The 250,355-nt window shown below is 43.8% G+C and overlaps 8 protein-coding genes and 1 long non-coding RNA gene across 16 annotated transcripts; 5 read left to right on the forward strand and 4 right to left on the reverse strand.

Moving 5' to 3' along the window:
* The first annotated feature begins 4,300 nt into the window (after nucleotides 1-4,300).
* On the forward strand, nucleotides 4,301-14,020 carry LOC136373548 (V-set and immunoglobulin domain-containing protein 4-like). The gene is made up of 9 exons (XM_066338469.1): nucleotides 4,301-4,531; nucleotides 5,199-5,555; nucleotides 6,125-6,406; nucleotides 7,321-7,389; nucleotides 8,011-8,088; nucleotides 8,360-8,428; nucleotides 9,155-9,268; nucleotides 10,365-10,386; nucleotides 11,547-14,020. Exons 1-9 carry the CDS (start codon nucleotides 4,477-4,479, stop codon nucleotides 11,728-11,730), a joined length of 1,230 nt encoding a protein of 409 aa, XP_066194566.1. The 5' UTR covers nucleotides 4,301-4,476; the 3' UTR covers nucleotides 11,731-14,020.
* Nucleotides 14,021-16,828: 2,808 nt separating this feature from the next.
* On the forward strand, nucleotides 16,829-24,026 carry VSIG4 (V-set and immunoglobulin domain containing 4). Of its 5 annotated transcripts, XM_066338677.1 has the most exons (9): nucleotides 16,829-17,181; nucleotides 18,500-18,856; nucleotides 19,484-19,765; nucleotides 20,680-20,787; nucleotides 21,430-21,495; nucleotides 22,043-22,168; nucleotides 22,492-22,513; nucleotides 23,187-23,243; nucleotides 23,326-23,361. In XM_066338677.1, exons 1-8 carry the CDS (start codon nucleotides 17,127-17,129, stop codon nucleotides 23,206-23,208), a joined length of 1,038 nt encoding a protein of 345 aa, XP_066194774.1. In that variant the 5' UTR covers nucleotides 16,829-17,126; the 3' UTR covers nucleotides 23,209-23,243; nucleotides 23,326-23,361. The 5 variants fall into 5 exon arrangements, with proteins under 5 accessions (XP_066194774.1, XP_066194771.1, XP_066194773.1 ...); XM_066338674.1 differs by lacking the exon at nucleotides 23,187-23,243 and having other exon boundaries at nucleotides 23,326-24,026; XM_066338676.1 differs by having other exon boundaries at nucleotides 23,187-23,410.
* Nucleotides 24,027-27,042: 3,016 nt separating this feature from the next.
* LOC136373825 (uncharacterized) lies at nucleotides 27,043-31,048 on the reverse strand. Its single transcript, XR_010745745.1, has 2 exons — nucleotides 30,940-31,048; nucleotides 27,043-27,586 (listed from the first exon to the last, which is right to left on the reverse strand). It is a non-coding gene; the product is annotated as an uncharacterized lncRNA (long non-coding RNA).
* Nucleotides 31,049-64,326: 33,278 nt separating this feature from the next.
* Nucleotides 64,327-94,980, forward strand: LOC136374196 (rho GTPase-activating protein 20-like). Of its 3 annotated transcripts, none has more exons than XM_066339459.1 (15): nucleotides 64,327-64,469; nucleotides 78,313-78,395; nucleotides 80,648-80,818; nucleotides 81,347-81,496; nucleotides 82,013-82,054; nucleotides 82,781-82,865; nucleotides 83,747-83,824; nucleotides 84,007-84,073; nucleotides 85,346-85,534; nucleotides 86,265-86,440; nucleotides 86,967-87,128; nucleotides 88,206-88,315; nucleotides 89,272-89,461; nucleotides 90,039-90,156; nucleotides 90,717-94,980. In XM_066339459.1, the coding sequence occupies exons 2-15, from the start codon at nucleotides 78,316-78,318 to the stop codon at nucleotides 92,447-92,449; spliced, it is 3,351 nt and encodes a 1,116-aa protein (XP_066195556.1). In that variant the 5' UTR covers nucleotides 64,327-64,469; nucleotides 78,313-78,315; the 3' UTR covers nucleotides 92,450-94,980. The 3 variants fall into 3 exon arrangements, with proteins under 3 accessions (XP_066195556.1, XP_066195557.1, XP_066195558.1); XM_066339460.1 differs by having other exon boundaries at nucleotides 64,329-64,473; XM_066339461.1 differs by lacking the exon at nucleotides 64,327-64,469 and adding an exon at nucleotides 73,216-73,234.
* A 2,767-nt stretch (nucleotides 94,981-97,747) lies between these two features.
* LOC136374458 (adrenodoxin-like) lies at nucleotides 97,748-102,854 on the reverse strand. The gene is made up of 4 exons (XM_066339826.1): nucleotides 102,633-102,854; nucleotides 99,404-99,528; nucleotides 98,861-98,990; nucleotides 97,748-98,601 (listed from the first exon to the last, which is right to left on the reverse strand). Exons 1-4 carry the CDS (start codon nucleotides 102,806-102,808, stop codon nucleotides 98,481-98,483), a joined length of 552 nt encoding a protein of 183 aa, XP_066195923.1. The 5' UTR covers nucleotides 102,809-102,854; the 3' UTR covers nucleotides 97,748-98,480.
* A 6,051-nt stretch (nucleotides 102,855-108,905) lies between these two features.
* Nucleotides 108,906-150,670, reverse strand: LOC136374128 (moesin-like). The gene is made up of 13 exons (XM_066339316.1): nucleotides 150,543-150,670; nucleotides 127,952-128,035; nucleotides 119,650-119,745; nucleotides 118,849-119,123; nucleotides 118,319-118,402; nucleotides 117,902-118,048; nucleotides 117,324-117,420; nucleotides 116,125-116,288; nucleotides 115,506-115,636; nucleotides 114,710-114,870; nucleotides 114,117-114,209; nucleotides 113,477-113,710; nucleotides 108,906-112,438 (listed from the first exon to the last, which is right to left on the reverse strand). Exons 1-13 carry the CDS (start codon nucleotides 150,552-150,554, stop codon nucleotides 112,274-112,276), a joined length of 1,743 nt encoding a protein of 580 aa, XP_066195413.1. The 5' UTR covers nucleotides 150,555-150,670; the 3' UTR covers nucleotides 108,906-112,273.
* Nucleotides 150,671-173,771: 23,101 nt separating this feature from the next.
* On the forward strand, nucleotides 173,772-188,175 carry LOC136374056 (ribosomal biogenesis protein LAS1L-like). 2 transcript variants are annotated; one of them, XM_066339208.1, is made up of 13 exons: nucleotides 173,772-173,995; nucleotides 174,646-174,771; nucleotides 174,964-175,033; nucleotides 176,172-176,253; nucleotides 177,321-177,512; nucleotides 178,097-178,143; nucleotides 178,520-178,620; nucleotides 179,292-179,377; nucleotides 180,289-180,504; nucleotides 181,680-181,812; nucleotides 182,381-182,763; nucleotides 183,720-183,861; nucleotides 186,347-188,175. In XM_066339208.1, the coding sequence occupies exons 1-13, from the start codon at nucleotides 173,799-173,801 to the stop codon at nucleotides 186,435-186,437; spliced, it is 1,866 nt and encodes a 621-aa protein (XP_066195305.1). In that variant the 5' UTR covers nucleotides 173,772-173,798; the 3' UTR covers nucleotides 186,438-188,175. The 2 variants fall into 2 exon arrangements, with proteins under 2 accessions (XP_066195305.1, XP_066195306.1); XM_066339209.1 differs by lacking the exon at nucleotides 183,720-183,861.
* A 3,918-nt stretch (nucleotides 188,176-192,093) lies between these two features.
* LOC136374057 (probable ribonuclease ZC3H12B) lies at nucleotides 192,094-202,886 on the reverse strand. Its single transcript, XM_066339210.1, has 5 exons — nucleotides 201,839-202,886; nucleotides 195,828-195,967; nucleotides 194,884-195,118; nucleotides 194,691-194,797; nucleotides 192,094-194,136 (listed from the first exon to the last, which is right to left on the reverse strand). The coding sequence occupies exons 1-5, from the start codon at nucleotides 202,438-202,440 to the stop codon at nucleotides 192,716-192,718; spliced, it is 2,505 nt and encodes an 834-aa protein (XP_066195307.1). The 5' UTR covers nucleotides 202,441-202,886; the 3' UTR covers nucleotides 192,094-192,715.
* An 18,657-nt stretch (nucleotides 202,887-221,543) lies between these two features.
* On the forward strand, nucleotides 221,544-229,069 carry LOC136373769 (zinc finger C4H2 domain-containing protein-like). Its single transcript, XM_066338748.1, has 5 exons — nucleotides 221,544-221,739; nucleotides 224,606-224,777; nucleotides 226,013-226,185; nucleotides 227,335-227,497; nucleotides 228,577-229,069. Exons 1-5 carry the CDS (start codon nucleotides 221,552-221,554, stop codon nucleotides 228,688-228,690), a joined length of 810 nt encoding a protein of 269 aa, XP_066194845.1. The 5' UTR covers nucleotides 221,544-221,551; the 3' UTR covers nucleotides 228,691-229,069.
* The last annotated feature ends 21,286 nt before the right edge of the window (nucleotides 229,070-250,355 follow it).

Here is a 250,355-nt window from a genome sequence, read left to right on the forward strand (position 1 = left end):
AAAAGGATCTATACAGAACATGCTGCTCTTCGAGATAAGGACACAGCACATGGAGCTATGGACAGACTTTCTGCTATAACGAGCTGGCTGAATCTGCAGCCCAGTGCAGTGCAGCTGCTGCCCAGCCTGTGCCCGAGGCCAGGGGCCAGGCAGTGAGTCACCAGCCTGGGTGGGAACACTCTCCCACTGCAGCCTGAGGTGTCACCAGTTTGTCCCCCTGACCGCAGGGGCCTCGCTGCAGCAGCAGCTTCCTTCCTTCTCCAGCATCAGTGCACATGGCTGCTGCCTCGCTCCTTGGCTTTATCACTCTGTCTGGCGAGGAAAGATTGCTCTCCCTTATCGTTCACGTGCTGGCAATCCACAGAACACTCCCAGGCGTGGCGAGTGCGGACTGAGAAAGTGCCAAGTGCCCCTTGCATGCTCCTTTCAGATATGCTTTTGCACTGTTCCAACAGAGCCCTCCCCACACTGACTGTGGGAGCCTTGCCAGCAGTTCATATCTCCTGTGTGCTCGCTAACAGAGCTTTTCCAGAATACAAGAAAAAGTGATTTTGCTCTGTCTCTCCTGGGCTGTGTGATGCCACCTTATCCATCCATGCTCAGAATGTTTTGCTGTCTCCTAGAACAAGATTCTTGTTTTGAAAAGCAGCATCACAGTATCACAGATGCCCAAAGCAGAAACAAGGGGGTGTTGCTACAGTCATCTTAGGTACAGGTGCCAGGTGCTGCATTGTATAAAGGACAAGACTCTTCCTGCCACTGTTCCCCCAGCCAACAGAATAAATATAAATATGTGAATAAATATCTACGCATCTTTTTTATTCACACAGTTTGAGTTTCAGCTTCCTGGTTAGTCCAGTGTCGGAGTCCAGGGCATCCCTTTGGGCACCCTGGAAGGTCACAGACCTCAGCAGAAATGTCTGGGACCTGAGCAAGAGGGTTTGAGACCTGTACAGAGACATCTGGGATCTGTACGGGGGGCTGGAGACCCTGGCACAGAGCCCAGGAAGACACTCTCTTTGATTTCAGTCCATGGGAAAGGCTTCCAACATTGAGAGAGGAAATGCAAGTCACAAAGGTGTGAAAGACAGTAGTTTAGCTTATCACAGTGCAAAATTCTGCAGTTTTGGGTTTTTAGAATGGAGGTGAATGGGAACAAGATGGAGAATTTTGGGCTGTGCCCTAGGTCCTTATTCTTCGTCTCCATCTTCTGCTGTGATGGTGGCACAAAGTAGTTCAAGGAGATTGGGTCAGAGTAGAGATGACCTCTTTAGTATATATAGTAGGTATTGGTATGTAATTGTAAATAGGAGATATGTAAAAATCAGTATAAAGGGCAGCAACATCCCAGCAGAGGGGAGTCACCTGCTGCCTGAGCTGCTAAAGAGACCTTGACCAGGCACAGAGAAAATTGTAAGATAAATAAAAAATGTTGGAGTCCAGGGCATTCCTCTGGATGCCCTGGAAGGTCACAGACCTCAGTAGAGAGGACAGAGACCAGATCAAGAGGGTTTGAATCCTGGCCGGGGGGGTGTGGAACCAGTCCAGGGGGGTTGCCTGGCACAGAGCCCTGGAGGACAGTCTTTGATCTCAGTCCGTGGAAAAAGGCTTCTAACACTGAGAGAGAGAAGAATTACAAGTCATAAAGGTGTGAAGACAGTAGTGTAGTGTATCACAGGGTGAAAAATTTTGTAGTTTTGTGTTTGTAGAATATAGGTACAGGGGGAACAAGATGCAGGATTTAGGGCGGGGCCCTGGGTTCTTCTTCTTCTCCCCCGACCTCCATCTCCTGTTGTGACAGTGACACAAACTAGTTTAAGGGGGTTGGGTCAAAGTAGAGATGACCCTGTTAGTACAGGTGACAGGTATTGGCACATAACTGTAAATATGACACACATAATCATCTGTATAAGAGGACAGTGACCTCCCATTGAGGAGGGAGTCGTCCTGTGTCTGTGCGGCAGAACACCTTGGCCGGGCACAGAGAACATTGTAACAATTAATAAACAACGAGAAACCAAGAAAAAACACAAGACCCTGAAGACTCCGTTTCATTCTCGCATCTGGCTCAGGGCCTTCAAAGGCAAACGACTCTCTCGAACCACCACATCGAATCTTGGATCAGCAAAGAGAACCAAACTCGAGAATTAGCATCCCTGAGCCGGCACTGCGTGGGCACGGAAGAAGAAAAAAAAAGAAGAAAAAAAGAAGAAAAAAAAAAAAAAAAGAAAAAGAAAAAAAAAAAAAAAAACCCCACGAGAAATAAATGAAGCAACAAACCTTAAGAAACAAGAACTTGAAAACTCCACCTTATTCTCGTGTCTGGCTCAGGGCTTTCTAGAGGGCAAGAGACTCTAAACCACTTGAATCTTGGGTGCAAAAACCCAAGAGTCCAGATCCTGCTGGTGATACATTCCTGTTGTGTTTTCATCCCAGCCAGCAATCAGGCCCCATGCAGCCACTCACTCACTCTCCCCTAACTGGGATTGTGAAGAGAATTGGAAAGGTAAAAGCTGGAAAACTCTTGGATTGAAATAGACAGATTAATAGTGGAAGCAAAAACTGGCACACAAGGCAAGGAAAAACAAAGGATTCATTCACTGCTTCCCAGGTGCAGACAGCCACCTCCAGGAGAGCAGAGCCCTATCATGTGTCATGGTGACTTGGGAAGACAAACACCATCACTTCCCTATATCCCCCTCGTCCTTCTTCCCCCCAGCTTTACATACTAAGCTTGATGTCATGTGGCACGGTCAGTTGGGGTCACCTGTCCTGGCTGTGTCCCCTCCCCATCTGCCATGTACCCCTGTCCCCCTCACCAGCATGTCTGTACAAAAACCAGAAAAGGTTTTGGCTCTAGGTAAACACAGATCAGCAATAATGAAAACATTTCTATACCGTCAACCTTGTGCTCAGCACAAATGCAAAACATAACCCCATATTAGCCACTGTGAAAACAATTAATTCTACCCCAGCCAAACCATTGTCTTTGACTTAGTTCAAGGCAATGTAGGCTTCCACCCTCCTCCATCAAGCTCTGTTCCCTGCAGAGGAGTTCCAATTATTTGACTTTACCATGGCCTTTTGCTTCTTTGAACCAAGAAGTACAAGAACACTGCAGTCCACAGCTTTTCCTGCTTCTCTTTATCCCAGTGGCTGCAGGCTGGAGTGGCATCTCATGGAAATTTCTGATGAAGGAATATAGGGCCACAAGGGAGGATCCCACTGTGCCACTGCAGACCCAAAACATGTCTCACTGTCACTACAGCAAGGCTGTATCCAGAACAGGGACTGGGATTTGCCTGACTACACTGAATTAGTCTGATTACTTGTATTTGAGGACAGGATGTTGAGTCTGGGTATAACAACAGCAAAGGCTGATTTCAGTTCAGCTGAATCCAATGAAGAAGAGATTCTTTTACTGGAGCAGAAGAAAAATTGAGAGCTGTAGACAACAGCAAAAGGCAGTAAAATCCCTTGAAAGTGATATTTCAGCAGAAAAAAGATACTTCGCTTAGACAGGGATTAGGGCTCAATTACTGAATTATAGAGATTAACTATAACATTTAATGAATAGTAATATATAATTACAGTTAAGAAAATTTCATGGTCTCAAAGATTTCTTTGACAAGTTCCTCTTTTTCTCTCTGGGCATCTCCATGTTCACCTCTTTCTCAAGTAGCCTGAGGGCACTGGAGGGATGTATGGGTCCAATTAGGGCTTGTAATTGAAAGCAATTAATCAAATAAACCAAGCAGCTAAATTGCTCTGTGAGAAGGGAGAATCCTGCTGTAAGATGCAGTGGGATTGGTGACTTGGATGTTTGCAGCTCTTGGGAAATATTTGGTTTTAGGTTTGTATACTTGAATTCCTCCTCTCTTAAATGTGGTAGGATGATACAGAATATTTCAGTTGGAAGAGGCCTTAAAACAATTGTCTGTCTTGCACTGGTAATGTAAAGATCTAAGGGGTTTTATGGACCTTAACTTAAAGCATAGTTGTGGGTGTCACAGAAGCTGGTGAGAAAGTGAATTGTGAGGAACTAGATGGTTCAGCTCCTTATGAGTTCTCTCTCAGACCTGCATGTGTGTAATTGTGTGGTAAAGCTTATTTGTCAGGACGCAACACAAGGGGGGAAAGAGGAAGAAATGGTTGCCTAGGAATCAAAAGAAATAAAGGAAAAAATATAAAAACAGAAGGAGGGGAAATATACTCAGCAGAAAATATGAAATAGCGTAGAAGTATTTTTGAAACTTTCCCCTTTGCACCCTTCCTTTAGGGTTTCTACTCTGCCCACGCCTCTGACAGTGGTCACTGAGACAGTTGTTTTCTGATAAAGAGGAAGGAAAAGCACCAGCTGTTGACCTGGATGCTCAGTGACAGTGAGCCCAGGCAGACAAGTGTTTCTGATTTACCCCAGCTTGTGGAACACGGGTCAGTCTGGCTGGAGAGGGAGCAGCTGTGCCCCCAGGAAGGATGGAAACGGTGCTGCCAGCAGCTGTGCTCCTGAGTTCCCTTCTCCACTGCAGCGGTGAGTCTGCCTGGGGTGGGCATGGGCCCCTGCCCTGTGGTGTCTGCGTGTGCTTGGCAGGAGGAGCTCTGTTTTGGGAAGAGCTTAGATTCAGTCCTCAGAGTGAGAGAAGCCTACTGGGACAAAGGCAATAGTTCTATTTTTACAGGGAAAACAGTTTTACGTTTCTTTACCCAGTAGTTTAAGTTTCCCATGTTCAGCTTAGGCTGAGAGAGTGGTGTGTTTCAGAAAAACAAACAGGCAGTGGAGGAGGAAAGACTTTGCTGTTCCTCAGAAGCCACAAGGGTGATGCCAGGAGCAGATACTGGCTGAGACCAGGGAGCTGCAAGTTGAACTTTCGAACCAACTCCTTCCCACCGCTAAAGTTATCCAGTAATTCTGACCCTGTGCTCCACTCAGTGCTGGTAGTGGCAGGAAAGCAGCAAGAGAGCCATGCACACATGGCAGGAGTTGGTGCCCCTGGCCACTCTCTGCCTCACACCCATCTGCCTCATGCCACACTGATTTTTGGTTAACCCACCCCTGAGCAGCCTAACCCTCACACTCCCCACTGACTGCTTGTGTTTCTCATCTGGTGAGTTCCCTTTGCCTTGGCTTCACCACCTGGGCACTGCCTTCACCCTGGCTGCACTGTGGCTTAATTTTTTTTCCTCCTTTCTTCCTGCAGCTTTTCTGGACCTGAGTGGCCCCAGTGAGATCAAAGGTGTCTGGAGGGGCTCTATCATTCTGCCTTGTTCCTATGTGCCTGTGGAGGCCCTTGTGCAGCAAACCCTCACCTGGACTGTGGTACATGAAAAGGGCTCAGGCACCATCATTCGGAGGGATGGCTCTAGTGACCACGTTCTCCTGTCTGAGTACAGGGGCAGAGTCAGCATCCCAAAGGATGCCCCAGGATATGTGTCCCTCTTCATCTGGGACCTGGAGGTCTCTGACAGAGGAACCTACACCTGCCAGGTCACCTGGAGAGACAGCAACAACAGCCTGATAGCAAAGGAGATCACCACCAAATTGGAGGTTGTTAAAGGTAAATCCAAGAAAAAGGCTGCTCAGGAGGGAAAGGCTTGGCTTAGGAAGCATTTGGGGAATTAGACAGAGCAGGTAGTCAGTGACCACAGGTTTCCATGCAGAAGCATTTTGCTGATCAGTGTCAGCCTCCAGCATGAAGCAGCAAATAAATCAGAGAGAAGTTCTGCCCCAGGACACAGCAGCCTGCGGTGCAGGGAGGACCTGTGGCTCCTCAAGTACCCATCCATCCCTGGCTCTATCTGTAGCCAAGGACTCAGTGTTTCCCCGGGGCATGCAGAAACGGGGAATGTACTATCCCAGGGACAGTGCATAGCTGTTCAACGACTAAATTTCACCAGCATGTGCTTGCCCTCCCTCTGCCCAGTGTAGGGGGCTTATAGAGGCACAGAAACTGCAGGGCACCATGTGTGGCACAGCTGAGCTCATCCTGTTGCAGGAAGGTGATGCAAAACTCGAGCTGCTTCCTCTTAGGGAGGCACTACCAGCAAGGGCAAGAACTGCTGTGGCAGGGGGACTGTCCAGAGCCAGGGTTCCGTGACCTGGGCCCCTCTCTGCTTTGTCTTGCAGTGGCAGCCACCAAGCCCACCATCAGAGCCGGACAGCCGGGGCTGACCGTCCCGGCCGGGGCCAGCACCAGCCTCACCTGCGAGGCCAGCGGGTCCCCTCCCATCAGCTACCGCTGGTTCCGGAGCTCCCCGGCGGGCACAGCCCTGCTCCTCGGCAGAGAGGCCGAGCTGCCCCTGCCCAGCCTGCGGCCCTCGGACAGCGGCACGTATTTCTGCGAGGCGGAGAACAAGGTTGGGGCCGGGGCCGCGCAGCGCAGCGACGCCGTGCAGCTGACGGTGACAGGTGAGTGCCGCAAACGCACGTGGCGGGACAACACCCCTCTGCAGGGCAAAGGAACAGCATCCCAATTCCCTGCCCAGAAAGAGGGAAATGCTAAATGCCGTCAGCACTCTGACACATCCCTTCCCGCTGGCTCCGGCCTCTGTCCTTCTGTATTTCCTGTACTCCGTTTCCTCCTCTTTGAGGAACTGCTCTTTTCTGATGCAAAAGAGCATTTCTTCTTCAAACATTGATGTGCTTATTCCTCTGTGGGTTTTTTGAAGTTCTCCCTTGCAATTGCCCACAGCAATTCAGCAAGTTTAGACAAGGAGTCGGGGCTTTGTTTTGGCAACAAGGAACAAGTGAGCGGTAGTTCAGCGGCAGAACAAACCAAACTGGCCTTTGCTCCCCGCCACCAGCTGTGTGTCTCAGGGACACACACTGCACTTCACACACACCAGGCTCTGACACCTCCAGCCTCTGCAGGACAGTGCGTCACAGCTCGGACTCAATAGCCTCAGAGGCCTTTTTCGATCTAAATGATTCTGTGATGGGTGCCTTACTGGTGGAAAACTTGCAGCTCTCCTTGGCTGGCTACTCGATCAGCAGAGCTGCGAAGCCCCTGATGGCAGAGCCAAGCACAGGTACCACACAGTGGCCTGTGAAAGAGGCAGAGCCTGCTGAGCTCCCGGGCATGAAGCTTTGGCTGAAGCCCTGGACTGCTTTTCCCAGCAGCCACGCATTGGGGGGAACAGCACAGGAACAGGCTCAGTGCTGCAGGTGCTGGCTAACGCTGCTGGCACAGCATCCCCCTCCTGTCAGCTGGGAGGGGGCTCTTTCCTCCTGCTCCTATCCCCCCTGTGCGGAATTCTGTATCACATCAGTAGCACCATGGTGCTCAAAGCCCTGTGTAAGCCTCTCTCCCTGTCACCTTGCAGGTCTGCCCACAACAACAGCAGCCTTGCGGAGCAACGTGGGACCCATGGGGGGATTCAACTCAACCACAGGTCAGGGTGACAGCTGATGGCAAGCATGGCGTGTTGGGGCAGTGTGACACTAGTTCTTGGCAGTGGTTTTATTGCTGGGGAACAGAGTTTTGACCGTATTGACCTTCAGCCCTGTTTTTAACTCGGTTGTTTCTGAAGATAGAACTTCCTTCCCTCAGTCTCCAGTCCACTGAGGGCTAATAGGTTGTCTTTGTAGGAGAGATTGTGCATGCTTTAGGACTGCTGAAAATGCTTTTTCCTCACTTGCAGAGTATATGGGATGTTCTCGGTTTGGTTCTTTTCTAAATGGTTTTTTTTGCATGTTATCTGATCCTGAATGGAAGCTGCTGAGGGGAGGCAGAGCTTGTGTCTCCAGTGGCAGACACAAGCTTCCTCAGACCTAACTGAAAACATGTACTTGACCAGGGATAGCAGTTTTGAGGGAGGGCTTGTAATTTCCTGTTTGTTTTTGTGGGAATTTAAGCCTGGACTAGAACAGGTCTGCTTGCAGAAACTTTCTATGGTTGGCTTATGTTTCATTTGGATTTATGGTACCCCAGCAATCAGATGGGGATTGTGGAAGCAGGTGTCGGTCACTGCAAGCAGAGGGAAGATGTTGGCATGTGTTGATTGTTCTTGCAGGTAGAAATCAATCAGACCTGGTGTCTAGAGGTACCTCAGGAATCTCCTGGAATCCATGGGGCCCCACCACTACTACAGGTGTGTGTGTACAGACATACAAATACATATAGGTATCTGGTGTGTATATACTTTATACAGTACCCATCCAGTGACTATGTGGTCCTACATGTACTCTCTCTATAGTATAGTGTATACATAGTGGTCATTTCTGCAGTTTGCCTATTTTCACTGCATTGTAAAGGGGAAGGGGGCACTCTCTTCTGATCCTACAGCTCTAATCCCAGATATCCTGGTGATAAAATGAGGGCTGGGAATGCACTCTCAGACTTTACTCATGTCTGTTTTGCAGAGGTGTCCATAATAGCAACAACTTCTGAGAGTGGTGTGGGATATCCAGGGAAGAATGAAACAATTCATGGTAAGTAAGAGCAAAAATAAGCTGAGAAGAAGATTAAGGACCCAAATCAGATGCCCTGTAGTCAGGAACTTCAGCCTCGAAACTACAGTTCTGCCTTTTTAGCTGCAAATTGCATTCACAGCTGTTCTCAAAGGACCCAGATAATTCCTGGTGACTCTTTAAAAGGCTCTGGATGTTTTCATAGAAGAATGAGGAAAAAAAAAATAAAACAAAAAAAAAAAAAACGTTCATATGGGGGCACACAGAGTTGTTGCTGTGTTTCTGAGCAGTCAGTCTGTTTTTATCTTGGACTGTCAAAGCTGAAACAACTGAAAAGCCTTAATGTGTGTCTCAGGCTGATCTACATATCCTCCAGCTTTGCACCATTATGACAGGTTTAGACAGCTTCCAGACAGAACTGAGCAGCACCCTTCAATGGAAAGCTTATTTTCATGATATGCAGTGCAATTATCCTGCCCTGCTCACATCCCTAGTCACCTCAACATGTACATGGTCTGTACAGCTGTGGTCTCTGGGTTAGGTGTACATAGTGCTGGGTCACACGACACCCACTCAGGGCCACAGGACCAGGGTCTGTGGGGACACAGTGCTGCAGGGGCACAGCCCCATGTGCTTGGGTAGGGCTGGCTGTTGCTGTCCTTGGGGAAATGCTAAATGCCATGTACCTGCTGCTCCTGTCACTCAGGAGGGCTCTCTGTCTGAAAGTCCTCTGTTGTATTACTTTAGATTTCCAGAGGACTGGCTTGTCCCTGTACCTGGTCATCCTGATTGCTGTGGTGTGTGGTGCTGTGGTCTTCCTTGTCATCGCTCTCATCCTGTGCATTAGAAAGCCCAAAGATGGTGAGTAGAATGTTCTGGAAAACCTGAATGTTTTTTGCATGCACGGCATGGTTTTACCTTTGACAGGTTTTGGGGGCCTGGAGCTGGGCTTGCAGCCACCAGCTGCAGCTCTGGCACCTGCATCATGCAGGCAGTAGATGATGTGTCTGGATTGACACAGATGGAGGGAGATCCATAAAGGAGAGACGTCCTTGCGGTCAGGAGGGTCATCCAGGCACCAGCTGTGGGGTTGGGGTAGCAGGGCCCTGGTGCTCCTGAGCTGCAGCCTCCCATCCCTGCACGGGGCAGCTCTGTCCCTGCCCTGCAGCCCATTCCAAGGGGTGTGGCTTTCCCTGCCACAGAGCCTTGGGATGGTTGTTTTTCACTGCTCCCCACAGGCATCCCAGGGTCCAGACTTGCCTGCTTGGCCAGGCTCATCATTCCAAATCCTTAAAGTCTCTGGCAGAGGGTTCAATCCCGTCCTGCTGCTGGAAAGTGCCTTTGGCACCAGTTGCTGCTCAGTAGCTCCCATAGTTGGCACCCAGAGGGAAGAGGTCATTGTCAATTCTCCCTATTCCACATAAATTTGTTTCCTCTCTGGTCTTTAATCACAGCATCCATTCACTGAATGCCCCTGTCTCTCCTGCACTGCCACCACCCTTGGTCAAATGTTCCTTGGAGCCCCCTCCTCACCAGCTGTGCTGGGCACAGAGAGCACACAGGTGTGCTATGGGGTTTAAGATCCCACAGATTTCATTTTCTCCTTGGTTTCTCTAATGATCTTCCTATGACTCCATGCTACCAATTAATAATAAAATTGGTAGATATTTCTTTTACCATTTTTCTTATTTTTATATTTTCCCTTTTTTAAAAGGAATCCAGAATAGCCACTTTCAAAACTGTTCTCTTTTTTTTAACTTCTAATGAATAGGGAAGCTGTGGACTTCTGAGGTTTCTAGCCTCAACTTTATCTTTGACATTGGGCTGCTTATTTTGACCCAGTTGTGTGGTAGCTAGGTTGTCTTTGTTTTCTTGGACTGAATTGTGGGAAACTGAAATTATTTTCTTAAGAATGTAAATGCAAATTATTGACACGAATTCTGATTTTTCTTTTCAGCTCAAGCCTATAACGTAAAATTGTGAGTACAACCCTTTATCCAGCACATTGATGAGTCCTAGGGGGCTGTATCAGAGCAGAAAGAAAAAGCACTAGCTGTCATAATGAAAACCTCTTTAATCACTCTGGGTGAAGAGGTTCACAGTTAGCTCAACAGCACGTTGTAAGGAGGCCTTGTGGGCTTTCCACAGCAACACAGAATGTGGGAAGAAAGGTCTTTTTTAATGGCAATATCAAAATTGTAGAAGTGAGCAAGAGATGCTTATTGACTCCTAATCCCAGGAAGGGCTACTGAAGATGATCGCCAAGGCTAAATTCTTTGTGTTTTTTCAAGGCTAAATTTCCCAGTGTTTTTGTTTTTTTTCAAATGCAAAGAAAAGGAACTTTCCTTGTAGAAACCACTGATTATACTCTGTTTTTTCCTCAAAACCTCCCTGGCTGCATTTGCTTTTTCTAACCATAGCTGTGGCAGGAAGTTATAGCCATTTCTAAACTCAGGTTTCACATCCTGATCTACTTGTCACCTCTGGAAATTTTACTAAAAAGCCTGATAATCTGGTCAAAACATACAAGGAGAACCACTTCTCTAGGTATAAAGTGCTGCTGATGTGAGTATTACAGTGGGATGTGCCAGCATCCAGGATGTGCCAGGTTTCCCCAGCAGTGTGTAGGGAAGCAGTTTAAGTAACAGTTGAGCCCTGAGCAATGGAACAAATGCTGTGATGATATTTCTCCTTTGAGGATCTATCTTCATTTAAAAAATATTAGATACCATAATCCAGACAGTGGATGTGGGATACTTTTAGTTCTCAATTTACCCTTCCTCCAATATTTTTTTTATAATTATTCATTTTTATGGGTATTTATTTCTCTTCAGCAATTATCTGATTGTGACAGAGCAAAAAATGGTGGTAACCCTTTCATTGCTTGCACACACTTTGCTGCCTCTCCCTGGAAACTTTCTCAGGGTTGGAAGCAATGCTGATACAATGCCCAAGGTTTTTCTGCCACCAGAAAGCAAAGGACAAAATTCTCTCCTTCAGAAATTGTCATAGTCCAGTGGCTCACAGATTAGTCCAGTTTACATGGGTTTGAGTCAGACCACAATACCAGTCAACATCCAGATGGTTGGGAGGTGCTTTGTTCACTCTGGTTGCTACACTTCTTGCTTTTCGATTTCAGCCATAACTCAAGAGTGGCAGCTTCCTCAAGCACAGGTCACTATGAAGAAGCCATCTCTTCCACTGAAAACCAGTACGTGACAGAGCTCAGGGAAAACAGAACCTCTGAAGAAGTAAATAAGAATGTGTCTGACTGTGTTGCAGCCCCCCAGGAATCTGAGTATGAAGTAGGGGACACTTCCTGAGAACCAACAATGGTCTGCAGATACCAGTCCTGAGAAGCACCTTCACCCAGGGAAAAAACCAAACTTCTTTTCACTTTTGCCCCTGACAATTAGGTAGGACAAGCAGTGGTTGCTCTCTCTTCACAATCCCTGCTGTGGAAATGCATACCTCATCAGGAACTTCAGTTACAGACTGCTGTGCAGAACTTCTGTTTTCCTTGATTCTCTCTCACCACTTCTATCCAAGAAAGCCCTTTGAATGCTGCAGCATGCAGGTCCCAGGCTAGGAGCACTGTACTGAACTTATTGCTTTATATAGCCAAAAGGACCAGTGTTTCCAGCCTTTGTGTGGTGGGAGAAGAGCCAGCACTGAGGGCTGCTCAGCATCCCTATCCCTGTGGGTGAGCAGGGCAGGATGCAGCTGGCTTGGGGATCGATGGTTCTTCTCCTGCCCACCTGATGCTGCACAGATTTGAGAGAGATCTTATAGAAACACTGAAAAGCAGATTAAAGCCAAGAGAAATGCAGGAACCTGCCACCCTAGAAGAAGCAGTGCAGAAAGCAGAAGTTTCCCATGCAGTCCTTGTGCTACCCTTGATCCCTTTACACAGCACTGCAGTAAGATTTAGCACAGCTCTGGGTGCTTCTGATACTGTAACCAACCAGGTACATTGTTTCTGAGCTCACATTCTCTGTTTTCTCTTTAAATGCATGATGGATATATGAAAGAAATTAGATACTTTTCCACAAGTTCGGGGTAGGATTGCTTACATATGCCTCACATATTTTGCTGTGTGCATTTCTGCATGACTGGCTCATTTTGGAATGCTAGCAAGCTACTCACAGCTCCTCACTAGATACTCAAGAGGTACTTTCCTCCCAGCTTAAAAGGCCTGAATGGTAAATTATGAATAATTTACTGCCCTGAGTAAATCGATCATGCAGAGTTATGGAAGAACCTTTTTATAACAAGCAGGGCAATCCTGTGTCCCATTAAAAGCCATGCAGGCAGGTGTAAAACAAAGGTAGTGACCCGAGAGATGAGTGAGACATTGGTAACACAAGCATAGGATTTATGGGCCCCCAGCTGTGCTGCTCACACTCAGGACAGCCCTGCATCTGTAGGTCTCTGAGCATCACCAGGATTCAAAGCGAGCATGAGGTGCTAATGGAAAGGTATTCCAGTCGAAAAACAGGATTGTGTAAAGCTCATGGAATGTTGCTACCTTATGTATGAATGTTGGCCTCATCTTGGGTTTAGCAGGGCAAGGAAAGTTACTGAGAAAGACTGTAAAGAATAATTATTGATACAAAACCACATCTGTGCAAGCAGTTTCTTGGAAAAACAAAGAACAAGAGGAAACAAATGAGCAAAATGTGCCCATGGGGGTCAGAGCTGAGAAGAGGAAGGGGCTATTTGTTTATAGCGTCTCTGAAAATGATGCAGAAATTAGTGATAGTTATCTGGTAGCACTTTCAAAGAGCAAGGGAAAGTACTTCTTTGTATACAACACAGAAACAAATGTGGAACATAGTGCTCTTCAACTGGAGCTGAGAGCCAGAAGTCTAATGGGAAATTAGAGGAATTAATGATTTAAAAGTTCAGCAGAATGCACAAGCTACCAGGCACACTGTCCAGGCACTTATCGGTGACTCTATACTTTTTCCTGTGCTATGAGTTTTATTTCCCTTTGTTAAGAATGTACTTAAGATGTCCTAGCCCTTGATTTTGATTTCTGAATTAAAAGGGAATACATGGCAGCTGCTGGTGCTGTGAATGGAGAAAACTGCCAACTGTCTGTGCAGCTTATTGCAGATGTGGAGAAAATAGATGTGAGTGTGTGTTTCTGCGTGGGTGAGCTCAGAGGAAGTGGGAAGGAAATGTGGCAGCTGCTGGCATACAGCCCATTTGTCTGAGCCTGACTGCTGTGGCCACTGAAGGGGGAATATGGCTCTGGCCACCTGAAAGGGCCTGCAGTGCTCTTCATCTCAGGGGTCATGATGGGGCCAGAGCTACAGACATGGGAGAAGGGAGCACTGAGGGAAGGCAGAGATACAGAAACAAAGGGTGTCCCACTGAGGGGCAGAGTGGTCTGAGTTCTCACTGCTGAAGCTCTATGGGTAATGCCTGCCAAGAATCCCACATCTTGCCCCAAAATCACTCAATTCCAGCTGCACTGCAAAGCCACAGGCAATGCAGCCCTAGCAATGTGGTTAAACAGTAGTGTTATCCTGGCTGGACAGGCAGCACCAGGGCTGTTGTAAGGCAAGCTCATGAAACTGAAAATAAATCAATGAATTATGGTTTCCATGTGTTTTGTGTCTGCATTCACTGTGGGACAGCTGAACAAGGTCCAGGTCCTGACTTGCTCTAGGCTGTACCTGGGCAGAAGGGCAGCTGCTGTGCACCCTGTGCAGTGGCAGGACAGAGGATGAGCTGAAGTCACAGCAGATCATCCCAGACCTGCAGTTTTGTTTACCAAACCCAGAGCTCAGCCAGCGTCTGCAGAGCACTGGGACGAGGAGCTGGGTGGTCTGAAAAAAGCCAGCATCAGATAGTGCTGAGACTCCAGAGAGCACCAGCAGCTGCTGCTTGTGGTAAAGGGACATCTGTACTGATTTGATGGCTGGGGGTGTGCAGCCCACCTGCAGCACCAGGGAAGAAATGAAAAGACACCGTACCTATGGGTGACTTTCTTGGAATCAGGAGGTGTTTACAAGGACTTGGCCAAGCTAATAGCAACCCAGAACTAATGTTGTTGACCTGGGAATTACTGGGAAGGGAAGTGAATTTCTTCAGAGAGAACACTTGTACATCATGTTTCTGTCACACAAGCTTTAAGGGGAAATGCTAGTTTACATAATTTTGTGTTTCTTTAAATGGAACAAGGTTATGTTTTGATGATTGACTATATGATTATCTGATGTGACAGAACTGTGGTGTGAACGGTTTCAGGAGATCACACAATCAGCTTCTGTGGGACATCCAAAAAGTACTTAGTAAAGTACACTCTGTTGAGTCAAATCTGTGACTTAGCTATGGCTGGACTAAACAAGAAAGTCTGAAATAAAAATTGCTTCCTTTCTGAGTTCATATGTTTGAAAAAAAACCACTTTGAGACCTTTCTTCTTCAGTTATATACTTCTTGATGATTTGCTTATAGTTGGGTACTGAATTTCATCTCCTTGAACCCTAAGGATCTTATTTATCATCACAAAAATGGTAGCAAACTGCTCTTGCCACTGGCCAGCTTTGTCAGAAAATTAATGTAAGATGCAGGATCAGCAGAGCTGGTCCCTATGAACAAGGTCTGAGAGACCATCTGTGCTCAGGTTTTGGGACATGGGGACTTTACTGTGTCACCTGTAGTTAGCCCAAAATGAGTAGCAGAAATGGCAGCACAAACAGTGCCTGAGCCGTGGTACTTGAAGAAAATACACTTGAAAGAGTGTCCTTCCTGTCCTGTGTGTGGGAGGAAGGTGGGTCCCTGGGGTGACAGGCTGCAGAGTGCCTCACCTGCAGCACTGTGTGGGAGAGAGCAGCAAGTTCAACCCAGAGCAGAGACACTGGAATAAAATACTGCATTTTAATAAACCAGATACTAGCCAACATTTCTGAGACATAAAAGGCTTTTTCTTCCTGTGTTCAGATTCAAAACTGCAAGGAGTCCTTTAAGTAAAGAAGAAATAGGCTGACTCTGTGACTCAGGGAGCTATGTCTGTATCCAGGGAGAGAAAGATGCATATCACATTTGGGGAACTACAGTTATTCGTGTCTGCTTAAGTTAAATAGTCTTTTATTTTTTTAATCCCATATAATTAGATCTTCAGGAAGTCTTGCATGTCTGGTTCAAAAAACAGTCCTATCAGCAGTTTTAGCTTGGGTTTTCAACTTCTTCCAGGGCTTGTTCCCCAAAACCCAACTTCTCTTAAACTGTTTTGTGCAGGAGACTGTTTGTTTGGGACAAGGCTCTACTGCCAGTCATGGATCAGGGTGTGGAAAAGGTTGGGTTTTTATCACCTCTATGAAAGTGGACACATTTCCCTCTTTGAGTGACACAGCTAGCAACTTTAAAAAGCGCTTTTTTGTTTGCTTGCTTGATTTCAGGCAAGACTCAAATATGGCTAAAATCTTCTCAGGGGCAGCACAGGCAGATGGATACAGGCCATATGCACTGGTACCCCACTGGCAGCTGCAACAAAGATGTCAAGACGAAAAGTCAGCAAAAATCAAGTTTTGATGTCTCACATAGACATGCTTAGCAAGAACGAGTGCAGCTGCCCCCACCCTCTTCCTCAGAAGGATGACAGCTGGTGGTCGGTCTCAGCCTGGAGCCCTGGATGAATCTGTTACACTAGGTCTTACAGCACAATATCTAGCTTTTTCCAGACAAGATCCACCACAGTGATCAGCAGGGTGGAACTTGCAATCACAGTCCACAAGGGCCCTATGGGTAGGCATTCCTTAATCTGGGACTGAAATGAGACCCATGCAGTTCTCCTTAGCTTACTGACTCCGGGAAAATGATGATAATCTCCAGCTCTCATTACCCCAGCAGAGAGGGAATAAGCTGTCACTGAGATGCAGCAGCACTTACACAGATGGTTTCAGATGCAAGGGGAACGTTGCAGCCCAAGAAGACAGGTACTTCTTGTGATGGGATAAGGTTGTGGCAAAACCATCCCATTTAACTCTCTCAGCTCCAGTAGAGAACAGCTCTCTGTCTCTCACACACATCTGCCTCCTGCTCAAAGATACTGTTTTCCTGGGGCAGCTGTTAGAACCATATGCTAAGGCATGGCTGTTGAATAAATCCCAAAAAGCTGCTCTACTGACTGTTAAATTTTAACAGAATTCACTAAGTCAGTAGATTTGTTTTTATACAGTTCTTATCTTTCCGTAAGTCCTTCTCATAATAATTAGTAAGCACAGATCAATATCCTGTGTATCACACCTAGATCATTCTTGGAAGTACTTTTAAATATATCCTACAAAGCACACTCAGAATGTCCCCTGGCTGCCACTCAGAAGTCACATATTTGTGGCACAGTGTGTGCTTCCAGAGCATGACTTTTGCCCATGAACTGGACTATTGCGGCAGAAATGGGAGTAGAGAGAGTCGGTGATGCTCAGCATGACCTGGCAATGGGCACTTGCAGCTCAGAAAGCCAGCTGGGTCCTGGGCTGCATCAAGAGAAGTGGGTGGGGACAAGGCAATGGGCCTGGAAAGATCTATACAGCCTTTCTCCCTCCTTAACCCTTCACCCAACTCAGCAGTGAAATGGACTCGTGATGTTTCAGAAAGAGGATCCTAGATGACAAAGGACAGAATAAAAGGAAGTGTTCCTCACTTGCAGTCTGGTCCCAGGAGGGTGGGAGTCTCCTGGGGAAAAGACGGACCCGTACTTCTGGGAGAATGGGAGAAGTTGGGCGGATAGTGGTGTTTGTGATGACTTTCATCAGTTGCAACGGTGAGTAAATGCTTCAACATATAAGGAAAAAAATCAGAGTACTAAGAGCGTAGGGAAAATCTTTTGGATTATAGCATCTTTTTTTTTTTTTTAATTGACAAGTCATTTAGAAAGTCTAGTTTATTGCATTAATCTCAGAACCTGAGAATTCATGGGTCTCCTTTGGTGTCAGATACAGCAAGGTGCTTTCAAGAGTGCAGCAAATGGGGCAGTCCGGGGCAAGTCAGCTTCCCTGCCCCAAGGCAAGAGCAAAATACAGTTTTTTGGGACCTTTGGCAAGGACCCACTGTGGTGTCCAGCTCTCAAAACAGCCTCGGTGAAGCTGGAACAGGCAATATAAATGTAATAATTCATCCTCATTATTAGCATGGCCCTGGGAAGAAGCAGAGCTGTGAGACCAGGTGCTGGTCTCACATTTGATTCCCCTTGGTCTCTCCTACCCAGTGACTCTCTGGTTGCATCAGGAAAGCTTGGACTGGAACCTTGGCTTCAGTTCCTATGCCCCTGACTGAATACACCCTTTCTCAGGGCATATATGACACTAGCAGCAGCACAGGATAGTTTTGGGAAATAGGAGAAAAGTGCTCTTACAAGCTGCACACAAAAGCACAGGATTGCTCCTGACATTTAGAAAATTGCATTGAAATATGTTCCCCATTTCTCCATAAAAAAACCCCAGATTTTCAGATAACTAGGATCTGCCTCTCAATCAACTTCTTGTGGGTTAAAGCTGCTGAATATTACCAGTGTCTTTCTGGGGAGAGAAAAATAAGGGGTGTGGGAAACCAAGTCAAATGCAATTCAGGTGATTTCCTACTTACAAGAGGCACTTCCCAGAGGAGATGCAGGATCCACAGGCAGACAGCTGAAGAAACTAGGAGAATGTATGGAGAAAATCTGCCCAGTCTTCCCTTGTGCCTACCTGAATGCTTGGCAGGGTACTGATCTGCGTCAGGTCTGAAGTTTTCCAAGGCTAAAGCTAAAGGACAGATTTTGGTCCACCATTCCTGTTCCAGGCCCAGTACTGCAGAGAATATCCCTAAATGCTCCTGTCCACAAGGAACCTGTCTGTACCAAGACAGAATTAAGAACTGGCAAGTGCCCAGAGAGAGACACAATAAAAATAGACAGGAGGTCAAGGCAGCTGTTGACTTCCTCATGCTTGATGATGTAGGCTGGCTTAGTGCTATGGTCTACAGCGCATCTGAGACCTGGCCACATGCTGGTGTCTACTACCCAGTGAGTCCCGTCTGTCCAGAGGACGTTCTCCTCTTCTGCTGCATTCTGATTTCTTCCTTTCCACTGCTGTTCCCTGCAGCCCTCCTGGATCTGTCTGGCATCCGCCAGGTCACAGGCACATGGATGGGATCCACCACTATACCTTGTACCTACGTGCCTTCAGAACGTTTCACACAGCAAAGGGTCAGCTGGAGTCTGGAGCGGGACTCCAGCTCCTCTACCATCTTCTGGAGGGATGATTTTGGTGACCACATATTGCTTACTAAATTCCGAGGCCGAGTCAGCGTCCCAAAGAACAGCCCAGGGGATGCCTCACTCCTCATTGAGAACCTTGAAATGCCTGACAGTGGACACTACACCTGTCAAGTCACCTGGAGGTCTACAGATAACAGCTTGATAAAGAAAGAGGTGACTACTACACTCAAAGTTGTCAAAGGTAAATCCAGCAATAAAGCCCTGCTCTTGTGCAGCCAGGTTAAACCAAAAGAAAGTAGGGGGACCAGCTTTGCTTTCACACCACACTGTCTGGCCCATCTAGGCTGGGAGTTGAAGCATCTTCCTCCCTTGCTGTGTTGGTTAACCTTCTCAACACCTGGAGGTGTAGGAATGAGCTGGGGAAGGGAGCCAGTTAGTGTGGAGCCCAAGCTGGATCTGTTGATGGGCCAGTTGAACCCATGAAGCTTGACATAATATCCAGGTCTGGTTCTGTGCAGGCAGCCAATCTCTGTGGTTCTTGTAGCAACTGGGTGTTTGTAAGGCAAGTCTGCCTTCTCCCCTTCCTGAGCATCCTCAATGTGTGCTAGAAAAATATTTTTTCTGCAAGAAAGTCACCCACCCCAGAGAGCAGGACTTTATGAAAGGGGAGCAGGAATGATGACACAGCTGTTGTAACCTGGATTAACATACAGGCGACCTGAAGTCATCCTGTGCAGGGAGGTGATGTGAGAGCTGAGCTGCTTCCTCCAGGAAAGGAGCCAAGAGCAAGAACAAGAACTGCTGCGGCAGGGGGACTGTCCAGAGCCAGGGCTCCGTGACCTGGGCCCCTCTCTGCTTTGTCTTGCAGTGGCAGCCACCAAGCCCACCATCAGAGCCGGACAGCCGGGGCTGACCGTCCCGGCCGGGGCCAGCACCAGCCTCACCTGCGAGGCCAGCGGGTCCCCTCCCATCAGCTACCGCTGGTTCCGGAGCTCCCCGGCGGGCACAGCCCTGCTCCTCGGCAGAGAGGCCGAGCTGCCCCTGCCCAGCCTGCGGCCCTCGGACAGCGGCACGTATTTCTGCGAGGCGGAGAACAAGGTTGGGGCCGGGGCCGCGCAGCGCAGCGACGCCGTGCAGCTGACGGTGACAGGTGAGTGCCGCAAACGCACGTGGCGGGACAACACCCCTCTGCAGGGCAAAGGAACAGCATCCCAATTCCCTGCCCAGAAAGAGGGAAATGCTAAATGCCGTCAGCACTCTGACACATCCCTTCCCGCTGGCTCCGGCCTCTGTCCTTCTGTATTTCCTGTACTCCGTTTCCTCCTCTTTGAGGAACTGCTCTTTTCTGATGCAAAAGAGCATTTCTTCTTCAAACATTGATGTGCTTATTCCTCTGTGGGTTTTTTGAAGTTCTCTCTCGCAATTGCCCACAGCAATTCAGCAAGTTTAGACAAGGAGTCGGGGCTTTGTTTTGGCAACAAGGAACAAGTGAGCGGTAGTTCAGCGGCAGAACAAACCAAACTGGCCTTTGCTCCCCGCCACCAGCTGTGTGTCTCAGGGACACACACTGCACTTCACACACACCAGGCTCTGACACCTCCAGCCTCTGCAGGACAGTGCGTCACAGCTCGGACTCAATAGCCTCAGAGGCCTTTTTCGATCTAAATGATTCTGTGATGGGTGCCTTACTGGTGGAAAACTTGCAGCTCTCCTTGGCTGGTTACTCGATCAGCAGAGCTGCGAAGCCCCTGATGGCAGAGCCAAGCACAGGTACCACACAGTGGCCTGTGAAAGAGGCAGAGCCTGCTGAGCTCCTGGGCATGAAGCTTTGGCTGAAGCCCTGGACTGCTTTTCCCAGCAGCCACGCATTGGGGGGAACAGCACAGGAACAGGCTCAGTGCTGCAGGTGCTGGCTAACGCTGCTGGCACAGCATCCCCCTCCTGTCAGCTGGGAGGGGGCTCTTTCCTCCTGCTCCTATCCCCCCTGTGGGGAATTCTGTATCACATCAGTAGCACCATGGTGCTCAAAGCCCTGTGTAAGCCTCTCTCCCTGTCACCTTGCAGGTCTGCCCACAACAACAGCGGCCTTGCGGAGCAATGTGGGACCCATGGGGAGACACCACTCAACCACAGGTCAGGGTGACAGCGGTGACATGGAGCACACAGTGACAGGTGAGTGCTCAGGCCAAGGTTGTTCATCTCTGTGGCAGGAGAAGACAGAGGCAGCAAGTTTGCTCTTCCACAGCCAGATCAGTCGCCTATGCCGAATATGAATTATGTCTTGATTGTTATCCAGAAAGGAAAGTCAGAGGCTGACACCTTCTCTTCTTGAGAATGTGCCTGATGAAGGGAGGAGACAAGAAAATGTTATCTGTGTCCCTCTGGGACCAGAACTGTTGGGGCTACAGAGCTTCAGAGGGAGGTCACCTGGGGCAAGAGACTGCATGGGCCTCCACACCTCAGAGAGTCTATGGTGCAGCTGATGGCAAAGCCTCCCAGGCAAGCCAGGGAGTCACCATAGGAGAGAAGGAGTGAAGGTGTCCTCTGGAAATCGAGGGAAGTGCCAGCCGGACAAAGCCAAAGCATTCCCAGGCGATGCTGTAGCCAGGCATGATGCATCATATCAGCCAGGGCTGCCAGGAAAATGTGCAATAGTCAGGGAAGGGACATGAATGCCAGATGTTGCCCCAGGCCTGCTGGCAAGACACACACAGGATAATAGGTGAGTCTAGGCTAGCAGAGAAACCCCATTTTCCCGATGCCCAGGGCAACTCCCAGTGGGGCTGCAATGCATCCAACATTCTCCACTGACAGATCCAGTCCCAGCGACACGGGTCTCCAGGATGGATACTGCTCCGGTGGGGCCTTTCACAGACACAGGTGAGTCGAGTCTCATGCTCGAAAACACCAGATTTGCACTGGCAAGGGCAGGGTGGCAAACATCATCCCAGACCAGCTGCACATCTGGCTGCTGTGCTTGTGGCAGATAGGGCTGCAGGGAACAAACTCTGGCATGCCAAATACCAGGCATAATCCGGGCAGGAGCTGAGCTCCTGACTCCCACCCACACGCCTGTTGGCGGTAGGGTTTGCAGCCTGAAGTTTGCTGTTTATTTCCACGAAGGGATGCCCAATCCCTGAAGTGTTCAAGGCCGGGTTGGATGGTGCTTGGAGCAACCTGGTTGGTTGAAAGCGTCTCTGCCCACGGCAGGGCGTGGAAAAAGATGGGCTTTAAGATCTCTTCCAAACTAAACCATCCCGGCGTTCTGTGACTGCCGGGAAGTCGCTGAACTCCCACGTGGCCTCGGCCCCTTCTCGGTTGGGATTTAAAGGCCGTCCAAAGCAGCGGGGGGCTGCCGGCTGCCGGCTGTGCGGCGGGGCCGGCCGCTGTGTCCCCCGGCCGCAGTGACAGCGCTGTGTCCCCGCAGGTTCCCCGCAGGTCGCTCCGTCCCCGCTGCTGTACGGGCCGGCGGCCGCGCTGGGCGGCGCCGCGCTGGGCGCGCTGCTGGCGGCGGGGCTGGGCTGGTGGTGCCGCCGCAGGAGGAAGGAGGAAGGTGGGCCCCCACAAACCCAGCCGGGGGCGGGCGGTGGGGACAGCCCCGGGAGGAGGAGTCGGGGCGGACGTGCGGGTGGTGGACGGCCCCGTCCGAGGTGATGGACGGGCGGGCGGGCGGGACAGTCCCATCCCCGACACTCCCATCCCCATCACTCCCATCCCCATCACTCCCATCGCCAGCTGATCCTTTCCAGGGAGAGACCTGTGGGAGCGTTTTCCACTAAACGTGGGAACGCCTGGAAGCTGGGTTTTGTTCTGTGACACATCAAACAAGTTGATGCGTATCTTAGCTTCTTTTTTTTTTTTATTTTTTCTTTTCAGCATCTCTCTATGAAGTTGCTTTGTGAGTGCAATTTTCTACTTGGGACATTAAGACTGAGGGCACTGTACTGGTATCTGCTCCTAAAAAGCCTCCTTGCTCAGTGAAAAGCAAAGATTTATTTGCCTCACAGGGGTAGGATTTGAACACTTCAGCAGTTTAGTTAGCAGCATGAGGATTTAACACATGGTCACAGGAGATCGCCAGACTTTTCTTTAATATGATAGAAAATCAGAAGGACATTTTGTGTGCTTTGCTCTGCCTGTCACGTGCCATGAGAAACCTTTCTCTGTGGGAAATTCTGGCCATTATTTAGCAAAGTAACGCAAAATTAAATTCTCAGCTCTTCCTTTAAGTTTCCTCTATACTTGTCTTTCTCTGTAAGAAACATGTCTTAGTGCTTGGCCGAGTACTACTTTCAGAATTCCTATTAGCATATGATTATACAAACGCACCTTCTGCCCTGTCCTCATCTCAATCTTCAACACCTTAATACTGCTTTCCTACTCAGAGACACGCCATAGCCATCTCTAGTAATTTTTCCGAATTATTACTGGTATTTACTTTCCGAAGGGTAGACTATCTTCTGGTAACTTTAGAGTATAACACGATAATGCCATCAGAGTTTATAGTACCAGCATTAACCAGTGCATCTCTTTGTGTAATTCTTTTAACGTCACTTTCTTGTATCTTTCAGAGCTCCTCCAGGCCCTCACTAGAATAATATGAATTTTGCTATTCCACAGATTATATGGTAGATCTTGTCTCTGACTAAGACGTAAGTGAAGTGCCATGTGCTTTAGTCACCCCTCTCACTCATGTCTCTCTTGTCCCAGCCACAGAACTGCAGATGTCGCCCTGCTGCACACTGAGGTGGAAGTCCCTGTTGAATGCCTCTACGAGGAAACATGCTCTAACACTGAAAAGACCACCATGAAAGACAGGAAAAGTCCTGAGTATGAGAACCTTGTGACTGCAATGGAACCGCAATATGAAACAAGGAATTGAGTCGCCAGCACCAGCTTTTCCACATCAGCAGCCATGCAGGGCTGCAGATACTGAATAGTGAACTTAACAGTAGGAGACTTCCGTTGTCCCTCTGTTTTGCTCTCACTGCTTGCTTTTAACCCAGAGGAAATGCATAACCTTTAGGTCTTTGGCAGGCCAGGCCCTGCCTGTGGGAGCAGAAACCCCCAGCCAATTGTTTGTCTACCTACTTCTATAAAGCAAGTTATTTCTGAGCAACCTGAAGGACTGAGGGCAGGGAAGGGGGATCTGAAGGAGTTAGAATATGAAATTGTTTAGCCTGTAAATCCAGAAGTAGTTGGTTCAATGCTGCCAGTCAGTAACACTAGTAAGGGGTACTCTCCAATGTTGTTCCTGTTAAGACATCCTGTTAAGGCTGCAAGGAACCAGGATTGTGCTGGAAATGGGGATCTTCTGGCCTTTGCAGCTCAGAAAATACTGGTTGTACATCCTGCCTGTACTTGAGTCTTTCTTTTTTTGTTACAGCATAATAAAGGGACCACAAGGGGAGGTTAATGTCCAGGAGTATAATTTTTGCTATCAGACTGGAGCTCAGTGCTCAGAGAGAGTGGGAATGAGTCTCTGAACTGTCACCCACTGGTTTTCTCCTGGGAAACCAGAAATTATGTTGAAGGAAATGCTGGCATTTAATTTTTACATTTTGGGGGCCAGAGACATGAAAAAATAGAGAGAAATTTGAAGCGTTTGGATAATGATTGAGTAAGGGACCTCTTTGAATACAACAGACTGACAACCAATTTATTATGTGGGACATACATCAATCTGTGTGATTACAGATGACCTGTACAGATGTGATTAATGCTGACCTGTTGTGCAACATGACTGCAGTTCCTGCCTTGAGATACAGTGCATTCCCTACAGTAAGCTGCCACTCAGCAGCCTGATTTGCCTCGTCATTGTTAATTGTTTGCTTCTTGCCTTTACTGCAGTGCTGCTGTCAGCTCTGTCCTCCCTATCTGTGCCTCCAGCCAGCATCCCTTTATCCTCCAGGCTTGGCATAGAGGAGGAATGCCTCCTGGCTTTAGCAAACCAAATTTGTGAAGTTACTAGCTTTTTTTAAATCAGTGGGTGCAAGGAAAGTGTGGGGAAACAGCTCACACCACACACACCCTCCTGCTTGGCCCTGACTTCACCTACAAGGCTCATCTCTGCTTCCATGGATCATCCCTTCTTGGGTCAGCAGCCTAACAGCAGGATCACTTTTACCTTTACAGCTCTGAATTGCAATGATGCTTCTTCTGCAGGACATGAGGTGGGCAAGATCAGAGAAAAAAAATTCCTGCCCATACTGTGGGGACTTCACAAATACAGTGACAGCCATGCAGGGAGGGCTGTGCTGGGTGTCAGGCTGCACTCCAAGGAGTCAGACAGGATCCAGTCTGTCCTCGTGGGACCCATGGAGCCAGCCCTGAAGATCCCAGGCTGCAGAAGTTGCTGGCATCAGCAGTTCCAGGGGCGGTGCAGAACAAAGGAGTTGAGGGGAATGGGGAGCTGCAGCCAAGCCCACACAGAGCAGTAGCATATGGTGCAAGGTCAACACTGGCTGAGAAGGGAACTGAAAATTTCTCAGCTTCCCTATCCTTACCTCAGCAAATCTAGGCCCAAAACACATTACTTGTACTCTCCTTCCCCTCCCACCCCCCTGCAAATATTATCCTCATTAATTTTCAATTAGCTTGGTGTTTTGTGCAAGTTTTCCTGCTGTTAAGAGCTCTGAGCTCCAGGTTCAGTCATTGACTATGTAACACCATGGTTTTTCCATCTTATGATTCCTCCCAGCACTGATCTGCTCTGATGAGGTCTGGACACCTTCCTTAGAACACATGAAGCGTGGGGGAAGCTACAGAGGAAGAAGGCAATGGGAATTAAGAAAGGGGGAGCAGATGCCCCAGATGGACCAGCCCCCATGTACTTCATGTTGTCATTGCCTCTAGTTAGGGCAGCAAAGGATTTTGGTCACAAGTAGCAGAACAGTGGAAACATAAGAAGCTTGCCTCCAGTGCTGAGGTGTTTTTGCCTGGGCAACAAGTGTGTGATTATTTCTTTATTTTATTTTAGGCCTATTTTCCATGTTTCTAGTAAAATCTATCAGCAAGAAAACATTTTCCTTCTGAAAGCACAGAGGGTTCTGCTGTGTTGCATCATCATCAAACTAGAAAACTTCTCCTTCCCTTGCCCTGGTCACTCAGCCAGTGCTCATCTGCTGCGCTCTGCTCCAGAATGGAAGGAAAAGTTCAGCTTCTGCCCTGAAAGGATGCTGCCTCCCAAAAACACACTATCTCAAGTGTCATGAGACTCACAGTTCCCCTTGCAGTGCCTGTCCCATGGAGGGGACCTGTTGGCTTTCAGACCTGCTGGGTTTGTACCATACTACATACTCCAGAGCACGGAGGTAGGAGATGAAGGCCCAGAGAAATCTGCCACACTGTAATTTGATGCCTGTTCTTGTAAGAGAGGAAGGGGTTACTTTCTTGTCCTTCACCCCAGCCATCTGGAAGGATCTGGAAGCTAAAGGGGAGAGTTATCTAAAAAGCAGAGGGCAAACTACTGAAAGAAAAAATTGGAAATGCATGAGAAAACAAGAATGAAGGGCATAAACAAATATTGTCCAGCTGTGGTGCAAAGGAGGTTGGGTCTGTTGAAACCTCAGGGTTTGAGCGACAGCAGGACTTGGGGCTGATATGGCTGTGTGCTTCTTGGGGGATACGCTTTTGGAGACACATTGGGGACAAAGCAATGCCTGAAATCATAGACCTTGCTGTCTTTTGAAGCTAACCTCAGTGATAAAGATCAGGGTGATGTCTGTGAGTCATGAGGAGGTGCTTGAGAGACCATGGGAGTGTGAGTCATAAGGAGTAGGGCCATTTCTGGACCACTTGTGGACCGTGTTTGTCCGGAAGTGCACAAGCTATTCAAAAAGCAGAACACAATTTGCTTAGACAATGATACACATTTGTGGGTCCCAGCTTTGTACAAATTCCAACTTCTTCAAAATATTTACTAAGGAATAGTTGAAACAAAAAGCCCAAAAGCTTAGTATTCAAGTTTATTAATACTCTCAAATATTGCAAAATTTGCTGGTGGTAGTGTCCTAAAACTAGTCAGTAGGGTCTTGGGATGTTTTTATTTTTGAGTTCTCCATGTCAAATGCTTTCAGAGAGTTTTATCTGTCAAACTGGGCTGGATGCTGCCCTTGTCATACCCCTACCCTGACATATCTGAAATGTTACAAGTCAATTACTGAAAAGACTTATCAATCATTACTTCTTCAAGCAGGATGATTTAGAGGGAATTACACTAATAAAATGGCAGAATAGACAACCTTGCTGCAAGTGCTGACTAGGAATAACCTCCACAGACAAGGCTCCCAGGAGGGGCAATGGAATCCATGGCTGAATTTAAAACAGATTGAGCAAACAATGCATTTTTCATAGGCCAATGGGCCAGAGGGAAGTTAATGAGCAGCCTCACTAGTTTGTACTCCACATAAAAAAGATTACTACATGTGCAAGGGAAAGATTCTTTATTATGGATAATGCTGTCTTTACCCATGATGTTGTCATTATAGTTCCCAGGATCCTTGTTAACTAAGCTTAATTTACAGCTGGCTAATTAATGCTGTGTAACAGAACAGCATTGTATTTGGATGCAAGGAACAAGGACCCAGGGCACAATTCTCTGTCTTCACAGTGCAGAGAAGTTGCAGCAGCACCACTTCTGCTCTGATTTGCTCTTGGGAGGGATACCCCAACAAACACTTCCAAAACCGGAGTGGAAGGAAAACCTGGCAGCACAGGATCAGTGTTCTGGAACAATGGGATGGGCTGTTGAGTACCTCCGTGGGTTTCTGGAGAAGTGCCGAGCCTGGAGAGAAAGACTCAGAGCAGGAGGAAAGGGCTGGACCCTCGGCATGGCGTTGCTCAGCAGTGCCTCACTTGGGGTATTTGACAAACTGACACTCTGCACACTGAGTGTCGGACTCAGCTTGTCAAATACACGCAGTGCCACACTGCAGCTCCCGGGGTCACAGTGTCCTCGATGGATGCCAACCTGGGCGCACAGAGGGAAAAGAAGCACAGCAGCTATTGTTAACTTCAGAGGCTTTTTCCAGTTAGCAAAATCCTCCCATATTTCTCCCTCCTGCACTTTTTTGCGTGAGAGAGAACCATACCAGCAGACACTGCCTTCTGCTGAGGAAAACATCCTCTATATTAATTCAAAAGTCAGAAAAAGAAGTACAGCCCTGCCCCTGGGCATGCACACAGGGGCTCATCACTAACTCTGTTGGAGGCTCTTCCATTTACAGAATAGTGTAAAGATTATGATGCTGAAAGAAAACCAAGCTCCACACAGGGAAACAATGAACTTCTTCAGAAGTGAAGTGAAACTTTCTCTTCCGTTGACAAACTAACCTCCTTCTGCTTCATTCCTAGCAAACAGAAAAAGCCTTTCCTGCAGTAAGTGGAGCTTTCCACCTCCAAACATTGGCATAATCCACCCTTTAAGGGTGGCCATCATATTCACACACATACACACATGCACAAATACGAAAGATACTATTATTCCCTTGTTCTTTTAACAGGAGTGTGCAGGAAATGCAGAAATGCACGTAAAGAAAACTGAATAACAAAACATACACAGGAGAAAATGTTGCACAGTATTACTCTGTTCTGTGTCCTTCCTAGATGTTGATTGTTTAGAAATTCAGTCTAAAAACAGATTTGGAATTCTTATACTGTACAATTCTCCCATAAGAATCCATACTGGCTGCTAAGTCACACACCCGTTCTGCACAAAACTGTTTATGTCCTTCAGACTCTTTGTGGCTGAGTTTTTAGCATGGTGTTTTAGCTTCCTTACCAGTCCATGGATTTTAATTTCACATGACCAGCATCACCAGTTTGTGAGAAAGTAGTCATGCTGTTTTCAGTATCAAAATAAAAACTGAAATGTTTTTAATTATATTTTTTAAGGTAGACCATTAAAGACACTAAAGTAGAATTAGATGAAGTATATTAACAATATCATACAGTGGACAATTCATCAACCATTTCTACCTCTAACTTCCGTGACTCTATCTTACACAGATGATCACAGATTCCATCTAATATCACATACAGAAACAATCCTGGAAAGGAAAAGTTTTTTTCACGTGAAAGCATAACAAATACATGTTCTCCAACCCAGAATAGAGTGGAGTAAGATTTTAGAGCAGCGTAACAGCTACAGCTTTAAAGGTAAAATCTGTTTCTCAACTGAGTCACTGCTCAGGCTTTGCAATTCTGACATTCCCTGTCCCCACCCTTGCCTTGGGTGCAATGTAGATAGTGACCAGCTCTGTGTCCTGGCTCCTCATTCCAAATGCAGTTCAGTCATGGCAGATAAAACTATGTGGCAATGGATAAAAGCAGCATGTGCATTTCATGAAGGTAAGAAAACAGCATTAATAAGCTGATTTAAGATCAGCCTACTGGAGTACATGTGAACCTGTGATCCCCCAAAGGACTCTAAGCCATACTAAAATGTAGGGAAGCCATTAGAGAAAGACTAATCAGGCTCTTCCACAGGTATCATTGACCAGATTGCCTTTAGCTTCAGTGCTGATATCTAACAGGGGCAGATTTGGCCTTGGAGGGGGAAGAAGAAAACAAGGCAGCACTGCTTCTGCAATTGAAGCTTAAAATAATCCCCTGTTGTGGGTTTCTGAGGGGAAAAACAGCCACTTAAAATGTTGCTGTCAGGGACAGATAAGGGGTGGGGACACAATGGAGATAATTCTATCAGCAGATGGGAATGGAACTTGCAACTCTACCCGTAGAGATCATATCTGATATGGATGGATTTGTCATTGTCAGAGCTTCTGGTTTCAAGCTAAAGTGGGTATTTCCAAGTAAAAGCTAAAAGCTCAGTGGTACAAAACTGAGAAATCTACTGCATATTCTGAAGGCAAAACAGAAAGAATTTTTCTTCCTGCATTCTTTAGTCAGTCCCTTATCAAATTCACAAAAAGTCCCCTCCAGGCTGCACATCATCACTCAGGTATTTTTACAGGGCTGCCAGACTGTTCTGCAACTTGTAATGAAAATAAATGAAAAGTAAGATTATTGGATAGATTCAACTCTAAACCTAATAACAGCGTGCATGGAAGTGTGCCTGTGTGGTTTTCACATGCTGAGTAACAGAGCCCTAGGATGCAGGCTGTAGCCATTTCAAGGCATGCATTTATTATGCAGGATTTGAACTGGAATCAAGGCCATCTCTGTTGGTCACTCGGTGAAACACAAATCACAGCCTAAACTGAAAGCCAGAGACCCCACAGATCTGTGGCAGCAGGATCTGCTGAACCCCTGGCCAGCTGAAACCTTGGGGTTGTGCTTCTCTTAGGAGCTGGAAGCCTTTGTCATAACAGAGACAAACAAGGCTTTGCTCATGGCAGGCTTCCACTGGATGTTGTCCTGCTCCATATACGACCTTCCTATGCCCTCAGCCCTGCAGTGAACACTGCAAGGAGCTTTGCCAAACATTTGCTGGATCACTACAAAGCCCCCAGGAAGGACCTGATAATTCTTCCCTTACCTTCAGGTCACCAGCCTCACATGCTCCCACAGCCCCTGCACTCCCCCGAGCCCTGCAGCCCCCATTCCTGCACACTGGACTCTGTCCCCATGGCTGCTCGTGCCCCAGACACCCAAAGAGGGGAAGAGGGTAAGTGCGGTAAACTTTGACCTACTCTACTGAAACCACGGGGACAATGAGAAATGGAGCTGAAGACCACACTTGCACAGCTGGGACAAGGTCTCTCCCTGGTTACACCCTCCTCCATCCCACACCCTACCCTGTTCATTGTGAGCTGCCTCATCTATGACTAATTTAGATCGAAATCTCCCACTGCCAGCAGCTCACAGGCAGCCTGTGTGTGTCTGTGAGCTGAGGGAGCATGCACACATGTACCCTGCTGCGGAGCAGGGCTACACATCACTGCTAATCATAATTCACCTTCATCAAGGAGCTGTGGTCCAGAGCGCAGTGCTCCCTGGCCGGGACCAGTGGTATTCAATCCCTGAGCCTGCCCTCTCCAAGGAAACCCAGCCAAATGCTACCTCATCCCTGAAAGGAGGCACCAAAAAGCCCTCCGGCTTAGGCAGACACAGCCCCAGCACTGAAGGGAGGCAGCCCAAACTCAAGCAGGATTAACATCCCCCCAAAGCTCGAGGTGTAACATGGGGTGAGAGGACAGCTTTCTTCATTGCCAGGAACATGGACACCCCGCACCTTCCAGTGTCCCAACAATCACGGGCCTTTGGGACCTCCTGAGGGAGAAACAGGAGATGAACCCCAAAGGACACATCCTCCCCTGTCCCCAGCCACCCCTTCCACGGGCAGGACGGGGACCTGGCACCTACCATAGCTGGGCCATCCCGGCCGCGGGGCTGCAGCGGGGGTCGTGCCGGAGCGCGGTGGGGGCACAGCCCGGGCACACAGCTCGGTTTTGAAGGGGCTGCTCCTCCTTCAAGAGGAAGCTGCGAATGGGGAAGATAAGGCTGAGGTTAGATAACAGGAAATGTCTGGATGCGAGTGACAACACATCCAGGTTGTGAAAGCAGCTCTCCCCATCCCGCCGCGGAGCACGGGGCTCACGAGCGGGCTGAGGGCGGGCAGCTCGGCCTTTGCCCGCTGCGGCCACGACGCCGCTGTGGGCCGGGCACACACAGGGCATGGGGCCGGGCACACACAGGGCATGGGGCCGGGCACACACAGATCCTGGAGCCGGGCACACGGGGAATGGGGCCGGGCACACGGGGCATGGGGCCGACACAGAGCCTGGGGCCGGGCACACACAGGGCATGGGGCCGGGCACACACAGGGCATGGGGCCGGGCACACAGAGCCTGGGGCCGGGCACACACACCCTGGGGCCGGGCACACACACCCTGGGGCCGGGCACACACAGATCCTGGGGCCGGGCACACAGAACCTGGGGCCGGGCACACAGAGCCTGGGGCCGGGCACACACAGGGCATGGGGCCGGGCACACGGGGCCTGGGGCCGGGCACGCACACCCTGGGGCCGGGCACACACACCCTGGGGCCGGGCACACACAGGGCATGGGGCCGGGCACACACAGGGCATGGGGCCGGGCACACAGAGCCTGGGGCCGGGCACACACACCCTGGGGCCGGGCACACACAGATCCTGGGGCCGGGCACACAGAACCTGGGGCCGGGCACACAGAGCCTGGGGCCGGGCACACACAGGGCATGGGGCCGGGCACACGGGGCCTGGGGCCGGGCACGCACACCCTGGGGCCGGGCACACACACCCTGGGGCCGGGCACACACAGGGCATGGGGCCGGGCACACACAGGGCATGGGGCCGGGCACACAGAGCCTGGGGCCGGGCACACACACCCTGGGGCCGGGCACACACAGGGCATGGGGCCGGGCACACACAGAGCCTGGGGCCGGGCACACACACCCTGGGGCCGGGCACACACAGGGCATGGGGCCGGGCACACACAGGGCATGGGGCCGGGCACACACACCCTGGGGCCGGGCACACACACCCTGGGGCCGGGCACACACAGATCCTGGGGCCGGGCACACAGAACCTGGGGCCGGGCACACAGAGCCTGGGGCCGGGCACACACAGGGCATGGGGCCGGGCACACGGGGCCTGGGGCCGGGCACGCACACCCTGGGGCCGGGCACACACACCCTGGGGCCGGGCACACACAGGGCATGGGGCCGGGCACACACAGGGCATGGGGCCGGGCACACAGAGCCTGGGGCCGGGTACACACACCCTGGGGCCGGGCACACACAGGGCATGGGGCCGGGCACACACACCCTGGGGCCGGGCACACGGGGCATGGGGCCGACCCAGCCACCGGCAGCACGGGAGAGGGCACCAGGGGAGCTGTGAGCAGCCGCTTCGACTGTCCCAAGCCCGGCCGCCTCAGGCCATCCGACAGCGGTCAGGCTCCGCTGCCCTGGCTGCTGAGGAGCCATACAGAGAGCTGTGAAGGCACAAACAGTCAGAAGGGCTCTGGTTTGGGAATCAGGCTCATGCCCAGGCTGTGCACAAGAGGGGTGAATCTCCTACCCTGAGACGACTCTGAGTAGGTGCAGGTGCAAGGTGCAGGGAAGCAGAGTTCTGTTCTCAGGGGTGGGCTGACGCTTCAGCCATTGCAGGAGGTTTTGTTCCAAAAGCTGCCCCGGAAGTCTCACCTTGCTTTTGAATTCATGGCCATGCCTCGGTTTTTCTGTTCCCTCACATGAGCAGATGTGTTTTGCTTTCCCACTTGCAGCACCCAGTTAAGGAGCTGGCCCTGCTTCTGTGTCCCTGCCAGTCCTTCCACATGCCCTCTGATCTCCACAGAGGTCACTGTCCCTATCTCTGGAGCATCCACAATGCCTGCACAGAAAAGTAAACACCAGTGTTTCGTTTTGAGCTGTAACCAGAGCAAGTCCCACAGTTTCTCCTCTCCTGTCCCCTCCCAGTACCACCCTCAGTATGGGGCAGTCTCAGGTGGCACCCAGCATCAGTGCTGTTTTCATCCAGCCTGGCCAGAACCCCAGCTGGCCAAGCACAGCTGTGGGGACAGGGACCAGCAAGCTGCATTTGCCCAGGCCCAGCAGCACAGCCGGCCATGCAAAATTCATTCAAGCAAACCCAGGAATTTTAGAGATTCCTCATCTTTCTAGGTCAGTATAGTACACTGTATATTTATATTTTGCAAGGCCAGGATTCATTAAAAATATGTTGCTGTGTGTCTGCACTATCCCAAACATGTTTGCCAGCAGCTAGTCCTAACAGTGTGATGGACACTTGAGGGACATCCCTCTCGTAAGGATTGGTTTTCCCATTCCCAGCATTCAGGTGCAGCCCTTCCTTTCCAGTTTTACCTCCCCACTGCTGTCTGGCTCTTCAACCAAACCCCAGAGACACCCTCCAGTGCTGGTGGCAGGAGCCTGCCCTAGTCCAGCAGCTTTCAGTTACATTATCAGCATGCCAGGACTGCAACCACAGACGTTATGTTTCTCCAGCTCTGACCAAACCCCTAATCTGGACAGCACTTACTTATGCCTCCAAGTGACTGAGCCCTCTGGGGCCATCCACAAGGTACTCCTGAGGCTGTGTGCAGACAGAGTAAGACCAGCCATCCTGCTAACAGTCAAACCCATTCCCTGTGCTCAAGGAAGAGTTAGAAAATGAGGAATACAGCTACTGTCCAGTTCCTCTTTCATTTGCCTGTGTTTTAAAATATACAGTAAAAGAGAAATGGACAGGTCTGGGTGGTTTTGTTCTGTGTTTACTTTGGTTTTAATGCGGGAAAGAAGTATGTCTGTTCATGTAGTCTGCATAGTTGTTTTTTTTTCATGTAAAACCAGCATGATCTTCAGCCCATGAAGGGTTTCTAGCCAACATGACAGCAGAAACCTGCAACTCATCAGCTGGGGCAGTGGGAGATCAAGCATCCTCTCCTAGCCAGGACACTCTGCTTTGCCTGCACCTGACCCCAGCCCAGTCCTGTGGGTCCACAGTAATGTCCAAGGTGAAAGGCTCTCAGAGAAGCTGGTTTCCTCTACACTTTGTAGATGTCACCACACTGCCATACTCTGTGCAACAACCTTGAAATCACACTCAGCATTTCCCAATGGAGTGTTTTCAGTGCACACAGCCCTGTAGCTTGCTCTGAGAAGAGGAAGAAAGGAGGTAGAGAAGCATCACAGACTGCCATCAAATAATGTTTCAGGGGTTTCTGCATACTGGTCCCCAAATTATTTTTTTAAAATCTCTTGAAAATAGGTGCATCCATTTGATTAGCATGCAGCAAATTCTCTCACACTGCAGTCTCAAATTCTTGTACTTTTTCCCTGCCATAAAGTAGGACATGAAGGATTAGCAGGTTTATACATGGAAAATGTCCATTTAATACTGATGCTGCTCTGTGCAGATCAATCCACGCAGACATGAAACAAAAAAGAACATGGAACTCTTGGAGTAAGTCCAGAGCAGATCCACAAAGCTGATAAGAGGACTGGAGCACCTCCCCAACAAAGAAAGAGAAAAGAGCTGAGGCTGTTCAGCCTGGAGAAGAGAAGGGTGTGTAGAGACCTTGTAGCAAATTCAGCATTTGAAGGGCCTAAAGATACTGGAAGCTGGAGAGGGACTCTTCATCACGAACTGTAGTGACAGGACAAGGAGTAATGGGTGCAGATAGAAAGGGAGGAAATTTTGGTTGGATATTAGGAAGAAATTATTTACTGTAAAGGTGGTGAGATACTGGAACAAATTGCTCAGGGAAGTTGTGAAAGCCCCAACCCTGTCAGAGTTCAAGGCCAGGTTGGATAAGGCCTTGGCGAGCTGGTCTAGTGGAAGGTGCCCCTGCTCATAGCAGGAGAGTTGGGACTAGATGATCTTTGAGCTTCTTTCCAACCCTTAACTTTCTATGTTTCTGTGATCCAAACTGAATTAGCCAAGGCCAGGTGATTGCAGAATCTGGCCCTTGGTCAGCATGCCTTCACAGCACACCAGGAGGTTTTACACTGGGACTGCTCCTTACACAAGTATCTTCAAAGCCAATATACTCCTTTTGATGAAGGAATTAAAGCTGTGCGTTACCAAGTCAGGCCCACCTCCAGTCATCAATGACTGTCTTCCATTTCAGTTTGCTCAGTCAATCCAGTTCTGCCATCCAGCACCATCCAGAATTAAGTCCATCAGTTTTGAAGCCACCACATGAAGGGATGGAAACACAAATTATTCATACATCTTCAAAAATACCAAGCCACTCTTACTAAGTTTCTCCTCTCAGGTGGAGAATACTGTTACTTACTCCTGCTTTGGTTAACTCTTCAAACTGTTTTCCTTCATCCTTAGTTCTTGGAGAGCTGTCACTAAATCTCAGAGAGCCAGTCGCTACCAGAGTTTCTCCTGAGCTATCTGTGAGAACAGCAGGCACTGCCTTGCCCTGCAGCAAGGTGTTAATGACCCATGCTCTAAAAAAGCCAGCAGTGACCCTTCCACCCGTCAGTGTTATAACACCACCCTTTTCAGTTTGTCCAGATGTGGGTGAGCTTTGACACTTCTCAGCCTTACAAGTGCTGCTTGGGAGAAGCTATGAGGCCCAGTGAGAGCCAACACAAATGCACATGGGGAATAGAGTGGAAAGAAGGGTGTTTATGTGAGCGACCACAGCGACCATGTGAGCAAGGAGAGGGGAAAGGGGGAAACTAGGAGAATCCCTGAGCTGCCACTGCAGCACTTCCCTGTGCCTCTGGAAGCACTCATTGTGCTGGATTCTCCAGGGAGCAAAATGGGGTGAGTGTTTTCACAGTTCCTTCCCTCCAGAAGATGGCTGATTATGACTGTTTAGTTCCAATTACTAAAACAAACTGCAGTGGTGTCAGAAAATATCACAGCTATTCCTTGAAGGCCAAGCTGTGCATGATGAAGTAACTCACATGGGAGGTCTTCAATCCCTGCATCTGGGCAGGGATCTCTTCAGCCAGCAAGGTTAGAGACACTTCATCCTCACCACTAGCCTGCCTCTAGGAACAAGACTTCTCAAGTGCCATGTCTTGTCAGCAAAACTCACTTAGCTGAACCGTGCCACACTGGCCAGCCTGAGCTTTGAGTTGTTTGAACATCTTGTTCCCATTTCCATTATTCACCTTGTTCAGAAAAAGAAAATCAAATCCACACACCTTCAAGTTTTGCTGTCAGTGTCATTCTCCATTCCTACCCTCTTTTCTGGCAGATGCACAGCAACAAGAGTCAGAGGCTGAGCTCCAGCAAACAGAGGATATTTCTGTTTGTGTCTGATTATGTGTTTGGTACATTTATTTTAGACCTCTGGTTAAGCGAGGGGAAAATAAGAAAGAGAGACACAGAGAGAGAGAGAGGAAAAAAAGGCAGACACCAACCAGGAGATTCAAAGCTGTTTTTCAGATGGACAGTGAGAGATAAGAAAACCCCACTAACTGTCACAGCTACTGAATGACCCAAAAGACATCCTGTACCTCATACACTGTTAAGAATAGCATTCAGGGAACAGTAGTAGTGTTGATACTTAATCCTAAAGAAGTAGCAAAATAACACCAGCCAGAGGTCAAGCAAATTCAGGAAGCTTTGATTTACTCTTATTTAATTTTAATGAATACAGTTGGATTTTTATATGAGTGGAGAAAAAACAGGCTTCCTTTTTTTTTCGCAGGTATGACATACCTGTTCAGTTGAGACCACTTCTCTGTTCATAGGTGCTAAATAAACTTGTCTAGAAATTTTACTTCAAAACAAAGTTGTATTGAAGCTATCTATATCCTTAATTCCAGTGCATCATTGAAAAATAAAGCTATATTTTCCCATATTTGCTCCCTCAAAGGACTATCTTTTATCTTGCAGTAATCTTATTATATGGCTAGACAAAGAACCAAGTCTTACTCTAGGTGTGAAAAATTGATAGACTTCATCTCTTAAAGAAATCATGAGCTACAGAGCTGCTTTATTCACTGCTGGTATCAATACAGTTTACTCTGATAAGAGAATCTAACCCTGGAATTCAAAAAAGAAAACTGTGGATATTTTTTTTTAATAAAAAAAGTTTAACAAGCATTAAGTTGTCAAAGACAGCATCGTGTCAATTCTTTTCCACAGACAATGAAGGCAGAGAGCAACTGTGCTTCTGACACTCACCACTGTCTTTTACTGAACATGCAGTAATTGATTTTTTTTTTTTCTTCTCTGCATATTACTTTTAGAAACCACACATCAGTCAAGTTTCTCTGCTGCCACTTTCTGGAGATCCTACCAAATGAATATCCTTTGTACAAAGCACTGGTGATGGCTACAAGGCATAGCAGGCAAAGGCCTGTGGTGAACCTGCACACTCCTGCTCTGTGACTAGTCTCTGTGCCATGACAGGCTCTCTCCCACATGGGAATACAGTAGGAAAAGCAGCTTTGCAGTGGTAGTCTCAGACTGTCCTCCCATTGCTCAAGAGGCCAGTGCTGGCAAAAGCAATTGGCAGCCAGGAAAGAAAACCACATCAGGCCTTCCATGTTTGGAGATACCACTTCTAAAGGCTCCTAAGTCACAGATAACTGGAAAACAGGACTGCAGCTAGAGAGATACTAGTTGCCCAGTTCTTCCATTCTTCATTTAGCATCTAATGCTAGTGAACCACAAGTGATAGGATTCTGGGCCAGCCAGCTGGCCCTTTGTCTGATCCTGGGCAGATTCTGCTCTTCAGTTAAGCCTCAGAAATGACTGCAGGAACAGCATGGGACCAACATACCAGGAACACCTAAACACCAAGTCGATGTGTTTATCAGTCCTGCACTCCACAGGCAACTGCTGCAGTGTCACAGAGATGTCCCTTGAGCATTGACCACTCTCTGACCCTTCACTCTGGGCTTCCGGGAGGAGGCAGATGTGCAGTTAATTGCTCATCCCCCTTTTAGAACACAGAGGGCATTTCAACACCGCTGCCTCTGCTTGCAGAGTCACTGTCAAAGGGAAGTACGTGACCGCGGGGCTCTGGCTCGCAGCTCGCCTGCTGTGTTGCTCAATAGTGACAGTTGGGTTTACATCAGCCACCCTTCTCTGTGGCAGTGAAGTGCTTCCCCAAGACCATCATAACAGAACAAATGGGGGTTTCTGTACAACACACCTCTGCTTCTCAGTACATGATGTATCATGCTGCTAGGACACCTCATAATGATTACATCAAACCTCCCCATTTGGGACACAGAAAATGTTCACAAACATTGTGAAAAAAAATCTGTCACAGGAGGATCACCTGCTTTATCAGACCTCTTCAGAGTGGCACAAGAAAAGCCAAAACAGAATTGTGTGGGTTGGTACAACTGCAAACGAGTTTGCAAAAGTAGGAGCCCTGGTTTTCATGAGCATTGCCTTGGCTGCTGCAAGGCTTCTCACTCTTCCCAAGGGGAAAACTGTACTTTGAGAGAAGACCACAGCCCTCATAACTTGGGCAGCCTTTTCTTTTCTTTTGGAGTCTTAAGAGATTATTCATTAAGTCATATGCCTTCGTCCTATAGCTAAACTGGGACAGACACACCAAACAGACTAGAATCTCTCCAACACCCATTATCAATTTCCATCACATCTTCCCTCTTATGTTGGAGCTTTTGAGACATTCCAGGGTGTTTTCCAGTCCAGTGAAATTCTATCAGCACACCTCTTCCCTCTGCAGTGCCTCATGTGACAGCCTAGAGCAGCAATGCAGGCTGAAAGGCCAGCCTGTAGCAATTGGGGATTTCTCCCCATTCCCAAAGCAGCTGACTTGCTTCACATCCTTTGCTCAGTCAGGTATGAATCAGAGATCCCTTCAGGCAAGAGCATAGAAATACACAGAAGGAAAAAGGTTTTATTGACCCTGGTGGCCTAATCTTATCCCAGGACGTGAATGAGCTTTAAAAATGCTCCGATTGAAAAGTTCAAATATAGACACAAATGTCTCTTTCCAAAGCAGCTTATGGAACATTGCACAAATCCAACAAGGCACATAAGGTCTATTTTAAGCAGCACCCCAGCCTTATCCAGATAGTGAACTTACACTTGGCACCAAGACAGGTAATTGCCCATCAGAGCACATGGCCCGAGTGAGGTGTCAGTGTCAGAGCACCGATTATCCGCTGAAATGCCCGCAGGCAAGGAGTCAGGCCATCCATCTGCCTGCAGGGCTGGTCGGAAGGGCTGGCAGGGACATAGCCGTTCTCGTGGCTTTCTGTCAAAGGCTGAGCAAATGTGTTGAATCTTAAACCTGGAGCAGACAGGGTAAATCCAGGCACGGTCACTTCTCTGGCAAGGTAAATACCCAGCCCGATGGGCAGGCTCTAACAGCAGTGTCCTGTCGGGATAGCTTCAGCCTGGAATTCGACCGGCCACAAAGACACGTGTCCCTTAAAAACTGTTTCACGGTGTATTCTGCAGTATGTGTTATATTAAGGATTTGAAACTCCTTAGTAGATACAAAGTCAAATTTAGCGTGACTGGTGCAAGGAAGAGGGGAGAGACACAGAGGGGGGGACGCTGCGCTCCCGAAGTCACCGGCACACCGGGAAGAGCAGCGCAGTCTCTGGAGGTTGCAGGAGAGAATGAGCTGCCCTGGCCTCGCAGAGCCGGCTCTCGGCACCGCAGCGGGCCGGACTCCGGCAGCACAGAGCGGCTCTTGCTCAGGGCAGGGCCCGGAGCTGCGGAGGAGCCCCGCCGGCCCGGGGCTGGGGCGGAGCGGAGCGGGCCTCGCCGCCTCCCGCGGCCGTCAGGTGTCGCTGCTGCGCCGCTCCCCGCCCGGCCCCGCTCCGGCCCCGCTCCAGCCCCAGCCTCGCTCCGGCCCCGCTTCGGCCCCGGGCCCTCCTCGGCTCCAGCCCCGGGCCCTCCTCGGCTCCGGCCCCGCTCCAGCCCCGCTCCAGCCCCGGGCCCTCCCCGGCTCCAGCCCCGGGCCCTCCTCGGCTCCGGCCCCGCTCCAGCCCCGCTCCAGCCCCGGCCCCGCTCCGGCCCCGCTCCAGCCCCGGGCCCTCCCCGGCTCCGGCCCCGCTCCAGCCCCGGGCCCGGCCCCGATTCAGCCCCAGTCCCGGGCCGGGTCCGGTCCGGTCGGCTCCGCGCTGCGGCCGCCAGGAGCGCCCTGAGGAACCCCCGACCGCAGAGCCCCGCGTGGGGACATTCTTGGCGGCCTCTCCAGGGAGAGGACTGCTGGTCAGAGAGGGACAAGGACGACTTTCAGGCGGGGGAAGAGCTTGTTTTTTTGTGATTTTGTTGTTGTTGGGGGAGTTTTTTGGTGGGTTGGGTTTTTGTTGTTTGTTTGTTTTACACTGTGGATAAAATACTGTGGATAAAGCCGAGCCGGCTGACGGTTCCGGACGGAGGCTCATTCACAGTCAGCACCGGTCAGCCCACTCAGCCACTCAGTATCTGCGGAAAGCTGCAGCACCAGAGAATTCCTGGGAATTGCCTTCCTGACAGCCCTGCTGTGGCCCTTGATAGCACCGTGTCAGCCGCAGCTTTCTGCTGGGACCTGGTTGAAAAAGAAAATTGCAGGGCCTCCCATTGTCAGTAATGTCAAGAACCTGGTTCTTGTCAGCCCCAAACCATAATCGGACTCACACTGCTCTGCCGGCCACCTCCATCCCTGTCCCAGCACTGCTGTCAAGCACAGTGTGTGCTCAGGGCCTGTCCCTAAGCATTTCTGTGTACTCTGTGCACAGAGCTGATGGCAAGCACCTGCCATGGACCTGATTCCTGGGCACAGGGCACCTCATGCATCTGCAGAGGGTCACCATGACCATCTTTCCCCCACTAGTCTAACTTTGCATCCTTCAGCCTGACCCAGGCAAAGTTCCTCCTTGCGATCTGGCAGTTACAGTCCCTCAGGTTTTGCAGGTGTTTCCAGTTGGGATGAGTACTGTAATGAGTTTCATGCTACTAATGCCTTGAGACAGGGGAAACTTGAGGAACAAAAGGGATGGCTGAGTGACAGACCGGTCACACGGCCAGCACTGGGGGTGTGGATGTGGCATCAGTCAGGGTGCAAGTGAGTACTCGCCACTGGAATGTTCTGCAGGAAAAAGGCCTGTGCCAGGCTGAGAGGATGCAAAATGAGAGGAGGAACTGAGCTGACCCACAGGCAGCTCACATCCTGAGGAAGAGGAACCAGCCTCAGGAAGAGCAGGGACAGCGAGTTTGGCTGGGCTGGGAAGACTGATGGTAGTTGCAAACCACAGTGGAGCAGGGGCAAAAAAGGAGAAATTATTGCTCTTCAAGGACAACTGAGTTGAATCATCAGGAGTACCTGCACTTCACAATGGGATTTGGAGTTCCTGTGAGCGTGTGGTGGGGAAAGCCAAGGCTGATGCAGCCAAGGCAGATGACAGTGCCTGTGTGGCCGTGCCAGTGTTCCTCGCTCCTGCAGCAGATCCAGAGCTCCCTGTGAGTCTCTGCAGGGCTCTGGCTCTCACCCCTGGGGTCCCACAAGCTTTCCTGCTCACAGCTACATGGTTGTTCATCCCGTTTGAGCAGCTCCCAAGTCACACTGTTGCTGGTGCAATTTGTCAATGAAAATGTGGTTTGCAACGTCATTTTCTTAGGGAATGAAACATTTTGTTTCTCTACTCTGGGACATATTTTTTCACTTAAATCAATCTTTGGGAGATAAATAAAAGTATATATGCATATTGAGTGTGGCATGTTCCTTCTCACATTTCCTTTCATTTATTTGATGAAGTGAGAGGGCTCTCTAGTTTCTTTCCATGTGTAACACTTTTCACTTGCAAAAACATTGGAAGAATAAAATAAATGCATATTTCAGATATTTTTTTCTTTCAGCCCTTGGTTCTTAGCCTTTTGCATCATGTGCCCAGGGAAAAGATAAAAAGTATTTCTTATTTCATGTGACTTGAGAATTTGGGGTTCTTTTTCTCTCAAGCCTTTTCTCAGTTTACACAGACATACACATACTTCCCCACATGTACAGTGTGATAACAGCTTGAAAGCAACATTGTCTTCCCCAATTTTTTAGCTCACATAAAAAAGATTTGGAGCATTTCACTTCTCACAAAGTCCTGGCTTTAGCCTCTCTTGAGCTTGACACACGCTGACAGCATTTGGCCAATTAGACCATGCCTGTCCCAGACCTTGCCAGCAGTAGCACCAGGCAAGCTGCCTGTCTGGTGAGAAGAGAGGTCCTGGTGGGTCCACTGCAGTGAAAACTCTTTCTCTCAGGAAGAACTTGAAAGATAAACCTCTAAAATCCTCTACATTTCAGCTGTACACCAAATTTAAATGCATTCACAGAGAAGTTTGGCAAGCTCCAGTAAAGGCTAAACTGGCACTAGTGGGACTGCTTCCCATTTTCTTTCATTCCTGTCTTTAAAAGAGGGTTTTTCTCCTGACAGAAAAGCTTCTTCCCCCCTAACCTGCAGCCCACAGCAGGGCACAGCCATACCCTGAGGAGCATGGATCTCAGAGGCAGCCAGACAGCGTGATGCCCTCCATTGGCCATGGTCCAGCTGGTGCCACCCAGCACAAACAGGCAAAAACAGGTGGCAGGTGGTATGGGGAGGTGTCCTCATCCTGCCTGGCAGCTGGAGAAGAGGAGGGGAAGGCAGCAACTCTCAGCCAGCCTCCAGCCTGTCCACAGCAGTGCACTCCTTATGCAGTCAGACACTGCCCTTCCCCATCCAGCAGCTCTCACCAGGATGAAACCCAGGTCCTGTATGGAACAACCAGCTCTGCCCACACCTCTGAACAGAGCAGGTCATTCCCGAGCCTCAGGATCAGACAGCATGAGTGTGGTTGTGTCCACATTACAAAGCCTTCAAATCCACATGTGGAGCCTTTGTGTTCCTAAAGCATAAGCCTTAATTTTTCACATGGTTTTTTCGGTTCAAAGCGCATGAAAGAAAACACATCCTTGTGCTGCAGTTCATCTGAGCAGTGTTTGCATAGCATGAAACTGCACATTTGCCTATGCTGCCTATTGGCAACTGTTCCTGATTTATCATATTGTCCAAACAGTGTTCAGGCATCATTTAGGAGAGTATTATTAGCAAAAGCTAAAATAGTGCCAGGGTGTGAGCTAATAATTAAATAGGATGGACAATCACTGGTCCAGTGCTGAAGCTCTTAAGCTGAGAATGTTTTGTTCACAAGGTAGCCACGGCCTGGGAATCAATGGAAGCTGGAGGGATGTGATTTGGGAAGTATGTAGTTTATACACTGCTCTGCCAACTGGGATATCCCATAGCATCAGGAAACCTTGGTCCTCCCAATACTGTCCTGTTTCTTCTTTTTCATTGACCATCAGCTGCCATACCATAATTCAAGCACTGTAATATTTATATTCTTATACAAATATTCACAAAGTCAGTTCTACTGTGAAGGTTGTTTAGTTCAAAAGAGGAACACAAATGAAGTGTTGCACACTGTGTAGGGATTCAGGCAGGAATGGGATGCAATAGATGTGCTGAGTCTATAGCAAGCAGAGGATTGCCACCTGGAGAGCAGGAGGAGGCTTTTCTCTAAGGAGAGTGACAGTATCACAGGTACCACATTGTGGTACCATTCTTAGAGATTGTGAATACTAAAGCAACTTGGTTCAGGGCTGCATGCAGTGATAATATGGTTTTGAAGGGCTGCCTTGGTTGTTTTCAAATGCCCAGCTGTGGGAACTGATAGTGGTCAGTAAATAGATTTTTAGGCTCCAGGCATTAGCTTGAAGCCTGTGGGAAAAGCCAAGTACATAATTCTCCTACTCTGGGAAATCATAAGGAGGAACCCAAAACAATCCTTGTTGTAAGAGCATCTGGCGACAGCAGGGAGAGAGATCTCTGGAGACCAGGGAGGCTCTTGGAACACGTGGTTTATTGCATAGGTTGTGGGTGAAAGAGCCTTGCCTTCAGCCACCAGTCTCAGCTGAAGGGTTGCCCCAAAGAGAAAGAGCTAGGCCCTTGTTACAATGCATTATATCTCTTTTTGTGTTGAATATTCTAGTTTACAGTAACCAACCAGCCCAAGACACAAATCCTACAGAATTTACATACAGCCTATGAGAATTGCTATATTACCATATCACTCTGAATTCTAAACCCTAAAGGCTACTTCCTAATTTACCTTTTCCCTGATACCTTGGCAGGGCTCCTCCCTTGGGCCCCTAGGTGTCCCTTTGTTTGGTATTACTTAACCCATCTCCAGCTTATCACTGCCTTCCTACCTGCCATGCCTACATCTCAAAGCTTGCTTTCATTTCTGTTTCACTCACAGGCTTTATATTTTCAGAATCTCTTGGCAAGCAATCATATCTGTAAGCTTTTCCCGTCTCATCTTTCCCAACACCTTGTAGATAGTCTCCTCATGACACTTGGTGGTTTTCCAACTTGTTTACTGGTAGAGATGTTTACAAGAAGGTGTGGGCTCTAAATGACCAGTCATATTGATTGTTCTGAAATGCTGTATAAAAGTGTGTCTTTCGATAAATCTTCTCTATAATGCCCTCCAAAGAAACTGCAGTTTTACGTATTGTTGTTTGAGCTGTCCCAAATCGTAACAATACCCAGCAAGCTTCTTTGCTCTTGTTATTTGTATGGAACACAAATACTATAGGAGCAGTATTGGGATCAGGAAAGAATCAATGTGGATTATTTCTAAAATCAGAGTGATCCACATTTACATGGAAAAGTAGTCAAAAACATCTCAAGGTCGTTAAGTTGAAAGAAAAGTATTTAAGAATTAGAGCTTTTAATGTATTTTGAAGGACATTAGAATCTCTTAAACAGCTCATTTTTTTCTCTTGAGCACAGCAGAAATCGCTCATAGTTAGTAATTGATCCAACACACTTCACCCTCTGCAAGTTTTCTGTTCTAACACTCCTCCCCACCATTTTCTTTATTTACTCACTGTTTAAAACTATTTGTGTGTCCAGTCTGAGGACACAGGTAGCTCCTAGCTTGGGGGCACTAACCAGCACCTGACCTTCCTTAGTGAATACACCTGGCTCAGCTATGGTGAGACACTTCCAATGAGATAGCCACTGCCAAGAGACTGCCTTTTCTGTTGCCCTTCCCTAAATTATTATTTGTTCTCAGCAAACTTTACATTATTTTATGATTTCGTAGATGTTTCTACCTGTCATTATTCCAGGGACTTTTGGTGAAAAGTGAGGGCAGGAGAAAATCAAACTGGAAGACTATAAAGAGCTACCTGTACTCCATGGCACCTCTTCCAAGCCTCACATCTGGAGTGGGAATATTCGTATGCATGGAAAGGTACTGTGGCCTGGTAGAAGCTGGTTCCCTGCAGCACATTCCTGAGCTGCAGACTGAGCCCAGACTAACATAACTTAAGTGGCAGGCCTTCCAGCCCCTCACGCTGGGAAATGCTGCCAAGGTTTTACAAATCTTGCTGTTAGGGCATTTTTCTTACTAAGTTTCAATCTTAAGTATCCTTTTGCACAGTTGCATCCCACTAGTTTCAGATACAAGCTAAAATGAAGAAGAATGGCATGAAATGAAGCCAAGAGAAATGCATTAAGTGATGTTTGCAGAGTACATTGATAGAAGGGGACAAAATGTCCTTGGGAGAACAAAGAAATTGATTGTTAATAACACATTCCATGATGCAAACACCAAAGAAGTTTTATAACTGCTGTGAAGTCCCCGTGTGTTCACTTCATAGTGCAGACCTGCAAAGTGATCAGGATAGCTCAGGGTGGGATATTGCAGGGTGTGCATTTGGATCTCATGAATTATCAAGCACCCCGTGCCTGCCCCCACACAGCTGGATCATCTCAAGTGCTGGGCATCCCCACAGGAAACTTTTGGACCTGCTGGTTTTGGGAACACACAGGCAAGTGGGTAGCTTCTAGGAGCAAGGCTCAAACTCAAGAAAAGTGCATTAATCTGACTCTAAGTACCTGACAAACTTTGTTTGATTGTATGAGAGCTAAACAGCACAGAGGGAATTTTAATGAGGCCTGCACTGAAAATGGATTGCTAGCCTAAACCCTGAGCAGGATATCCAAGCCCAGCAACCTCTGAGAGTAGCTGTGATTGGTCCACATACATTGGGCAAACAAAAGAGTTTTAAACTGATTTAAGCCTTCCAGCTTTTTCTAATCATCAAGTCGTGCTGTGGACAGAAGAAACCTCAGTATCTGTCAGGTGAGATAATTAGGAAGATGGACAAAGAAGAGAGATTTGATGAGGTTGAAGGGAAAGAGGGCAAAAAAAAGTTAATACTGAAACTCAATAATGACAAATTGTATGAAGTGAGGATTTCAGTGAGTGGAGCAACACCAAAACAAAGTCTGAACATGCTGGAGCATTGGACCAGTCCTAAGACCTAAACCATCCAAATCACTGCCAGAAGTTTTCTTTTCTCTGGTAGCTTCAGCTACCAGGGGAAAAAGAACTGGGCAGCATTTGCAGTGGAGGACATCCAAAGAACCTCAGAAGCAGGTACAGCACAGATGGCTGTGAGCTTTGTATCTTTTAGGTGATGTATTGGAGTTCTAATGGCAGCAACATGTATAACAAATGAGGTCACCAGACTAATATTATTACAGCAAGTTCCACATGAATTAATCATGTTTGAGCCATGATAACAGAGGGTTGGTTAGTGAATTATCTCTGAGGTTCCCATCTCTCTGGCACTTGCTCTTAAGCCAGTTGCCTTGAGATGGACTGTTTTCTTTCAAAAGAATGCAAGCATTTCTTTGAGAGGCAGACTCATTAATTTGAGTTTTATTCTTAGGTAGGTCAGGATTTGGTAGTGGAAGCAATTCCAAAACTGCAGCATGATATTTTTTGTAAGATTTCATGTTGAGTTTTTTCCTTCCTTTCTGTGCAAGATACTGTAAGGACGCTGGGAAAGTTTCTCCCATCAGACTTCTGGTTTTGAGATAAATGTAATCTCTTTATAAAAACACACACTCACATAGCTTACAGCAGCCTTGTGCTGGATGTGGTGTTCACCATAAATCACACCACCTCACTGCCAAACCAAGTCTAAAACAAAATGAAAGAAACTTCTTAGTGAATGTCCAGCTTTATTTCTGTCCTCAACAGCAGGAAACTCAGGTGAAAGGTTTGTACCAGTCCTTGCACCAAAAAAAAAAAAAAAAAAAAAAAAAAAAAAAAAAAAAAAAAAAAAAAAAAAAAAAAAAATTGAGGGATTTCCAGGTAAAGGTTTTCCTGAATTAATACACACATCAGTTAGCATACATGAATAAACAGAAACTCCTATGACCATGAGAGGGAAAACCCATGCAGGTGTGGAGCTGCTTGGGTGCCTGTGTGTGACATCAGTAGGTCTGGTGACAGCACTGGCTTCCAGTGTGACCATCTCCCTGATGCTGGGTGGCTGCCAGGCTGTTACCAAAGGAATGAGAAAATAAAGAGAATGGGAACTTTGACCAAACTCCTGGCAATCAGAGCAGTTGTTAGTTGACTTGCACATCACAACAAAAGTTGAAGTCAGGTTAATGGCAGTGGATTATCCATGGGTTATTTTTTTTAGTCTGATCATCCCAGAATCACTGCTGTGCTTTACTTTGCAGTACAAAAGATCTCTCTGTGGCTCACATGTAGCAAGCAGGAAACCAGCAGGAAAGAGTGAAGATTCCACAAAAATTCCACCTTTTCCTGTATTACTGACTGTGCTGATGCTTTCTCTGTTCAGTTCTTGTTTGGCTCCTGGGCACTCACCCAGACTCAGCCTCCGGCAGAGACAAAAAGTGCCATTCATGGACTGAAAATTGGAGCTTTGGTTCTGGGTAACCATTTGGCTGACAGATGTTTCTGCTTGCCTGTCTCCATCATCATTTTTTCTCCAACTAACTCCTATCCTAGCAAGTGTGTGCCACTAAGGAAGGAAGGGGGGGAACCCACAAAAATTAAAACATTTTAAAAGCCTTGGGGTATGAATTTCCAACCTCTTGGCCAGTAATGTTGGGAGGGAGCGTCTGCACCTCCAGGTGTGGGTGGGAGCCTGACTTCAATGGATATTTCATGTAAGTCAAAGACACAAGTTACACAACATCTCCCAGCTCTCGTTTCACAGGTCAGGAAGTGCCAGCAGTTCAGAGAAATGCTGTCTGACAAAATGTGCAGAGTTGAGCCCTGGTCCTACAAGGATGAGGCACACCTCTGTTCATGCAGAGCTGTTGCCTGTGTCCAGGTCTTCTAGCTAAGACCAGAATCTTAATGAGGGCTGTGATAAAGCAGGAGGTTGATAAATACTGGGTAAAGCTCAGGAGGAATTCCACTTTCTTTATTCCTTGAGCAGATCAGTTCTCATTTTTGCCCCTTTCAATGGGCCCCTGATGGATTAAACCGGCCCACAGAAAGGAGGCACAAAGCTGAGTATATTTTGTCTTTTGAAACCACCTTCAAACATCCTCACAAAGCCACCTTACCCCCTGACAGCTCCTTCCTGTTGGAAGAGTGCCTGGATGTGGCTCTCACAGTCCTTGCAGACATTGTTGAGAGCAAGGCTAGAAGGCAAGGAGCGGGATCCAGCAGCAGTCTGCAGTTCCCCCCATCCACTTCCCCAACACCATCCTGCTCACACCTGCTCACCATCACCCCCTCCTCCTGTCGTTCTCCCATCAGTGTTTCCTTCCTCCTCAGGCAATACCAGCCCATCCCAGCCTTGTAGGCAGCCTTGGCTGCCAGCGTCAACCAATGGATTAGCTTTAAACAGCAGAACAGAATAAAAATTGCTTCTCCTCAGCAGTTTCCCCTTTCCCCAGTGCTCCCACACTTGCTGCCATCAGATGTGTTTCTTCTGACTCGCATCAGTTCACGGATTGAGAGTTTCAGAGAAACCCTCACGTCACTTTGTCCCTTTGATCAGCCTTGCTCCTGACAGAGCTCCTGGGCTCTGCTGTCCCCTCCTTGCCATGTCTTCCCAAGTATTCTGTGTGAGCACTCTTTGCTCTCCAGCCAGAGTCCTAAAGGCCAAGTGGAAACCAAAGTCCCTGGAGTTTATTTCTCCTTTCTCCTCCGTTTTCCTCCTTTATCAGCAAGCAGCCATTTCCTGGTAAGGATGGGCAGAAAGAATCAGCAGTATTGAGCAAACTAGGACCAAATGCCCCCGGCATTTACTACAGCGAAAGCCCCTTGCACCCAGTTTATTTGTCCACAAAAGAAAACCTGAAAAAAATGTGAGAAGTCAAAAGACAGTAGCTTTGTATGTTTTAATAGTTTAATTTCAAGCTACCCAAGGTTAATTTGAGGGGAAAAAAAGAAATAGAACAAGAAACATACAACAGGTTTCATTTGTTTGTATTTAACTCTTAGGTTTGGTCTCATTTTGTGTCATTTTTGAATTGTTTTGAAATAGCCTTTGTGCAGAAAAATAAGAAAACAGAAAGAAATATATTTTCTTTGTTCATTTGTCATGAGAGCCATAAAAATCCATTTCTGAGATTGTTTTATTCCTAACTTATGTCTATTAACTGTACAGTGTTTCACAATGATCCCATAAAATCCTTGGGAACGTGGACAGCAGAAGAGCTGCTCATTCTGTCCCGATGCTAGTGTGATGAGGGAGGGTGTCACATGACTGTCACATCACCAGCTCTGTGATGTGGCTCATGAGCCTCATTCTCTGACCCATCTCATGCACACAGCTTGTGCCTCACAGTGTCCCAGGACCCACACAACAATGGGCATTTATTTCCCATCATTGAGGCTGATGGGCCTCACTGTTCAAGGAGGGACGATGGCAAACTTTTGTATATGGGCACTGCTGCATTTTATTAGAAATACTTTGAGGATTTCTGACTTCCTGGAGAGCTCTCTAAGCTGCTCCACCCTTGGAAGCATAGGACAATAGTGTTAGAGAGTAAGATTAAAATCTTGGAGCTTTTACATGCGCTTTTACAGAAGGAGAGAGGTCACAGGCAAATTACTAAGCTGTTGGAAGGAGACTGGGACTGTTTCTAAACGTTTGTCATCTTCTCACAAGGGATTTTTACCACCTCGATAAGCAGCTGTCCAAGGCAGGAGGCACTTGAGGGAAACACTTTGATGACACTTTGGCTGACCCGGTCCTGGTGATGCTTCTAAGGGCGAGACAGTTTTCCAAAGCTCCTCCACCCAATTCAGAGCACTGTGACTAACTCTCCTGCATACAGCCCATTTCCTCAGAACAGCAATCACAGGCTGCAGACAGCAGCCTGGTCCTGCCCCAATGATGTCCTAAAAACAGCCAGCACAGTCCAGCATGTCTGCGGGAGCCTTAACATGGGTGTGATACCCTGCCCAGGAATTCCAGTGTCACGAAGTAATTATTTGTAATAACTCAGAGTAACAATTTCCATATGTAGAACTCAAAAACAAGAACTACAGGTTAGGAGATAGATACAGCTTGTTAGATGAGAGCAGGATTTCCATGTCCTTTAAAATAAGATCTGTCCTGTTTTCTGTTTTGGTCTCCATCATCCCAGTAAAATAAAATCAGCTGCAAACAGATGTGTCAGTGAGCAGGGGTGGAATTATTGCTAGAGGTGTGAGGTGGGGAGGGTTTGACATGGACTGAACTCTCAACGCTATGATCATACTTTACTGATTAAAGAGCCTCAGCAGATACACCTTTCACTTCCAGTTTCGATTAAAACCTTGACTGTCTCCTCCAGGTCAGCAAGTTTGGTGTTCAGGCTCTCTCAGTACTGTCCAGAATGTGGAAATTCCTAAACAGAGACAGACACAAGAGACAGACATGAACTGAGGTCTCTCTAACACCTTCCATGCAAAGAAGTCTGTGTGCTTCCCTGCATGGGGAAATGGGATCTTCCTTTGCTCATCCCTCAGAGAGTTCCTTTGTCCAGCTGGACAGAAAAAGCCAGGAAGGTGAAGGCTAATGCCAAGGAGGTTATTTAGCTTGAATGGTGGTGTTTGGGTTTTTTTTTTTCTTTTTTTTTTTTTTTTGGTTTTTTTTTTCCTCCTCCACCACCCATTCCAGCACACACACACATACACAAATGCACACACAGGGTCTGGCACACACGCATCCTGGAGCAAGGAAAGGAATTCCCTGCAAGACAGCAGGACACAGGCCAGGACCTCAGATGATATCAGCAGCTGGTGCATTCTTGCCCTCACCCCACAGGACCTTCAGCCCTCCCCACTGCTCAGAGCTGGGTCACCAGCCCCACGCACAGACCTTGCTCTGTTCCTCAGCACAGCATTACCCTGGCTGTGGCCAGCACAAATTCTCTGGCCCCCAGCCAGCCCACAGGGTTTCTTTCCCCCTTTCTCTGCCAAAGCAAATTGACTTGTGACACCTTCCCTTATGTTTTCATCCTTTAAAGGGTGGAAAACTTAAAGCCTGGCCTCACTGCATTCACTTCCATGCCTCCTTTGTGCTCTCCACGTAGATGTTAAATAAGCTCTTTCAGGGAGGACTGTCCATTGGAGTCACTGTGGGCAGGCAGGGCAGCATGTGCCCGTGCACACGTGTGCTGCACCCACTGCCAAGCACAGCCCAGGGTGCCCTCCCCACAGCCCAGGAGTAACACTGCTAGCCCAGGACTGCATCCTAGCTCCTTTTGCTCCCATTCCTCAGCATTCCAGCTCCCTGGGCCTTGGCCATCCTGCTGTTTTCATTTCAGAAAAGCACATGACCTAGTTCATCCCTTCTCTGACATAAAACACATTGCAGATTTTGACTGAAAGATAAATGAGAAATTTCGCACCCTACAGATCATAGATCTTATTGTCCTCTTAAAAAAGTTATAACATCACAATCTCAGACAAGACTTTGTGCTGACAAATGGATACCTTCTTTTACTTCCTGCACATTAGCAGAAACCAAATCCACATATATACACTACAAGCTCACCTTCTCAATCATACATGGTTTGCAGCATTTTTCCCAAATGAGAATGAGAAAAGGCTTGTCCATGAACGAATGAACTCTGACTCTTCTACTTCTAACTCTTCTATTGACTCTTCTACTCCTCTCCTTCCATGACATTATGAGCAACCGCCTCATGATTGTGCTTGTGTAAAATATAACACCGAGATATTATAACAATACAGTCAATAATAGACTGTTTAATAACAAAGATGATGCCAAAACCAGGTGGGATCATCTGACAATTTGTTTTGCTAACAAAGGCACAAAAGACCAAGTCCAAATCCCAGTGGAATGCACCTATGCACTTAGATGCAGTCCAGTGAATTTGGGTGTCTCCAGTAAATCCATTACCTTGGCCAAGGCGCACGGTACCAGATTCCGTGCACAGGTGATGAGAACAGCGCCCTCTGCCAAGCTGAGTGCAAGGAAAGTGCCTTGCCAGGATCCCCTCTACCTTTTTTTCTGGTGCAACTTGCTCTATTACAACAGTGGCTCCCAATAAGCAGTTCCTTAGCTGCACAGTGCCTTGGTGAGGGCATCTCAGCCCTGTTTATAACAAATCCAGAGCCTAGAGGTAAAAGAGCCACAAGACACAACAGAACGTGTCATCTGGCCTTGGAAATGGGGAAACAAAGAGCTTATAAATATGCAGGGACCTCCCTGTGTTCCTGGGACCACATAGCAAGAAGACAGAAAAGCTCAAACATATACGGTGCAGAAATGTCTGCCCTCCTCCCTTTCCATGTGCTTCAGCCAGGATGTTTGTGCAAGAAGAAAGCCAGTTGAACAATAAAACCCATATGTCAGATGCGGAAGGGAAGTCTGGAATGCAACACACCAAAAGAAAAGATTGACACTGGTTCATCCTCATGAGAAGGTTCCTGTCTCTAATAGGATGTCCATCACAGCATCTTTAATAGGGGGCCAAACTGATAATTGCAGCAGTGTGGTACTTGGCACTTTGAACTTTTCACCCAAGAATTATGAAGCACTTTACAATTAAACCTAAATATATCTTTATATGAAATGGAAGGGGCTGTAAAGAGATAAATTTGCTTATTTTGAGCATGAAAAACACATAATTCCATTACAACACAAACCAGACGGCTTTAACTCACCTGGACATGGTGTTTTTAATGAATTTATGAAATTATCCCCCGTCAGACCACAAAGCATAGTGACTTGCATGTCTTCATGCTTAGAAAGTGTTCTTGTGAGCTTTTGTAATTACATTTTTAGTAGTAGAAATTATATAAAACAATGGAATGCAAGAGTCCTCACTTCAATAAGCATTATTAGCACCTTCAAACATGGAGTGGGAAGGAAAGTATTGTGAACCAAGTCTGGGAAACCATAAAATGAAGTGAGGTCTAGGCACTGGGAGGTTTTATATCTGAGTACTTGCAAGGTTTCACCAAATTTTCTTCAGATTCATTAGTTTTGGTTGGAAAAATGTTGGCTTCTCATCTGTCTGTGTGGCAAAAGTCCTTGCTAGCAGGGTTTCCTTTTACATATAACACAAAGTAATTAAGAGCCTAATTAGTTAAACTTGGAACGGAGTTCTGGCAAGGAGAGTCAGTAGTTCTTACTGGACTGAGGTTGTCAGACATTTCCAGAAAGCAGCACTGAGCACCTCTCAATGCCTACAACTGCTCCTCCTGCTCTAGGCAGCTGACAGAGATATCAATGTTCAAGAAGGGATCCTAGTATGAGGTTTCCCTATTAAAACCATCTCCAGGCAGCAATCAGGTTTGCCACATGGTCCTCACCACTCTCAGACAGCCGTGGTGTATCAAGGCTGGTGGATTCAGTGCCCTTCTCTCCTTCTGCTGACTCCCAGTTCAGGAAGGGCTGTAATAATATCCCTTGCCAAATGTCTCCAGCCAGAAGAGGAGAGGAAGAGGTTAGAGATAAAAATGTGGAATCTTCAGGTTCTGTGACATACCTGCTGTATTTATTTGCTTCTGCTTGTATCTAGCAAGCTTGAGTGAGCAGCTGCTGACTCCTCAACAAGGGCAACCCCTTTTTATATCTGGAAACAACAGACCTGACTGGCATTAGTGGGTTGAACAAAAAATAATTCAGTCCCAAAAAGGTCTGTACAGCATCATGGTTAGAAGGGGACTGACAGGTGAGTGTTGTGGCAGAAAGATCAAACAGTGGGGTTTGGTGGTCTGGGCAAAAGCCCACCAAAAGCCATGCAATAGATGGATGATATTTAAAAAATGAGAACCAGACTCTCCAGGCTGCCCTTGGTGATCATAAAACTTGGAGTTATTTTTGTCCTGCGTGGTCACATTCCCAGCCCGGGCACTGACCACTGCAGGGGTTTGGCTTCTCTCTGTCCTTTTGCCTGTATTTTACTTTCAGATTCTCTTTAAACTGGTATAAGTTGGTTTCACCACCAGCAGCAGTGTTGACACAGGGTTTGCATGGTGCTTGCAGATCTTATCCCAACTTCAACCTGGCACATATATTTCACCCAGCCAGCTCCCAGTGATAACCATGGCTTCATTTGTCCTTTCCATGCCAGGGTCTGATGACTTTGGGATCAGGCTGTGCATCTTTAGTAGCTCTTGGTATACTGCAGCACTGATTCCACTGAGTCCTTGGCCCTGTGCAGCATCACTGATCCTTCACAAGCAAGGTGCACCCCATTTTGCTAGCAAAATGCACCAACACTAAAGGACTCATGATTGCACCACAAGGAGCAGGTGTCTTGTAACGCGTTCCTCTGGGCTCTGTGTGGAACTGGAGCAGTGCAGTGACAGGGTCTGGGAATTCTGGAGATGAGGAGGAGTAAAGGAAAATTTAGATTTGCTGTGAAAGGGCTGACATGCTCTGTATTAAATAGTGGACTCCAGTTGATGTTTGGCCTCTCATGAGTGGACAGCAGTGGAGAGCCAAAAGTGTTCTCAGGTTATGACTGACACAGGAGCTCCTTGTGGTGCAGTCCTGAGGAAAGAGCTCAGAGACACTGCTGGAAATCTCCCCTCGTCCACTGTGGTGCTGTAGGCTGCAGCTTATTGCAATACAGAAATGCTTTGTGCCTCCAAATTTGCATTTCTAAGGGAGAAATTGATTATATGGGCAGGGTCCTACTTATGATCTTATTTCTGATGGATTTTTTTTTTTTTTGGTCATCTACTTGTAGCAATGTATATGTATAACAGGCCATTCTGATACACCAGCCAAACTGTTTGCACATAAGAAGCCACCTGCAGTTTTGTTATTAGAGCTCCCAGAAATTAGTCAAGGTTACTGAGAAAACAACAGGATCAAAAATAAGAAGACAGCCTGAGAAAATGTCTGCCAAAAATGTAGGCTTTAGATAGGGGAAGCACAATGTAATGATGGACATTTGACCAGTTGGATGTCCTGAAGAATGTGTGCCTACCTCATGAAGAAGCAGCTCAGCCAACCCAGAGATGTGTGCCCACGTGGACAGTAGACCTAGAATCTGTATCTGCCATGTAATGTAAACAATAAAGAGCTTCTGTTGGAATCATATTGATTCAGTTATTCAGTGGCCCATTTTTCCCTCTGCACCTTCTTCTACTAAGATTTACCTTTTAGGGTCAGTTCCTTGGCATGCACCTTAGCTGGTGTTATTTCTCTGACTGCACTGAAGCTGTTCTACCTGTACCTTGTGTAATACAAACTGGTGGTCTCAGATAGTCATCAGTGGTCCTCTCCAGCCCCTTTGCAATCACCCTCAACAAGAAGATCAAGCACTTTACCGCTTGTAAAGATGTTACCATGTTGTTCTGATCCCCATCATGGTCACACATTTTTGCAGACCAGGAGGATGTCCCAGGAAAGCGCCTGCTGGAGAACTCCTTGTTGAAGCTGCCTGTGCCAGGTTTGCTCTTGCAGAGCAGAGCACAGAGGTGCTTTGCAAACATTCTCACAGACTTTGAGCAGCACAGGGCATCTCGCCACCACATATTCCAAGCCTGAGTTAGCCTCTTCCTCTGGGACCAAAGGCAGGAAGTAGTAGTCTACAAGCAGAAGCAATTTTGGGTGAAGACAGCTCTCCTGTGTTGTCTGTGTGGCTGTTCTGAGCAGGACTACTTCCACTCTAAATGTGTTATTGCAGGGAATAGACGGGAGCTGGGTGGGGCTGCAGGGGCCGCATGGACAATAAAAGGAAATGCCTCTGCTCTGCATATGGTCTGGAGAGGGAGGGTGCGAGTGCCAGGCAGGAGGGGATGTTGTGCAAGACAGGGTCCAGAGGGGAGGCATCTGCATGAAAACCAGAGTAGAAGAAAGTATTTGAGAGAGAGTGGATGTGTGGGTGGGTGGGTGGTGTCAAGGGAGTGGGAACGAGACAAAAGAGTCTGTGTATGGCTGTATGGCTGTGTGTGAGAGGACTGCAAAGACGAGATGAGAGGCAGAATGTCTGTGGGTGGCATGGAGAAGGATGCAGTGCCTGCTCTGTGCTGCCAAACAACACTCCATCCCAGATGCTCTGACCACCTTTTCAACCCTGTCAACTACACCCTTATTTTACCCGGTTAACCCTCTATATCCAATGTCCTTGTCTGAAGAAAAGAAATTGTGGTATAAGAGTCTGGATAGGGTGTCAAGGTTCAGCAAGAGCTGTCCTTCTCTTCAAGCAAATAAACAGCACCTTTTCAAAGCTCCCTTGAGCACACAGAGAGGCTTCAGGTTTGTTGTAGTGTTGGGTCTGAGGGTCATTAGAGAACAACCTCTCCAGAAATGTTTCTCCTGCTTTTGGAGTCACAGAACCATCTTCTTACTAAAAGTAATCACACAAATCAGTGTTACCACTGTTACCACAGGGAAAACAAAAGCTTCATCCTTCATTGCAGTAGGCTTCCAACTACACTCCTCCCTACAACTTCAATGTTTTGCAGTTCACAATTTCGCTTCTTCTGCTAAAAAAATTTAAAAAAAAAAATTTTTTTAAAAAATTGGCTTTGTTTGGAGACTGCCTTACCCACATGGCTTAGACCAATATGCAGCTGACCCCTAAACACCCTGGGGTACTAGCAAGTGACATTTGAAATCAGACCCCTCTCTAAGCTAGGTTCCTAGCTTAGAGGAAAAAGCAGTTGGCATGGGCCAAAGAGGTAGGTAAATAAAATTAACAGGTTTGAAGACAAAAGAGAGGGGAAAAAAAATCAAGTTCCTTCATAAATATCCTTCAGAAAGTGAAAACATAGAAATAGTGACCTAGTGGGAGGCTCTGCTCAAAATTCCAGAGGATCATGGTAATCTGATATGTACACTGACTTCATGAGTTTGGAGTCTTCTGAAGTATCAGACCACAGCAACACACACTTTGTCTTAGCCCCTGGATGCCATCTCCACACCCTGCTGCTAGGGCTCTGGTTTGTAAGGGGTTTCAGCGTGTTCCTTTCGTGGACTGCAATTGCCCTGGATCAGCTTCAAATAGGAGAAAAAAAATGTTTAAAAAAAGACAAAAGGAGCCTTCAGAGGTCCTGAGCACTGTGCCTAGGTGGTGACCTCATGGCAGTAATTTCCTCAGAGGTGTGTTTGGCTTGGTTTAGATTCACGGAACTGCTTCTTGCCAAGGATATTTTAAGTGGGCCAAAAGCATCTGTAAACACACCCATCCAAAAACATATGCTGCGGCCATCCAGTTACAAACACACATCATGTGTCTCATGTTAACTCATATGTGCTCCTCTCAGGGGATATGGGGTCTGCAGCCAAGGTCACTCTGCAGGTGTTGTTTATCTCACAGCTCAGTTTATCCCACAGCTCAGATGCCCCAGCCCACAGCTCACAGGTGAGTGAACTCAGCCCATCAGTTATAACCTGTGCCATGCAGTACAGATGTCTCCTGCGGAGTTCCTGATGCTGGATCACAGACTGGGGGACTATTCCTAGGTCTTATTTCCCTTATTTCAGATTAAAAGAATTTTTGGGTAAGGCACGTGAACTTTGCTGTGCTCCTCACAACTAATCCATTTGAAACAGGAAGGAAGGTGCTCCAGGGGGTCCAGTTTTCCAGGATAAACACTGTGCTCCTCACAGTCATGGCTCTTTGATGGCTGTTGCTCAGAACTCCTCTCAGCAATGACTGCAAAGGGCTGTGGGTTGCCCCTGCAGAGCCCTCTGGCTGCTGACATTCTTGGTGCTCTACACATGCACTAGATCATTTTCACAAGCTGCTGTGCATTCCTCTCCAAACACACGTGGGATTCACTGATTACCTCCTTTTCTAAAGGCTAAATCATGTAGCCAGGAATAAGGCTGGAAGCTGGCAAGACGAACAACCCTGTCTGCATAGGCAGAGTGCTCCCATGGCAAAAACTCATACTCTCAAAAGCACATATTTTCCCATAAATGGCCAGTCACAAAGAACCAGCAACCACGAGACTGATGTGGGCATAGGGAGGAGCTCTAATGTCCATTAATGATGAGGAGCAGCTCTGTGACATGATTGAACTGCAGGATAAAATTGTGGGTGACCTCGCAGCCAGTGCAATGTGCCCTGTTGGTAATTGGGGCCCTCAGCTAGTACACGGGGCTTGGGACTTTCACCTGCCCCCCAGCACTTGGAGGACACAGACCAGAAAAAGCCCCTTTTTAGCACACTCAGGTTTCCAGCAGCTGCTGAACATCCAGACCAAGCAGCACACACCGCTGACTTCAGCCTCTCTTGGGCACTGACAGCATATGATGGGATCTTCTGAGCTAAACAAACTGCCTTTGAGGAGATAGAGTGTACTCTTAACAACCACAGCCACTCCTTTTAAACTTTTTTAGAAAATATACAGCTTTAATCACCTGATTAAAGCATACTTCAAAAGCTTTGTCACATAGGGCCATAGAAAAGGCTCTTTGAGCCAAAATCTAGAGTATTTTCTCTTGAAATTACCCTGTTTCAGTGCACTTTTACAGCAGATACCAGACACCACCAAGGTCAGGTCACACTGTAACATTTGCTGTCATCCTGAGTTTGCTTCCATTGAGTATTTGACCTCATATTTCCCATGCTTGGTCCCTCTTAAGAAAGGTTTTTTTGTTGGTATAGAATCCCAATAGGTATTTTCAAGTTCAAGGAAAGTGAAAAGAAACAAATCCAACCCCTCACTGTGCAATCCTCCCCTCTGTACCAATACAGAGGCTGTGCTTTTTTCAACAGGCCTCTGTCAAGGCAAGATGAAAGGCAGAATTCAGGACCAGGTCTGAAACCTGGACTTAATCCAACACCACTAAATCTCTGGATGCAATGATGTCACATTGCAGTGAGACAGGAGGGTGGAACCTGGAGGGAAATTACTACCAGTGATTGAAAATTTCCCCTGAGTGTGCTTTGGGGCCTCTGTTAGAGTTTTGTAGTGGATCTTACCAAGGCTTATTCTCCATCACTGTATGGGACAAGTCGTTGCTGCTTCAGTGTTTCTGCTGGGGTAGTTTGTATGAAGAACACTTCAGCATCAGCTTCACAAAGCAGAATTCTCAGGCAGCCTGGCCTTTGTTCAGGAAGAAAAGGAAGTCACAGGTCTGCCAGCATCCAGGGAACTCCTGCCTTTCAACTGACTCAACAAGACTCAGTGTAAGAGAGCAGAGAGTCAGGAAGGTGCTCTTTTCGGTTGGGAATTTCAGCCCTGAGTCCTAATCTTCTATTCTATGATGATCAAGCAGTCCCAGTGCAAACAGGTACTCCTGCCGTTTCAAACCAGCTTTGTGTCAAGCTATTTCCAGGCAGGCAATGACAAGAACAGGCACGGGAAGAGAGCCTTCCTCATGCCATTACTATTAAAGTTCTAAAGACCTGTTCTCCAGCTCTTTCCATCTCTGGTCCCTCCCACATCTCTGCAAAACTGTTGAGAAAATACAGCTCTGCTAATCTAGAGGCTCTCTTGTCTGAGTTTGCAAGACTCTGAAACAGAAGCAAGGAAAAACCTAATCACACTGATTAAATCATGGCCCAGTCTCACTGGGTTTACTCATGTGATTAAAGTTTCATTGAAATAAGAGAACAATAGGAGAACCTTGGGGGCAACCCAAGGAGTTATCCCATCAATTTCAGTGGACTGTGGATTTTTGCATGGCTATTTACAACTAAATGATGTTTTAACCCCAATGGAACTGGCTGGTCTTGTGTGCACAGAAATGCAAAAGATGAGACCACAAAAGCAGCAACACCTTGACCAAATAACTTTGGCCAAAACAGGAGTGAGATGTTTTCTAATCCTGCAGCAAGACATGCTCTGTGTTTGTATTGCAAACAGGAACACAGCCCCGAGCTGGGGGGGAGAGGAAGGCTGTACCTGGGGGAGAATCTGCGTGTGTTGTAAAAACATTTTTTTTTCTGACTCAGCAGCAAAACTGAATGTCACCCCACTCTAACAAATACTAGGCAGGCAGTGAGGGAACATATTGCTAATTAGGAAAAAAATCTTTCACAAAGCACCAAGTCAGCCGTGAGAGGTAAGGCTCCTCAGGCTGAGGGTAGGCAAGGGCAATGACTGGCAACAGTGGCATGGGAAATCCATACCTGATGTGGGGGTTCAGAGGACTGTGGCAAGAAATCCTGTTATAAAACTGACTTTTTGCCCTGAAGGAGGAAAGAAAAAGGAGTATCTGCCATTTAGAAGCATATTCCTTTTAGTAGCCTTCATGGTCTTCAGACATGCCCAGTCATTGTGTAGAAATCCTGATGGTATTTTCAGCCCAGATTGAAGCTACAACACACAAAGAAACCAGGCAAACAGGATGCCAGCAAGCCTTGCTAAAGGAAACACCATGTAAATCAGGGAGAGGAGGTCACAGTGACTATAGGATGTATTACTTCTATAGTAGGGGCCAGCTCCAATGTTTTCCTTGAGAACAAGATTAAGCATGAGCAACTGTGTTAAATGACATTATGTAGAGAGGATGTCATGGCTGGCCTTCACACATCAAAGGTTACCATCCAAGTCATGGCACAGGAGCAAAGATTTTGTTTTACAGATCTGACCCATGCCCCAGCTAACCAACCTCCTGCTCTCAGATGCAGCCCTTTCTAACCTTGATCCTTGAAGCATTAGTATCAAGGTTAGAAAAGGAGGGTCTTCCCTGGTTTCAGCTTGCTGACAGTGCAGGGCCAGACTTGATGAAGTGTCTTTGCTATTTCCCATATTTGCTCATCTAATTAGGGCCACTGGACATCAGAGCATTACATGCACAGGTAGCAGTGTCAGCAGCATGGCAAACCCTGAGTCACACTACGTGTTTGCAGCACTGTAGTATGGAAGTAGTATGCAGTATGGAACCCAGGAGCATGGTGGAATTACTTGTTGATCCTGTGTGTTGGTAGACTCTTTCAAATAGTTTCTCTTCACTATCAAGTAATACCTCCAAAAAATAAAACAAGATATTCTATTGATTGATATTTTTTTTTCCCTTCTGTTCAGCCCTGGTCTGTCTGAGTGGCTCTGTCAGAGAGAGACCGCATTGCCGCTGCTCCCGCAACAGCGTCATGGAGATCTGACAGCAGCAAAGTTTCCAGCCCTGTCACATAAACAAGGGGAGTTTTCCAAGCCCTTTCCTGCCTGCACTATGTTCTGAAACAAATCCGTAACCAGCAAAGGAAACAATTGCATTGTAGTGGAATCCCTTGGCTTGTTCTTTGTTTTCTAATGTAGTTGGAGCCAGAGGTGTGGAATTGGGTCCCTCTGTGATGCCTCCCATGGGATAATGCACAGTTTGCATTTCTCCAAAGCCAACGATTTGGAGTAACAGTTGTCAAGGAATTTATTTTGAATGCCCTTTTGAAAACAACTTCCAAACTGTTGGGTTTTTTTGGTTTGTTTTTTTTTTTTTTTTTTTGGAGAGTGCTGGATTCTTTTTTTAATAAGGCTTTTTAACTCCAAGAGCTACAGTAGTAACCAATTGGTTTTGATCTGTTTACTAATGGGCTTACCTGCTAGAAAAGGCTGTTTCAGTGGAGCAGTGACATTCAGGGCCCCTTTGAAAGACACCGGGGACCTAAAGACCATTGGTGTTGTCAAATTTCCAAGACTGAATTCCTCCCTATAATATCCAGGCTTCCAGCCAATTTAGCTGGCTTGGAGCAGTTGAAGCTTTAAAACATGCTTGATGTGTATTCAGATTTCAAATAGGAAAAAAAAAAAAAAAAAAAAAAAAAACCAGCATTGCAGTGATTCAGAAAGATACACAGATGATGGAGTGGAGCAACAAAGTCACACAGGCAAAGCCAACACAAGCAGAGATGACCTTTCTAAATTCCACAGCACTAATTCTGCTCCTTGGAAAGAGTCCCTGAGCATTTGTACCCCAGCCCAATACAACTATTTCCTTTCTCCATATCTGATTCCCTACATGGCTGCTGTGATACCATAAAAAACTAGTTTGAAAACACAGTGGGCTATTTATGATTCTTTTTTTATGAAGACTCAGTGTTCTTCAGAAACTGATCATTCATGGATGTTTCTTGGGCAGGAGACAAAGATGAGGGAAGATGATTCTCTGTTCAAGTTTGCTCAAAATTTTAGGAGAAATGTTACCATTGTTCCCGACACATTTTTCTGACCTATGGCACACAGATACCCTGAATTCCCTTGCCCAAGCAGTGGACATAAAGGAACATCCACCCAGCTACCAGTGGGCATTTAATAAGCTTAGACACTCTAAAACATTGTTATTTAGTATAATGAGTGTTGTTAAACTCAGAATTAAGAGGAAATGACAACCACAGAGGAAACCTTTTCTGCTCATGGATTAGGAAAGGCATACTTTGGAAAGAAAAGACCAAGAAATTTTATCCACGGGAATCCTTTGGAAAAGGCTGTGCTATTTTAATTATTGTATTGTTGCTACAACAGTAAACAGAACCATATTGAGACTGTGGACACTAGATGTGGAAAAATATGGATGAAAAGCACCAACAAGCACTAGTCTTGACTGCAGCCTTAAATAAGTCTGTCTCCGTGGTACCTTTTTGCTTACAGGAAATGCCTCCTGAGGTATTTCCCAGGAGAATGAGAGCTGATGGGGAGGATGGGGAGGGACTGCATAGTTTGGAATACTCCATGAATGTGTGTGGGGAGGCGAGGGGGGAGTAGGCGGGAAGGAGGAAGGGAAGGAGGGGACTGGCTGCTTAATTTTGTCTTTTTAAAGGCAAATCACATTTATGGGGGGAGGGGGCTACTCTTTCATTCTCCAAAAATGTCTCTTATATATCTTACATTCAAAAGTACTTGTAAGGGTTGTTTAGCGACAGAGGAGATGTCATTCCCAAAATTTCACAACTTGTGCAATTTCATATGCAGAGAGAAAACAAAGATCAAACCATCGAGTACCAGATGGCAAATACAGTATTCCTCACATATTTCTTCATAGTTTTTAAAATCTTTTGACCTTCCAAGACAGTCTGTGTGACTGAGATGTGCTACACTCTCGTTTTCTAAAAACTTCCATTTATTTAACACTTTAGGTAGTTGTTTGCAGGACTGAATCTGTGATGTGAAAGAGATGAAAATAGCTTAATGCGGATTAGAGTACATTTTTCTCATGTAATATATCCCTTTCAGCACATCTCCAGAGAGGGTTTTATACCACAGATATTTCTTGAGGGGACTGAACTGTGAAAGTGTGTGCCCTTGGTATGTGTTTACCTTGGAATAGTCTCTCAAGAGGCTCCTTTCTCAACACAAACAGACTTCTCCATAGACACAAAATTTCCCTGCAGTGCAGATAGAAAACTTTCTAAAAGAACCTTCCTATACGACAATAACTAAAACCCACAAATGGGTTTTGGGGGGGACGAGGGGGCAGAGAGGGAATGCATTTGGCCCCCTATTGCTTCTCCTGCCTTCTGTATGATAACTGGTACTAGAAGCCGCAGCATAGCAGACATCCCCCGGGCAGACCCCACTCTAGGCAGCAGGAAATGGAGGGCAGCAGGAGCTCGGGCCAGTCTCTGAGGGCTCTTACACCCCACTCTGCTCTCTCTGGTATGGCAAAAATCCCCATGAGAGGAGCCTTAAGAGTCCTGGAGTGGGAAACAGAGTGCTCAGGTGCCCTGGCGTGCAGGAAAAGTGGCCTTCCAGAAAACACGCGCGCAGCTCTGCCGGCTCCTGTCACTTCTTGGCTCTCCCACCGCCTTTGCCCAGAAAATCGATCTCGTAGCGTCGCTTTCTGGGTCTCTCTTTCTCCGTACCAGCCCCGGGCTCCTGGGCAGCGCCCACCGTGGTCATCGCGGCCACCGCGAGCTGGGGCGGAGGCAGCTCTGCGGTGACCCCAGAACCCCTTTCCCGTGCCCGAAGGGGCTCCGCGGAGCCCCGGGGCTCGGCCCTGCGGCCGTCGGGGCCGCGCTCGGGGCGGGGGCGCCGCGGCCCCGCCCGGCCCGGCCCCGCTCCGCCCCTCCCCGCGCCCACTCGCCGCCGCCGCTCCGGGACCGAGCGCCGGGGCCGCCGGCAGCCAGCGGCACCGGGCACCGGGCACCGGGCACCGGGCACCGGCCATGGGCCGCGCCGCGCCCCCGCCGCGGGCATGAGAGCGCGGCCGCGCCCCGAGCTGCGCCGCGGGCTCCGCGCGGAGCCGGGCAAGTACCGGGGGCAGCGCCGCGGGCGGGACCGGGGCGGGTTCGCCAGCGCCGCGGGTCAGTGCGGGAGTCTTTCGGCTCTTGGCGCCGGGAGGCTCCGCCGAGGCGGATCGGGAGGCGCTGGACGGGAGGCGGGCGGCGGGCGCGGGGTCCGGTGCGTGTGCGGGGCCGGGGTCGTGCCCGCGGTCGGGACGGGAATGACGCGGGGCTCTGGGAGAGCCGCTGCTGCATCCCGCTGCTGATCCAGGGGAGCTGTCGGGGGTGCGTTCCGTGCGCCCGTGTCGGGATAGAGGGACAGGAGCGGTGCCCTGCCGTCGCTGCCTCGTCCCTTTGCCTCCCCGGCAGCAGCTGCTGAGGGCAGCTGGCGGCACCGGCTGCGGCGGGACAGGGCTGCCCGGGCTTCACGGAACCGCAGCTGCCCTTGGTGATTTCTCAGCTCAAGAGAACAAGCAACAAAATGTTGTATTAGCATAAGGTTAGCCCGAAATAATGGAAAATAAGGGGGGGGAAACTGTAAGCATTTCCCAAAATGCCAGTTTGAAATTCTCAAATGAATCATCCAACACAAACAGTAGCTGAGTGGAACAATTTTCTGTGCAGGGAGTTTACACTGGAATAAATAGCAAGTTCTGTTAAAAAAAATCATAAAAATTTGGAGCTAGTTGTAATACTTGTAATGCTTGCCAGGGGCTGGAATGTGCCCATAGCCAGCAAAATCCTTGTGATCCAGAGTGATGGTTCATTGCAGCTTTTGCTGCAAGTTCTTTAGAACCACTTGCAGTTTTTACCTATGAACCCTACCTAAGACACAGGTGGCTGGATTTCCCTTTACCTTCTAATGTTCTTCCATATTTAGAACCTTCCTTAACATTCATTTTCCTAAGCAGTCCCCTGCCTATTGAAGCCTTTTTCTCACCTAGAGTGTTGCTGTGATGTGGCAACTCCGCATTATCTGCAGACGATGGAAAATGAGGACCTTTGACAGTGCTCTTTGCCTCAGCATCACAGCTAGGGCCTCACTTGCACAACCTGAGCAGTACAGCCATGAACACCTGGTTCTGCAGGAGCACAGAGTCTATATATATTTTATTCCCCAGATGCACAAAGCAGGACCAAGGCTCTCCACCTCAGCCTTCCACTGATGCCTTCAAGGGCCTGGTCATCAGCTTGTCCGACATGACTTTCAGCTCATTGAGCCACTGGTTCTTGATGGGTTATGTATAAATGGGAATGTTCCTGGTCATGACACAGCTGCCAATGCCTCGCTGAGACCCGGCTCACACCCAGCTCCTGGGTAAACTTCCTGGGCCCCTGGACTGTTGCTTTCCAGTGAACAGCTAAAGAGAAGTATTTAGTCTGTGAACCAGAGAGAGGTGTTGAGGAGGCTGCTTTGGTTAGCACAGACCTTTTAAACCTACCCCCCGAGCCTGCAGCTGACCAGTTTTCTCCAAGATCTCACTGCCTGCACAGGCAATAGCTTGGTTGTAGCCCGTCTGTTTATCGCCCTCTAGTGAGGTTCTAAAAGTTAACATGGATTCTTTCCATGAGGAAAATAAGTCGTTTGTCTGTTTAAAAAGATTTACATTTTCTGAGAGTCAATGGCCTCAGGGAATCCCTCTCAAAAATCATACCACACTTTGGATGGTTGCATAGCCTGATTTTGGGTAGGCATGGATACATAAGGATAGTGTGAGTCTCCCCTGCAGTCTCTGGGTGCCCAGCGAAGGTCTTTGAAACAACAGCACTGGACACAGTTGCTTTCTTTTTACCTGTCTTTAAGTGCTGTTGCACTTTAGGTTTTGGCTGAACCCACATGTAGATCATTTGACATGGCTCTGGTCTAGGGGATTGCTTATGCTTCTTGGTGCCCCACCTTCTTTAATTATAATTCAACTGGGCTGGCCCTAGACTTGGGAAGTGGCCTTGTCTTTGCAGAGGAGCTAGCTCCAGGGGCTGGAACTCTTTTAGGTTGTAACCAGGGGAAGTGATTCAATCACCTGTGTGGTCAGACTAGTTTTACTTCACTGGTGTGGTAGATGATGGGAAGGAATGTACCACAAATATGGTTTCTCTTAATTAACCTGAATATGTAGCGGATGCTTGTTCTTCATGATCAGCAGTGAGGGATCTCAGATCCTCTCCTGCTTACAGTCCCTGGGATTCTGATTTGCAGCTCCAATGCAGACATCCTTATGGATCCTTTCCTGGTCCCTAGTGGACAGCATTACACCATACTCCACCTTCCTGCCCCAGGCTCAGGACCCCTCTGTCATGGCAGCACCATCCAAAACACGCCCAGATACCTGTATTTGTTCTGTTCACCTTCATCCATATACTACTCACTCCACTCTTGCCAGTGACACCATTCAGCTCTTGCTGGAGAAGGGGCTCCCAGCAGATCTGAATACAAACACCTCTGAGAATGCCCCCAGCAGCACTCAGCCACTCAGGCTGTTGCCCACCTGTGTCCTGCATCACCTGTGTGCAGTCACACGTATGTCACACTGCACTTGTCTCAAATGAGCACCCTCAGCAGCCTCTGGAGGATGGGCAGTGCATCAGCTGCTTGGCAGCACTGCTCAGGGGACACCCCATCGTGTCAGACTGGGAGCTGGCACACAGAGGTCACCCAGGGGCCATGCTGAAGTGTGGGGCTGTGGTGCACACTGAGCTACATGGATGATTTTCCCACTTAAGTCAGGAAATCTGCCCTGGCATCTCCCTCTACCCCTCTGTGTGCTGCTGGTGAGGGACTGACATCTCCTCAAGGCAGCACCTTCTCCACTTCATCCAGAGGCTGGAAGTGTGACAGTCACTGTGGTTTAAAGCAGTGCTACATACCAATAAAACCCACTTCTATCTTCCACTTCTCTGCATTTCCTCCTGAGGTGTCTTGGAGCTGTGGGAAAAGGAACTGGCACAGGGATGGGTGCTCAGTGCCCATACACTAGGGATCAGCCCTTCTTTGCTTGCGCATAGTAGTGCTCTGCTCATGTTCCCACAGAGCAAATGGCAGGACAGATAAGGACATGAGAGTTTCCAAAACCAGGCACCCATAGTTAGCCCCTTGGAAAACAGCTAGGGTGGAGCCCAGTTTGTGGCATGTGAGAGAGAAATTGAAGCAAAACAGGATGTTTTTGTGATTTAAAACTTACTTTTCATAACTTCTATTTAAAGGCTTGGTTTGGTTTGGAAGTTGTCTGCCACATTTATTGGGAAATTTATAACCCAAAGATCTTTGTGCATGTATTAGATGTGTATGTGCACGTGTCTTTGTGTAGGGGTTGCTTGTGAGGAGGCTACTGCTCAACCTGTGGAAATTTTTCCTCCTGATAATTAGTAAAACTAGTAGGTACTAACAGCTAAGTAATGGCAAATACAAATTCTATGAAGTTCTTCTGTAAATCTTGCTGGATAATTGGTTTTTTTTTGCTCTGAATACCTCAATATCAGAAAGATTGCGTCAAATTATAAAGTGTTTACCAAAGACCCATGAAAATACTCATGACTGGAGGTATCAGTTTATGCATAAACATGTTAAACCCAAGTAATAGGAAATGGGGCATAACAGACAGATTAGGAAGCCTTTGGGGTCATCTGTACCCCACAGTGTCCTGTATTTAGCCTAGTTTCAGCTGATACAGTTTTCACACAGTAGATGTTAAGATAAAAGTGAAAAAGAAACACTGTGATAAATTAAAGCACAGAATAATACATGAATAGTGTAATTGTCTTTAAGTGGAATGTTACTTGAAGTTTTCCAATGCCTGCCCCTTCAGGCTGTACTGGAAATAGAGGCACAGAGAACATCATCTCCAAAAAGCCCCATGGCCACCCTCCAGGTGCTCCTGGGGGTAGGTGAACCTCCATTCCTCTGTCCCTCCTTGCTTCCCCTCTGTCACACAGATCCAGCCCCTACAACCTCTGTGCCTCTGCATGGGGCATGAGGGGCCACTACTCTGTTTTAGCCTTACTCTGGTTGCCAGGGGATGATATACCCACTCTCACCATCCCCATCCTCTGCAGAACTCTGGCATTTTATTACTGCCTTTAAGGGAACAAGATTTTCTGCCTTTGTTGTTTCTTTTCCTTGGCTCATCTCTGAGTTTCTGCAGTGGCTTGCAGCAGTTGCTCCTGTGGAATAATTATAACAGCCTTCTGTAAGGAACCTTATGTGCATAGTAGTGATTCCACTGTTTGTATTTTTCCACCTCTCATGCCATGAAAGAATGGATGTGTTCTTTAAGGCCACATAGCCTGATTTGCATTGGTTCATAGCATTCTTTTTAGTACAAGAATGTGCACATTTCTTTGCTAACCTTGGCAAACTCTCCCATGGCCTCCAGGCTATTTGATCTTCAAGCTTCTCACCAGCCCTGATCAGCTTCTCTCCTTCCCTTTCTCAGCCCACTGGCAGCACTTCAGGCTGTGTTTTCAAACCTCTCCTTTGCACCTTCTGTTTCACATGGGCTCAGCTCACATAACGCTGCTCCCTTCTGCCTTCCCTTTCTTGACCTTTTCTCAGCTTCTGAGCAAAGTCTCTCTCTTGGCCTCTATCTCTGCTCAATGCCTTCCTGCAACTCCAAAAATTGGCAAAAAAGTGTGATTGTTTAACCAAAACCTACTTTTATTTGCCCAGCTCATGTAACTTTAAACTCACATCTCCACTGAAATTCATGATGTTTGGATCCTCAATTGAGGCTAGAATGTCTATTTTTCATTTCAATCAACTGCAGAATTCTGTGGAATTAAATCCTGCAATTCAGCACAAACCTATCCTGGGGTTTGAGAAGTAGTTTGACAGTAAATGCTACTATGAGTGTGCCACACTGATGCTGACAGGCAGATGAGCAAGCAGCATAAGGAGGAAAATGCCTTTCATGGTGCGTGTGCTAGCAGAGATGCTGTTGATTAACCCATTTTTCAGTCAGCCAGCTCTGCGAATGCCATTTAACAACCGCCGAGTCTGTACAATGCTAACGGGATGCTTATAAGGCATAAAGGGATTAATATTCAGCTGTAATGAAATCCAGATGCACAGAGCTGCCTCTTCTCAAAGTCATTTCTCTGGCCAAGCTGCAAATAAAACGATTTAATCATTGTAAATAGATGAGAAGCACCATCACTCAACATGAAGCAACATTCACTCAGTGCTTAAGCTCACAGGCACCGAAGGCTGCTGGCAGTGGCCTGGTGGAGGGGCTGGGGTCACCCACTGACCCTCTGCCTGCAGCAGCATCAGTCATGTGGGGGGAACGTGGGACCTTCCCTGGGGAGAACAATTCAGGCAAGTTTGCATTAGGGCTGGGGGAAGCTTGGAAACCAGACTCCTTCTATCCCTGAGCAAATTCCAAGGCTGTTCTGAGGATGGTGAGTCTCTGGTCACTCTCCCAGGGATGTTATGGGCCACTGGCACCTTGTCCTTGCCCTGGATGTGTGTCTGGGAGAGGTGAGGATTGGAACCAGTGTCATGTGGAGCTAGCTGCACTGTCTGCTCAGGAGACGTGGAGCATTTCTGCCTTGTAAACTGCTTGTGGTTTGCACTTTCTCTTCCTTGTGAAGTTTATATTTTCCTTTGTCACACACCAGATTTGGGTAGTCTGTATTTCAAGCACTGTGAGTTAATTTGGGCCCTAGCAGGGTCTGGACGACCATACTCATGCTCAGAAGCTTTTCATGGAAAGGCTGAAGTAATTCTGCAGCTGAGCAGACCCAGCTGTCTATGAGTTTTTAATTTTTAATATGGTAGGAGGAGGGGTTTTGAACCAAGAGGCAGGGGGAAAAGGAGTTATTTTAAAGACACTAAGGAATGTGTTACATTCTTCTGTTCCTCGGGTTTGGCTGATCTGCAAGTTTTTCATTTTGCCAAAGTTCAATTCAGTGGACTGTTTATTTGCATTTTTAAAGAAAGAACATGATTCTTAATTTACTTTGGCCTCATTGATGAATTTTTATACTGTGAAACCCAGCAAGTTCCCTTCCAATGTTATGTATATACAACTTCACAACAGAAACTTCTACCCCACATTACCAACCTAAATTAAAGGGTCCAAAAGGTTTTATAAAAGTGTGCCCCCTCTGATTTCCCATGTGAGTAGTATCTGTAGTCACCTTTTAATAACTGATGTCATGCTCATTGTCAGAACATACCTCAGCTTAAGGCTAGAGACCATATATGTGTGTAGAGCTGTGTAGAGGTTTTCTTCAGTGCTATAGAGGCAAGAAATCCTTGTGATATATTCCTGGGGTGGCTTTCAGCATTGGTTCAAAGGACAGAAAGGAATGAGGAAAGAGTCCTGATACAAAATTATATCAAAACATGTAAGAGCAATCTGTTGTGATGGAGTTTCACCATGGGAAGAAGCTCTTCAGGAAAACCCCAACAGCTGCTAGCTGTTTGGTCTAATCCATTGTCAATACGTATTTCAAATTTACTCGGCCCTGGACATCAGAATTGTGACAAAACTGTCTGGACCTCCAAGAAAAGGTGAAGAAATTTTGTAAAACAAGATTTTACATTTCTCAATGCTTTCAGTCTCCTGTGCCAGTACTAGAAGGGGGAAGGAGGTGTTTCTTCTTGCAGCTGTTCATGTCTTGCCAGGCCAAATTCTTAAAATTCAGAAGCATGTCTGAATCAACATCAATACTTATTGATCTCTTCCATTTCCATCAAACAGTGATTTGCTGTGCTAGTGACAGAGAAGAGTGTTGCATTTGTGTTGTTCAAAGTTTTTCAAATTGATATTGATGCAAAAAGTACTTTGAGTGTATCCTGTGGATGTTCAGGGCCTATTCCTGCTGCAGGTGATGACTAAGAATCATCCTCAACAGAAGTAAGCATTTTTCGTGCACTGCTTTTTTTATTATTATTATTATCTCAGAATACATAAACACTCCTTTCTTGCTGAACCTAAGATCTGCAGAGAAAAGACCACCTATGGATATTCTCAGCAGAGGCCCTGCCCATAATTTTCAGAGATCCTGTCCACCAACACCATATCAGGGTTGAGACTTGGAAATAGCAGGATTTTTTTTTCTATTCTTGTATTCATCATTTTTCACCTCTGTCTGGTTCTGGGCCCTCAGTGAGGGAGCACAGAGCTGCAGGTGGGCACCATATGTTTTACAGAGGCACAGCTGATGCATGAGAACTGTGGTTTGCCTTCCTAGTTAAAGCCTTTGGGCCCCTTTTCAGGTGCCTGTCTTTGAGTGACAGTTGAGAGTTTTGCTCTGCTTTGGGACCCCGAGCAGTGCCATGTCTTGGGACCAAACATTTGTGCTATTCTCCAGGCATGGGCATTGTTGGTGGATGACAAGGCGAGGCTGTGCTCAGTAGCCAAAAACACAGCCCCAAGGCGTGACAAGTTCCAAGTGTCCTTATTTGGGTTCCAGCCCAGTGCCATTTAAGAATATCCCCATTACATCAGCTGCTCAGAAAGACCTGCTTCAGTCAGGAAGACTGGTGCTCTGTGTGGTGACACTCCCCTCCATGCTTTGCAGGACAACTTCCCTCATTGCCATCCACTGTTGGCATTGCTCCAGACCCCAAGAAAGGCACTGCTTCCCATGGGAGCAGGGAAAAAATACAGCATGGAACAGATTAGTGTGAATTAAGCTAATCCCCAGCCACATCCCTTTCCACCTCCAAGTGGAAAACTCACTTGGGCCTTGGCAGACAATTGTTTCTCCCAGTCTTGCTTATATGGGACACTTTAAAATAAACCAGCAGGGTTCCATTTCTTGGAAGGAAAAGGAAATATTTCAGTGTGTCCTTGCAAACTGATTTACTGCCACCAAACTCTCCATATTTTAAGAAATGTTTTAGTTTGTTTGGAGCTGTGTATTAGCAGCAAGGGAGAGGGAAGCAGTTAGTGAAACATGACAGGAAGATGAAGTTGTGTAAAATGGCTCAGATAAATATTTACACCCAAGTTTCTTAGCTCTGAGTTCACATCAAACCATGGTTCATACAGAGCATGTTTTTTGCTGGGCCTGCTCCATTTTGGAGTCTTCTCCCTTCTCCCTGTCAGGTCATGCTGTCCTGCCTGGCTGGGAGTGAGCTAGAAGGTAGATAGCAGTGCCTAGTCATGACCACTATCATGGGACTGTATCTCTGCTGTATGTGGCATCTTCACACAATCACAGAATGGGTAAGGCTGGAAAGGACCACATTGGGTCTTCTGGTCTATCCTTCCTGCTCAAGCAGGTTCATCCCAGAGCACAATGCACAGGATTGTGTGCAGACAGTTCTGGAATATCTCCAGTGAGGGAGACTCCACACCCTTTCTGGGCAATGTGCTCCAGTGCACACAGAACCTGCATAGTAAAGTTCTTCCTCATGTTCAGATGGAACTTCCTGTCTTCCAATTTCTGCCCATTGCCTCTTGTCCTTCTGCTCAGCACCACTGAGCAGAGCCTGGCTCCAGCGTCTGACACCCTCCCTTCAGGTACTGATAGACATTGATGAAGTCACCTCTCAGCTGTCTCTTCTCAGGACTGAACAGACTCAGCTCCCTCAGCCAGTCCTTGTAAAAGGGATGATCCAATCTTCTTCCCCTGGCTGAGAACTGTGCAAAGAGAGGGAAACCAGTGTAAAAAAAAAACAAATCACAGACCAGGCTTTTGTTTTGGTCCTAGAATTCCAAGCATTCACCTTTAAGAGACACTTGGAGAAGAAGTGGAGGGTTTTCAATCTTATTCTGAGATGGGCAGGAAACCAAGGCTGAGAAGGAAACACATCCCTTCCACGGAGCTGATGGCATGATGTAGGAAGGAGTGTAGCTTTTCAAGGCAGTACCAGCCAAGACCAGGTTGGCAGACTGGCACAGCACCCTGATGAGACGCAGGGCAGACAGCTGGCTTGTCTCCCAGTGGGTGCCCTGTGATGGATTTCCCATTTGAAGTGAGGGGAAATAGCTGCAGGACAACAGCTGCTGGAGCCCCTGCTAAAACTGTTCCAGCTTGAGGGGTCACGTTCAAGCTGTACAGTTCTCTGAGTGGCAGATAAAGACCAGGAGCAGGGGTGAAGGAGACAGCAGCCATGTGAGTGCACTTTTCCCTAAAACTCATTTAAAGTGTAAATCCACATACAATGGCAAGCCTAGGTTTTTTCAGTTCGTATAACCGAATGCCTGATTCCCTTTTATGCACTGAACAATTTCCCCTTCTGTTTTGTTATCTTTCTCTAATGGCATTTTTAACTAGAAATGCAACAGCAGTCTGACATGGGTACGTGGTAGGAGCATCCAAGTCTCACATGAACAGAGCAGGAGGCAGCAGTGTCCCACATTATCTCATTAAGAGACTTTCATAGGAATGCCTCTGCTAATGTAAACTCATTATCAGATAGAACAGCAGCAGCTGTTTTCATACGGATGGGTCCAAGTCCAAGTGATGAATTGTTTCTCTACTCTTAAATGGGTTCTTAAGTATTTTTTTGAATGTTGCCTGAGAACTAAGTGGCCATGTACTACATTTATACAGTAACTTTTGCCCTGTTCAAGTAGATTCCTAGCAGCTGTGCTCTACTAATCAACAGCAGTGATCTGCTATCTACTCTGACACCATGTGCTGATACTGTGATGAGAATATTTGTAAGAAGATAGCATTTCCTAACATGTATGCAAAAATAAGAATAATTTTGATGTTGCAGGCTCTGAACAATCTGTGATGCTCCAAATAATCAAAGACATTGTGGCCCATGTTTTACTCTCTCTTTACCAACATAAGCCTCCCTGACAGTTATGAATGTCAGCATGAAATGGACTCTTGAGTCCACAATTATAAAAATTGGAGTGTTTCTTTTGAAGAGCGTATTATACCCTTTCATCATCTTTGCAGCTGGGAAATGGCCGGTTTGTCTAACAAGGGGAGAATGACACTGACAGCTTAATGCTTCACATAAAAGATGTAACAGAACATGGCAGCTAAGAGTGTTGGGAGCATAAAATTTCCCTTGAAAGTGTGAACTGGGTGCAGCAACCCCACCCTAAAACGCTGAGGATTGAAGAAAGCAACAGGGTGCTTTCAAAGAAAGTGTTATCAGTGTTTCTGAAACAAATATTTCAATTTACATTTTGCAGAAAAATAGCCCTGTTAACTTTTTTTTATTATCTCTGTATGGCAACTAAACCAAACAGCGTCATTCCAGTGCCACAGGCATTGCAAACTTTGACCAGATATTGTCAGAAGGAAAGTCCACCCTGTGCTAAGCAGATGTCATTATTTTTCAGCTCCATCCCACCTTAACTATCTAGAGAATAACATTCGAGTGCAGAGGTCAGTGGGGGGGGGGGGGAAAAACCCACTGCTGGTGGCCAGCTGAGCCGATAGCATAGACCATACATGGATTTGGAATGAAGGGCATCAGACTCACAACTTCCTCGGTGCCAAGAAACACACAGCTAAAATCGGCAGCTCAGAGATGAGTAATGCACAAACATGGTCCAGAGTGTTAGAAGTGTTCGAGTACTTCCAGAGTATGTTGAGTAAATGAGCATCTGTTTCCATGGCACCAAAACAGAGATCACGCCATGTCCTTCAGCAGTTTTCTGATTCCATGCCCAGTGAGTGAGAGCAGAGCTGACCTCCAGGAAAAGCACTCCCTGGCTCCAGTGTGGAGGAGCACAATGAGGTTCCCTCTTCACCTACAAGCAATGCTCGTGGGCAAGGGCTGCCCAGTGGTGCTGGCAGCCAGGTGAACCTGGCTGGGAGCCACCAGCCACCCCTTCAGAGCCCAGACGCCTCTGCTTGAGCCCAGCCTTTGGGCAGGAGGGTGAGGGAGCTCCAACATCAGACAGAGGATGTGTAATGCTGCTTCTGTGTAGTGAGATGGGAGGGGGTTTTTTTTCAAAAAAATCATAAAACTGTAGAGCTTAGAAATACCCTATGTTCAGAGTGCATTTACATGGCACTGTGAGAACACTCAGGGTGTTAGACTCTGTCCTGGTCCAGCAGTCTCTTAAGAAAATATCACTTACATGGGCTGGCCCATACACATTCAAATTGTTTGAAATTAGGTATAGAGCTAGGTTCTCCCATGGCAGAGAGGGAGCACACTGTTTTCCTTGGTATGCCTATTGAAACCAAAGGCAGAACAATTTATTATTCCTCTATTAAATATGCAAATCAAGTACGTTAACCCTGAAATTATGCCAATAAGCTGTGTCAAATTCCCTCAATCAGATGATCATTTCAGAGTGGCCAAAATGATTGCCTTACCTGTAATCTCAGGGATGTACTCCAGAGGTGACTGGCTAGGATCAAAGAGACTTTGGTTGAGCTCTTGTAAAGCAGTTTTTTTGTTTGCCTAGAGTCTTTTTGGGGTCAGGCAGTGGACCTCTGGGCAGCTGACAATCTCGGCATTTTTTTTCAGAGAGATCAAGTATGGGGAGTACCTTGTGTCCTGCAGTCACAGAATTTCACTGGAAAGTCACAGTGCTGTCTTTGTTAGACTGGGGTAGCCCAGTACTTGCTGGAGGTGGTGCTGTAGGGCAGGTCCTCAAACAAGGCTGCTTGAAAGGCATTGCTGCTACCATTTAGAAATGGTCTGAAAGCCTCCCCACTGGTCAGCAGAAGAAACCCACCAGTACTGACTCCTTGAAATTTATTCCAAGATAAATGTCCTCCTACACTAAAACTCCATCGTGTATATCTTCAGTGCCAGTTGTACCCCAGAAGAGAGTGGTTTTGGAGTGCCCAAAAGGACTGCCTTACCCATAGCGAGGCATTGTGTGCCGCGGGATTCTTTGGCACAGAGGATGTTATCATGAGCAAGGGTTTATTACAATGCCATTGAAGACATTGGTGTAATCTGCAATGTCCCTGGCACTTCATCAGCTCACCCTGTCCTCATCAGTGACCTCTGCAGCTGGCAGCTGCTGGTGTTTGCCCCCAGGCACCCACACCCATCCTCGCTTCCCACCTTGAGATAGTGCATGACTGATGCTTTGCTGCATTATGTTTGTAAGAACATTTTATTCTATTAAGGCACTTCCAGAAGCCAGATGTTCTGTTTTAGTAGGGACTTCCTTTTTTTTAAAACAAGCATTTCTGAGCTGATGTTATTTTTATTCAGTTCTCCTTGTGAAACTTCCAAAAACAGATTTTTTGTTTGGCAATGTCATAGCAGGGTATGAGGGAGAAATTGCTGTCCATCTGCCTCTGTCTACATATGTTCATGTACCAGGGAACCTACTCAGGGGGCACTACTGATATTGCAAACCTGAATATTCATGTATTAGGAAATCAATTTATTAAATCACACATACAGGCCCACTCCAACTTTGAGTTATGTAATCATACATTCTTTTTCACAAGGTCATCTGTGCTTTGGAGGCCTCTGTTGGACCTATCAGGCATGGAGTCAGGAGTCTGTTGTAGAAAGCTCTAGCCTGTAGGATTCCCAGGTCCTTGGCTGCAGAAATCTAAAGGTGTCTTGTAAACTAAATGAGGGATGAGGAGGATGTCCCTTCCCTGGCAGCTGGACCCCACTCCAGCCTGTGCCATGGATTTCCTTTCTGAACAGCATTAAATCACTTCCAGCAACTTTTATTTTCTCACACAAACCCCTGGAGAGACATGCAGCTGTGCTGACCTCCTGCAGCTCCAGAGAGGGTAAACAGAAGCAAATACTTCAAAACAGCCCCAGCCAGCCTTCCAGTTTGCTCTGAAAAACCAGACACAACGTGATGGTGAACACCAGTCATGCAAATCGACTGAAATGGCTCTGTCCTTTGTGTTTCCATCACTGATATGAGGATAATACCATCCTCTGACATCACAAGAATAGTAATGTCATTAAGGTGCTGAGCTGTAACAGCCTTGCATCTTCAGAGATGGGGCCAGTGAGCTCACATGCAATGAATGCTTTCACTGTTCAGCACAGACCTTGAAAAGTATACAGTTAACAAAAGGAACATACTTTCCCCATAGGAGCTCTCCCTCATCAACCAGCAATCATGGTTTCTTTTTTTCTTAGCGTTTTTCATATTTTGTAACATTCAGAAGTCAAAAGATCAGTAAGTCTCAACATGCTCTGAACTCCCTGGCACTTAAAGCACCAACATAGGCAAATGCTGAAATTAGAAATGAGCCACGGGACAGATTTTCCCATGCTTACTAATCAAGAGTCACTGATGTAAGGATTTCTCTCCCAGGCTAAAACCTCTCATCTTTCTCCAGCACAGAATTTATTTAGCAAATAAAAGGAGACCTGTGACCTCTGTATATGTTGAGTTGGATAGTTTTAATTTCTAATTCTCAGGTCTCACGTTTACAGTCACCCCAGCTCTGTGTTATACAAGACTTGGTGGCTGTGGCTGTTAAAAAAGACTCAAGTGTCTTGAGGTTAGGCTGCGTGGAGAGGGGCCTGGTAACAACCTGTTTGCTGAACCTGTGAGTCATGGAAAACGAAAAAAGAGAAAAACATACTAAGGAACCTCATCCATTCCTCCAGCTGATAAAACACAACTCCCTGGAGTATTATATGCTCTTCGTATCTTTGTCTGGTCCAGTTTTAAATTGTATTTCTATACCTTTCCTTAACAAACGATTCCATGACACGAGTGTTTGGAAGTTTTTCTTGAACTTCATACTTCGGGTTTTTTTCCTCTGTTTATTCATATAATTACTTTAAGATTTGGCTGTGAAAACATAAATGTGAGAGTTGGCCAGTGTTTTAATGATCAGAAAGGGGAGGGAGGTGCCTGACAGCACAGATCATGGCTTTCAGTACTGAAATTTAGTGATTATTAGCTAGACAAAAAGTAAATTTTTGTCTAGTGAATGAGCAGGTCAGCTTCCAAGATGGTCAGGCTAACTTGAACGTCTTTTTGTCTTGCAGAAGATGAAGCCCATTGTCCAAAGAAGACGATCTACCTCATCTGCCATTACTAAAGCTCTTGGCAAATCAAAGTCCCATTCCAGGTAGAAAAAATACCTTTCTGACTCCTATTTCCATCTTTCAGAAGTTTTTCTTTACTACCAGCTTGGGTAATGGAAAGCTGCCCCCATGCCTGCATCTCCATCGAGGATCTGCTGATGATTTGCTCCTGCAGTGTGAGGCACCAGGAGTGTCAGCAGACAGAGTCAGGGGGCTACATGCCAGACATGCACATCTGCTGAAACACTGAGTGTTCTAGGTTAGCCCTGAGCTGAGCACCTCAGTCCAGTGGGAGCTGAGTCCTCCTTGACCTCATCCCCTGCTGCAGCACTGTGTCACTGCTACAGACAGATAAGGGGATACCATGGTCCTTTCTGCTCTGATAGCAGTCTTTTAAATAACATTTGCTGAGGGATTTGTTTAGTTTGATTTTTTTCTTTCTTAAGAAAGAGAAAATAAAGCTGAACTGATTGACACTTTGATCTGGACCAGCCCTCCTGAAGAATATCCCTTCTGTATCACACCATTGGTGATCAATGCACAGTACAGCCTGCTTCTCTGGAATGAGGGATGGGGGGGTGTCAATCTCACAGGATGATTTAATGTGAAGGACATGACTGATTTTCATTCGGTTGTCATTTGACAAAGTTATGTGACTTCTTTTTCCTTCCTCCCACTCCCTCTAAATTGCAGTAGGGAAAAAAAAAAAAGTGAGGAAGAGAAGCAAATTTTTTACTTTATTTGGCTGGAGAACATACTCATGAGGGAGGGAAGCATTAAATGTTTCTTGTGATGGATTGTCATGGAGGGAGCTGGTCCAATGCCATCTTTGCTTAGGCCATGAAAGCATCAGTGAGATTTTTTTTTGCTATCCTGCCACTGTGTTTATAAAGCTGGGTAATCCTCCAATTTTAGGAAGTCCACTGCTTGGGATTGTAAGATGTTGTGGCTCCCACTGGTCAGCTGATGGACATGGAGAGCTTTTAATATCATATCTAAAGGTGATTCTCACTTACAGCCCCACAGCTGCATAAGTCAAGGACTTACTTGGTGGTGGCTGTGCAGGAGGGAAAAGGGAATTTCTGTTCGCCAGAGTGCAGGTGTTCCTGTGACTGGGGGAGGATTTTAATAAAGCAGCTGCTGGCTGGTTCAACCTCACTCCTGTGAAATCAACTGAGTTCAGTTATGAGGCCAGTGGAAATTGAGTTAAGACCAACATGTCAAAAATACTACACTTACAGCTCGTGTGGTTTTTTATTTGTTTGTGTAGAGTGTCCTCAGAGTAGAGGGTAGGGCAGTGGAGCAGTAGAGGATGGAGCAGAATTGCTGAGGGGTGAAGGGAAGGCAAGTATCCTTGCCTGCAAGCATGATACACATTTCTGTCTATGTGTAGAGACAGGAGGATCTCTGTCAGGTTTTCTCTGTGTCAGTCTAAGGCCATGTCTCAGAGGTTCACAAATTAAGTCAGGCTCAGGCACATGAACACACTGTGTGAACAGGAACTCTTCCATGTTCACGCAGCATATCCCACATGCTGAGACCCAGAAATGGCTGTGGGAGCTGCTGTGTGCCAGCTGACCTGAGCCCGGAGCAATGCGGAGGAGGTGCTCTGTGGGGTCCTGAGGTGCAGGCAAGGAAATTGCACTTGGCAGAGTTCTTCCTGCTGGGGCAGCATGGGGAGAGGGTCTGTTTCAATCCCCATGTTGCCATGCTGACTGCAATCAACACGCAAAATCCCTCAGGGATTTTTGGAAATGGTCAGCACCTATATCAATCTCAGTGGAAACAACAAGCTGGATGGCAGCCAGGCAAGCCAGAATCAGATGTCTGGAATTAGATGAGTACATGCAGTTCATTTTTTTTTTTTTTTTGCTGCAACTCTTGTGCTGACAAATTGTTCAGTCTGGATGGAAAACATGCGCAGAAAGGGCAGTGCCCTCACACCCAGCTGAGCCACGCCATGAGCCATAGGCTCTCCATGTTCAAGTCACAGCTCACACACATGTGCAGGAAGTAAGTCTCTTACTTGAGTGAGAAATTACTCAAAAACTACTATTTCAGCACATAATCCCAGAAGATTTGGTGGGAGCATTCTGGGCATTTAGGCAGTTTTCCATCTAAGGCTGCTGAAGTTAATTGTGCAGAGGCAGGTGAAGGTGGGTCATAATAGAGAGGGATAGGGGCTGGGAGAAGCACAGGGCTATCTGGCTTCTCCAAAGCAGATTCCTGTGTCCAATCACAAACCCTTCTAAGGAAAGCTTCTGACAAAGTTTTATGATTTTTCTTACTCTTCCAGGGAAACTACTCTTTCCTCTTCCAATTTAGACAATGGGCTGCCAAGTGGGATGTTCAGCAGCCCAGGCTCCACCTTCATCCTGGATGATCGAGTGCAACTAACTGTGGGCCTGCAGACCCAGGAAAGACATCTGATTTTGTTCAGTGATGTGCTGGTCATTGCCAAATCCAAGTAAGGGGAATTCCCACTCATTTCTTTTCCCCAGTAGGTGCTGTTGAAACTAGGCTCAGCACGTGGTGGGATTTTTGGGGCTGTCCTGTGCAGAGCCAGGTGTTCGACTTAAAAATCATGTGGGTCATCACCTTCCAGCTCATGGGATTCTGTGATTCTGTGAGGCTCTGATCTATTTGTGGAGCACCCAACAGCCTCCAAAACAATGCGTCTTTGGAAATGTGGATCTAAAATGTGGCCTGTCCCCCTTCCACCTTCACAAATTATTCTTGGTATTAATGTTTCACTCTATTTGTCTGAAGAAAAAAGTTGTCTAATCAGTTTTGCCCATTTCCTTATGAGGTTGCTTGAAGATACACCACGACGGCAAGAGGTAGAAGGACAAAACTGACTTACAGTCTGACCCCTTCTGTCATGTAATAAATTAAAAGCTCTAACTGCATCTCCATGACTTGAAAGGAGCATAATCAAACTCTGGAGGTCTAAGTGTTATTCTCTGACCTAAGGAATTAATAATTTCCATTCCAGATCCTCCTCCAGCCTGAAACTGAAAAAGCAAGTGCATCTGAGTGAAGTGTGGACTGGCACCTGTCTCAGCGAAGTGACAGAGAAAAAGATGAGTCCTGAGAATTCGTTTGTCATTGGCTGGCCTATCACCAACTATGTTGTCACCTTCAGGTATCTTATCTGACATCAGACCTCCCTCTGCATCCCAGTAGCTATTCAGGCCTCCCATGTGTCAAGTGAAACAATGACTGAGGCTAAAGGGCCCATTTCCTTTTCCATTTCCTTACCCTGAAACCCGGGTAACCTGTGCTGGCAGCAATAGTTCCAGGAACAGCAGACATTGGGAAGGAAATACTAGGAGAAAGAAAATACCAGTTAAAGGTCACTGCAAAAATAATGAGGGCCCACAAGATGAGTTAACTCCAACTTCACAGAAAGGGATTTGTCCCTTATCTGAATACTCACCAGTCTGACAGGAAACCTGGTCCCTGGGACTTTTTTTGTTATTATTACTTTTGTTATTTGTTAAAATAGAATAGAAGAAGGAAAGGACTGTGCTTTTGTTCCAGGGCTTTGCAGGAAGCAACTTTGACTTACAGCCATATATAAATTAAATTGGGTAGAATTTCCAAAGGCTGTTACCCATTCAGCACTTGTTTGATGATCTGTCTCCCTTTTTGTCTTCAGCTCAGCTGATGTGAAGGAACGATGGCTGTCAGCATTACTGTGGTAAGTGACCCTCCTTTCATCCTCCTTCCAGGTGGTTCCTCTGCAGTCCTTAGAGGAAACTGCCTGCCAAATTGTGCTCTGATTTTCACCATGTTAAGTGCCTTAGTACTGTTTGAAAAATCCACCTTTGAAATCTGAATATAGATGTCCCTAGGAGAGTGCAAAATTTGTGTTAACAGTTGGGGAAAAAGGAGATCCATCAAAAGATGATATGGTTGCAGCATCCTTTTTCCTTTGGAGCTGGAAGTCAACTTTGCTAATCAGTGTGGAACTGTCACAAGTGTTACTGATTCTTCAGAGGTTTTTTGATTTTAACTAAATTTTTTATTATGTCGCATCTAGAGGCTACAGCTTTTTCTTTTTCTTTTATGTTTTATACGTTGCTTCCACTAACACCCAGACAAAAGTGTTTATATAGAGACAAAGAGGGAAAAAAAATCTGATTTGTGGAGAACAATAGTGATTCTGAGGGAACACTGGAAGTTATTATGCAGGACATATCTACCTGCACTGAAGTACTGCATGTGGGAGATTGTAAGTCTTTGTGCTCCAGGTAGATAAAGAAGTCAGTAAGAGCATGTGGCCTCACTATGGACATTAATTCATATATATCATAATTAATCTGTATTTATTACTGTGCTAAGAAGAATGTCTCATCCAAATTTTAGGGCCCTTCTAAAATTTAGTTGGGAAATTACATCCCTTCTCCTTTTCTTTGACTTTCAGGCATATCAATGAGGTAAAACAAAATGAGTATCTGAAGAATCTGACCCTTCAGATTGCTGTGCTTGATGATGACAGCTGTTCTTCTGTAAGTAAAGCTAAGAACCTTCTCATTAGATCAAGATTACACAAGGGCCTGTAGAGTAGGGGAAGGAATGCAGGGCCATGCTGGTATTCCAGTTTCAAATTCAAGTCTCAGCTAAAAAGATTTAGAAGGTGTGCATCTGGATATCTGCATCCTTCCCACTTGGAAGCCCACTGGGAGAGTTTTGGTTTAAGAAATGAGGAAGTAGCCAGACCCTTATCAAACAACACTTAATTTTTAAGATTATTCTTCACCTCTGACTTCTTTTCTCTTTTCCTTTTGCTTCACTTCAAAATTCACGAACAGTTTGTGGCTGAGTGTCACAGTCAATTCCTCTTTCCAGTGCTATGTATTGAGGATATTGATCACAGAGTCACTGGTGTGTTGACCTGAACTAATTTACCGGAGTGTGTCCCAGTCTAGCACACATTTTTTGGCTTCATGCCGAGCTTGGTGAGTCACATTTGCCTCCTGGGTATCCTTCCCTCAAAGAGTGACCCCTGACACTCATGGTTGATGAGGCCTGCCATGTTCCATCATCACCCTTTTGAGTGACAGTGACACTATAATCAGCCAACATACTCGTGGGATCTAACAGAGTATCTGAGCACCACCCACCTTCTGTGATTTCTGCTGAATGAAATCTTTGGATGGTGTAATAGACCCAGGACAGAAGTAGTGGAGAATAGCTTTCACCTTGTATAGCTATCATCCTTTCTGGTGTAGTTCAAATTTGTACAGCTCATCTGACCATGAACATTTACTAAAGACAGTCATTAGACAAAGATATGACATTTTCCCCAGATTTTGAAGTTACAAGGAACTGCAACCAAACTTCTCACCTTTGTCTTAGCTTCCTGTATTTTCTCTGTTTGTCTTTCTAGACTACTGCAGTCAACGTGTCCAATGTGGAAACTGCAGAGAGTGTGATGAAGAAGACCCTTCTACAGCTTGGGCTCCCTGTAAGTGGCAGGTGACAGATCTTAGCTAAGGATGCTGGCAACATCTGGTTCAGAGGACAGTGTGGGTGTGGATAAGTGTAGATTTGCTGTCTGTTGCTTTCTGAGTGGAGGACAACCTCATGGACCTTCACTCTGGCACTTCTCAACTAACATTTTTCTCTTCTTTGTTCTTCACCCAACAGGGCAGGACCAGTGAACACCACCTCTGGGTGGTCTCAGGAAAAGATGAGCCTGCTTACCCTCTCATTGGTAAGAGCCCTCTCATATTGAACATCATTTTGGTGGTTAATTCTGGCACCAGAGGAACAAGCGATAAATTATATTAGCGTATGTGGCAGAGACACATCACAAACATTGCACTCTTCACTTAAAAAACAATGGTAGGGACACTGTTGCTGATGTAAGCTGTGACATCAAGTTGCTGTGAGATGTCACTTGGCTTTTATCATCTCAGCACCCACATTTAATCAAACCATGGTGATACCTTTGAAAAACTTAACACTTACCTCCCTGCAAACCTGTTCATTTCTGGGTGGGAGCCCATCACACTTTTCAGGAGATGCTCCAAATAAATGGGAGACCTTTAAGCTGCCCCAATACCTTCTTTGCAGCAGATGTGATGCAGGGGTAGAACATGCCTCAAAGCCTAATTCAATCTCTCTAGGTGCTGTATGAGCCTGCAGGGCTGCAGGCTTGGAGGCTGGTCATACTCTGCTGCTCAGCTTTGCAGCATCTTCTCACAGTCAGAGCAGGAGGCCAAGGGCAGCCTCAGCCCACCTTCACTGTCTCTGATAGAGGTGTCCTCTGATCTCTGTCAGACAGAGTATCTCCTGACACTTCCCAGACCCTTTCCCTTTGGGCTCTGTCAGAGCCAACTCAATTGCTGCAGTCAGGTGATCATTCAGCAAGAGTGTGTGAAATCTAGAGGAAAGCACTTTGGCAATTGAAAGAAGCAGATTTTTAGATGATCTATTAATGATTTAAAACCTCTAATTAGGAAGCTAACATGTTTATCCTTCTTTTTTAGTGCTTACTTAGTTTTCATTGCATTTCAGTTCACAAATAATGAAACTGCTTTCCACACAAAATTTTGTATAATATTGAAAATCCAGTTGGTTGCATTTGGGTTGTTATCTTCTGAACTGTTACCTTAATCCAATAATAAATTGACCTCATAAGCACATGTGGGCCACTTGCATCAATGCCTTTGCAGGCTGTTTATTTGAAAACTTTCCTTTTTAACAATTTGTGTTTAGGTTTTAGATACTCCTCAGGCTTGAGGAAGGGTAGGTGTGTATATGGGAGCCTCTAGGATAATCAGAGTGGAGGAGAGTGCTACAGATCTGCAGGGGCTGATTCCAGAAAAAGAAGAAAGACTTTAAACTAAACCACTAAATTTTGTCTCTTAAGTTCTAAGCATTCATCATGGAGATCACCAAAGCTAGAATTTTTCAACAATAGTAAGAGGTTTTGCCATATCTCTGTATCTTTGCTTGCTCTTTACACAACTCTCCTCAACAGGGCATGAGCATCCCTTCAGCATTGCCTTGAGCTGTCTCCGTGACTCTGCTGACCAGCAACAAAGAACCAACAATAACACTCTTCTGGCTGATGGGACAGAGGCTTCCTTCCTTGCTCAGCTCCCAAAAGAAAAACAGTGTCAGTTTGTCCTGAAACCCAGACTCCAAGCTCCAGTGCAACTGAGGAGAGGTAGGGGCTGTAGGATTGTGGTACAGCCAGATAGAGACTTTATTGCTCTCCAGTGCAGTGCTGAACTCGTCGGGCATCATAAATGATGCATCCCAGAATTGCTCTCATACCTTTTGTAAAGTAAAAAGGAAAATACTGCAGAGAGGTGAAATTTCTCTGTGCAAATGTTCAGACTTAGCTTTCAGTCCTTCTTTGGTCTTCAGCTGCAAGTCATTGCAATGGAATCATAGAAAATGCTGAGCTGGAAGAGAACCATCAGTATCATCGAGTCCTGGCCCCGTACCCAAGAACCCCAACCATCCACTTAGAGTATTGTCCATACAGTCCTTGAACTCAGAGAGCCTTGATGCTGTGACCACTGCCCCAGAGAGCCTGTTCCAGTGCTCAGCCACTCTCTGGGTGAAAAACCTTTTCCTGAGATCTAACATAAATCTCCCCTGACTCTGCTTCCTGCCATTTTCTCAAGGCCTGTCACTGCTCACAAGAGTCAAGTCATGGTTGCACTGCAGAGACAGCAAGGTTCCCTGAACAATGGTGATTGAGAGTTTTGCTGATGGTTGAGAAATGAACACGTAATTTCACTGTTGTATATTGCCTAACCATCCCCATTAAGAGTGCAGGTGGGGTAGAAAGTGCTTGTTTTGCTGGGAACTCTGTCTCCACTGTAGATCACTCACTGTCCAGCCAGAGGACAGACAGGTGAGTAATGAAGGTCTGTGCTTCCTTTCAGAGTCCATGCAGAAACACACTAAGAGGAAGAAGTCCTTGATTGACTGGGCTCTGCGCCGTAGCACCAGCACTCCCACAGGCAGCCCTCCTTCACAGTCACCTACCACACCACGGAAACTCTTCGGCCTGTCTCTGTCCTCTGTCTGTCCTGATGGAATCCTTCCCAAGCCAATCATGGTAAGCAGCAGCCTGGACTCCTTGTTGTGACATAAACTTGATGTATTTAGCCCAAAATTTAAAGCAACTTGCAGCATTTATGAGGACTGAATGGGGAAGAGGACCATCCTTTACTTGTGATCCAGACTCAGCTCAGTAACAAGGGTGGGAGGAACTCTCCCCTGGGTAATCCCTATCACTTCATTCGCAGACGTCTGTCCTGTTTCAATGGGTGTCTTCAGGTCATCACCAGGTGACAATGGGCAATGTCAGTGGATCCTGCCATCTATGTAGCCTAGAACTCACTCACTGCAAGAGTCCCCTGGGCTCAAACTTTTCACAGGATAAGTGTGCCCACATGAACTGTATCTGCAGCTTGGCTGTCAGGTTCTTGTCCCTGGTTAGATCAGGATAAATCTCTTGTATTATTTTCTTCTCATTACTGACTTGGTCTTCTGCAAATTATGTTACAAAGCATGATCTATAATATATACAAACAAGAGGGTAAAGTGTTAGGCTGTAAAGTACATCTGGGTTTTCTCATCAGGATATGCTGCTCCTGTTGTACAATGAAGGTCCCTCTACTAGGGGCATTTTCAGACGTTCTGCCAATGCCAAGACTTGCAAGGAATTGAAAGAGAAGCTGAACTCTGGAGATGATGTTCAGGTGGATGGAGAGTCAGTCTTTGTGGCTGCAGCTGTCATCACGGTATGTTTAGACTAATAACTCAGCTGTCTGGGCTAATGGTACCTTCCTTCTCTGAGGAAGCAATGAGTCTTTGTGGGCAGGGAGGATTTCAGGGGAACAGAAAGCATTTTCCAGCAAGGAACATCTTCACCTGATGGCTTGGTGTGGCTGTGTACACAGTGGTACCTGCCCAATACAGTGACACTGGTTTTCACATGCAGCCCCACAGGACAAAGTTACTTTGGCACCTCCCTGTATCAAATCACCCCCAGGGAGTAATACAGTGAGGTCCATCTGCAAGGCAGCCATGATGTCTGTGCAGTGCCAAATAACATGACAGATGCTGCACTGACAAATGCATAAAACCCTTTAGTGGCAGCAGCACAGGTGTTCTTTGTCATTTCTGAATCAAGGAAGAGGCTGCAGAAGGTTTGGGATGACTTGTGCCACTTGAGGGCAGCTGCTCTGGGATCCTCAAAACAGGAGCTGACCTGTGCTTTCTGGACCCCTAGCTTTCACCCTTTGATCAGCCAGCAAGCACCAGGGAAAGTAGCTGCTAAATCCAAGCAGAGGGGTTGTGGTGGGTGGGGGATGAAGTTTGTGATAAGATCCATGTTTCAGTAAGGAAAAGGCTACATTTTGTACTGGCAATTAAATCTGGTCAGAGTAATTTAGGTATCAAAGTATCCAGAAAACATCCTCTTTTTTTCTTCTTGGCCTGATATTCAGGCACTTCCCAACACAAGACATACTTTGAGTTGTTGAATAGTCCCCTGAGAAAAACCAGCAGTCCTCCTAGCTAAGAATTGTTTCAGAGAGATCTGCAGAGCCTCAGGGCTGAGTCCTCTGCTCTGGAGGTCACTCCTGCTCTGGAGAAGGGGCAAAACAGGAGGGCTGCCTGTTCATCCCGCAGTGCTGCCATAGAAGAGCCTGAGGAAGAGAGTTTGGTGGGCATGGGAGGGGAGAATAAACATGTTTGTGTAGTGTCTTGTTTTATCTTGCGCTTAATATGAATAAACAGTGACTATATGCATTGTGAAACTGAAACCAGGAATTCAAAACTGACCAGACTGCTCTGCATATATATATTTAATTCAGGATTTTCTCCGAAATATACCTGACAGTGTTCTATCCTCAGACATGCACGGACTGTGGATGGAAGCTGTGGACACAGAAAATCGGGCACATAAAATTAAAGCTATCAAAAGGTTTGTAAAAGCCTTTGTAAAATTTTCTTTTGGTAGGGAAAAGCCTTTGTAAAATTTTCTTTTGGTGGGAAAAGGGGGATCATATGCCTCTAAGAATAGCCTTCATTTTTATGGGAGACTACTGGCAATGATCCAGGCCACAGTGGAGGAGCTATTGCTGATTGCCAGTGTCACTGATCAGAAAATGTTCTTTTTGATGTTCTTTTTTTAACATCCTTAACATTTCTGACCCCCCAAAAAGTCATTTAAAAATTCTGATGATTAGCTCAAATTACTAGAAGAAGTAAACTGAAAAAGCATAATAATTCAGCCACCAGGACTGCATCTATGGTAGCAGAATTAGATCTTTAATGGCAGTAACTTTATTCTTACATGCACAGAATGAGGCTGATCATCATATCGGCAGTTATAAGAAACAGCCCTGTCAAGGTGGAGACGTGGACCTTGAAAACAGCTGTATTGCTTTGAGACTGCAGCCCTGAGAATGAGCAGTTTATCAGCCTCCTGTTGGATATCCATTTATTCAACCATGGTTCAGCTCAGATTTGAACCTTACCATTTAGCCTGGGCCTTCTTTATCCGTGTTCTCCACAGCACAGACCATGGCAGTGGCATGGTCTGGCGTGCTGCAGGCCTGGAGCTGTCTCCTGTCTGCTCTGGGTGGTCCCTCTTCAGTCAAGGCATTGTGGGGAGCTCCTACATGCTCTGAACCCAAGTCTCTTGTCCCTCCAGCTCTGTCACCAGAGCAGATGGGCAATTTGGATGCAGGGTTGTGGCTCTCACATGAGTTGGTGGAGGGGAGTGACACAGATTCACCTTATTATGAAATGTGGATGTTCCAGGCTGAGTACAAAGGGGCAGGAGAGGGGAAAAAGCTTTGAGATGCAACTGCTGGAATTCAAAGAGCAGATGTTGGTGAACAGTGCTGTTTTCCATTTTTTCCACTCCCTCAATAGTCTCGTCAACCAGCTTCCAGAGGCCAACCTCATCTTACTTAGACACCTCTTTGGAGTCCTCCATCATATTGAGCAGAATTCAGGAGTGAATCAGATGAATGCCTTTAACCTGGCTCTCTGCATAGCACCCAATATGCTGTGGCTACCAAGTCCCACTGGGCCTGAAGAGGAGAGTCGGTCTACAAAGAAGGTAATCTTCCATGGGTTTTGCCTCACCTCTGTGTTCCCCTTTCACTGCTTTTTATGGGCACTGCCTTTTGTAATCTAAAAAAGGCATAGGGCCAGTGACTGTGCTGGCCAAGTGGCATCCAGATGACATTCTTCCCTCTGTGCAGCTGTGCCTGTGGCCGGGAGGGGTTTAGCTCCTCAGACTGTCCAGGGTGAAAAGGGAAGCAGTGATTGCTTCATCAGATAAACTTCCTATATGTTCAAGCAAGCATAAGAAAATTGGAGCAGCTGAAATTGGGCACTGCTACCTCATCTGGGACAAAGTATGCAATGAGCACAACAGTGCAGTAGAAAGAAGGAATGCTTGCTTTTAGCTTTTGAGGTGTAAGCAATAGTGAGGAAAACTGTAGAATGTGCTACAGCTGGCTCACAGTACCAGTTCTTATAGTTCACATTCAGGTTCAAACAGATGCGCTGCCACGTCATTAACAGGTTCGTGAGGAAATTACATCTTTCTTAAAAAAAAGGGAACGATCTGGGTATGATTTTACTTGCTTTGTTTTCATGACACTGAATCTGTGAATTCCTGTCTTTGCCAGGTGGCGTTGTTAGTGCAGTTTCTGATTGAAAACTCAGGAGAGATTTTTGGGGGTGATATTGCTTCCTTATTCCAAAGACCTGACAAAAAGAAGTCCAAAAACTCAGCGGAATCTCTGGGTAAGTTGGTAGTAGTAAATCTAGCAGAAATAATTAAAACCTTTTAATAGGTAAAGTCCTCAGACAAAAGAGTTTGCTTTACCTTCATGTTTCTTCTAAGGCACAGCATTGAAAACCAGTTGGGTTTAGTTTTTCCCTTTGCCTGTCAAGCACAGGCAGGAAGAGATAGCAAAGCAGAAAGCAGAGGGCTGAGGTGCAGAAGCTCCAGTGTGTCCCCAGGGATGATTGTCTTTCTCTGTGGTTGCTGTTAAACCTACTCTAGCCATTGCAAGAATTTAGTGTAGCCTTAGCACTGCCATGTCCCAGCAATATTTTCCAGGTTAGTTCTGTAAAGCTAAACTACGTGGTTTGTTTGGAAAGAGATGGCGTTGTCTCTGTTAACTATCCTATGAATACAGGCCAGTGGTAAAAACTGGTCATCAAGCCAGAATTTTTTTTAATTTTTTCCTGGGAGAATGGTGGATCATCTCTGTTTTTCCATGGGCTTGATATAATTTCCCTGTTTTGTTTGTGAGGTCTTATATGTATGGCAACAAATTAATTTGTGTCCTCTGCCCCAGACATAGGTTTGGCGCAGCATGATGATTCCTCTGATGAGCTGGAGTTTTCCACTTGTGATCCAGAAGGGCCAAAGCACCATCTGGAATCTGAAACAGATGCCTTTTTTGAAGCACCCAGCAGCTTATTACTTGATGGGGATCAGGAAGACTGGGACTTGTTCAGTGAGATTACAGCCTGCTACCAAAGCAAAGCCCAGACCAATGCCAGTGCAGACAGCTATGAGCTGCTGGAGGAGGATGGCTCCTTCTGTTCCATCGGCTCCATACGCTCGCTCAGCCCGGCCAGGGACCGGTGCTCCTCAGAGCCCAGCGTCTGCCTCAGCTCCCAGCTGCCTGCACAGAGCCACGAGCCAGTGGCCCGCCAGTCCAGCTGCGATGCCACCATCATGAGCAGCCACACAGACTACATCCACAGGCTCAGGCAGCTGCAGATGGAGAGCCAGAAGCTGATTGATGAAGGCCTAAGCCCTGGGGTTAATAAGGGCAGGCAGAACTTGTGGCAGTCACCTCAGACCACCTCCAGGGTGAAGCAGCTCAGCCTTCAGAAGTCCAGTCTGTCCAACAGGTCCAGCTTCTCCAGCCTGTCCTCTACCACCACCTCCCCATCTGCCTCCTCACTCAGCTCCTTAGACAGTGCTTTTTCCTACTGCTCAGAGTCATCAGCCATTAGCCCCACAGATGTCTCATCCCTCCCATTCATGTTTGGCACTTCTGCCAGGCTTCGTGCTGTGTCTCCCACAGCTGCCAAGAGGTTCCAAAAAGAATGGCACAAATCCTTGACATCTCCTGTGCCTTTACATCTGTGCAATCTGGACAGTTTTCATGAGGATGAACCCAAGGCTGGAGAGAGCACTTGTTGCTCTGGAGAGCAGAAAAGTTTTCCAATTGTTAGCAGAGCTGCCGTGGGAAGCCCATTCACTGACATTGACTGGGAAGAAGAGGAGAGACAGCTGAGTTGTTCAGGGTGCCCTGGCCCAAGGCTCAGGAGCCAGGATTATACCAAAGAGTTTGAGCAAACCTCTGAGTACCCAGCTGCCAGCCCATCCAGAGAGACATCCCTACAGGTCGGCCACCAGCAGCACAGGGAGAAGACAGTGAAGAACATAGAAATCAAAGGCATTATTGATAACTGCTCTCTGAGCCAGGACAGCCTGAAGCGCACCAAGATAACTTTTTATGTGGCACCAAATAAAGAAAGCTCTTGGGGGTCTCAAGTGGGAGAAGAGGAGAGATCTGTGAAAAACACCAGCAGCAGAGACTCACCCAGCAGCAGCAGTGAGCAGAGCTTGTCCAAGAGCTTGCAGACTGTAAGAGTCCACATCCCCCAGACAGTTTTCTATGGGCAGAACACCCCCCTTGTCCTGCAGTCCATCTCCAGACGACACCACCGTGAACCAACAGTCCCACCTCTGCAGGCTGAGCACAGGGAGAGCCCCCAGAATGCCTCAGCTCCTGAGGAACTGGAGAGACAACCAGTGGAAATGGCGCAGGCGCCAACACAGGGCAAGGGCTTTGACACGTTCAGCCACACCATCCGCATCATCCTCCCTGACTCCATCCGAAACACCATCAGGGACTATTTCAAGCATGATGAAACCGAGCCCTGTCCCACAGCAGAGGCGGAAGCAGTGGAGAAGGAACTCCTCCGGAGCACGGCAGAGTGGCTCAGGAGCCAGCCTCTGGCAGAGGAGGAACATGACACAGCAGTGTTTGCAGAAGAGACTTTTGTCTAAGGCAACAGATGTGAAAGAACTAAATATTTTTTTCTGTGTATGTGCAACAGAAAATATTCTGTAAGATATGATCAGGTTGCAAAGAATTTAGCAGGCTGCATGGGGCAACAAGTGTAAAGTGATACTAATGTGTATGTATTGGTGGAGTTCAATACTCATTTTGGTGGGAGGTAGGGGGGCTGTTCTTGTGTTTTCTTTATGCCCCTTTCTGGTGGAAGACACTTCACTGGCTAGGTGTGGAGTGAATACCACCAGACTCTCCCTGTCCTTGAATCAGCTGACCTGTACAGGACCTGATTCCATTTTTTTATATATATAGCAGGAAAAGAGAAACATTGCTATATTTTCTCCAGTCAGCTGCTGATATGCATGGATGACTGGACACAGGGGATAGCTAAATGTAAATTAGCTTAAAATCTTTAGACTTGCACAAAACCCACCCTTATTTACTGTTCACAACCATTCATCCAAAGGAAAATCATTCACCTTCATTCCAGAAATCACTGCCGCTTCACCTGGCTCATCAGTTGTCTGCGGTGTAGCTCATAGCACGCATCCATTATTGCCTGAGACTGGGTTCCAAAGTCAGAAACTGGAGTCTCAAGTCCAGCATTCACTGACAGACAGCATGTGTAACATTTCAAGCCCACGATTGCTTTTTTCTGGAATTAATTATGCAGTGATTCTTTCTTCTCATACCTTCCCCAAAGTTAGCATTTGACAGAGACACAGTTGCTATAAAGGATTTTAGTAATGTCACTTTGACAGGGCTGTGAATGTTCTGTGTTCTCTGGGAGTAGCTCAGTAGCTGGAGTTTCAATCCTAGTGAAAGTTGACTGTGGAGACCCTCGTGCCATTAAAAGAATTCCCAACTGCCCTTCCCTGGAAAAGTGAAGATTAAAGATATGGCAGGTGTAAAAAAAAGGCTTCTCCCCCATGGATCCTTGCAGATATTGTGCAGTCTTCTCTCTGGGTTTCACAAGTCCATGACCCACCCCATGGTATCCCCTTTCCCTCTTTCCCCATTGGCTATGGGGCTTGGTGTCCTGTTCCTCTCTTCCCTATGGTCACTTCTCCCCTGCCCTGCCCCTTGTACCACCCACAAACCTGAGACCCTATATAACTAAGAAAGACCACATGTTCTCCCTCTTTGGCTCCGGATTCACCTTCAGCACACTGGAATAAATGCTTGCTGGAAATTGATTTGGGCCTTCTGCCCCTCTGCTGAGCTAGCCTGGTAACATGTGTGGTTGTGTGAGCTTGATTGTGTTGCCTGAATACTTCTTAAGCAGTTCCTCTGCGGAGAGGCTGACTGGGATTCAGAAAGGCTGTAGCTGCACTCCAAAAAGACACAGTGTTACAGTTGACAATTTTCTGTCAATACTGATGCCCCTTTCTAGAGACAGTGTAAATGAGGCGACTGGCCAAATTCCTAGTCATGCTGAGAGGGGCTTGAGCAGGGCATGGTTTTAGTATGAGGTCAATGAGCTGTGGAAGTTGTCAGGAATGTTGTTGCATAGATGCTGAAGCAAAGTCACATCTGGCCAGAAAGCTGTCAGTCCATACACTGAAACTGTGCAGGCTTCATCACAAATGCTGGCTCAGAGAAACACCAAGTTCCCACTCAGCAGTGTATGTGGCCCTGTGCACTCCAGCAGAATTAAGTCTGGGGCATTCCAGGCAGGGATGTGCTAAGCAGGCTGCTTGTAAGGACCACCAAAGAGATGCAGCCAGTGGACTCCTGAAGCATCCCTCAAAACCATGCTCAAAAGTGCCACAGATGTAATGGGGCATAGAGGGTTGTGACAGTGCCAGCTGAGCTCTAAAAAGATGCTGAGAACACCACATTAGTTTGTTGTTGTTTGACAGGTTGTTTTAAGAAAACAGTGGGAGAAGTCTCGAAGGTTAAAAAGGTTTGGGATGGTTCATTTGAAAGTTACATGAGAGTTTTCTATGGTGGTATCTGTCAGAGAGACAATGCTCTTAAAAGGTGGACAGTGAATGGGTGAAGGAAAAGAGAAATGAATGAATTCTATTGACTGAAAGGTTGTGCTTGTGGAATAAGTATCCTTGCAAGCATTTGCCGAGTGTCTGCAAACAGCCAGAGCAGGAGTTGCATGACAGCTGCCATGGTTCAGTCCTTGTACAGAGGGGAAAGCCACCTCTGTAAAATTGTCTAGTGTCAGATCCCTCCACTCATCTGCCAGGTGCCTCTGAGGGTCAGTGACAGGAACCTGGCCCAGCATTCCAAGTCCAGATCAAATACTAGGGCAAGGGAAATAGGGGGAAGCCCAGAGTCCACTTTCCAAAGTGTATAGAGTTTGTTTTGGTAGATGAAGGGCGTTTAACTCTCAGATGTGGCACTCTCTGTCCCAGATTGCCTTTGTGGTCTTTGTATAATGGAAGGTGTATATAATCATAACACAATTCCACCACCATCAGAATTTTCCTCACACATGAACAGTATCAAGGCATCCACAGTCTTTTTTTCTGAGAGTTGTAACTGTATTAATAAAAGACACACAAGTTGTTGTTGTGGTTTTGTCACCTTTTGTTCTCTTGCTCTTGCTCCCCTCTCCCCCATGTCAGGGTGGTGGCATCTACACTGAACTGCTGTGAAACACACTCACCTTCTAGCCCAGGTCTGCCACACTGGCAAGAAGCCTTCTGCCAGCACAGCAGTCTAGGCATTGCTTCTGTCTTTTCAAGAAGGTGAAACAGCACGAAGTATTATAAGAAAAGTCTGCCTGTTCTTGGAAGAGAGATGATTCCGCATTCTAAACATATTAACAGATTGTAAACACAGTGGCTAGGCTCATCTCAAACAAAGGGGACCTGAGTAAGCAGAGTAAGAGCTCACAATTTGCATCACCTAAAAGGATCACAAGAAACTTAGGAAGAGATTAGTTTAGAGAAACACTGGGAGAGGCAGGGAAAAACACACAATCTTCCTTGCCTCATCTTAGGCTGCCTAAAGTGGGCACAGTTCCCCACTGTAACCCAGCTCTGTATTATAGCATTTTTCTTTATTTTAAACAAAACAAAATCCTGCAAAATGTAGCACAGAACCAGGCATGGAAATTTGCAGCCCTCCTTTTCCATGAGCCAGACAACAATGCAACTCAGAGACCAGTCTTGAAAATGTTCCACAGTCCCCAGCTTGCTTGTAACAAGAAATAACAAATACACAGACACTTGGTTGGCTTTCTGCCCCAGAAAGGCCACATTTTCCCTTAATGTATGGCCCTGAGACACAAACAGGTTTCCCTTCTTTCTCTGTCCTTTTCCAGATCGTTTAGACCACGCTGGCCTGTCACATACTGAAAACCCTACTCAATGCCCCACCGGATGCAGGCTCTTGGGAAGTCATGTTACATGGTCACCCATCCAGGAAGCGAGGAGCCTTGAGGGCCTGCTCCCAATTTAGACCAAGGCCAAACAAGTCCAGCTCATCTGCCTTGAAGAGAAATGACTCATGTAGTTCAGCCTCATCTTATTTCTGCTCAGGATATAAGATTTCTTTCCTTATCCCGCAGGCTGACAGAAACGTGATGGAAGTGCCTGAGGCAGCTGTAGTTTACTTTAAACTTTGCAGTTCTATTTCTGGTGTTTCAACAGTCAGGAAAGCCAATCTTACAAGACATACTGTCCCTTATCCTTTGCAGGTAGCTGCTTTGTGCAGAGGCCTCTCCATTATCCCATGGCACTTTTGAGGGACAGACAGCCCCACCAGAGTGACACGGACTACTTTGACTTGTGCGTTTCAATTCTAAGAGCTCTTTCTTCAGAGGTCATCCACACTCTGAAAAGGAACCCTTCCAAGCCAGAAGCTGCTCCCTCCCTTGCCATCGTGCCAGGATGTGTGCAGAGAGCTGACACCTTCCAGCAGCAGCCAGGGGTCCAGCTTCAAGCTCCCAACAAGGTGGGGCTAGGGAGTGGGACTGCAAAGCTCCAGATCACCTTGGCTTTGCAAGTGGTGGCATAAGGAGGGGGAGAGACTTGAAGTGCTACTGAACATAATGGCTTAACTGCCTTCATTTAATCCGCATTTATTCTCTTTGGTTTTTCTACAGTAAACCTGGGACAAGTTGGAGAAGAGGTTTGGGAGGAACAGGCACAGACTGGAAGGCTTTTCCGATGTATGACAAAGCAAAGGACTACCCTGTCGCATGCCAGTCACAAGCCTGAATCCTTAGTACATCACCACGTCTGTGGTCCGCAAAGAGGACTGGGACCCCGCAAAAATCCACCCTGCTGCCATCACCTCCGACAGCACATGGTTCTTTTCTGGCCCATGCCAGGAAATCCTCCCTGCGGGTAGCCTTCCGCTAAGGATAAAATCCTGACATGGATGAACATTTGTACCGATTTTTGCACGAAGGATCAGAGAAGAAGACAAAGCCTACTGAGAGGATTGCCAGAGTGTCACTCATCACCTGTGCCCGTGCCCACAGGGACACCAGGCCATGCCAGGCGTGGCAGGGCTGGTGTCAGCAGCAGGAAGGCATGGAGGTGCACCAATAGACACAAACGGCAATTGTGGCGCCCCGAGACAGACCCAGGCACCGGTCAGTGCGGGAGGAAGGAGGAGGGACGGGCACGGAGCAGCGGCCCCGCCGCCACTGCGGCCGCCTCCTCGTCCTCCCCCTCAGAGCCGCCGCCCCGCCAGCGCCCCCTGGCGGCTCGGCGCCGCCACAGCAGCCGCCGCGGCCTAGGCCCCGAGGGCGCGCTGAAATCATAAATCGCAGAACAAACCCGGGCTGGAAGCGACCCGTCAGGATCATCGAGTCCAACTCCAGGCCCTGTGCAGGACATGCCAAGAATCCCATAAAGTGCCCAGAAGTGTTGTCCAAACAATTCTTAAGTCAGACGCGCTGGGTGCTGCTGCCGTGGGGAGTCTGTTCCCAACCATCCTCCGGGTAAAGAATTTTTTTTCCTGAGATCCAGTCTAAACCTCCTCTGACTCAGATTCATGCCATTTTCTTGAGTCCTGTCACTGGTCATGAGATCGATGCTAGCTGCCCTTTGCTTCCCCTCATGAAGATGCAGAAGATCACGATGAGATATGACCTTGGTCTCCTCCGGGCTGAACACACCAAGTGACCTCAGCCACTCCTCTTAAGGCTTCCCCTCCAGACCTTTCATCCTCACAGTCCTGCTTTGGACCCTCTCTAACAGAATAATGTCTTTTTTTATATATTCAGTGCTTAAAACTACATGCAGTATTCCAGGTAGGGCCCCACTGGTGCTGAGTACAGCAGGAAAATCACCTCCTTTGGTCAGCTGGCAGTGATGCACTTAATGCAGCCAACCAAATCTCCATTCAACTACTCTTTTGCAGCCAGGCTTATGGTGCCAGAACAATGCATCATGTAGGTCTAAAAGGCGCATTATTAGAATTTTATTTGACATGTGGGATAGTACAGCAACGAGAAAAACTAACATTTAGAGAAAGCTCAATTCTATGCAAGCATAGAACAATTCAGGGACCTAAAACATCTCAAGTTTGTAGAAGTAGTTCTGCTTACAGGAGCTGTCAGCACACAAATGTCCTCAGTATGCTCTTGCTGACCAAACTCAAGTCACCTACAAGTTCATCAGTACACTGACTTGCAAAAAGCAATCTCTTCTTAAGCTTTCTAAATTGGAAAAGTCTGTTCCACATTTAAAGAGCCAAGCCTTACAAAATTCTCAGCAGTTACTCAGAGTAGCAGAATTCTTATATTTCAAAGGCGAAAACAAGTCACATACAGCAGAGATATTTACTGACACCCACCCAGGAAAATATAAAGCCCTACACTTTAATCCAGCTGCATTCGGCAGAGCATTTAAGCACTTAAAATATGTACCAAAGACCCTATTAAGCATGATGCCTTGTTTAAATAAGAGATTTGCCAAACACGCCTTTAATACTGAATCAGACTTTTATGACCTACTGCAAGACAGCCACAAAAAGTAATAGTATCAATCTAAAGCTAAGTACCCTGCCATGCCTAAATGAGGATGTAAGCTGTGCAGCAGTCGTTTCCAGTTACTGTTTGCTTTGCTTTCCAACCTCCAGCTGCCTCCTCATGTCCGACACGTCCATGGGGACCCTCACTGTCAGACCATCCATCCACTTCTTAACACACACCTGGCAGCCAAGGCGCGATCTGAGAAGAAAACATGAAGTGAGGCTCCTCTGTTCCCAAACTAAAGGGAGAAATTCCCCACCCACACTGGGACGTCTGGTTCAGCATGGGCTTTCACTAAAGCTCCTGTTAAAGATCTGCTGTGCCTCGAGAGAAAGCAGCTCTCTCTAAGGCACAACTATAATACAGAACAAGCCCCATCCCCTTGGAAAGAAGTGCCACATGGTGAGAATCTGCCTTAGAGGCTTAAGGATCTGTTGCAATCAGCAGGGAGGCTTACGTGTCAGTGAGTCCATATGCCAAGTCCAGCATGTCTAGCTCTTCATCTGAGATGGCATCAAGCTTTTCAAAGGTGTTCTTGTCAAAAATGAGGTGACAGGTAGAGCAGGCTAATGTCCCTTCACAGGCACCTGGTGGAAAACAAGGGAATGTGAGAAAAACAAGGAGGTGAGAGACATCTTTAGGAACAGTGTGAGAAAGGCCCTTTAACAGATCTGGAGCATGTCAAAAGAGATGCTAGGAAACACAACAGATGGATGCAGTTTCCAGGCTGCCTCTTCTCTGGGAGAATCACCATCAGTTTTCAAATTTTTACATCAGCTCTATGCAGCCAAAAGCACTGAGAGCGGTGGCTGGAATGCCAGTGGAGACCATGTGAGGTTACATTGCCATATCTCAGCATGATGAACCACACAGCAAGCAGCTGGTGGGAAAGGGAAGCTTGTTCATGGTCTTGGCAGAACACAGTGGCATATGTTCTGTTGCACTACTCCTAAGTACCCACTGGCCCTAACAGCATGTGTACATTTGCTGCAACACCTACCAAATCCATCAATGGCCAAGTTGTGATTGACTACCACTTCCAGCAAACTCTCTCCTTCTTTGGCTGTGGTCGTAAGTCGCTCTCCATCCCGATTTATAAAATGCACTGTCACCTGATCCTTAGAGCTGTAAGACAGATTTGCAAATATCAGAGGAGTCCACCCTTTTCTGCACATCCACATTTGAGGTCTTTTGGCTGAGTGCTAGAGACATGGCTAGAAATTTAGAGAAATGTGCACGCAAACACTTTTTTGAAGGACTATACCATGCACATGAAAAAAAATTCAAATTATCAGTTCTCAGTGGCAGGCAAATCTGAGTTGCCCCAAAATATTTCCCAGTTTATCAAACAGCCTGCAGAATAAATGTCTGTCTGTGCACAAAAAAGTGCAGGTGCTCTGCCCATGCTGCCCCTGCTTGGGCTGGCTGGCAGAGGGAACACGCAAGTCTCAGGCCTGTGATGTTAATCCTGGGTAGAGTGATGCAATAGCAAGCAAAGTGCTCAAGATCAGCAACTAATCCATCAAGAAGGGCCGTTATCATTCATGTTTTGCTTCTCCTTCCCTTCCCAAGGGGATAACTTTATGACTGCTCCTTTTCTGCTGGGTTTTTTTTTGTTGTTTTTTTTTTTTTTTTTTTGTTGTTTTTTTTTTTTTTTCCATGAAGTGTTCACTCCTTTGCTTAACCCCACCACGGGGAGCCTTCTTGTGGTGAGACATTACCAGGCCCAGCTTACAGAGCTACCAGGCAGAGTAACTTCCTCTGAGTTGATGTGATCAATGCTCAGGAAAAATTGTTAGTTATTTTGACAGCCTGCAAGATTTAATCTGGCCAAGAGTTAGGAACATGGCCTCAGTTCCTCTAAACGATAACATGCAGAAAGGGCATCTACAAATGAGAGGGAAACAGCATCCAGTTCATCTCCTCCTTACCAAGCTCTTACACCAGTCTGGAGAAGGCTGCTACCCTGACAGCAGTGTTCAGGATTTCTCACCAACACAGTATATCCTGAGACTGCTATGTTTGCCAGAGGAAGCACATGACCAAACACTGTTTTTTTCTTAGTGTACATACCAAATGCTCACTTAGATATAGGAGGTCACAGGTACCCAAAGGTCCCACCCCCTGTGCTGAAAGAAGGCAGCACCCAGGAGGTGGCTGGGACTTTTGCCCAGTAACTCTCAGTGTGGCACTGCCCAAGTGCCCATCCCAAAACCCAAGGCATTCTCCAGTGGCAGAAGCTTCCCTGTCATCAGGCTGACAGCATACTCCACAATCCCCTTCATAAAGACACCTACAGATATTTCTTTGAAAATATGCAATTTGAAAACTAGTTCTCAAATGTCGAAACAAAATAGAGCCATCCTCCTCATTTTTGATGGATCAGAATAATTTATTCTGTTTGTATAGGAAACATGCAAATAGGCATGTTTCTAGGCAATGTTTAGTTTTTCTTTATGAATGAAATAATTTGTTACACAATAGAAATGGTAAAGTGATTGAATTCCACTTAGCCCTGCGACCAAATGGATTTTTCAGCTGGATAATGAGAGATGCCTGCCTGCAGAAACTGTTGGATCCAAAAATCCCCAAAACTATCCGCACATTATTGTCAGAAAACTTAATTCCTGTTATTTGTGAAGCACCTAGAGCTTTTGTCAACATTAGTTACAGGAGAATCTCTGCACCAACCTCTGACAAATCCAGTTCCCTGCCGTTCCTCTGAGTTCCAACCTTGCTTTGGCTGTTGCTGCCACTTACGTGGGACACAAGGCAGCCAAGCTGAAGCCAAGGACAGCACACAGGATATCCAGTTGGGTACAAGGAAGGACAGATGATATTGTGACTTCTGACTCGGCATGACTCTGGATAAGCCTGGCTGCAAAGTTCACTCATTTCAAGAGCAGGGATGATGCCAAGCACTCCTGACCATGATGCAAAGAGCACCTTCAAGCACCTTCCCTCTATGCTGGCTGAAGGGAACATTTAGGATATTTGGCTGTGTTCTCAGGATTGGTCTCTCTGTTGGGGGCATAAACCCAGTCGGAAGACTCCCTGTTTTCACTGTTTGGTCAGTAACAGACTGACTTGCACACTGGTCTCATTGTCTTTATACCACTCAAATCAGTCCCAGGCTCAAGTCTCCTCTGAATGACTCCTGCTTTTGGACACCCAAAGCTGGAAATGACATCTGTAGCTTTCTATTTTATTTACTTTGGATTTGTTTATTGGTGTTTTGGAAACAATGAAAAAATTCCTTTCACATTTTGTTAAGTAATTTTAACTAGGATTAAAAAATAAAAAAATAAATAAACCCAAACAAACAAACAAGAAAACCCCACCAAAACTGGTTAGACTAAATTTTGCTTAATTTAGCCTGAACTATTTTACAATGGCATTACTGTCACAGGATACATGGTCAAAGGTTTGGAATGATCTTACCAGAACGACAAACACAACACCCCAAATTCAATGTAGGCCAACTGATTATTCCCTTTTAGAAAGTAAAATATCAAACCATTTGTGACACAGGAGGTAAAGGAGGTTTCAAGAAAGTAGTTAAATAGTTCTTCCCCCGTCAATGTTTTCTGTATAAGAAAACAAGAAAACATACTTTCCAAGGCCATACAAAGCAGCAAGAAGCCTACAAGTACTTCCAGAGATAATTTCATAAACAACAAACCAATTATAAAACAAAAAATCACCTTGATAATGAGTCTTCATAAATCCCACCAACCAGAGTTATTACTATGACTTTTCTCTAAGGTCAGATAGCAAAATAGTTTATTGTATTTTCTGCGATGTTGTTGGATCTCTCTCTCAATGCCTGGCGGATTACAGTCAGACCCAGTCTAGCAGATACACTAATTACATTTATTTTACCATCTCTTCTTGAACTATCCCTAAAGCAGAGAAAGGCAGGGAGCATGCAATTTCCACCTGCTGTGGAAATGGGTCCAAGCACTCTTGTTCTCCTTTGTCATCTTCATGAGCTGGTTCCCAACCACTAGATGTGGTTCCTCAGGGCTCTGGAGGCAGGACTAGCATCTCTGACAGGTCCCCAACGCTCCAAAGACAGGCTGGGTCCTGGCACCATCTTCCTCCCATCAGCATCTGCTCACCCAAGGTGATGGTCTCATCCCCCACAGGCTTTGCTGGCCTCTCTCCTCCTCCTGTCATGGGGCAAAGCAGAGGTGCATGCCCATCCCTTCAGACAGCATTTGACTCACCTTGATTCCCCAGGGCCATCCTGGGACCCGTGCGTGGAGCTGAAGCCTCTTTCTGACCACCACTTTGCTGGGCTGTGGTGCTGCTCAGTCACACCACAGAGAAAAATGAGGCGAATTTTGCTCCCATTTAGTCCCCTCCGCAAGGGCCGCAGGAGCCCCAAGATGCTGTGAGCCATCCTGCTGCTGTGGGCTCCACTCCTTGTCCCCTGAGCTGTCCTTTGATGCAAGGACAGCTTGATTAGGGACTTATACAGCTGGGGACGATGGGGGGAGGGAAGAAAAAAAAATAGTAGGACAACCTCCCTGGGGGTGGAGGGAGGGAGGGGAAGCAGGAAGGAAAGATGGACAAAGGGATTGTGCTTGGATCTTGCTGCAGTCCAGCCCACCAGGGCATGGGAATTGGTTGAAGCACAGGAACATGTGAAACATCACCTCCACATGCCAGTTTTTGAGCAATGCTCACTTTGTTCTCCTTACAGACTTCCCTTTTAGGAGCCAGAACTAAATCCAGTTTCAGGAGAAATATTCACTGTGATGACTAATCATCCAAGGAGTTGCAAGTTGAGGGCTGGATGAACAGAGAGGCAGGACTGGCAATAACCCTGCCTTGAGGAGAGGGGCACACAGTTCCTACAGCAATGGAATGAAAGCAAGACACAGGAATTCTGCTTGACAAGATGGCATCCAGCCACATCATTGCCTCACCCAATACAGCAGGCTCCCATCTCTAAAATGTGAATATTCACTTACTTCATATGATGATGCTGAGAAACAGCCACACTTAGCTCATTTGCTAAACTCTCTGCTGAAAATTACCATAAAGGTGCAGATAGCTTGAAACGAATGACAGTTAACTGATAATCCATGCTACTAAGCTTTGAAGCCTTGCAGAAGAATTTATTTAATTTATTCCCAGAAACATGGTCAATGGTTTAGTCTACCCTCCTCTACAGGGTAAATCAATATGAACCAAGGCCCAAAAACACAACAGCAGTTTCAGTTCCTGGTTTCTGTGGAGTTAGGGAACAGCTCTCACCTCAAGAGCCTGAATGGTTCCTTCCACCAAATTAACAGCCCACCATTTGGTAGGACAATGCTTTAATCAAGATTTTTTTTTTTTTTTAATGCAGTAACATATTGGTAGTCAGTATAATCAAAAAATGTTGATACTGGACTCACTAATCTGTACAAGGAAAAAATTACAGCATAAGATAGAAAATGTCTGCTTCAACACACACACACACAGAGTGGATTCATAGCTCTGAAAATAACCAGAAAGTTTTGGCTTTTTGTCCCAAAATGAAAATTTTCCACCCAAAGCTTTCAGGTTGAAAGCATTGGAAAGAAGTGCTTAAACTTTCTGAAAAAAGCATCAAAGACATTAAGGAATGCAAGTATTTTCCATAAGCTGGGAGAAAATGTATTCTTCAGTTCAAAGGCAAGTGTTCAAGCATTCAAACACATTGCTCTAGTAGAGACAAACTCATGGGCAATGCATAAATGATTAAAAACAAATGAAAAAAATTCTCAGGTCAGCTTTTTCAGGTGGTTTGCTCTCTCCTACAAGCTGCCCCAAATGCTTCAGTCCTCAAAGCCGAATTCTTGAGCTCCATCTCACCCCTAAACTTAAGACCACTCTGTGCAGCCTCTGCAGCTGAGAGGCTCTGGCCAGTTCTGCCTTTGCTTTACAGGCACCACAGAGAGGCAGTGGAACTGTGGCCCAGTTCTGTCTCTCAGCCATGGAAAGAAAGCAAGGCCTGCTATCAGAAACACAAGGAGAGGGTGCAGAGCACATACAAACCACAAAGCATCTTATCTCTCCAGCAAACCTTGAGCTGAGAGAAATATATTAGATATATGCACAGCAGTTTCCACAGCAAGGACATTTTTGTGTTTGCCTGGCACTGACTCTTCTCCCTGCCAGGAACTCAGAGCACAGCAAGTGACAGGTCAATGTCACCTGATGGAAGAGAGGCCAATGCAGAGAGCAAAGTCAGGGAGATGAGGTGCAGCAAAGGGGACAACTGCTCCCTGGTGAAAGCAAAACCATTCTGCTGGGGCAGGAGAGAATCAGACCCCTTACAGATTTTGGGTAGTCTGTTTCAAGGTCTTAGAAATAACCACCTGTCCCACCAAAAAAAAAAAAAAAAAAAAAAAAAAAAAAAAAAAAATCCAGCCAATAAAACAAAACAAAACACCACCTCAAAATTTTGCTTCACAGGTCAGCTCATATTTTATGAGCAGCCCAGACTGACCTGAAGAGAAACCTTAGGTCTGTTTCAAATTTGTTTTGGTAGAAACCAAACCCAGCAGTGCACAAAGGCGCATTGCCCTCCACCTCCCCAGCTTCTTGCGGTGGCTATGCCCACATCCAGTCATGTATTAGCACATGCTGGTAAGGAAGTGGTTTTCTAACTTGAAAGACATTGTCCAATGTCTTCTATACCACACACTGAACAGTGTGGTCCTCCCTCCCCCCATTCTAGGGACTCTCATGCAAATATCCAAACTACCTCTGAGTTGCTGTTAACTCCAGCTCAGCCCCACTTTCTGCACAAGGAAGTAAACACTGAAACCAGCACTGGCCTTATCCAACCAGAAGTTACACAACAATTTTGCAGCCCTCCACCGCTAAGAAGCATACTTGGATTTTTGAGATACCAAACCCAGCTCCTCTGACCACTGTGAGAGTTTCTTGCCAGCAAGCAGAGCTGCCCTGGCTCAGTCACTGTCCATACTATTCAGGTGTGGAGAGAGGCAAGCTCATGCTGTTCCCACAGGGGAAGTGTCAGGGACTGTAATCAGAGCAGCAGGCACACAGTCCTGGGAATGATGAAGATTTCCAGAAGGCAGCCTTCATTACTTGGAAAAGCAAGAACAGCTTACAAATATAGGGAAGCAGATAAGGGCTGCTTACTGACACAGAACTAAAGCACTGAAAAAAATTAAAATTCACCTTTCCCATTGTCACTTTAAAAACCCATTAACCACCTTTCCTGTTCCAGAGCAAGTTGCTAATAAAAGCAAACAGAACAACTTGTACTGGTTTGACTTTTTGCAAGCCTACAAGCCCAGACAGAGAGTGCTTCTGCTGCCTCAAAAGAGATGCACTGAGCACAGATCCAGGACAAAGTGCACACACCAAGTGAGCTCAAGTCACAGATACTGCTGCTGGGGCTTGGGGAGAAGACTGTAAATGTGCCTCACTTTCTACATCTCCCAAACAAGACTGTTTGCCCCATTCTGGCATTCCCTAGATATTCAGCAACCTTCTGAGAATGACACAAACAAAAGGAGCAGGAACCATATTCTCACCACTGGGAGCAGGAGGGCAGACATGCAATCAGATGGGCTGACACTGCAACAAGAGAGCACAATGAATTCACAACAAGGCTTCTGGACAGCAGCCACCTCTGGCAATGCAGCTGCTGCCTGGCTGGGTGAAGGCCACTAAGAAGTTACTGTGCCCCAGCCAAGACCTTCACTTGCACATGCTTCTCCTTCAAGCATCCAGTCAAGGATGCTTCAAAGATGGATGGGAGTGCAATATTGCTGCATGTGGGGTATAGACAGCCTTCATCATAACCTCCTAGCTCGAGAGCAGTTCATTTTACACCTCCTTCAATCTTGTTGACTCAAGACCAATCCCAGCCTGCATTTCGTTAATGGATATAACAATCATGAGGGCTGATAATTTTTAAATTAGCTCTGCTCACCAGAATGATGTGTATTAATACCTGCTCTGAACAGGTGCATTTTGACCAGAAGGAGAAAGTACAGCCCCTTCCACAAGCATCCAGTATTACTTTTTGCAGCTTCAGCACTACTTTTTCTCTAATATCTCCTCATTCTTTCTTCCACTTCTCACTTTACCTCTCATCCTGATGCTTGTCCTGGAAAGCTTCATCTTGGAATTGCTAGTAATGTTTAGAGACCCATCCCCTGGAGCTAGATACTCATTTAGGCATTGCTCAGACACAGGAACCTGCTCCCTTGTCTACAAACTGCACTTAGAACTGCAAACCTGCAAGACAAAAGCCAGCCTCAGTCTAGCATTTCATACATTGAGGCCCAGACCTTTTTTACAGAATGCTTTGGGTTGGAAGGGATAAAGTTCATTTAGTTCCAATCCTCTAACCATGGGCACCAGAACCAGGTTGCTCAGGGCCTTATCCAAGCTGGCCTTGAACATTTCTAAGGATGGGACATTTTTCTAACAGGAGTTATTTTTCTGCAAGAAAGATACTCACATGTGGCATCATTTTCCATACAGGTATGCAACAGTTAAGTGTTAACATCAGTCACAGAGGTGTTCTGTCCTCTGCCAGTTGTCACATGCTCTGAGATGATACGCCCTGGTATAAGACACTTAAACTATATAGCCAAGACTGAGTTTTGCACAGCTGCAAACCTGGCAGAGAACAGAAGAGACATACTGATGGTACAAACAAGCCATGGGCAAACAAGCCATGCCTTGGGTGCTCTCTGCTTTCTCATTTCAGTCTTTGTAGGTGCTCAAGCAGCTGCCATATGAGTACCTACGATAATCATACCTTACCCCATACATTGCATCACCAAGCTTAGATGCTGGAAAAATGCTTGTGCATCCCTCCAAATATATTATCCTGAGCAAGAAGCTAATAAGCCGTTCATCCACCAAGAGAAATCCCTACAGGGCTTGTCTGCATCAAAACAAATCAGAATTTGGAGACCATGCCCTTACAATTCCCTGCTTTAAAAAGCGCAAACAAGAGAAGGAGGAAGCAATCAGAGTCTTATTTCTGTAGTTACTTTGTCCTGGAGTCTGTGCATCTCAGGCCAAAGGCATTAGTCTCCCAAACAGATTGATCCCAATGAATATTTTATTCTACAGTTACTTTGGCTTTTCTTTAGACTTCTTAATAAATTGCACTGCTTAATAAAGCAACATTACAGAATCTGCAAAAAGATAGTGTTTCAAGTCCCCCAGCCTTCTAAGAGCCTTTTATGCTCTAATCTGCCCCTGTCCCACAGACCAAAGTAGCTGGGCTCCAAACATATATAGATATTGCCTAAACTGGATATGAAACATCCCAGACAGACTAGCAAATCCAACAGAAGCTGGAGGTTAAAATTTAGAGGTTAAATGCAAATTTCTGATGCTAAACTACAGAATGCCTTACAACCAACTAGAAGAATAGGGTGATGGTGGTATTTTTTTTAACATAGTCCTGTACAGAAGCAGCCTTTAGCCTTTAATGCTTTACACTTCCATTTCTTCAAACACAAACTGAATGCAGACAAAATCTAAATGGAGAATTACTAAGCCTCAATCCTGTAAGGTAATGTCCACTGAGAAGCAAGGGCACTAGACACAGCAAGACCAGGATGAAACTTTCTAGATCAGTACAATTTTCAGTTGAAGGCTACTACAGCATTAAAGGAGACATGCAATTCCTCCAGTGCTCAGGTTTTTCAAATCCTGGCACTATTTTTTAGTGAACAAAAAAAAAAGACTCACCTGTAGAAACTGAAGCCAAGCCATGCCTGGTGGGAATTGCAGAAGGTCTATTGCTCCACACTTCATGTTTTGTTACAGAAAAGTTCAGGTCTCTTCCCCAGAACCAGATGTCTGAGCACTAACATGTTTCAGTGAAATCTCTACCTTATTCTGTAGTGCAGCAACGATTAGGCAGAGGTTCTGTGAGGCCCCTTTTCACAACCACAAAAAAAAGCAGCTGCGAATAAAGACCACACAGCTCATTAGCAGAAAGGTGGCAGCAGCCACTCTTCCATTCTGGAACCCATCCCAAGACACTGGGAAACAGGCAGAGACAGCTACAGCAAGGCAGCTGTGAAGCAAATTGTGCCAAAATCCCCAGTACAGGCTGATGGCAGCACAGACTTGGCAGGGTGTCCATGCAAGCAGCAGCACCAAGGCCCAGCCACCCTCTCCAGGCTAACATGGATGCACATGGACCTGGGCTCAGCAGAGCAGGAGCTCACCCACAGCAGCTCCATCCCCTGCCCATTTGCAAGTTGAACATTTGTATTCAGTGCCTCCACAAAGAAGTGTCAATTCCAGTACTGGCTCCAGCTGGACAGCTGGTGGGGCTGGGAAGGAGGAAGGGGCTGCTACTGAAGCAGCTCCTTTTCAGAGTGCAAGTAAGATCTCCTTATTTGTGAGGGAGCTCCCAGGCTGACCTCTGGGCACCACAAGGCAGATCTGCTCAGCTACAAGACACAGCACTGGACTTAAAGCAAACCTTAAGTAACCAGCCAGACACAATCTGCTGAATTTCTCTGAACTTTATTGGCACTTCAGGAAGAACAAGGTATGGATTTTTAACAACTCCTCTGAACAGGAAAAACATGTCTTAACCAAGGTTCTCTCTGCAGATAAGCACATGGGCCCATTAATTACTCCACAATCTTAAGGAATTGATGTTTTACTATAATCCAGTAAAACAACTGGTCAAAAACCTTCAACATAATTTACAGCAACAAAAAATAAAACAAGAAAAAATAAGCCAGGCAACATGTGATAAAGTACTCCCCTCCCCCCACCCCTAAGAGGAGTAGTTATCCAATTAAACTGGAACATAAAGAACAACTCACCATATTCTAACAAATAAAAAATGTGTCTACAAATCTCACTGTAATACTGAAAGCTTCTTACATTAGTTTTCTTGCAAAATATCATCTTTATAATACAGTATACAATTCCAAAGGAAGGAGGACCATAAACAAACCCTCCATCCCTTGACTAATATTTTCTAATTGTGCATAGCTAGAAATATTGAAATCAAATACCATTAGATACCACTGGAATATAATACTGGTTAAAAAGAAGGCAGGGCTGAAACAACTACAAAGAGTTAGGTGGACTCACTGGCACAAGCCGTTCTATTCCTTTATTGGGCCATGTGGAATTAGAACGTTTAAAAAACTGTATAAACAAAAAAGTCATGCCAACATCGTAATACATGAGAGCTCAGCGGTGTTGTGTGACCCATCAAAGCAGAAAAGGTTTACTGGTTTATTATTTGAACACGTATTCCAGGCACCATACGTCAGCTTGTTAGGAAATTATTACAATATTAGATAGGCTTTTCTCCCCTCAAATACATCAATAGTTGCCATGGACAGAGCAGAAGTGCTGAGAACCAGCTTTAAAGCACCAAAACAGAAGTTTAAAGGTTGTCTGTTCCCCAGTAATGAGACTCACACAGAGCCAATGCCAATCACCTTCAGTACAGAGATATGCAAACACATTCTGACAGATTTAACTTCAATCTTTCATTTGTGACTTTCACGCTGTACTGAGGCATATTTTTCTTGGCCGACCAAAAGCTTGCCATGTCATGTGGCCCCCAAAAGCACTCTGTGTCCAGGGGAGAGAAGGGGGCCCCCACATGATACACATGGATGTTTAAGAGCATAGGTTGGCATGTTGTTTCTAACACAGGTTGGCTGGTATTTGTATGCATCTCCACATTGACTTGCATTGCTTTCAGAAAATAAAGTAACACGGAACTGGTGAGGTTGTTTCCAGCCACCCAAGGAATTCTTGGGGAAATACTGCAGTTTGTTAACACTATAATGAACATTTCTTTTTTGGCACAGTCCCCCTTTGCCCTTTTTCATCCACCAGGAAGCTGAAAATGCTCCAGTTTTCAGATTTTTCCTTCTATTATCATTACCAGTAATGTTATACAAAGGGAGAATCAACAAAACTGAGCAAGTAACAAAATCTGGGATTATGCTAGCCAAGAAAATAAATCCCAGGCTAGCTTAATGACTTCCTATATGGACAGGCTAATCCCAGGAGAGCAAAACAAAGGAGGACTTCAGTTTAGGTGGAATCTGTCACCCTGATCTTTTCTGCCTTCTGATGTTTACATTTTTGTCCTGGAGTTTCTCAGGGACTTTAAGGTATATAAAGAGTGACATTTTGAAAACTGCGCATTCCTCTTTGGAGGAGGGACAACTGATGGACACCTAGGTTGACCAGTGTGGTCAGAGGGGTGTCAAACTCATTGCCCAATCCCTGGTAAAACTCCAAAAACTATATAAATCCAGATCGAGAAATAAATGCCTCTTTTTTTTGCTCTTACAACCTGACTGCATGAGTGTGGTTCTTTTGTGTCCATCTAGCGAAAAGGAACCCATTTTTAAGATGACTCTCCTGAAGGTTAACAGTTCCTTTTATGAGGGATCAAGGCAACATCCAATTGAACCCTGAGCATACATGGCTATTTCCCCCACAGAAATTGGCAGGGAGGATTTTGGGTAGCTACAGCATGGGCAGCGTGGATGACAAGAGGTGATGGTTATTACAATAACTGGCACAAGCAGCTCTTAGGACCAGTCTCACAACTGTTTGTATCTCATTTCTAAGAGAAAGCCTTCTGTTCTCAAAGCTACAAAAGGCCAAAGCATCCTTCTGGGGAAGGAAAAGCACTTGAGCCAAGGATGTGGCAGACTGCTAGTGAGGATTAACTAAGGATTAAGAAAGTAATTGGACAAGCGTCTCAGGATTCTCTCCCCTCAAATGCTGCTTGAAGCCAAGAAAACAGATATAGTCTTGTACATGACCCAGACATGAGAGCTGTTTTTGATCCCCAACTGCTGATTACTTTTTATGATTGCATCTAGTTTAAACTAAAGGTATCTGAGCTACAGTAGATCTATACACAATCATAAGGCACCAACAGCTATGTGCTAAAAAGGCCTCTTATGGAAAAACCTGAAATCTTGTTCATGTAACTAGAAAAGTATCTGTTCAGCAAAGGAAAATACAGCTACAGTAATTTTTTAGTCTTTTACATTTCTACCTCCCACTTTAGGTTTTCATTGGCAAAACCAAAAAGGAAGGCAGTGTACTTTAGCTATCTCTGCCTCACTGGTTACACTGAAGTCAGACAAATGATAGTGAACAAAGCCATTTACCAGAGACAAAACCTCTGGAAAGCAGGGAATTTGAGGCTTCAAACCACACTGTATCAGTGGAAATATTCCAAAAGCCTCCTCATGATTAGGAAATTCAAAGCTCCATCATTAAACAGCAAAAGGTAACACCAGCAGGAACACCACAGAATCTGTTTGGTCTGCTTATTTTTGTAGGACAAAAACTTTGGTCTTTTAGAGAGAAAGTCTATATTTTACCTTCAATCTTTCTTCCTAAGCTCCAGTCTCCCCTTTTTAACTACATGATTCAGACTCTGGGTTAAGCCAGAAGCTCAGATCCTGGCAACTAAGCTCAATACTGAAGCTTGCACAGGTTAGTAGGAAGGCAGAGTGTCAGACTGTCAGCTCTTGACTCTATAAAATGCAGTACAAGTTTGTGCTGGTCTCCCCACACGAGAGGAGACAGCAACACAGCCATCTCAGTGGGCAAACCCAACACACTAAGATTTTATCCCAAGCCAAACAGCTTCAGATTTACCTCAATACATGTTTTCTTTCCCAAGCCACACATGCAGATGTAATTATTATCCTTTCTTCTGTCACTTAACTCCAGCATTTGCCCAAAACTTGATAAATAAGACCATGCTCACTCTTCTGTAGTGGTTCCAGCATAGCACGATTATGAGTGAATGATGGGGGAGGATGGGAAAGAAGGGAGAAGAGAGTGCAGGGCAGCAGGTGCAGGGGAGAGTTTACATGGATTCAAACTCATCAATGCGCTGCTTGGTGTTACCCTGCCGGATCTGACGGAGGGTCTTGTACTTGTCTCGGCCTAGGCGCATGTTCTCAGCGTGGATCATATCATTTGCTGTCTTCTTGGTTTCATCCCGAGCGTTTGCCAGCTCTGAGGAAAGAGCCTTTGGAGGAGGAGAAACAGCAACAGGTTAGTACATGCCAGAGACTCAAAGCTGGACAAAGAGATTTCCTGCTGATCCTCCTAAAGATTTGGTATCTATAGAGACAGGAAACAGACAAGCCCCAGTGTATTCTTCTGGGCAACCTGCTCTAGCTGACCTCGCTTGAGCAAGGAAGTGGGATTAGATGATCTCATGGAGGCCCCTCCAACCTAAACAGATCTATGATTTTGTGGAAGTTGTTATTATTTCACCCTAACATTTGGAGGTAGAAAACATCAGGCAATCTGCCACCTATTTGTCTTCATCTAGCAGAGTTAAGAAAGATTGTCTCCAACATCTATACTTTAAAAGAACACCCATGTGGAGGGATCTCTGAAGACAGCAGGAGCCTCTTGTAGAATCTGAGGAATTACTAGCTTTCCACTAGAAAAGAAACTTGCTGCAGAAGATAAAAATGCACCTCTACTCCTCTGTGTGTAACCACCACAGTACACTGCAGAAGGAGCAAACCCTGGTGCAAGTCAGGCAGCACAACTAAATGCTTGGAATTTTGAACACCAGAACACTGGAGTTCCTCACAAGAAGATGGTGCAGTAGTGCTGTCTCTATGCTGAGCCCTAGTGGAATACTCCAGGGTTTTGCAACGTGGAGTTTTGCAATGCAACCCAGACTCGACAGTTAGAGACAGCTTCTGGATAGAAGCCAGACCAAGTTCTTCCATTCATTGCAGCCAGGGCTATGAACAGCTGTCAGGTGGTTGCCAATACTCACAGAAAGTACACTACATCTGACAGATGCTACATTTTGGCATTGCTTCAAAATACTTCACTGCTTCCAGTAAAATGGAAGTCAAGTGCCAGGAGACAAGATCTGCCTCTCTACTCAATGTTAAGCAGCTGTCTGGTAAGATCATGATCATCTCTCTTCCCTGCTTCTCCCCTCATTTTTTAAATAACAGTAATACCTTCCAGCTGCAAGAAATGTTGAGAAAAGTGGAAGCAGCACCGACACAGACACACTCTGCTGGCAGCTTCTTACCTTCAAGTGTTTCTGGACCCGCTCATTCTTCTCTGCTTCAGTGGTGCGTTCCTCCTCACTGCGGTCCTTGATGGTGGCCTCTGACCGTAACTCAGCACTGGCTTCTGCTGCATTCTCATCCTGCTCGTCATCATGCTCGTTCTCAGAGTGCATGGGTTCAGTGACATGAGGGGTGCTCATGGCAGTCTTCAACTCCTCTTTGGTCTTCTCTAGGTCCTCCTGCACCCTCTGTGCCTAGAGTAGGATATGCCACAGTCAGTCAGTATAATCCTGAGTGCCTGAGGCTTCTCACAGAAGCACCACTTGGAGCTTGTCACAGGAAACTTGCACCTCTGAAGAGGTATATCTCAAAGCTACTCAGACACCATAATTTGCAAAATTTTCTGCTGGATAACACTTCAGAGATTTGAAGAGTGGCTACTGTTAATGGAAAATGGGCTACAGGTCTAATTAGTCAAAAATTACTACATGGAGTTAGAATGAGCTACCCATTTCATGGAGAAAACCAAGGCTGCTTATTTACAACAGCCTCAAGATTGCAAGCATTGAGTCTAGTATAGAATCCAGTGCAGTAGGTTTAGGTTACAGAACAAAGAGCAAGTCAACAAAAAGTATACCATTGGCTCAGATTCTGCTTTACCTTATGCTGCCACTCCTGTGCTTCACTCTCCTTCTTCTGCCTGGCCAGCTCCAGCTGTGTGATCCTAGCTGTGAGTTCTGCCATCTCAGCAGCCTGCAGAAGAAAGGCTTTTAGTGGAAACAAAACCAAGGTACTTGCTAAATGAAGCATTTTCACTTCAATTTCTGAGTGAAAATACATCTTTTCAGTAAGAAGAAAGCCTTCCTATTAACTTCAGCTCTACCAATACCTCCATGAGGAAAGGAAGCCAAGGAAGTTTTGAGGTTTGTTGTGGGTTGTGGTTTTGTTTGGTTGTTGGGTTGGTTCTATTTCCTTGTCCCCAAAACAGAGCTACAAAACTCAGTTCTTTGAATCCAAACCGGGGAAAGCAACACTTTATCATTATCACGTACAAAATAAGGCAAAAAGCAATACAAATGTTCTGTACAAACACACATGTATTTATGTATTATTTTCATCTACTTGAGGATAAAAATTAAAAAACCTATGAACATAGTGCTTCCTCACTACATTCATAGCCTGGTTTGCTTCAAAAGCTTAGATGCTTCTCCTTTCATTATTTTCCCTACTTGATTTTCAGTTCACTAACTTACCAACTGTTCCTGGGTCTTTTGTTGATCATGAGACGCTCTCAATAGGGCTTCCTTTGCCTCTTCTGCTTCTCTACGTTCCTTAGCCAGTTTCTCTGCCTCCTCCTGAGCTCGTTTTCTCTCCTGTTCCAGCTCCAGAGCTCTGCGGGTCTGTTCTTCCAATTCTGAAAAATAGGGGAGCACATTTCAGGACAGATAAGTAAAAAACAGCAGTAGAAGAGGAAAGTTGGTCTGGATAAGGGGTTTTTTTCAGAGGGACAGATAAAGGAGAGACACAAGCAACTTTCCCCTTTCCTCTTCTTTACATTTTACCTGGAGCTGTTAGATTAAAAGTCAGGCCCCAATGGATTTGTGGGGAAACACCCATCCCAAAATCACATACTTAAGGGCAGAGAAGCATTCAACTTTTTGCTTGGGCAACACCACACTAACGCTAGCCAAGCAATTAGATAGGAATTCACCACAGCAATGGCTGGTGTGACCCCTGCTACACTTTTTGACTCCTTTCTCTACAGATACAGTGGGATAAAGTTTCCAGCCAGCACAGGAACAATGGCAAGGTACTTCTGCTGCCAAGAGAGACATCTTGGCCATTACACATTTCTTTAATGCAATTTTTTTTCAGCAACTGCATATGGAGGGCTTACATTCAGCTTCAGGGGGCTAAACCAGGGCCCTAACACCAGTTAGCACACAACACTGGAGAGACAAATTACTCAGAGGTGCTCATAGCTTTACTATTTAAACCCTTCTGACTCAGACTACTCATCAAAGGAAACACTGAAAGATTTCCTATTACCTTGCTGAGCTTTCTTGGTTTGCTCCTCAATTTGTTTGAGTCTCTCCATCAGCTCCTCCTTCTCACGCTCAATCTTCTCCTTCTCCTTTTCTGCCAACTCCCTCTTCTTCTTCTCATTCTCCAGCAGGGCTCTGATGGAAGGAAGTCACAATGTAATTTCAAACCAGCTATCGCCCAGATTGGAGCACTTCCTTGTAAACACACAAGAAGAGCACACACAAGATGTGCCCTACAGCACTCAGATAATGAGCTTTACTCCAGATGTACCCCTTTATAGAAGTGCAAAAATAAAAAGCTCTGCTGGCATTCATCTCAATGACAAGTTCATAACAGCAATGTTATAAGGGGAAAACCTCCACATTTCAAGATCTGTATTAGTCCCATCAAATGGAAAGACAAATTTTTAAGTCCAAGAAAGTAAAGGGGAGTCATATTTGTGACGAATACCATTACTGAATACCATTACCATTACTACCAACCCATTAGACCTACTGAAGCAGAAAGCAACCTGCTCTATTGTTGGCTCAAGCAGATTAAGGTGCTGCCAGCCATTTATCTAGCACATGACACTATTTATGCAGTGATTAGTCACACCCAGGTTACTCAGAACCCCACCAACCTCTCCATCTGTTTCTGATGCTTCTCTTCCCGAGCCTGTGCCTTCATCTGCTGCACCTCAATGGTGTCTGGTTTACGTCTGCGCATGTAGAGCTCATGGTTCCCCATGCATAGTGCCAAGATTCGCTTGTTAATCCGTAACCGAGGGGCATAGAATACAAAGTCCTTGGGACAAGAAAAAGGCAGCATTAGATCTGTTCTTTCAGCATAAGAAGCCCCTTGTGTATGCACTGTGGTCCCAAGACCTCAAGTGTTTTAGAGTTGCCAGGCAGCTTTTCTTAATGATGTCTAATTCATTGCTGGTGGCAGTTAGACACTTTCTGGAATCGATTTCAACCTGACAAACACACCCCAGGGCAGGAGCACCCAGTGTGCCATTCCAGTGTTCTGGGTTTCGCTGTAACACACCCCTGGCACCAAGCACACAGTGTCTTAGCTTCACCATTTCATTACAAACACCTGGTTTACCAAGCACACCGAGTCCCTGGCTTCTCCCACCTTCCTTCCCACTTCAATAATCTGTACAATAGCCTGGCCAGTCACACTGAATGTAATGTCTTGGCTCATGCCAGAAAGTGTTGAATGTTACAATCAATGGATAAATAACTTTGTTCTGTTAAGAAAGAGCAACAGCAGCAGAGAAATGCTTTCAAGCAGGAATGGAACAAGAATGACCAGAAGAACAGAAGGTACTAGCTCGCAGAGGAAATTATTAGGTCTTAAAGATGAAAGCAATTGCATTCAATATAAATTTGCAAGGAAAAAAACTTCCAGTCTACCCTATAAAATGACCTAAAGTTTCTACTTTACCTAAAGTGAAAACCTTCAGAAGATCATCCCACAGACTATTAAAGGCAACAGGTTGCAAGTGAAGCATCCACAGCTAACAGAGGTACCTTAGCTCCCTAACTCTGTTATCAGAGAATCTGCACAGTCTTAGGAGAATCAGAGACCCTAGGCAAAGAGCAACTCCCTTAAAAGCTTAAGTTTATCCTAAATCTCTACCTTCTTATCCAGAAAAAAATCATAACTATTACTTGACTACTGTAAACAGATCTCCATGCTTACATCAGCATTAATGCTACGGATGAAAAGATTCTGAGCAAAAAAATCCCAAAAAGCCCCCAAAACCAAACCCACAGAAATCATTCAGCTAAGAAGCTGAAAGTTTAATAACTTAATATGAATCTTGCTTCTTACTGGTGCTTTCTTGTCAATAGGCTTAATAACAAACTTCTTGTCATTGAATGAGATATTTCTGATCTCACTCCAAGGGAATCCAATTTTCGGTGTTAGCCTGCAGAAATAGGGAGCAAAAAGAAATAAGAGAGCCCAAAGTCATTTCAAATTCTTGACTTAGAATATAAAGCTCAAAATTATACCAAATCCACCCTTGTATTTCAGTGTTCTTATGGTAGTTGAAATCAGCAGACAAAATTAGTCACGCAGATGAAATACAAACATAAGAAGCCGTTTTTCAATCTCACTTTTTTTTTTTTTTTTTTTTTTTAATGAAAAAGAGAACTGGAGAATGCATCTATAGCAGGAAGACTAGAGATAAATATGAAATTATCCTGAAAAGATTTGCCAATTGCTTGCACTTGTTGGTCCAAAGAAGCACATTTTATGGATTATTCTGGCAATGTCAAAAACACAGCCAAGACTGATACAGATATTGTGGAGCTAAGTTAAAGATTTGAATTCCAGGAGAGATTGGCTTTGAATGACTTTATATTGGAAAGGAGCTGAAGGCAACAAAAGAGAGAGGGGTTTATTACCTATCATTCTGCTCATAAATGTTGAGTCCAAGAGCGTCTACACCTAGCCAGAGCTCAGAGCCTTTCTTGTTTTTAATGTTGAAGTAGTTCACACCATACATTTCCAGATCTTGTGCAATTTTCAGGTACTCCAAGACAGCATCTTCTCTGCAGCATGTAAAAAGAAAGCAAAGATATTTTTTTTAGAGTTTTTAAGCCCTTAGAACAAGAAGGTGATATCTTCACATGAAGACAGAGAATCAACAAGCTGGCAAAGATTCTAAGCATCACCCTAGTAGATAATTACAAACTGCAAACTCACTCTTGTTTTACTAAGAGCAGTGAGCTGATGTGGACCAGCAAGAGCAGAGGCACGTGTACCTAGTTACTCTGTGCAAAAGAACCTTAAATACAGCAATTTCACACTGCATCAGTTACCTAATCATTCCTCGATGTTCCTCATGCCACACCTGGATCCTCTCCTCCCACTGGTCCTTGTTAAGCTTGTGCTGCTCCAAAACTCTGGAAAGGAAAGAGTACACATGGGATGTTTAAAACCAAGCACTACATATATGCACACACACAATCAGATTACTCTGTAATAATGCTTCATTAAATACTCCATTGGCATCAGAGTTCCCCCACAAAAATCTTCCAAGAAATACAGTTTTATTGAAAGGCTAGATAGAGACACAATGGTCAGTATTCAGACTTCTAACAAACGACAAATTTTATTCAGTTTTGCTTCTCCTTGTAGCATTATTTTGTTTTGGAGCTTCTCTCACTAACTCTGATTAGAGATTCAGAGTATCAATAGGAAGTTTAAGTTCTTAATTAACTGAATAATAATCTAAATGCTCAAAGTCGCACAAGGCTATATTTTATTTTGAGCACTGCATTAAAAAAAAATTAAAAAATCATGAACCCTTTAAGAGAAAGAATGTTTAAGACTATCCAGCTTCACTTGCCTTTGTGGGAGCAGTTTGTCACTAGCAAGGTAGCCAGATTTGTGCACATCTTTGTTGAAGTCTCCGTATTTGGACTGGACGGCATAAGAAGCCAGAAGGACAGCTGTTTCTGGAGGACAGTAAATGTCATCATTCAGAATTGCCTCCTTCACTTGGAGGAAGAAAAGGCGCTGTGTGATGTCCTGGATCAGCTCTTCTGCCACATCTTCTGGGTAGAACTTGGCACGGAATTTGAAAAGCAGGGGGCTTTCTTTACGTACATCCTGTGCTGTGACCTGGAACAGAGGTAGCAGATTTTAGAGCCCATATACCAAGGGAATAGGAGCAGTTTGCAAACAGGAAGATAAACATGCACTAGAAAAAAAAATTCTCTTCTCCAATGCAGAAGAGAGTGGGCAGAAAAGCAAGGATTTTCAATTACTCACTGCTAAATACCTCATCACTTCTCCCCACTGGACTTAAACAAGCCAGCAGTTATGACCAGTGGTATCTAAGTTACTTTCCAGGTTTCTCCCCAACAAAGATGCTTACATGAGCATGACACCAGCCTTTTACCAGGAAGGGTAACAGATCTGGCCTGGTAACAAACAGAGCTAGATGTAGGACCAGGTCAGACACCACAACTCCTCACACAGTGGGGAGGGAGTGTGTGGGCACCACAACACCAACTCATTGATCTTGCGCTAGTTGAGGTGCATGGATAGGCAAGAACAGATCCCTGACAAAAGCATAGAGACTGAATTTGCCCCTGCCCTCTCAGAGAAGGGAACAAGGACAAGCAGAATCTTGGAGCAAACATACCTTTTTGTTCAATTTTAGCCATGTTGAGAAACCCTTTGTGTCTTGATACTGAAGTCCAAAAAACCAGACCTCTCGCAAACCAATCGTCTTGACAACCTGAAAGAAAGGTTTTTATTAGCAAGATAGCAAGATCCATAGATGGACTGAACTTACCAGTGGCTGAGAACATGTTAGAGGTAAGTTCAGACAAAGACAGACAGTGCCCTGACCACCTGCTTGTCCTGCTACAGTGTATAGAAAGATGATTTGGCATCTTAGAGGTCTTAAGTAGATGTGTGTAATATTCTTTCTTCTCCTTCAGCTCTTTAAGGCTTGTTGCTATTTATAACAACAGCTGGGACATTATTTTTTTCAGCTACTTATAAGCCAACATGTACAGCCAAAATACAATGCAACAGCTCTGACAGGTTTAGTAACTGCCAGGAATGAGGAACACAGCTCCATTTTCAGGTACACCCCACATTTACCATGCAAATATACTATTCCTGGGCAAGTCATGAATCACCCTGCTAGGCTGTGCTACTTTAAGGTTTGTTTCTACTCCACTGATAGCAACAGACAGGCCTTTCATACAGCTCTTTACTGAGCAGCACCATTAAGAGGAAGTGCAGAGGCTAAATCCATATGCTATCCCTCGTGCCAGGACAAAGAGCCAATACAGACATTAACTACACCACTATGTAAACTCTCTCAGTAGTTATTTCCCTAGCACACCAGGCATGCTATGTAAATAAAAATTAAGAAGGCTTTAAAGATGTGTTGTGAAAAGAGACAAGAGCCTCATGGTGGGACAGCAAGACTTCTGCAGTACAGTGCCACTGTTGGTTAAAACAAGAGGGAAGTTTCTCCAAAGCCTGATTGCTATCAAGACAACCCCCTTTGTTCCCTGAAAAACCTGGGACATGCCACAGGGTGCAGCAAGTCTACACAGTGAAGTTCCCTAATATCCCTCCTGAAGACCCAGGAGTTAGTCTCATACTGGCAAACAAGGCACCTACTGCTCACCTCCATTACTGGACAAGAAAGGGGAAAGAGGAAGACATCTGTCTTCAGGTTGGCATGGTTCCTAAAGTACAACAATGTTAGCTGTTTTCACAGCCATTCAACTTGGGTTTGCTCAGAGCTTGCCCCTTTCAAAGGGGCTAACAGATGCAGAGACTGAGAATTGCCCTGTGAAAACCAGCTGCCAGGTCAGTTGATATAATTTTGTACTGCCCAAAGGTGCACTCTGTTCCCTTCTGATGTAGTCCCTACTTTGGTAAGATACAGCACCAAAGACAGAGGTTCCCCACAAACACATTAGATTGTTTAGGGCCTGGATCAGACATTTATTCTGGGCTTTCAAAAGCAGCATTAGGGCCTTTGCTCCTTTCAGGCAGAAAAATCAAATGCAGTTTTCAGCAGAGGCATGCCATTGGTGGCACACACAGAGACAAAACCTAGACTAGGTCATGCTGTCCACATACATCATCCCACTGGGTTCCTGAAATTATTCAGCCTGTCCTTGCTGGAGCATGAGCTGGAGAGTTGGGCTAGAGCCCCTGCAGATTATGGGGAATGCAGGTCCCGTGTGTATCATGCAGCAGGATGAACACAGCTGAGAAGGCTTTCGGAGAAGAATCACAGTTTCCTGTGTACATGCAGTTTTGGACACTGCAATATAAGAAAGATATTAATCTCTGATATTAAGATATGAGAGAGGGTCCAAAGGGGGCAATGAAGATGAAGGGACTTGAGGGGAAGGCATATAAGAAGCAGCTGAGGGCACTTGGTCTGTTCAGCCTGGAGAAGAGGGGACTGAGAGGGGACCTCATCAGTCTACAACTTCCTCATGAGGGCAGGAGGAGGGGCATTGATCACTTTCCTGTGGTAAGCAGGGACCAAACCCAAGGAAATGGCCTGAAGTTGTCATGGAAGGTTTAGGTCAGATACCAGAAAAAAAGATTCTTCACCCAGAAGGTGGCTGGGCACTAGAACTGGTTGCCCATGGAAGTAGTCACAGTACCATTTTTGACAGAGCTGAAGAAAAGTTTGGACATCGATCTCAGAAACCTGGTGTGATTCTTGAGGATGGTCCTGTGTTGGATGCAATGATCTTTCTAGGTCCCTTCCAAACCAATGTATTCTGTGATTAGAAGCAGATGGTTCAAGGAGGGGAAGAAAGGCTGTTCTAGACCCCAAGAATAGCTCTGTTCTTGAAAGCATTAACATATGAATGGAATGGAAGCTCCTCACTCGACTGCATGGGTCTGCTTTCCTCTCTTCCACTTGACAGCAGCTTATGCCTGGGAATTCCACAGGCTGGACTGCCAGCAAGCAGCTGAAAGGCTCCACACTGTGGTCCCACACAAAAGGACTTTTATTCCACAGCAGAAGCCTGCACAGCAATAGCAGAGACAAACAGGAGCTGGGGGCAGAGAAGAGGGGAGACAGCACAGCACTCACCATCACAGTCCCAAGCTGCCACTGAACTAAGGCAATGAGGATAATCCTCCTCCCTCCTCAGCTTTAGCAGGCTATTTAGTTCCATTTAGCAAAGGGGAAAGCATGAAAAAGAAACAGCTTTCTACAGCTGCAAGGAATCTGGCTGGCAGCAGCATAATTATGTCTGGGGGTGTACAGCACTCAGAGCCCTAATGAACTGTGAGATGTTCCAAAAAGCAAACAGCTACTGGCAGTGGCTACAGATGGAGAGGGGCTGGCACAAAGGATGGGAGAATAGAGAGTACTGTTTAACACAGACCACAGCACTTAAATTCCTAAAATCTCCACTCTCATCTGGAGAGCAGCATCTTTTTTTCATGCCAGGGGGAGCATTAAGTCAATCACTGGGTCTTGTTTAGCCTGCTGGATAAAGCTCAGTTTACAATGGGCAACAGATTGGATTCAGCCTTAAAATCCAGCTGTTCCATGGTACTTTAACCAGCTACTACAAAACTCTTAATTGAGTACTACCTTTAGCTTAAAATTCTACTCAGTAAGTTATACTGATATAGAGAAAAAGGTGCTTTTCTGGTGACTCACTTCAACCTCTGCAGGAAGTCTAAGCACAGATTAGTAGGGGTTTTTACTTATGGTCAGAAAAGAAACAGAAGATCTTCCAGGTAACCTTTTCTCTCACTCCTTACTGTTTTCTAGGTCTGCATGACAATTCCTGCCCTTCCCCTCTGCACTCACCCAACTCCCTCTGAACTCTGTTCTTGCCATTGGGTGCTGCTCCACAGCAGAAGACGGAGCCTCTTAGATGTACATTTTATCATCAAGGTGATGACTGAAAATGCCTGTCATTCTCAGCCCAGGAAACACACCACCACACTGGCAAACAAATACAGATTCTGATGAAAGCACTATTTACACACAGGCAAGACCAAAGCAAGCAAGCAGAGGAAAAGGCGTTCCACTTGGATCATGCTCCTGCTTCAAAAGCCAAATCATCTCAGGCTATATCATGGTACGAGTGCCTTGAATGCTGCCCTAGTTAAAGGTGAGGTAGGTCTCACCCTTTCTACAACAGGCACATCAAATACATCTGAGAGAAAACTGCCAGCTAACCTTACTGCTGGAGGAGCTCTGAACTGGTGCCATACCTGCAGTTTCACATGGCAGTCAAAAATAACTTAGACCATGGTCTTCCAGGTACCCTAACTTAGTACCAAGATAGGCAGCCACAAATATTCAACTCTTCCCCCTCCATTTAGCTGGCCGATGTACTCCTAATTTTCCCTTCCAAAGTGCTAAAACGCCATTGTGCTTAACTACAGGACCTTCAAGTTTTTGTACTTACTGCAGTTTGCCATTGACATCTTTAGCAACAAGCAGTCCATTTTTGGTTGGAACTACTGCTTTTCTAAAAGTCAGAAAGTTTCCACATGTTCCTGTGAAATTTGAGATGCATTTCCATGCCACTCAACCACAAGCCTTCATAACAGGAACAAGAGTTTACTGGAGCAACCAGCCACTATCCTGAGACTTGCTGCTTTCTACCATGAAACTGCCTTAGTAAGTTTTGGTTTCAGTGCTTTCACCTAGTGGATCAAGTGTTCCAGAGCCATTTCCTATGTATTTAAACACTACTAAGTAGGACCTTACCAAGGCTAAAGATTTCTCTTACACTCTCTCTCCTCAAAAAGCTTAGTTTGCAGGCCATGAGACACCAACCACTTTATTCCAAACACAGCTCAACTCAGATGGAGTTACTCAAAATTCAAGAGGGCTTACAGCCTGTGCTGTAAGCTTAAGCAGACATGAAAGAAGTCTGACAAACTGGTACTCTACAAAACCACTAAATTCACTGCAGCAGATAAACAAGAAGGAAGCTGCTAAGCATTACCAAGATTTCTAGCTGCACAACTACCTTGGTGGCCATGCAGATAGAAAAGCAAGGCAAGACAAGCCAGGGCACACAAATTCAGAATCTTAGGAGACCTGGCTCTTCATGAAATCTGAAAGAACTTTAAGAATGAAAAAGAAAATGAAACAAATGTAGCCCCCAGCACACATTCCATGCGTATGACTCAGTACTGAACATAAAATACAGCATCAGTGACTACGTTTAAAGTCTGCAGACAGATGCTTATTGTTATAATTTTAATCCATATATAAGTGCATGTTTCTATTACAAGCTTAGTTTTGACCCCAAAAGCTCACAATAATGAGGAAAAACATCTTCGGAAGGCTAACCACGTTTTTAAATTTTGAAGTTATAGCTACTGAAGTTTTTCTCATGTCACTTTTTTTAACCTGTGACTTGTCTACATGGCTCTTAATTGGACAGAAATCACCTTTAAGGAGATTGGATGCTCAATGTTTCAAGCTAGAATCAATTTACCAAAAAAAAATTGAAGTTTAAGAGGCAAAAGAGTGAAGACACACAATTCCAAAGCCCTCCAGAGCAACAAGTAACCAAGAAGTTTCACCAGACAACAGATTAATCTTTAATGTGTAGAAGACATACAATGCAAAGCACTACTTTGGTTTACTGACTGCTCCCCAGACCAGCTGAACTTCAGTCCAATACAGAAAAGGGTCAAAGGAGGAAAACAAGCAGCTATCACTGTTGCAGTGCCTATGCTCTGCAACCCCAGGAAAGCAATATTTCAAGGTACCAGGGAAGTAATCAGGCCTATGGGACAAGCAGCACCTCTGACATGCATAGCCCATCCTTGATCTCTTTCAATCCATCACTGGCAGCTGAGGAATGGGAGCAAAATTACAGTTCTTGCTGGCGAATCAGTAAGCACTGAAGTTCAGCAGATGTTGTTAAGAGGTGCATCAGCAAAGCTGAAGAAGACAGACAGTACAGTGCTGTCTCACTTAATCCAGGTTTTATCCATGCACACAAGCCTAAGATATTTAAGCTAAAGCTGTACAGTTACAAGATTAGGGAATAGGAAGAGTTCTAGTATAAATCATGATGTTACTGGATATGAATATCAGTGGTATTTCTACAGCCAGCTACTTTGGGGCAGAAACCACTTCCTACAAAGCAGTGAAGCATCTGCATTGTTCTGTCACTACAAAAATTCACTTTGAAATTTACCTAGCAGGAAAAAGGCAGACAGGAACATTTCTACCTCATGCCTATTTACATATTATTACTATGGAACTTCAGACTCAAATGCTTTTCTCTCCTCATTAAGCTAAAATCTTGCTACAAGCTTTCCAAAATCTTCTGAATCCTATTCAGAGTGGGCCAAAATCATGTGTGGCATAATGAATACATTAATCTACCTTCATACAGGACAGGTGAAAATAATTACTGCCTAAATGTTACTGAGCAAAACCAGCAGATTGCACTGAGGTAGCCATGCAGCTAAAAAGCTTAGTATTGCTTAGCAGCTTCCTTCTTGCTTAACTCAGAACTGACAGTTCAAAGTGAAAGGGCAACTCAGGGCAAAAAGATGCTGGGTATCTTAAAATTTTTCTGTACAAGAGTCAAAAATCAGGTTTCACACCAGAAGTTAAAGTACTGCAACAGCAAAACCATACATCTGCTTTGTAGAGGAGCTCTCCCTTCCCTCAAAAAAGCACTGATGAAAGCAGATCTTTTTCCAGAACCAGCATCATGCAGAAAATACTAGATTACCAAGACCAGGGGCACAACATGGCTTAAGGGAGCCAGAAAATAAACAGAAGTAATTTTATTTTTATGCACCCCATTGAGGGACCCCAGACAACCTAAGGTTAGAAACTGAGGCAGAGTGAACAATGACCAGCCAGAGAGCAGTCACAATGTCATCAGGGACAACAGCACTGGACTACCCCTTTACAGGAACCAATACACACAAACAACTCAGTCATGTGAAAGATACTGGATGTGTAACAGCTGACAATACATTTAAAGGTATGTCCCTTTCCTAAAGAGAGCAAGTTTTATGTCAACCAGACCTTTTAGAAAAAACAAATGTTTAAAAGTAGCCTCAGACACATTTTTTCCCCTCAATTTCCAGCTTCACCTACAATCCAACTTAGGTGAAGTAAGCACTGCCTCAACTTAGAAACTCAGTTCTGCAACAGCATTTGTTTTCTCCCTTGGCAAAGTGTTTACTGTGGAAAAAGCAAAATAAAACTTCTGTTTAGACAGGTGCTGTGTGAAATACAGTGAAGGGAGGAAAATGTGCAGCTGTTTGGGAGTATGACAAAGGAGTGAAATCAATTACTAGACATGAAGAGCTGCTATATAGGAAATATGACTGGATGCTTCTCAGAGAAGAACTGATGAAGCCCAAGTCTGCCAGCAATGCCAGTTTGTAACATAAGTCACAGATGACATAGAGCTGACTGAAAATATCATGTGCAGATTAAAAATATTATTGACATGAGTAGTATTGTTTCTCAGCACTTGGTGCTTTGCATGAATAACAGCAGAAGCCAGATATTGAAAGATAATCATGGGAACTATCCACATCAGGAACAGCCCCTAAAAAAAAAAAAAAAAAAAAAAAATTCATTTTTTGATAAATTTGGGGGCATGCCACCTCAGCTTCATTAGCAAATACTCTCATGAACCAACTGTGGCAGAGTTCCATGTTGCACACGTGGATTCTGGATAGAACTTGGCTTTCACTTTTATCAATCCAAACCTGTCAGATCTGAGACAACACAGAACTAAAATATGCAGGAGCTACTACAGAGTAAGACAGACAGCTGAGAACTACACTGCAACTCAGAACTTTTTTGAAAGCCTTTCTATTTTTCCCATTATGAAACGATGTTCTTTCACTAAAGCTTTGGAACTCACTCCATTTCAGGGCTGGGCTGCAAAGAGCAATATATCATCTAGTGTTGAATCATCCAGCTGAGTACAAGAGAAAACAGTAGTTTGTGGTTAAAGATCTAAAAAAAATATATACAAAAATTTAAATTATATTTGCCGGCCCCAAATGAAATAGCTGACTTCAGTGGGTGAATCCCTTAATTTTCTCTCTTCCTTATGATAGGTACTATGTAGATCTAACCCCAGAATGTTTAGCTCTATTGAACCACACCCAAATCTGACATATCTGGTCTGGCAGTTCCCTCATCTTGTCATTAGTCCAAGATTCAATTTGCATATCTTTGAGCTATGAATTTACTGTTCCCATTTTTCTCCAAGGAGCAAATCTATGGCAAATTACAGCAGAAAAACATAGTAGAGTCCGTAAAAGTTTCACCCCCTGCAGCTGGTAATGTCTGTCTTCTGCTGTTCCAGCTTTGGGCTGCACGTACCTCCTTGCTTCTATTTGCACCAAAGCGGCAGGAGATTTGTCTACCCAGTGAAAGCAGGCAAAGGCTGAAGTACCCCATGCAGACAGCCCAAGGTAGTATCACTGTATCACTCATTCACTGCTCTTAAGGTTTTCCTCAGGGCTTGAAAGGAGTACAGAATATCACTTTACCTGCACTTAAAGGTTGCAGCAGCATTTGAAACCCAGCTAAGCCTCTCCTGGTTTAGAGACCAACTACCCTTTGGAATCAATTACACAATTCTTGCAGGTAAGTCAGGCAAAAATAGCTTACTAGATCCCCATAAAACTTTTCTTACAAAGACTGCATATATCTACTGCTTTCCAATTACTATTATTGTGAGCCATAGAGCCAATTCCATTCACTAGAAGCAATAGTGCCTAACTTAGTCTTGGAGATTAAAAAATGCAGTAGTTTGGGGAAAAAAAGTACAATTTCTTACTGTGCTGAGTTCTCTTCAAGCTATTACATATAGTGACACTCAATCTTTGAAGTCCTTTAGAAATTATTTGATGTTACCTCAATAGAATTACAATGTCTTTATTAAGTTTTTATCTTCTGCAGCTCCATCACTTACCTGATCAAAGAGTTGCTTCCCTGTGGTGTTGGGCTGGATGGCAAACTCCAGCTCAGCATCCATGGTGGTAACACGCACACTGATCTGGAAGACAGAAAAATGCATAATTACAACACATGCTCGAAGTGATGCTATCCAATAATGAAAATGAACATATGCCCAGGACCAGGAAGCAGCTCTCCAGCCTCCAGGAACTTCACTACCAGCACTCACGAAGTCATCTGCTCTGCCAGCATGGTACTCAGAGTTTTCCTGTAGAATATAACTTTCCTGTTTTACAGGGGTTTTATCCTCTCTGGTCCTACAAATATTCACATGTACTGACACACACGAGACCCATTTACATCTTACAAAATTTAATTTCCAGAGTAGAACATCGTGGTGTCTTTCACAAAAGCAGAGATGTTCCAAAACTCAGTGCACACGAGAAGACATCCAACCCTTTTCTTCAGTTGAAGGGTGAACATCAAGGAAGTTCCCAGAAGTATTAACAACTCAGTCTGCCATGGAAGGCTGGTCAATAATAACAACATGCTTCCAGTCTTTGTGAGTATTTGGAGATGTTATAAGGCACAATCCCTGACATGCTCCAGGGGCTGTGAGTATGAAGCAGACAGGATGCAAAGGTGCCCTCACAGGCTAAGACAAAAAGGCTACATGCTGGACATGAGAACACTTCCCATAGCAGTAAGGCTGCCAATACTGCTTCCCAATTCTTTCAGGGAGATGAAAGACTTCTAAAAACTGCAGAAATTGTTTAGGCGTTATTTAAAATTGCAATCAAGATTTCACAACTATACTAGCCTTAGATGCAAGACCCTGAATGGTCTTCCAGAAGAAATGTTATATGATGCACTATTTTGACAGGAATGTCTCACCACACATTTTCACTTGTGGAATGAAAGTGGGAAGGAAGGGAGTTAGCAGCTTCATCCCACAGAAGCAGGAAGACATACACACACCTTTCACTTACCATGAAGCAAGTTAAACAGCAGAGGCATTTCACCTCAAATGCTAGTGTAAAACACTGCTGATCCCATTCAAAACTCCTGATAATTACTGGGAAACATGATTTAGATGCTTGGGGCTAGACAGAAACAGTCTTGGCCTGAAAGCAGATGCCTTAACTTTAGGCCAGGGAAAGTGAAGTCTGTGAGTACACCAAGCTGCCTGAGAATCCAATTCTATTTGCATGTCCATCAACTAAGAAAGGTAAAGTTTGGGGTTTTTTTTGGTTTTTTGGGGGGTTTTTTGGGTGTTTGTTGTTGTTGTTTGTTTTTTGTGGGATTTTTTTTTTGCTTTTGTTTTTTGTTTTTTGGGGGGGTTTCTTGCTATTTTCAGTGCAATCAATCTTATTAGTACACTCCACCAGGCTTCCAGTGGTGAGGGGTGGAGGGAATTACACTGTGAACAGCTTTAAGAACAACTCAAGTCATATTTGGACTATAAGCTAACTGCATGACACAAGAGACTGAAAAAGCAAGAGTAAGCAGAGAAATATTCAAGGAACCACATAATACCAATATGATCACAGTTCTGATTCCTGTATTTCTACCAGAAATATGTACAGATTTCACATCTTGTTTACTAAGAAACCAGACTGCAAGAGAACTAGAACCAGGGTTTTTTTCCAATAAGCAAAAAATGTTCTGCTACTTCAATCTAGGTAAGTGCCAAAAAGAAATCACTAACTATAACAAATACTTTTTGAGGTTTCCCAGAAAGCCTGCTTCAGAGTAGGCACACCACTATTTTGACCTTGAGATCCTCTTGAGATAAACCTAAAGGTTTTCTTGTTATAAGTTAAGCTAAAAATTCTGCAAGGTTAAAGGCAGGCTTAGCATAGCTAAGCTGAAGTACACATAAGTTGAAGTTCTAGCTGTTTCATGCGAAAGGAATGCTATTTAGACATTACTAGAACAAAGATATCATGAACAAGTATATCAGGAATAAGTTGGTTTTGAAATCCTCTAAACCTTCTAACACAAGGTCAAAATAAGGCAAAACCATCCCACAGAAGTAGCAAGGTAAGCACAAATGGCCTAAACTCATAAGAATGAAGCATATTTATTTTTATTTAGCATCTTTCAATAGCATATAGATGCCCTTAGTTTTCTTAGTGTACACCATCCCAAAATTATTCATTTCAAATCCTAGACCTTGACAAATGGGTTGATTTCATGGTGCTTTGGTGAAACAAGAATCTGGGTACTTCCTAGAAGGGCTGAATGCTCCCCAATTCAGCTTTGCTACTTACACTTGAAAGCAGACTTACAGCAGAAAGAGCGCTGGTTTCTGAGCCTGATTAACCCGGCACAACCACCAGTGAGATCAAAGCTGTCCATAAGCTACATTCAGGTGTAAGAAGGGTTACATTAAATGAGCCACTAAGTTACACTTTACATATTTTTAGCTTTCCTGTTCACCTAAGTATTTCCTGTTCACCTAAAACATTAATGTATCAGCTACCACGAAAGAAAATAGTCTTTGCTCCACTGTTTATGGACAAAGCACAGTAGTTACTCTGATCTGATATCATGTGCAGAGGTGATTAAGGGTCAAATATCTGAGCACCAGAAAACAGAACTGAAACATCTGTGGCACTACTTTGCAACTTGTGCCTAAATAGCTCTTAGGGCTGTTTAGAACAAATCACATTTGTTAACATTTAAAATAAAGCTGCTTCAGTAACCCCACAATTCACGCAGAATAGTCATTAAGACTCACATCTTTGTTAGCACACTGAAATAAGGTTCCATGCTGGAACCAGCAAAATTCCTACACTGTCAGTCACTTAAAAACCCTTAAGCTATCTGACCCAATATTATCCTTTAATGAGTACAATCAATAGGAAGATTTACATATTTCACACCCACCCCACCCTCAGAAGCCCCCTGTGCTCAAGATGAGTAACAACCTAAAGTTTAGGAGCAGCAAAGTCTTGAATGGGTCTGCACTTGCAACTTCAGCCTGATCTGAGAGAGCAGAAGCTGAGATACCACAGGAAACAGGCTTGTGCTTTGGAGAACCACACCCCGGTAGTGCTGTTTCCCCAAGCTGAACACGGTTTTAACACATTCAACAGCACGCTGCTGTGAACTGTCAGCAGAATGAGCTGGGGAGAGAGCACATCCTGGGCTGTGCCAGTGACATTTTAACCATTAGTTTGAACTATTAGTGGTAATTTAATACTTGGCTGAGAAGCTAGTTTGCTATAAAATTGAGCTTTGTTAAGGCTCACTGGTGTGAAAACAGCACACAAACATTTTTTTCCCCATATGCTACCAAGCCAGGGTGGTTTTGTTTTTCCAGTTCACAACAACTGGCACAAAGGGAGGTTGCTACCATTTCAGGTGGTGGGAGGCACTGATCTTAATGCGTTCTGCTTGCAGCTCAAACAAACTACAAGAAGAGATCTACAGGCTGCTATAATCTCTACCAGACAAGTACGTGCCAGGCACTGCATGCTTATCTTCTTTCTCCTCATTCATTTAAAGCCTCACTTTAAGTAAAACCACTTTACTAAGGTATTCATAGCTGAGTACTGACCAACACAAATATTACATACAGGAATAAAAATGCTATAGCAAAACAAAGCCAACACTATCCTAAGCAGTCCCATCACAATTTAGATTCATTTGCTTTGTTCTTTGAGAGTTCCGTTGCCAAAGCACTTTTAAACCATTTATATATCTAGTTTACTACCAGTGATTATTTTAAGAAAAGCCTCAAGATTCATCAGCATTAAGCTGTTAGATCATGCATTTCTAAAACATCCAATAAGGTTTTCCTAGGTTTGAGAGCTGGCTTAAGCCTTATAATTTGGGTTGCAAACAGAAAAAAATGTCAATAAGGTATCTATCTTGGACTGCTAAGAATATACAAATTTAGCTCTGTCAGTCCAGACATGTAAGGTGCACACTGCCGAGAGATGTGCAAGAGAAAGATACTGCACACCAGCGATTTAAACACAAGGTCTAGTGTCAGCACTCATCCTCAAGTATGCTACCCTCCTATTCCAAATATTCTGTTACTAAACATCTATCAAACTTTCAACACTCAAGAGATGTTTTTTAAAAATTTACTAGATTTCATCAACAGATTTATCAAAAATATTATCCTAAGGCAAAAATTTATACTTAAAATCTGTTTAAAGCAATTAATTGAATTTATTCATCATAGCATTTATAATATACCCACTGCATCATGTAAATATTTGCAACTCTTTAAATTCTACTTGGATCTTAAAGTAACAGAAATTTATTCTAGTAGGTGGCCTCTAAATAGTCTTTTGTCTTTCCATTATCATTTAATATCCTCTCATACGAACACTATATAAAATGCTTCCAGACACCATTTTGCACATGGCAAGAACATTCAACTATTACATTTCAGCAAGCAAATTTATACTCAATTTTTAAAAAATGCCCAAAAAGTGCTCATTTTTAACTGATCCCTTTCATAACAGCTACAGGAAAGAGACAGAAAACTAGCAACCCTTCCTCTTCTCTATTTGGGGAATTACCATAGTTCCACCAGTCTAAGTGCTTCTAAAACTTGCCACTGCCAGAGCACATTAAAGAGCTTCCTGCTGCCAAGGACACTATTGTCAAGTGTGATACCTCCTGCACGGACAGAACCTCTTGCATGGAAGAGATACTCATCTAGCCCCAGAGAAGCTGCAGCCAAAGAAAGCTCCCTTCAATCAGCAAAAGCTTTCTAAAGGCACATGCCACCAAAGGCACATTTCCCCCTCCTCCCATGGTGTTCAGCAGTCTGCAAGAGACACACTTCACAGACAGTGGTACCAGGCACCTATCTGCAGCACCTTTCCAGGTATTTTAATATTGCCCCTACACCTTCAAGTCCCACTTTCTGTCCCACTGTGATTCCAAATAAATTTTATTAGCAACAGTAATTGCCAGGTATCTTCCAGATCTCTGAATAAGTCCTCCTAATAGTGTGCTGTAACAACATCCTGAGATGAAAATGTGTAGCTGCATATGGCAGGACAAACAGGAAAGACCGACACTGTCACGCTCAGTAACGGATGTATTGCTTGTGCTAATGCCCCAGTGCATTGAGCAGCACCAGAGGTAGAAAAGACAATTCTGTTTGTCACAGGTTGAGACAGTAATAGAGTACTAGGAAATTCATGTCAGAATAATAAGTGGAGTCAGCACAACAGAGTATCGACCTCTACAAAACCCTGACCCTAAGCTAAAGCTTCTTTCCTCCCTGTGTTTCCTGTATGCAAGGAAGCTGTTAGACCCTGCTGGGCTGGAGGCTTCAAGCTTCAGATATTCTCTGCTTCCCAGATGAAAGACACCAAGTAGACTTTCTGGAGAATGCAACATAGGGAAAACTTACACTTTATTGCAAATTTCACTGATACAGAACAGAAGCAAGCTCAATGAAAAAGAAATTCCAGACCAACCTTTGTAGCATCTGCATTGAAAGGCACCAGTTTACCCAGCAGTTACTCCAAGTAAAAATACTAGACCAATACCATGCACTAGTTCCAACAGGTCTGACCTGGGAAGTACATCAAATCCAGCTGGAGTTGCACTAAGATCTCACAAAGCAACTAAATAATCTAAAAACCTGCCTAGTTTTGGCTTTTGTCAAGATTAGCAGCAGTACAGTAAGTTTAACAAGTGTCCCCCTGTTCCTCAGAACATGCAGGTGGATTCTGAAGTAGAAGTGCTCTGTAGTGCTGCACTTCCCTTCCCACCACACTGGTCAGCCAGCATGGGCCCACTGCCAGGACAGCAGAGCTTTGCATTGCCTTGGGGAGGAATCAGAGGTGATGCCCCACACCTCCAGCATCAGCCATACTCACAGACATCTGGGTCCTTCCCGAGTGCCAGCACCCTGCTGAAAACAGCCCTGGGTCCTCTGTGTCAGGGGGAGGCTGGGATCAGGTCATGTGAAAGCGCTTGCAATTTCTCAAAGGATTACACTTAATTAACCAAGCCCCCTTCCAGCAGTCTTAAAGGGCCTTTTCATACCTCTAAGCCCATCAGGGAACAGAACAGCAGCAGGGACACCCTAGGCACCACACTGCAGACACCAGAGAGGTTAACCCTCCCAGCAGCTCCTAGGAGCTTCCCAGATCTCTCCACCAGCCTCATCCTGCTCTGCTGGGGACACAGAACTTCTCATTTGACTGGAGCCCAGGGCAGGCAGCAAGCCCACAGAAGGCATCCCATCCTACTCCACTATTTGAATAAAGCTATCACCCAAGGAGAAATCTTCCCATGGTACTTTTGATACCAGTGAGCCAGAAGTAGTACTTATATCCTATAGGAGTATGTGGATTTCTTTTGGTCCCTAAGTACAGCCTGTAGCAGGAATGCACCTTTTAAAGCATCCCTAATGACTTTAGCATGGAGTCTGAAGAAAGAGAGGAGTGAAGGGGCAGCAGCTGCTACTATCCAGCTTCACAAGCCTTTCTTGTGAGCAACAGCAAGCCTGGTGGAGGAAAATCTAACTAAATTTTTGCTCACATGGTCTTATTTCTTCCTTGTGAAAGAGCAGGGCAGCAAGCCAGCTTGGATACAGAAGCTGCTGTGGAGCCACACCTGAGCGCAGTCACACCAGAGCTGTAACCCCACCACCAGCAATGCTCTTCGTCCCCAGCTAAGATGGCTCATGTGGGCAACAAACCACAGCACCCACACAGCTTCAGCAGCCACTGAGGACAGGAAGAGGAAGCAGGCCAGAGCACCAGCCTGCAAGATCAAGAGAGTTCACAGTTTTGAGAAGTCTGCTTGCAAAAACCTGATGGAGAAAGCTGGAGGCATCAGCACCTAGGAAAGGGTGGAAGGAGCAGGGTCTGGGCAGACATGCTCTGTGTCATCTGTGGCATTTAATGCCACACTGCAGCAGAGACACCAAGGAATGCTGCCAGTGCTTGCCCATAGCTTCCACCAAAACCCACCTTCAGAACACCAATTTACAAACACTGAGTAGGAGGGAAACGTAAAAAAGATAAGCTTTCCTGTGTGGAGCTTGGAAGAGCAGAGGATTTCTGCTTTACCTAACAAAGGATTTCAAAATAAGCCAGTTTGGTGCCCATTCCCACTGCATTTCCATAAGTTTTCTGACAAGGTTTATAGCAGTCATTGCATCCAGTGGTTGAAACCCTCATCCTATCCTTGAAAAGGGTAAAGACAAGAAACTGACTGAGGTAATCAACGAGATTAGCCCAGTTGGTTAGAGCTCGGTCCTAATAACATCCAAGGTTGCAGTTTCAATCCCCATACACATCATACACTTGAGAGCTGGACTTGATGATCTTTGTGGGTCCCTGCAAACTCAGAATATTCTCTGTGTGTGTATGTGTCTATAACTAAAAATCTGCTACAATTTTTAATGCTAAATTAGTCCATTTCAAAGAAGGAAACCCAGTGATTTATTCTAATATAAACCTTGTCATAGTGTAGTGTCAGAGGTCTGGTATATTTGTTTGACTGTTAATCTCAAAATATTCCTGTGTTAATTTATACTGCTTATCTCACAGTGATGAGAAGGAAAATAAAATTCTTTCATACAGCAAGTGGTAATCAGGAATGCTACCATTAAAAAAAAAAAAAAAAAAACAAAAACCAAAACAACCAACCCCACGGTTTTCTTGAAGGCAGCTGCTGCCCTTGAAAAGGCAATGCCTACAGAGCACAGCAAGGCAGCAATATTTTGTTGCTTATCTCATTCTCAAAAGTGAGAGGCCACAGCCACCTTCCTGAAAAATCCCTCCTTTGCACATGATTGATACCTGGTACTCAGAGAGGCCTGAGAGAGGATTCCTAAGTGGAATTGGAGATCATCCTTGCAGGACATGTTTATCAGTCCACAGATCAATTATTCATATCAAGTCAAGGAGTCTACTTCAGACACCCTTTTATAAACTAAAAATTCTTTTTTTTTTTTTTTTTTCCCTCAAATGGTAGAGAATCAGATTTATTACCCTCAAGGACAGTTTCTCTAAAAAACAAAGTCTCCTTCAAACCATGTTCACAGAGTTCACAAGAAAACTGTAAAAAAGCCTACTCCTCATGCAAAGGGTCTGTTGTTTGCAGTTGCCTTAATTTAGATGCTTTCACTCACACACCCTGCCACAGCTTTCTCATAATCAATGTTTCACTGCCCTGGAGGCACCTTCCTTCATGAGTACCAGTGAGCACACACACATAAATGCACTGCACAAGCACTCAAAGTCAGAGCTATGCCAATGCTGGTTCCATAGGGCTGGAGAACTCCACTTTTTAGAACTCTGGAGGTATCATTTACCCAATTCAACCAGTGATCTGATCTGGGCAGGCAAACTTTTCAGGAATGAAGGTTCCACTTTACAAAAACTACTACAAAGTTATTAATTCAAAACTATAATTAAAATTCCCCTACTGCCTACACAGCATGGCTTCCAAAATCATTAATGATGTTTCCAGGTTAAAACTACTCAAAGGTAATTCCTTACTTTTCAACCAGTCACATTCTACCAATGGTGTTTCAACACCATGGCTACTAGCAGCTTGCCATCCTCTCCAGAGGGCAAACAAGTTTCACTCAGAGGAAAGGAGTTGCAAGATGAGAGTACTAAGCCAGCAGACGCAGGCATGGGTGGATCCCCACATTTACAGTCAAGACCAGATACTTGTATGCCACTTATTACACTACTTACTCACAACCTTGTGCAATGGATTAATTCCTCTATTTTTGCCATTTCCTTTTCCATAAATAGGTTCTGCTTGCACCTCCCTTTGCTTTCCTGTAACTGTTCCAAGTAATTAACATTGCCATTTTCTGTTTCTTTAGAGTCAGTTTGAAGAGCCCTTGGAATAACTATTTTTGTACCTGTTGTTTGAGCTGCTTAGAGAGAACATCCTTTATTAGTCAAAACCCAGAAGGAAATTAAAACACCACGGGGAAAATCCCTGACCCCTTTTCCTCAACATCTGGATCAGGATGTAAAACTTGAAGCAAAATCTAGCAATATGCAGTTGCCATCATCCCAACTTTTACAATCTGCGCAGCTTTGGGTTTTGTTTTGGTGAGGTTGCTTGTTTTGTAAACATCTTTTACATGTGCCTGTTAGGAGAGCTTTTCTCTGGAGAAATACACACAGCTATTATGGGCTCTGCACACTAATAGTAGGGTTGGTAGTTGTACTTCACATGTCAGAGCTTAAACCCTATCCCTTGCTAAAGCTCTTCAACCTAAAGGCAGTTAGTAGGCAGTGGGCATGTTTGAATGCCAGCAGTGGTATGGGTGACATTTCTCACACTACTGTGTGCTCCTCCCAGGCAATCCTACTCACAGGTTACAAACAAGTATTTTGTGCCACCCCCCTTATGCTGTACACCACACAAAGGTGTTATGATCCTGGCTGTGACTGCAGTCACTCCATCAGCAAAACACTCTCTGCACTCCCTTCCACCAACAAAGGCACTTCAGATTTTCTTAGAAGGCAACTTTTCCCCCACCTCAACCGCCCCTTAGTCCAGTTCTTCCCCTCCATCCTCAAGTCAAGGGTAGGGAATTTCCCAGAACCGTTTAACGGTTGCGAAGACCCAGTTTGAGGGGTGGATCAGTCAAGACTGGGAGCCAAGATATGTTCCCCAAAAGCCAAGGAGCTTTCCAAACATAGCATCCAGTGAATGTCTGCCAAAATCACAAGCACCTACTTTGCTGGAAGGAGCTCAAAACAAGATCAAGACAGGATGCTAACAAGACAAGTGTGACCCGCATTGAGGCATCACATGTACAGTAAGTACTTGAGGTTCATGAACTAATAGACTAAATACTCAGTCCCTCTGTAAAGGTCTCAAAATTTACCTGCAGTTAAGAATTGTTTCAGAGGTGACTTGGAACTGAGGGCAAAAGACAATTTCCAGAGGGAAGAAAGGCATGAAGGTAACTGCTGTGGCCAAGCTCTTCCTTCTAAAGGACTCATGTGTTGATAAAAAGTCAGAGCAAGGTTTTCTGTTTCACATGCTTCCCTCTGTCCTTCGACTAAGAGATTCCTAGCAGTTTAGCTCTGTTACAGAAAGGGGAGTTGAACACAGGGCTGCCTGTTCTAGACACCCAGAGCACGGCCTGGGTGTGGCACATCAAGTTCTTGGCCAGCTCACAGCCTAACTGAACCTCTGAACAATGGCCAGACTTCTAGGAGCTAGAACACAGTCTTACTGTGGGATCTGACTGCCCAGACTATGAGCCATCCCTCCAAATTTAACTACATGCACAGTCAAGTATGAGCTAAAGCTGTTTCATCATCCTGTGATTCTCAGCTTTATCATTTCCAGCACACTAGACAAATCCTGCAACTTCCTTTCAGTACAGGGTCTCATTTAGGCTGGCTGCATTTTCATATCTATTTAGGTCATAGTTCCCTAAAACACAGGATTTCCCCTAAATGGCTCAGTTCTACACTTCTTTTTAATATTCAGTTTCCCCACCCATATTTTCTTCCCTCACCACTGACCTATTTTAGATTTTAAATAGTCCTGTTGGGGCTGTCCACAGTTTATAAAAGACCAGCTTCTGAATTGCTGAAGTATTCTTTGTTATTTTAAGCTCCATCTAATCCAAGCATTTGAGCTTTCCTAATACAGAGGAGAGTAGCTACACCACCATGACAGAACCCCATGTTCCAACAGGTTCCTGAAGGGGCACAGAAGCGGAGGAGAGCAGTGACACAGCAGATGCAGTGTCTGTATCTACCACCTCAGGAAGCCATCCTGAACAACCTGTAACCCCCTCAATTACTTCTCTGGGTTCATTCTTGTACTCCACAACTACACCACAAGTACAAATTCAAAAGGATGAACCAGGGTGGGGATAATTCTTCTGTTATTTTCTCAAGCAGAATAATTCCATTGGTCCTGTTCACTACATTTACACAGAGGCACTGCTACATGCCATAGAAGAGGAAGGGCAAGATGACTTTTTGGGTATGATTGGACAAAATGGACCAAGCTATTGAACCACTCTTATTCCTCACTTCCAGGCATAACTGCTTTATCCTTTGCAGCAGCTCTGATACACAACCCCTTGGTGAGATTTACCATCAAGCCACATATACACATATCATTAACCCCATTTTCTGTAGAACTTCAGAACAGAACTGATGCAAAACTTTACAGTGGCAGCAAACCATCAAAGCTACCAAGCAAGCAACCAAGTTGATTTAGTTCCTCCAAGGCTGCAGTTAAATCCACGCTCTCGGATTCACATTCATACACTCCTTGAAATACAGTTTGAAATTGGGCTAATTTAGAAAGAATGCCTGATAAACTTTAGCTAACACCTGAGACCTAGATGCATTGACAAAGACATTGCTGAATGCCCAGGAATAGCAGTGGTCAAGTAAGACTTATTAACATAAACAGATTTCTTGTATCAAGTGGGCAAGAGTAATATCTTTACATAGCTTTTGCAGTTTCAATATCTAGATCCTTGATTCTCCTCTACAGAGATGTTATGGTCCATCTTTATGTAGCCAAACATGCAAACTGTTAGTGGTGTTCCTAAAGAAAAAAACTCAGGTAAAAACTGAGGAACTCAACTGGATAGTAGGATGAGAAACAGCCAGATGCTGAGTACATCTCCTGAATAGGTCAACATACATATAGATAAGACCTAAAAAAGCAAACACTAAAACTCACTGGACTAAGGAGAGGTGGGGAACCTGAAATCCAGCCTTCTGCAAAGAACATTCAGAAGTCACCTTGAGAGTTTAGCTCTCACCCAGATGTGCTGTATAGGGTTGCTTTATGTTTTCCATATGCTAAGGTATAGCAGCATAGGGTTGGCAGACATGAATTCAACTTTGATCAAAGTGAGGGGCTCCTTTAGTGTTCCTGATGCAGAGGAACTTCTGGGAGGAGTAAGAGAAGCTAACTACTCCTGTTCAGGCTTGTTGTGGAAATCTATATATCCACATTAATGCATCTAATCACCCATCTTTCTCTAAGGGAATGGCCAGCAAAATCACTTGGTTTATAAGACTGTCGGAATCCTCTCAGATCACAATTATTTTCAAATCCTCCCAAACACTGCCAAATCAAAGCTGTCATTACAATATGGTAAAAGCATTAAATGGGTTAGTCTTCTATGCCAAACTTTCCTGAGTCCAGAGCATTTGCACAAAGCTATTTGTAAAAAGACAAGGAAAAACTTGAAAGGATAGTGCAATGCAGCACACAGTTCAAAGTATTCTATAGAGAAAAAAAGAGACACTCACCAAACATTATTTTGCAATATTAAAGACATTCAAAACTTAGCCATGGGAGAACTGGCTAGTGACCTCTGACTAAGAAATATTTGGTGCTTGGAGGCAGAACAGGTGAATCTGCACACAGGTGAATCAAGTACAGAGCAAGCAACAAAGCCTATGCACTAAATCTGTCAGAACTTGAAGCAGCAAAGGAGCAGAACAGCCTTGTATCAGATTTTTACTTGATTATTTACCATTTGTCAGAACAAACACTAAGATAGCATCGTATTTCCTGTGCATGATGCTGAAGCAAGTACTATTCAGGTTGGTCTGACCTTTAAGTGATTTGGAAGTTATTTAGTCCTTCTACTTGCTCTGTCTTTCGGTAGATTCAAGACAACACAATTATACTGACATATTCTTACAGCTGAAAATGCTGACACGGACCCTCTTTCAAAGAAAGATCTCTGCCCTAAACTGCTGGATGTTAAAAAAGGTATTCAGGCATTGCATTGCCTCTTGCAGCCACCCTTCAATTTAAGAGGTCAGTAACAAACCACAGAGGAAGATCAAGGGAAAAAAAGCCCCTAAGTTGGGGGTTTTTGAGATTTGCACTTCTGAATGTATGACTGTCAACAAAGAACCCCAGGTATACAGTGCAGAAGACATTGGTGTCTATAGATTTCACAAAGCCCAAGACACATGTAGCAGCAAGCCATTACAAGTAGAGTAAGAAAATTAATTCTCAGGAACTTGCTGCTTCCTAGTTTGTTGTGGCTGGGTCAGAATACTACCAATTCCAGGTGCAGTTTCATGTTTTAAGCACATCAAAAAATATTGAGTGAATATTTGTTTTTCTTTTTTCAATACCGACTTCGGGTAAGAGGGGTTCCTCGATAGTTTTTGAGGTGGAGGACTATCATAGCAACAAACAAAGTATGTCACTTCAGTATTATAACAAAGAATAAGTTACAGTCCGGCTTCTGTAACAAACTTGGCACAATGGAGCTGCAGGCAGGAGGACTAAGAGACATCACTTATCAAAATGTTTTCTTGGCTTAGCAATAAAGCATTTCATGGTGTTGAAAAATAACACTCTTCAAGCCTTCCACAGTCCCAACCATGGACTTGGAGCTTCCTGACATTTTTAGTAATACTGATCTTTTCTGACCCCATTGTTCAAATTACCAGTAACCTTAGGGTTTTTGAGGCAGCTCACAAAATGAGCAGTCATGTCTAACAATTCACAGAGCAGCTTCTGGTTGTCTAGGGGATTGTGAATAGTGAAATGATAGAACATAATTATTTTACTGCTCTCTGCTACCAGTATTTCATCAATATAAACAAATTCACATGCTGAGTGTGCCTTAGTGAAAATCACAGATATTGCGACAAAAATCCAGTTGTTCAAGAAGCACATTTTCAGGAACAGAAGAAGCAAGGTTTCTCAACTTTAGGCAAGCTCAGATCCTGATTTTTCACTGTAGGAGGATAACTGTTGCCATAGAACACTGAATATGGATAGACCCTGGATTCAGTACATCTCAGCTGAAGCTTTCATTGTCTATCCAAAAACCCAAATGAAGTTAATCAGTCACTTTTTCAAAAGCAGTTTTATGGTTCCTTAATAATGAGATAAATGTAGGAACAAATGAAATAAGATGTTGACAAAACAGTTACTGATGCTTAAGCTTTCAATCTCATCTCACAGACCACAGATATTTCTTAACATTTGGATGGAACGTACAGTAGTAAGAACACACTAGAGAAGCAACACCCTTCTTATGCCTACTGTGCAGTGTCTCCATTAATGACTGCTGTAAAAACTTAGAGGAACATATGAATACAATGAGGAAGATAATATAGTGACATCCTAAAGGATAACTTTGCTGATTTTAAAAGCAAAACAAGCCACACACAAACCATACACCAAACCAAACATGTCACAATATTGTATGTTTTTATTGCATAGACAGTGAGTATTCTATTGTCTCAGCTGTGCTATAAGGTACAACATAAGCAAATTTCTTTCAATCCTTCCATCTTTTCAGGCAGTTTTGCTTTCTTGAAGATCTGTTTTAGCAGTCACAGAGTAATTACATTAACCAAGTTACTGAAGGAAATTAAGGAAAGGCATTTAAAGGACATTAAAGTATTTAAAAGACAATGCAATCAGCAGGCACAGAAAACATAGGCTCATGAAGGGAAAGCTGTTACCAATTTTACAGCTACAATAAGGTCACCCACTCAATGGATGAAGGAAAGATGGTGGATGCAGTTTTGCAGTATTTTGGTAAAGCTTTTGACACTGTCCCTCACAGCATCCTTCTGGACAAGTTGTTTGGGGCAAGATAAGGAAGTTCAAAGTGTGCTGGATGAAAAACCAGTGGCAACAGGGCTCAGAGGGCTGCAGGGAATGTAGTTGTGTCTGGCTGGCAACCAGTCACGAGTGATGTTTACCAGCTCTCCATGATAGGGCCAGTGCAGCTCAGTATTTTTATCAATTATTTGGATTGCAGGAGCTGAATGCACCATTAGCAAAGGAACTGGCAATACCAGCACTGGGTGTGCTGCTGACTCACTCAAGAGACACAAGGTCTTTCAAAGGCATCTAGATAAATAAGAGCATGATTGATCAGTGGCATAAAATTTAAAAAGAACAAATGCCTGATTCTGCACGTGGAGCAGAGTGATACCAGGTGCAAGTCCAAACTGGGAGAGGAATGGCATGAGAGCAGCACTGCAGAAAGGGATCTGAGAGTGCTGGTCAGCAGCAGACCCAAGAGGAGCCAGCACTGTGCCCTTGTAAACAAGAGGCCAAAACACACCCTGGGGGGAAACAGCCAGTCCAAAGAGGTTATCTTCATCAAAGCATCCACTTAATGATCTGTAAGCAAATCCTTACTTTTAATATGTTTGTACAAATCCCTCCTTCTCTATAATTTCTAACTAATATGACTAGTAAGATTCTTTTCATGTAAGAAGATGTATTGGACCACCAAGCATTGTGTGGTCCACACTTTTTTACTGGGCAACCTGATATTGCTTGAATTTGTCAGCAGTGGAACTGCCTTATTTCTTACAAAGTGCCTTCAGAACAATTTGCTGACATTCTGCAAGGCCTGCAGACTATAGCTGTCAAGAAGATATCAAGTTCTGGATTATTAACAGAGAAAAAAAAATTATACACAACCAAAACCCTCCTGTCCATCCAGAAAACTGCCTGAAAAGACATTTAGGATATTGACAAATTAATTTTTTTTTTTTTTTTGCTCCGAGCATACTGTTCTGGAAAAGTGAATTAAAAATATAAAATTTATGCCATATTTGTATTCTTAGAGACATTATAAATGAAAAGCCACATATCTGGAGGTTGGAAGATACCAAGCATCTTGACACTTCATCCTAATAATTTCTCTGGCAACTCAGTTTTTGCACTCTGGCACTCAGTTTTGTAACCAAGCACAATGGAGTTCTGGGCTAAACTTATCCTTGCCATAGCTTTTCAACTGTACAGTACAGTCGAAAAGCTATGGCAAGGAAAATTTAGCCCAGAACTCCATTAGTTAGCCTAGAATTCTACGCTTTATTATAAAACCAAATACACTTATTAAATCCTGTGACTAAGTGATTGATCAGATTGCAATTGCTGGTTTTTCCTGTACTAAACCACTTCACCACCAGAACTAGATTCCCAATCAAGAGAGGAAAGAATGCTCTGGTGAGGGCCTAAAAAGGAGAACAGTACAAACCAGTGATATAGATACAGACAAGAATGGTTCATGGCTGTAGAAAGTCATCAGTTTACAGCTGGACTCAGACTGCAAGGTCTTTTTCAACCAAACTGATTCTGTGGTTGCACCTCAAGAACATAGGAAGGTATACTATGGCAGAATAACTGTTCTTCAATATGTTGCATACAAAATTCTCCAATATCAACTTATCAATCCTACTGCCTCACCAAAAACAAAGACAACGAAAAATACAACAAAGTTCTTACACTATACACACTCCAGGACAGTAAAATTCTCTCTCCTGAGAAACCTTCCTCTAGGAAACAAACAAGCTGGCAAAGAGAACAAGATATTTGAAAGAATACAGCTCTGTCTGGACCAGGAATATCATGACACTTGATTCACTGTTTCAGGTATTCTTTCTGAACTCTTCTGAGATTTCATTTCACTCTACACAGAATACCTGCTGTCAGAGAACAGTGTGTCTCTTCCCCTTCTAGTTCATCAACTCATTCTTGCCTAATTACATGTTTCTCTACAGATTTGATCAGATACAGATAATTTCCATTCATTCCTCCTTTAGGGCACTCTTGTGCCCTTGTCTATAGCTATATATCAACAGCAACAGCCAAAGAGAAAGAGCCCTAGCATGGTCAAGTATAATACTATATAATAATATTACATAATAATATATATATTATATAATACTCCTATTCTTCAGTCTGGCAAGAGAATGAGAACTGGTCAATGTTCTCTCATCCACAATTTGTATTTTTCAATAGGTTCCTCAACAACTATTGCAGCTTTAGAGATGTTACAAGTACTAGGAAAAAGCATTCTGCAGGAGTCATGCCTTTAAAAACATCTTCAAAGGGTGTTTTTTCCCTATTTAAGTTCAACAAGCTGCTGCACAAAGTTGAGGAGCTTCTGACTGCCCCAGTACTGCACTAGAAGATATTCACTTCTACGAATGTGCGATATCTTCTCACATCTGGGCAGGAAGGAAGCAGCACTAGATCACCTACCTATTGATAGCCACAGTTGCTGCAGCCATAATTGTCTCGTGTCAAAAGCCCAAATCGCTGCAATTTCAGGTTCTATACCCCGAAAGAGTCCTGTGGTCTTACAATCACGAAGCCTGACACTGACTGTCTCTTCCTACCTCCCCACCAAGTATTTGCTTTAAACATTACCTCAGGAGTCAGCATTAGCTACTGGACTCAGAAGGGTGGGTTTTATGCCCACAACTTCCAAAACACTTGAATGTTCCACCTAGGAACAGCTACTGGAATGTTTCAAAGAGATGTGCTTGAAAGAGTAGCCTTCTATCAACCTAGAGACTTCAGTTGAGTTTGGAAGTTTCAGACGGGATAAAAACAAATTCTTAATTCAGTATTATTGGTTGCACTATACAAATACCTGCTGTTCCCAAATACCCCCTAGGGAAAGGCAAGCAATTAACAGGCTGCTTACTATTGCTTTTAATTTACATCAGTTAATTGCCCTGGATTATTCCTGGGTTGAGAGATTTCCTCTTTTCCAATAGTGTGACTACAGCTGCAGAGACTCCTCACCGGAGTTTGTTTTTAGTAGAATCACTTAGCAAACAGACAAAAGGGAAACGGGACACGGGAATGATAGAGATCCAAGGAGTTGAAACTTTGGAGCTCTTTTCAAACCAATCCCATTGTAGTTCTCAGAACAGTGATTAAGCACAGATAACAGCTTTATTGTGCAAATTCAGGGAGGCCCTCTTGCTACAGAGAAGGGGAGGGAAAAAAAAAAAAAAAAAAAAAGAAACAAAAAAAAAAAAAAAAAAAAAAGAAAAAAGTCAGCCAAATAAGGTTGTTTGAGCTGCACCGAGCCAGGAAAGAGTCCAGGAGATGACGCAGCCAGAGGAAGCTTTTAGTCAGTTTCCTTCATACCCTGGAGCAGAGCCAGAGCCACCTCTGTGGAGGAAGAGGGGTTTCTCTGTGGAGTAGCCACTGATCAGCAGGGACGTGGCCAGGCCAGCAGCCCCAGGAGGGTGCTGTCCCCCAGCACACCCAGTGTCACAAGCAGAAGGTATTTTAATCCTTTGGTTTCAGTTCATCAGCTGTCTTTCAAGCAGCTACTAGGGATTTAGTGAGCTTTTTGAGGAGAATTTTGCTTCAGACTAGACATTATATATAAAACAACTGAAACAAGTTTCCTCCAGAGCCAGAGATGCCATTTCCTTTCAAAATAAAGGAGCCCATATTAAGACATCTTATGAACCATCCTCATGAGAAAAGGAAAAATTGTAACTAGACTTCAGGAGTGACTAATCAGACAAGGTAGAATCACCCCAAGGGAAGGGCTGCAATGCCCTGAAGATGTTAAAAAAAAAGATGCTGTTTGTTATGGCAACAGGGTATTTGCAAGAACTAGTGGTGACGAACTCCTGATAGGAAGCACCCCTGTCTTACAGCAGAAGCAGCAGACCTAAAGCTCTCCTTGGGCCCCTTTAATTGGGTGCACCTCACCAATCTGCTTCTTGCTAAGCTGTGTCGGGCAAGAAATCAAGAGGGCAAAAATTAGATAAAGAACTCAACTAGGATGTTAATCTTCTAAAACCTCTTGTATGATAAGCACTCTTAGACAAAACACTGTCACCTTGAAGTTTTGTAAACTGGATCATGACTACCAAAACAGATCAGGCTTAGAAGAACTCTTGCTAACAACAGTATAAAACCACTATAACTGATGGCTTTTGCCCAGTCAGGCTCAGGGCTTGCCATAAGAAGAGAAAGGAAGATTTCACCAGTAAGTAAAAACCAAGTGAATGTTTTTTTTATCATCAATGGTGTACTTCAAAATCCCTGTTTAATTTTAGTATAGAGAGCCTAAAAGTACCAAACAGAAGCCTTCACTCACTGTCAGACTTAATTGCTTCATCTGACATGAAGTAAAACTTTGATATTCTTGCAGAACCTAGGAACCAAGCTATTGAATACAATACAATTTATTAGGGTGTAAAAACCTTTCCTATTTTGCAAAATCTCATGGTAGGTATAAAGCTACAGATAATTAAAGCTACAAGACACAAGCTTACTGGTTTCAGTAGTTTACCTGGTCCCACTGTAAATGCAGCATGTTTTAGCTATTGTTGCTTCTGAAGTACAAAGTCATCTGAAAATCACCAACAGGGTGAATCACCAATACACTTCTGTATAGAGAAAGGTCTTTGGGAGCATTCAAACACACCTCTTTACAGCAAGTCAAATATCTGATGGCATTAGAAGAAACACATAATGGATTGAGTTTCCCTGACAAGTTAGCACACATGTCAAACTTGGATTCAGTGTCGCCAAGCTTCCCAAGTTGTCCTGAGTGAGGAAATGGAGAGATAGCACCGAATCAGTCATAAAATAAGACAGAAGGCATCTAGAATGCTTCTAGAGTTCCTCCATAGCACAACAGGATCAAGAGAGAAGTGCCCATCTATTAAGGTCTCAGTTTTCATGATTATCCCTTCCCCCTCCAAGATGTCAAGCAAATTCCACAAGAGGAAAGAAAAGAAAAAAGAACTCTCAGGCAAACAAGTAGCATTCTGCTCATAGTTGCCATCTTGTTGCAGCATTTGGTAGCAAGCAGTTACACACAAGAAACTAATTAACCAGAGAGTTCTCTCCATAGACACCTCATTCTCTCAGTTACTTTTCTTCTAACCAGAACTTTCAAGTTCCAAAGAAAGACGGGGAAAAAAAGCTTTCGAGTTCTGCAGGGAATTAGGACCATCAATTCAAACTACAGACGGGCTCCCTAAGGATCCTAATACCTATTGCTACACTTAGCTTCAAACTAAGGTATAATAAAGTTTCCTTTTCCTTTATTATTTCCTAACCCCTTCTGTATTCATTCACAAGACTAGCTTTGATTAAAACCATCTCCCCACAATGAGTGAAGCCTGTATCACCTAGAACAGAACTGCCCACGTCCTAGTGACACGATTGTTGAGTGCACACCTCACATGTGGGGAATGCTCTGTTTCATGTCCAGTGGCCTATCCATTCACAAGGCCACAGAGCAAGCACATGCACAGGCAAAACAGTCAATGAATCCTGATACAGAAGCTTCCCACCCATCAGTCAGGGAGAGATCATGGCAAATAAACAGACTGCTGACAGCTGGAGGAAAGACTGTTCAGAGCTGAACAACGGCTCATTTTTAGCACTCAACTGCTTCCAACCTCTGCAATATAAAGCATGGGGGGAATTATATGCCCTTTTTGGTGTCTGCTTTAACTGTTCACACTTCACAAACTTCCCAGAACACAAAATATTTAAACCAGAGTTGTATCACTGGATAAAACAGTGAAGGTTTCCTGTTGAGAATAAGGCAGGATCAGCAGGCTGATGCATGATGGACTTTCTACACAGCCTACAAAGCCTCCAGCAACCAACCCCCCCCCCCAATTACATGTCACAACAGCAAATCACGTGCACTAGTTCAAAGGTTACCAGAGTTAATCTTGGATTCTTATTAATAGTGCTGCACAGCCTAGTGTCACTCCTAGCAAATCTCACATAAGAAAACGGAAACCACCAGCTACATGTACTAACATTTAGCCTAGCTTGAGGAGGTGTAGAGACACAGAACTCAACAGGTTTTGCTGCTTAAGCCACGCAGCAGCATGTTTCTGTAAGCCTGGTGAGATAAATGATAAGAGCTACCAACCAAGTAGTTTTGACACAAATGCTTTTCCTGCCCAGCCAGAACTGTTCCCTAGAACATTTCCTCCATCTGTCTTCCTCACAATGGATTTATTTTTGTGATGAAGCCCACATAAACCTACCTCTAACTGCCCGGGTTTCACCCACATTTGGCCTTGACTTTTTCCTTGATTGATGAAAGTATCTTGCATCTTACTGTTTTGTTAATTAAGCAGCTATTAACAAATCTTCAGCTAGCACACTAGTAGTCATGTTTATTTCACATGAAGAACTGATTACAGTTATGCCAGCATATCCTGTTCCTGCAAACCAAAGATCAAGAAATAATGTTTCAAATATTATTTCAGTTGGGTTTGTAACTAGAGCAGATGGGGCAGGAAACCAAAGGCTGATACAGCAGCAGGCCTGCAGCTCTCTACTGCAACAGGCACAGACAACTGGAACCACTTTCTGTAGAATCTTTAGTGTGCAATACAAAGCATTACACTAAAACGCTTGCATTTCTCTATCTGCTCCAGTTTTTATAAGCTCTGAAAGCAGAAGTGCTCTGTCAAAACCAGAAGTGCTCTGTCAAAACCAGAAAGCAACAGACTGAGAAGGTGAATCCAGCCTAGGGTGTGTCTGCGGAGGCTGCAATGAGCACCTCGAAGCCAGCGTTCAGATTCAGCCTGGTGCTGGAAACCCCGCCCCGCAAGCCTCTCTTGTTCACGATTTCTTGGCCGATCCACACTAAAAAGTCACTAATCACGACTGTAAAGTCTCTGGCCAAAAGGTCTCAACTGCATTTTACACAGAAGTCCCCTAACTTGTGCTATTCCTGTTAATCTTAAAGATCTTGTTGCCTGTATTTTAGCTTTTTTAGTAAGTAAATCTTCACCAATCATCACTAATATTTGATGGGAGGCCTTTCTAAAGCTTAAAAAAATACTGTCTTAACCTTGAAGTTTGATATCCTTTAGGATGCTGATGTTTATATAATAATAACCATCATCTAGCTATCCATGCTATCAGAGATGGCATTTAAGACATCAGGAAAAATAGTTGTCAATCACAACAGGCATTCAATATCTAAAGTAAAAATAATAAACTATCAAAAGAAAAGAAAATCACGGTTGATTTCATCTCAAGTTCTACTTGCATAGGGATGAGGTTTTGTTTGTACTTTTTTTTCCTCTCTCTCCTTTATGTAAACCACAGACTCTTAGCTTAAACATTAGATTTTCTTAGGCCATTTCAGATCACTCCAGTACGGAAACATCCAGAGACTTCCAGCCTGCTCCTTCCTGTTTTATCAATGAAGGGCTGGGACCAATTCTTTTACTCCAAACAGGAGAAATTAAATGGAAAAACCCCATGCTCCTCATTAGTCACCAAACTCCTGCTGCGAGGAGAGTCAAGTACAGACTTGACTAGACTTTCTAAAGTACTAAAACCTCTTTAGCCGAGAAATACCTCGAGTCAAGCTGGGACAAGGTTTCCTGGCAACCCAAACTGACTTAACTGCAAGTTGTGAAAACCTCAACTTCTCCCCTTGGGGGAAGAGCACCAGGCGGCCATAGCAGCCACCCGCTCCCACCAGGCTGTCGGGAGCCTCGCCCCGCCGCTCCCCCGGTCCGGGCTCACCCGCGGGCGGGCGGCGCCGCCGCCGCGCTTCGCCGGACATGTTAGGGCGGAGAGGCGGCCCCGCCGCGCCGAAACCCCGCGGTCCGGGCGCGGCCCCTCGGGCGGGGGAGCCGCGGCAGAGCGGCACGGGAAGCACAAGATGGAGGGTAGGGCGGGCTGCTCCGCTCCCCGGGATTCCTTCGTGCCCCTCGCCGCTCCCTCCGCGGCGGCCGCCGCCGGCCGAGCCTGGGCGGGAGGAGCCCCCAGGCCGCGCCCGCCCGGCCCCGCGCACCCGCCCGGACCCCGCGGCGGGGTCTCCCTTCTGCCCCGCCGGCACCCACCGTTTTCGGCATCTTCCCGGCGGGCTGGGCACGGCCGTCGCTCCTCCTGCGCCGGTGGGGATCCGCACGGGCTCCGCGCTGCTTCTAACGGGACTCCGCGCCGCGCCTCTCTGCCCGGCCAGGCCCCGCCCGGCCCCGCCCGGCCGCCTCCGTGCGGGGCTGGAGCCGCGGCGCCCCCGCCCCGGGAAGGCCGAGCCGGGCAGCCCCCGCCGAGCCGCCGGGAGGGGCGCGGCCTCGGGGGCTGCGGGGGCTGCGGCACACTCCCACCGGGGCGAGAGCCGCGGGCGTCCAGCGCCCATGAACTAGTGCCTAGACACTAGTCGGTCGCAGAAGTTTGTGCGGGGATTAGTGTCGTTGGGACTTCTGGTCCTTGACTTAAGAAAATGATGCTATTTTGTCGGCGGTTGCAGTGTTCAAAGTGAGACCGCAGCACTGAGCTGTGACCAGTCCTTCTGTCCCTCGTGCAGCCAGAGCCGTGTGCACACAGGTGCAGCGCAGACCGGGCTCCTCGGCCCATGGTGTGCCCGGTCAGCCTGCTGTCCTCTGCAAGGTTTTCACAACCACCTCTTTGATTAAAAAGCACAGTTCCGGCTTGTACGGAAGAGCCAGTGCCCATAAAAGAGGCAGAGGAGTCCTGCAACTTTATTCGAATAAAGGGAGACAGTCCACTAGAGCACATACACGTGTATCCCCAGGTTTGGGGGGTTTTTTCTCATGGTTTTGGAGGGTGCAGATTCCTTTTATCCCGAACTCCCGGCCACACCTTGCCCTCTTCCTTTCCCCATAGGAAGGTATAGCCTTCCCAAAACGCCTACCGCATATTCCCCCCCATGAACCTGACAGTTTCAGAAACTCAAGCTTGTGCAGACCCACTTGACTGTTTCAGAAGCCAAACTGTCTGGCATCTGCAACAAACCTATTGCCCAAAGTTAGCAGAGACATTAAAACTCATTTCAAAGACTTTAACACCCCTATCTTCACCCATGAAATATTCTGTAAAGACATTAGAACACATCTTCCCTCTCAAGTTCCAGGTGCTTCAAAAGCCCAAGGGACTGTATCTCCCTGAAGCTTGGCAAGTCATGTCTGCTCTCCAGATCTTCTCTAAGGCCACACCCATAATCGTACAATATAAATGAGCAATCAAATCCTAGGATGAAAACAGTGGAGGACCAGTGGCAGGCCATCCACCAAAGCTTCTCCTGCTATCTCTGTTTTGCAGCCCCTGATGAAGGGAATCAAGGTTCAGCAATTTCATGGGGATTTAAAGAAGCCATCTCATCCCATCTGGGACTTTGAACACAACTTTCAGACAGCAAACTGAGTCCAATTTTCTCCCAGGAAATTAGAAGTCATTCTTTTTAAAGTTAACAGTGTCCCAAAGAAGGAAATTTAATAAATGTAGTGTCTTATTTTAAAAGACAATAGGAACATACAATTTTTTTCTCTTGACTTTGTGTCTCCTTGTCAAATCTGTTAAACATTTTTGTCTGGGAGGAGATGGTCCAGGTGCTTTGTTTGCTACAGCTGAATATGCAGGTTTGACTTAACTAGAATATCTATGCTGTGGTTACATAGGAAAAAAACATGAGTATAATTGGATTGATGTAAACTGGTGTAACTTTTCTGCACAGAAAGTCACAGCATGCCTAAGAGGATGTTTTACAAAATTTTCTTCCTTTTCTGTCTCCTTTTTACACTGAGACTTTCTTAGACTAGGTCAAACAAGACTGGTCCGTGAGAGACTTACACTTACTTCCTACAAAAACAGATACTGACAGAAGACATACAGAATAACAAAGTCACCTGGTTGTGATTTTTTTTGCCAGGTTTGGATCTAGAAATACTAGGTGTGAACTTTCTCCCTAAATTCAAGAGACTCTGTGGAGACCTTTTCTATGCTAGCAGCATATACTATGGGGAGAGCCCAATTCTGCTTCTATTGAAACTTCTATACCAACATTCCTCCATAAGACTAGGTAACTGTTTGGAGAATTCCATTTATCTTTTTTTGCAATGGTAATAAAACCTTAGATGATAAAAGTCTAGCTATTTCCTTGCCAAATTTAAGGGGCCATCATTTAACATGCAGTGTGCTAGGCATTGGCCATATCCACAGAAAGTCACTGTCAAAGAGTCCCAAACAATCTGAAGGGCCAAGACATTACATACACCTGTTTCTGACCCCAGGCAGTTCTCTTGTCCTTCTTCCCTATTACTCATACCAATAGCCAAACAAAATACCATTAATGCCACTTTGAAAGACAGGAGTATCCTGTGACAGGCACATGAGTCTCTACACTTCACCTCCTCTCCTGCTTCTTCTTTTCCCCTGCCCCTTCACTGCTGAGATGGAGAACAAGACATCTGGAATTTGAACCTCATGGACCTCCAGCCACAGTTCCATGATGAACACCTGTGGTGGAAGTGCTGCACCAAGACCTGACCTTCCCCACAGACCTCTTCTTTGCCAGCTGCTGAGGAGTAATGGTGTCATCTAGCAGCTTTTTGCTGACCCCTCCCTATCTGGCCATGTGTGAGAACAACCATATCAGTGGATTCCTTCAGAACTGCAGACAGGGGTTACACCTCCTTCTAACTTCAGGATGAAACTCCAAGGGGCAGAAGTATCAGCCAATTAAAAGTCCTCCTTGCTGGAGGCTAGAGAAAGGAGCAACATTACTCAGGGCCTCAAAAATGCTGTTACTTCCAGACTGCTCATATCCCAAATAATATTAAAGTATTTCAGAATTAGATTAGACCAGGATGACATTAAGCATTCTCCTGAGAAGAGGTCTGGTATTTCAGTGAGGATTTGTTGTCTTGGTTTTATTTTCATCAAGCCTTTTGTAGCAGCTTCTTTTAAGCAGAAAGAACACGTAAATTATTTGCTCTGACATCCAGAATTATTTAGCATGAACACTAAACAAGGGGCTGTTTCATCAGCATACAGGTTTTTTGACTAATGAGAAGTAATTTGAGCCCCCCTTTGCATGGCTTTGACGGAGGATAGAAATCAAAGGTGTTTCATACTAGAGGTGTATTTCAGAGGGCAGAAATTTAGTTTGATTCACATAAGTAAAGGAAGGCACAAAATGAAATTGTTATCACAGTGTGAGAACTGCATCTTCAACACACAGTAGCCCTGGATTCACACTACTTAAAATCAACCAGTCTGGTTGAGATCATCTTTGAGATCTTCTTTGAACAGCAGCTAAACTCCTTTCTCCGGCTCTTACTGCTTTCCTTCTGCTCAGACATTAATGCCTATAGGTCCACAATGATTTGCTGTCAGTGATGATCTTGGATCTTTTTAGTGTTTAATTGTATTTGGGGTAAAAAGCATCTTTCCTCTCAAGCAAATACCACCACTCCAATCACACCTTTATGTCTTGAGAATGGGATGATCTTTTGCAGGGACTCTCAAGCTAGAAGGATGAGAAGGGAAAAGGGGAGAGCATACCACATTCAGGAAGGCAGGAATTGAAAAGGCTGAAAATAATTCCATTCACATGCTGCTGCAGTGACAGGGCAGGAGCTGATGGAACCACTAGATTTGTGAATTCATATATCTGATCCCCTTTCCACCTCAAGAAAAGGAACTCATTACAGTATATGGCTTGTCCATTCACCAGGGCAAAAATAGCTGAAACTGCCTGGAAATCCCAGGGATTTGTGTCTGCCAGATGCTTTGTAAAGCCCTAGTTCCTCATTCCCTCCAGCATATAAATCCTCCACTGGCAGTGACAGCCCTGCAAGGGACATGGAGAAGGCTTTACTAGGAACAATGACTCACTGTATGGCCCACACCACTCATCTCTTCCTGTACGCCTGGGGATGTGCTGGAAATATGCTGGTTTTGCAATGGGAGACCAAAGAGGAGGGTTTCAGATCAGACAGAAGGTGTGCAATGAATGCAATGATCATATGAAAAAAATGTAAGAACAACCGATCTGCTAAAATTGTCTGATCTTCATTTTTTTTCTTTGTTTATACCATGTGGGAGTAAATGCTTCTGCCTTTGACATCTTATAATGCTTGCAGCAACGTGGGGAAGATAGAGAAATCTAATGGATATTCTGGGACTTTACGCCAAATATTTACAACCCAAAAAACAGATAACATCACTAGGAAGGACAAAACAATTAATGGAAATAGGTTTTGCCAGTTTGTGTGAAAGGTACTGATGTAGAAATGCTCTTAAATCTGTGCAGGACTGGAACAATGTGAGGTCTGGAGACTGATACTGGCACCTTCTCTTTAGAGCAAGGAGGTGGAGTAAATCCCATTGCTCTGCTTCACCACAAACCAGTGAAGAAAAATTATTCCTGTGGGTGATGGGAAGAATCAAGGTAGGGCTTTCAGTTTTTAAAAAAATCATCAAATCTAAAAAGTAACTCCACTGGTATTTATTCTGATAGGTTTGATGATGTGATGTGTATCCAAAAGGAAACATATATATTTCTTACATATGTTACTCATATGTATGAGTATGCAATGAGTATGCATATGCTTACTCATGTGTATTTCTCAGAAGCCATTAAGCATTTATAGTAATCATGGTGAGCTAAAAACATACTGGAAGCTAAAAGTAAAAAACCTACATTACCCACTGCATTTTATCCCCCCTGAGGCCTGTTAAGGAAACTTCCCTATCTGACCATTCAGCAGCCACTCTGGTAGTTACACTCCCACCACCAGACACTTTAATGCTGGGACCAAAGCCCCTTCTCAAGAGGCAGCTCCAGTGACCTCGTAGGGCCCCCACCTGGCTCCTTGCACACCCCACTCTCAGACAGTCAGACAAGTTCTCCCTACCAGCTTGATCCCAGGTTTCCCATAGCAGAGTCTCAGGCTTCTTGTCCTTTTAAGTAATTTTATCACGGTGCAGTAACAGAATCACAGTTTGTCCTGGTGCCTCCAGGGAGGGACTGTGAACAAAGGACTCCCTGGGCTTTTACATCCTCACAGTGTGCTGGCTATAGCCTGGGATCTTCTGAGTCATCGGCTCCTGCTGTGTCTCTGAGTGTCCCGTCTCCTGGCTGGCACCACAGGTCCCCGTGCCACGGTGCAAAGGGCCGGTGCCTGTCCATGACCTCCTGTCCCAGAGCTCAATCCTCACCCTGCACTGGAGTCTGCACACTGATCTACCGGCACTAAATGTATTCCTCAACAGGCAGTCCACAAAACCTGTGGGACATCCACCAGACCTCTCTTGACCAGCAAAGCCTCACTGCAACAAACCATGATCAAAAAAAATTAACCCTCCAAATTCTAACAAAATCTCATGCTCTGCTCTTCGTCCATCTTACTTTTTTATAGGATAATTCAAAATTTGCAGACATAAAATCTAGCGATTTTTTTATTGAATAAAATTCAGACCTCAGACCATTGAGAGTTTACAATGCAATACTAACAGGCTTTGCTGCAGAAAGGGAGGTGATTTGGAGTCTTTAGCCAAGATCTTCACAGTTTTGGTACCCCAAAGAAACAGGCTCTGTGGGAGTTTTCTCCTCTCTTTCCCTTCCCTCCTGCTCTGCCTCCTCAGATGGCTGGTGTGGAGCCAAGATGATGGTACTGGTGTGATGACCATGTAGGGCCACTGCCTTTCTGACTCAGAGATTGGGAACTTGGAGGCTGTAACAAAGGCCACCAGGCGTTTCCTTCCATGCCTGCCAGAGAATGGGAGTGGCCAGTCCACCCTCCGGGGCTGAGTACCAGGCCCCAGATGGTTCTGAAACAGGTGACCACTGCATAGGAGTCTATATGGAAGGCATCCATTTACACTGGGGTTTCCTAAAGGTATCAAAATTTAATAATCAGGGCTAATTGTATATAGAATCATTCCTGGATGGTGAAAAATGCCAAAGAAGGACCAACTTAAGTGCTACTGAACAAGAACCAGGGAGAAACCACTTCTGAGAGGGATTTTCAGGTCATATAGTTTCACTATTTAAAATTTAACCCCTCCCAAAGGCACATGGGTCACCAACACTCACAATGAGCTGCAATAGGAAGAACCTCCAGCTGCAAACAAAATCCAGTTATGATGGGAGGTAGTAGAGGCAATAGTGTCCTCTAGATTAGAAACAGAGACTAGCAGATAGCACTCCTTGGTCCTACAAACTATGTCAGTGGGTGACTGGATGGTTATGTATTCCTTTTGATTAGCTATCAAAGTTATATAATAAGCTTGGCTATCTCAGAGGGGGCTGACAAAATTGTCATCTTAAGGCTTCAAGCAATAGTGAAAACTGTATTTTATGTTACCAGTTTATAAATAAATACCTCTACATATTATATCAATTCTTAATTTAAGAGACTAGTTTCCTGGATATTTTTTGGAGCTATCAATGCAAAGAGTTTATTTTTAAAGACTTTTGTGGTGTTATAGTTCAAGTACTTCAGAGCAGTGCTAACATCAAGAGCCAGAGAGGTGGATAGCAGGACAAGAACAGCAGTTTTCTTTGTCCAGGCTCTGTGATACATAAAAAGGGAAAAACTGCACAACAGTCTGATCCAAATCCCACCAACTGCAAAGTTGTAGAACAGATGCAGATTAATATTGTCTCATTCTCCATAACTACTTTGTGCCCTCAGGCACAGTAATGGTCTAAAATATGCCCCTTTACTTGGAAATTGTCCGTGTGCTCATGTTGCATAGGTGTCGAGAACATCTGGAAAGTCAGGGTTATGTATTTGACATTTTCACTCTGCACACATAGAAGTAAACCCTGTACCAGTGCACAAATAGTTGTTAAGAGGTTTTCACACATCCTTATCATCAATACCCTCTAGGTCTCCTGGGGATTATCAGTTTCACAGCCACCAATTGTATCAGCAAGTCACATTTACACTAGCTTTTTACTTCAGAACAGGAGTTTGGTTTTGAAGTTAATTTCCTAATTTAGTGCATTTTGTTTCCCTTCATGGTGCAGTTTCATACCTGGTGAACTGAATTCCTTATGGATGTGCTCCAGCTGTACCTATCATGCTCCAGCTGTTGGCAAGCATTCAGTAAATTGGACCAGAACAGAGCAACTCCAAAATAATCTCACTGTGAAGCGCACTTAGTGGTAATGTTAAATAGTCAGCAGCAGCTCTTTTGTTTTCTATATCTGCTCTTATTACACCACACTACTTGTTAACATAGGCATGTTTACCTGTCAAAATGATCCAGACTTGCTTGTGTGTCTATAGAAACTGTTCAAACATTTTTAGCAAGACAGAATCAGGGTGACAGAAGTAAGTTAGGAAGCAAGGAGACATGCAGATTACTTGGAGGCTACTGCCACCTCTGTGGGGACAGTAGCCTCCAAGGAAGACAGTCTCAAATGAAATCAGAATAGCACCTTCAGCCCCAGGACGTGCCTGGGAGACATGGATGGGTTTAGCATCAAACTGTATTTTTGGGGCTGGCTTCAAAATTCTCCTTCTCCCCTCTACAAAATGCCCCAGGTTCACTCGTGCATTAAGCCTTCATGGATTAACATCAAATTCCTCCTGGAACAGAGGAGTGCACCTTTCCAGAAGGATAACCCTCCAGTCTGCCCCTACTCCCACTCAACTATCCCTGACCTTCTCTCTCACCTGACATTGTGATTTAAAAACCTTCTCCCCCCCACACACAGAGCAACTGCTTATAATCTAACTTTCTTCTGCCTCTCCAGGGCTGCAGGATTGACTCTATGCTCCAGGAATTCCAGCTCCTCCAGAGCAGAATCAGAGCAGGGGTGGGGTTCTCAGTCTCAACACTAATATTTAAGTCAGTTCTCCTCACTGTAATAAAATTTGGTCCAGTGAATCAATGCATTGGAAAATAGGGCTCAGAAAGTCATAAAAAGGGAAAAGAAAACTGGCCTATATTTCCAGGTAGTGGCATGTACTGTGGAAGATGATCCCAGCACTAACCATTTCAGACAAATGACTCTTTACCAGTTCTTTCCATTTAAGCCTCAGCTCCATTCATTTTTGCCTATGACTCTAGATCTATTTTTGGAAACCTTAAAAATATACAGGGAGTTGCCAGCCATTTTTATTCCAATGCAGGAACATTTCATACTGAAGGCATTAATCCTGGTTCTTGCTCAAATATCAGGGATTTTTCAAGGTGAACACCCGGCCCTGACCCATGGCAATGTCATTTAGCTAAGTACTGCATCTGTTTCTGTGCTAGAACATGAAGTGGACTCAGACCCAGAACCTCACTGTGCAGAAGGTGCCTAGAGCAGGAGTCTAATCTGGGACTGCTGATGCTATCTCTCCCACTCAGCTGACACACTCACAAGTGAAGGGAATTCCTTCCCACCCTGTTAACATCACAGGGTGTGATATGCAGTCAGGGTTACATGACTGAGAGAGATGAGCACGCCTGGGCAAGCCTAACTCTACACATACACTCTGTGCCCAGCATTTTTTTTTCCCTATGGTGAAACACAATGATGCACTACACACAGAACACATCACCCAGCCCAAACAGATGAAGGCATGAGAGAGGACATAATTTATTTTTCTTAGCTTTTTACTAAACACACACTATCTCGGATCAAAAAATGCAGAGAATTAAGGCATTTAGGGTATTTGTACAAGCAGAGAAAGTGGGTGAGAGGAATTACAGGTGGATAGATAGACCACAGATTGACAGGTAGGCACATATATAGACATTCAGATACACACTGTGTTCTTGGCTGTCCTGTGTCACAGAACTTCCTATCTTCAGCAACAGACAGAAAGAAGTAGGCACTAAGTCCCAATTATGCCTGTTCTGTTTTGGGAGAATTCTTCTGTCTTCATAAGGAACACAGACTTCTACCTTTAAAATACAACCATTACTTTTTTGCTTTGTCTTACAATTTTTTTCTCTCACTTAACTCATTTCTGTTTCTTCATTCTTAAGAAAAGAAAATCCCCTAAGTTAAAATGACAAGGATAAAAGCCCCCAATGCTGAAATCAGTTTTTAAAGTCCAAACATATTTTGGGAAGGTCTCCAAACCCAGGAGCTTTCCTCTTCCCTACCATACATATTCCCTGCATTTCCCTGATGATAGGGCCTCAGCACAATGTTTTGGTTTGAGTTTGGAGCCAATTTGCTCCATTTCAAGTTTTCAGTCATACAGGCCCCATCCTGGACTTGGCATGCAGACCCTGTCACTACCACCAAAGACGGTGGAGGACAGATTTAGAAACTGAACTCATTTTGCCATAGAGCTCCAAGGGCTTCCACTGCCTAACCTTAATATTTAATTTCCTGCAGTGTGGTTGGCACTGTCAGAAAATATGATGTTGGACAGTTAACTTTGCTTTAAAAACAGGAATACATGATAGGTGATCTCTTGAAAGTCCATTCCTATTTTCTACTAACCCTATTACTTGATTCATTTGTAGGAGCTGAATGCTTCCAGAAGCATAACAAGCATAGGAGCAGGATGGTATAAGGTAGGACAGAATAGCAAGGTAGAGCATATCATAGAAGCAAACTTGTTCTTATCATTGGTCATTACATCCTCAATGTTTATAACATTTCAATGTTTACAATGACATAATTTATGATAAAGATACACTAAAATACAGTACAGTGTAGTAAAGACAAAATAAAAATATAATTTATAGTAAAGATTTCAGGCAATGTCAAGTCAGTAAATATTTCATTTCAGCAACACAGACAACAAGATCAACTTCCATATTAACCAACACATGGTCAGGCACCACCTACACAGCCTGCCAAGGAACTTGAGCTTTCTTGGAGCACAATTTAAACCCTGTATTGCTCCACTACAACATAAAAAAATGGTGAAGTACATCACCAGACCACAGTGTATTTTATTAATCCACCTCTGAGCTGATGTCTTCTCTCTGAGAAAATGGATTCCTTTGAAAGAATGGCTCATTTATCTCAAGAGGAATTACTGCAAATTGTTCTGTCTTGCCTCAATTTCCCGAGTCAATGCTTAATTACTGCAATGCTCATAGTCTTAATTAACTATTGCAGTGCACTCTTGAGGCCCAAAAGGCTCAAAAAATATTATGGCATTAGCTTCCCAGGATTCATTTGGTATGAGTATTCTGAGGGACTGACAGAGAATCTGCCTTATATCTTATTGGACAAACCACCAGTCCCTGAGAAACTGTGAAGATCTTACAGTAAGAAAGCATTCAAAACACTGTTAAAAAGCTCTGTTTTTTAAGAAGAAGAAGACATTTCATATGCCAGATCTTTGCCCAAGTGCTTGCATGGAGGGAGCTGATTCACCCCTTTGCCCCAGCACTACTGGTAGTGGCAAATAAACACAGAATATAAAGCTTGATTGTCCGGACAAATAAAAGACACAAGGCAAGAAGAAGAACACTGATGCTGATTTTTGCAGGATTGGCTTAGAAGTGCTGAGTAGCTCCTCATATTTCAGAATACAAGGGGTGTTACTTTAACTGTTAGAGCCCAGTCCACCTAAGCCTGATGGCTGATACCAATATTGTACAAAGGGACAAGGAGATCTCAAAACACTGCAGTGCTTACACTGTATGAGTTCCATTCCTTGTGCAAAAGCCTTGAGCCTGACTTTTTGGTCTTCTTCATTCCAGACAGGAGATTCTGTAGCTTAGATACACATAAAGCATGTCAAAAAACCCACCTACTTTTCTGGGTTGCTGAGCAGTTGATCTCCCAAGGTATTATTCCTTGGCCTTGCATGACTTGGCCCACTTCTCCCATGGATGCAGACAAAAACAGTGACTTGAAGACATGTGCAGACTGCTGACATCTACTTCAAACAGAATAAAATTAGAAAGTTGTTTCATCTACCACAAACAGTCACAGAAAACTCCATTTTCCTAAGGCTTTTTCCTCCTTTCCGTGAAGATGCAGATGATTTTGTAAATTATGTAGTTTGGAGGTATTCCTGTGGTACATGATACATCACATACCCCGCTTGTTAGTATTAAAAGGTAGCAGACATCCCCTTGCCTTGCCTCAAAACCCACATGTACAAAGACCAACCTACAGCATGAGTCCCACAGCCACACCCTGCCATGCTTGTTCAGTCCCTGCCCTGGGCCTCTGCATGTCCACAGCAGACCAAACCAAAAATACACCAACAAACTACAAAGCTTAAAAGGCCAACACCTTCCCTAAGTTCCTCCCAAGTCAATTCACATGGACCATTTCTTGGGCCTGGCATTAATTGTATATCTGTCCACTTGCCATGTGAATCTTGTCTATTGACTTCAGGTAACATAAAAGGCCAAGTGTGAGGACAGAATATATGTTCAAATTACCTGAATCTATGCCAAACCATAGATGTGAACTGAGTCAGTTTCCCTTCTGTTGAATTTTCTGGCAATTTCCATATTAAAGAATTTAGAGGAAGTAGACCAACGAAATACAAATAAGGTATTTATTTTTTTAGCAGATTTTTTTTTTCACACAAGCTGTGTTTCTGTGAACACTAATACTGGATTCACACAGTTCTGTATCACTGACAGTAAACTTTTCACCTGAAGCAGACATGATACTTCTGTCTGATTAGCTAGGCCATTTTGAGTTTTGCTGTTTCATGCTTTAATGCTAAAGCACTTCAGCAGAGGTGAGATTTGATCTGGCATAAGTCTACAGGTATGTGGACAGATGATGTCTGATCTGTCTTTCTGGAACAAACAAATGCAGCAATGATTTTTAATAAATTTGAACTGGAAGAAGGAGTCACCTCTTGTCTGGCTCTTTGTTTCACCAGACTAATTTTTTTCTGATCCGATACTCAGAGTCCTAAATCTGGCTTTACTGCCCTGGTGAATATTGCTCTTCCACTTCCTCTTTCACTTGGATTTTGATTCCCAATAAATGGAGTCAAACTTTCCTGGGTGATTTACCCTGGCTATAAGCAGAGCAAGCCAGTGGTGCAAGCCACTGGTAATCAAGCACTTTGCTCCTCTCCCAAATATATAACAATCTAAACTTGCATTATTTCTACTTTGTCACGTTTTCTGATCTTCTCTCTACATTATTTCATATTTGTCATAAAGGATTAAGAATTCTCATAAATCCCAATCATACTACATCACAGATCTGTGTCATTTTTATCTTGCCCAGATGCAGGAAACATGGCATCACATCATGCCATAAAACCAAAATGGGAAACATTTAGCAGCAAAGACTACCTATATCAAAAATCACCTGAAAAGAAACCCTGGCATGCAGAGCACTGAAGCAGCCTGCAGTGTGTAGGCTGCAGTCTCAGGTAGAAAGTCATCCCTATACTGTGGATATGAAATCAGACTCAGCACATGACTCAGATTTCCTCCTGCACAAACACAGATCAACATCCTAGGAAGACACAAACCAGTATCTTAGACGAACATTCACACCTCACAAAGGTACCTGTCCCCCCACTCCAAAGCTGTGGCCACCCATTCTCTGCCAGGCACACAGCCCTGCTGCCATCTCCCCTCTCAGCGTGCAGGCCACGAGTTTTCATATGACTCAGCAAAAATCCCAGAGACAGGATAACTGCACAAAGAACCTGGCAAGTTCAGTGTTCAGAAGAAGAATCTCCTGCCTTGCCAAGCCCACCCGATTACCTCAGCCCTCTAATGACGCAGAATAACAGAAGTTAATTCAAGGCCTCGACACCCCACAGCTCTCACAACGGTGCCTGAGCACTTTGTTGTCCTGCTGCCTTTCTTGCAGCACAGCTGGGTGTAAGTCTGTAAGGTCCTGATGTTGTCATTAGAACCTAGCACTTGACTTCACTGGATGCAGAGTCCCGGCACAGCTCTGCATAAATTAATTTCCGTTCCTAGCGCTGCACCCTGCAGCATCGGGGATGAAGAGCAAACTACTTAATGAGTGATAATCACCTTGTACATACAGCTTTGAAAAGAGCTCAGCATGGTGAAGAATTGAATGGCTTGGTTCTATTGTCCAAAAATAGAGCATGGGGAACAGCCCACTTTCGAATTCCAGTAAATCCAAGTGAGAGTAAAATTTATACATGATTTTACCTCTTGTCCAGTAAACTGCAAGATCATTCTGTTTCCTTTTAATATCAGTTTCAGGTGTGCGTCATTTATTATACTTGCTTGTATTCTTCTCTAGGCTGATTCTCTCCAGAATTTCAAGTCTACTTTATGGTAAAGCAAATCTAATACTCTGATACTATGCGGAGGCATAGGATTGGCTTAAACCCAGATTAAGACAATTCATTTTATTCTGCATAACAGAAGTTCATTTCATCTCAGTGTCTCATTTTCCTTACATATAACATGAAACACTGATTTCTCATAGTTCAATAATAAAAAGTTACACTGTAGTTACTGATGTTTGCCAGGCAGTTGGCAGGTGTGGAAGGGAGGGTATGAGTCCAAATGGTTACATATACAGTACTGTATTTATGATGAAGTTTTTAACCTTGTTTAGAAAAAAAAAAAAAAAAAAAAAAAAAAAAAAAAAAAAAAAACACAACAACACCAGGTTTTGCAGATAATCCACTGTGGTCATGTGAAAGTATGCCCAAAGAGACTGTAGCTGAAGGGTGTGCTGTGAAATCAGCCTAGTTATTATCCTTCTCAAAAAAGTTATGAGAGCCTGAACCTGATTCTGTTCTTCCTTACAGTGAGGTAGACTGAGTAATTAACTGTAACTAAGACAGAAATCTGACTTGTTGGGTCAAATTCTAGGATAGTTTGTGTATCTAGGCTCCACAGAGCTTGGCTCTTCACTTTCCAGGAATTGACTTAATGCTCAAAAATGGAGGAAGAACATTTCACCAGCAATATCTGCTATGTTGAGAGCTAGCTTCCCCTTTCAAAATAATCTGATTAATTTCATATTGTACTCTTTTATATAATCCACAGCTTTTGACTTAACTGCCTCGTGTGTAAAATGACCTGAAATGAAAGCAAGTATTATTAAAAAAGCAGATATCTGGTAATGTTGAACTGATGTGATTTTGGTGAGGGGCTTCCCTGTGTTTGCCCTCATCTAAAAACATTTCATGTATTTTAGCTCTGCCTCTAAAGTAATCATAGTTGAAAACATTAATATTTCATGAGGCATAAACGGTTCCCCTTTAGGAAAAGTAAAAGCAGTTTTTCCTGTTTGTGAAATTTCCACATTGCCAAGAACAAGAAAGCTTTCGAAACACTATCTTTGCTGCTTGCAGAGTTTCACTGCCTTATAGGGTCTGAATCCCCTGGATTCACGCTGGGGGCGGGCTGGGAATGCTGGCTTTTCCTCCTTCTGGGTAATTCTGGGAGGCCTGCAAATGATGTCATGGTACATTTTAGGCTACAATAACAGGAAATCATCAAGTGTTTACACTGGCAGACTGGGCTGTGATGTGATTTTCCTCCTCTTCCTCTCTGCCCCCCCCACCCACCTCGCCCCTGCCATTGACTTCCTTGATATATCTGCTTCCTCTGATTAAAATACTACAAGGTGGCAACACTGAAGGAGGAAAGAGGAAAGTGGGGGAGGCAGACAGAAAGACGTATTTTTTAAAAGGATCATTCCCCTCAAATTACTGACAAAGAGCACAGTCTCCCTCTCTGGCCCTGCACATACTCAGTGCAGCAACTCAGAAACACGTCAGAAACTGGCCTGCTGAGGAACCGGAGGATGGACCGCTCCCAGCTGAGACATGAAAAAGAAACTCTCCCCTCCTAGCACAGATGAGTCACAGAAAAGATCTCCCTGGCAAAGTTTTCTTTGAATTATCCTGCCGCACAGGCACATCTGAAAATATATGGCATGGATTGATGGACTCCAAGGAGGACAAAGACACATTTCCAGGGCTTGGGTCAGAGCAAGGATGCAAGTGACTTATACCCAAAGGCAGAAGTGGCAAATATCAGGTTTCAGTTTCAGTTTCAGAGCCGAGGGAGGGTGCTACAGTTCAGGTCCTGCTTGTACCAGTGATGCACAGTATAAATGTTACACATTATGTCCTTTTCAACCTGTTAGTACAAAGTCAAGAAGGAGGAATATGTAAGGTTACCACCTTACTATCTTGTCCAGAAGAAAAGGGATTCCAGTGAGGTAAAACACACTAATTGGCTCCAGGGCAGTTCATATTTCCATGATTATACAGAACGTGGCATTAGCTCAATTTGCTAGAGCATGGTGCTAACAACATCAAGGTTGTATGTTTGATCCCCTATGGGCCATTCACTTAAGAGCTGGACACGATGATCCTTGTGGGCCCCTTCCAGCTCAGAATATTCTGTCATTCTGTGATATACTTCCAACTCATCGCTATTGCACTGGGTTAGCAGAGTGCACATAACTAGCTCCAAGTTGGAGGAATATTAATACCTGGAAGGGACTGACTCTAGAGCAGATATCAGCATTGCAGATTATGGAGGATGCCCCATTTACAACAGTGTGGAAGGAATTCTGAGATAAGAAAGACTACAAATATCGCAGAAGTCTTCTATAAATGAAAAAGAAGCACGCATCAGGGGTCTCAGTGCCCTAAGCTGGAGAACCATGACTGCAAGAATGATCAACTCCCAGTTGACCCTGAAACTGTGCAGGATCTGCTGCTCTGGATGGATCTCCACAAATCCAAGGGGCCTGAAGAGATTCAACCAAGAATCCTTGGAGAGCTGCTGATGTCATTGCAAAGCCCCTCTTGAAGATTTTTGAGTGTCTTGGGAATTCAGAGAGGTCCCAGCTGATAGGAAGCTGCTGAACATTGTCCCAGTTTTCAAGAAAGCCAAGAAGGAGGACCCTGGAAACTGCAGGCCGGTCTGTCTCACTTTAGTGCCCATTAAATAATGGAAAATATTATTCTGGTAGGTTTTGAAAAGCACTGGGGGGACAATGCAGACATTGGTGACAGCCAGCATGCTTTCATGAGGGGGAAGTCTTGATCGTCAAGCATGCTTCCTTCTGTGACATAGTAACCCACCTAGCTGATATGGGAAAGACAACTGACATAATTTTTCAGACTTCAGCAAAGCTTTTGATACTGTCTCTCACAGTATCCTTCTGGATAAAATGTCCAGCATACAGCTGAATAACTGTGTTATGAGATGGGTGAGCAGCTGGCCCACAGGCTGGGCACAAAGAGTTAGAGTGAATGGGGTACCAGCAGGCTGGTGACCTGTCACTGGTGAGGTTCCACAGCGCCCCATCCTTGGCCCAGCTCTCTTCAACATTAACAAGTTGGATACAGGACTTGAAGGAATATTAAGTATCTTTGCCAATAATACTAAATTGTGAGTAGCTGTTGACTCCCTCCAGGGAGACCCAGCAGAGAGCCCTGGACAAATCAGAGAAATGGGCAATCATCAGATGTATGAAGTTTAACAAGGGCCATATTCTGTACTGGGACAGGGATGTACAGACTGGGGAACAAGAGGCTGGAGAGCAATGCCACAGGAAAGAGACCTGGGGATCCTGGACAGTGGCAAGTGGAATCCAAGCTAGCAGTGCCCCAGCCAGGAAGGCCAGCAGTGTCCTGGGGGGCCTCAGGCACAGCATCACCAGCTGGGCATGGGAGGGATTGTCCTGCTCTGCTCTGCACTGGCACAGCCCCAGCTTGAACACTGTGTGCAGTTTTGGGCACCACAATACAAAAGAGACATTAATTTATAAGAGAGGGTCCAAAGGAGGACTACAGGATGGGGTGGTCTGGAGGGGAAGCCTTATGAAGAATGATTGAGGCCACTTGGTTTTTTCAGCCTGGAGGAGAATGAGGGGAGACCTCCTTGTGGTCTTCAATTACCTTCATGAGGAGAAGTGGAGGGAGAGGTACTGATCTCTTCACTCTCATGACCAGTGACAGGACATAAGGAAATGACATGAAGCTGAGTCAGGGGAGGTCTAGTTTGGACATCAAGAAAAAGCTTTTCACCCAGAGGGTGGTTCAGTGCTGGAACAGACTCCCCAGGGGAGTGGTGACAGCACCAAGGCTGTCTGAGTTCAAGAATCATTTGAACAATACTCTCAGGCACATGGTGAGATTCTTTGGGATGGTCCTGTGCAGGACCAGGAATTAGATTGAATAGTCCTTGTAGGTCCCTTTCAACTCAGCATACTCTATGATTCTATGATTCTGTAAGTCTAGACAGGAACAAGGTAGGAAGGGAGAGAACAGCAAATAATTTTATTTCTATTGTCCATTTTTCCCCATCTATACAACATCAGCAACACTGACAGTTTAAACCATGCTAAGAAATCTCCCAAACAGATAAGGCTGAGACATTCACTAAACTAAAACTACTAGGATATGGAAAGTATTTCTCAGAGTACCATGGCTCTGTTCAGTGCATTTAGAAATTGCAGGTCTCCAGTTCATAAAGCTAAAGAGCAGACAGACAGGAAACCTTCTAGAAAAAAATACAGAGGGACTTACACCTTACATCTATGATGCAACTGTAAAGTGCAATTTACAGCAGATAGCAGAAGGAACAGGAACCATGAAGATGCAATTTCACCACTCTAAGTTACTGAAATAGTTATCTATGGTCAGTGACAAGCTGATATAAACTGCCTTAAAACCATGAGTGCTTTGGCTTCATTATCATTGCTAATGATGTTATTATCTGAGGCATCTAATCAGGGCTGTGAGAGAAAGATTATCACAGCAGTGCTCACATGTTTATTATTTTCCAGCATGAGTCTACCTTGATCCAGAATAAATAGGAAGCTTTTTGCCCCAGCCCTGAGTAGCTGGGATCTTAATCCCACTTAAATAGGTACTTCACTCCCAGACACACTCAAAATGAAGCACAGTCTCAAATGCTTTGCTGGATGAAGGGTTGAGGCTTTCCTCTATTTAATAATCCCAAAGATAAATTATAAGGGTTCACCCACCAGTAAGTTGTGCAGATAATTAGCTCATTTTTGGGAATCAGTATAAAGATGAAGTGCTGTGCAAACAAATTATTATTATTAAATATACCTCCAAGGCACGTATTAAATATACCTCCAATATGAAAGGAAAGCATTGTTCAATCTGTCACAAGCTTTTTAGCAGACAAAAAGCAACAGCCTAAATCTACAACCTGATCTATGCTACGAAGCCATACTGGTTGCCAAGAACTACACTAATAGATACGGATAGGATGATTAATACTGCTAACACAGAAGGCACAGAGGGTCAACTTTGTGCAAGGTTGGGGTGGAGGAAGGATATTCACTTCATATTTTCCTCCCAAATAAATGGTGAGATGGAGATTTGTATCAAAGAAAGCCAAGGAAGCAGTAGATTAAAATCAACCTCACTGCATCATCCCTGTCTCCTTCTTAGATGGTGACAGAGGTGGCCCCACTGAGAATGACTTCTGCAGTTTGGCAGCCAGGATGGAAGGTAGCTACAATTAAGGCCTTTGGTGAGGATCCTGAGACTCATTCCTCTTGAGTTTCCTCCAGAGCTCCTCTGCAGGCAGAGGTTGATTGAAAGAAGGATACTCAGAATGTTAAGGAGGTAAGACTTGGCCTTACTGCAATCAGCTGTTTTTCCACAATCTTCAGGCTGCAAACAGGTTTGTTCAACATGTGGTAGCATCAGAGTGGTTACAAGCTGCCTGCCCACAGCAAGTGGACAGACCCTCCCAGACACACACACTCTCTCTCATCATTCAATCACCAAGGATCACTTCTTTGCAAACATTGTGGGATCAGAATGAAAACCTGTTTGGACAACTACAGTGACACCAAATCTAAATGTATCCAGAAGAGCAATGCCACAGTTGCACAGAAACAGTAAAAGGCAGAAATATCTGGAACGGGCACTACTTGCACCTCAATGAACAAACACTTTAAAACATATGAGAGCCAGCATATGTCTTGAGGGTGCTTGTCCTGGAGTCCTGAGGAACATCCAGATTTGGGAACTTTCATTCACATCTTGTATATGTCAACTGCATTTGCTTTCTGTGAGTCAGAGCCTGGGTCTTCACCAGACTCTGCCTTCACCATCCAAAACTGAATTTCCCTATGCTGCTGAGTCACACTGGCGACTGACAGGCTGTGCAGACAAGATCTGCAGATGCAGGCTGAAAGACTGTGTTAGTGTGGTGCACCAAACTCTAAATTTTCCATACCCTGAGGGCCCAGGAACGTCATTGCCTGCACTGGCAAAAGTTTTCACCAATCACAGTCCTGGCAGTATTCAGGGTGGGTAAGAACATGGATTATTTGTCTGAAAGCACCCTGAGTGTCAGTGGGCCCTCTCATCCATTTCACAGCTACAGTAACTCTGACAGTTCTACCTCTTCTGTGAGCAGTATCCACCTCTGTCATAGCCTTTGTAGGGGAAAACAGAAGCAGTGGATCAGGTCTGAGTCTTCCATAATGAAACATTTGACCAAAAGACTTCTTGAAGGGTATTAAAGCTTTTTTATTCCAGCCTGGGACAGGTTGGGTCTAATAACCACACCATGTTCAAAGCACAGGGAGCACAGGTGGATGCTATGGAGATAAATAACATGGCTAAAATCACCGGAAATCCCAGCCCACTGAATGTAAAAAATATAAGAAAGCAGAAGAGAGGGACAGGAGTACTGAACTTCTAATTGCTTTCAGGATGTCAGTGGCTGGGAAGCAAGCAGGAGGTAATATTATTTACTGGTGATGAATGGCCACAGTCAGCAGTCCTCTACCTCATTTCAAATCCTGCTCACCTCACAAGCTCTGCAACGTGCTGGAAGTCACAAGATCAAATTGCATCAGCCAATTTCATGCCACTCTGTGGCAAAAGGGGTAGAGAGATGGAGCTGCAAATCAATGCAAGAAAAGGATGCGGGACACAGCACAGTTAGCTACCTTCATCAGGCTTCCACTTGCAGTAGTAGCAAAGTATCTCTCTTTGTGCAGTTACACCACAAAATCTAATTTGAACAAGAAAGCTGATACCCGGTATAGCTCATTTTGTCTTGCTGCAGAAGGTTTGATTCTGCCTCTCTGCTGCTCCTAATGAGCAGACAGTGCAAGTCTGGAAGGGCTTGGCTGGCAAGGGAAGGCCACTTCTTTAGAAACCTAACCAGGAAATCAAGTTCACAGGGAAGTGCCAAAAGGGTCTAAGGCTCTAGCAAGCACCTCATGACAATGAATCTATTTAGTGTGCTGGGCATTAGAAGCAGCTTAGTCCTTAACTCACTGTGAGACAATTTGTGTTAAATATGTTATTTTTAAGTGAAAGAGGACAAAGTTTTGGAATAGGGTAAGAATAAAAGCATTGAGGGGTGAATGTAGCAAACTAGGAAGACAGTGACTTCTAAGCACAAATTGCATGACATGGTTGGTTAAAGAAATCAGACAGCTAAAAATCACATCTAGGGACCTAGTGCAATCCATTTTTATGCCGTTGCCTTCATCTACTCCTAGCTTGGATATCAAGCAAAAGCTTTTCACCCAGAGGGTGGCTGAGCCCTGGAACAGGCTCTCCAGGGCAGTTGTCACAGCCCTGGCCTATCTGAGTTCAAGATGCATTTTAGCAATGATGTCAGGCACCTGGTGGGGTTCTTGGGGTGTCATGTGCAGGCCTAAGGGTTGAACTCAGTGATCCTTGTGGGTCTCTTCCAACTCACTGCATTCTATAATTCTATAATTACCAGCTCCCCAGCAGGGCCAAAGGAGCCAGTCATAAGTACAGATAAGCTTAAGCCCCTTCCTTTCCTGGGCTGCACTGGAGTCATCAGGGAACCATACCACAAACTGGTCCCATAATGGATAATACCAGCAGGCAGCAGTGCTTTTCCCTCCTCATTCACTACAGCAATATGCCTCATAGTGCTCCTCTTGCTTGGGAAACATGCAACTGAGAGGCTCCATGAGACAGAATTGTGGTCTAGAGGAGGGAAGGACCTTCACCTTCTTGGCAAAGCCACACTGCCAAGCACAGGCCTCATTTCCCCATCACTTCTGAAACTGTGTTGATGTTTTCCAGTGACAAGTAACTCCTCATGCTTCCACACCAGGGAGTGCTGGCAACATGAAAAAGGAGGGGGAGATGTATTTATTCCATGCTGATTCACAGGTCTCTTCAAGTTAGCAGGACGGGTCAGCATCCATGAAGACATTTTTTACTGAAAATTTCTAAGGCGTTTCACAAGAATGTGTTGTTTTTACCAATACCTTCATTATAGGAGGCAAAGGTGCTCTTTGTCGTATGGTTTAGTGTCATATGATAGTCCTGCAAGAAGCAGGGAGTTGGACTTAATGATCTTTATGGGTATCTTCTACCTCAAGACATTGTATGGTTCTATGAAAAGTGGGGGGGGGGGGTGTTTCACTTTCTAACCAATAAAGATGGAATGATTTTCATGAGCTAAAAATGCCTGATCACATCTTTTTTATTTTGGACATTACTTCTGTATTAATACACTACTGTATCTTCATGTTAAACACATAGATATCTTCTCTCATTTTGTCTTCACTGCAACTGAATGGTTTTACTCAATCAAAATGTCTCATTGTGGTCTTACCAAAGTGATTACTTCACTCTCAATGTAACTGGTGATCACTTGTCTCTGTGACCCTGGTAAACAGCCACTGGATGTGGTCCTGATCAGGGTCTGCAGATTCACTCCTCATCAGCACAGCTTTGCCTCATGATGAGGAATTTTGGCTGAATCTGGTTTCCCACTCTGGGTCTGCCCTGTCCAGCATCTCCCCTGGTACTGTGTAGCTGGGGCTTGGCTAATGAGGACTCTGCTCTGGCAGTTTTGGTTTCATGCTTGGGTTCTGGCTCACCGACTGACCTGCCAGGAATTGCTGCCCACCCCTGCAATCTGACAATCTGATTATTAAGAGATATCCAGTTTCTGACTTTTTATTCTGATTCAAAATATAAACATATTACCAACTATCATTTCCTCTCCAACTTCTCTTGTGCTTTGTGCCTGAAATGTTTGCAGTGTTTTTACTTTCACTTTGGACAAAAACTAATTAATTATAATTGCACTGGAATAGAGGCAAGTTTCGAAAAAAATAAAGCAGCTTTAAAATGCTTCTGTGAACAGAAAAATCAGACATACAGACAAAACTGAATCAAAACTGAAATAAAAATACAACCTTAATGAAGTTTAAAAACTTAAACGTTAAACACTGAATTTTTTACTTTCTAAACAAAATAATCCTAGCACATCATCCTGCTATATAAAAAACAGGATGCTGGGGTTTTTTTATCTCAAAAACTTCAGTTATTTCAGAATTAAACATACACAACAAGACTATCCAATTAAAAGAGGAATATTACTTATTTATACCTATGCCTCAAGAAAGTAAATTACATTAAACTTATATTGAGTAGTGTAGATTATGTACTGCTTTTTGAACCAAAAAAAAAATCCCATGCAGATATTTTGGCTAGTAGCCCAGGGACTTTTTGTTGCACAAAAATCAAGAACTGGTGAAAGGCCTTGAGGCAAACCTGGATGAGCAGGGCTGAGGTCACTTGGTCTGTTCAGCCTGGAGAAGACTGAGGGAAACATGAATTTACTACTCCCTCATGAGGAGCAGGAGCAGGCACTGATCTCTTCCTTTTGGCGACCAGGGACAGGACCCCAGGGAATTGCATGACATAGTGTTAGGTGGGGGGAGGTTTAGGCTGGATATTAGAGAAAAGTTCTTCACCAGGAAGTGTGCTTGCCCCACCTTGAGTACTCTGTGCTGTTTTGGGCATCCAAAGGAGGGCCAGGAGGAACGGGAGAGGTCTGAAGGGGAAGCCTTACGAGTGGCTGAGGTCACTTGGTTTGTTCAGCCTGGAGATTGAGGTCAGATCTTTGTGTCCTTCAACATCTTCACGAGGGGAAGTGGAGGTGCAGGTACCAATCTCCTCACTCTCGTGACCAGTGACTCAAGGAAATGGCATGAAGCTGAGTCAGGGGACAGTTAGGACAACTATTAAGAAAAGACTTTTCACCCAGAGAGTCTCTGGGCCCTGGAACAGGCTGTCCAGGGAAGCAGTCACCAGCCACCAAGGCTGACAGAGTTCCTTCCAGAAGCGCTTGGACAACATTGCGGGGCACACGGCGTAGCTGTTGGCGACGGTCCTGTACTTCCTCACAAGACCTGATTCAGGACACACCTCGCCGCCCCTCAGCTCCCGCACCTGCACAAGGGGAGAACGCGCCTGTTCTCCACAGCCCTCGAGCCCCTCGGCAGCCCCGCCGCACTCCGGCAGCAGCGGCCCAGCCCCGCCTGAGGCGGCCGCGCCCGGGCGGGAGCGGCGCCAAGCGGAAGCGGAAGCGGAAGCGGCGTGGGCGGGGCGGGCGCGGCGCGCGGGGAGGCGGGGCGAGGCGCGGCTGGCGGCATGGCGGCCTGCGCGGGCCCGGCATCGCCCTGCGAGGGGCGCAGCGCGTCCTCGCTCCACAAGAGCCTGAAACAGATGCGCACGGTGGTGGCGTGGAGGGGCCGGGCGGAGTGGGACCAGGTGATGGTGGGGCTGTACTGCGGGGACAGCCGGCTGCAGCAGGGCGCTCTGGACCGCGTCTCGGCGTGGAAGAGCCGGTACGGGCCGCGCGCCGCGGGCGGGGAGCGCGATGCGGCTCTCGGGGCCGCCCCTGTGTGCCAGGAGCGGGCAGAAGCGTCCCTTTGTGCCCTCCGCCCAGGCTGCGGCCAGCACTCGCGGTCCTGGGCCCTCGGGGCGCCGAGGACCCGAGCGCAGGTCCCCACTGAAGCGGCTCCGCGGCCGGGGCTGTGTGGGCTGGCCGGCGGGGCGGGCGGCTCCGTCTTGCAGGGCTCCCTCTTTGTTTCGGGAGGCTCCCGGCACGTAGCTTATGCCAAGAGCACAATGGCTCTGTGAGAAGGCAGAAGCCCTGCATGCCCATAATAACTTCTCGGGCTGATTTCTCGAGGCAGTGAGCATATCCAAGGCCCTAAATTGCTGCATCCGTACACAAGACCCGCCTAGGGAAGTCATCTTGTGTATGTGCTTAGCGTATCAGTAAGTACTCATTCAACTTGTGTTTAGGAGTAACCGTGTAACCACACTGTTCCAGTTGAAGCCTTCTGAAAAGAGCCTCTCATGCTTCCCCAGCATACCACTTCCTAGGCTGTTATGTACCACAGAGCACAAAATGTAGTGGGAAAGTTCCCGTTTTTTTGCGGAGAGAGTGTATTTGTGTGAGCCTGCTCACCTGGTTTTCATTTTCCTCCAGGTATGGTCCAAAAATGCCTCTTGCAGTGGACTGCACAGCAGAATTGATTCGCTGTAAGGTCCTCGATTCCTCTGGCAGATTGAAGTCACATGAGCTCATCCTCTCTTATGGGCTGGCTCTTGTAAGGTAAGGGTTCTCAAGGCCCTCGGGTTTTGAGAGAGAGAGAGAAGGACCTCGACAGATGTCATTATTCCACTGAGTTCACTTTGCATCTCTGGGGCCACAGGGTTGTATAGCACGTGGGGAATTTGTTTCTAGAGTTCCAAGTTTCTCTGCAGCTCTTGATAGTAATTTTTCTTTTCTGTAATGTTTATGCAGATTTGTCAACTTGATCACAGAGAGGAAACAGAAGATCGTCAGCCTCCCTCTGAGACAATTAGCCAGAGAGGTAACTACTTAATAAAACTTTCTTGATCATTTACATCTGTACAGAAAGCATATGCATTCATTATTAACAACACTGAGTGGATGAAACTGTAGGGGGAGTCACTCTTTTGTAACCAAAATAACAGATACAATGCTTGTTTATTCCAGCTGCAAAGTTTTAAACAGGTTTATTGCAACAAGATCTAAAACTTTGCTCTTTGAAGTCACAGTAGGAGTAACAAAGGCTGATGATCATTAAACGCTTTTGAATCACATGTGATCAAAAGTCTTGATTTACATGTATGTAGTCCCACTTGACTGTCATACATTTTTCTTTCTTTGCTACTGGGATAGGAAAAAGAGCCAAATCTCTGGTTTATAAATCCAGTCTTTGACAAGGAAGGCTGTACATAAAACCCACTCACATTTCCAGATTTTCATCTTCTGTGTCTTTCTTCAGGTGAGCTTTTCCACTCAAGCTGTGTTCAAGCTGTAACTGTAGTAGCAGGACCAACCTAAGTCCTTCTACTGCCAGCTGCACTGAGCATCTTACCTGGAACTGAACAAGTTTTGACAGTGAAGGACAGATAATATTTGAGACTGTTCTGTATATGTTTGGGCCCCTGTGTGAGAATGATGAATTGATTTTTATTCTTTTCCTGGGTTTTTGAGAAGAGTTCTGCCTCTCATTTTTTAAAGCTGATCAAGCTTAAAAGCAAAGGTCTTGCATAGTTAAAGGTAGTTGTCCTCAGGAAAGTTGCAAAAAATTGCATGTAAGTTTCAGTATTATACATGATATTATTTGTATCTTTGATATATAGTTATCCAGAATGTCTCATTCATTTAAATACAGTTTAACTGCTTCTCAGTGTCATTCAGTTACATGTAACATCTCTGTCTAAAAAGAAATCTCCTGTTGCATGTAACACTGAAGAACTTAAACTGTGAAATGCAAGTCTGTATGGATTCTGTTCCACAGGAGGATTGGCATCAGAGAGCTGGGGGCTCTTGGCCCACTCTTGAGGGGGAGCTGCAGTGCAGGAGTGGCCAGACTGGTGCTGTTCCCACCTGGCTCTCTGCAGGTTTGCAGGGCTGCCTGCAGGTGTGGCCTGATGCAGTGAGAGCAGAGGGGAAAGGTTGTGTGTTGGCTGTTGTTGCAGGTGGACATCCCTGTGTGGGTTGTGGACCTCCGCCACGATCTGACGCACGGGAGGCTGCCGCGGCTGGCCCTGTGCCGCAAGGGTGAGTGCCACCAGGGGCTGGCTTTGGGAGGGGTGGCCTCAGGCACACATGGGCTGGCAGTGCCACTGCTGCAGGCCCTGAGGAGAGCACCCCTGACTCTGTTTTGGGGTGCAGCAGGACGGGCAGGGAGAGTTGTGATATCAGATGCTGACAGGATTTGCCACTGCCCTGTCATGATAGCTGAGCTGTGTCCAGTGACTCCAGGCTGTGGTTCCTCACAAGGCAGGTTTTTTTTTCAGAGGCTTTCTCCGATCCCTGAAAAAATTACTCAAAACAACAGCTGGTTGCAGCATTGTAGTGCATTTGTTTTCTAACAGCACAGGAAGTTTGTCTTGGGGAAATAGGTAAAAGCTTTTCCTGATGGTTTAGCGATACCTATGACTCTTAAAAAATCCCATTTAGGGAGAAATGTCGATGCTGCAAGCTAATACTGAGTGAATGACCAACTCATAGCATTTGAAGAGATTCCTGGGAGTTTTGGGTTAAGGCTTGAGAATCCAGTTAAATAATCTTCAGCATGGTCCTTAGATTGAATTGGGAAAATGCTGATGGAAGTAAAGGCATTTTCGTTCCATTCTATCTGATGCATGCATAGTGTAGTCCCTGCACAAAAAAAAATGATGTTATTGTTGAAGATACTATGCTAACCATGGTGATACTAAAGTACTGATGCATTTCTCACTAGAATGCCACTGCAGGGACCTAGTTGCTGCTTAAATTTGATCTGTCTTGAGCAAGATGGAGTGCCATAGCAGTGTCCAATCTATTTTTTTTTTCTTACCAAAAAATGATGGGCAATTAGCATGCCTATGATACTGGATTGTTTGAATTTTTTCCTGGTTTCTTTCTGGAGGTTGGTTTTGGTTTAGTTTTGGGGTGTTTTGCGTGTTTGGGGTTTTTTTTAACTTGTTCACATTTTCGTTTATGGAGCTTTTTGTGTTTTCTGGGTTCATAATTGGTTAATAGCATTTATTTTCATAATACGTGTTAGTAATATTCCAGTTATTATTTTTTACCATAACAAAGAAATCCTCACTGAGAGGATAATGTTTTCTGTTCTCTGTTAGGTTGTGATGTTGTGCTGGACTGGCTACGAAAGATGTATTGGAACCGTCAGCTGGGCAATAACTTGTGTGAGGAAGGTGAGGACGAGGAGCAAGAGCAGGAAGAGGTGGAAACAAATGCAGAGCTGGACAGTGATGCATGGGAGATTCCAACTCCACAGCATGAGGCCTGTCAGAAACACAAGGAATTCCATGGTAGGTGTTCCTAGAACAATAGCAGATAGAAGGATTAGCTAGAGAAAGCAATTTAAATGTGTCATCTTCTAGCATAAAGGTATTACTTCAGCTCAGTTTTTGGGATTCCTCTTTGGGTCTTGGTGGATTCCTGGGGCTGGCTGTCTGGTTTGGTAGTGTTTCTCCAAATTTTTAGCATTTTCGTGTGTGAATAGCTGTAGCTCTGTAGCAGTAGATGCAAAATGCAAACATAAGGAACACAAATATGCATCAGAACATAAACTGCATATGGGAACAATTTCTTCCTACACTGATGTTATTAGGATTTTTTTTTTTTAGCTGTCTGTGTTTATCCAACTTACCTATCTTTGGCTATTTCCATAAAATATGGAAATTGTGGTTGAACTCCACTTGAGAAGATTTATGTTGCTGGAAAAGTCTGGGAGTTTTGGGAGTCTTCATTGTGCTGTCTGAACAGAATTGCTGGCTTCATTTGGCTGATGCCTTCCTTGAGTGTAATTTAGCAAAACTAAGCAGCTTCCCTAGATACAAAACTCCCTTATGTAGTTGATCTCCTTAAAATATATGTTTATTTTTATTTCTAGAAAAAGTCAGAGATGTTCTGATATCTTACAAGAATGAGCAGTTGCGGGTAAGTGCACTCTGATGATCAGCACTTTCATTAATTCTCTTTTCTTTCTTAGGCAGTATGTTTTCTCTTCCTTGTTACCTTAGTTAGTTCCTTGCTCAGGTGTATCTGCTAGTGTTGTCATACATGGCTTGCCAAAGGAAAACTCTACTACAGAGAGCAAGCAGTTTGAGCTGTGACAATTCCTAATGTGGTTCAGGTTTATAAAGGAGATCTGTACTTACTGGAGATTCTGAGAAAGGGGAACATTCGTGAACTTTTTCAAGTGCTCATGATGAAGTACATGTGGCATGTGCATCTTCTTGTCATAGCAATAATGTCTTTGTGTTTGTCGTGGGAGTATATTTTGTCTTAATACTTGAATTTTTCCTTTACTCAGCTTATGCAGACTGTTTCAAAGTCTCGAGAATTGTGGTCTGATTCCTCTTCAGAAGTGGACTGGATTTTGGCTCAGGTCAAAGACCTGATGCAGAAAAACAGGTATGTCTCTGATATGAAAGAACTGAGGCGAAAGATACAGTACTGAACTGGGCTGCAGACCTATTAAATTGCCTTTTCGCAGTGTCCTGTAGCTGATCATGGAAAAAGCAATTGGTCAGTTTCCTCAGCATCTTTGAGGACTGAGTTGTTGATCTGTGCTAATGAGCAGTGGTCCTTGTGCCAGATGTTCTCCAGGGTGTTGTCCCAGAATTAGCTGTGCTGAACCAAGGCATGCAGCATCTTCAGTGTCTTCAAAAGCTCCCAACAGCCCTGTAGAGATTTAGAATTCTTAAAACTTGCAGGGCAATACTTGGCATTTTCTGTATTTTTTATTACTACAGAGCCTCTAGGACCTTGTGTGTAGAGACTTCCTTATTACCATTTAAATTTTCATGGAGATCTTGACCCGCTTTGAGAAATCTAATCAATGTAACTGCTGGGGAGAGAGTATCATGTTACAGATAAGAGCTATAACTCCTGGTATTTTGAATATAAATATGTATGCCATACAAGAACAGCATTACCAGGTCTCTTGTTAGAACAAAAAATTCTCCATTCCCTCCTCACAGTTCCAGGTATTTGACAGTCAAACTTGTTTCAGAACTGGTGCAAAACTTATGTTTTGACACATAAAGGAATAAGTGTCAGTAATAGGTCTCTCTTTGCTCTAGGGAGGCAGTGGCTGAAGTTCTTCTCAGCGATGGCTTTCTTGTCCCAAAGATGGATTGCTTGAAGATGCTAAATATAAAGTATGAAGGTGAGTGTTTTATGCATCACCTAAGTAGAAAATGCATAGCTAATGTTATGACCTAATGTGTTCCTTTTTCCTCATTATATTGAAATCTGTAATTGGCTGCATAATTTTTGTAAATCTGCATCCTTAAACATCTTTTGCCCTGTTCTCCAGAACCTCTTATGGCCATGCTTAGCTTTTGCTTTTGCATAAATTTCTTGGCATTGAAGGATAGCTGTTTAGCACTGAATATCTTGTCCGAATATCTTTGAAAGCTCACATCTCTACCCTTTTCTGCAATAGTTGCTGTTTTCAGGAACTCCGATTAGTTTCTCCTCTACACTGAAGATTACCCCAAAATGGATGGGGTTTTTTAGCCTCGTTCACCAGCTGCATCTTAGTTCCAAGCTGCTGCCCATATCTGTGGAGTTGCATTTATTGTTTGCAAGAGAACTAGATACCTAGAGGGAAAGAAAATAAATAAACTCCCTATTTCACAGCCAAAGAACTTTCTAAGAAAGATTCTCAAACTTCCATGACTATATAACAGTAGAAAAATACAAAAGCTTTTTGATTTTATGTTGCTTTGCTCAATGAACCTTCTCTTTTCGGTATATTCTTTAGATAGAATAGCTCTTAATTATGTGTGAAGTAAGCTGAAACTGAAAAGGGATTAGCAAAACAGGTATATCTTCATGTGTTAATAATTTCCTTGTGTTAATTATCAAATTGCTACTTATTTTACTTGCCTGGCATAAGAGAAATAGTAGTTTCAGGTTCATTGAGGACCTCAGGAAATATTCTGGAATCAGTGATCTGAGAACAAACCTCTTCAGTGTGGAGCAAGTGTCACACCTGTATTTCATAAAAAAAAAAAAAAATTACAAAGCACCAATTTCTGTCTTCTCTGTTTTGTTTTTTTCTTCTTACTGCAGCAAGTAAAGAGGTATGGCAATTCAAAATGCCTCCAACATTTTACTGCTTTTGGCAGCCTTTGCTGTCGGGCCTCCTTTCACGAGCTTTTACACAGACCCTAATAGAGAAAACGTTTATAGAGCTGAAGGAATGTTCTGACCCTTCAGAACTCCGGCCTCACTTCTTGACCAGCTGGATTTCTGAGTTGCTGACTGGCGTTGCCAAAGTAAATGCTGGTGAGTATGTCTGGAATTTCTGTGCTTAAAAGAGCATAAGAGTTTCTTCTGTACTAGCATAAAACTGTACTAGTAAAGTGGTGGGACCTTTACACATAAAATGCAGTAGCCTAATTAATACATTTTGTCATGTGAACATAAAGCTTTTATTGTTGCCTTTCTTAGACTTTTCAGCTTGCAGCTTTGTGCATGTCATGTATTTCTTAGCAAAAAAATTGAAATTGATATTGATAAGTTTGCTGCAGCCTCCTTGAGATAGGAAAAGCAAATCTGACACAGGAGAGATCAGGCCATTAAGTGCTAATTCTCCAGGTATCAATACTTGTAGGAAATAAGATCCTTGTATTTTGCTGCTGTTACATGTGATATGTTATGAGATCCCTGTTCCCAGTTCTCCTCTCCCTTAACAGAAGCCTGCCTTTATAAGATACTGGATAGGATCAATAAAAGACAGCAACACTATCACAGGATTTTTATGCCTTCTAAACTTAGACATAAGTAATAAATAATATTTTGTTTTCAGTTCCTGTCTTTTTAGAACTGTTAAGATTGGCAGACTGTATGTTTCATTCCAGAGATGGGCACTGAAGGGCCATAATTATTCAGAGTGTCACAGGTTTCTGTTAACAGGATTTTTATACTGTGACATAGTGCATCCTTGCAGAGGTTTACACCCCTTAATTTTGGTGCCTCTTCTGTCCTCTCCTGTTCTGGATCAGACTGCACAAAGATTTTGGCAGTATCTCAGGTTAAGTCATAGGTTAAGATTTGGTGCTTTCAGTCAGTGCTGACCATATCTGTGATGTACTAGGATCTCTGAATGCTGCTAGTTCCCAGATGTTAAGTCTAGTGTTTGCAGTCCCAGATACAGTGCACTGCATTTATTTGGGATAATACTGTTCAAACAGATCTTGTGGGTTTCCTGTCTGGGGTGATGTGCATAGGACCAGCTTGGGAATGTCTGCACTGCTTTGTGGTCAGGTCTGGTGGAGCTGTCCATGCGTTGTCAAGTCCTTTATAACAACCTTGATGTGTTTGGTCAGTACATCTGGTCGTGCACTTGGGTTAAAATTACAGTTTATTTGAGGATGTGTTCCAGTAAAAATGCAGAGGGATGAAGGGCATATGTTTGATGAGTTTTGAGCGCCCTGTTTTTTTCATTATCTTCTTTGAAGGGAAGAAAAAACAGTGTAACAAGCACATGAATGTGAAGGAGCTGTTCCTCCATAAAGTTTCTTTGCAGTGGATAAGCGTGATTGACAGTTGCTTGCAAGCTCCCTGCTGGGCAACCCCACATCTTCTTCAGATGTAAGTTTGATGCTGTGACCTAGAAAAGGAACAGCAAAGTGCTCTGTAACAGCTTTGGTTCCCTAGTGATATGCTGCGTGATAGCTGCATTCCCTTGCCTTTTCTTTGCCTCTCGAAGAAATTGTAATAGGTGCATATAGAACCATACTTGCTGCTATTCATCTCACCACTGATTACACAGAATTTTAAAGGGAAGGGAAGGAATTTTAAAGGATTGCACCTTCAAAATGCAAGTGGGTATCTGGGGTGGCATTTAAACAAGTGGCATTCTGACATCTGTTCAGAAGCAAAGTGACTTGGTAGAGATGTGACTTTATTCAGGCAATAGGAATTTACCACAGTCCCTAACTTCTACACATGAAAATAGCAAAGCAGTAACTAAATTAGAACTATCCCAAGGCATTCATTTTAATCAAAGAGTATCCCAGCATTTAGCAGATTTTGCCTGTTAGATGAGCTATGTGAGCCAGCTGTCCTGGAGAAAACAAACACTTTAAAGCAAAAAAGACTCCAGATGAAGATTTATCAAACCTTCTAAGATTTTTCCATTGCCCTTTTTACTTTCTAGGATCTTCACATTCATGAGACCTCGCTTGTCACGTACTTCTCGGAAAAACCTTCTCTATCTTGCTTCCATTTACACAGAAGGAGGTCCCCCTCCTTTGTCCAGTCCAGGCCTCTCTTCAGATAGCAGTGAACAGCCAATTTATACTATAGAGAGCTTACAGTGGAGAACCAGGCAAGAAAATCAGGTTAAAAATCAAGGGCAGACTGTAGAGGAACAAGAAGATGTGCCAGAGGGAGACAATGGTGTAGAGGAAGTGGAAGAAGAGGAAGAAGAAATGGTGACTGAAACAAATCCTTTGGAAGGACTTGCTCATTCTGGTACCATGGTGGCTATTGCTGAGAAACGGGCAGCACTGCAAGGGTCCGCCTGGCAGATCACTGCAGGTAAAAAGTGACTGTAAGACTTACACAGTCCTCATCACTGACAAATGTTAATTGAAATGCAAAGATGTCTCAGCCCTCTTGGCCTGGCCACAATTAAATTTGGCTTCGAAGTCATCTACATGCCAAATTACTGAAAAAATGTGGGTTTTCCAGTGTTTTATGTTCAGGAGTCATTTCACTTAAGCTCGTAAAATACTGTGTTGTATTTTCCACGAGCATACTATTACTCTCTTATTTATTTTTTTTCGTTAGGCTTTTCCAAACTGTTTAAAATTTCTGGGTATCCAGTTGATGGGGCAGCATATATGCCATTTTTGAATGATGAAGAGAATATTGATGTTTCTTGGACTTCTGTTTATCGGACTTGGGGATATTTGAAAGCACAGATTGTCTGTGAGCCTAAGTTCCATGCTCTGGGAAAATGGTTGTTATGACATGGTGGCAAATAAAAGAAAGGAGCAAGACAGGTTTTTGGAAGGAATAAACAGTATATCCAGTGTTTTGTTAGCTTTGTTACAGTAGCTGTTCTTTCTCATTGGGGTTGGAGGTCCCTGTAGCTAAGAATTTAGGATGAGTCATGAAGGGACTCAGACAGGAGGAGGGAGTTGGTGGATAGGAGTTGGAGTCAAAATGACATTTAAATGAAAAAAAGCAGCCACTAGAAGACTGAGCTCTTGTACTCCATTGACTGGGAAATTTTCTCAAGTGAAAAAAAAGAAAGAAAAGAGACATCTTAGGTATGCTGAACAGCTTGTTAGAACTGTTAGAACTGGGTGTTCTGAGAACAGAAGCAAAATTGTCCTCTGCTTCTATGACATTGGTTCAGATCAATTGCTGAATGGCTGAGTTGCAGGAGGCAGTATTTGTGGACTTGGGGAGGGTGGTCTTGTGTTTCAGAAATCTATTTGGGAAACTCAGACTTCTAGTTTTTGTACTGTTTTTATCTATTTATCTAGATGAAGTACGATGGAAAGACTTTCCTCTTGGGAAACTCCCAGGTCAGACAGATGACCCTGATGGTCTCATGTTGGATAATTATTCTATGATGTCCCTGCTTGATCAGCCAGTGAGGGAGGAGTGGAAGTCTCTCAACACAAAGTAAGTAATGGTATGGGTGGGACTTCACCCCTGAACCGTGAAATGCATTTGTGCCTTTTACAATACCATGTGAAAAATTAGGGCTGAGGCTTCCTTTTTACTTCTGTTTAAGTAGTTTAACCGAAATATCTACTGTTGTCTCTAAACCTAACCCTAATGATATCCTTTGGGGATGCCATCTTCTAATATTGCTGTCTTCGCTCCTCCTGCTTTTTTTAAAAAAAGAAACCATTCTGAGAATTATGAAATACTGCTGTTTAGCAGGTATCAGCACAGCCCCAGCAGGCTTGAAAATTGAAGATTCTATTAGCTGGGGCTTTGATCTTCGATGTGTTGGCAGTGCCCAGTGCCCTTTTTGAGCTGTAGCCAGTAATTTAGAGCTGCAGATCTGACCTCAGTGAAGAAACACAGATTGTCCTGGAAATAACAGGGGCATTCTAAAAAGCTTTAGTCAGATCACCTTTGTCACTAAATGAAGCTTACCCAGTTAAAGCATCCCACTGGAGATGTTTTAATAGGGTCATTATTTCACACTTTGAAGTCATAGGAACTTGAATGCTGTAAGCTGCCAAATCAGTTTCATCCCATACATATAAACCCATCTATTTTTTTAATCCAAGGAATGCTTCAGAATATAAATGAATTGTAGTTATTTTCCTTAACACTCGATAGGACAATTTTCTCATCACTGATCCTTTTCTGTGGTTGGTCGGCCCAGTCTAGTAGCAATGGGGTATTTCATTGAGAAGAAATCTTGCACATGTTCATATTTTCACACATTCAGAGTTGTGTTCAAATTCCAAGCTTCCAGTTTCAAGTCTGAGAAGAGGAGGACTTCTGTTTTTCTCCGTCCTCTTAGTCATCCTACCTGGTATCAAATTATTAACCTTTCCTAATGAGTAACATTCTGTTCCTTTGGAGGAAGATGCCCTAGACTGCACTTTGAAATATGATTTAGTCATGGTGAGGACTGATTGTATATTAATTGCAGGCTAAAAAGCTACAAGCCAGATTTGTAAATTTCAGGCTGTTTTTTGAACTGTGTAATGTGTCATGCAGCTCATATTACTAGAAAATACTCATGTAGAAAATGAGAAAGCACATACCAGGCCAAAAGTAACATGTGTTTCTGCATCTTTTTGTGTGAGGAAAGGGGCAAACAGTTTGTTCTACTCAGATTACAGCTTGGCAGGATGTCAAGGAAAAAAGAAATCTTAGAAACATGAGGAAAACCTGTTGCTACCACAAATAGAAAGGAGCAGAACCTAATTTATTCCTGTAGCTGTGCCTGGAAGCAATCCAGGTTTCATCAGGAGTCCTACAATGGCAGCTCGTTCATTATTTTTATCTTCCTTGCATAGCAGCTTCTCCATCTGCCAAAGTACATGTGGTATTAGGAAGGTGGTCTGACTTCCCCAAGGCAGAATGAACAAGATTTTCTTGACTGCTTACATTTTCCTCTTTGTAGAAACCTTGTTCTTTGTCTTGCAGCTACATTTTTTGCTTCCCCCATCAAAGGTGTTTGTATGGCCTTTTCCAGAGAGGTTGTTTGTTATTTACTTTTTTGGTATTGCCCTCTAAGTCCTCTGTCTGCAGAGAGCTGTTCTACCAGGCTCATGAAGGGAGGTACTAAAGGATGGTATGAGAGATTGGGAAAATTTGATGTTTTACTTTGAAAATACCTATAAGGTGCTTGGAAAAAGCATCTATAGCATAGGCAATGGGACACACCCTTTCTAAAATCAATGCCCTTCTTTGTCTGTCTGCAATTCCTTCCTCCTAGAAGGCTGTGTTAATTTTTGGTGGGTTTTCTGGTGTGTGCTGTGCATGTGTATTGTCAGAGTTCATGTTTAGCATTGCTGAGGCAATCTTTGAAGCTTTGAATAGCTGCTGTCATCCTCAGCCAAATGTTTTGGGTTTTGTGATAAGCATATACGCTATCTATTGGCTCCCGGTGTCAGTTTTACCTGACAGCAGGAGCAAATTCAGCAAATAATGACCAGTTGGAGAGTTTTCTGAGGGTGGAGTTGCTGACATGCTGTTGCTTTTGGGGTTGCATCCTTGGATGTCTCTATAAGTCCCATGATTCTTTCTAAAGCCATAGAAAAGAGTAGTATTGTAAGATTTGTAACTTGTGAGAGACTGTTTTCATGTCATTTGCTTGCTGTGTTAGAATTTCATCCAAGGTTGTATTCTTAGCTGCAAAGGATAGATGAAGGTTCAGATGAGAATTGTTCTCTGATTATTTTTGCAGTCATTTCTCCCCCATAATTGTTAGTACCTGGTCGTCTTTCTTTTGGTGTTTGTGCCTTGTACCCTTCATGTTTCAGGACTATTGCCATTCTTAAACTAATTAAAATCTAAGGATATACCAGCAGATAAATGTTTCAGAGCTAAAAATGAGAAATGTTTTGGAAATGAAGTGCTACCAAAATTTCTTTGGTGATGTGAGCTTTATTAATTTGCTTTATTCTCTTCCTTACAGCTCTGCAGAATTGAATACTCCTATGACAGGAGGATTGTTATGGACCCAGAATGACTTCCATAAAATAAAAAGTGGCCTTCAACTTTTCTGATACAGCAGCAGAGTGCTCTGTGACTTCTAGTATCGCACAAGTGGTATAGAAGATCTAGTAGTGGTGCTGGGGAAATACTCACTTCAGGAGAAGTCATTGTTGCTGTGATTTATTGATTTTTACCATGTAAAATCAGTGTTTTGTAAAAGTGTTATGTTGCATGTATGGTAACCATTGTCTTGCTTGACCAGTTAAGTTTGCGTAATACAGTTGAGAGTACTTTGGAATTCCTCCATGTTTCTTAACTTTTTCATAAGTAAATGCAACTGACTGAAGGCAAACCTTGCTCCTGGATGTCATGTCTCAGTTTTCACTCTGGAAAGTGTCTTTTGGTCCTCTTTAAGCAAGACTTTTGAGCCATTCTTATTTTTGTGATGCTGATAGTGTCCTGGAGGAGTGATTGTGCCAGGATAAGATCATGCTACAGTTTTCACCTTTCTGTGATTTCACATGAAGCTTCGGGGATCAGTCCTAGCTAGAGCATAGCTGAATGCACTGTGCAACATAAATACCTTTGAAATGTTTGTCACGATGTTTTTTTCAAGTGATAGTCTTAAAGTCACTACTGTCTCTTTTTGATTGAAGTGTTTTGCTTCATGTTACTTCTGTTCATGATTTTGCTGATACTCATAACCAGTACTGTGGTGTTTGCTGAGAAGCTGGTATTATTACTGCAGAAATGGGCTGACAAGTACCTTCTGGAAAGTTGAGAAAAACGGCTTCCAGATATTTTTTCCTAAATTCAGTTTTCTTTACCTGTATTACTGGTTCTTGGAACTTAAGAGGCTTCTGCAGTTACCTGTCTAAAACCCCAGGAGTTTGTGTGTATTTATTCCTCAGTAAGAATTTGGTAAAATGCATCTGCTAGAGGGTAAAACAGAGGCTTTCTCTGACTCCATCTAGTAATTTTCAGGTTTTACAAACTAAGCAGGAGGCTTTGATAGCATCAGTAGGAAGGGATACAAGAAGGGACATATAACTTTAGCAGTACATTGCATACTGCTGAAATGCATGTTTAGAGCAGCAGCAGCACAGATGCTTTGGACTGGCTTTGAAGAAAAGGCTTAGCTAGATGTCCAGAATGGAAGTATTACTTCCTTATTCCTTCTTCTCTAGTTTTTTGTTACTCTGCTCTACTGTAGTTGCTTGTTGCCACGCATCCAAAAACGGTACATATGTTGCATACTTCCTTCTATAAAAGCAAGCAGTGCCAATGCAAAAGGAAATAAAGTTTCTTTTTCTGTTATGAGGGATTTTTCATGGAAGCCCTTTCCCTTTCAACTATTTTTAGAAATACTTCATTTACCCAGTAGTGAGTTAGGCTTACTTAGGAAATTCTGAGTGAAAGGGATTTGTTCTTTTATTACTGCATTTAGCTGAATATGGAATTACTTAAATTACTGTATTTTGTATTGCAAACAAGCAAAACGGTTCAAATAGGAATGTGTTGCTAGCACATACTGTACCATCTGTAATGTTTTTCCCTCCTTGGAGGAAGAGCACTTGGTAAAATCATATGCTGCTACTGCTACTACTACAGTACCTTATTAGCTGTAGTAACTGCCCTGTGTAGCTGCCATTACCCCACCTAGAGAATCTGGGATTTTTTTCAGTCAATCAGCTGAAAAAAAAACACCTAGAAATAACTTGGACAGACTGCAACAGTTGTTTTGGGCAAAAAAAGCTTTTGGGAGGTCTTGTCTAAAGAGGGTTGAAAAATAAAAAGCTAGAAACAAATGATCCAATGGCTCTCAGTTTTATTAAATAAGCAAAAATTTTTATATATATATATATAAACTATAACATATTTAATATTATTAAATAATTGTGCAAAACATTTACATAGAGCAGGAGGGGAACAGATGGTAGCCTATACTTCTTTTAGATTCTTGCAATTCTTTTAATACATTTACAAACTTTAAATACAGACCAAAATCAGCAATATTGTGTAATGACTCTTCAAAGGCTAACCAAACACTGGCATAAGAATAATTTACGTGATGGTGCAATTGTATTTTTCCAGTTGAAATACTGCAGGAAATACACTTAATGAGGGCTCTGTCACACAAACAAGCAATAGGTGCATCAGAGGACTGTAAAAGCTGAATGCTTACCATAGACGTAACTGTGACAGATCTAAAGGTCTGACTGTTATGAGTCCTGGAGTAGTAATGCTTCAGGTAAACTTTCGGCAAGTTAAGATAAAGTGATATTTCAACTTTGGAACAAAGTTTCACAGAAATGATGCATGTTCCTTCCCCTTAGTGTGGAGTTCTAAAAATTACAATAATCTAATGTTCCTGTTTGTAGATTGATATAGATCAGGTATTCATACATATCACCAAGTATTTTTAATTCTGTTATTTGAACAAAATGCCAAAATGTGTAATTTGAGACAAACTGGCATTAGAAGTATGTAGGGCAAATTTCACCTACTAAGATTTTTTTGTTTTGTTTTGTTTTCAGTGAAACTCCTTCAGCTTGTTCTAAGCAACCAAACTCCACACCTATTTTTAACTTTACAGCTAAAGCATTTTTACAAAAGCTAAACAGACTCATGCTAGTAAATAAATTACATGCTGCAGCAACTAGAGCAGTGCCCACTTACCACTACAGAAATTCAAGAATACCACATACTGGTTTAACATCCATTTTCACTCATTTTGTCATTAAGACTTACATTATATTTGGGTCAACCAAAAAAACCCAAAGAGATTTATAAAATTTTACAACAATTAAACAGTAATGTTTAATTCTACAAATGAATAAAGCCAACTACTGCAGCTCAACATGACAACAACAGGACTAACAGCAGTGAAATCATGTACAATTTACTATATTCCTGACATGAAATTCTTACAAAAAAACATGAAATAATTTAGACTGACATCCCGTAAAGCATTTGGTTTTTGATTTATGAATTTAAAGTTACACACTTTTAACTGACAAATTATGTGAAAGTAATATAGCTGAAGATGAAAGATAAGTAAATCAGAACTCCCAGAGAATGCTCTGGCCCCAGTAAAGCACTAAAATCTACTGCTCAACTCTTATCAACTGCAGTAGTCCATGATTTTACCTTCACACTTCTTTCTCCTCTCATCTAGAATTGTTTTTTCATGGATTTTATTAAAATATAGTTTGTAGAACTGTTCTTCTACAGTTTTAAAAACATTTAAATACCATGCTCTAAAAAAGAGCATTTATACAAAGTCTTATATTTACAATATAGACAGTTATGATCAGGTGTTAATAAGATCAACTCTTCCATGTAAGAAGAAATCCAAGCTTATGCGCTGGAGATTAATGAATGTGTCAGAGTGTTGAACTGTCTTGTAAACATATCTGAAAACAGGTGTGGATGACCAAATTATCACTTAAAGTAGTTGATCAGGAAAGACTACATCACATAGAAAAGTTTCATTACCTCTAAGGAGGACTAAATGAGCACAAAATTTGCAGGTTATTTCCACAAGGCTACTCTGCCAATTCTATAACTATGCATAAGAGATGCCAGTAGCTTCTCAGAAAAAGACAATTTGCCTTTGAGGTGCCTTAGGAAAATAGTATGCTGGGTTTGTATTCTCACAGCATTCCCATTGATTAGAAAGGAATTCTTCTATCGGTAAAGCAAAGGTTAGTGAAAATTAAAATGACTGGACAAATCCAACAAAAACAGGTATCTCCATAAGCCACCCAACACTTCATACAGAAATCTGTTGAGTTTTCCACATTAGAAAACATCAAAATCACCGACTGACCCTCTCTTAAAATAGCTTATCTTTATAAATGGAGAAAAACAGAACAAACATTTTTCTGCATACAAATATTTAATTCCATGCAAGATGGAAAACATGAGTGCACAATAAACCATCCCATACCTAAATAATTTATAAATTAATTGGTTAGAATAAAATAGGGTTTATAGCAATTACTGTTACATTTTAAACACATGCAGATGAGTTAACAGCAACATTTTTACATAAAGTTTAGTGCAAGAATGTATCTGCTTAATAAATAGACTGAAGATACCTAGGTAATGCTTTGAGATGTACACACAGTATTTGTGCACATAATAACCTGGTTCTGAAAAGTTGTCCCTGTTTGTCTATAAACTACAAGTGCCCATTTTAAATAAAAAAAAGATCCATAATTACTCATGGGCTACTTCCCTGTGACACATGGTGTCACAAACATTGTGGTGAAAATGTAATACTGAAGTTAATCTAGAGATTTATTTTTTTTATACACAGTTTTTATACAATCAAGAAAAAGAGATACAATTTGTATCAACAAACAAAAGGTCATTTCTGGTTATTTGAGGCATTGCTCTCAGCTGCTTATACCATGCAAGAGAATAGAATAAGAATTAATTGCAAATTAAAAATATGAAATGTTTTTGAAAACTGGTCAAGAGTTAAATGTTTTCCCCCAGGCATTATAGGTCTGAATTATTTTTCCCCACTAACAGAGAATAACCAACTAATTAAAACTTAAGTTATTTTTAAACACCAAGGGTAAGTACAGAATCACTTTCAAGTTACTTCATTTCAAATACATAATGACATAGTCATTATATACGTCACCTGTACCAACACAAGAATATTTATCTTGTGTGAAATGATACAGTTATCAAATGCCAGTAAATTAACTGTAATTGCACCCATAATTGTGATTTCTTGTTGGTTCATTTGGTGGGTTTTTTATTATGAGAGGAACCTATTTTGCACATGATAAAGAGCCCACAAGATATTTTGAATCAAACCAACCACTACAGTAACACAAGTGGAGGAAATGATAAACTTTGTTTCTCAGACAGACAGACAACTAGAAAGCAGCATGCAAGCCATTATCAAAACACCAGAAACAACCCTGACTGCAGCCTCACGTTCTGTGTGTTTCACAGTAAGAAACATTTAGGCAGTGTCACACCTTCTCATGAAGAAACAAAAGGCCATAAACCAGGCCTTCTCAACTTTCATGAAAAAAACTACAGTAGAAGTCAACAAGTCCTAGCTCGAGACATGTCGAGTTAGTCATGGTTCAAAATGTTGAAATATACAGTGGATTCAAAAAAGGGCGTACAGTCAGTGCAGCTTAAAAAAACCAATAAACGCCTCTTTTGGAGACATTTAGCTACAAAGGTTCCCACCCTGAGCAAGATACCAGTTGCGCAAACAATGCCACACAAAATTATTTCACCTGTTGAAACAGGAACTCTAAAAGCCTTCAGGAGGCAAATGCACACCTTTGCGTGGATCTGAAGAGCAAAAACCAGGGCAGCTTTGCCACAAACTCAAACTGGAGCATCTCTTTTCAAGAAGCAGCCTTCCCCCTCCACCCTTTTTCAAGTTTATCTTGTACATCCACCTTGAATGTCAGGCTCACTGGAGCACCATCCTTGCTCCCAGAGGAAGGGCTGCAGTTAGTAATGAACTTCCACGTTAACGTTTTTGCTGCTTCAAGTGAGTAATCCAGTTTACATAATACTGACAATTTATTTTCAGCTGGTCAGGTCATTTGGGCAAGCAGCTGCTTACTGCACGTTTGAGAGGAGATTCTGGAGAGAAGCTACAGTTAAAGTTTCAGTTTACTGAATGGCAGTCATGCCTTTACATTCTTTAATGTTTTGGTCCTAATTTAATAAACTTTTGGCTTCTATTGTACTGAGCCAATATATTGAACAACGTATTATTTATTCAAACTCTTGAGGGACAGTTCTGAAATTTAAGTGCCAACAACCATGTTGACATTGAAAAACTGAAATCAGTTTTTCCTTTTATAAACAATTTTAATTTTTAGCAAATTTACTTTTTCTTCAGTACTTAAGATGCCAGTAGGCAGTGTCAAATGACAAAGCTGAAACCCTAAAAGTCATCTGGGTGTGTATAGAGCATACTTTTAGAGGCCGATTAGGTATTTATAAGCAAATTGTAAGTGTACACTAATACATGCAATATAATTGCTAACACTAATTTTGTAGTAACAGCTTTGAGACACTGATTGTGACATTATAGTTCTTAGTGAGCTATCCATGCAGCAAGGTATGCATTTCCTAGAAAATACTATTAAAAATCCCTATATTTAAAATCTTAAAATTTGCAATACAATCAACTTTTATATAGTGCCTCAGCATATATATGATTGCTACTGTGTACAGAATTTTATACTATCTTAGTAGAAAATATTTACAATAGATTGGCCTCTTCCTTCATGTAATTTTTCCTCTGGGAAATTCGGCCTTACAGGTTCATTTATCCAAAAGAGGCTGTACTGCTCTAACGCCCTGTTCTTAATTTGGCAACAATCATAGCTGCCAGCTGTTGTGCATCTGTCATGTGGGGATTTTTTTCCATCACAGAAAGGACAACGCTTGGAGGGAAAATATTGCAGAGGTTCTTGTATGTTTGATACTGATGTTCTGGGATGATGTGAGGTTCCCGTGGCTCACCACATATCCCAATCCAGGGATTTCTCCAGAGCTGCTCCATCTTCTCAGGCATGCTTCTTACCATGACAGGTTCATAACATGGTTGCATGAGGTTGTTACTGAGTGGGTATGAGTGGTAGGTGTAAGAGTCTGATGCACAGGGTAATGGATCCCAGCTGGCGTGCTGCTCTCGACAGAGAGGTGGTCGTCTCTGCCTTGTGGGGTTACTTTCATAAAGCCGTGAGTCAGAAATACTGTCCATTCTTGTCATCACCAAGGCACGGCTTGGTTGTGCAGTTGATGGATGAACATTTTGAGGCACAGGGTATTCTCCTGGACAACTGGACCGTGCTCCAACAGCGGGATGCTGGGCATGGAGGCCTAAGTGGGAAACTGACTGTTTCCGAAGGGATTGCTTAGGCTCTTCAGTTCCGTAACTCTGACCTCTATTTAAGGCTTCATGGTAACCATGAGGGAAAGGCTGAAGACGATTTTTCGATGGCAGTCTGTGGCTCTTCACATTGTCTTCTGGACTGGCATCTGCTACACCCAGATACAAGTCATTGTAAGAGGAATAAGAATCATTACTTGTATGGCTTAAGCAATTGTCAGGACAGGGGCTTGAGTTTCTAGAATACATCCCCTGGTCCATATCAGCCCCGTAATAATCTGAGTTACGGATACTACTTATGCTTAAGTTGGAGAAATCACTGAGTAAGGAGTAATAGCCATGGTCCCCCAGTGACTCATATTTGGGATACTGGTCAATATAGCTAACTGAGGTGCCATGGCTATTGGTGACTAGTATAGGAGGATATTGCACACTGGACATATGTTCTAGTGAGGATTTCTGATGTACGAACTGTGAGGAACCTGGCACCGGACTGCTTGCAGAACGAGTATTTAATGCACCAGCTGCATGGCTTTTTGGTGGAGGGAGCGTTGGTACACTTAATGCAGAAACCAGAGACGGGACAGAGCTGGCCTCGGACTTCCGGGCTGCTGATAACTTTTCCTCAGGCTCCACAGCTACTGACCTAATGCTTGGATCTGACTGACGTTTTGGGGCAATGCGTTTCACTTCAGAACTGATTTCTCCTTTGGAGCTGGATGGCCCTGTGCCACATTTGGCCAAGGCTCCCTCACTCATAGTTTTCACAGCAGATAATTTGGCACTTATTCGAAGCTCATCCGCTACTGACCTTTGAGGCTGGTTTGCACGTTCTGGGTGGTAATATTTACATTTGTGCCCATAGGTGCACTTTTTACCTGGAAGAAAAGGGTTTTCAGGTTAAATAAATCTAAAACTCATTAATACCACCAGCTGCTGTCTTTTTTCTTTACATCTTTCACCACTTTTCAATAGTATTTCTACATTAAAGCCCTAAGGAATTATGATGTATTTGATATATACAGGCAGTCACAGACTGCTGCCTGTATCCATGTCTATCTGCATCAAAGGCAAGACATACCATATTTCTTCCTACTGGCTCGTGATTTCAATAATGACAACATACACACAGTGCTATATAAAACAAATCAACTTTAACACAATTTTATTAATTAAGAATCTCTTCCCTCAAATAAAAACCAGAATAAAATAGGAAAAAGCAGTATTATCCACAAGGTGCATCTGGTAATCCTTAATTTTCTGCTATACTGTTTTTATAAGTATGTGTATGAAGGGTATAAAAGTGGACATTGTGCTTAGATGGCAATATGAAAAGTGGTACAATTTTTATTCTGGTAATGACAAGCTGTTAATTAATTGCTTGCTTCACCTACCTTTAAATGCAACAAATCAATCTGACTTGGGCACTTACCATAAGGACACGGCTGTTTCTTATGTTCAGGAATAACTGGCCTTTTTCTTAAGAAATTTTCAAGGCTTGGACCATGGCGTCCTAAAGGATCATCTGGAGGCATAAATCTAAGGGAAAAGAAATGAAACATGATCAGTTTTTCTTCAGAATGCTGAATTAACAAATTCATTTACTTTTGAAGAAAAACCCATACTTGTCATTCACAAAAGAATACATTAGCAGCCGCTCCTCTATGAACTTCTTCCATTCTGGTTTTTCATTCTGAAGATCCCGATAGTTATCATTTGATACAATGATGCCATCTGAGTCAAAAGCAAGTTTTACTATGAACCGATCATCATAGCAAACTACTCTTCTTCCCTGAACTCTTCGAGACGGGGTGAAAACAAGAATTTTTTCTTTCTCCAATTTACGTAAGATTTCTTGATCTGTAAAATAATTTTAGTTGAGCAACTTTTAAAAAAGTTTTAGAAGAAAGAAATGCAACCTTTGTATTATGAAAATTCTTGCCTTTTTATCTGACAAAGTATCTTGCAATTATATTCATAAACAGTCCTCATTATGATGGGAAAAAACCCCTAGATGTGGATTTTATTTCTGAAGTTTCAAAGCACTGAGTAAATATTCAATATTTGAACTTCATAATCACTCTGTAGCTATGTACCTTTACTCAGTCTTCCTGAACACATCAGAAACTCAGGTGTTACTGTATTAAAATAGCCCTGTTAGCCTGGGGTAAAATGCAAGGACTTTGTATGGGTCAAAACACATGCTGCCTTTTCAGTGCTCAAGACAACCTAACAGCCCCTGGCCTGTTACTACTTCTTTTATGCTCACCAAGCTCAGTTCCTGTAAGCTCAACAATGTTTGCAAATGGGAAAATTTCAACTACTGCTTCTAAAAATTGTTGAAACCGTGCAATAATATTACAAAACCTACATCATTGTTTACACATGCAGATATTTAAATGCCTTTTTCCTCACCAGTGAAAATGTGTTTTCAAACAAACAGTTGAGTTCAACATCCTCACCACCACATCCACAACCCAGTGCTAGGACACATCAGAAACACAACAACAATTTTTTTTTTTTTTTTTTCATTTTTAACCAAGGCGTTCAAAGAAAACCTTGATGTTACCTGTAATTGGTGCATCAGGTCGAGACTGTTCTTTTCTCCATGCAGGTACAAACACAGTGATATCTTTATGTCCTTTTTCCAAAAACCAATCAACAGCTAGTTGAATTCCCCGGCAGGAAAAGCCTTCTTTGTTCCCATGGCTGAAGAACATGCAAGTTTTAGAAATAACAAAGACAGAATTTACATTTGGTTTTGGTTTTTGTTATGGTGGTTTGGTTGTTTTTTCCTTCTAAAGCTGCCATGTTCAAAGGATATAAGAAAAATAAAGTCTGTACAGTTTTATTAGGCCTCCTTACATAATTGGAAAAAGACAACTGTACAGAGCTATTCAGCCATCAGATTACAGCAACCCTGCTACTTAAAAAGTCTATAAATGGTGAAATTTTACTGTCCCCAGAGCAAAAACAAGTAAACATGAAGTTTTTCAGGGTTTTTTTCATTTCATTATCTGACCTAATGAAAAAGATCACTTTCCCTGACAAACTGAGCTCACCTTAAGTAGCACCATAAAACACTGTCACAAAAAGAGGAATGAACAATGCTGACTGCCATGGGTGATAAGTGCTTTTAAACATCTATATTAATAAAATCTTGTCCTCTGACACTAAATGTTCTGCATTTTTATTAGAACTTTTTATAGGAAAGAAATAATCGTGTCGAAGTTGTTTAAGTACCATCCCCATCAAAAACTTGTTTTCTGAAACACGAAGGAGTCTCTAAAAGAGGACACAATTCAAATAAAATAGTTTACTTTTTAAAAGAGCCTAAGAAGTTTCTGCAAGGGAAAGGAGAAAATTTTAAGAGGTTTGATATAAACAAAGGAGAATCTTAATTATTAATCTATCTGCATCATGTATAATTGCAATATTTTTAAGCAGAAGTACTGCATAAGTGTTACACTTTTCAGATATTCTCAGTCTGCAGAACAGATTTTGCCTAAGTAGGAGACTTCTATCATACTAAAATTGTCTTTAAGATCCATAAAATTCTATGGATTATCATTCAAAATTTCACCTCAGAGTTGCTGTTGTTATTGTTATTATTGTAGAATGATACCACAGATTACTGGACTATGTTTTCCTGGGCTCAAAACATTACAGAAAGAAACATCAAAGCAGACCAAAGGCAGATAGGTCTAATGTCTTCTGATTGCTTATGGATCACCAGCATAGTCTAAATCCTCACAACTCAAATAATTAATACAGAAGCCACAATTTTCCTAAAAGCATTTTCCTTAAATTTTTATACATTTCAGATTTTACAGAATTTAATATCCTTTAAAATTTTCAGGTGCATATGCATTTTGTTATGAGTTGGACTTGATGATTCTTACGGGTCCCTTATAACTTGAGGTAGTCTTATAGTCCTATAAATAAAGTATCAGATCTCAGCTATGAAATAGTCAGAGTACACACCCTTTTTTCTTCAGTTGCTGCCTGCCACATTATTCTCAGAACTAACTCAAGCAGCAGAGATTTCAAACTTAACAGGCACAGGGAAAAAAAAAAAAAAAAAAAGAAAAAAAAGTTAAATCCAGGCAATGCTTTACAGAAACATCTCACGGATTGATGTAACCACAATGTGACACTGGAAATTTCTGTATATAAAATACTGTAATAGAATTTGAAGGGTTTATGTATTTGAAAAGTCAGCATATTCAATGCACCTGTAAAAACCTGAATTTTCTTAATACACTGAAAAAATAATAATTCATATCACAAATTCTAGACTAGAAGACTGATATTAAAAGAAGTCTATTGCATGAACATTACCCAAAAAAATCTTGGTATCACTGATCACTAAACAGACTTTAAATAACTCCCTCATAAAAAAAATCATACATACTTAATGATAAACAAATCATTGGCTAGCTCAACTCTGTACTATACAGATATGTTCAAAAGTGGCACAGGTATCTCTTGGTTACTGTTGACCTAAGCAGCCAAGTGTACAAAGAATATCTTTTGTCAGAAGGAACCCACAAGGATCATCAAAATCCAACTCCTGGTCCCATGTAGGATACCCCAAGAATCCCACCATGTGCCCGAGAGTGTTGTGCAAACATTTCTTGAGCTTGGACAGGCTGGGTGCTGCGACCACTGCCCTGGGAGCACCTGTTCCAGTGCTCAACCACCCTCTGGGTGAAAAACCTTTTTCTAATATCCAGCCCTAAACCTCCTCTGACTTAGCTTCATGCCATTTTCTTGAGTCCTGTCACTGGTCATGATCATGGGGCAACTTCTCTGTTGGCACCAGATGAGATACATCTCTCTGTTAAGAATAGAAGGTTCCTAGCTCAAGAGCTGGTGGACCTCATTGAGAGGGCTTTAAACTAGGTTTGAAGGGGGAAGGGGATGCAGCTGGGCTGCCTGGAAGCAGGCCCAAGGGTGGTAAGCCTGAACTAGGGGTGAAATCAGTAGCCCAGCTGAAGTGCATGTGTACCTATACACTCAGCATGGATAACAAACAGGAAGAGCTGGAGGTCATGGCACAACAGCAAAGCTCTGATGTAGTCACCATCACAGAAACATGGTGGGATGACTCACAGAGCTGGAGCACTGCACTCGATGGTTACAAGCTCTTCAGAGGAGACAGGAAAGGGAGAAGGGGTGGAGGGGTAGCCCTTTATATTAAGAAAGCTTTTGACATCACAGGTATTGAAACTAATGAAAATGGAGTTAAATGCCTATGAGTAAGAATTAAGGGGAAAGCCAACAAGGCTGACATCCTACTGGGAGTTTGTTGTTATCACCCACTCAACAGGAGGAAGAAGTGGACAATTTATTCTATAAGCAGCTGGAGAATATTTCAAGATCATCAGTCCTTGTTCTTGTAGGTGACTTCAACCTGCCAGACATCTGTTGGGAACTTAGTACAGCAGAAAAGAGGAAATCCAGGAAATTTTTAGAGTGCATGGAGGACAATTTTTTGTCACAGCTGGTGGGGGAGCCCACGAGAGGAGGGACTATATTAGATCTGTTGTTCACAAATAGAGATGGGCTGGTGGGAGATGTGGTGATTGGAGGCTGACTGAGGCAGAGGGATCGTGAAATTATAGTTCTTGATATTTGGTGAATAAGGAGGAACACCAATAAGACTCTTACACTGGACTTCTGGAGGGCAGACTTTGGCCTATTTAGGAGACTTATTCAGAAAGTTCCTTGGGAAGCAGCCCTTAAAGACAAAGGAGTCCAGGAAAGCGGAGTGTTATTCAAAAAAGGGATTTTGAGGGCACAGGAGCGGACTGTCCCTGTGTGCTGAAAGAGGAGTCAGTGAGGCAAACATCCAGCCTGGATGGCAAAGGAGGTTTTGGAAGAACTTAGGAATAAAAAGAGGATGTATCATTTTTGGAAGGAGGGTCAGGTCCATCTGGAAGTATTTAAGAGGGCTGCTAGAGCATGTAGGAAAAAAATTAGGGAGGCCAAAGCTCAGTTTGAACTTAAATAGTGACTTCTGTAAAGAATAATAAAAAATAATAAAAATATAAAATATTTTAATAACAATAAAAATGTTTCTACAAATATATTAATGGTAAAAGGAAAGGTAAGGCCAACCTTTGTTCTCGATTGGATATGGGAGAGAACTTAATAACTGCAGAGGAGGAGAAGGCAGAAGTGCTTAATGCCTTCTTTGCCTCAGTTTTCAGTGGGAAGACAACTTGCCTTCAGGACAATTGTCCTCCTGGGTTGGTTGATGGTGGCAGGGAGTAGAATGGTCCCCCCATTATCCAAGAAGAGGCAGTCAGAGAACTGCTGAGATGCTTGGATACTCATAAATCTATGGGCCCAGATGGGACCCACCCCACGGTGATGAGGGAGCTGGCAGATGAGCTTGCAAAGCCACTCTCCATCATTTACAATCAGTCCTGGCTCACTGGTGAGGTTCTGGACGATTGGAAATTGCCCAATGTGACACTCATTGACAAAAAGGGTGGGAAGGAGGATCCCAGTAATTACAACCAGTCAGTCTGACCTCAGTACCTGGCAAGATAATGGAACAGTTTATCCTGAGTGTCATCACACAGCACCTACAGAATGGCCAGGGTCTCAGGCCCAGCCAGCAGGGGTTTAGGAGAGGTAGGTCATGTTTGACCAACCTGATCTCCTTTTATGACCAGGTGACCCGCCCGGTGGACACAGGAAGGGCTGTGGATGTTCTGTTTGGACTTCAGCAAGGCCTTTGACACTGTCTCCCACAGCACACTCCTGGAAAAGCTGCAGCCCAGGGCTTGGACAGGAGCACTCTGTGCTGGGTTAGGAACTGGCTGGATGGCCGGGCCCAGAGAGTGGTGGGGAATGGTGCTGCATCCAGCTGGGGACAGTCACCAGTGGTGTCCCTCAGGGGTCTGTGCTGGGGCCAGTTCTGTTCAATATTTTTATTGACAACATGGATGAGGCTATTGAATCTTTCATTAGTAAATTTGCAGACAATACTGAGCTGGGAGCATGTGCCAATCTCTTGGAAGGTAGGAGGGCTCTGCAGAGAGACCTTGAACAGTTGGATGGATGGGCAGAGTCCAGTGGGATGAAGTTAAACAAGTCCAAGAGCTGAGTCCTGCACTTTGGCCACAATAACCCCCTGCAATGCTGTAGGCTGGGGACGGTGTGGCTGGACACTGCCCAGGAGGAAAGGGACCTGGGGGTGACAGCAGCTGAACATGAGCCAGCAGTGTGTCCAGGTGGCCAAGGAGGCCAATGACATCCTGGCCTGGATCAGGAATGGTGTGGCCAGCAGGAGCAGGGAGGTCATTCTTCCCCTGTATTCAACACACCCTGAGTGATGTGTTCAGCTCTGGCCCCTCAGTTTAGGAAGGACATGGAGATGGTTGAGCGTGCCCAGAGGAGGCAACGAGGCTGGTGAGGGGCTTGGAGCACAAGCCCTATGAGGAACGACTGAGGGAGCTGCGGCTGTTTAGCCTGGAGAAAAGGAGACTCAAAGGTGACCTTATCATTCTCTCCAGCTCTGTGAAGGGTGGCTGTAGACAGCTGGGGGTTGGTCTCTTTCTCCAGGCAGCAAGTGACAGAAGAAGAGGACACGGTCTTAAGCTGCACCAAGGGAAATATAGGTTGGATATCAGGAAGAAGTTTTTCACTGATTAAATAGTGGAATAGTCTGCCAAGGGAGGTGGTGGAGTCACCATCCCTGGGCATGTTAAAAAAAGACTGGATGTGGCACTCGGTGCCATGATCTAGTTGAGGTGTTAGGGCTGGGTTGGACTCGATGGTCTTGAAGGTCTCTTCCAACCTACACATTCTGTGATTCTGTGCGATTCTGCGGTCACAAGAGTGAAGAGACTGGTAGCTGCCCTCTGCTTCCCCTCATGAAGATGTTGAAGACCACAATGAGATCTGACCTTGGTCTCCTCTTCTCCAGGCTGAACAAACCAAGTGACCTCAGCCACTCCTCATAAGGCCTCTCCTCCAGACTCTCCCTCATCCTTGTGGCCCTCTGGTGGATGCCCAAAATTGCACTCAGTACTCGAGGTGGAGCAAGCAACCTAGCCATGCAGGCCAGCAGGTTTAGCTCATGCATTATCCCTGTTCTGAGATAGCTAAATTGCTTTGAATACTGAGCAGGCTCAACCATCAAGAGCTCAAATATCATGAATTTATGAATTCACTGCATTTCATTACCATATATTGCATATCACTTTAGAAAGAACCAAGTTTTCCTACCCTACTTGGTTACTTTCCTTTAACGTCCAGAAAACATTTTCAGTATTGTTCAAGAACTTCAACATACTAAACCCACCCACACAAAAGCACACTACAAATAGATTGCTTGAACAAAAGATCTGAGGTGAGCACTTGGATTTAAAATGAGGGCAAGGGAACTGAAATATGGATTGTATATGAAGGAGTAACAGCATAATTAAAAGTCTAGACTAAAGAGTCCATAAAATAGATGTATTATCAGTGTAATAGTCTAAATTATGTTGCCATCAATATTGTTTATTTTCTTTAATATTTTAGTGATTACTTATTTTCAAATATTGCGACAGGGAGACCCACCTCATAGCGACATTGCTTCCATCAATGACAATTGGCCTCAAGTTATCACTGTTATCCACCACTTCATCTTCCAGTGACAATTCAGGGCTTGCTATTTCCTTTGGGCAAGGGCCTCTTGGCACCAGAGTACCAGTGGTACTGCTGGCAGTGCTTTGTCCCTCTGATTCACTTTTGTTGCCAAGTCTCACAAGCTCTGCTAGAACATCATTGATGAGCGCATCTGCTCCCAACTTATTCAGTACAGCCTGGATCTGATCTCCTGCATACCCAAGCTTTAAAGCAAAATCCATTTTAGCTTGGTATTCCTTGTCCAAATTTGTTTTGCATTCATCTAGCTTCAAGTCTTGTGTGATACTGCTCTGTGAAAAACTTGGGCGATCCAGACATGGGGACCGGCAGAGTGGGCGATGTGGTTTGGTGGAAACCTCCTTTTCTCTCCACTGAGCACTGCTTCTGAAGTATGGTTGCTCAGGTTCACTTTCTGAGCTCGTCCATTCCTCAGATTCAGCACTGCATTCCCCTGCATCTTGTTCCACATTTCTGTCTTCTCTGGAGTGCCTCTTCTCCATTTTCAGCTTCCCTACCATAGACCAGGCCGTCATCACGTTCAACTTCCAGCCAGAGCACTCAGTTCTCTTTCATTTCCAAAGCCACCAGGAATTCATACTCAATTGTATCATGTTGGCCAATTAAAAGTTTACAAAAGGCTGGAGATAATTTGCCTTGCTTACTATATTCTGGCATAAGCCACACCAACATGAAGTTCCTTGAAAAAAGAAAAAATATTAAAAATTAGGTTCTGATCAATTCTGCAAAATATTCAATTACAATGATTTTGTTTACAAGTCAGTAGATGTACCCAGTGATTCACATTTCTATGTAAACTGATTATAATAAAGTATATAATTACACTGTCTCTGTAATCACATATAAAACTCTCTTTCCCTCCCTCAGTTACTCTACCTACAAAAAAAAGGACAATTCCCACACAATAAATGTAGAGCTGGAACAAATGGATCATCTCAGTAATATTTAAAGATAATAAAACAGAAAAGGGTAAGCCATCATTTCCACTAGAAACCTGTCTTCTACTGCAAGAACAGCCTGTCTACACTAGGAACAACTGTGCAGTGTTCCAGTATGCATAAAATTTAACACAAACAATTTCTGCCTCTTTCAGTAAATATTTACTATCAGAACCAACAAGTTTACCTAGTAAAAGTATCTTCTGGAAAACAAAACAGATATTTAACAAAATAATGTAAAGCACAGAAGAAAATTAAAAGTATTACCAGCATGAAAATAAATCAAAGCTTATTCACTTTAAGTTTTCATACCCTTTGGTCCCAGGTAATAAGATGCAGAAAATCACAGCACCTAATATACCACTCACAGAATCATAGAATGGCTCCTCACCATTTGTGAGAGGTCATCCCTAATTCCTTTGGGACAATTTACAAGTGTTTCCCTGCTGCTTTCTAGTGTGCTGGTGTTTCCTGGTTCCTCTCTGACACTCAGAAGCACATCCCTTCCCCTGATGAATATAGTTCAAAGCTCTGCTAGTAAATCTTAGAAAGGTTTCTTTTTTGACTATTTCCCTACATTAAATGGTGGGTTTCTGTTGCCTATGGGAATATTTTAGAGAACAACAGGTATAGAAGAGTGATAAAATTTGATAAACAAAATCATAAAAATGTCAAAAGATCTCGAAACAGGTCCATATTGGCCTAACAACAACCAACCCCCCTAAAATTGTCTCAAAGTGAAACTAAGATAATTAACCTGCAAAACTGTTCTAAAGTAATATATAATTACCATAAACAGGCAAAACAGTAACATTCTACCAGACTGTGCTCCAATTTATGCAAACAAAAATGTACACACATGCAGAGACCACTGCTCAAAAGCCTAATTTCCTTAGGAAAATGCTAATTACTTGCACCTAAAAAAAAAACCCTAAAAGGTCAAGTTTTCAGACCTGACCAATTGATTGATTTGACCAATCAACACTATTTTTTAATAAAGAAGAACTTCTTTTAATATATATATATATATATTCATATTATATTTATATTTTGTCAGCCTGGAGAGACGGAGGGTCAGGGGACACTTCATGACTCTCTACAACAGCCTGAAAGGAGGCTGTAGCCAGATGGGAGTCAGTCTTTTCTCCCAGGCAACCAAGATTATGACAAGAAGAAATGGCGTCAAGCTGTGCCAGGGGAGCTTTAGGTTTAGGGAGCTTTAGTTTTCTTCATCAGGAAGAATTTCTTCACAGAAAGGGTTGTCAAGCATTGGATTTGACTGTCCAGGGAGGCAGTGGAGTCACTATGCATGGAGGTGTTCCAAAAACAACTGGACGTGGCACTCAGTGCTCTGGTCAATTGGCTAAGGTGGGGACTGGTCAAAGGTTGGACTTAACGAAAACCCTTTTGTTTTTCTCAGCCTAAAGGGTTCTGTTATAGTCCAAGTCCTTTATGCCATATGAAATAATAACAGTTTCCTTGTGTTTGAATGGCAATTTCAGTCTTGATTAGTTAAGTTTAAATAAGACTTTAAAAACTGCTGTTCTTTCATGTTATTTATTCAAAGAGTATCCCTCCAAATACTTAGGTATTATTTTTACAGTACTCTATTTTCATTCCAAGTGATTTTTCTCTCACATAGCACTAATAGCAGTATATTTACAACCCAAGTACTTGCCAACATAGATGTATTAATAGCTTAACCTGGAATGGATTTTAATTAGGTCTCATACATAACCTTGTGCCTTGCCAACACTTATAAAAATGGATATATAAAAACTATTATAAAAGAAGGTTAAAAACCAAGGTTATCATCACATTGCACCTGCAGCTTACAAAATATAGCAATCAAGGAACACTCTACAATATATGGGGCAAGACTAATTTTTTTCAAATTATTGAGACCATACTGCTTTGACACTGGATAAAGAACAGCATGATTCTGTTCATCCAAGTTTAAAGAACTCCATTCTTCTTTCTCAGCTGTCATCTCTCTAAGCACAACTTCACAAGAATTTGGCTTTTGTTCAACTCACCATCTTGAAACCTCCATTCTCTCCCCTGACCTTTACAATGCCTTTGATGCCTCCCCAGACTGTCTAAGTCATATGCAATCACAAAATCCTTTTTCCTTGCACCCCACAACGGTCTGTGAGATGGCCCAGGCAGCCTCAGGCTCATGGTAATGGGTGTCACCCCCTGAGGACAGGGCTGGGAGCTCTCTGTGACAGCCCCCAGAGAAGCCTGTGTTGGGCCACCATTTCTCTGTGTTGCTGGAGTTCTTGTGCTGGCCATGGTAATCCCAAGCTCCTTTGTGGTTCTGAAGATGAGTTTTTATCACACATTGTATCAGTTTATTACAAACGTTTCAGGCAAGATGCATTTTTAGTACTATGTGTAGAAAAATATCTGCATTTCTGCAGTTTGAACTTCTTAAGGTAATTTGTTACATGTCTTTCTTCACAATGTTTTCCATACAGGTGAATGAACTGTGACTGAGAAGACAATCAAATTCTATTCTATTCTATTCTATTCTATTCTATTCTATTCTATTCTATTCTATTCTATTCTATTCTATTCTAGCATCATAATAAATAAGAGATGAGAAAAGGTTAGAACAGCAAAAGCTTGATACACACAAAAAATTATATTGCTATTCTTAAATATAAAATTAAATATTACATTAATATTACACACATTTTTCAAATATCATGTTGTGCCCAAACATTGTAATTTTAGCTTTATTTGAAAAAAAATTTAATAAAGTGCAAAATGCAAAACTACAATGTAAAGAACTTAACATCTGAAATTATTAAACATCCTTGTTATTGAGTTAAAAGCCTATTTTTGTTTCTAGTAACTGAACAGAGCACAAAGTTCATAAAGTTAAGTGCCCTTAAATCTTCAAACTTCTGCTAAAGCCATACATATTCAATTTCTTTTCTAACAATAATTTTATGGCTTAATTTTTTTAATTGGCCAAATCATCACTAAATTTTTCTACACAAAAAGACAAGTGATAGTCTGCATGTAATATACATAATTTGTATACATACAGTCTGAAAGAAAATACGTGCAAAAACAGAAAACTTTTTTTTAAAAAAAAGACTATTTGGTAGTTTGTATTTTCCATGCCCAAAACAACTCCTGGTTATTAATATTCCTCCTGTTTCCCAATTTAAGTGACAAATTCAGTAATTCCTTTGATACATGTGAAAACAACCACCACAATTATAATCTCATCCCCAAAATCACTTCCAGTCAGCAGGAATATATTTACACAATTAACACTGTAGCATTTACACCAAAAAAAAAAAAAGAAGAAGAAGGAAAAAAAAAAAAAGCGCAAAACAACCAGGAGCAACAACAGTATAGTTTGTTTGTTTATTTGTTTTTCCACACTGTACTTCTGAGAAATTCAAATGTCAACTTGCAGAATACTGACAATAATAGGGAATTTCTTTCCTTTCTGATCTTATTTAGTAGTGGTAGTACTGTTCTACCTAGAGATCTCTATCAGTTCCAAGCTTATCTTGACCATATAGTCCCTTGCACAATGAATATACAATCTTCTAGAATTATGATGAAAGGCTGGAATATCAGAAAAACCACATGGAACAGTTTGGTACTGTTTGTCCAGACATCTTTAGAATGTAGTGCTTTGTTGACACACTAAGGGACTTTATGCAGGGAAAAAGCCCACTAATTAGCACCCTTGTGAATAATTTTCCATGTTTTTTCCTTGCTGCTTATACTGAATACTTTTTAAAGTTAATATAGATGCACTAAGGAGTTATCACAGTGAGTTAAATTATCTTTTATTAAATCCTCTTTCAACCAAACTCAGAACAAAAATTAGAAAAACATAAATAGTTTGAGTAATGCTTGATTTGGCTGATAACTACAAAACTGAGAAACAAATTAGAAAATATTTTCAAAGATAGAATCAAACCTCATCTTGCAGATCATGAACAGCTACATTTTCTTACTGAAATTTCAGAATTTGTTTATCATGAGTTACATTCCCCCCAAAGACAGCCAAATATGAACACACGCTTAAAAGAATGAAAAGAAAGCTATTATGAATTTCTAATTTAAAGCTATTACAACTCAGAAATACAAACACTGCAGCTTTAAAATTTTAATTCTCATGATGCTTGCTGCTAAGCAACCAACCAAGTTTTCTTCCTAAACACCTCTTTCAGCACAGTCACGAGCAACTAGTAGAACTGATAATGTGATTCAGAAAAAAGACTCAGACAAAACCATGTATACTTTGTTCATAAGGGGCCAAGCTGAAATCATCTCTTCAACTTTCATGGTATTAAAACAGAAAGAAAATACCTGCACAGTAATGAAGTACTGTAATATAAATGAAAACACTTGCAAATTATTCAACAACCACTATTCAAATGATAATGACTACTAAAGAGCTGGTGCTAGAAATACTCTATTCCAAGCATGTCCATTTCAGAAGGGCCAACAGAAACTCAGGTTAAAGGATGGATTGAACAGCTTCTTTTTACTGCCTTTCCATCATCTCAATGTCCTCTGAGCCATGCCCTTCAAAGGTGCAATTATATTATATGCACACCTATTTTGAAAAACAGCCTTTAAATGAAATATTTTATCAACTTCTTTCACCAACTTTTAAGCATTTTTACTTTTTTCTGTCACTGCAGATATTAAAATGCAAAATTAAAACAAAAAAACCCAAACCCAACTTGTGTATTTTCCCAAATATCTCTCTCACCTGGATAAGAAATACTTAATAATGATTCTATACTATTTATTTTAAGGAGGGATGGGTTGGTTTGTTTTCCCTTATGTACTTTTGAGATACATGTAGCTAAGCAGTGTGGTTTTTTTGGTTTTTTTTTAAATAGCTCCCCAACTAAAAAAAAAATCTAACTGAAAAATGACATCTGAAATGGTAACATCTAGGGGAGTTCCACATGCACAGCAGGGAATAAATATTGCAGGTTTCTCCTTTTGTGCTTCTTAAAATGTCTTGATAAAGCAAACTAAGCCAAATAAACAACTTGACAATTATATTTTTAAAGGGTTGTGGGTTTTTATTAAGAAAATTAGGTTATTCCCTCCATGGCTTCAGCATGAATTTTAATGTCTTAGCGTCTCTGTGTTCTCTTCATTTCACTAATTTATCATTAGCATGCACCTATGTGTAGAAGGAAGAGGTAGGTTTCTGGAAGGAGGCTGTTCTAAACAACAGCGAAGCCTTTATTACTGTGGCTGTTTCTACATGATCAGAAGCTGACTGAAGCACAGAAAGACATCTATCCAAACTAATTTTCATTTTGCCAATTCTGACAGGAAGAGCAACACAGACCTCAACAGCAATTGGGTGAACTTACAATGGTCCCAGGTTGCTTTTTCTACAAATGACACCCAATCTATCACCTTCACAACTAAACAATTGATGGGGCTGGCATACAGATATATCTACAGCTATGCCTCATGATTAAGAGTGTAGGCAGTGTATAAGCCTACTAACAGAAAAGCTGACAACTTCCTTGTTACACACACACCAACTACCGTCTAAAGAGTCCAAATCCATAGAAACAATATAAATGAGACAAACAGAAAGAGAAGACCTTTTGAGAATTATTTTAAATAGTGTTCAGGGACACTACAATCAACAGGACCTTCAGCATTGTACTGTGCTACAGCACAGACCAGTGGTTACTCTAAAGAATTCTAAAGCACTTCCCAAGTACATTTTTTCTGAGCCTTAAGAACTTCCCCAACACATGACTAATTGCCATTTAAAGAGATTGTGATTTGAGCCTGCAGTACACATACACAAAAGCCAAAAAAACCACCTAGCACTAAAATGCACTGCACAGATCTTCAGGAATGTCACAGAACAGTATTTGTTAGGCAGTAGTTATTGTCAGAGGACACAGACCAGGAGCAGATCAAGATGCATAAATGCCTCTGCATTTTGGATTAGCCCTTGATTTTGAAAATTGCATTTCTACAGTGCTTATGAAGAAGGTCATACAGCTCAACATCAGTGTTTTCATGGCATTGAAGACACAATTATCTTGTTGTATTCTTATCTCAAGAGCAGCACAGATATTACACATTGCTGCCTGCTGCTTTGAATATTTTCTGAGGTAGTGAACTATTTTATCTACTAAGAAGATGCTCAAGTATGAGTCATAAATAAAACGGGTAACTTTTTCTCATTCTAATTATACACTTAGGTAGTACACATCTGCTGGGACAGATTCACAACTGAAGAGGAACAGAGAAATAGTCTAAAATTAACATTTAGGTATTTCAGAATGGATTAAAAAAATTGGAAGAGTTGTGCTACTTGACATTATTGATGCCATTTAGATTTCGCCTTTTTTTCTTTCATATGTTCTCTGTACTCTTCACACGTATATTTGTAGCCTATTGTATTAGTGACTAGTTTTCCCAGTACTTTTCCATGGCCTTCCTTTAAGCAGAAAGACAAAACAAAGTTCAGAGCTCCAAGCCCCACAAGGTACAAGGCTCGATACGATCTTGGCTCCTCCTGGGAACCAAGGCTGAGAACAACTCTTCCAGATACATTCTCATGGACAAAGTGCAACTGGTGCTGAAGGAGGGGCTCCAGAGAAGGGGCTTGACCTGGGAGGGAATTGCATCACATCCTCCTAATTGGTGCTTTTTATCAATTATGCTAATTTCCTAAAACTTAGAAAAATGTACTCACCCCTGGGTGGGCTGGGCTTTTGTGGACATCTTTCCATAACTGCCACTGAAGGCCTTCAAGTAAAGATCTCCTTTAATATTATTATCTTTTTACTAAAATTATCAAGCTTCATTTTCAGGTTGGACAAAAGGCAACATTATAAGCAATTATCTCTTGTCCTCAATAAAAAGGCAAAGAGCTGAAGATTAGTAGCATTTGCCTTGAACCACTAGATTTTCATACTTCTGGTTATTTTAAATAGAAGTAATAGGATACCTTACAGTTTACATATGCATATCATAATAATGCATATCCATAATTACAAATATGTTGCAGTTCAACAGGAGTTAATCACTGTCATCAATTTATTTTTTGAACATTAGAATGAATTATTCTCACTGCATAACTATCGTGGTAGTTTTTTTAAGACTGCCCTAAGAGCTTCCATACGTAGCAAACAACACTCATAAAAGCACCAAATCAGCAAAGATGTCCTGCATATATATTCTGATATAGCTTCCATAAAAAGTCCAAAATACATATAAGTGAAGGAAAAGAGGTATATAATGTTTTAAAAGCAGCTGCTTTTTGATGCAAATATTTGGCATTAACAGTGCTTACAATATTGCACTTGCTGAGCAGTGAGGAATCTTATTTAAAAGGAATACTTCCATTTTAAGATGCTTAAAATGAATGCGTGTTCAAATAGTTCTTGTACTTTCTAATCTAATAAATTAGATACAGTCTAAATTAAGATCTGAGTACAGATCTGCAGCTCGTTTATACATTTAGAGACATGTATAGTAGTATTCACAAAATATGTGCTAAGTCAAGCAGCATTTTTAACATAAGTATTAAAATGGCATATCAAGCTTTTCAGTCCCTTGATAATTAGAGCCATATAAATGACAGCATTTTGATTCAGTTTAATGATTTTTTTTTTCTTATCTTACTATGCAATGTCAGTCTCAACACATTCCTGGGAAGTCTCAACACTGTCATTTTGATGAACAGAGAAACCTTAAATTTACACAAATCAAAGGCCTGATATTGTATAGTCTTTCATCAAGTGAAACTCAGTACAGTGTCAAGAAAAATATTTTACTTTTTCTACTTATTTTGGCTTCTCTGAAATAAAGCACTAATATACATTAAATCTTAAGTACTAGCTGTTTACACCAGCAGTGAACACATTGTCCTCAAAATTAATATTGAAACAGCAACTGAAAAACAGCCTGCTAGCTATGGTTAGTAATAAACTTTATTTAGAAGCTTCCTCTTTCTGAATCAATTCAGATAAAATATTTTAAAAGAAAAACAAATTTGCCATTTCTGTTTCTCCATCTGTCTCTCTCACTCCCTTAACCATCTTTGGAGAAGAACAATATGGAATGTGACTTCGCACTCTTCCATTACAGAGGCAAAGGACAAAGGAAGATTTTTCAGTGTTGATTCACCAGTTAAGATAAATGTAATTGTTACTACCTCCCAACCCTGAAGGGGATGTTCTTCCTTGACAAATGCTGGTGGAACACTTGTAATATTAGGAAAAGTTCATTTGTGCAGAGAGGGCTGAATTTCAGGAACTCATACCAGAATATATAGAACTGGAAATTACTTTAGAAGTACCATTAGGCTTTACCTTTCTGATCTACAATTTGTATTGCAGTTCTTGTCTACACTCAACAGTGATGGAAAAAACCCACTATATGCACACACAAACAAATACAGATAGATATGCCTATATACACATATTTGTATAAATTCTAATTCTGTCAGTGCATTACTCAATACATTTCACAGAATAGTTCAGAAAAGTGAAATGGAGTTCCTCCTTCTCAAATGCTGCAAACACTTAAAAGTTTGGTTGTTCTTCTCCTTCCTCACCAAGCTCTAGCCCACTGTTCCTGAAATTGTTTTACCACAGTTGGCTCAGTTTAGGCAAGTTATGAATGCTGTTGGCACTGCCAATGATGCAAAGTAAGCCCCTGAGTTAGCAGATCAAGCAGATTTCAAACATCATGAGAATATCAAGTGGATATGAAAAACCAGATTAATGAAATCATGCAAGAGACTCTTCACCAAAACACCTAATTAACTACAACCTACTTGTTCATGGCTCTCCCTAGAAATATGAAGAAGTTGATGGGCTCATCATGACAGCTGGAGAAGGGATTGGGTGGGATTTTTTTGAGAGAGGAATTAGTTTGTTTCTTAAACACAGATCAAGTTTACAGTGCCCCTCAAAAATAAAAATAAAAATAAAAATAAAAATAAAAATAAATTTGCACCTGTACCAGTGCAGAGGAACATCCTGCAACACAAAGGCAAGAAAGAACCATCACAACAAACAAAAATATATAAGCATTGTCATGCAAGTACCACCCTAAGGACTTAAGTTTCCCACTTTCCTTTTCATCACTGAACGCAAGTTATTGGTGTTTGGCTGGTTTATTGAACAGGAAACAGACAGTATCCTTCAGCAATGACAAGACATTCAGCTGGATTAGATTCAAGAGCTAGTCCTTACTTTCCTGTGAAAAGCAATGAGCACAACTCTGCCTTTTAATGGTCTTTTTATTTCAGGAAAATTAGATTAAATACTGCATTTCTAGTGATCACGACCTAAAAAAAATTCAATCCAACAACCTTAAGAAGCACATCCCATATTCGCAACTGAGTTGCTACATGTTTCAAATTTAGATTTTTTTTTTTTTTTTTTTTTGGCTGACCTTGATGAAAACTTCCTCATTCGTTTTGCAGAAATTTAACTGAGTTACTATGTTACTATGCTCAACCTCCCCATAACAAGCAAGAAACTAAACAGAAAAGCAGAGTACTTTGCTGCATCAGAAATAAGACCTCGAAGAAGGCGCTCAGAACTTCATTTTATTTTTCTAACTCTGCCCATACAGTGGATTTGTACATCACAAACACTAGGTGTTGGCCCTGCAAGATTGACAAGAGTATGACTAAACATTTGTGGCACCTTTTATAAAGGGTTCAGAAATTAACCTAGAGACACTTCAAAAAATGCCAGCAACAGAAAAACATGAACCTACCAACAGACATCAGGGAAATGAGAACAAGTATTTTGATTAGCTATAAACTGGAGAAATCACAGCTATTTCTGAAAACCCAAAACAAAAGATATGAAATACTAGGGTCATAGTAGATTGGGAGCATTAAATAAAACTATGTTTTCTTTGGTATGCAAATATGTGATTAATCCCTTGGCCCAAATATTTTCACCAAAGATTTTTACCCACAGCTTTTACCAAATCTAAACTTGCCAAGAAGTCATTTTGTTTTGATAATGACTACAAGATTTAACTCAAACCGCATGACAGAAACAACACCATAGAATAGAAAACTCAATAGGAAAGAGGTTTTGTTTTTACTGCACTCAGCATATTGTGGAGTTTTGTTAAACTGAAAAATTATTCTAAAAAACTACAACTCCTCCTCAATGTTTGAGGTACTCCATATTATCTCAGCAAATACTTTCAGTGACTGGACTATACATAAAAGCAAGCTGTGTCTAGCATACCACAGCGAGACCTTGAAATCTCTTGAGAAGGAGTCAACAGAGGAAGCTTAGGTTGGATATCAGAATGAGATTCTTCCTCCTGAGGGTGGTCAGGCACTGGAACAGGCTTGCAGTGCTGTGGTCATGGTACCAAGCCTCAGAGCTCAAGGAGCCTTCAGACAACATTCCCATGGGGTTCTTGGGCTGAAGGGCCAGGACCTGGCCTTCAATGATCCTTGTAGACCCCTTCCAACTCAGTATATTCTACGATTCTGTAAACTACAAATCAAGTGTGAACTGAAGAGAAATGCAAAAGTAGTATAAAATTTAAGCACCTTGCTTCAAACTTAATTACTTTTGTCATATTCATAAGTATGCATTCAAAGGGATAGAATGGGCATAGTTGGAGTTATTTAAAAAAACAGCAGCCTTTTAGCTCTTTCTTAAGTTACATCATTCCTGTTTGGAGTTAACCAACCTAGAAAGAACAGGCAGTGCTGAGCACAAGGCAAGTATGAAGTACAGGCCTTCTGAAGGGAAGCAAATGGAGTATTTCTGTTGCATCAGGTATTTAAGCATTATTTCCTAAGGCACATAAAAAAAGGAAATAATTATCCAGTAAACACATATTTAAAAACAGATGTTCTAAAAATAATATGTTTTTCCCTTTTTCCACCTATCTTCCCTTTTTAATAATCTTAAGGAGCTACAGCTAGGATCATTGCTACTCAAAAGGCCTGTTGTCCCTACTAAGGCAACACTTACACTTCAGTTAACAACACTACAAAAGCAGACATGTAACTCCTTAAAGCTTATTTGCAGGCAGTTCCTTATAAACCAAGATGATTTATTTGGATCTATGACCAAAGGAATACACCAGTTCTCCTAATCCACATTCTGATAGGAGGCCATTTGGTACTACCTACTCTGCAGATATAAATGACTCATTAATGCTCTGTGAAGGGGAAAAAAAAAAAAAAGTTGTGATTGCAGCTAAGTCAGACACATCAAGGATGTGATGCATCTTATCATCTTAACTTACACTAATTCAATTTGTAATTGAATATTTAGAACACTACTTTGACCGACTAAACCGAATGTTCCTTTAACCAAAATTCTCATTCAGAAGCAATCTTTGAGAAATCTGGGCAAGATAAAAAAAAGGTATTCTGGGTATTCTGTTTCTAAAGACCTCAATATACTGGATGGACCCTCACATGCTGTGCCATCCAGCAAAAGGCAGGATGGACTCACCTATTAAGACAGAAGCTTTCTGATAAACTGAAACAATCACTTTAGAAACTACAACAAAAAAAAGTCTGAAGCGGAGAAAGACACCTTGCTCAGTAAGCATCCAGCAGTACCTTTATGGAAAGCAGCAAGAGGAACTTGAAGGCATCTTGTGACTTTATATTTTCACTCCAGTTACCATGCTTTTACAAAAACAAAGTCAGTACATGGCTAATTAAGTCTGCCTTAAGCCTGGTGTTGGACTAAGTGATCTTCTGAAGGTACAACACAAACAAATTCTTTTACGCTAAGATTCTTTTATTCATATAACGGCAGCACTGCTGATTTCCAAGGTGAAGAAGCTGGAAAGGCATCATCAAGAAGACAAGATAAAAACCCTACCACTCTGCTTTTGAAAATGAAAACAGCAAAAAATCCCTATGCTCCAGCAACTTCATCACTCCCTTTCTAAAATGAGATCTACCTATGGACAAGACCTGAGGGAGGAAGGTTATTTGGTGTGATGGATTATTTTGTTTCAAGGGGTGGGGTTTTTGTTTGTATTTTAAATTAGGACAACCTAGAAATCAGAAAAGGGAGAGACTTGGCAAAGAGATGCAAACTAGTATTTGATCTTACAAAAAAAGTAAAAGCATTGTGTCAGTCAGAGGGGGCAATAGCATGTAGTTTTAGCTTGAAATTGTCAGACTAAGTTTTGACTTTATGTAATTTGGCTGAGGTGTCTGTGGGCACATTTAAGGGGTGCATACTTCTTGTGGATGACCTCACCTAACATAAGAGTCTAAACCACTGGTTTTAACCCAAGGTTGATACTCAGCACGTTACAGCACTCAACTACAAGTTGAGTCAGCTAATGAGAACAGATATTATGATGAGGGTCTCTCCAGATGGAATGAATGCAGAGAGGGGTTCTCAAATTCTGACTGTGTAACAAACAAGCACCTTGGCCTATGCTGGGATTTCTAAAATGTTTTAGTTCTACTGTACAATGGTTTCCTAATGAAATTCTAGAAGAGGCCTACAACAAGTGATGTAAAGCCTAGGTTTTATTTTGACATGGTGAATCAGTCTGCTTTCTAGCAAGCCATGTCAAAAATAACCCACAAAAGAAAATTTAATATAATAGCTATCTTTACAAGTCAAAGATACTTAGCTAAAGTACTTATTTAAATATAGAACATATATATTTGAATTAAAATTGCCAGCTAATGAAGAGTTTTTCTTATTATGGCCAGCCTCAAGAATAAACTGGTGCCCTCAGAAGAATGAAAGTACATCTCAGGAGATATTTTACTGCTTAGCTCTGCAGTATAATATCTCCAAATATGCTTCCCAACTCTGAAATATATCTAATGCAATACTACATATCATGGCACTAGACAGCCCAGATCTGTAAAGGTGGTCATGGTATTCTTATTTCCTGATGAATTAATTATCTGTGATACCATTAATATATCATATAAAATACAGCTTTTCAACAAAAAGAGACAGTTCACAGGAAACTAAAAACACCCCACATAAACAGATGGCAAAGCATTTTTAAAATATCAGTATTATTGTTCAAGCAAGCTTTTCATTTACAATGTATTAAAAAAATACCCTTTTATAATAAAATTACGAAAAAAAAGTTGATGTATTTAAAAGTATATAGCTGTCCAGCCATGAAAATATGGCTCTTCAAAACCCTTTATTGTCTAGCAGATTCCATGATGCAAAGGAGGACAGCATTCTGAGGAAGGTGTAGCATTACAGCCATTTAGGTTTTTATTTTTTTTTTTTTTTCTCGCATTGTGAGATGGACAAATCAATATATCAAACTAATTTCCAATGTGGCAACACCTGGGAACGTCTTCCAAATTTATAAATGGCTTCTTTTCATCTTTCCAAGCCCTACTTTTATAACTGAACTTAGGTACTGCCTTCCTTATTCCCAAAAGCCCCAGTGCTTCTGTTCTTGATTAAAACAGTTAAAAGGTGCGAATGATAGAAGCAATTTGTTTTACTTCTATTATTCACAGATTTATAGTAGAATTATAAGTGTTCAACAAAATAACATTTCAGTTGCAAAATGTGAAGTGGCTAGGAAAGTCAAAACCAGCAGATGCCTACAACAGAATAATTTACATTGGAAAAGGCTTCCAGAAAGATCAAAGAACAGAAAGCCAGAACTTACCTAATTTACAGCTGCTGACAGTAAGAATTTACTTTCTTACTAGTCCATCAGAACATAAAGTGTCATTGGCATACATTTATCCATCTCATCCCTTTTTCTTGCCATTCTTTCCAAATAGTGAGTTTGGGTTAGATTTAGATTTAGCAGTTACATTTTCTTTTTTTAAAAATACTTTTTCGTTAAGATTATTCAAATGAAATTGACTTAGGAAGCCTTATGTATCGCTTCTATTGAAACTTGCTAAAATCAGACTATTTTAGAAGGCGAACAGACCCAGAAAATGTCAACAGTGACAGGATTGATATATGGAAAACATGAGACATTGAAGAAGACAAGACATATTCCAAAGGCAGTTAAATTACTCTATATTTGAAAATGACCTTGAAATTCCCACTAACCCATTTTTCCATTAAAAAGCAAAAATGATTTTATCAGCCAAATTTGTGAAATATGTCTTCCAGTCCTACACACCATAGTTCAGTTATAACATTTGGCAAGAAAAAAATATATCTTACCAACAAAGGATCCCTCCTATACTTGACAGACTCTTCCATTTCGATAAACAAACATACCAAGCTTAAGAAATCAGATGGACCTGGAATGCTGCATATTCCCAAGCACTCAGAATTACTGATAAGCATAATGGAAGTTCATAAATGACCAGCATTTTAATATGCCTCCTATTCTTACTTCCCATTCACAGCAACACATGCTAATCACTGCAACACATTGCAAGACTAAAACAAAAAAAAAAGTAAAATATCAGACGTATCTCAGTAAACCCAAATAATTTAGATTCATATTTATCAGGAGACACAATATGGCTTTTGCTTCAATTTTACTGCTTTGCTAGCTTGTGAAGTAAACGCCTCCTGTGAAATACAATTTCCGAATGATTTAATGACAATTAGAAAAGCAGACAGCTATGAAAAATAACATTCTCAAATTAACTGATTCAAAAAGTACCTCAAACCTCAAGCATACTGCATGAGCGAGCTGTTCCTTATTCACAGTTGCATTATAACGCAAAATGGAAGGATGCAAGTTGCAATCATCAGGTATCCTCTACAAAAGTAATTTCCTTATTTCACCACCTTTCTTCGTTAATGCAAGTTTTTTAGCATTGTTCTTTTGTTCAGACACCGAACACCTTCTGAAACAGCGCGCTAACGCAGCCTTTGCAACCTCTCCTTGGAGCTTTAAATCACTGAACGACGCCAGGAGAATTTCCCGGCTCCGCAGCCCAGTGCCCAGGCTGCTTCTTCCACCTGCCCTGCCGAAGAGCCCCGAGCTCTGAGCACGCTCCCGGGCGAGGACGCCGCGGCGGGTCCCCGCCAAGGCCTGGCGTCCCCTCGCCCGGCGTGCGGCTGCTGCGGGGCAGGCGGCAGCGGCCAAGGGCGGCGGGGAGGGACGCGCCAGACCAGGCGGCCGCGGCTCCCGGTGCGCGAAGGGCGGCGAGGGCACCCGGCGGGAGCAGCCCCGGGCAGCGGCGCTCCCCGCCCGTCCCCGGTAGCGGAGCGCGGTCGGACGGCGACCCGAGGCCGCGCCGCGGCTGCGGCCAGGCCCGGACCGCGCCCGACGAGCGGCAGGGGGCGCCCCGCAGCCCCGCTCCCCGCGGACCCCGGGGGAGGGGAGCGCTCCGGGGGCCCCGCCGCTCCCCCGCTCCGAGCCGCCCTCGGCACCCCCGCCCCCGGCCGCGGCCTCACCCGCTGCTGTCGCTACGGACGCTCTCCGCGGCTCCCTGCGGGATCTGGCGGCGAAGAGGCGACGGACGGCGGGGCTCGGCGCGGCCGCGGCACGGGCCCCACTCCGGCCGCTCCCGCCGCATGGAGGGGGAAGGGCCGGCCGGAGCGAGGGGAGATGAGGGGGCGTGGAGGAGCAGAGCCAGGACGGGACGGGGTGGGGAAGGGATGGGGGGAAGTGCGGGCGCGGAGTTCAGCGCCGACGGGAGCGCGGGGGCCGCTGCCGCCGCCTCATCGCCGCCCGCGCCGCACCGGGCCCGCGCCGCCGCCCGGCCGCCGTCGCCCGGCAACGCGCGCGGCCCCGCTGCCGCAGGCGCGCGGCCCCGCGCGGCGCCCCGCGCGCCCCCGGCGCCAGCGCACGCGCAGCCTGCACGCGGCGGCGCGCGCCGGCCTTCCCTCCCCCTCCCGACGCCAGGGGGCGCTGCAGGAGGGGACGGGGACAGAGGGACAGGGACAGGGACAGGGAGAGGGACAGGGACAGGGACAGGGACCGGGACAGGGACAGGGACAGGGACAGGGACAGGGACAGGGACAGGGACAGGGACCATCGGCTGACCGCCGGAGAGTACCGAACCGCGGGAGCGAGCCACGAGGTGCCCCTATGGTCGGGCTCCGGAAGAGAATGGGAAAAAGGAGACAATTTCCCTTGGCGTCGTCCCCTGCGGACACGCGATTCCCTTGCTGGAACAAGAGGAGGAGGCTTGGGGAGGGCGGATGTGTGCCAGGCGGTTTATAAAAATACTGCGTTTTCCCAGTTTTGCAGGTCACGGGGTTGGAGGATGAAATAAAGGACATGACCAAATGCAGGTATATTTAGGTGTACCTTTGGGACGGGCCAAGATTAACATATGCAGGCACTTAAAACTTTTAGCTTGGTAGGATGCTCCAGCACAGGATTAATAAAATTTGCAAATACTTTGGGCTTTGCTTAAAACACTGATATTTAAGGACTAGACGCTTTGAAGGTCTCAGGGCTAGCATGTAGTTGCTTCCTATCAGTTTCAGTGTTGCTGTACCTTCAGCTTCCCAAAGCACTCTGAAACCAATACCAGCTTTCCCTCAACATATGAAATGGCCAGTGCAATTGGGGTCACCCACTCATAGGAAAGAATCTGACAAACGTGAAGAATATATTTTGAAAGCTCAAAACCCCAATGGGTTACAGAAAGAATCTATTTCCATTTAAGAAACTCAGTAATTAAAACCAAATTTCATTACTTGGGGTCCACGACTTTGGCTCATCCATTTTCTGATATTTAGGTTTTACAATATTGCTTCATGTTCTGCTTATGGTAGTGACTTATACCTAATCCAGCAGTATATTAACCCAAGTTCAGTTCTGTTGTGTGTTTTACTGGGGACTCTTCTCTGCTAGTCTTTTGTCTCTAATATTTCTTTAAATTCTATTTATTTCGTAAAATGTTGCACTTTTAAAAAAATGCGGTTAGAATATTAATATTTAATAGTTCAGTTATAAGGGCTCTACATTGCATCACTACATCCAGACTTCTAGAATTAATTGCTGTGATGATGATTATTTAGGGAGAAAAGAAAAAATTCTTCCAGTTGGAATTGTTCTGAAATAGATTTGTTGTCATAATGCTAAAGTGTGTGGACTGATGTTAGACTGTTAAATGGAAGAAACTGGGGATTTTTGCACAAAAATTCAATCCTGTGCTCAATGAAATACAGGAGTATTTTAGCCTTGTTTTCATTCTGCATAATACTGCAAGTTTTGAAATCTGTTTTCCTGCTAGCTTTTGGTTTAAAAAGGATCGAACAACAACAAGGTTGAATTTTTCAGGATCAGCTGGAATATTTTTTCAGTGTTAGTTTAATCCTAAGTCCCTTAGCTTTTTGAAAAATCCAGTCCACATGCTGGGAAAAACAGATAGTTATTTGGATCCCACATATCAAAGTTTATAGTAGCACCAGAATAAATCATACATATCAGTGTGATGGTTTCAGATCATATAAAGAGCTGTCAGACCCACTTTGCCTAGGAGAAAAATTGAAATGCAGACATTAAAACACTTCATGAAAGCCACGAAGCACAAGTCGAATGCTACCAATTTGTATGTGCTGGGACTGCAAGTGTCAAACTTTTTGAGTATTTTGAAGAGCTTTGAAACTTGGAGATGTAATATTTTCTCTCCTTTTTTAAAACAAGGAGGGAAAAATAACGGCTAAGGCTTGTGGGTGGGTTTACTTCCTAAGAACTTCCAAATTATTTAGAAGAGTTTGTGAAGTGGCTTTCTTAGTGACATTCAAAGCAGAATAATGGAACCAATTGAACTTGCAGTTTTATTTTCTGCCCTCAATCTTTTAGCTTAGCCTGTAAAACCAGGAATCAAAAAATAGGGTAGTGCAAAAGTAGGCTGGGATTCTTATTTCTCCTGTTCAAGGGCATTTTCCTTCTCTCCCTCTTGTCCTCACCCTGCCTGCTCTCACTCCCTCATTGTCTTAGCAACAAGATTCAGCGGCTGACTGTAGCTAACTTGTCTTCTACCCCCTCAAACCAATTAGTTCATCTATTTAAATAATGCATCGAAGAAGCCTGCCCCCTTTGAGCACACAGCTCACTTGGGGCTCAGTCCTACAGTCTTCAGTTTTTAAGGCAATGAGAGTTTGCAATTGACTCAAATTACATGAGGATAGGATCCTTTATGTTCTAATTTTTTTACAGAAGGTGTACCATGATGAAGAGGGTGCTGGTGCTTCGCTGTTTTCCTTCATCTACTTTTTTTTTTTGTTATTTGAAGAACACAACAATATAGGGAAAAGTCCTTAAATAATGAAGAAAGTAACAAAAACATCTTATATTCACAGAACGTCTTCTATTCACAACTTCTGCTTTTTCATTATCTGTTCCAGAAAATTGCAAAAATTTGATTTGGTGAGCAATTAGAACATTCAGTAGAAAACTTAGAGCATCCAGCATCCAGCGTTGTAGTAGTAATGGATACAAGCATGCCTTTTTATCTCAAAAAGCTTTTAATCTCAAACATGAACCCATCAACAGCCTTTTAATGCATATTTTAACGAAAACATCGCACAGATCTCAGAAGGAAGCTTTCTGCTCTTTTTGCACTGCTAACAACCTTTGGCATAATGAGGTGTCACAGATTGATTTAAAATGTAGTTGCAGGAAGAAGGGCAGGCGAGCTTTGCTCTGCCTTGTGGGTGCTGTAGTCGTTTTGCAGCCTCTCTGCCTATGCAGAAATAGGAGCCTGGACTCCAAGTCCCACAGCTCCCACTAGAGCCTGCCGCACAGGCTCAGAGCCCATATGCGAGGAGGGGGTGACTACATTGTGTCTATTGTATGGTTTTTTGTTTTGGTTTGGTTTCGGTTTGGTGTTTTCTTTCCCCCCCCCCCGGCATTTTGCACGTTTCACTGGTGGTGTAAATCGGGAGTTAAAAGCATGGCAGATGAACAAGAAATAATGTGCAAACTCGAGAGCATCAAGGAGATCAGGTACGTTTGCTTTGTGCCCCATTGGTTACATGAAACAGCTTTTTCCTCAGGGGAGCGGAGGAGTTTCATCGATCTGAAAGTAGCTATTGCGCTCCTGGGGGAAAGAAAACTACCGCGGGCTTTATGATGAGAGCTCAAAAGATATTTTTCTAAGCAGGGAGGGAGCATCTGCTGCTGCGAATTGCTGCTGGAATGCGTATTGGAGGGCAGTAATGGTCGTGCATTTCCAGAGCACCAGCCCTGAGTGATAACAGGAGAAGGCGGAGTGCGCGGGTGGGAAGGACTGAGCAGCCCCACCGCAGCTGGGGGGAGTGGTGTCGGGCCGCGGGTGTCGTACGGTCTTGGTTTGTTTGTTTGCTTGTTTTAAAGTCCTTTGAATTAGTATTTCATATTCATGAGGCTCCGAATCTGTTATTTTGCCCCATACACTCCCCGGGCAGGAGCCTTGTCGGACTGAGAGGGAAGGGGGGATGGCAAGGAAAGCAGAGTCTGACACCCAAATCCGAGGGCTGAGCAGCGCTGCAGGCACTGGCAGAGCCCCAGCGGGGTGCCGGCCATCCATCCATCCATCCATCCATCCATCCATCCATCCATCCATCCATCCATCCATCCATCCATCCATCCATCCCTCCCCGGCGGAGGGCGGCGTTAGGGCCCTCCGGGAAGCGGTGGATCCGTGCGGGTGATGCGAGGGGAGCGGCTCAGCCTCGGGCTCCTCTGCCCTGCCCTTCTCTTCGGCCCAAGGCGGGGAGCGACCGAGGGAACCCCGCGGAGATCTCCCACCCCGCTGCTTCAGGAGCCGCCTGGGGACGGGGACACCCCGGACCGGGGCTGTTTCTGCTGTCCCCTCCTGCCACAAGGCCGGAGCTGCCTCGGGCTGAGGTTCAGTGCAGAGCACCAGAAATGTGTATATAGAGTCCTTTACAGGGTGAGTTGCAGGGTGCTTTGGAAGAGGGGGCTCATTAGAAGCCAGGCAGGGTACAGCACTTGCCCGCATCGGGAACGTTTTTCATAACTTCATGTAGAGCATTTCCAGCCCTTGGCTTGGGGCGCTGATTTTCAGGATTAGGCCTGAGCTGTCTGTTTAGTTGGGATTGGTGCAGCTCAAAAGCCAGAACACGTTAGAAACGACAATGATTTTGAATGCAGCTGGGAGGTGGAAGGCATGCTGACTGGGAAACCGCAGAGCAATGAGAAGTGTTTTGGGACATGGCACAGCCAGAGAGGGGCTATCAGAGAGAGAGGTGAGAGGGCTGGCGAGGAATCACAGTTCCCAGGTGATCACAGGGACTTCTGGCTGGTTACAGCACCTCTAAGAAGCACACTTTATCCATGGAGCAAGTGAATTAGGTGAAGAGTATGGGCCTCAGCCTTCTTCACACAATACCACAAAGATGAACAAAGATAAAGCAAAAATATTTATCCGTCTGCTATCCCCAAACTATTTGTAAAAAGAGATGTGACAATGTAAAACCAGACCTAACTAAGTATGGCCTACTACAGTGTGTGGTCCATTTACTGTAACAGTTTAATTATTTTATTCAGTGGGAGTGGTATCCTGTATTTGGAAATTTACAGTGCATTCATTTTTCTGATCACATATTCAAAGGTGATATATAAACAGCACTTGATGGATTTTTGCTATTATTTTGTGGCATAAGGTAGAACTAAGGTGATGTTTCGCTTTAGTGTACAATGAAGTATCAAAAAAAAGTTGCTTGAATGTATTTTAAATTTTAAAAAAACAGTGTCAAAAAGCCAGTCCTACTTGCAACATTGATGTCCATTTTGAGTCACCTTTAACAAAATCCAACCAAATAAACCTACTTACTCATTCCCAAATCTTTTAAAAGAAGCTTGCATTCCATGAAGAATTTCCTTCAAAATAACCATGAGATTTCCCTATGTTTACAGATTCACCTTTGATAGATTTAGCTGACTTTATTTTCACCTGTATTCCAAGTATTCTACAGACAGATGGGAAAGTCTTCATGAACAAAATCAAGGACCTTGCCTATTTGTGTAGTTGATTTCTATCATGTGTTAAAGGCAGCTTAGCTGGGTTTTGAAGGGATGTGGGAATCTGAAATTGAATCTGATATCTATATCCATATCTGTATCTATAGATAAATACATATAATTTATAGTCAAGGGACTACTTATTTCGGTAAGTCCATTGTATGCCCACAATCCAAACATGCACGTGCTGATTTATATGCATTAAATACTTCCACAGAAATAACCCTGTCATAAAATTAAGTAAATACCTAAAGACTCAGTGTTCTGACTGGGAGAAGGTAAAAGAGAACAAGAGTGAATTTCCTGATGAGAGATGCAGGCATGCTATAAATACAAGAGAGGGAACAGGAAATTTTTTAAGTGTTCTGTTTTAAATCTCCTTCATTCATATCACCCCTGCTCAGACCGCCCACTTCTGAATACATATTGTAGAAGTTATTTATGATACTGTTTTTATCTCTTGCAGCTTTGTAAACTCCTGAAGTGAGAGAGGGAAGAACCCAGGTCATATTGCTAGCTACTTGGAATATGTAACCATAATTAATTGTCCAAGTGACTGACCCTGCTTTCTCCCATGCTCTGTTAAAACCTGGCAACATTCTATTGATTTCATAATTCAGTACAAGAATTCTCCTACCACTGAAAAGCTCAGAAAAAGAGCTGGCGTTAGAATTCAGTATTCTCCTTGTACCTCACCTCCTCTCAGACACATTTAGTCTCATTCTTGTCTATTACTGTCATTGCCTTCTTTCATCTATCTAATCCCATATAAAGTGACAGCTCACAAAAATATGTTCCAGTGACTTACTGTTGTCTCACTATCTTTTTAATTATCACTGGGATTCAGGAATAAGACTTTGCAGATGGAAAAAATAAAGGCAAGACTGAAAGCAGAATTTGAAGCCCTAGAGTCTGAGGAGAGGCACCTGAAAGAATATAAACAGGAGATGGACCTGCTGCTGCAAGAGAAGATGGCCCACGTGGAGGAGCTGCGACTGATCCACGCTGACATTAATGTGGTATGTGACAGCCCAGCTCAGACAGTCTGACTAAGACACAGCTGGATATGAATCATTCCACAGCTTGTGGAATTGTGCACATGAGTGAACCATCACTGGTTCAATAATGTGGACTTTACACCACCATCCTAGGATCCTACAGAGAGTGCAAAGTAAATTTACCTCAGGATAATTGTTTTTTTTCCCTTAGTAGGGCAGGATATGTTGTCATAATAAGCTGCTACACTGAGAGAATAGATAACCAAGCCTATTCTGGCTATGACTTTACCTGTAGCCACAGTGATACCACTCCAGCTGCCCCATGAAAAACAGTTCTTCCTGTTAGTCTTTTCTCATTTGGCACCCAGAAACTTTGGCAGCTAGGTGGGATTAAGATATTTTCAGAAAATACATTTTTACTAAGTTCATAGGAAGAGCTGACTTGCATCAGGTCAGTGGAATTCAGAGTGGAATTACCAAACATCAAGAAGCACTAGCCTGAAGGGCATTAATACAAATTAGAGAGAAAAACCCCAATTTATAAAGAGGGAAGATTAGCTAGTTAGAGGGGATAAATAGGGAATATATTTTTAAACACACTTTTAATGTCATGTTAGGGCACTTACACGGGGTTTTTAGCTCTAAAGGTATCTCTGTGTTGCACCAGAAGAAAAAAGCTCCAACAAGTAAAAAAAGCACAAGCTATGTACTGAATGTGCAGATTGCATTTATTTATGACTTCAAATGTCTGCTCCCCTGTCCAGCTGCATAACCTTAGCCTCTGTTTCATCCTCCTCTCTTTTTCCAGTCAAATCATCTTTTGCTCTGCTCCTTTTCCCACTTGCTGCAGTAAGAGAAGCAGAAACTTTTCCTTAGCTTGTTTGCTACCTTCTGCCAACCAGTATTCAGGTATCTTAGAAACATAGAAAATTAGTTTATGCCACTATAAGCTCTTTTAAAATGTCTCCTGAGAGTTTCCCATAGGTCCTTAAGTGCCAAATTTATTTGTAACCTGTCTCTGCTTTTTCTGTTGTTCAGAAGGACACATTTTAAAAATGAAAATGCATCTCATAAGTCATTTTCTGTTGCTTCTTCTTTGCCCATTTTTCATCCTCCTAATACCTTAAGTCTTTGCTTTTACTATTGCATTGTGTCAAATCTCTTCCAAACTGAGTGAGAAAAATCTTTCTGATACAATCTGTTGCTCAGTTGGAGAGGAACAGTTCTTTAAAAACATTCCCAACCTCTTGTTCCAGATGGAGAACACTATCAAGCAGTCTGAGAACGATCTTAACAAGCTCTTGGAATCTACTCGCCGGCTCCACGAGGAGTACAAGCCCCTAAAGGAGCACGTTGATGCTCTGAGAATGACTCTGGGGTTGCAGAGGCTGCCAGACCTATGTGAAGAGGAAGAGAAATTGTCTCTTGAGTAAGTCTCCAAAGCAAATATTATCTGTCTTTATGCTTTCTTTCAGTTCTACTGGTCATTTTCTCATTTTGATTTTGTTGGTAGTTGGAAAAAAAATCCAAAAGGTAAAGGTGGAAAACAAAAGTTAACAAAAAAGGGATTTTTTGTGGAGGACACTTGTTACAAGTTAAATTTAGGTTATTCCAAGCTACAAACTCTACATACCATGTGCAAACATTCAAGGGTGGCTGGCCTTCTAGGTTTTATCCTATATGCTGCTTTTTCTAACTTTTTCTTTTCCCCTGACAATTACTTGTTTAGCAAGCAGTAGCAGGAGGCAGTACATGAAAGAGACACAATCCAAGTATTCTTCAGTTGGGTTTTGTTTCTGCTAGTCAGTTCTACTTTTTGCTGCCTGCACATGGCAGTGGCTTTTACCCAAATACCTGTGAGTGTCAACAAGTTTCCCTGAGATGTGCAATAGATTTGGTTAAAAAAATCACAGTCTCCTTTTTACGTATGACCTAGGCAGAGGAGAGTTACAGAATTAGCTACTATTGAAAGGACAGTGTCCTTTCTTTAAGAGATCAGTTTTACATGCTAGAGATGTTTTAATAAGCATATATTTCTCTTATTGCCCAGAACAATGAACATAGTTTCCACAGGCACACAGTTTTCAAGATTTCCTTTCTATTTCTATACAAATGTTCTTTTTCATTCCAAACACCTTGACACTACAAAAAATATATTTATTTGTTTATTAACCTGTTGTGTACAAAAGTTATTAATTTTAACAGAAAAAAATAGAAAAGCTGTTTGAGAGAGGTGCATCTGAACCTGTTGTCTATTTTTCTTCTATACATATTGTCTATTTTTCTTCTATACATATTGTCTATTTTTCATCTATACATATTGTCTATTTTTTCATCTTACTTGATTTATATCTGATCTGGAATGTGGCCAAAGTGTAGAAACGCCAAAGAAAACCACATATTCTATTTATGAACTAGTCAGCGTGTAGGCAATGTGGCAGTTTGACTGCAGTGAGGGAACATGATAGGGAAATGTGAACCACTGTATTTTAACACCAAATATCCTTTACAGACTAATGAAATACTCCAGAAGGTGGTTACATTTGTTTGTTTGTTTGTTTGTCATTCTTTCATCTAGCTACTTCGAAAAGCAGAAAGCAGAATGGCAGACAGAACCACAGGAGCCTCCCATCCCAGAGTCTCTGGCTGCAGCTGCAGCAGCTGCCCAACAGCTGCAAGTGGCCAGGAAGCAAGACACCAGACAGACAGCAACTTTCAGACAGCAGCCACCTCCAATGAAGGTCAGGAGATGGAATGTGCTGGGCTTTCTCTTTTGCCATTGGAATGCATTGTGTTTGGAAAGCAATCACTATTTGTGAAAAGCAAAAATTACATGGGCTGATACCAATTTTCCTTGCAGTGGTTCGGAACAAGAGCAAGCAGTAGACTGAAGTGGTAGCATCAGTCATCAAGGGTTAAAGAGAAAAATCTTTTAGCAGAGAAGTAGGCAATTCCCACTCCTCTTGTGTTTCACATGGGAGCAAGGCATGTAAGAAAGAGAAAAACATCTTGGCAAAAGAAAAAGTAGTGGCTCTTAGTAAATGCCTTAAATATGGAGTAATATTAAAAGCAATGCACATATTTTATGAGGGAAATTACCAATGGTATAAATTACCAAGAAAGGTGATTGCTTCTGCAATTGGAGTCTTCAAGAGTAACATGTGGATAATGTAAAATAACCATAGGCATTTAAGTGACAGTTTTACTCAACTCCTTATGTAGTGAGAAGAGTTAAGTAGTTATGTAGGGGTATTCATCCCACCCAGGTTCCAAAGAAGGTAAACTGATGTAGGTACACCCCAAAGTAACATACTTACTATCTGTAGTTAGTCAATTGAAAAGACTTTCTGCAAGTAATAGGCTTTAGTCAAACATTAATTAAAGTGCATAGTCTGGTGCAAAAGGGCAGAGTTCTGTACCTTGTGTTAAATGTGTGGAATTCATCCAATCACCAGCTCCTGCCTTCAATTCTGTGACATTGCAGTTGCCATCACTGTAACTTCTTTGACTTAATGAGCTATTAGGCAGGTAAATAGCTTTAAAACATCACTGTAACATTTAACACAATATAGAATTTAAAGTTACTGATACATGTATGAACTGCAGAAATGGAGTTTTAATTCAGTGAGATGCTCCTGTTTTTCAGTTGGCCTGAAATTACACTCCACATACCTAGACTGTGCAGAATGTAGCACCAGTTTGCCTTTAAAGGCAAGGAGCCTTGTTTTTGTCTGTACTGTAACTTGGAATGTGATACTCAATAACCCATGTACCAGCACCAGTTTGATGTTTGTAACAAGAGGCTGCCATTGCATTTCAGGCATGTTTGTCGTGTCACCAACAAATCCATCGGAATGCACCCATTTGTCCACTCTGCAAAGCAAAGAGCCGATCTCGGAACCCCAAAAAGCCCAAGAGGAAACAGGATGAGTGAAATCCAGAAGACTGACAAGCTGTGTGACCTGTCCCAGTACTCTTCCAGTAGAATGGCAAATTTGCCCAGACTTTACTGAATTGCAGACTCAAGTATGACCGTCTCATTGTTTTCTATTTAAATGCAATGTAAGCACAATGTTCCTGCTCTAAGTTCCTTCCAGTCTTTAGGATTTGGTTTTAGGAAAGTAAATATTACTGGTGCTACAGTTTAACATTTCAATTTTTCCATCTTCTGTACTCCTAAACAAACTGGAATTCTTTGTGCAAGTATCCTAAATGTCAGGCTATTTCTATTGACCATATGTGATTAACATAAATGCTTTTATGTTCTCTTTTTAAAAAACAGATGTTACTAAAAGATTGTTCTGTTTTCTTCTGATAACGAGACTATTTGAAATAGTCTGAAATAGAAGACTGTCTGTTTGTTTCACTGAAGAACAATTTGTTTTCCAATCTCATAAAACTGGGTAGCTTTGGGTATCCAGTGGAACTCTTTTTAAAAAACAGGAAATGTTCAGGGAAAATGAGATTTGTTATACAGAAAATCAATGCATTAAGGACACACATGGGTTTTGATTTGTTGAAGTTGATGGTATCATTCCCTCAAACTTGACTTAAAACTTGGAAAGGCATTGACTGTATATGAATTTCTAAAAATTATGTAAATTGCCATGCTTTAACATCTTAACATGTTGTTATTTTCAGCAGTCAAAAGACTAATTGACTTCAGAACAAGGATGAAATTAACTGTATTAGTGGTCCTCCTAGGCTCTATGGCTGACCAGCACACTGTGGTCCTCTAGGAAACATGTATGATATACCCCAGATCTCTATGTGCACAGACTGCACATCAGCCATTCTGCATGTCTTCTGTTCCTGGTTTCTACAGCCAAAATCTGGCAGACATATCCTCCACTGGAGCATAGGAAAGTTCAGGGACATGCATGAGGAACAGTGTCAACTAAAAAAAATGTATTTCATTGGAACCAACAAGCTTTGATGTCATTGTCCTCCCTCAACCAAAACTTTCTGTTTTGTTTTGGTTTTTTTTTCCTTTAATAGGTTATTTTCAAATAAGATTTACTCCAGGCTCGTTTGTTTTCTTGTTCCCTGTGTGCCTAAAGAACCCTGACTAAAGCATCTGGAGCAGATCAGTCCCTGTATATCTTCCCTTTGTTTCATGTAATGTAACAACAGTTCTTGCAATGGGGAAGATGGCAGTGATCCACTTACAGAACTGGCACTTGAAATTTACTCATCTCTAATCCCACTTTTGTGACCGCCTTTGTTGCCAAAATATATCTCAGATGTTAAATATATTTTTCACTAACTCTGGGACACAGGAACTGCTTGTTCATGTTCTTATCTCTCCAGCCCAGGTTTCTCTCTACTATTATGTTAAAGTGGTTATATTGAGAATTTGGGTTGTTAGGTAGGAAGAACAGGGAAGCCGCACGTCTCTGCTCCAAGAACTTTGCCAAAAGCTGGTACCTGTAATAAATCCACATGATGCAATTTTGCTAGCCAAGTCACAGGTGTCACCATAAACTTCCTAAGTCTGCCACAAAGTACACAAGTGATTTACTAAATACAGTCCTAAAACTTCAACCAGGTTCAGGAGATATTCTCACAATTTAAGTTACATAGTCAAATCAACATCTGTCAGCAACAGACAGAATGTGGACCACCTGCCCCTGAAATTATGTGAAGAACAGATTCTGCTAGCTGAATTACAGGGATTTGGTCTCTGAGATAGCAATAATAGAAGAAAGTCTGACTCCATGTTCCAAATAGCAATATTGTGTTTTGCATATGTTTTGTTTGTTTACAATGCTTTGTAGCACAAATACTAGATTCTACTCTTTTAAATGTCACAGTGGTCACCTGTTGTGTGCCCTGTTCAGAGCAATTCCTATGGAGTTGAAGGGAAAATGCACAGAGTTAAAAGACAGTATGTAGACTTCCCCAAAGTGCATACATGAGAGCAGCATACTTTGATGGCAGTTGTACATAAATTTAATAAGTAGTGACAATGGAGTGGGCGAATGGTCTGCAATGAAGTAGTGTGAATAGAAGGATGAATTTGTAGATACTTTGACTTACTGAAATAGGTAGGGTTAGTCGTAGTTGTTCTCACTTCACTGTTACTTTGCCAGCTTCTTTCTTTCTTGGGAGATCCCTGAACTGAAGTATCCTTAAGGATGCACTACTAATTTAGTACCACAATTTTGTATTTTTACTTTTTTAAACTAGTCTCATGTGCCCTTGTGTTTTACAAGGTTAGGGTTTGGTTTTTCAGTTTTTGATTGTTTTTGTGGGTTTTTTAAGTCAATTTGACATACTGTGTTTGCATCAGTTGTACAGTATTTATAAATTTTCACCTTTTTTACAAAGTTCTGCCATATGAATAGCATGCATTGCTGAGAGTGAGTGTATCTGGAGATAAGTCAGCAGGGTGCCCTGGCTGCCAAAAGAGCCCGCCACAACCTGGAGCACATCAATCACAGCATTACCAGCTGATGGTCTCACTCAGCACTGCACTAGTGAGGCCTTGAGCACTGGGGGCAGTTTGGGATGCCTCAAGGAAAGAAGGACATCAGATTATTACAGTGTTCTAGAGGAGGTGTGTGACCAAGATTGCAAAAGGTCTCAAGGACAAGACTTCTGAGGAGCAGCTGAGGGCACTTGGCTTGTTCAGTTTGGAGAAAAGAAGGCTGAGGAGTGTCCTCATCGCAGCCTATGACTTCCTCGAGGGGGAAGCAGAGGAGGAGGTGCTGATCACCCTCTGATGACCAGCAACAGGATATGAGGAAAAAGAATGAGGCTGCATTGAGGGAAGTTCAGACCGGACACCAGGAAAAGAGAGTGGTCCATCACTGGTCCAGGGAAGTGGCCAAGGCACCAAGCCTGTCAGGGTTTGAGGAGCACCTGGATGACACTTGAAGCCATACAGTTTAATGCTAGGTAATCCTGTGAGGAGCAGGGAGTTAGGCTTGATGATCCTTATGGGTCCCTTCATGCTTGAGATATTCTATGATTCTAGCCATTTCAAGGAGATAAAATGCGTATTAGGGGACCGTGTGTTTGGGGCAGGGAGAGAAGCAGTGTTTTTCACAGATAAAGAGTATTATTTTCTCTCACAGAATAATCACTGAATTTAACTGAAGAACTCTTCTCGTGACAGCCTCAGGCTCTTTTCTCCCAGGCAACTCTCTCAAGAGACTGGAGGAATAATTATGAAATATTGATTTCTTGGTGTTCAGACAGAAGAGGAAGCTGTCTGAAATGCAGTTCTTAACACAAGTCTGCTGCATTTTTGCTTCATGGAGCAGCAATGGCTTCTTCCTTTGTATCTAAAGTCTTTGTGGATACTTCTTCACTTCACTTAAATTTATTCTTATTTGGGTCAAATTCTCTGAACAGCCACACTAACACCCTCCTCAAAGCTTAGGAGACTTTTATATTACTCAAGTCTGGTAATAACCTTGTCTTTGTTGTTCTGTTTTTAAAAGGGTATCCAAATGACAACTAAATAACTGGATTCTCTTGGTATAGATGGTTTCCAGAGTCTTTTCCTGGTTCATCACTTGCCTCAAAGGATAATCTTGTTATCCTCAAAGGATAATCTGCAACCAAACAGGAAAAATCCCAAATAAAATTCCAAGCCTTTTGCTCTGCCATGAACTCTAAGCTCATAAGCAAAAGGATGCAAACACTGTACTGTATCTAAATGCTTTGCTATAGAAATTTTCATACCCAAGCTGGGGTGGATCAGTTGTCCAAACTTTAGTGCCACGGACACCATTAACTACAGAGAAAATATAAGGCAAATTTAAATACTTGCACCTCCTGAATTGAACCTCAGCTTTCCAAACAGGAACTTGACTGAACCTGAAGCTGCTTCAGCTTACATAATCTAAATTGGAAAGAATAGACATTGATGTGTTACTTTAAATAGCATACTATTCAAGAAATTAAGACTTCACTAGCACTTTAAATAAATAAAAAGTGCTTTATTCATTTATTTTACAGTTTTCTAATTTCTCCAGCATACATTTTTCATTTTAGTATTTAAGTATTCTAGGAATATCTGGTGTTTTCACTGGCTTCTGTGTTTTAAGTATTTTCCTCCTGTGCCTCATAGGAGTAACAGTGTGAGATCTGTTTAATTTGTCTGTATAGTCCTTTTTAATAAATGTTTGTTTCATGTCATGCTTTCCTCCTGCAGAGTATTTTCACATCTGTTATCTGCTTATGCTACTAAGAAGCCCAGTAAAACTCAGCTTTCTGATTGTACAGGATACACTTAGCCACAATTCTATTATACCTTGATAGAAACTTTATGGAAATAATTATGGGGAAAGAAAGATCCCTTCTAATGAGTTCTAGAATATAGAAAGGAAAAGGAGATAGCACAACAGGTTTCAACCTAGCCAAAGTTCTCAATTTTGCTTTCTAAAGTTAAATTTGAAAGTGACAAGAAGCACAATTCTTTCTCCAATTTAAGGTACAGGATGACTGTTTTTTCAGGAGCTCTGTTTTGCCATTAGGAGATTTTATCTACCAGTGCTTGTTAGAAGTTGCTTCCCTCATCAGACCTGGAGACTGAGGAGTTTATGGGAGCACTCCCTAACCCAAGCCTGTCAGGAAAGCCCACCTATGTTCTATACTGCTAGCAAAGGAGGTAACCTATTGCATGGTAATGGAAACAGTTCTGAGAAACAGCATAATCCACATCCCAGACTTTACAGAGCCTGGAACCTGAGACTGCTTAAATATAAGAGGCTCTTTCTTTTTTTTTTTTCTTGTGGGTTGTTTTTTTCTCCCGTCATAGGTAGTGTCTTCCAACACACATAAACCACAACAAATCAAACAAGTACCCCAATCTTCCTTTGTACCATAACTAATCCAAGACAAAATAAATAATTTCGATATCTGTTCATTTTGTTTAGCAATGTGAATTGTTCAGACTTTGAAACAACCTGCCCTAATTTCTGTTCATCCTGCTGCTTTTCTCGGTCCCTTAGTCCTAATCTCATCTGTAACATTACTTGTAACAGTAGTCACAAAGCTAATACACATTCTTACCTTCCTAAGGACTAACCCTGAAATATTCCTTGTAACTAACATCAGCTTCCATCACATTTTCCTGAGCTTAGCAAGATTCTGCAGTAAAATGAGCTTCAAACCCCTGGATCTTCCTAAATCTAATATTAAAGTGTAGCATTAAAAATCACCTAATATATTTCAAGGGAAAAAAAAAAAAAAAAAAAAAAGAACAAATCACCAAAGCTTGTCTCTCCCTTAAAACCACTGTCACCCTGATTTTCAGCCTTCTGATGACTGTTTACATATTTCTACTGGTGATTCTCACACATGTAACATAAACAAGTAGATTGTTTTCTCATCCCTCTCTGTGATGGACTGCTGGTTTGACCACTGGTGTCAGAGGGATGTTCCTGTCATCTCCCAATCCTTGATCAAATTCCAAATCCTACTTAAACCCCAAATCATAATAAACTTTCTCTTTCACTTCTCACTTCTGGTGGTGAGTGCCGTTCTTTCATGTCATGAACAGTGACAAACCACTACTAGTAGCCTTACTCTTAACTTCCTCTCTTCACTCTATTCAAGTGAAGTGGTTTAGTGGTGGACTTAGCAGCGCAGGGTTAATGGTAGAACTTTGAAGATCTCAAAGTTCTTTTCCAACCTAAATGATTCTAAAATTCTTTATCTCTGCCGTGCTCCCCTTTCCCCCTCGCTTGCTGTTCCTCTCTCCTTTTTCTTATACTTGTATCTTCTGTTTTTCTCTGTTCCATTCCCAACCTTGTGCTTTCCCTGTACAACCTCGCCACCAAGCTGGTTTCCTCTTTCCTCTCCTCTCTTCTTCTCTTCCTCCTCCCCTCATCACAGGCCCTGCTGCTCACTCTTGGTGGACTCCCCCTCTGTCCAGCAGCCCATTGCTCCAGGAGCTGACCAGCTCTCAGTCCCCCTCCAGAATCACCAGTGCTGCTCTGCAAACAACCACTGAGGTGTCCCGTGGGCAGGGCCAGTGGCAGGTCCCCCAGGTGAAGGAATTTGCAGAAGGAACTTGTCATGAGCGTGACAGAATAAACCCTTATTAGCCACCCTTGCTGTCCCTTTGCACTGGGCGAGGGGCTGTGAGGAAGCCCTGGGGAGGAGGTGATGCCCAAAAAGAATCGGATAATGGCCTCCTCTCCCTGCTGTGGGGCCTGACGGCATCTCTGATACTGTACTCATGGTTCTTAGATTTTCTTATGTCTCTGGGTCACATTTTTTCGTTTTAGTCGCACAAATACAGATACATTCAAACACAACGAAAACACAAATACAACTTTCGTACATAGAAATTATATAAAGGAAACAATAAAGGGCTTGGAAGCGGGAGAAAACACCATCCCTGTGGAGGAACCAGGACCAGCCCCGCGCGTTCAGGAATTTCGTGTCGCTGCCGGGCTGAGCGCGGGGCTCGGCCCTGGATCGCTGCTGCCCCCTGCTGACAGCCCGCGGTACTGCAGCCGCCCGCGGGGCTCGGTGCTGCCGCCCGCAGGCCAAAGGCGGCACTGCAGCCCAGAGATGGAACCCCGAAACTGTGCGCGTCACCGCAACCTGGCAGTGCCCGCGCACATGCCGGGGCTTTGTACACTTCGTACGCTTCGTACACTTTTCACACTTTTAAACACTTTTTTTACAGTTTTTAAGCTCAGTGATGCTGCCGGGAGGGAAACCCCTGGTGGTACGAGCCGGAGCCAGCGCTGTCCACGGCCGCCGCTGCATCCCGCCGCCCTGCCGCTCTCCCGGGACCCGGGAGAACCACGTTATCCAGCACCCAAAACCCACAACTGTCTCCCCTCCGAAGCCAGGCAAAGAGTGACCACCCCCAGCTAAAAAACTGACAAAACAAACTAGATCCCCTCTCTCCCTCAGAGCCATTTTAAGGCACTCAGCTTCGTCTTTCCTCTCTTGCTCGCTATTTTCCATCTCCCTGACAACAAATGCGAAGAAATTCCCTAAAAAAACCCAACTCCACAACACGCAGAAACTCAAATGGAGAAGTGCCATAGCTGAGATTTTTTCCACAACTTGAATTCAGTGTGTCACATCATCGCTGCTTTTCTCATTCCCTGCGGCTGGGGAACTTCTTAAAGAGATAATAACATTTTCACTAGATATGAACAACTGTGTAAAAGCTTTGCAGTTACACATAATATGGTGAGACTCATAGCTCCCATAAGTGGATGAAAATTGCTCCCTCCCACTAGACCTGGTTGTGCAGGGACTCAAACCACAGGGACTGTCACCTTGAACAGGACACAACTGTCACACCAGCCTTTGCTTCTCCCAAACAGCTGCTGATATGTTGTCTGTAACACGTCTGACAGGCTATGATTTCTTACAAGGTTTTATTTTATTAGTAAGCAATGCTGGGTGTCTTTTTACTTGATGTCTTGCTAAGAGGGAAGTTATTTTGTTCAATAATTACAGGTACTAGATGAGAATGGGAGGAAGGGCTTTTGTTTTCCTCTGTTCCAGGCAGTTAACCATAGTATCTAGTGAGAAGAAAAGGAAAAAGCAATCATGCAGAGGTAGATCCTGGGAGATTGAAATGCTGCCTTGTGGCCTGCCTTGAAGATGCTGGGGATGCTGGTGCACGTCTCATGCAGAGAGCGTGCAGCACACACACACAACTCTGCCAGCAGATCCCAGAGAGTCCCCATTTCACAAGCTGGAAAAAGGAGCCATTCCCGAGCCTTCCCAGCAGGAGATCCTCCAGACTGGGCTTGCAAGTGGTATTCAAAGGGAGAAAAAGGAAGACGATCCTGTTGAAGGACGGAAGGACGAAGGCCAGGGCAGTTGGGTGTTCTTCAAATGTGTCTCAACCCACCCTCATCATCACGCTGGGAAAAGGGGCCTCGGGGTTGGTGCTGGGCAGGGCTCATGTCCTGGCTGCCAGAGGGATTCCTTCACCCAGACCACGGCACAAAAGAGCTCACATCACCACTGTCTGCTGAGGCTGACAGCTGGAGGGGTTTGTCCTGTGGCTTCTGATTCCCGCCCATGGCTGTCACTGTTTTATCCCTGCCACCCAGGGCGAACCTCAGGCAATTGTGTGGTTTCCTCCAGACACATTTATTCTAAGTGCATCCTCGTGCCATCCACACTCTGCTGAGGATATTTTGTTTGGGAATTTCTCCTTTAACTCTTTGAATTCCTCTGTAAACAGTCAGCTGCCTTTACTTAGGGACTGCCTGAGTCATTTCCTCCCTAAGCAATCCTCTGGGTTCACTCTGCAGTACTTCCTCTTCACATTTTCTACATCTTCTGATATTTTTCTTTTTTTAGCTGAGGCAAGCCTTTAAAAATAGCAACAGGATTTCACTGTGTATTTGTAAAACTGATGCTACCACCCCAAATATCTCTTCACATCCCTTCTCAGAATAATTTCCATTTTCAGTTTTATAATTGTTAAGTCTTCAAGCAAGAGAAAGATTGCATTTTAGTGGTCAAAAAACCCCTCTCATTTTAATGAAGATAAAATCTGCCTCAATATAATTCAGGTTTCTGTTTTGAAATATTGCTGAAATAATATTAACATAAACAATCTCGTCAAAATAGGAAAAACAGACTTAAGGGATGAAAGCTTTTTGCCACCTTTTAATTTTCACCAGATGCCTGGAGGATGTCAGAGAATCATAGAGGCTGGAATTTTTAAAGTTGGAAAAGACCTCTAAGATGAGTCCAACTGTTAACCCTGCACTGCCCAGTTCACCACTAGTCCATGTCTCCAAGTGCCACATTCACACATTTTTTTCAGGACTCCAAGGATGGGGACTTCACCACTGCCCTGGGCAGCCCGTTCTGATGTCTGACAACTCTTGCACTGAAAAAAAAAAAATTACCGATATCCAATCCAAAATCTATATTCATACATAAAAATATTGTATATACTAGTTTTCAATACACTCTTCTACAGTAGTTGACATAAACTATCACCTAGAACTGTCCTAATGAGAGTTTATTTTTCGCTGCAGAAAGATACCATATTTCCAGGATATAAAAGCCCAAACCATGCAAGTCAGTGGAACAAGATCTGTTCCACCAACCAAGATCATTTCAGGGGGAAAAATAATTTTAAAAATTTAGCCCCGGTTTTAGGTAAAGGAGGAGTTTTGGATTTACCAGCTGCAGTAGCTGTAAGAAAAACATGCCCCTATCCCATTTCAGGGCAAGGGCCTTGCTTAGACTATGGAGAATAAGGCTTAAACACGAGACTGTGCAGGTCCTGGGTCTAACCCATCCTCTGAAATGGCCAAGGAAGCCTCTCTGCCAGAAGCACCCCATCCAGTCTGTCACTGCTCTGGGCAGAAAGAAGCCGTGGCCAAAACTATGTCTGGAATTCCTGGGGAGTAGGAGATGCTTAAATCTAAACCTGGATCTGACCCCTGCAGAAAGATGTACCTTGCAGCCTCTAAGAATGTCCCATCTGCTCTGCTCAGAGCATTTGGGAACTGAAGCAAACTTTTAATTGTGCTCTTCTAGCTCACTTCTAAATTGAATGTTTGTACATGAGAAGGAGTGATAATTGAAGGAGTGGGGACCCTGCTCGAGTCAGAAAAATGTATGTTCAGATGATTTATAACCAAGGTATTAACCAAGGCCTCACTAGCTTGTTCCCATAGGGAAGAGAAGCTGAAAAAAGTTAGATTTTAAATGATACTGAATCTTGTTTCCTTGAACACAGAAGAGCAACATTCACCGTTGCCAAACCAGGGTCATTACATCCAAGTCTCTCCCCCTATTATTTCAGGAGTGCATTAGATGACTCCTTTTCTCACTGATACAAAAACCACCCAAATCCTCTATGCTTTGTGAGTACAAGCTTTAACATGCAGCCCATTGTTTTGGCTGGGAAAAGAGAAAGAGAAACATCCACCCTCACCTCTCATTACAGAAAGAGGTGGTAATTGGTCTTTTTATTCATTTCCAAGATGCCAGTGGTAAGTAAACCACCAGCTTTAACCAAGCCCGCAGTCGATGCACCCTCCTCCTGACATGAAGTCATAATTCATAATTCATATTCATAATTCCTGACTTAATCTGTTCTGCCACAGCCCAGTGGAGCCAAATTCCAGATCAGATATTACATAGCATTCTGTGCTGTATCCTACATTTAGTCACTCCACACAGGCTTGCATCTTATTTCGTTTCTAGTGTTCAACTCTGCACTGTGTTCAAGTGGATGATTTCTGAAGGGCTGTACTGCATCAGAGCTTTGTAAGGTAAATAGTCCCATGAAAGCAGGATGAAATCTGAATGTAGAGAACAGCTTTCTGCTTGTACCACTTTTCTCTGGAACTGTTTGTCAGATAAGCAGCAAACAGGCATGAGTAGTTCTCCTTTTATTTCTGCAGGTGGCACCAAGCATTTAGTTCTGAGATGTATTTGCTCTTTTAAAGCTATTTTGAACTCCTAAAAGATGGTCTGCTGCTGTGCAGACCCTCTGTGGCTGCACATGGCCTCCCTGCAGCTCTGTGAGCCCAAGCTCCAGGGCCAGTTGGTCAGTGGCTCACCCATCCATCCTCATCTCTGGGATGGTGATGGGAGCTGAGGTGTGAGACATGGATAGCCCCAGACAGGGGGAAGACTGGACAGGAGCCAGTGGCATGAGTGAGTGTGGGATTACAGCTGAAGCAAGGCAAGAGCTTGGCAGAGGTGTCACTAACTAGATCCCTATTCCAGCCCTGCAGTCCTACCCATGCCCCATCCCATCCTCCCAACTTGTCTGACTGCTGCTGTGCTCTCAGACTGTTCTCACAGGGTCGTTTTTCTGCTGACTTTGGAGACAGAGGCACCAAAGGGCTGGTGCTGCGTGGCCAGGGCACCCTTTGAGCAGTGAGGTCTGCAAAGCCACATGCCAAGACCACAGCAGAGAGCCCTGTTCTGTGACAGCTCTGGCTAACCCACACCCCAACACTGATCTGGTTTTGTCCATGACTAAAGTGGACAAAACACAGAAACTAATATACCCATTTTCCTAACCACTTTCCATCACTGTAAAAACATCAGTGCCACAGTCACAACTCTCAACTTCACCAATTGTAAGCTCCCACATGAAACCTGGCAGGGTGCTTTGAGTTTTTGAGGCTGTTGGGGATTACCCAAGTTGAGCCAGTTACCTTTCGGAGTGCTCCTTCCCACAGATGGCCTGACTGGCTGCCCTGTGTCCAATCCAGATTGCATTTCACCGCAGCCTTTTGAGCTGTCACTCTATCCCCAGGATAACATATCTGCCTTGCTCACGTGCAAAGCACATGGAGACAGCTCCCTGGCTCCAGACCAAAAACGTTATGACTTATTAATTTAGCAAGGCATTTAATTCACCACTGGCAGCACAAGCTGAAGAGCAAAATGAGGAAGTCAGATTCATCCTTGCCTCCAATGCATCAAAATAAAAGAACATCTATATATGCACAGCACACTCTTAGCAGCTAGGAGTTCCTGGGCTGGACACTGGAGGAAATAATTGGAAATCAGTGATGCTATACCTGCTCCATCTGCCCCCAGCCCTGCTCTACACTGTGATCAGATTGTAGAGGTTTTGCACCACACCAAATATTGGGGAATTTTTGGCAGCTATTTGTACTCTGTTTTTCTTAGCTGGGCTATCCATGCTCTGAAGATACACATGCTATAAATTTAAAATTGATGGAGATTTTTCTTGATTTACTTGTGCCATGGGGACAGAAACTCTAGGATTATTTCCCTTAGGAAGCATTTCTGGCCTACCATTGAGTGTGCAGCTGTGTACAGAAGCATGTACTTGTTAGAATATGTTATAGAAACATTGTAATACTTAAAAAGTAGATAGCATCTTATAATTTCAAAGCACTGTATAAGCACTAACTAATTGAGGTTCATGGCATTGCCTTTAAGCAGATAAGGAACTGCCACTGAAAAGTAAGCAGCCAACACTTACTACCCTGAGGTATGAACTACAGTAGTTATTTTTTCAGGTGTGTAAAGGCAAAATATTAGGTTCCACTGTACAGTAATAACTGGCAAATGTCAGTATTTAAATGAAACTTCAGATGGAAACCCCCCACCTCCATCCATTCCCCCACCCACTCACCAGCCAAATTTATACAGCTGAAGTGCTGCCATGACAGGACTTGTCACAACTTCTTTCCATCCAAGTTACACAGCCTTGATACCCCCTTGAGCAGTGGAGTGCAGGTTGGCTGAAAATCCTACCCCCAGGAATCACCTGAGAAAAGACAAGGCTCCAGCCCTGGTAGGCTGAGCAGGTTGTTGTCATACTAAGAAGAAAAACCAGTATTGCTGGTAGAAAGCCAGCACCTCATGCTCAGCCCTGCTGAGGCACTGGCTGCTTCTTTCTTTTACATTTCCCGTAGCAGAACAAGCTTCAAAGGGTTCCTGCAACAGCCACCAGCTTTGATCCAGGGTAAAACACTTCGGAGGTGGGAATCTCAGACACCAAAGCAGGTACTGCATCACCATAGTTAGGCAAAGGAGAATCTCCAGGGCTTTTCAAAATTCTCTCCTTTTTTTCTTCTTCACTGAACAAACCATTCAACCTCAAAACATGCTTGCAGCCCAGTTTATGCACACATGGGTATCATCACACAGTGCTCACAGCCATTTATACCAGGCCACTCACCACAGGATTTCAAACCACTCAGGGCTCACCACTGCTGACTTGAGACAGAAACCTTCACATGTGAAAGCCAAAGTCGTAGCAAAGAAACCAGTGGAAACTCTATTAGCAATGCTGTGACCTGCTGATAAGCAGTCATACTGAAAGCCATGAACTCCCAGAAAACGAGAGACCTAGAGGTTTCTCTTTGCTGAATGTGGGTTGGAGAGTACCAAGACTGAAGGGTTTGTCTTGAAAAGCTCATAGACCATGTGCTCAGTGCTTGACTGAAGCTGTTTTGCTGGGTGCTCAGGTGGTTGGTGGCTGCTTCACTGTGCCTAGTTCACTCTGCAGGGGTATAGAAGAGAATTACCCTCTGGAGGGCTGTTCTGGACATAATATAAATTATCACCATTATTATCAGCATTACTACAAAATATATCTGAAGGATTCCTACATGCTATACTACATCTCATTTATTTCAGAAATATTTAGATGTCTTGTTAGTTTGGCCCTTGAATTCCTAAAAGAAAGAAATCTGTGTCCTTGCCAAAGTGTAAATAAATGTAGATCTAGAAGACAGCAGACTGGATTTCATGGGGAGCTACTTTCCTTCATGTTGCTGCCTACAGCATCAAATTACTCATAATGAGGAGCTTACCTATTATTTTACACTCACAATGCTTCAAGAACTGATCCAGTGCTTATTGCTGACAGCTACACTGGGGGGCCTAATTGCAGAGCACATCCCTGATTGCTTTGGAGGATCTGGATAACTGATTGGCTCTGCAGGCACAGTGCCACTGCCAGAATTTTAGCATCTGCATGATTTGTCTCTCTGACTTCCAAAACTCCAAGTACCATAGAAAGGACTCACACAGACAGATGGCCTCACATCAATCACCTTCACACAGCCCCACGAAGCGGCCTTTTGTTACCTGCCCATTAAAAACTGATAATTTCATAATAGTAATTTTAATTAATAATGTTCTTTTTCTTAAGTGGAGAGCGTGTCCTTTTTCTTTGGTGTGAAGTCTAATTCTTTCGCAGCTCATAGCCATTTGAAATGCACTCTTCTAGGAAAGCTAGAAAATGCTTTCTTATATTTTAATCTTGAAGACCTCACAACACTGACATTAAATAAAATCATTAAGCCAAAGGAACAATGGAATGGTTAACTTTTAAGGGAGACATAATCAGGAAATGCTCAAGGAGAAACATCTGGCCTTTTTCTTCCTCCTCCATGCCACCAGAGCATGGAGCAGGAAAAACCTTTTATGAAGAGTAACCCAAATGGGAAACCTGCTTGTGACAGATGCAAGTGATTTGTTAGGGCTGTCCCTGCAGTGCAATCCACAGTGTCAAGAATAAATGGCATTGCTGTGATTCTGTAGTAACAACTTCACAAAACAACCCCATCAGGCAGGGAAACTGGCCACAGATGGGCTGGTGCTTGTGTTTTAAGGCTCTCAGCTCCAAATCTGGCCAGTTATCACTCCTTCTGGTGACTGAGGTCCTCAGCAGCACAGCTCTTGTTGGGCTAGCGTTTACAAAGAGCTGCCTAGTGGGTCCAAAAGTGGGTGGAATTCAGAATATTAAAAAGTGAAAAAAGAGAGTTTTGTGTGTGTAAAATAAGCATAAGTCTGATCAGAATCCAACCCTGCTTCTCTCACTGTGTGTGCATGGATGTGTAGGAGCAGAGAGGCAGAGGAAATATGAGAGATGCCATAAAAGCTCCCAGATAATGCCTCCAAAGTATTTCTAAGCCATTGCACAAGGAACAATATACAGAGACTTAAATTCAGACACAAGGGATCTATTTACGTGGAGAAAAGAATCCTCATGTGGACTACGCTTACAAAGAACCTTCTTTAGGCAAAACAAACACATAAACACTGGAGTCATTTATCTCCTTACCCTCTTTCTGTGCCGGAATACAGGAGCTTCACAGTGTTGCAGTCACCAACCGTGGCAGGGGCCTCCTTCTAACCCAGCAGAATCCCACTTCAGTTCATTCAGCTGGGCAGGAGCAGAGCGTCCGTTTCATGGGAGGACAAGGTAGGGTCTATGGTGAAGTAGCCTGTGAGACCAGGGTCTTTCCAAGCCATGTAAGGAGCCAGTGGGAATTGCCAAGGCAGCAAACTCCAAGCCAAAACAGGAAGGAACATCATAGAGTTCAGTAACAACCACACTGCTAAAGCTCTTCTCCAAATACATTTTCTTACAGAAAGAAATGTTGCTATTTGCCTAAACATCATTTCAGTAAGAAATTGGTTTTCTAAAACTGATTAAGTAATCCCAGAGCTGAAATTTTTTCTTGATACTGCTGAATAGGACCCATAAACTTTACTCCATATTGAATTTGGTATGACTGGATTAATTGAAGGGTGAGAAGGCAAAGCAGAATTAATAGGTTGTTACTCCCAAGTGAGAAATGAAACCACAGCTTCTCAGCACAGTGGATGCAGCCAGCACTTCCCTGTGCCAGGTTCACTCACAGGCCTTTGGTGCAGCCCCAACAGCACCCATCCCACACCAAGAGCATCTTTGATCCTGGGGAGAGAGGAAAGCAAACTGGAAGAAGTCATTCTAAAACATAACTCGTTAGTGCCCACTCTCCCTACAAGCTGCTTGGAATAACTACTAGAAGCCATTGGGATAAAGGAGGGATTTTTAGGTAGAAAAATGTACACAAAAAAAAAGCCAAAATACTGCAGAAAGTTAAATTTTGGATTAAATTAGCTCCAGCTATCAAGTGCATTCATAAAATCAATATTAGTTTTTTGGTGGATTTTTGCTGCTGCTACAAAGCCATTTCTTTGTTCTCTCTTCCTTTGTGAGCGGGACAGTGTAACCATTAATTCCAGAGTTCTCCTTGGCTTGAGTTTACATTCCTTTGGAGTGGGAACAGATAGCCAAAGGCAGCACATTGCCTGTACCAAACCTCTTCAGGGATTCAGGTAATATAATGAAGCTGTTAAACCCAGGCCAGCCAGGAAATGCAGGGAGAGCAGGTGGCAGTCTGAGGCAAAAAGTCTACACACAGTCTGGGAAAGGGGAACTGTTCCTGACAAATCTTGTTCTTGCTGCAGGCAGAGCCACACTTCACACCCTAAGCAAACATCTTACCACAACTTAGGGAAGCAAACACTTCTGTCCTTGTTCTGAGAACCTTCACTGTAATCACTACAACCTGCTCTTTATTTTTGCTTTTTCCAAAGGCAGTGAGGCAGTTACCATGGACTCTCCTGTTCTTTGCCAAGGAGTTCTGCACAAAATAAAATTTGCATGACTGGCTTTTCTTCTGTTTTGTCTAAGGGGACTTCCTGGACCGCTAATCTTTCAAAAGCAGTGACCTTCAAATTGTTACAAAGAAAAACATCTCAGCAGTGCTAAGTTACTTAAAAATATTTTCATGCTCAAACAACTGAAAAATTATTCTGTATTCCCATATTTCCCGTAAATGCTCACTCCTAGGCAGGGATCAATCAGACTGATTTTTAGATCATTACATAGATTTGACAAGTCATTTAAGAGCCTTCAAAAAATGTCCCCTCAGTTAGATGCACAGCACTGCTAACAAAATACTGCAACTCACATCAGTGATTTATCTCAACACTACTTGGAATAATAAAATATTCATTAAAAGCCATACTGAAATATATTATCTCATCAGCACATGATGATAAGATTAAATTGTTTGGCTTTAGAAGTGATAAGGAGTACCATATCAGTGTTTAGCTTGTTGAAATCATATTACCTGGTACCATTGATGGTAATCACATTGAAATTCTGGATAATTGCAAATGATTCAGTAATAATTACCAGACTGTGCTGTAAGCAAAGGGAGATGCTGGAATCTGCACAGCCAGTGCCAAATTTTTACAATGACTCAGTGTGATGGGATTTGTACCTCAAGAAAATTTAACTGAGCTGATTCCCCTTAGTCTTTCCTTTGGGGAATGTACTACTCCAAATCAGAGCAGGACAAGAGGGAAATAAGTATAGAAATTATTTTAAAAGTTATCCAGCTGCTCTGCAGTTCCTGTAGCAAATTAAGAACCAGGTTTGGGCTCTTTGGGTTAGGGAGCAACCAGTGGTGGTCTGTGTTTGCCCATTATTCCTGCAGGCTCACAGATCACGTAGCAACACAAATAAATAGCCAGTGGTGACACATGCAGTGAGAACTCGTGCACAGAGCATCTCAGTTTGGTTCAACAGCTTTGACACACACTGTTAGGCAGCCACTTTCACAATAAGTGCCCTAAGAGCTTAACTTTCATAATTTACTATTATTTGTTTACTGTCTTCAGTGTGCTCAGCCTCCCAGACACACTCATACACATACACAAGACAGCAACTGCCAAGCTTGGAGAGAGCTTATGCTTGATGGAAAGCCACTGAATAAATAAGTAGATACATAAACACTGAAAGACAAGAGATGGTGAGAACAGACTTACTTATCCCTATTTTGACCCCTGAAAGATCTAAAATTTGGATGGGAACATGTTTCCTAAGACAAGACCTAGGTCTAATTCCATGAAGTGAAAACTGGTGGGCAGGCACAGGATGCCAGGTAGGAAAAGAGTGGATCTGTTTCCATATGTTACATGTGCAGGTTCTTTCTCACTTAGTTCCCTCCTCTGTAAGTTGGTCTCCTGCCCTTACTAAACTATTATACAGAAGGGATGATCTCACAGACAGAATTGGTGTCAGGCACAGAAGCATCAGACCCTTTCTGCCAGCCAACCAAGCAGCCACATGACCACCACGTCTTCCCTTGAACTCATTTATCTTTTGTCACTGCTTAGAACATTCTGTCTAATTTTAGAAGGCACTTCTGCAACCCTTGCAGTGAATAATACTTGTTCTGGCCAATAGTCCCAAAACACACAAATAAGAGTGTCAGAATCACAGAAACACAGAGCTGAGACAGATCTCAAGAGGTCATGGGGTCCCTCTGATGATCAGACCTGTCTTTCTGGGCTGACACTCACCCAGACACAGAATCCCCATCCTGGAGTTTTACTTTTCCTCATCAATCTATCCCACTATTATTTCCCTTGCCCTATATGACAATATTTTCCTTGAAATCAAGTAATCTTCCCTGATTAAAATCACATCAACCATCTTTTATCACCTGTGTTCCAAAGAAAGCATCTTATCACCCTTCATTTACCTCCTCATTAGACTGAAAAAAAATCCAATTTTTTAACTTTCTTCGTTCATCCTCTCATTGTTTCTTCTGACTTGCTCTAGATGTCCCTCAGCTGGCTTGTACCTTCTCAGGGAGCATCCTCTCAGGACTCACTGGGGCTGTGTGTCCCAGAGCCCACCCTCTGTCCCTGCTCTCGGGCATTTCTCTTTTCACAACACCAGGCCACTGTTGACTCATGCTCAGCTTGTGACATCCCAGATTATTTTCTGCTCTATCTGCTATTTAGCAAGCTGTCCTCTGTCATGCCTTTCCACACTGAATTGTTCTTATTTAAATGTTTTCTCTTGCATCAGTCCCTATTCACACACATCTTCTCCTGGACTGTATCTCTAACTTTCAGGATCATTCTGAATTCTATGCTTGTACTCAACCATATCAGCAGTGCATACAAATGATAAAGGAATGCTTCCCATTCTATCATCCAAGTAACTAATAAACATACTGGTCCCAAGGACAAACTAGCAGCTGGATTCTGCATCTCTTCTACTAGGCAATATTGTCTAATGATTTCACGTCTAAGGAATTATTCACCCAGATAAATACAAGTGAACTTGAGCCAGAGCTGAGAAATGAGACCCTAAGCATACAGATGGGTTAGTAACACCAAAGTTTGCAGGTATTTGTTCCAGCAGGAGAGCGATAAACAAGAATGTGCAATTAAAGCCAATTGGGAAAGAATATTGGGCAGGTGCAGTAGTTTTCGTGCCATCAATTTTCTTTCCATCATCTACAACAGTCACATTCACCACAGGAAATCCACTGTAATCTGTCCCAATAGCAGGCCTTACACTTTTGGATTTACAACATTATGAAATACTTGTTCATAATTTTTCAAAATCCTACACATGGATATAAATATAAAACCACATTTCATTTCCTTGGTTTCTTGTTTTAGCTCTTACTCAGCAAGACTCTGACACAAATAAAGTTGAATACACACAAACATTTTACTGTTAGATACTTCAGTGACCAAAGCAATTAGGACCTGCAGTCTCACAGAAAATCTGGGGGCTATTTTCTTGAACTAGAACATAAAAAACATTATACCAGATATCAGAGTGAGTTCAGAAAAGCACAACATCCAATACTGTGTAACAATCGATACTTTGGGAAACAGGGTAAGGAATAAATTAATAAGTGGGTGCTACTTCCTCTGACAGTCTCCCCAGATCTATCCATGGTTTAGGTATTTTCTGAGCATTTCTTTTTGCATCTGGGTCATTACAAGCTTCTACCTGACTAATATCAGCCACTATTATTCAAACTACTTTCAGTATTCCTCAAACTGAAATGGATAGGATAACCCCCTGGAATCTCACATTGCATCAGTGCCAGGGTTCTATTGAATCTGAACTTGCACTGCCAATATGCACCCATCAGTGATTCCAGCCTGAAACAGCTTTGAAGGATTTGCCAGAAACTATCACATGAAAACTAAAAGGACAGAAGAAATGACTGTAAAATTAAATTATTAATTTTTCCACAGAGACGCGGAAAAAAGGGTAGTCTTTAAAGGATTAGAGTAAATCAGCTACTACAATCAAACCTGCAAATGCTGCAAAATTGAAAGGCGATTCCAAGTGCTGCTGAAGTCACTTGAGGTCAAAATTTTAATGAAGTTCCCCCCAAAATGTATAAGCAGTAATTGCATGACTGAACTGAAAATCTGAGAACAAGGTATAAATGAAAACAAGATGAATGCTACGTTTGCATTTGCTGCAACATTAGCTCAAACATTCCTAAACTGCACATCAGAGAAGAAGATAACACATTTTCCACATTGCAGCAGATTTTCTGAGCTCAATTCCTGTGTGCCTAAAGATAACATATCTGCTTATCGAGCAGTATGTAAATACATGGAGAGCAGGGAGGGACAATGCCCCTCTTCTACCTCAAGAGTCCTTTAATTCATGTCTGATGAATTTCTATGTGCTTGGCTTTTTGATTTTAACTTTACAGCCTCCACTGCACCACCACAAACATCCTGAGTGTGCAACACTTGGTTTGTTTCCCTTCCTGTAATTCATATCTTTTACTCTGAAGCTTTGCATGTGCAGAATATCAGGTGTGTCAAACTGCAAGCAGTGAGACCACTCATATATGTGATGGTTGAAATGAAAAGAAAGAAAATGCAATCTCATTTGAAAATTAATTTTAGCTGCCCATCCTATTTGCAAGCATCACCTTCATTGTGATTACTCCCACGCCAGTTGTCTCATCTTTCTCAGAGGAACAAAAATGTATAAATAGACTCTGACCCCTTTTATTGCAGAGTGTGTTAAAGAAATGGGAAAATTAAGGAAAATAATGGTCACTTAATAAAAATGCAGAGGCACTTCAAAGCATTAATGAAACAATCATTTTAGATATGGAAGTTACAGATATGGGAAATACAGCCCCATAACTAGACATTATTTTTGGGGCTCACAAAACATTAAATTTACATTCTATCAGGTAGTTTGACCATTTTTTTCATACCACACCTATTGTACTTTATGCTGTTGAGAATGAATACAAACCATTTTGGTGATATTTTCTGATAGTTGCTGATTAAAGGAAGACAGAAAAATATATGGATACAGAACAAGGAATCAAGAAACCTGGGTCAGGCTTTTTTGCTGTGCTGCTTTGCTCATGACATAACCAGAGACTTTTATTTCAATGACTCAGTCTTCTCGTCTGTAAAATGAGGATAACATCTGAATGTCTCTCAGTGGAATGGTGAAATTTGATTTCAGCATGCGTATAAATAACATGGAGATTGCTAAGTGGCAAAGCATTATCATATACTATAAACATAAATGTAGAAAATTTGGCATTGGAGGTGTATGGGTTTGTTCCCCTTTAGTTGCCCTTTGGTTTTAAATACTACTACTACTAACTGGCATTCTATCCACTGAGAGGAAACAACAGACAAAGGATTCTCAGCACACACATATAGCCTACATAAAAAAAAGAAACAAAGAGCAAGGCAGGTCTGTGGTCTGAATATTCAAGCTAAAGTGAAGCTCTGCTTGGAATATTTAAAAGATTCTTCTTTCATTCTCTTGAAATACTACCTGCTCTTACTGCTACTTTGGCTACATTCGTCACATTTATGGGGCAATTTTTTGGCCCACTGGCAGGCAAACTTTCTGTTCATGATTGCAAACACCAATTCCTGCACAAGGCCCAAAGAGCCTGCCCTTTAGCATGGCCATGGATGCTGCCTTACCCTCACTCTTCTCTGAGTGTAAACCCAGAGGCAAAATGAGGCAACTAGAGCAGCATCTCCCCTTGAGAGCTCTCCAACGGAAGGCAATTCATCATGGTTAATCACACATTAGTTTAGGTTTGAAGGGACCCTAAAGACCATCCAGCTCCAAGTGCCTTACAGCGATGGGGTGCCATTTGCAGTTGTTGTGGGGACACAGATTACCCCGGCCTGGGAGGTATCTGTGGAGCTGTCCCATGCCCACCCAGCCTGGAGCCAGGCTGTGGAGTGGCTCCCATGGGGCTGCCAAATTCTACTGGCCCCTTTGGCAGATGTTCATAGAATATTCAACCCCTAAACCACTAAACCAAAGGCGTATTTAAGAGGTTTCTGGATCTGGTGATGCGATGGTGATGTGGTTTGGCGGCTGCAGCGCCAGCACTGAGCGGAAGGCTGGACTTGATGATCTTGAGGTCTCTTCCAGCCTTGACAATTCCATGATCCTAAACCACACCACTCAGCGCCAGATCCAGACACATCTTAAGCACCTCCAGGGACGGTGCCTCCACCGCCCTC

Source organism: Sylvia atricapilla, chromosome Z (genome assembly GCF_009819655.1).
Source record: "Sylvia atricapilla isolate bSylAtr1 chromosome Z, bSylAtr1.pri, whole genome shotgun sequence".
Classification (NCBI taxonomy): Eukaryota; Metazoa; Chordata; class Aves; order Passeriformes; family Sylviidae; genus Sylvia; species Sylvia atricapilla.

Coding starts and splice junctions, on each gene's coding strand:
- LOC136374128 (XM_066339316.1), bottom strand. Junction 114,871..115,505: donor AACCAAGAAAGCTCAGCAAG/GTAATAGGAAAT, acceptor CCTATTTTTCAG/AATTGGAAGAACAGACCCGC. Junction 112,439..113,476: donor GGGTCCAGAAACACTTGAAG/GTAAGAAGCTGC, acceptor CCTCCTCCAAAG/GCTCTTTCCTCAGAGCTGGC.
- LOC136373548 (XM_066338469.1), top strand. CDS start 4,477: ATGGAAACGGTGCTGCCAGCAGCTGTGCTCCTGAGTTCCCTTCTCCAC. Junction 7,390..8,010: donor GGGATTCAACTCAACCACAG/GTCAGGGTGACA, acceptor TTGTTCTTGCAG/GTAGAAATCAATCAGACCTG. Junction 10,387..11,546: donor CAAGCCTATAACGTAAAATT/GTGAGTACAACC, acceptor TTTCGATTTCAG/CCATAACTCAAGAGTGGCAG.
- LOC136373769 (XM_066338748.1), top strand. CDS start 221,552: ATGCGAGGAGGGGGTGACTACATTGTGTCTATTGTATGGTTTTTTGTT. Junction 224,778..226,012: donor TCCACGCTGACATTAATGTG/GTATGTGACAGC, acceptor CTCTTGTTCCAG/ATGGAGAACACTATCAAGCA. Junction 227,498..228,576: donor AGCAGCCACCTCCAATGAAG/GTCAGGAGATGG, acceptor ATTGCATTTCAG/GCATGTTTGTCGTGTCACCA.
- LOC136374196 (XM_066339459.1), top strand. CDS start 78,316: ATGAAGCCCATTGTCCAAAGAAGACGATCTACCTCATCTGCCATTACT. Junction 81,497..82,012: donor AACTATGTTGTCACCTTCAG/GTATCTTATCTG, acceptor TTTTGTCTTCAG/CTCAGCTGATGTGAAGGAAC. Junction 87,129..88,205: donor TGGCTGCAGCTGTCATCACG/GTATGTTTAGAC, acceptor TATTTAATTCAG/GATTTTCTCCGAAATATACC.
- LOC136374056 (XM_066339208.1), top strand. CDS start 173,799: ATGGCGGCCTGCGCGGGCCCGGCATCGCCCTGCGAGGGGCGCAGCGCG. Junction 178,144..178,519: donor ACAAGAATGAGCAGTTGCGG/GTAAGTGCACTC, acceptor TCCTTTACTCAG/CTTATGCAGACTGTTTCAAA. Junction 181,813..182,380: donor ACCCCACATCTTCTTCAGAT/GTAAGTTTGATG, acceptor TTTACTTTCTAG/GATCTTCACATTCATGAGAC.
- LOC136374458 (XM_066339826.1), bottom strand. CDS start 102,808: ATGGCTCACAGCATCTTGGGGCTCCTGCGGCCCTTGCGGAGGGGACTA. Junction 99,529..102,632: donor GATGGCCCTGGGGAATCAAG/GTGAGTCAAATG, acceptor TCTGTCTTACAG/CTCTAAGGATCAGGTGACAG. Junction 98,602..98,860: donor GCATATGGACTCACTGACAC/GTAAGCCTCCCT, acceptor TTTTCTTCTCAG/ATCGCGCCTTGGCTGCCAGG.
- LOC136374057 (XM_066339210.1), bottom strand. CDS start 202,440: ATGACGGCCTGGTCTATGGTAGGGAAGCTGAAAATGGAGAAGAGGCAC. Junction 195,968..201,838: donor GGAAGCAATGTCGCTATGAG/GTGGGTCTCCCT, acceptor CATGTTCTTCAG/CCATGGGAACAAAGAAGGCT. Junction 194,798..194,883: donor TATTCTTTTGTGAATGACAA/GTATGGGTTTTT, acceptor CTTTTCCCTTAG/ATTTATGCCTCCAGATGATC.
- VSIG4 (XM_066338674.1), top strand. CDS start 17,127: ATGGGAGAAGTTGGGCGGATAGTGGTGTTTGTGATGACTTTCATCAGT. Junction 22,169..22,491: donor CCGCAGGAGGAAGGAGGAAG/GTGGGCCCCCAC, acceptor TTTTCTTTTCAG/CATCTCTCTATGAAGTTGCT. Junction 22,514..23,325: donor TCTCTCTATGAAGTTGCTTT/GTGAGTGCAATT, acceptor CTCTTGTCCCAG/CCACAGAACTGCAGATGTCG.